We start from the raw sequence: 284,631 nt of genomic DNA, 5'->3' as shown, positions 1-284,631 counted from the left end.
AAGACAGATTAAGATAAACAGCCTGATAAAGTAAAGAATTTAATAATCGTTTTAAACTAAGTCTCCCTGCTGGCACTTTAAAGGTCAAGCCGAGCTCTCATTTTAAACCCATAGCTGCATCCTTGCTGTTGGGGTGCGGTGCGCAGTAGCCTTGCTTGATTTTATTTGCTCAACAATTTACCTGTCCAAATATTCACTGGCGACAGCAAAGCATGAACACGGGCGATTAAAACTTTTCACAATTTGTTTAAAGAAAGTTTCTCTTGATTCATAAACAGGATGTAGAAAATATGATTTACGAAAGAATTATGTCGAAAGCAGAGAAATGACTTGTTTCCCAAAGATCATTGTCACTTTTTGTGTCACTTTTATGTCACAAAAAATCCCTTTTTATATATTTGACATACATATTCGACAAATAATATTAGCAAAAACGGCAAGGCAGTATTGTACAATTATTAATGTAACACATTAATGGAAAAAGCTGCTTTGACCTGTGCTTCTTTGCAAACTGCTTTCACGCAAACATGAAAAACAAAACAAATCCATCCATGTTGAACTTTCGACTGCTGTCAGAAAGTCTCTTTGCTAGCAGATATGTTTCCCTTTTAGTCATCCTCAGGTGCTGTTTTGAGAAAGTGATCCATGCCTTAATTTCATCCAGGCTTTTTATTTTTGACAGCTTTTATTTGACCATTAGGCTGTCTCGGATAGCTGCAAAATGTTGAAGCTGGTATCTTGAACCACACATGCAAGCAGGACCACATTTTACCCCTCCTGGTTTATTTGTACTGGCTTGAAGTTGTTACCTTTCCGTTTAACTTTTTGCTTTCAAAAAATCATTGAGGTCAGCTGACCAGATGCTTGTGGTTGTATACAGAAGCAGATTAAAACAAAAAGAACTTTGCTGTAGCTACAAGTAAACTCTGGAACAGCTTGCTCTACGCATCTGACCCCAACACTGCATGGTGGAAGTGTGGTAACACCATTGCTTCACAGTAGAAGGTCCTGGGATTAGGGTTATCTAGTTATCAAATTTAGTCTGGTGCCTTTCTGTGTGGAGTTTGTGTCGGCCCCCAACCCACCCACCCATGACTTGCTTGGGTTCTCTTCAGGTGCAGCTTCCCTCAGTCCAAAAATGTGCCAGTTAGGTTAACTTGTGAAATTACCATTTCTCTCCACTCATGAAAGCTGGAAGAGATATATATAGTACTATCAAGAGAAAGGCACACAAATGAAAAGGCACACATTGGAGAACAAAGGGGTTGGAAGTAGTGCACTTGGTTTGATTATATCATTTAATAATTACATTGGCTGTGTCTGGATTTTTACTGGGATAAAATAGATGTTTGTGACCACAAAAAAACATACATGGCACTCACATTATCAATCTGCCTAGTCTATTGTAAGCTTACAAAACATTCAGTTTTAGGTACTTAAATTGAGTCACTGGGGTTTTCTGCACTCTGTTTCCTCAAGCTAAAAATAACATGAATTCATTCCAACATAGAGAACTGACTGGTCCTTCCACAGGCATGTAACCGCTTTGGTATTGTTACATGGGCGTGTGTGTGTGTGACAAATAAGACAAATGAATAAGAATTCATCCATCCATTCGCTTCCGTTTGTCCTTTTCAGGGTCGCGGGGGGCGCTGGAGCCTATCCCAGCTGTCATAGGGCGAGAGGCGGGGTACACCCTGGACAGGTCGCCAGTCTAACACACAGGGAGAGACAATCATTCGCACTCACATTCACACCTAGTGACAATTTGGATTATCCAATTAACCTATCCCCACAAGCTGCATGTCTTTGGACGGTGGGAGGAAGCCGGAGTACCCGGAGAGAACCCACGCAAACACGGGGAGAACATGCAAACTCCACACAGAAAGACCCCAGCCTGATGTTGGAATTGAACTCAGGACCTTCTTGCTGTGCGGCAACAGTGCTAACCACCGTGCCACCGTGCTGCTGAATAAGAATTATGTTTGCTTAATGTGTGAAAGTTTGTTCTTATTTAGACTCAAGTGTGGTAGCAAGCTGGAATATACAGTGCTCAGCAGCATAAATGAGTACACCCCTTTACATTTGTCAGAAAACCTTTAGTTTTCTTTCAGAATCAACATTTTCTATGAGATGCTATAATACAAAATACTGCCATAAATGTGGGCCACTGATTGCAAAAAAAAGATTTGTTAATTTGCACACACACAAAAAATGATTTTCCTAAAAACTCATTCAAGCCCATGTTGTAAAAATGAGTACACCCCAATTATAGTCGTAGGAGAAAATCCACACAAGACTGCAAAATTTGAATTAACAGGCATTCAACCACAGGTGAGTCTAATGATTTTTTTAAGAGGTGTCCAGCAGACAGGTGATGATAAAAGGGCATTACTTAACAAAGAAAAGCTCTTCCCATTTCATGCTGCCAGCAATAGCTCCACATGGAAGAGAAATATCACAAAATCTGAGAAAGGAAATAATTTCTTTACACAAAAAAGGTGAGTGCTACAAGAAGATCAGCAAAACATTACATATCAGTCAAAGTGATCCAAAAATTTAGGAAAGATGGAAGTGCAACCATATTACAGAGACGTCCAGGCCATCCACAGAAGTTAACATCTCAACAGGAGCGTCTCCTAATGAAAAGGGTTGAAGAAAATCACCATGGAAGTTCACTGCAGTTAGCTAAAGCAGTAGAAAGCCAAACTGGAGTGACCGTTTCCCGTGACACCATCCGGCGCACATTGCAGAGGAATGGCATGCATGGGTATCGTCCATGAAGGAAGCCTCTCCTAAAGTCCATACACAAAAAAGCACACCTAGAATTTGCTAGGGCCCATGCTGAAAAAGATGAAGACTACTGGGACTCTATACTCTGGAGTGATGAGACAAAGATCACTGTTTTTGGAACAAATGGTTTCAAAACGGTATGGTGTCATAAAGGTGAGGATTTCAAGGGGAAATGTATGGTGTCTACAGTGAAACATGGTGGTGGTAGTGTCCTTATGTGGGGATGCATGAGTGCTGCTGGTGTTGGGGAGCTGCATTTCATTGATGGTATGAACTCAACAATGTACTGCTCTATTCTGAAGGATAAGATAAGATAAGATAAGATAAGATAAGATAAGATAAGATAAGATAAGATAAGATAAGACTTTATTGATCCCACAAAGGGGAAATTTTTGCGTCACCTCAGCTCAGGTACAGATATCAGAAGGAAATGCAAAAATACAAATAAGTACAATCAATGAAAAAAGTAAGATAATACACTATATACAATGGTAGCATACACAGTATGTGATTATGAATATGGTTGGAAATATGGAAGACATAAAATATATAGCTTGATATAGCTATTGTACCACTGCTATTCCTTTTTATAGACATGTACACACACACATGTACACACTAAATATACATATGTATACATTAGGGGTGCAACGATACTCGTATCGATATTGAAACGTTCGATACAGTGCTTTCGGTTCGGTACGCATATGTATCGAACAATACAAAATTTTTGATTTATTTTATCAACTTTCCTTCTGACGATGCTGTCTGTGTTGAGCTCTCAGTGGATCTGCGTTCGACAGTGCAGCCTAGGAGGAGTAGTCGAACGCAGATTCACTGAGCGCAGAGCAAGCTAGCGAGACAGAAGTTAAGCTCTCCTTGCAACATGGCAAATTGAACCTCCCCCACCCTCATTCAGATCTGGCGTTTGGAACAATTTTGGTTTTCATGTGACGTATGACCCTGAAGGTAAGCGCGTCATGGACTAAAGTAAAACAGTATGTTGGATATGCCACGCAATGCTCAATTACATGGGTGGGAGCTAGTGTGTTAGCGCAGTTAGCTCGTTAACAGAGATTTGCCGTGTTGTGGCGTTAACGTCATTTCAACGAGATTTACGCTGACAGCATTAGTGGGAACACAACGAATATGACTGCACATTTACGCCGACATCATCCTAGTGCAAAGACAAGTGGAAGCAGACAAAAACAATAAGCACGCATGCTACAAACTTTACCCAAGTCATTTAGACAGCCGTTAGCACATGATTCTCCTTATATGTTTAATATGCTGCTGAGAATATAGCCCAGAAGAAGCATATAGTATAGCTTTTATTTTGGAAAGAGCCATTTCTCTGTAATAAACTCTCTTTTCCAAAGATGAGTGATTCCTCAATCAGATACAGGGCTTGCAAAATTGCTAGCCCGACGTCCCGGGGCTAGCGATTTTTCCAGTCGGGCTACCAAAATATATCTCTGCCCTGCCCGTCGGCCTATCGTAGGAAGGAAAAATATATGTCAATGCTTTTGCATTCTTTCGGAAATGTAGCTGGGTAATTATGTTATTGGCATCGGTGAGCCACTGTCAATATGTGACATCGCGTTTGAATTTGCGCTTGTTTTTTGCTTTCACTTTGCAATCGCGTGAACTGTGTATAGAGAGCGACAGCACTGATTGGTGAGTGATGATAATTTGCGCACCAATTCCTCTGACATCATCTTATCAATCGTTAGCTTACTATGCAAACATGACAAGTGAAATCTCCCGCAGCAAGCTTAAACATGTGAGAGGTTGATCGCGCAGAGAATCGCTGAGCGTTATGTGAGTGCGTGTGCAAAAGCAGCAGGATATATATTTTAGTTCTGCTGAGCCAAATAAGACAGGTCAGGGTGAAGAAGTGACAGCCAAAGAAAAGCTTACCACAAAACGGAAAAGTTATGACAAATCAGACTATAAGGCAAAAAGAAAGTGCAGCTTTATGGTTTCATGGACAAAAGAATTTCTGTGGCTGCAATATGACAAGCTAAATAACCAGGGCTGCAAATAAGTGGTCCGCAGGTGCGCATTCGCTGTCAAAATAAAAAATGCGCACAAGATAAGAAGTTGCAACGTGTGTTTGCGTACATAAGATTTTCAGGAGGAGGACAGAGATTTGTTTAGAACTCTTAAAGATGTCGAAGAAGCTCCTTTAAGAAATTACTGTGATGTTCCTCCACCTCCAAAGAAATGTCAGAAGTCCGAACCACAAAAGAAGCGCGTATTCTCGGAAAAGTGGTTGCAGGAGGTGAACTGGCTTCAAACAAATGAAAAACACACAAAGATGTGGTCCGGAATGTGCCGTGAAAATTTAATAAATGACAAATTAAAAAGGCATGAACATTTTTTTTTGTATCGAAAAAATATCGAACCGTGACACCAAAGTATCGAACTGAACCGTGAATTTTGTGTATCATTGCACCATATATACCTGCACATTTCCATACACATGGAAGGTCCATTATGCATGAAGTGGTGACCGTGGATGTTCACAGTGTCCAGTGACTTATGACATCATGATTGAGGAGTTATAGAGTCTAACTGCTGTTGGGATGAATGATCTGCGAAAGCGCTCCTTCCTGCAGTGAGGGTGTTTCAGTCTCTGATTAAAGGAGCTGCTCAGCCCACTCACATACTCGTGCAGTGGGTGATGTGGGTTGTTCCTAATGGATGTCAGCTTTACTAACATCCTCCTCTCGCCAACCTGCTGAAGTCTCACACACAACCTGTTGAAAGGGGAGGGGGCAGGTTGCTTCCAGATACTGCACATTTCATTCATAATGTCAATCCAAACCCATTACTTAGACTTAGATCCTCCCATGCCTTATGGGGCATATCGGGCAGCAAACGAACACCACCAGGTTCGATCTTGTGCCCGGGCTTCAGCTTCTTCCAACGATATGTTCGATGTCTTTAGGTCTTGATGGAATGACCTTCGCCAGGTGTTGTGTGGACATCCTCATGGTCTTTTAACACCCAAGAGTTGCCAGCGCATCGCTGTTCTTAGGATCAGTGTGTCATCCATATGACCGGCCAGTCGGAGTCTTTGGCATGCGACGATGTTGTGAAGTTTGACGGCGCCACTCTGAATTGTGGTGGGTGCTATGGAAGGCAAATCGACGAAATTGATGGTGAGTTGTTGCTGGTGCTCAACGCACTGTTCGATAATGTTTCTTAAGCCGAAAATCTTTTCTGTGCACAATCGTCCGCTTCGGAACCCAGCTTGCTCCTCTCGTAGACATTGGTCGAGGGCACTTTTGGGCGGACTCCACAGTGGCATCGCTTAGGCCAGTACAGAGGTCTTCAACATTTTTCATTTCTCCAAGGAGGGTGAAATGATTTTGCAGCTCTAAAGTGAAGGCATTGACGACGGTCAGGTCCTTGAGCTTCTCTATTGTGAATTGTGATTTGGCTGTCTTTGGTTCCAAAATTTGAGTTTGACTTCTGCTCCGAGTAGGTGGTGGTCAGATCCAACATCCGCTTTTCAATTCGACCTCCATTTTTGGCTGATGCAGATAAGATCAATTTCATTGAATATACGCCCATCCGGTGATCGCCATGTCTTCTTGTGGATCTCTCGGTGCTGGAAATATGTATTTCCAATGCTCAGCCCATTGTGCTCGCAGAAGGATACTAATCGTTCGCCGTTATCGCTGAGACCCATTGAAGATGCATGCGGTCCAACCACTGTCTCCAATCGGTCGCTGCCCATCTGGGCATTGAAATCTCAGATGAAGATCTTAAGTTCGCTATTCAGGATGTCACGTCTTGTCGCACTGACCTAGTAGGTGTGGCTGTTACTCTTCTCTTCCTCCTCTTGCCCACTACCTGCTCTGTGCTGCTGCTTGCGCGTGGCCGCTGATTAGACCTTGTGCCATCTACAACTAAGCGCGGCCTGGTGCGCGCCGCTCCACCAGGTGAGCTGAATTAAAGCAATCAAGGACTGGCATGCCTAGTAGACCTTAAAATGCATGCAGCAGTCATTTGACCCGGGTGCGACATACTGAGAGGACAGCAAACAAAGGACGATCCACTTTCCACTGTGAGGAAGACTTTGAGCTAGACGGGCTATCGGTAAGCTCTTGGACTCATATTTGCTGCTTATATGCTTGGGAACTATGGAAGCTCAATTGTGGAAATGTATTTATGCTTTGGGAAATAGTTACTGCATTTAAGCTTAAAAAATTATATTGATATTTAAATGAATGTTTAAGTTTGAATATGAATATGTAGATAGTGTTACCCACATATTTATGTTAATTAATACTAAAAATAGTTACCCCAAATCCTTGGTTAAAGTCTCTATTAAAATATTTGCAAAACTTTAAAATCTATACTTTAAAAATTTAATTGTTTATAAAAAGTATAAAAGGCAAGGCAGACACATTTTGTGTATTTAAGAACCACAGTTTATTTCATCTTCGTTTGTTTGACATTACCCAGCTCTGTGATTAAAAAACCAATGAATGTAAAACTAACTTAAACTGGGTTAAATGATAGTTTAGCTAAAACTAAATACTTTTGTCTATGTTAAATGGCTTTACTGTATAATGCATTTAATTTATCTGAATGATTAACGAAATGTTCTTTATTTTTTTTGTGTTTAAAGGTTTTTCACCTATCTACCTATCAGCTATCTAACTAGCTAACTACCTGATTGACTGAATGAACTTGAAACTGGTCAAAATAAATTGAGTGAAATTCAAAGTCTGGTCTTTTTCAAGTGTGGGCACCTCACAGACAGAGAACACTTGACACGTCTTGCAGCTGATCTTAGAAATAGTCCTTGAAAGCATCTTCCGTATTGTCCGTCGGCGCATAGACTTGCACAATAGTCGTCTTGGCGTGTACAAATCCGAAACGAGCTGTGATGATGTGGTTGTTAACAGGTTTCCAACCGTGAGTGCTCTCGCGGCTTCTTTGCTCAAAACGAGCCACACTGCATGTTCATGTCGATCTTCATGACACGAGAACAAGATTGTCTTGCCATCGCTGGTAATTTGGCCGCTCTCTGTCCACCTCATTTCACTGATTCCAAACTCCTTCAAAACTCCTTCAAAAGTTGAGCCAGCCATCCACTCTGATATAACGTGCGAACGTTCCACGTCCCAATTCTTGTGATGGTTTAATGTTTCCATCGGGCGCTGGATGCCGTTTTCAGTTTCTTCCAGCACCATCATCCCGTTTGAAGTAGAATTCCCGCCAGGTTTTCCAAAACTTCTGCTTTCGTTTGTCGTTTCTGTAGCGGTAGGGTTTTTTACAGGGGCGGGTTGCTAGCCTGATGCCCAACCCTTCTCCTTTCTCATCCAGGCTTGGGACTGGCCATGGCGGAGTTCCAAGCCCGTTATGTATTTATTCATTATTTTTCATGGGTTGTGTGAAATCCCAGAAAAAAAATATACAAGGTGTAGGTCTATTAGTCTATGTCGTGGAGTTGTTGATACTGGAGTGCAAAATTACTAATGGAAGATGGACAAGAACAGTTCAAAGCCATCAGGTCCTCAGTTTAGAAAAAAAGAGAAAAGAAGCAGAGAAACAAGCAAAAGATACAGGTAAGCAGATGTGTCATTGAATAATGGTAGGTATTATGTATCCTGAAACAAGATAATATTCATTAGTAGGGCCAGGACTCCGCAGTCTATTTACACCTACAGGCCAGTGGACACTCTTTCAAGGATGAGGATATACACATCCTGGACAGGGAGGAATGCTGGTTTGAGCGGGGAGTCAAGGAGGCCATTTACGTGAAAAGGGAAAGACCATCTCTGAATCTAGCAGGGGGCCTAAGGGCACATCTTTCACCATCTTACAATGCTGTAATTGCAGCCATTCACCAGCTCTCTGTGAATGGTACTCATGATCATTGATCAGTGGTTGTTGTCAATGTTCATGAGAATTTGTTAATGAGCAAGGAACTGACCTCCCAGCCCATTTTTCCTTCTGCGGTGCTATTTTCTGACCTCAGTATTTTTTATTTCATATATATGTATATTAGAGGTGCAACGATATTCGTATCAATATTGAACCGTTCGATACAGTGCTTTCGGTTCGGTACGCATATGTATCGAACAATACAACATTTGTAATTTATTTTATCAATTTTCCTTCTGACGATGCTGTCTGTGTTGAGCGCTCAGTGAATCTGTGTTCGACTACTCCGCCTAGGCTGCACTGTCCAGCGCAGATCCACTGAGCGCTCAACACAGACAGCATAGTCAGAAGGAAGAGCGCAGGGCAAGCTAGCAAGACAGAAGTTAAGCTCTCCTTGCAACAGGCAAATTGAACCTCATTCAGATCTGGCGTTTGGAATTATTTTGGTTTTCATGTGACGTATGACCCTGAAGGTAAGCGAGTCATGGACTAAAGTAAAACAGTATGTTGGATGTGCCATGCAATGTTCAATTACATTGGTGTGAACTAGTGTGTTAGCGCAGTTAGCTCGTTAACGTGTTGGCCGTCTAGCCCCATGCACGGAGCGATCGGCGGTAGCTTGTTAACAGAGATTTGCCGTGTTGTGGCATATAGTATAGCTTTTATTTTGGAAAGAGACATTTCTCTGTAATAAACTCTCTTTTCCAAAGATGAGTGATTCCTCAATCAGATACAGGGCTTGCAATATCGCTAGCCCGACGTCCCGAAGCTAGCGATTTTTTTTTTTTCAGTCGGGCTACCAAAATCTATCTCTTCCCTGCCCGTCGGGCTATTGTAGGAAAAATATATGTCAATGCTTTTGCATTCTTTCAGAAATGTAGCTGGGTAATTATGTCATTGGCATCGGTGAGCCACTGTCAATATGTGACATATTGAAGTCGCGTTTGAATTTGCGCTTGTTTTTTTGCTTTCACTTTGCAATCGCGCGAACTGTGTATAGAGAGTGACAGTACTGATCTGTGAGTGATGATAATTTGTGCACCAATTCCTCTGACATCGTCTTATTAATCGTTAGCTTACTATGCAAACATGACAAGTGAAATCTCCCGCAGCAAGCTTAAACATGTGAGAGGTTGATCGCGCAGAGAATCACTGAGCTTATGTGAGTGCGTGTGTAAAAGCATTTCAGTTCTGCTGAGCCAAATAAGACAGGTCAGGGTGAAGAAGTGACACCCAAAGAAAAGCTTACCACAAAACAGAGAAGTTATGACAAATCAGACTATAAGGCAAAAAGAAAGTGCAGCTTTATGGTTTCATGGACAAAAGAATTTCTGTGGCTGCAATATGATGAGCTAAATAACCAGGGCTGCACATACAGTGGGGCAAAAAAGTATTTAGTCAGCCACCAATTGTGCAAGTTCCCCCACTTAAAATGATGACAGAGGTCAGTAATTTGCACCAGAGGTACACTTCAACTGTGAGAGACAGAATGTGAAAAAAAAATCCATGAATCCACATGGTAGGATATGTAAAGAATTTATTCGTAAATCAGGGTGGAAAATAAGTATTTGGTCACCTCAAACAAGGAAAATCTCTGGCTCTCACAGACCTGTAACGTCTTCTGTAAGAAGCTTTTCTGTCCCCCACTCGTTACCTGTATGAATGGCACCTGTTTGAACTCATCATCTGTATAAAAGACACCTGTCCACAGCCTCAAACAGTCAGACTCCAAACTCCGCCATGGCCAAGACCAAAGAGCTTTCGAAGGACACCAGGAAAAGTATTGTAGACCTGCACCAGACTGGGAAGAGTGAATCTACAATAGGCAAGCAGCTTGGTGTTAAAAAATCAACTGTGGGAGCAATCATCAGAAAATGGAAGACATACAAGACCACTGATAATCTCCCTCGATCTGGGGCTCCACGCAAGATCTCATCCCGTGGGGTCAAAATGATCATGAGAACGGTGAGCAAAGATCCCAGAACCACACGGGGGGACCTGGTGAATGACCTGCAGAGAGCTGGGACCAAAGTAACAAAGGTCACCATCAGTAACACACTACAACGGCAGGGAATCAAATCCCACAGTGCCAGACGTGTTCCGCTGCTGAAGCCAGTGCATGTCCAGGCCCGTCTGAAGTTTGCCAGAGAGCACATGGATGATACAGCAGAGGATTGGGAGAATGTCATGTGGTCAGATGAAACCAAAGTAGAACTTTTTGGTATAAACTCAACTCGTCGTGTTTGGAGGAAGAAGAATACTGAGTTGCATCCCAAGAACACCATACCTACTGTGAAGCATGGGGGTGGAAACATCATGCTATGGGGCTGTTTTTCTGCCAAGGGGACAGGACGACTGATCCGTGTTAAGGACAGAATGAATGGGGCCATGTATCGTGAGATTTTGAGCCAAAACCTCCTTCCATCAGTGAGAACTTTGAAGATGAAACGAGGCTGGGTCTTCCAACATGACAATGATCCAAAACACACCGCCCGGGCAACAAAGGAGTGGCTCCGTAAGAAGCATTTGAAAGTCCTGGAGTGGCCTAGTCAGTCTCCAGACCTCAACCCCATAGAAAATCTGTGGCGGGAGTTGAAAGTCCGTGTTGCTCGGCGACAGCCCCAAAACATCACTGCTCTCGAGAAGATCTGCATGGAGGAATTGGCCAAAATACCAGCTACTGTGTGTGCAAACCTGGTAAAGACCTATAGTAAACGTTTGACCTCTGTTATTGCCAACAAAGGTTATGTTACAAAGTATTGAGTTGTATTTTTGTTATTGACCAAATACTTATTTTCCACCCTGATTTACGAATAAATTCTTTACAAATCCTACCATGTGGATTCATGGATTTTTTTTTTCACATTCTGTCTCTCACAGTTGAAGTGTACCTCTGGTGCAAATTACTGACCTCTGTCATCATTTTAGGTGGGGGAACTTGCACAATCGGTGGCTGACTAAATACTTTTTTGCCCCACTGTAAGTGGTCCGCAGGTGCGCATTCGCTGTCAAAATAAAAAACACGCACAAGGGTTAGGGTTAAATTTAAAAACTGTACTTTTGAGTTAAAATATATATTTATAATTTTAATAAATGACAAATTAAAAATGCATGAACATTTTTTTGTATCGAAAAAATATCGAACCGTGACACCAAAGTATCGAACCGAACCGTGAATTTTGTGTATCGTTGCACCCCTAATGTGTGTGTGTGTATGTATATATGTATATATATATATATATATATATATATATATATATATATATATATATATATATGCACACACATGTAAACGTGTATATATTTATAAATGTGCATATATTCATACATTTGGACATATATTTATTCTTATGATTCTCACATTCCTGTTCTTACATTTGGCTTCTTTCTTATGTTTCTTGTATTTTGCACACCGCTGTTGCTTTTGAAGCTTGCACACAAGAATTTCACTCACATGCACTGCACCAGTAATGTGATGTGACAATAAAAGTGATTTGGTTTGATTTTTATTTGATTTAATATTGGAGTTTAATCTTGGACCAACCAAATTTTGTTACTAACTTGAGACACTAGCATCGCATCTTCTTAATCTGAAATTACTGCCAGGTTGGCCTGACTTTATGTATGGGCATGTGGTGTTTTTTATATGCTGCTTCAATAAAAGCGAAGCATAATTAATTTTCTTCTTCCTCTTTGACATCATTGTGTTGTGTTAGGTTAGGTTATTTTGTTAGGGTGGAAAATGCAGTTTGGCCACAGGCTGACTGGAAGAAATATTTTCTCACAGTTGCAGTTACCAGTTCTTATGTGTCTTACTGGTGCTTGTCAGTGCCAGTCAGACATGAACTGCAAATAGATTATCATTACATTCTGCTTTGGTGATAACCACTCTACAGGCTTCCTTTCAATACATTAATTTTGATCAGTAATGTTCTTAAAATGACCTCAGTGTTGTGTAATTCATCTGGTGTACAGTAATAGACAGTGTTGGGAAGGTAACTATTAAAATGTAATCCACTACAGATTACAGAATACATGCCCCAAAATGTATTTTGTAACGTATTCTGTTACATTACTCAGTGAGAGTAACGTATTCTGAATATTTTGGATTACTTAATATATTATCATGGTTTTTACAACTACATGACTGTACTATTGCTGTGTGTTTTATTACCATTACTGAAGGTTACTCGCCATACCAATAGCAACTAGATTTTTAAATCTTCATATAAAATGAGTAACAGTAGGGTGGACATTAGGTAAGGCTGCACTTTTAGCAGCAATCTCGTATTAAAACTATTCTGCGCGTATATAAAACGGGTTCACAGCACCGAACCTTAGTAAAGGGACCTCTGGCTAATACGTCGGGATCCATGTCGGGCTCTTAGCTGAAAACTAGCTTTACTTTGTTGTCTGGGTCAACATTGCTAGCTAGATACAGAGAGAGGCGTTGAAAAGGCTGCTCCAATGGAACATATTGTTTCAGAGGAAAACACGAACACAGTGTACAGTTGAGTCTTAATAGCGTACTTACAACTGGGCTCGTCAGGCACTCTTTTTGGCTGCAGTGGTTATTATTATATTTACATGCTTCCAGCTCCCGTTTCTGCTCGGTGACAACTCGTACTTTTCAACTCATCTTTTTCTCCCTCCTTCGCTCACAGACACATAACGGGTATGGTAGTCCATTCTCCCTGCAGCACGGACTACACTGCCCATGAGGCTACGTTCTTTAGGGCTATGCCTCTCACACTCTGCCTTCATATTAAATCATTTTTTGAACAGTAATTTTTAAAAATATTTCTTCACGTCATTATGAGACGTGACATACAGGCATTTGAGTCTCTTAATGCGTGTTTTGTTTGTTTCCACCGGTGTGGAATTACCAAAAATAGAGAGGGCATAACCTAACATATGAAACAGGAAAAGACCGCCATGTAATCCATTTATTTCAACAAAGTAACTGTATTTTGAATACCACCTTTTTAAACAGTAACTGAAACTTATTTTATCTACTGTGCAGTACACAAGTGGAACCATTTTCACTTTCTAATAATCTTTTTCCTCTCTTAAAGATTTTTTTTTTACTTTTTTGTTTGGTCGTTTGCACTTTTTTTTGTTTCTGGCTCCTTGTGTTTAGTTTGTTTCTGGTTGTGCTTCCTTTGTCTCGTTTGGCCTGATTTGCCCCAGCTGTGTTTCCCTCCTGTTACCCATTCCCTGATTGCTCCCTCTGTGTATTTAAGCCCTGTGTTTTTCTGTGTCCATGTCGCGATCTACCCTCATCTTGCTGTGTGTTCTGTCCGTTTGCCAGTTCAGGTTATTATTGTTTTCAGTTTAGTATTTGTATTCCCAGTTTTGCTAGTTCTGTTTGCCATCTAGCAATAAATCTGAGTTTGAGTTTACTTTCTGCCTCCGAATGTCTGCACATTGGGTCCTCCTTACCACCACTCCTGCCTGCACACAGCCAGAAGACAGAAGATCGCGACCATACTATGGACCCAGCAGACATTGAACTTCTGGAGCGACGCTGAGCAGCCTTTGCCCAGTTGGAGGAGGAACTCCGCTGGAAGCCATGGCTCACCCCTGACGTCGGGCGCATTTTTCATGGAACTCGGCTGGCTCTCGGCGGTCCCCGGAGCTGCCAAGAGTCTCCACCTGTTGCTCCGCTGGCACTCAAGGCCGCTTCAGTTGGGAGTACTCCATGTGGCTTTAGGCGCTCACACTCCAGCCTCAGTGTCACCGTTCTACACATGAGCTTTCTGATATATTGATAACACTGGCCTTGATTCTCGGTGGACATCCCAGAAGTTCTCAAAATGTTTCGTCTTATTCAAGTTTAAAACCACAAATGTTCCTGGAAGAGCATGACTTTTTAATTTTTGGGAAAAAAATATTTCTCCCTATTTTGGGGGAGCTTTAGGGTCCCTAATAATATATCAATCATAAAATTTGACACCCTGCCCCCCCCCCCCCCCCAAACAGATATTGGTTTGTTGCTTCAAGGCAACGCTGTGCAACAAGGGTAGTAAAATGCCAAGTTATTCTATAATAAGTTGTATTAGTACAACAAGGATGAACAAATAAATAAACAACAAATAGACAATGTAAACATTTCAGAAAACAATAAAACACCAAAGTACATCCAACATTTGACCCTAACTCCATGCACGCGCGCACACACACGCACACACACACACGTTGTGTTTCCATCACTTTTGGGGACATTACATTAACTTACATTCATTTCCTGGAGACTTATCCTGACTCTACCCATCACAAGTCCCTGCCTGAACCTTACCCTAACCCTGACTCAAGCCTTCACCCTAAAATTTAATGATTTACCTTGCAATTTGTCCCCATAAAGTAAGCGAGACCTCACAATGTGAGTGTGTAAACAAATTTGTGTCTCCACAACAATAATTAATACATGACCACACACACTGAGACCCTCACAGCAATATTGGTATGGCAGGGATCAGGCCCACACAGTGTGCTTACATATGACCCACATACCGCAAAGAATGACGGCCCTTTGGTGGCCCAGACCTTGTTTGCCAGAGGTGGCCCACACGTGGGGCAGCACAAGGCCAGTTTCAGACACCCTGGTCGTCCTGTGCTGGCCCATGTGTGGATTACCTCTGGCAAACATGATCTGGCCCACCAAAGGGCCCTTATTCATTGCGGTATGTGAGCCATCTGTAGGTGGTGTGCAGCCATGGGCCAGTTGTAGACACACTGCTGGCCCTGTGCAGGCCCAGAACAGTTTCAGCTCTGGCCCCAGATGTCAGCATAATGTGTACCTTAATCAAGCCATGCAATAACATGTGCCGGAACATGCAAAACAGTGCAAAAGTAACATGCCGAAACTCTGTTCAGACAGTGAATGGACTGATTTTTATATAGCGCTTTTCTACTCTCCCAGATTACTCAAAGTACCGGCTTGATACCAGATCCTGGCCAGACCTGCTTGCTATGTGGGCACTAACACACACAAAGACACAGTTACTTCACCAACTGACCCATGAGCTCCTAAGTGTCCCTCAAACCTCATTCAGGGATCCACTCCTCTACTTCACTGTCACTCCCTGAAAACTCACTGTCCTCATATTCTGAGGACAGAAAGTGCACATTCCCTTGGTTTCCTTGCATAAAACGTTTTTACATCCATGTCCTGTAATTATGAGTAGACTGTAAAGTAAAAAACATTGACTATGATCATATAAATGCACAAAAACACATCTCTACACACATATGCAAATGCTTTATATTGCCTGAAAAAAATTGGTCTAACTGCACAGTGTTGCCTTGAGGCAACGAATATAAATTAACAGTTTTACTGTATAAATAAATTTAAAAAAGTAGAACAAACAATCAAATATGCTTCTCAACATATTCATGCACATACAAGTATTTTTAAAATGAAATGAAAGTCACACCACCTTCAAGTCATCATTTTATTGGAAAGAGATGTGCCTGGTAGCATTATTTGAAAAAAAAAACTGTTTTTTTTTTTGAAGGGCCAATGTAAGGCATGAAAATGTGGTTTGTTGCCTCAGGGCAACGCCATGCAGTAGACGGTTAAAAAATTACAGACATGTTAACGAACAATGAGGAAAAATATCTGTATTACTGCCAAGCATGTGCAGGATTGCGGTAACAGAAGTATCAAATAACAAAACGAAACCGGGTTTTAGGGGATTGTGTTTTATTTCAACTATTTAATCTGTTGTTTCTATTTTGGCAGCAATCAGGAAGTAGCTGTGGCGAAAATAATGGGAATCAGGCTCGTCTTCTGGTAAATGTTTTTAAGGAATGTAGTGATGCATGCGTTAATAAAAGATGCTGAACTTGAAACGTGACCAATGTTTGTCTAATCACATTGAGTCGAATGAGGGAGGAGTTCACATGTGTGTGTTTGTGTGTACACTGCGCATGGAATCGGAGCTTATAAGAGCTTGTAGTTTTCAGTGTTTTCTCATTTTTTTTATCATATTTCAATTCATCTGCAGACTTTTTCCAGTAAAATGAATGGTGCAGGTCTTATTTATGTATCGGTAAAATCCATTAATATTCCTGAAATATTAACAGACAGTTGTCATAAGAAGGTTCAAGAGCTTTCCTCTTCTTGGAATCATAAGAAACTCCTCAGCACTACGGCAAGCAGTGGAGTTGACTTATTGAAAGTATTAAATCAAGAATTAGAAATTAAGTTTCTCTTCTTCCTCTTCCTCTACCTTTTCTTGCTGTTAGTTCCTGTTCTGCGGTTCCTGGGCTTTGACAGCATACGTTGTTTTCATTATTATTTACATTATTTATTGTAACTGTTCATTATTTCCAACTCTGTTTTCCATTCAACCCAACCTGACAAGGCACATTATCTATTTCTACAAAGCCTTTGCTTCCCTGCTAGCTTCTTTCTGGCTAACGAGACTTTGTAACGACAAGGAAATGTTTTGTTTGTTTTGGAGAGGATTATTTATGAAAACGTATTTTTAAGAATATTAAAAACTTTAGGATGCAAACTCTGATTTAATCAATTATCCACCCAGATTAGTTGGTTTTATAAAGGAAGAAACATCTGACAACTCCTGCGTGTTTTGTGGAAAGCAAGAAATGTATTAAATTAGAGATTAAATGAAGCTTGTTAAATTTTTACATTCTAGACAGACAGCGCTATTATGTCTATTCCTATTTTCATATATTTTTTTTTCTAATATATCTCAAATTCCCTTTTTATTCCTGACCCTTGTGCGTTTGTAACAATGAACAGTGAATTTCACAGTGGGATTAAGAATCTATGTCTGTGTTTTACGACAGATATATCTGGGTTTCCTTTCCGGTATATGTATTATGTTAAATTCACGTTCTAATAGCTCAAAATCACTGTTTTTGTTTAAATTAAGGCCCAGTGAGCTCTTCCTGGACAATCACCAATTGCTTTACAAAACATTATGAATAAAAATGGAGTTTAGGCTGGTTGGGTAGAGCAAAAACTCTTCATAGTTGCTGATATTTTTAAATTGGTGGCTCCATTGTCATAATCTGTTTTCTAGAGAATCAACTGATAAAAATCGGAGTGTATGCCGGTATTGACTGTATCGATGGACACATTTTAGGAAATACCTTTCTTCGTGTCTGGATTATCCTGACTTTTTATTAAACTGTCACAAAACAGGACACATATTTTTTTCATTTGTGAGTACATGAGATATGTGACCACGTGAAATGTGATCGGAGCTGTTTCAAAAGCAAAGAGTATGCAATATTTAAAAACACTGAAAGACATATGACACTGAGGCATTTCAAAACTAAGTACACAAGTCTGAAACCACAAATCTTCCAGGAAGATGACATGTTGAACAATAGCGGGTGAAAAAAATCAGGATTGCTGCCAAGCAGTCTACGTGCCGGGTTGGCAGATGAAGGTGATCACAAAAGCAAAAGTAAAAAACACTCCATTTTCCCAAGAAACTGAACATTGTTCTGTGAGATATTGTTTTGTTTCGGGTTTTGTGGAGGGACAAGAAAAAAATGCTGCTGCTTCTTGACTGTTTGACTTGAATCTTGGAACCATTAAAATACAAGTGCATATGTTAAAGGTTGTTTTTCCACCAATAAAAAGATTTCAAGTACATGTCGCTGGGTTAAAATCGAAAAATTGTTTCAGTACCCGTCGAAACCTGAGTAGAACATTTGATTTGATGGATTGTTCCGAGGGCTGTGTCGATGTCACGTGACTATTATCGCACCTTATCGTATTGCGTCCCATTATGTCACCAACTGCTTTACAGTCTCCCGTGTGTTTTTGCCCCTGTTTCAGAATTCGAATTCTACTACAATTTCACGATGCATGAAAAGACTTTCTTTATATCTAAATAATTATGGCATATCCACAGGAAGTAAACTTTTTCTCTGCAATTACAAACTCTGTGTAAATCTTCTTGGTAGCTTAGTATTACAATAGAGCTGACACTTGTGAGACTTTACCAGAGATGTAAGCATCACGGAAGATGCTTTTGTGTCACAGTAACTGAGGACAGAACAGAAAAATAGGAAAGATTTCTTTCTTGACCTGCTCATTTATTGCATATAACCCCAAATATGCTGCAGTATATCAAAAACTGAAGCAAAAAACATGATTAAACACATGGACATTACCTGTACAAATACTGATCCTGCTGAAATAAAACAGAGCAAAGTTAGAGATTAGAGACATAGCTATGCCTTTTGTAATTTTGGACAGTTTGGCAAGGAACCTTTCTTTTGTTTGGAACAACATAAATTGGACTCTCTCTTCTCCAAAAAGTTGATTCTGTTCATCTGGACGTGGCGTTTTGTGGGAGAAACATTTCGTCACTCACCCTCAGTCTCAGCAGACTGCAGGTTTCCCCAACCTTATAAACAGCACATTTGCATAATGACTGAAACCAGCCCACTGAAGGAACAATGGGCTCTCTCTTGTCAAAGGTCATAAACAACTACAGAGAGCAACCCTGTACACAAAGGTAAAATTGTGCTCAATAAGCAAGTGAACAATTACAATGTAATTTGCGCTTTGTGTTGGTATGCAGAGTACTCCCAAGACACTCCAGTGGATGCCTCCTACACCATGACAGAAAGTTGACAAGCAAGCCATACTTGTTCAGTTTTTATTTTTTCTAAATGTACTGTCATAAACTTTAAACTTTATCACACTAACTGAGGCCTGTAGAATCTGAGAGATCGCTCTTGGGGGTTTTGCCTTTTTTATCACCAATAATCCATATTATCTGGAATCACAATATCTTCTTAAAAACAAATGTCCATTATTTTTTTAAATATTTAATCATTTTACTTGACGTAAATCACACCTTATCTCTGTCATGAAAAGCAAGGAGGTCGTTCTTGGATTATTATTATTACTGCAGACAAAAAAGAAAGCATGTTTTGTTCTTATCTTTTGTGTTTTCTCTGACAAGTATTGCGAAACTTAATTCTGCATGTAAGACACTGCAGCCGTGCTGCTTGTAGGGTAAATCATGAAAAGGATAGAATTACAACTGAAAACCCAGACAGCTCAACCACTCAGTCAGCGCTGTGTTTTTTTTAAATCCACAAACAATTCTTGTAACTTCTTAATAATGCCTTAGTTATAACAGAGATGTGTTCAGAGATGTGTTGACATTATGTGCATCTAAGAATGAGGAAAGTTGGTGGAGGACAATTTTCTCGAGAACATTAGACAAAAATGTCAGCTTAGAGACTGGTCTAAAATTGCCAAGAACTGACGGGTCCAAACCAGTTTGTTTTTTTTTTTAGAAGCGGCTGGACAACAGCTTGTTTAAACAAATGAGGAACAGTTCCATTTGAGATACTGCCATTTACAATAGCAAGGATGTTAGGGCGGACTGTCTTCAGCACATCTCTGAGAAATGGAGTAGGTAACACATCCAAGGGGCACGTAGTTGGTCTCATATGCATTATTATATCAGTAAGATGGGATAATGAAACTGGTTTAAATTCAGAGAAAAAGAATGAACATGTAGGGGGTTCAGAAGGGTCTTGGGATGAGAGCGGGATATGTGCTCTGATATTATCAATTTTTTCAGTAAAGAACTTTAGAAAATCCTCACAGGTGTGCGAGGCAGTCTCAGATATGGCTGAAGTGGTGGGATGCAGAAAAGAGTTGATTGTGTTGAACAGAACTTTGGTATTACCAGAATTCTTAGTAATGATCTTGGAGAAATAACAATCTCTAAACACTTGGTAAGAAACGAGGAGCTTATCTTTCTTCCATTTTCGTTCTGCTTTCCTGCATTCCTGTCTGACGGCATGAGTGACCTTATTTAGCCAAGGCTGAGTTTTAAATTTTTGCCAGTAGCTCATCAGGATTATTGTAATGAGGAGAGATTTCATCAAAGGTGGCTAAAGGAGATGCAGCGAAGGCAGCTGAGAATTGGGGAGCAGTTTTAGGTGTTATAGGGCGTGTAAGAGAGGGCGCCTGGGTTTTTTTTAGAGGATGAGTGAGAAATGGGAACATTAAACAAAATGAAATTATGATCAGCTGGACACACATCAATCACCTCAACACCGATCAGTGAGAGCCCAGATGACAAGATGAGGTCTAGAATGTGGCCCTGCTTGTGTGTAGGGCCGTTGACAGACTGGGTCAGGTTAAATGACTCCAAGAGTTGTGAAAATTCCCTAACCAAAGGTTTGGAGGGGCAACACATATGGATATTAAAGTCACCAAGGATTAGAAACCTATCAGTGGTTGGCAGTGTCACAGACAGAAAATTCCTGAATGAAATCTTTGTTAAGGTGAGGAGGCCTAGGACAGATCCAGCATAAACAGCTGCAGTTCAAAACTAGTGTAGTCACTTCTGAGTAGCAGAAATTCTGCATTTAAAGTGTAATGGACCGCTGATCTATACCATAAGTCATCCTTGCGGGGGTTGTCGGAACTGTATGCGCAGTCGCACTAAGGACAGATGTGCTCAGAGGCATGCCCCGTAACGTGTATGGAGCAGTCTGTCGCGGCAGGAATAAGTTGTACAAAGTCCATGTAAGTTACGATAATACTTTGATAAGTATGATAAGTGTGTTTCTAATGTAAAGTATGTTGCTGCGTTTTTATTGTGAGCTATCTGAAAACCTTTTTATTCTGTACTCACGTTACTTACATCTAGAGCTGGGCGATAGAACGATAACGATATGTATCGCGATATAACTTTTACTCGATAGAGAAATTAAGCTATCGCGATAGACCTCGCCGCTCTTGTCCTCAAAAAAAAAAAAAAAAAAAAAAGGTCAGCCAATCCAAATTAAGTAGCGCAGAGCCGAACCAATCACAGCCGCAGCGTCACGTCGCGTGACTTGTTACGTACAGCACAAGTGCCAAGCCGCACGTGTGTTTGTTTGGGAAGCAGCCAGCGGGTAATGGAGCCGTAATGGAGGAAATGAGTGTGCCGACTAGAAAAATCAACCGAGCGTGACCGAAGAGAAAACAGATGATGGTTCCAACGCCGGAGAGATTGTCAAACGGAAGAGCCATAGAAGCTCCGTAGTGTGAAGGTATTTCGGCTATTTCAAGTCTGACAAAAAACAGAGTAGCGTGCACTGTAAATTGTGCCGAAAGCAAGTCTGGAAATACAATAAACCGGTGCATGCGTCACACTGTGCGCCACGTTATTGTTTCGGTGAAATGAATTTCTACAATACTGTTACTGTTAATTCTACTCTCTGCAGTGTTTAAATGCTTACATATACACACAGTTACTGTCCCTCCACACATACGACTCGGTTCTGCTTCTATGCCCCAGCTTTTACTTTTTCCCACCGAGGCTTCTAGACTTCTGATTGGCCAACATTTCTGCACGGTTAGGAATCTAGCGCCACCTGCTGCTTTGGCATGTTCATAGCAGCGTTTTCCTTCATTTCTGCCTTTATGTGTGGACGGGATTATTTTTTAAAACGAAAACAGAAAATCTCCGTTTTCAAAAATACCCGTGTACGTGTGGACGTAGCCTCAGTCTCTGACTGGAAGCGCTAATTCGTCATTCGGCTTTTGTCAGACTAAAGTAACTGTTAAAACTGTTTGAAAAGCTCAGCTATACAACAAGGAGAGATTGAGAATTTCCTTTTAGTTCTCAGTTTATTTGATATTGACAAAAGTTAGTTTTGTCTGTTCTTCTGTAAAACAAACTAAGATTTATTTTTAGAATTCATATTTTGTTTCTAAGTGGAATTGACAATTTAGTCTGTTTCGTTTGTTCTATTTTGAAACTTAAACGCTTTAGCGGCTGCCTTTTGTGTAGTTTGCAATATTTGCCTTTATCTATCTGAAAAAGTCTCATGTTCCTTAAGTACATCTACCCTGTTGAACTTATTATGGGAAATAAATATTTAAATAAAAACAAGCTGCTGATTATTTCACATTTTACTTGTGAGCAACGGCACACTTAAATCTTACAAATATAATTATTTGGCTTATATCGTGATAGATATCGTTATCGCCTGAAATGAAAAAAACATATCGTGATATGAAAAAATCTCATATCGCCCAGCTCTACTTACATCCATGTGCTATTTTTTAGCTAGACATGTGTGTCATGCAAGCTAGCAGCACCCCATGTGAAACGGGCCGAAGTGTTTAAGTGTTCACCGGAGTTTGCACCCTTGGCAAGCGGACTGAGGTATGTGATGAGAGGTGATCTGTTGTTATATTGTATTTAACCGAACTGTGTAATCCCTTGATGCTGTTTGAAGTAACCCCTTTTGTTTTATTTAATCTGTGACTGTATATCTCAGAATTACTTGTTTGAACTTACCTGAATTAACTTAAGCTCATTGTTATAGTTCAAAAGGTACTGTACGGGTATAAATTTTTTCTTATTTTATAGTTTTCACGGTGCTCAACGTCCAGAGAATGAGCCGTGTGTGGTGAGGAAATAAATGGCTGCACCCGTTAGAGCAGGGGTGCCCAATCCCGGTCCTCGAGAGCTACTATCCTGCAGCTTTTAGATGCATCCCTACTCCAACACAGCTGAATCAAATGGTTTGATCTCTTCAGCATGCCATCATGTTTGGCAAAGGCCTGATAACAAGCCATTCATGTGATTCAGCTGTGTGGGAACAAGGTCAAGGTCAAGGTCAGATTTATTTATATAGCACATTTCCAACAGCCGATGCTGCACAAAGTGCTTAACAATAAAAATTAAAAACTACAGTGTAATACAATAATAACAATAGAAACAATAAAATAGAAGAATTGAAACAATACTAACTAATTCAGATAAATCCAAAATGCTTGGGTCATAATGTGTTAAAAGCCAGAGCGTAAAAGTGTGTCTTTAGTAAAGATTTAAATTGCTCAAGAGTTTGAGCAGATCTAATATTAAAGGGGAGACTATTCCAAAGTCTGGGACCTGCCACAGAAAAGGATCTATCACCACGAGATTTGAGGTTAGTCCGTGGAATGGACAACAATAGTTTTGAACTAGATCTCGTGGGTTTTCCTGGAGCATAGGCAGAGAGGAGCTCTGACAAGTAGGGGGGGGCTCGGGCGTTGAGTGACTTAAAAACAAAAAGTAAGAGTTTAAATTGGATCCTGTAGGGGACAGGGAGCCAGTGTAAAGAGGCTAAAATTGGGGTTATATGCTCTCTCCGTTTGGTACCGGTTAGCAGGCGAGCAGCAGCATTTTGAACCATCTGAAGGCGATGGATGGTGGCATGATCTAGGCCATAATACAATGAATTGCAGTAGTCCAATCTGCAAGTAAGAAAAAGGTGGATGATACGCTCGAAGACGTCAGCCGGAAGGTATGGCTTTATCCTGGCTAGCTGTCTTAGCTGAAAAAAACAGGACTGAACTACTGCACTCACCTGCTTATTCAATTTAAAAGAACCATCAATGTAAACTCCGAGGTTTTTTACATGTGTTTTACAATACGAGGAGAGGGTACCCAACGTGCTGTCGATATGATTGAAATTGCCAAAAATGACAACCTCAGTTTTGTTTTCATTTAGCTGTAAAAAATTTAATGATAACCACTGTTTAACGTCGTCAAGGCAGCGTAATAAGAGCTGCGGTTGATCTGATCCTGATTTTAAAGGTAGATAAATCTGTAGATCATCCGCAAAGCAATGAAATGAAATGCTGTACCGCGAGAAGATGGAGCCCAATGGCAGCAAATAGAGTGCGAAGAGGGCGGGACCCAAAATAGAGCCTTGAGGAACGCCGTATTTAAGAGGAGCTAATTTGGAGTTGTGGGGGCCCATATTGACATAAAAGAACCTTTCTGTCAAGTAGGAGCGAAACCACTGAAGGGCAGATCCTTTTAGGCCAGCATGCGATTCTAGCCGTGATAACAGGATGTCGTGGTCAACCGTGTCAAAAGCTGCTGACAAGTCCAACAGTAAAAGGGCAGCAGGGCTGCCAGAATCCATAGTTAAGAGAATATCGTTAAAAATCCTTAAAAGTGCTGTCTCAGTGCTATGTAATGATTTAAAACCAGATTGAAATTTTTCTGAGATCATATTAAAATCGAGGTGTGCCTGCAACTGTAGATAGACCACTTTCTCCAAAACTTTAGATAGAAAAGGAAGCTTTGAGATGGGCCTGTAATTAGACAGAACAGTTGGGTCCAGGTTTTGTTTTTTAAGAAGAGGCTGAACTATAGCTTGTTTGAAGCATAGTGGGACGCAGCCTGTAGTAAGGGACGTATTAATCAATTTCAGAATAAAAGGGCCAACAGTATTAAAAGTGTTTTTGAGCAGACTCGGGGGAAGAGAATCAGAGGGGCAGTGTGATGATCTTAGGCCACTAACTATCGTGGTCAGGTCCTTAAGGGAGACGGGATCAAACTGCTCTAAGACAGCTGAACACACAGGTGGAGGGCTTTGAACTGAGACAACAGACAACCTCATCTAAAAGCTGCAGGATGGTAGCTCTCGAGGACCGGGATTGGGCACCCCTGCGTTAGAGACTCTTCTGTCGTTCTTGATGCCAAGGGCTGCTACATAAAGTGATCTCTGAAAACTGTTGCCAAGCGGCCACAATGGCGGCAGGTCCAAGGTGTGTTAAGGAAGTTACAGTTTTCAGGAGTCAATTCCACAAAAGCAGCTAGATCATCAGTGGGTAGCCAAGTTTCAGTGATAAAAAGAAAGTCCAAGCCATGAGAGACAAACAGGTCACGGTATATGAAAGTCTTGTTCACCACGGACCTTGTATTGATTAATGCCAATTTCAGTCGTGAAGAATCCGAGACTGAATGTGTGACAGCACCAGATGGTACAAATTCCAGATGCTGAAAATTGGTGGTGTTGGCACCTCTGTTTTTCCTGTTCAGTCTAGTTGGGAGACGACGAGAAGCTCTCCAGATCATAGCTGGACTGGCAGATGGGTTTTTTTTGTTTGTTTGTTTTTGTAATGGTATAAACAATGAAAGGTGGTGGTTTGGCCAGATGCTGACCGATGTGTAAAAATAACTCAGTTGTTTGGTGCTGGCAATGGCGGAACTTCCACAGAGGCCAGCAGATGGATGAGGGAAAGGTGAGGCAGGAGGAGGAGAGACCCGAGGCGGCTGCCTGTCCGAGCGTCAGGTGAACTGAACTTCAGGTAAGAAGTTATGACCTGCAGTCTATCTGGGTCAGATATAAACCAAGTTTAGGTGGAGTTTATTTTCGTTGTGCTGACTTGTTACAGTCAGTTACAATAACTCGTACTGCGTGCTAGCTAGCATGACGGAGTTTCTATACAGCTGGGTGGGTGCTATGACGTTACTGATAGTGAACTTTATTTTATTCATAAGGTTAGTTAGTAGAGTTGCCACCCGTCCCGTAAAAAAATGGAATCGTCCCGTATTCAGAGAAAATATTACGTGTTTTGTATTGAGCTGAAAAGTTTCCCCCGTACTTCAGCTAGAATGAAAAAAAGACAAAAAGCTGGATCTATTCTGTGTTTTTTATGATGCACAGCTGCCTCTTCTTCTCTCATTCTCTCCCCCTCCCTCTCCTGTTGCTACTTCAAGCATGAAACTGATCAATGATCAGCTGATCATCACAGAATATTGATAAAATGTCTGGCACAACAGGGATTTAAAAAGAAACACATTAGAAACACACAAGCTAATTCAAGTAAAGCACAAGCATCTGTCTCTTTAGCAATCCTGGCTCAAGAGTTGGCTGTTCGTCTTGTAATCGGAAGGTTGCCGGTTCGAGCCCCAGCTCGGACAGTCTCGGTTGTTGTGTCCTTGGGCAAGACACTTCAGCCATTGCCTACTGGTTGGTGTTAGAGGGCCCGGTGGCACCAGTGGCACCTCTGTCAGTGCGCCTCAGGGCGGCTGTGGCTACAATGTAGCTTGCCATCACCAGTGTGTGAATGTGTAGATGACTTAATGTTTAAAGCGCTTTGGGATCCTTAGGGACTAGTAAAGCGATATACAAATGCTGGCCATTTACCATATTTTGCTATCTGGGGTCATAAAAAAGCTCCATCTTCACTTTTTTCTTAAATCCAGCTTCACAGGAAGTCTTACACCCTCATCGGTTTTTGAGAGTGGGGCTGTAATGTGATGTAAATAAGCTTTTATATTTGTAGTGTTTCACAGATGGTGGGTATTTTATATTGGTGTGGACAGATTTGTCCCGAGGGAGGACAAAGTTTGAAATCACAAAGTTTTTGGTATGAAATTAAGCTTTTGATAAGATAAGATAAGATAAGATAACCTTTATTAGTCCCACACGTGGGAAATTTGTTTTGTCACAGCAGGAAGTGGACAGTGCAAAAGTTATGACGCAAAAATTAGAATACAATAAGAATAAATACAGTACACAACTGTACAGAATAGAATAAAATAAAATACTATATACAGTAGAATAAAATAGAATAAAAATATACAATAAGATAAAAATAGAATACGAATGCTATATACAACTGATACAATTGATGTTTCCTCTCGCGGTAGTGTTTGGTTTTTTCGGATTTTGACCTTATCACTATTGTGTAATTTCATCAACAGAACAACTGAGCTTCTAAAGTTATCTCACTTTAAGAGGGAACAGCCGTCTGCCACGGGCCACATGTGACTCAGGCTCAGGTACATTTACTGTGCTCTGCTGCCATCTAATGGACATTTTAGATTTTTTCTTTTTTTTCATGAACCAAGGGGACGCATGTGATCGGCGTTGTTTCTCAGCGAAATGACGCACAAAGGGCCGATTATACATCTCGTAGCGATGGAGCATGGGTAAAGGAACACCAGCTATGGATCAGTCCATAAAATGGACGTTATTAGCTGAAATCCGTCCAATCGTTATGGGCCAGTATGGGCCATCTCCAACAGATAGTTTGTTCAGAAGGTTGTTATCATCCATTCAGATGGAGGATCACTTACAAGAGCATGGGAAGACTCCAGATTCGCTCTAGTTGGAATCCGATGAATACAGCAGTCTTTACAGGTAAGACCATATAAATGGACAGCATTTATATAGTAACTATTAACAAGTCAGCGAGTGATGATAATAATGATAATGTGGTTATGTTAGTAATACATTAATTCTCCACACGATGTTCATTTACAGAAATGTTTCACAGAAACTGATTTCTCTATCAAAGACTGAACTAGTGTGTTTCCGTAGATTACCTCTGTATGAATGTACACCTAAAGGAAGGCGTGTTTGTCTGGGGGAAGACAAGAAGCAGAAGTACTTGGGAGAGGCAGCTGCAGTGAGGACATAGCCACCTTACACTGAGGTCAGAGCTCAGAATCTGAAACAGCTCAGGTTTATATTCTAGGGGTTATAAAAAATCTAAGTCGATTTATAAAGAAACTTTCAAATAATAATTAGAATCACAATTATGATTATTATTATAAAAAACAAACATTTAAGTGGATTTTCTGTCACATGTATTGTGTTAGCCCTGCAATAAACTGGGAGCCTGTCCTGCCTTTGCCTTGTTGCAGCAGCATCCTCCTGTGACCCTGAATTGGATACATTGAGGACAGCTACCTGTAGTCTGAAAAACAGTTTTGTCAAGTTTGCAGGTCTATCAGCACGAGACATTCTTACATAGAAAACACTGTCTCTAAGTCAGTTAAGCATAATTGGTCCAGTCTATGATGGCATTCAGAAGAAGTCAGGGAAGAAATTTAGGCCGTGTACTGAAAAGGTATTTTTTCTTATTATCAAAGGACATTTGGAGTGACGGCTTCTACAACTCAGTTCTTGGTCGCGTTTAAGTAAAGCCTACAGGCAAAGAAGTCACAGTGTTGATATTCAACACAAAGAGAAAAGCTTGTTTGAATGTATTTACAATCACAGTTTTCAAAACCTCTGACTGTAAACAGCTTTACAGGTTTGATATAATTTGACACTTGATATCAGGTGATGGGATTTAATTAAAAGGTATCCCACATAATAGTTTTTTATCTTGTCATGGGAGACCCACCCCTTCCTCCCAAGTTAACTGCAGCCCGAAAAATCTATTGGGGGTATTTACACACTCACAACCATTGGGGCAAAAAGAGCAACCAAAAAACGGGCAACCTGCACAGCCACAGATGCGCGAGAAGGTTGAAGAGCTATAAGCTCTACTCATGAAGGAACTCTTGGAGAATCTTGCTAATGGTAACAGGGGACAAGTACTCCTGCCCAAGCTGACATGATATATCCGCACATACAGCCCAGCCACAAAGTGAACCAAGTCGTTTAGTTAAAGACAGCATGACCTGAAATTTCTTACTCCTAAGTTAAATGGATGGATGAATGGATGAAAGTTAGATGATTACAAGCATAAAATCATAAAAGCCACTAGTTCCCACACTGGAGTTCCCTAACACTGAGTATTAATTGTACTGAGCTTGTATCAACAGTTATAATGGACTAAGCTACCTGAGACATTGCATTGAATTATTGTTTCTATCGTAATTATTTCACCTGAGAGGTTTTAGCTCAGATATTCAGCTTTTTCCTTTCAGTAGATCAAACCACTTAGTCCTGTTTCTGCTTTCATTTTGATTGCAAGAAGAAGAAGAAGAAAGCTTAAAAGAAGTGGTGTTCAGGGTCTCAGTGAACAGTGTGCTGATCATGGTCACGCACTGCATGTGGTTTTAAACTTTGAAATATATATTGTTATTGGGGGATGTGTCATATTAGTGCATGGTACAGTTTATTATTGAAAACTGTTGAGTTCTGTTTTCTGTTTTGATGACCACTTAGACCAAAGATTTTAAAAAGTGTTGTTTTTAAGATCCTTTTTTAAAAATCTGTAAAGTGCTTGTTCATTTTTTATTCAAAAAAGTTTTACATAAATGTTAGTGTTTCATTTATGATATTTTATAGCTTACACTACTCTGTACAGGTCTACATTAGAGACATTTCTGTTACATATGTATGAGAATGAAACAGATTTATCAAATGTTATTTGATTAGATACACAATGTGAAGTTCATCATTTTCATAAAAATAAAACTATAATGACAAACATGAACAGCTTTGCTTATTTCTGAGACATTAATGCTTGAAAACAACTATTTTTGAAATGTTTTAATATTTAGACAGTTTATATTTGTAGGCTGAAACTATAATGGTGAACCTGAGGTGATGGCCAACAGAAAGTAAATATATATATAAATATAAAACAATATTCAAGTAATGTTTTTACCCTGTGCAGTGTGTGGACGCTCTGCACTCAATCACCTCATACACTGTAGTAAACATGCACCGCTAGCTGGATGAACACCACCATCTCTCCACATTTTCACCATCTGTGAGCACAAATTGCTGCTCTGCCAGAAAATCACATATAACATACACAGAGGTGAAGAATATTACTACTATTAAACATTAGAGAGACAACAGATTGTGAATGAATAAAGTATGGTATCATTTTCAATTCAGGTGTCACAATAATTTATCCAAACTATATATCGGTCGCAGGGTTAACACATAGACACAAACAACCATTTGCACTCACACCTAGGGGCAACCTATCCCCACTAACTGCATGTCTTTGGACTGCAGGAGGAAGCCAGAGTACCCAGGAAGAACCCACACAAAGACGGGGAGAACATGCAAAATCTACACAGAAAGACCCCAGCCTGATGCTGTGAGGCAACAGTGCTGACCTCTGTGCTACTGCTGTGTGTATGCGTTCAGATTTTTCAGTTGCAGAAAATGCAACTGAATGAATCAAATATTGAACAAAAATATATTCTAACATTCTGCATTCTCAAATTTCACAGAGTAAATTTTTGATGAACAGAAAAAGTATTAATTATAAAAAATAATAATATTATATATTATTAAAATTTTCTGCAACCATGACCAAAGTCACAATCATCATTACAGTATTGTGGACTTACTGCTTGGCTAATAGTGACAAACTTCAGGAGAGATCATGATGACAGAAAACTGCAAACAACACTGTGAATGCAAGCTTTTTTTCTCTTGTTTCTGTGACCTCAGTGTGCTGGCAGACTTGTTCAAGAGTTTAAAAAGTGATAATTAACTACTCTGTTTGTCTATATTCTATGTATCATATGGGAATAAAAAGATTATTTGAGAAAATCTGTTTTGAATCTAGTTTTTATATGTTTAATTTTATAGTAAGTAGAAATTTTAACCCAAACGTTAATGGTAACATAACCCTTGTGATGGGTTCTGAGTTTCGACCCAATTTTTGGCAACCCCAACTTTAAACATTGGTCAATTTAACCCAATTTTTGGATAATTATCCTAACCCAGTGTGCTGGATCAAAACAGTAACCCAACCTTGTTAAGTTGAAACAACCAAGCGTTGGTTTGGTCCATATTTGACCCAGCGTTGGGTTACAAATTGGCTCATTTTTAACCCAGCGTTTTTTAGAGTGCATGGAGAACTGTTCTGGCAAACTGAAAAGAGAATTAAAATGAAAAAAAAAGCCAAACAGACCATCTTGGAATCAACAATCAAAAAATGATCGCAAATTTATGAAAAATAATCACTGGTTCATATTTCAATTAAATATGAATATGTTCCTTAACTGTAAACAGTTAAGATGTGATTTAGTTTACATCCTTCACCCAGCATATTTGTCCGGGCCTTCAGGTAAAAATAGGAATAATTTCAGTCAACATGGCTTATAGTAGAGATTCTGTAGGAAAGATTGCTAGCTCTAATATTAATATCACCAAATCCAAGGACACACCAACTGCTCAGATTTCTAGAAAAAAAAGCATTTTTAAAAAATTTCAGTCTATCCATTCATTTTCTTCTGCCTAATCAATTCAGGTTCACAGTGGTAGGGTGGGGGGCTACAGCCTGTCCCAGTGGTCATAGTTAGTGTACGATACCTTTGGACAGGGATCAGTCTGGTACATCTCCTCACCAACTTCACTGGAGTGTGCACTCTTAAGTATTTTTCCCACATCTGAATAAAAAATACTGATATTTACAAATAACAGAATCAGCTGATGCCGCCTGAGTGAAATCCTGATTATAAATGTTAGGAACAGAGACAGGGAGGTACTGTTTGAAGTTTATTGTTAACATGAGTCAATGATCATTTACAGCAGTGGTTCCCAGACATTTTTTTTACTAGGCCCCCTTTGTTTTACAAGAAAACTGGGGGTCTCCGCAGTTTTCTTGGAGGGTGACATGGCTGCCCTCCAGTGATCCTCCATGGGCTCTTATGCTCTGGAGGGCCTCTAGATGTCTGGGGCCTGGATCTCCTCCATGCCTGCTTCATGTCCTGTTGGCAGGGCTATGGCTCCCAACACCTACTATTAGATACTTACATGGAGAAACCTTTTGAATACAAGCATGCTCACGCACACAGGTGTGCACACGGGTGAAATCCTGCAGTGCCCACAAGGTCCCTCTGTTCAAGAAAGCACATGTACAGGCCCATTTGAAGTTTGCCACTGAACAACTCAGTGATTCAGAGGAGGACTGGGTGAAAGTGTTGTGGTCAGATGAGCCAAGCTATTTGGCATCAACTCAATTCGCCATGTTTAGAGGAGGATTGCTGCCTATGACTCCAAGGACATCGTTCCCACCATTGTACATTGAGGTGGAAACATGGTTTGGGGTGTTTTTCTGCCAGGGGGACAGGACAACTGCACCGCATCAAAGGGAGGATGGATGGGGTCATCATCAAATCTTGGGTGAGAACCTCCATCCCTCAGCCAGGGCATTGAAAATTGGTCATAGGTGGGTATTCCAGCATGACAGTGATCCAAAACACACGGCCAAGGCAGCAAAGGACTGGCTCAAGAAGAAGCATATTAAGGTCTTGGAGTGGCATGGTCAGTCTACAGACCTTAATCCCATAGAAAATCTGTGGAGGGAACTGAAGGTTTGTGCTGCCAAATTTCAACCATGAAACATTAATGACTTGGAGAAGATCTTCTGCAAAGAGGAGTGGGACAAAATCCGCCTGATATGTGTGCAAAAATCAAATCACCTGGGGCTCAAATGATTTTATTTCTCTGGCTGTATCTGGGTTTTTCCACTATTGACTGTGTCTAGCAATCCGGACTTTTTCTCAGATTGCTTTATGTAGCCACCGGTGCTATCTGTAGAAAAATATTACACCACTGGACTTTCATGACAGTACTGAATAGTGCACGTCTTTGACTGGATTTGAAAATAATGGTTCATTCTGTTTATTGATAATACAAATTATACTAATTAATATTATATGGAGAGTCATCACTCATTCAGTAAATGCTATTTGGATAGTCTGCAAAAACTTAACATTCAGTGTTTTCTCAATTTCTATAAGTCACAAGAGTAAGCCTGCTGATGTTTTGTTTCTTTTTACTCTACACTAATACACGGTCATAGGAGAATGCGTGTCTGCGCGAAATGTAATCGGAGCCATCTTGAAAGGAGAAAACAAAAAAATATTTAATAACACTGAAAGAAAGATGATACTCAAGACACCTTAAACAACCTACACAAGTTTAAAGCCACAAATGTTCCAGGAAGAAGTTCAGAAATTCTTTGAGAGCCAGACATGTTAAAACAATAGCAGGGTGTGGGGGGAAATCTGTATTAGTGCCAAGAACATGCAGGAATGCGGTAACTATTTCACTCAAAACCCCACAGAACTATGTTCACAAACCACACTGAACATAGTTCTGTGGGGTTTTGTTTCGTTTTGTTTCGTGACTGTGTGACTTGGAGCCATTGATATATCAGTGCATATGTTGAAGCTTGGTAGTCTTTTGATTTTCCACCAGTAAAATAATTCCATGTCTAGATCAGTTAGCTTGTAGGACCGTTTTCAACAGTACAACAATAGGATATTAGCCCTTTATTGTCATTGTACATGTGCAACTAAATTGTGCTGAATTTTTTATCATTCATTAGTAACGTGAAGAATTTTATCAGTCTTTCACATCATTGTGAAGAACTTTTTTCTCACTCTTCTTTAGGTCAAGTGAAGTGGCTTTGTTGTCATTTCAACCATGTGCAGTGGTACAGTACATAGTACAGTGAGACAGCATTCCTCCAAGACCAGGGTGCTACATATAGCAGACAATCAACACAGAACTACATAAAGTGTAAATGTGCAGAAATTGCAAAAAAACCAAAAACAAACAAAAACAGTGCAACACCAGAACAGAATGATACAGACACAACAGTGTGCAATAGAAAAGTGCAACAATGGCAATGGGTTGTGCAAAAAGTAACTTGATGTATGAAGGTGTGTGCGTGCGTGTGTGCGTGCGTGCACGTGAGTGTGTATGTGTGTGTGTGTGTAACATTTATGGTCTCAGCCATTGCAACACCTTGAGTTGTGGCTGTGGGACAGATGACTACATATTTGAAACTTTAACATTTTGATTTACAGGGAAGTCCATGGCCAACTCCGTGATTGTAAGGTGCTCGGATCCCATGGCTTCATACATCATCCCTCCATCACCATGACTGAAAATTGACAAGCAAGTCATACTTGTTCAGTTATTTTCTTTTCTAAATGTACTGTCATGAACTTTAACATTTACCACACTAAATGAGACCTGTGGATCTGAGATGTAGCTCTTAATTTGTTATTTTATTTTTGCCATTTTCTCTGGGCATTGGTCTGACCTGAATCTGTTAGGATGCCTGAATGCTCCAGACCAGCAAGGTGCCAAACCTTCTGATTTTATAAAGGTGTTCACACCTGCTGATGACCAGTAAATCAAGTGCATTTGATTGAATCCAATTTTCCTAGGACAGTGAAAACTTCCTTAATTCTGTTGAATAAAGTTAAATTACTACACCTGATGACCAAGATAAAATTTCAAGCAGCAGAAACTTCAGATGTTCAGATAATGTTAATAAATAAAGTTTAAATTATCAGAAATGAGGGAGGCCAATCAAATTACGTTTTTTGCTTGTTTGTTGGGTGGGGGGGTTTGGGCAGGTAGTATTGTCACCAACATTCAACATTTTTTCTAAGCACAGGCTTTGAAATGGGCACACAACCAGGAACAATAGCTCTTGGCTATCTGTGCTTTAATTAGCTGTTCACATACCTAGCCAAGTTTCATTACTTGTTGACTTGTCACCTGCAAGATAAGGACACAGATTTGGCTTCAGTCACAGTCTCTTTTTTTAGTTTCTTTTACCTGGAAATACAAATCTAATTCTAAAACTCAGTTTTCAAAACTTTAGCACACAGGTTCTCCTGTGCTCCACAAACTTAGAATTGACAAGCACCAACGTAGTGTTTGCCCTGATAAAAGTGGTCTATACTCATAAATTTGCCATGAATGAAAACATTCAGTGTTTAAACAAGTAGATGTACTTCTTTACAACTTCATGCACATGCACATATTTTTTATTAATATGGTTATTTCTATTTAAACATGTATAAAGATAAGATTAGCCTCAGAGGTTGCAGCCCTCACAGCTTTGTGTCGTAAAAGGATTCCCGCACCTCCAACCCTCTTCTGCTCCTCATTTTAATGAACAGTCTAGTGTTATTAAATAAATAAAAATTAAGAGATGGAAATTTGTTGCCTGAGGACAGCAACTAATCTAGAGGGTTAAAAATGAAAAGGCATCTGTGCAAAAGTACAATGGCAGAGACAGCAGGGTGCTGTTTGTATACTGAAACATGCTGAAATTAACAGCAACATTTTTCCACATTTAGCTCCAAACCTTACAAAAACATGTTTTTCAAGTCATTTTTGTTGTGGGGACATTCTTGAAATATTTAAAGACTTGAATAAACAAACCATGTTCAATTGGCCGGTAAATTTAAAAAAGAACATTTTCATGTATGTCTTCCTCAATTTTTATGAAAACAAACCTTTTTAAGCTCATGTCACAACATCTCAATCAGTTTAGGACAATCGGGCCAGGACTTTACGTAGGCCACTCCAAAGTCTTCATTTCATTTTTCTTACATCATTAGAGGTGGACTTGCTGGTGTGTTTTAGCTCATTGTCCTGCTGTTCTCCTTCAGGATGTTTTGGTAGACAGCAGAATTCACTAGGGCAAAACAGCCCCAGACCATCACACTACCACCACCATATTTTACTGTTGGTATAATGTTCCTTTTCTGAAATGAAAGGACAGTGAAAACTTTCTTAATTCTGTTGAATAAAGTTAAATTACTACACCTGATGACCAAAATAAAATTTCAAGCAGCAGAAACTTCAGATGTTCAGATAATGTTAATAAATAAAGTTTAAATTATCAGAAATGAGAGAGGCCAATCAAATTACGTTTTTCGTTTGTTTGTTGGGTGGGGGGGTTTGGGCAGGTAGTATTGTCACCAACATTCAACATTTTTTCTAAGCACAACATAATGTTCTTAAAAATCGAACAAATGACAAATGTACAGTAATAAAAGTTCATACATTATAGATAAAATATATTCATTTCACTTAATCTAATGACACCTTTACTCTCTCATGCAAAGTACGGAAGTTATTCCTGGAAAATTATTGTTACTGCAGTCAAAGACAAAGACATCTTTTGTTCTTGTCTTTTGGTATTTGTACGCTCCATGTGAGATATTGCAGCCCTACTGCATCTAGGGTAAATGAAACCCAGACGACGCCACTGAGTCACTGCTGTGTTTATTTAAAACTATGATACACTTACTTCTATGTAACTTCTTGATAATCCCTTAGTTATGACAGAGATGCATTGAAATGGGCACACAACCAGGAACAATAGCTCTTGGCTATCTGTGCTTTAATTAGCTGTTCACATACCTAGCCAAGTTTCATTACTTGTTGACTTGTCACCTGCAAGATAAGGACACAGATTTGGCTTCAGTCACAGTCTCTTTTTTAGTTTCTTTTACCTGGAAATACAAATCTATTTCCAAAACTCAGTTTTCAAAACTTTAGCACACAGGTTCTCCTGTGCTCCACAAACTTAGAATTGACAAGCACCAACGTAGTGTTTGCCCTGATAAAAGTGGTCTATACTCATAAATTTGCCATGAATGAAAACATTCAGTGTTTAAACAAGTAGATGTACTTCTTTACAACTTCATGCACATATTTTTTATTAATATGGTTATTTCTATTTAAACACGTATAAAGATAAGATTAGCCTCAGAGGTTGCAGCCCTCACAGCTTTGTGTCGTAAAAGGATTCCCGCACCTCCAACCCTCTTCTGCTCCTCATTTTAATGAACAGTCTAGTGTTATTAAATAAATAAAAATTAAGAGATGGAAATTTGTTGCCTGAGGACAGCAACTAATCTAGAGGGTTAAAAATGAAAAGGCATCTGTGCAAAAGTACAATGGCAGAGACAGCAGGGTGCTGTTTGTATACTGAAACATGCTGAAATTAACAGCAACATTTTTCCACATTTAGCTCCAAACCTTACAAAAACATGTTTTTCAAGTCATTTTTGTTGTGGGGACATTCTTGAAATATTTAAAGACTTGAATAAACAAACCATGTTCAATTGGCCGGTAAATTTAAAAAAGAACATTTTCATGTACAGTGGGGCAAAAAAGTATTTAGTCAGCCACCGATTGTGCAAGTTCCCCCACTTAAAATGATGACAGAGGTCAGTAATTTGCACCAGAGGTACACTTCAACTGTGAGAGACAGAATGTGAAAAAAAAATCCATGAATCCACATGGTAGGATTTGTAAAGAATTTATTCGTAAATCAGGGTGGAAAATAAGTATTTGGTCAATAACAAAAATACAACTCAATACTTTGTAACATAACCTTTGTTGGCAATAACAGAGGTCAAACGTTTACTATAGGTCTTTACCAGGTTTGCACACACAGTAGCTGGTATTTTGGCCCATTCCTCCATGCAGATCTTCTCGAGAGCAGTGATGTTTTGGGGCTGTCGCCGAGCAACACGGACTTTCAACTCCCGCCACAGATTTTCTATGGGGTTGAGGTCTGGAGACTGGCTAGGCCACTCCAGGACTTTCAAATGCTTCTTACGGAGCCACTCCTTTGTTGCCCGGGCGGTGTGTTTTGGATCATTGTCATGTTGGAAGACCCAGCCTCGTTTCATCTTCAAAGTTCTCACTGATGGAAGGAGGTTTTGGCTCAAAATCTCACGATACATGGCCCCATTCATTCTGTCCTTAACACGGATCAGTCGTCCTGTCCCCTTGGCAGAAAAACAGCCCCATAGCATGATGTTTCCACCCCCATGCTTCACAGTAGGTATGGTGTTCTTGGGATGCAACTCAGTATTCTTCTTCCTCCAAACACGACGAGTTGAGTTTATACCAAAAAGTTCTACTTTGGTTTCATCTGACCACATGACATTCTCCCAATCCTCTGCTGTATCATCCATGTGCTCTCTGGCAAACTTCAGACGGGCCTGGACATGCACTGGCTTCAGCAGCGGAACACGTCTGGCACTGCGGGATTTGATTCCCTGCCGTTGTAGTGTGTTACTGATGGTGACCTTTGTTACTTTGGTCCCAGCTCTCTGCAGGTCATTCACCAGGTCCCCCCGTGTGGTTCTGGGATCTTTGCTCACCGTTCTCATGATCATTTTGACCCCACGGGATGAGATCTTGCGTGGAGCCCCAGATCGAGGGAGATTATCAGTGGTCTTGTATGTCTTCCATTTTCTGATGATTGCTCCCACAGTTGATTTTTTCACACCAAGCTGCTTGCCTATTGTAGATTCACTCTTCCCAGTCTGGTGCAGGTCTACAATACTTTTCCTGGTGTCCTTCGAAAGCTCTTTGGTCTTGGTCATGGCGGAGTTTGGAGTCTGACTGTTTGAGGCTGTGGACAGGTGTCTTTTATACAGATGATGAGTTCAAACAGGTGCCATTCATACAGGTAACGAGTGGGGGACAGAAAAGCTTCTTACAGAAGACGTTACAGGTCTGTGAGAGCCAGAGATTTTCCTTGTTTGAGGTGACCAAATACTTATTTTCCACCATAATTTACGAATAAATTCTTTACAAATCCTACCATGTGGATTCATGGATTTTTTTTTTCACATTCTGTCTCTCACAGTTGAAGTGTACCTCTGGTGCAAATTACTGACCTCTGTCATCATTTTAGGTGGGGGAACTATATACTTTTTTGCCCCACTGTATGTCTTCCTCAATTTTTATGAAAATTGGAATCCCACAGCTTTAGAAATGGCTTTGTAACCCTTTGCAGACTGATAGATGTCACTGAATTTATTTCTCAGGTGATTCTTTAGATCCTGGCATCAGGTCTTGCTTATTAAAATCTTTCAACCTGCTTCACTTTGTCAGACTAATTCTATTTAAATGACTTCCTGTTTCAATAAGTCTCCCAGAAAACATAATTAAGTTTAGTTTAGTAAGTTATGCTTTACTATATTTTGAACCCTGCAATCATGAAGGGCTCCATCTTCATTGCAAAGTTGCTGAAAACACAATGGGTGAATAAGCAAACAGTGGAGTGGTCAGCATTGCACGGGCAGACTTCTAAAAGGGTCCAGAACCAAACAACTAATTGACTGTTTTATTTTTCATTTGCAGGTTTCATAATGTAATATTCACAATTATGATAAGGAATTGCTCTTATTTGCAGGGTAACTAGAAGAGGCTAATTATTTTGTATAGATCCCTTTTTAAGTGTGGCGTGTATTTTATATGTGTGTGTCTTAGTTTTATGCCCATTAGTTTTTAAATTGTTATCATTTTTTAAATTGTATTGTTTTTTCTGTATTGCTTGTATTTATTTATTTTTATCTTTTTTTTATCTTCAATAACTGTTCAGCACTTTGTTTGAAAGTGCTTTATACATAAAGCCTTAATAAATAAAGTTATCATTATTATTATTAGTAGTAGTAGTAGTAGTATATTGGTGTGGACAGATTTGTAGTCCTAGGTCACCTCCACTCAGCCTTTGCTTGAAATCCCTAAACTAAATAAAACGATAGTTGTGAAATAAAAAATAAAGCTTTTATATATTTTATAAATCTTAAATCTTACGTCTTGTGGCAGTATTTTCGGGTCTATGACATATCGTAATTATTACGATTATTACAATAATTTATTCAACAGAATAAGTTCTTAAAGTGCTCTGTCGCCCTCCGGCTTCAGCTCAGATACGTTTACTCAGCTCTGCTGCCATCTGGTGGTCATTTTAGATTTCTTCATGAGCCAAGGTAGAGGCACGTGATACGTGTTGTTTGACACTAACTGAATCTGATGAGGCATGGCGCATGGGCACAGGAAGAACCGAGTGAATTATAGTGGAGGTTCCAGACAACCTGAAATAAAACTTCAAAAAGTGGCCACGTTCTTGGCGAAGGAGCCTTGACTCTCAATTCCCTTCTGCTTTTCATGTTATGTCAAGAGCGTCAAGTTTTTATACCAGACACCCCTAAAAGACATGCGCCTCCAAGGCTCGGAAAATGTTCGTTTATCCACTCTTAGCCTGTATTTATCACTGCAATAGATAACTAAGGAAGTTTAGAGATTTAATTTGAAGCGTATGGCCTTTAATAGTCCATAGGCGCCTGCGCATTGCGTATGACGTTCTGATAGGGTAAAGACGATCGATCTGTACTTCCGCTGCAACCCAAACAGCTGCACCGATGTTTTTCTAGTCAAAATTATCCGATCTGTGTTGTCCTCTGCTGCTTAAACCATGTCTGCATCTGGATTTGTTCTCGTGATCCTCGCGGTGTCCCTGTGGCCCGGTAAGATGGACGTTTACTCACAATCATATTAATGTCTGCATCACTGCGCCCCCCCCACCAGACGACATTTATTCATTATTCAGTTATACTGTATACAATATATAATGTAAACTTACACCAGGCTGTTGTTGCTGTTTATTGAAAACGTATAACCCCCTTGTAGTGTTGTAACTATATGCTAACCGATGCTGAAGCCATTACCTGCAATCTTCTGTCTTGTTTTCTGTTTCTTTTCTCTTTTGACTGAAGGAGACTCCAGGTTTATTACTGACCCTTTGTCATTCATAAAGCAGAAATCTCTGGTAAGCCTCGAAAAGAGCACATGTATTGAAAAAAATAAAATAAACAAAACTGTATCTGTTTGCATAACATGAAAGCGCGAAAACTGAGCAATTTTGTCACTGTGGCTTCAGCAGACGTTGGATATCTGTCCAGAATGCAGCCAGATCATCCAGCTATCGGCCAACATGATTTTCAGCAGCGATACCAAGGTAAAGAACGGTTTCACTTTACTTTCACTTCACTGTTTTACTCGCGACACGAACTGGGCTTGAAGAAATGCTTATTAAATAAAGTGGCCGCCACACCCTTGTAATATTTCTCTCCATGCGTTTGCAGGGAGTCGTATATGAAAGCTTGCACGCTTTGTGCCGCCGCCTCCCTGAAGAGCAGGTGCCAGAGTGTGATTTACAGGTGAAGACTTACCTGCCCAAAATCCTGCATCAAACCCCTGATCACGTGGTGAGTTTAACCTCAAGTGAGGCTTCTTTTTATGAAAGAAGACCATAAACACTGAAGCCTTCTGAGAGTCCTTTTACTTGATGTAAAATATTTGATATATTGTGTTTTGGGGTTGTTGTTTTTTTTGTTTTTGCTTTTTTGTAGAAACCAGGAGAGCTTTGTGCAGCTTTTGGACTTTGTGCTCCTCACGAGAAAGAGAAAGTGCAGAAACTCTCCCACCATGCAGCTGGCACAGATACACTGGCCACAGGAACAAAGACAGATGTCAGTATGAGAAAGCAGAAGTCGAATATAAATTGAAAAGTGAAGTGAAACCTTTGTGAATTTTATGAAATGGGCCTCTTATCGGCTAATTCTCTCTCCAGGACGAGCTCAACCCAGTTTGCACCCTGTGTTTGTTTATCATCAAGAAGCTGGAGAGTCTGCTGCCCAAAAACATGACTGAGGTCATCTTTTCTTTACTTTGGTTCATTTAAAGAACCGTACCATCCATCACATCGTGTAAACCCTGCCTTGTCCTTCTTGCCCTGCAGGATGCTATAAAGAAGGTCATGGGGGAGGTCTGCGATCTTATACCCAAGCACTATAAGGACCAGTGTGATGATTTCATCAATAAATATGGCGTCGAGATTGTCGAATTCCTTTTGTCTTCTGCTGCACCTCACACGATATGCAGTCTTCTGCACCTCTGTCTGTTCAATGAGCAGCCGGTTCCAGGTTTGTCGTTATTGATGTATAGACTGGACCTGGCTCACTTCCTCATTCACCTAATTAATGCTCTACTGTTGCTGATTCTCCAGAGGTGTTCCTCCCATCAGACTGTGAGTCATGCCGCATACTGGCTGCGCTGAGCCGACTACACCAGGGCCTCAACGCCACTGAAGCTCAAACTTATGCTTTCCTGGAGTCTGTGTGTGACATCCACCCTACCGCCATCCCTAAGGTCTGACTCTCAGCTAACAGTGGTACTCTTAGAACAACACTCTTTACAAATTATATGGAACTTTAAAACACTTGAAGCCAGTGAGCCTTTTGGTAAATTTCTCCAACCTTTTTATGCGATCATTCAGCTTCTTGTCTGGACTTTCGCTCGAGTCTTTAAAGTGTCACAGCACGATAATACTGTTGATTCTCTTTTCAGTGTGAAGCCTTCACCAGTATCTACGGCTCACGGCTGCAGAAGGTCTTGGGAAACCAGATGGGATATCCTCATGCATGTGAAGTAAGAATAAACTAAAGGTTATTGTCAATGGGTTTACATCTGAATAGCAACATAGAGCCTGTATCAGCACTAATTCAAATTTTTACCACAGCCTGCAGCAACACAGAAATTCAGCAACTAAAACCTTCACAAACGTGCACTGATCTGCAAATTTACGATGTGAATCATTCCAGTCAGGGCAATATCAATCACAGACACACAAGTAACCACTTGATGGCACCACTCATGAGCAGCTGTCATTCTTTAGGTGTTGTTCATGTTCTCATGATGTTTCTTTCCATCTGTCCTGCAGAGAGCTGATCTGTGTGTGGCCTCGAAGCAGCTGGAACCGCTGGGAAAGAATCGTTGTACCTGGGGACCAAGCTACTGGTGCAAAGATGCTGAAACTGCTCAGGAGTGTGGTGTACGTGAAATTCTTTATTATTAGTAGTGTGAAATGATAAAAGACATGAACATCCATGTGAAAACTAAATATACAGCAATTAAATCGATTTTGCCACTGGCTGCCTAAAGTTATGCATCCCATCTTAAAGAAAAACACTTCAGATCGCCAGCTGGACCCAGCTCTTACTCTTCTGTGTATTTGATAAATCCTTGCTATCTGTTAAAGAGTCTTCCAATCTCTCTTTTCTAATAATTTAGCCTATTGATGAGTTTTTTATGTTTATTGATTGCATCAGTAATACTCCTTATATAAATATCAGGATCTGTATGGAAAGACAGCTCAGTCTGCCCTGAGTTTTAGTTGTGGCAAACATGTAACATAATGTCCTCTCTGATCAGAATACAAGCAATTTCCATCCACTGAGACTGGTCAGGTTGGGGTCTACCCCAGGTTAAATGTTAAAATCACCAGTTAATTGAATGTGTCTTTTAATTATGTCTTCTCCTGTCCTCTGACATACACAAAGAAGACTGCTACTCTGTGAGACGCTACGTTTGTTTCAGATCTTTGTGTTTTCAATCTGCAGAATCAAGCCTACTGTGAGAAATACATGTGGAAGAAGAATGAGTGAAGCCTGCCAGACTGACTGCAGCCTTGTGCACACAGTGACCTACTTTTTATTAAACTGATCAACTGTTAAATGTTTTCTACCTGTGATGCACTGATTGTTTGTTTTTTACATTTTTGTTATTGTTGCTGTTTTATGGGTAAATTTTCCATATTCCAGTCAATAAGCCTTATGAATGTTACACATGAAGTTTCCAGTTTGCATGAAGTGTCCCACTGAGGCTGGGGTTCATTCTGAAACATTAGTTTAAGGCTGAACAGTAAGTCTTATTCTGTGTATTACAATAGCTGTTATTATCAATGTGAAAATCTGCAAGCCACACGCTGAGCTCTAAGAATATAATGGAAACTACTGACTGATCGACACAGCTGCTGCTTCTGTAACATTATTTGATCTTGCCTTGACTGCTGTTGCAAATGACCACATATGAATAAAAATGGTATTAAATTATATCAAAGGTGTGGTGTAAAAAAAAATGTAACCTGCAGACAGACATGTGTACTGGACCTGGTTTATTTAGAAACTTCCAAGTAGTAAAAAGATAAAACTGTGGGGAAAAAAGAAAAAAAAAAACAAGCAGACATTTGCTTCATGTGGTTGTAAAGGATGCCCTGATGCTCTCTTGCCACTCTCATTCAACATTCTGTTGTTTTAAAACACATAAATACCCAGTTCATGTCCAGGACAATCACAAAGCCTCTGGTTATTCACACACTGAGGAATACTTTAAATCCCCATGTGGTTGTTTCTTCCATCATTGCTTTCTTGCCTCTTCCAGATCTGAGAGGGGGGGAGAAAGCACACTGTCAACTACAAGGACTCCTTGTTAAACAATTAACGCATGTCGTCAATATCACAGTCCGAAGATGCAATGGTCTGCTTCAAACTGTGGATGTTGCACATAAAACTGAGTGGTCGACTTGCCTGGATGTAAGCCTCTGAAAGTGTGATCATCTGAGGGAGGATGTCAGTCACCTGCAGGTCCTGCATCTCGTACCACTTTCCAGTTCCCTGATTAAACACAAAGACAAACGGATGCCGTTTAAGACAAGCCACAGTTTACAAAATCAATTTGGCTAAAAGCATTAACTTGCTCGGTTAATTCTATTAGCAGTACCAAAAAGTTCTAGATGCTTACATGATGCAGAACATGTATTCTGTACGCTCCCTCAGTGGGTTTCCCATCATGCACTACATTTGCAATGAGGTCATACGTCGTGTTCTTCTCGGTGGCTTGAGCTTCTTCTGTCAAGTATTCACGAAGGTCTACATTTCTGTTGAATTACACAAAGGGACGACATACCGTCATTTAAACCGAAGACACAATGAACACACAAGAGATACAACACGCAGTAAGTATAATGTCTTTGATCAAGGCTACATTTTGAATACACGAATGGCACTTACGTTATAGGGAAGTTGACAATTGTGGGGTTCTTTTCCACAAAGAAGTTGTTCTTGGTGAATCTTTTGATGCAAAAGATGAGGTACGGAGGCAGTTTGGTCAACTGGAACCTTTTGAGAAAATTCTCTTTGTAGGTTTTGTATTCCTATAATTACGGGAAAATACACAGATTTGTTCTCAGTGTTCAATTATTAATAGAACTCACATCTAAGTAACACTAAGCTTTAAATGCTCTAATTTCAATTAAAATAGACACCCTTTCAAAATTAATGTTATCAACAGATTTTTCTTTCTTTTTTTGGAGGAAGAGATTGTTTTGAATCAAATTAAGTGGACTTTTATGCAACACCAATTTGTACCACATGACTGAATGGCCATTAGCTGTAGCATCGAGGACTGCCCTGAGGAGAAATGTCGATGTAGAGGCAGACGTGGAAGGAAAGGGATTCTAGAGAACAGCCTGAAAGGTGAAACTTCTCATGATGCTAGACAGAAATCACGCTTGGTTGCAAAGAACCAAAGCAATAATAACCAGGAGCAAAACAAGACAAACATGTCTAAGCTTTGCACCACATATCCAGTTCGTGGATATTAACGGAAAAGCTAATAATGCTTATAGACTGTAAAAACCTAAGTTTCAATGCAAACTTTTGTATCACTGCAGGTTTTCTGCAATAAAAGTTGTTAAACCCAGTGGCTACGTCATGGATGTTAGAGGGCATAATGCTGCGCTTGATATACGCAGCGCACTTCCTTCATTCTGACACTAAGTGTGTGGCACAAACTCAAGAGGTGCGCAGCTGTTCTCCACATCGGTGCAAGCACAGTGGAGGAGAGAGGAAGATATAGGCTGTAGTTGTGTCAGCTACATTAACCGTTTCTGATAAAACACTGTCACCTAGTGTTGACACCTTTAGTTCAATTTTGCACTTTCTACTTTATATTACTGCACAGCCATCAGTAGTACAGATCACTCCACTGCGATATTGACATGGCAGTATTTGCAAGCTCTTTTACTTTGTGAGAGTGATTATCAAAGCCAGTAGGATTAAAATGAATCGGTACCTTCTCTGTGCTGCCATTGAACTTGGCCAGGATGTTAAAGAGAGGGACCTGAGGGATTATAAGCTGCTCTTTTTCATCCTTGTACAGTGGAGCAGTTGGGAGGTCAAGGGTCAGAAACAGAAAGGAAGACTCAGACATCTGCTCCTGATACTCATCTGTTGTAAGCAGAGCCTCTTTTTCCTCTGGCGGCTGTAAGATTTTAAAAATCAAAGTCATCAAAACATAAACAACTCAATTCACAGGAAATGAGTTATATACTTTCACAGAATACATAGTAAAATGCTATTGGACTCTTAGAAGAACTGAATCTTAAATAGTGCAGAACTTAAAAAGAATTTGAATAAGTAACAAATAAAGTCAAGTTTTTCTATTACTAAACTTATTCAGGTCCATATGTTAAACAATTATCTTATAACACAAGCAAGAAACTCACCAAATCTGGGTGTGGGAGTTTTTTGGAGAAGATCCGCATGTAGCCTTGAAATGCTTTTGTAATGATTGCTATGAGGGGAGAAGGGCAAGAAAAGGGAGGTTTAGTGGCTTCATAATGAGGTGAACCGTCGAAGTGATCTCTTCCACCTGCTCTACATTCTCACTACAAGTCACAATGTCATCTGCAAACGTCATAGTCCACGGAGCTTGTCCATCACACTGCACAGTCACAATATGATTTTGTGCAGAGACTGCAGATTCTGTATGAAACCCAAGGTTTGAGAATCAAAAAAATACAAATTAAATTAACCCTTAAAGTCCTTAAGATGCTTTTAATATCACAACAGAAGGCTAAAGATGCACTACTGCATTAGAACCAAACTTAAGAGTCAAATCCAATTTTTTTCCCACTTACATGGCTTCTTCTTTGTGCCTCCGAGAGCACCATGCAGGGCATTTAAGAACCACGTCATGAAGTCCACAGCATCACCTGCAGAACAGAAAACAATCAATTAGCACCAAAACCTGTATTGAAAGCCTACCTAAGCCCAGAAAGTACAACTTAGTGAATGTAAAGCAATACCTTGCTTTGTAATCTGGAAGTTCTTCTTGCTGCACAACACTACAGCCTGCAACATCTCGTGGGGCGACACATGGGCCTTAAAGTTTCTTGGATTCCAAAGTTTGCGCATCAGCTCACCAAACCTCTGCACCAAGAGAAACATGATGTCTCCCGGGGGCCTGCGGATTCCTCTGTAGTTTTCCTCCTCCAGGAAGTAATTTCGCAAAGGTGGAACATTAGAAAAAGCCTTGAAAAGAGAGACACAAATGAGAAGGGAGGATATTATTCAAAAAAAGTACAACAATTAATAAAAATCTAGAGTGGTAGATATCCATACCTGTAACACCACATTGGCATAGTCATTGGCTTTGATGTTGTTGAGCCCTACAATGCCCGGTAAGTAGGTGGTACCGTCATAGGCTCTGTACAGTTTACCCTGCTTGTCCAGCCCCGCAATGTGCTGCTTGGTGAAAGTTGGCTTCAGCACGTACTGTAGAGAGAAGAAATAAGATAAGATAAGATAAGATAAGATAAGATAACCTTTATTAGTCCCACACGTGGGAAATTTGTTTTGTCACAGCAGGAAGTGGACAGTGCAAAAGTTATGAGGCAAAAATTAGAATACAATAAGAATAAATACAGTACACAACTGTACAGAATAGAATAAAATAAAATACTATATACAGTAGAATAAAATAAAATAAATATACAATAAGATAAAAATAGAATACAAATACAAATACTATATACAACTGAGTAAAAATACAACGATGACAGAAAGGATTATTGCACTTAGTATTATTGCATATGTATGGATGTGTTTGCTTGATCAGTTAAAGTCTTTATTATGGAGTCTGACAGCAGTGGGGAGGAAAGACCTGCGAAATCTCTCCGTCCCACACCGTGGGTGCCGCAGTCTCCCACTGAAGGAGCTGCTCAGTGCTGTCACAGTCTGCTGCATGTAAGCAAATCAGCTGTTTGTGGTAACTCTTCCAAAGCCAGAGCTCAGAAATAATGACAAAATCAAACAGAACATGGTTAGTATCATATCAGACTGAAAACACTGGTGCTTCTTCAGTCAATCCAGTCACAATTCAGACTGGAAGATATTTATTCACTCAATTCAGCTTAAAAAAAAGTCACTAAAGTCAAAATATTTTGAATGTAATTTAACCTTTAGCATAGATATATATTTACACTGTAGATTCTTTTTCTTCTTTCGGCTGCTCCTATTAGGTGGCATCACAGCAGATCATCTGCCTCAATTTCACCTCTTCTCATTACAGCCCAGTATATGCCTTATCCCTCCTCTGCACATGTCCAAACCTCCCTCAGACTTGTCTCTAACTTCACCTCTAAACTGCTCAACCTGAGCTGTCCCTCTGGTGTAGCTAATGCTGTCTATCCTGATCACAGAGATAGGTGAATACGGTCCAGTGAGTTTAAATGCTCAAATTGCCTCCAGTCACCAGATTTCAAAGCAATGGGATGTGATGAAACAGGAGCCACACATCATGAATGTGCAGCTGACAAATCTGCAGCAACTGTCTGACACTATCATGTCAAAATGGACCAATTTCTCTGAGGAATTTTCAATCACCTTGTTGAATTTCTGCCATGAAGAATTAATAAGCAAGCTCTGAAGGTAAAAGGGGTCCAAACCTGTAGTAATAAGGTGTACCCTATAAAGTGGCCAGTGAGATTACATGAATTTTAGTTTTAGTATGAAAAACATTACTTTACTTACTGTGATATCTTCTAGTGATGAATCAATGATCTCATAGTTATCTGGCAGACAGTAAAACTTGAGTGTATGCAGATTGAGGAACACATGATGGGTAAACTGTACGCTGTGAGTGTACGCGTGAGACTTCAGACCTCTTCCTACAAAAAACAAAACAAAACCCACACAAATCAGTACAAATACAACAGGGTCTCTGATCCCCAGTTAAAATGTCAATTTGCCTACCTTGAAAGTATTTCCCACATATAAGGCAGGCGTAGACATTGATGTGGGAGAGAGAGATGGAGCAGAGTTTCTCAAAGTCGAAGTCCAGCACACTCCTGCAGGATTGACAGACGTGAATTCACCTGCAGAGGTGGAATACAGCTTTAATAGCAATACACAGTCTACTCCGGCCTACCTGTTTATGGTGTCAAGGTAAGGACAGTGGCGGCTTCTTCGGTCTTCTACTGCATGTCCTCGTCCCACTTTGGCTGCCACTGCAACGTGAAGTGGCCCAAGAACAAATGTCAAGCCAAACCATGTACCAACATTTCAAAGCAATGAGCTAAACATGCTAACTAGCTTAGCTTTAATGTTGTGAGGTATGCTTGTTTTCAAACACTGGGTGCTTTAAGATGATGGGTATCGTTGTTTTTAGCACACAGTGGAGACACTTATTGATCCGTCTATACGTTACTGGACAGGCCAGTAAAAAAAAACGAACACACCACTGGCTAACAACAACGCTAACTGCTAACCAAACGCAGGGCATACGTTTGAGGAACATACTTACCTCCGTCTTCATTGTCATCATCATCTAAATCCACCTCTCTTTCACGCTTCAAAGAAACCATAGCAGCAGAGAGACGGCGTCAAAACAATGGAGAAGCTAAAACTTTACGTTATTTGGAGGGAGTGATGAATGGGTCAGACACGGTGCGCCTCGAAACTCGCGGCGATTGTGCGTTGTAGCCGTGGAGCAGCAAACTAAAACCTAACCCGGAGTTTAAAAACCTACTAACGCTATACACGCTGGTTAATCACTTACCAAAAACTAATATAATAACTTGCCTAACTTCTAAACTCTAACTGGACCTTTGTTTGTCTTTTATATATATATATATATAATATATATATATATAAAGGTTTGTCATGTATGGGTATTTGTTTATGGTGTGCAATTTAGTTATAACATTTTTATTAACTCAGGGAGCATTATAATTGGACAACATGTTATCGTTAGTTAGCCGTAGCTATATAGCTTTTTGACCGTTCACAGTGCTCTGATTGGGACTTGTTGCAATCAGTAGTGCTTAAATACTGACTTTGTTTGGAAGCGGTTTGCTGAAATGGATGTTTTAAGAGAAGAGGGGGTCCACGAGCTGAAATACAAACCAGGTGGCCGCTTGGATATGAGCCACGGCTTCCTGCACCATATCCGGAGGAACCAGATTGCTAGGCGAGTTCCTCAGCTGCTATTAGCGTATGCTAGTGCAATAGGTCATTCAGCTAAAAACATAATCGTTGTTATTAGTAGTGAAAAGTAATTTTATGATTAAGTGAATGTTATCTTGTTATTAACATACACGCTTTTACATTCGGAGCTAAAATATATGGGGAGGTCGCAGAGGCCTGGTGACCAGTTCGTTTTGATTTAAGATGCTGAGAAGCAAAATGATGAACAACTGCATACTGAAAAAAACTGAGTTCAATCAGTGCGTGCATCTGTGAAAAGGGGGGTCATTTTTAACTTGTTTTTGACAGAAAACACGACAGACCCCAAAAAATACTAGGAAAGCAATTAAACACATCACTTCACTTCTATAATGTTTTTGTTTGTAGGTTTCTTTGAAATGCATTTCAGTATAGCAAGTAAACTTGGCACAAAAGGTAAGGAAAATCTGTATTTGGCTTTTGAAAATAAGTGATATTTCACTGTAAAGTCTGTTTATGTCCTCTTAAATTGTGCCACTTGTGGGATGTGCCCATGAAAAAACCTGGCAAATCTTCTCTGTGAATCCTAAACAGTTTCTTTCTGCTACTGACTCTTGTTTTGAGATTCTAGTACCCCGGATACAGACAGTCAGGTGTCTGGTTGTTGCCGGATTAGCACCACCTGTTATCGTGGACCTTACAGGGTACGTGCCAATAGGGCAACTTCAAGTACCTTATCCAAATTAAGGGCCAAGTTCTATTTGACGCAGGATGTCAGACAGGCGACGAAATGGGAATCCCAAGAAGACGACACAATAAGAAGACTGTTTCTTCACCCTGTCAGCACTTTGGAACAGAAGTCAGACTTCTGTAGATTTTCAGTCAAGGTTTGCAGAACAGTATGACTGACTGCGCTCTACCCAGAAAATCCAGACCAGACTCCCAAGGCCAATCTCCAGGGTCATAGGGCTGCCAGGAGGCTTGCCATGACTGCTGTTCACCATCAGGCAAATTTGCGCTGCTGTTGGCAACATGTGCACTGGGACACTGTGATGATTGCTGCACTGATAGGGTAGCAGCTTTTGGTGGAGGTAGTGTTATAACGTGGGGCAGCATCTCCTTTGGTGGAAAAACGAGGCTTGCCAAAATTTGAGCCAATCTCAAGGCAAGAGATATTGAGATGAGATTCTGCAAATGGTGGTCACCACAACAGAGCGGACCACCTCAGCTCCGGTCTTTGGGAGTGAAGAGGATGGAATGTCCTACCTGAAGTCCTGACCCTGTTGAACAGTTATGTGATCAGCTTGGATGTGGACCAAACCGGTGACCAGCGTAGAAGATGCCAAGCTGTTGAGGCTGCGTATGGTTACTGCTGCATGCATAGCCCCATATTTCTTGGATTAAAAAATTGCTAAAAAAAAATTTAAGACCTAAATCATCTAGTTCAGTAGACAACACCAAACAAGAGTCAATAGCAGAATAGGCTGTTTGGTATTGAGAAGATTTAGCAGGTTTTTCATGGCAAAACCCCCATACTCACCTCTGCTGATCATTCAATGCATATGTTAGGAAAAATGCATTTTCCTTAGAAATGTGGGACTACTGAAGGGCAAATAAAAAGGCTTCCAACGGTATGAGATTTATTTGCAAGGTGGATTGTTACAAGAAAGAAATAATGGACCTTACTTTTTGTGCCAAATTTACATAGGAACGACCTACTTTCATAATGCATTTTCTGAACTATACAACAAACTGTTAGAAATTTACATACATGCATATGTAGGCATGGATATCATCTCCATGAATCATTTCACACACAAAAAGACTGTTCAAAGAAAATCCCCAAATTACATTGCAAGCCTGTATTTAAGCTTCTCAATACTGGCTGAAGACTGGCTGACTGGTAAAAAGGGGAATTTTGCTGTCAGTGTCTTTCAATTTTATTTAAAAGGTGACCTCTGTATACAGTGGTTAGTCAAGTCAAAAATCACAATTTAAAAAAACAGTGTTACTCCATTAATGCTTGGGTTTGAATAAATGGAGAATTCTGCAATCTGTGACTTTGATAGTAGTCCACATGACAGGTTATTACTAAATGCGGTTGTTTCATTCTGCTGTTTTAGCATTAATTTCATGTAATTAAAAAAAAAAGCCAGGTAAAATTAACAGTAAGATGAAAATGAGAGCATCACAGGGAAGAGTTAAAAATATTTCTGAGGCTTAATCTTTTCTTTTCTTTCTTTTTGAATGAACAAATTGTTTATTACATGTTCTTGATTTAGGTTTTATTTTTATTATTTATTTATTCATATGCCATGGAACAACCAAGTTGTCATATTTTCTGCATTAACAAAATTTTGATTCCCTTTCTCCAGAGATGACTATGATAAAGAAGTGAAGCAAGCCAAAGAGCTTCAGCGGCGGAGACACACCACAACCCCTCGAAGACCCCGTCGACCTGACATGCAAGTGTACCATCCTCGAAGAAGACGTAAGACTGATGTGCTTTCTCTTGACTTTTGTGCTGATTGTGTACCCATTAGCGGGAAGATAATGTGTGTGTGTGTGTGTGTGTGTGTGTGTGTGTGTGTGTGTGTGTGTGTGTGTGTGTGCGCTCATTGTTCAGATGGTTCAGAGCCAGGGGCCGGTGCTGATGCTGAAGAAAACGAGAGTGGATCAAGCACAGAGACTGACGCCAGTGGGACTGAACTCTTTTGGCTTGAATATGAAGCAGATTCTGGTACCATTACATCCATCCTTGTGCACAAGGTTAATGCCGATTTCTTTTTATGGTGTTTTCAGCTCTTTGGTCATTTCCTGTGTGTAATTCCTTTAAATGCCCTCTGTTTCTGAAGGAAGACAAGCCTGAGAAGGTGGTAGAACGTGTTGCAGAGAAGAACATCCTGGATGCAGCCATGCGGGCAGCTCTGAAGGTTCGAATTCGAAAGGAAATTGATAAAAGGCGAGACAAACGCTGAGCAATCAACAGATTACGACCATAAAGGAGCTCCACACACAGAGGAGTAATGCTTCGTTTGCAGTTCTGCACTCCTCCAGAGCACTCTTGTGCATTAAGGGTATAAGAAGGATCATTTAGAGTGACTGTCAGCAGAGATCTAACATGGAGACTTGTATTCAGGCCTTTTTTTTTTCGCAAGAAGGAAGAGCACAGTTTATGGCTGGGAGTTGTTTTCAGGTTTAATTGCAATTCTTGACCTTGGACAGTTGTGTTATTCTCTGATTCACATATTGAGGACACATTTAAGTTGACTAGACATTTTGAAAATTGTTACTTTTTCATAATAGTTACATTTAGAAAGAGCAGGTACTCTTCAGCACAGAGTCCTAAAAGTGTTGTCCTCCATGTCCTGTGATTCTTGTGTTTACAAAGATTCTGTTTTGTTAAATTAAGATTTGAACTCTTTGTGCGAAGTGTTTTAAGCTGATCATCGGTCTGTCAGCAATCCTGTGTTTAAGAAATGAGGGAAATTAGTTTTGAAGTCTGAGTTTAGTAGATGTTGGGTTGGTAACTGTTCTGTAGGTTTCAGTGCTCTGATTTATTTTGGATTGTTGAGAGGCTTATTTTTGATACTGTAATATCTTTTTGAGAATGACACTTTACATATAAAATGTATAAAAGCCATGCATTGCTGTCCAGTTTTATGGTGCTGAGCACCACTTTTTTTTTTCCTTATCATCTTATATGACAGAGATTCTGATTTTAAACATGAATATAATACTGGAACATAGAAAAATACGGCATCACTTTGATTTGACAAATGTTTCACGTCACATTTTCAGCAGGTGGCAGCATCAGTCATATAACCACACAGACCTCTGCTGTAGTTTTCCTTCTGTTTAAATCAGGTTTTACTCTGTACTTCTGTATAAAGAATGCATTTTTCTACAGAGACCTACTAAACAGTTTAGTTTCCATAAAAAGGGCACTTTGAATTGTTCTAATATTTCCCCCTCTGAGGGGCTATGAAGAATTAGGTGGCAAGTTGCTGTACATGGAGTAGCACCTTAGGTTTGTATCCATTTCAGGATCTTTGTGCACCTCAGTCAGAGCTTCTGTCCTCTGCTTTGTCAGAAATCTCATCTCATTGGGGCTGCTTGTCCAACAATATATAGCCTCCTATACACAGGAAAAACTCTTAATTTGTAGAGTTCAGATTTCAAGTGGCAGTTTTATATTTTGCTATGCAGAGCTCTAAAATATGAACTTGAGTTTTCTGTGACAAAGCAGATGTTCATCTTGTGACCAAAAGGAGTGATTAGTTTGTGTGAAGTTGTACCTGTTCTCATATTATTTAAGCAATTGTGATTTTTGTATAACTTTTTTCCCACTATTATGTTATTTCTTTCCCCACCTTTTTACCTGGAGCAGTAGTTTATGATTTGTTTTTCTACTTTGACTTAACCAAGCAAGCTGGAACTCGCTAGTGATGTATTGTGAGAATGCCTCAAGTCAAATTCCTATGATTCGTAAGACCCTACCTGACAGCTACGACAGGATTCATCTTAAAACGGATGTCTATCAGTTATTCAAGAAAAAACGAGGAAAAAAAGGTCCGTCCCCCTAAAAGGCCGATAGCATGCACATGTTAAAATGTCTGTCTCCTATCAAACTCGAAAATGAAAATGGGAAGCTCCACTTCCCTGGCTATGGAAAAATACAAAACTGACTTGACATTTAGACAGATAAACTGTTGAGCCACGCCATAGTGGGAGATTACTACATTGTTTTTATTGACGTATGAAGATATGCAAACTTCATCCTCTGATCACAGGGCGGGCCAAATATTACACAAAGCCTTGTCAAGGAGGAGTGGGCTGTGCAAATTGATTGGCTGAACCGAAACACTCCCCTTCATGCCGTCAACGCCCTCCTCCAGCTTGCTTTCATTTCTTAAGCAGCATGTGACTGAAGGAGGGAGACACATTCCCAGGGTAGCTACTCTGCTGCTCAGCAGATTATCTAAAGTTACACAGATTTCCAGTTGGCTGAAATGGCCCAATCACAGCTCACAATTCAATACCCGACCCTTAGTGTAGCTTATCATTAGAAATTATGTAACTCAAAACCTTTTCTTCCGTACGTTAATTCTGCCTGTGAAAAGCTTTTAAGGGGTGAAATTATGCAGTTTAGCAAAGCACCAATTGGTTAGCCATTGTGGTAAAAAACACTGGTTAGACTCTTTTCCCATCCACTGCTGTATTATTAAAAAAAAAAAAAAGACAAATTAAGAAAAATCCAGAAACCATAAACATACAGTTTCTATTTGCAAGAATGTGCAAGTTTGTATTGTCTTTATTTTTTACATACAGTAGATGTTCATACACTCCACTAACAAACATACTGACCCAATGTCAAAATCAGTCAGCCATTCAGCTTCTCTACTATCAGGGCCTACATCACATTGTTTGTCTTGATTTATTTACTGAAGTACTAAACACTTGAACTGAAATATTGTCAACAAGAGCACTATTGTCAAACCTAGCATCCAATATCTGACCCCTCAATGTTTGGGGAGTTTAGAGTTCTGTTTACTTTGCCGGCTAAATCATTACAGCGAGACCCTCGAGCCACATCACCTGACCATGCGTCTGAATTTCTCTTCTTTTTTTTCTTGCTTTTGATGTTCTTGTAACTAAATAGAAATCCAACTTTATACCATCATATACTATAATAAAACGCATCTTGAAATTTGTAATGAGATCAGCATTTGAGGTTTAGCATTTGGCTTGGGAACTTTTCTCAACCAAATGGAGCAGTCTCGGAGACGGATGTTATACAACAGATCAGAGAATTGAGGCTGGGTTACTTAATCTCAACGTCATAACACTTCGAAAGAACTTCCAACCACCCCCAAAAACACAATTGCACAACTTTGGAACTGACAATGACTCAGTTTGATTCACAGTTACCTTGTTATCTGCTGTACCTTTGTAACTGCACTTTGTCGGTATAAGATACTGTGAAGATAACCTGTCTTTCTAAACAGCCAAATCATGAAATACATACTGTGACAAAAAAAACGAACTGCTAGCTGACGATGCATTTTCGTTTTAAAAACAAATGTGTTACAAAAGCCTCATCTATAAATGTGTAACTAAAAAACAAAGCACTCTTGAGTTCCCTTGTGGTTTGCAAGTTCACATTTTATTTCGCCCTTTGTTAACAGTTTAAAGCTAAATTAAGGCGAACATCTTGTGCAGAAAAGTTGGAGGAGGAAGTCCAGTTTTCTGCAAAAGTACAGTAGAGCAACAGCAAACACATACAGATATTGTATCAGCTGTCATCTAATCCTGACAGTGAATGCCAGTGACCTCAACTAAACAGCTGACCTGCCTCTGCCCTTCTCACTATGACTGTATTCCACTTGCAGCATGCTTAAGTCAACCACCAATAAAAGGCTAAAGCTTTATCAGCACGTTGCTACATAAGAAAAAAGATCTGCTTAGTGTGTGTGTGTGTGGTGCATTGTTCTTGAAAAACAAGCTTCCAAGCCTTTTTCCTTTAATTAGTTCTCAGTGCTTTTCAGTTGCAACAGCCTCTGTTGGTACCATGGTGCTGTTACCGTGGTGAGTCTTCTTGCCCATTCAAGGCTGTTCAAGTATGAGCTCCCCTCTACTAACATTCGGCTAAATATAGATGCTTAGCTGTCGAGCGCTGTAGTGGAAATGCACAGCTGCTGCAGTACGACCAGTAACCACAATTTGGGTCCAAGAAGTCTAGTGATGTTACTCGAGTAGCAGAACTTGACTGTAACTGTATGTGCAAGGCTAAATTTCAGAGTCAAGAAGTACATCCAGTCCTCCGTAAAAGGGAAAGGGAGAGGTTCCTAGAAGTTATTTCCAGTAAGGCTTCTCTTGCTCAGCGTATAGTAATTCTCAGTTGAAGTTTGACCTTTGCAGTAGAAAAATTAATATGCTCACACCCAACTTCATTAGGTATACCTGTTCAACTCCTCGATGAGTCTCGATTTCTGCTGCAACATTCAAAAAGCATGGTCAGAATTCAATGTAACAACGTGACAGCATGGATCCATCCTGCCTGTATAAGTGGTTCAGGCTGGTGGTGGTGGTGGTGTAATGGTGTGGGTGTATTTCCTTAGTACCAACTGAGGCCTACCTGAGTATTGTTGAGACCATATCTATCCTTTTATGACCATAGCGTCCCCATCTTCTGATCGCTGCTTTCACCAGGATAACGTGCCATCTCACAAAACTCAGATCATCTCAGGAGATTAACCAGGTCATCTACTAACCAAAAAGTGCACATGTCGAGGAGCGTGTCAGGCTACATTTCACTGTGTGTTATACTTGTATAACTATGCATGTGACAAATAAAGAACCTTGAACCTTGAAAAGTTGGTGCTTCAATCCCTGGCTGACAGTCATGCCAAAGTATCCTTGAAAAAGATGCTCAACTCCAAGTTGCGGTCCATCATGGGAGTGTGAATGTGTGCGAATGAACTAGAAAGCAAATAAAAACTGATTGTTTGAATGAGGGATGTCGTAGTATATAGTGCGTAGTAGAGTAGAAAAGCTCCATACAAGAACCAGTCCATTAAACCCTTATCATTTTAAACTGTTTTTTTGTTTTGGTTTTTTTTGTAACACGACACTTCCCTATACTGAAATGGCATCACACTCACTAGATCTCAGTCTGCACAGACTTTTATGCCAATAAAACATCTACATGATTTGGAGTGAAGCATTCAGTACAGGAAAAACTGTTCTCAGCATAATATTCCATTCAATGTGACGTTCCCTCAGCAGGTCATCGACAGGTTAAACTGCAGGTGATTTTTTTTATGTTAACTTTTCAAAATAAAAATGAAACTTAACCTTTAACCTCCTAAGACTCGAACTCTTCCATGGCATGCATTTTTATTTATTTTTTTATATTTGTGCATATTGAGACCCAATGTATGTAAAAACAAAGAATCAGCAGATTTTTTTTTCTTTAACCTGATGAGAGCCACATATGAGGACATTTGTTTTAAATTTTGATAAAATAGGCAGTATAATGTCCTCATAAGTGGATATCAGGCCCTTGTCGAGCAAAATTTTGTATTTCGGTCTAGACAACCAAAAATGTGATTTCCACATATGTGGACGCCAGGTCCTAGGAGGTTAAACAAACAAAGGGACATTTTTATTGTTTATTTGGTTGCATTTACCCTTTCTCACTTTAAACTTTAAACATTTTAAGCGGCTCAGTCTAAATTCTTTGCATACACCTGTCTCCGGAGGCAAATATTTTTCTTAACAGTTGTTTGCCATTTCCTTTTGGCAGCGAGCTGTGTGAACTGCCCGAACTTGTCCGACATTCTGGTGTGATTAGGAATGACAACAGAATCTTCTCAGACCATATTTGGCCTTTTTATTGCTTTCATTACAAAACTGTAATTAACATATTACCTTGTGTTGCATGCTAACAATGACATGTTTCACAACAGAATGCCAACAGTACAAATGACTAAAATATCACATCATAAAGTTTCATGGGTGTTTGATAATAAAAGAAATATCTGTGCAAACCTTTCAAACTGCTAAATTGGGATCTTATGTCATTTTATCGATTTATTAATCATTACTATGATCTCATCAATTTGTTGTAAGCTTTGCTCTGGTTAACAACTTCAAATGTAGCTGAAACGGGTGCTCAACCTTTTCAAAGTGACCGATGAGTTCTGAGATGTAACTGGAAATATTATCTTCGGTTAAGAAAGGGTGGGACATGTTCCCCTTTGAAGCTCAAATCGCAGTGTTTGGAATTTGCTTCAGGGTCATTGCTCATTACGGTACTTACACAACCATGGATTTGTTTTTACATTTCAGACACATTACGATCACTTATTTGGAAGGTATCGAGCAAACCATTAGTCAGTCCATTAAGACACCGCAATGTTTTAACAGTTTTGAAGTTCAAACAAATTCACCCAAAGCATATGCAAAGAAACGGTGAAAAAATAAATAATAAATAAAAATCACACAATTGGGTAAATGCATGCTACCATCAAGTTGCATTTTGTCTGAATGGCAGGTTATAGTGTAAGGTGGATTATTTAGAACATTCAGTGCCAAACACAGATATGAGCTGTGCTCAGACTTATACTTGGTGTACAACTGGACACAAATTAGGCAAATGACAAAGGTTTACACTGTATATTCCCTTTGATATACTTATTTACTTAAAGACATGTTTGATGGTGGCAGCATTTTTTAGCCTTTTTAAAGAAGCCTTTTGTATGGACGCGTTAGTACTAATTATCATGTTAATACTGATTATCTGTTTAATCGGTACCCTTTACAGTCTCTATATAAGCACCCTAAACTTTATAAACAGATTTTTATTTATGAACTCAGCTTTTTGCCTCCAAAACAGCATGGAAATGAGACCATCTGAGGTGTCCTGTGGTGTGTGGTGCTGGTTTGTTGGTCTCTATGGATCTTGTGTTGATCCTGCAGATCCTCAAAAACAGAATATGGAGGTTTGGAGGCTCCATCAATGCCTTTGGTCCTTTCTAATGCTCTTCAAGCAATTCTTTAGCAGATTATGTGCATTTGCAGAAATCATTGGCTGGTAGGTCGTAGGGTAGGTCATAGCTCTGGAGGGATATGCTTTGTTTTGGGGACTTTGATCATTTAAAAGTAGCATAAATATGACTTGCAAGGTTTAATCATGTTTCCAGGATGAGGAAGTATAAGTGTAATATTATTATTATGTATAATGTATTTAGAGGTTGCAAATTTGTTGAGTTGAGTGCTTAATGACATTTCTTTTACTGTACTGTATTTCATGAATGGATTTTACAGTTCACCACTAATCTTAAGTGGTGAAGATGAGCAAAACAAGTTGTCTGTGTGAAAAAGCTGCAGCTCATAAAACACAACAACCAACATAACTTAATAACTTAAAAGTGAAGCTCTTCATGAGTTAATATGCCTATATATAAAAGCTTCTGGCTAGTTAGATATTTGACAATATTGCTATGCTCCTGATAATATCGCCTTTGTATAGACACAGAATGTCGATGGTTCTGTAAATGCTTTCAATCTTAAATTCTTAGTTCCTATATCTGCAGGTCTTTCCCTACTAATCTTCACCTTGTGCGTTTCCTACACTTACAGCTACCTTTATACTATTTGGGTGTTGATTTACAATAGTTTCCCAAGTTTAGGCTTGAGTTACAGTGATTACGTGTCAGAGTACTAAGTATACTGACTGAAGGGCAAGGAAATGGTCGACATGTCACAGAGCAAGCTGTTCTGCTATCAATTCAAGGTTCACTGTGACATGTGAACATCACTCTTAACCTAAATAAAGTGTGCTGAAGAATGTAGTTATGACCTGACCCTGTTTTTAAAAGAGCAAAAATGGTCTCAATGTTAGAATTTCTCTAGTTAAATCATTAACTGAACAGGCATTTTGAAAGAGCAGAAAAGTAAATGAATAAAGATTTTTAAAAGTATAATCACTACACAAATCCAACCAGCTGTGTCGCAGATTTCACAATCACTGACTACTCGTCAATAAACCCAACCTTTAACTGTGGGATCTCCTGATCTTCTTGGATGTTGACTCAGTAGGTAAGAGGTCAATTACATTACACGTTCATTTTTTTCAGTGTGTACAGTTTAGGTATTAAACTTTCCCTTTGGAAGAGGAAGCGATATGAAAACCAAAAAAAACGCAACATTGCAAACCTCTTTTATTAACTTAAGAGTTATTTCTTTATGTGTACAGGATCACTTACATTAAATAACATGCTGGAATGAATAGTCCAGCACCAAGCAATGAAACCCAAACATGGTTTTGTAATCAGTTAGTTTTGGAACTTGTTACACAAACAAGTGAAGACCGCTCCTCCCTTTTTGCCAGCCAGGTGTTGCACACACCTGGCTGGCAGGTTAGAATACATTACGTGTGTCTTATGTAACTGCCGAACATGAGCTGAACTTAACTGAAGACTTACACCACAAATTATCTTGCGCAATTTTCTTTGTTAAAGGCTAAGGCAGCAGGAGGTATGCAGTTTTTTTTTCCTCCCTTTGTCTCCAAACCACTCAACCTGAGCTGTCCATCTGGTGTATTTATTTCCAATCGTGTCCACACAGATTTCCAGCCATCTTGTAAACCTTCACTGCCATCTTTCAGCCACACATTACCGCAGACCCTGCCTGCACAGTCTTCTTCACTGTTTATTGCTTTGGATGGTTGACCTCAGCTATTTAACCTCATTCATCATTATTGCCGTAACCAGATCATGACACATTATTGTCCATCTTTATTATTATACAGGTATGCATACCCAAAGTTTTTCAGTCTGTTTTGAAACAGTACAAGTGGCTTCGCTTTTATGTGACTCAGTGTGTATAAAGTCTTCGATTTTCTGTCAGAAATATGTAGAATTTAAGGAGCTATTAGCATAACGTGATGAGTGTACATGAGGTCAGTTTTGCTTGGTACAGCCCTGACTGTTAAAACTATCTTTAAATGTTTGTATTTTTCCCCCTCAAAACCATTTTGGGTGTGCCTAGTATTATCTGCCCTGCCACAACTGGTACCACATTGTTGCTTGGTAGCGTGCATGAAGGGTGGGAGGGTACACAGATCAAATTACTCTTTGGAGCTTCCTCCATTCCCACTACCTACCATATAACCAAATTATCAGCTACAATTTGAGCTTAAAAAGCTCAGCCAGGGTGTTGGTTGTGCTCCAAGTCACATGAAAATAACCTGACTTTTATCTTGTTCTGACAGCTGCTAGTAACAAATCAAAAGACCGCAGTGAACATTGCTCAGGGCTGAAACTGGTCCAGTGGCTCTGAAACCCCTTTAGTTCCCCCGGTTAAGTGATGCTAGCCTTACCAGTGACCCTGACGATGAATGCCAAACAGTTAAACAAAGTGATTAAGAGGTAATGTGTACTGGAGACCTACATGTATCCATTAGGATTGCAGTTTATTTATAAACCCATTCTAATTTTGTATGCTTTTCAAACCAATGTTAATGATCAGCATTAATCTTGGAGGGTTTCTCCCCACCCACAACCACATTGTACTGCAATCTGAATTTTCAAGACTCCAGCACCACCTTTGGACCCCGAGCCTGAGTCAACCTGCATCACAAGTCTTAAAATGTTACAGTTGCATTTTTTTTTTACATCCCCAAATAAAGTAATAAAAATAAAAATAAAAAAAGCACAAAGACACTTGAGAGGTGTAGTTGTTTATTACAGAGAAGGAAACTACCCAGTCCAGACATGAAGTTTAATACAGAATGAGCTACGTGTTCCTTTGGAAGTTGAACGCATGTTGGTGGTGGGGAGAAAAGCAAATGGGGAGCAGAGGAAATAGAAAAGGCACTCTTACACTTACTATAGCCAACGGGATGACCTCCAAGTAGTAAAAAAAAGGGACCAAAACCAAAACTTCTATCCCACACATGAGATGGACATGTAAACAAGGCTGGTTTCTCTGTACTACACCAACCAAATGTTGCCATCACAGTAACGGGGATAGGCTTGAGCCAAAAAAAATTAAATAAAATAATTGCACCAGATATTTTAAAAAATGGGATTTTCGATAACTAACCTGCCTAAAAAAATAAGTTCTGCAGTCCAAAAATAAAAAAAAAAAAAGGGTTGTAAAATAGTCATTTACAATTAGCCAGTGACACTTTCTTGCCGAGGCAGTCCAAAGCTTTTCTGTACAACACTCTGGAGCCTCAAGCCAAACACCAAAATGACCACGTCACAAGAAAGTCAAGACCTAATACCCAAGTTTGTTTAAAGCTGCCTTCTGAAATTTCGGCTTCTCTGTATCCACGCCGAGCTTCAGAGAACAAATAAATAGTGTTGAGGTTTAATTCCTAGCCAATAAGACTGTGGCAAAGAACACACCCCTCTAAGGACAAAGATGAAACAGGTTTCTCTGTAGCTACACCTGCCATCTATATACACTTGAGGGAAATGGAGTCTTTAGGTCACTTCAAAGCATACAAAAAAAAAAATTAAATAAAATAATCAAGTGTAACTAGTTTTTTTTTTAATGACTAGTTTAAAATTGAATTTCAATGCATAAGCAATTCAATTTTTCCCATAACCTTCAAGTATAACCAAAACCTCTGCAGACCAGAGCAGTGACAGCAGCTTCTGACTTTTCTGTATTACGTCAGAAAACAGCAAAGGTCTGCAGGGGTGTCTGAGGCCTAATGCTCATTTAAGAGCTTGAATAATTAGGATTTGGCTTGCCCCTTAGCCTGCAATGCATAGCTTTTTTTCTTTTCTTTTTTTTATTAAATAGTGAAAACAGCAACAACCCTTGAATTTTAAATTGTGCCATTCTAGCATCCTCCACAAGGATGAGGGGGAAAAAAAACAAGCTAACAAAAAGGATAAATGAACACTGGGGGTCAAGGAACAACCGTACCAGGCTGACAACAGGAGGAATGGAGAAGCTAACAATTTTAGGGGGACACAGCCAGATCACACGACTCCAAATATGCACTTGAGAGGACTTTGAAATTATTTTTCTCTTTTAGATGTCATGCAGACTCATTAGTAGCACCAGTAAATTAAGAGGAATATCACATAAAGCCTATTATACTACCGCCATGACAGTGATAGTGACGATAGTGATGAGTGTGGAATGCCAAAAATGAGGGCTGAACGCCGCTACTCAGCGCATCACAATACGAAGCGGGGGGAACCTCAAGACGTGGGAGAACAGTAAGTACTACGGTGCATGAGTTCATGGAACTCATCTAGTTCTTTAAAACATCAAGTTTCTGAGGCATGCCTCCTGGGACCCAGCACGATACTGCAATCAGCAGAAAAACAGTAACAAGACAAAAGAAGGGAGGTGGAGTGAGGAAAGCGGTTAATGTGTTAAATGGTACCAATATGAGAGAAAAGGGCATTTCACCCCCGGAACCTTGGAGGCTTCTCTGTAGTATACACCAACAAGCCTGGGGGTAAAAGCTTAACAGGTTTAGTATTTGAGTTTTTTGGGGACCTCCCAAGGGAAGGAATCTCGGCCAAAGTGGCCGTAGGCTGCGGTCCTCTGATACAAGGGTTTCTTCAGATCCAGATCCCTGGAATACATAATCAGACTCTTTAGCAGCAGTCACATCCAGTGACCTCAAATGCACACACACAGGCATAATACTCGAATTAGCCAGTGGGGAGTGGCGACAGCGAAAAAAAATCAATTAGATGGCTGGCTGGTAAAGAGAGGAACGTGAAGACGCAACACTTACCCTGCTAACCACAGGACATTGCAGCTTGCAGAAACCAAACTCCTCCCATTTATAAAACCACTAACTGAGCTAAATAATCCAAATACAAGACCCCCCACTAAATAAGCTGTTTGCCCCCACTGAAGCTTAGGTGTTTAACCTAATGCAATTTGTTTATTACCTCACCCCCTAATTAATAATCTATATATAGTTTATTTGGATATAATAAACTACAGATTGGAGAAACTAACACAGCAATCCTCCAGGAACTGTGCTATCAGTGAGGAGGTGGCTTCAAAGGTTATACATTACCTGACGATGACTCCAGGCCGGAGATCAAAGTTCTTCTTCACGATGTCAAGTAGCTCCCTCTCACTCTTGTGGGATGTCCCATAGTGGAAGATAGAAATCGAGAGGGGGTGGGCAACTCCAATGGCATACGACACCTAATACAGCACACAGATGTGTTATATCAAGCAGGAAAACAGAAAACTTCAGGCAGGAGTCTGCTGCAGCCTTGCTCCCTGAAATAAAGACTGGGGGGGGGGGGGGGGGGGGGGGTTGGCTGTGTTTCCACCACAGGAAATGAACCTTTCGAAGATGGGGCTAGGGGTTTAAATTAGTCTTCAGCTGATTTAAAAAAAAAAGAAAAAAAAGAAAAAAAAAAAGAACTAATCTACACCCAGCTTTTAGAGCACAGTGAAACCACAGCTACCCACAAATCTGATGAACCCCAATAGGACAAAATATATTAAAAAAAAGAAAATGTTTCTGAACATGCCGTGTGGAAACGCAGCTTCTACCACTACCACTCACCTGGACCAGCACCCTCCTGCAAAGCTCAGCTTTCACCAGGGACTTGGCCACCCAGCGTGCCGCATAAGCAGCAGAGCGATCCACCTTTGTGTAATCCTTCCCAGAGAAGGCTCCGCCACCATGGGCTCCCCAGCCTCCGTAAGTGTCTACAATGATCTTACGTCCGGTGAGGCCAGCATCTCCCTGCAATGAAGGAATCAAGGTAAACTCAAAGCTCAATAGCTCCCGATAAACAAAACACGCCATGAAAAGGTATTTACCTGTGGACCTCCAATGACAAAACGACCACTGGGCTGCAGGTGGTAGATGGTGTCATCATCCAAGTAAATGCAGGGAACAACCGCCTTGATGACCTTCTCCTTCAGAGCATCTCTCATCTCCTCCAAGCAAATATCTTCATCGTGCTGGACAGAGATGACAATAGTGTGCACACGCACTGGCAGCATGGCACCGCGGTCCTGGCGGTATTGTACAGTAACCTGTGAAAAGAAACAAAATGAGCAACTTTTTAGAACAACCCATTTTGCTAGTGAAAATTAGAAAATAAAATGATGAATACCTGTGTCTTTGAGTCTGGTCGGAGCCATGGAAGGGTGCCATTGCGGCGCAGTTCAGCCATCTTGGCATTCAGCTTGTGGGCAAGAACGATTGTGAGAGGCATGCACTCCTCAGTCTCATCAGTGGCGTATCCAAACATCAAACCCTGCAGAGTGAGACAATTATAGTTTTAAAAAGCTGTTAAAGGACAACATGTTGTATTTGTGGTTTCAGAACACTCAGGCCAATACTAACCTGATCCCCAGCTCCGATGTCCTCCTCATTGCGATCAATGTGAACACCCTGAGCAATGTCAGGAGACTGCTGCTCCAGCGCCACAAGAACATTGCACGTCTTGTAGTCAAAACCTAGGCAGAACACACAGGAGTTTAAGAACAGTCCTTACAGAAAAAAAGAAGAAAAAAAAAGGGAAATAAAATCAGTAAAGCAATGCACACCTTTGGAGGAGTCGTCATATCCAATTTGGCGGATGGTGTCACGAACAATTTTCTGGTAATCCACCGTGGCCCGTGAGGTAATCTCACCTGCCAGTAGGATCATCCCAGTCTTGGCAATGGTCTCTGCATGAGGCAATTCACATGTAGTTCAATACCCTGGTGTCAACACAGGAGTGAAGCCAAAGCAAACAAAATAGGAAATATTTACTTACCACATGCAACTTTGGCATCTGGATCCTGCTTCAGATGGGCGTCCAAAACTGCATCGCTTATCTGGTCACAGATTTTGTCTGAAAAACAAAAACAATAACGTGAGTAAACGGCAACATCGATCACATCACAGGGTCTAAACGTAAAATGCCGCACGTCGGCGCAAACTGTCCCCCTTCATACTCAAGAGGAATAGACCGGAGTCTCGGCGGTCGCCATGTCAGCATGCGCACGTGTGGCGTCAAAGAGAGCCCGCGCAACTCCACGGAGACCGGAAGGCAAGCACGGTACACTTATAAATGTTTGAACCAACTACATATCGACAGACTGATAAAATGCACAGTCTATTTTCATCTTCAGGGATGAAGACGACTGTGTTAGGAGTCACCTACACAAACAGCCGCGTGCTTCATGAATAGGGACGGATGGCAGGATGAGAAAAATAAATAAACCAGTTAAAACGAATAACGATACTGTAAATAAGAAACAATTCACATGACAATGTCATCATGTCCACTATGACTATTGTGCTACATTTGCTGCCGGTGGCGGAGACACGCGACAGAATGACCTATTCACTTAAGATTAGCTAGCTTACATCAGCTAGTAGCGCGTGGTCTCGAAGCCGGCCAAGGTACAAGAAGAGGGAAAAAAGGGCCGCGATGTTGTCATTTCACTCCCTATTTGTTCATTTTAATACAGTAATAGGCTAGTTTGTGGGACAAACTATTAAAAAAAAAAAAAGCAAGAGATGTAGCTTATTTCATCAGCCAGAACGATAGAAGGCCGACATCTCGCGTCTTACCGGGATGTCCTTCCCCGACGGACTCCGAGGTGAACAAGAAGCAGTCCTCGTCAATGAGGGAGTTATGAAAACCATTCATCTGTCCGTTCATCATCGTTAACGGCTGCCACTGGTACGAAAACGTTAAATTACGGGGTTGGTAACGTCTTTAGTCGGTATTACGTATTACTGGCACTGCCTCGGCGGTTTTCCCAGCTCTTCAAAGGACAACCCCTAACGTCTCGGTGTTCTGAGCCTCATTGCGCAGAGCAGCTGTATTTATCCTGCGAAGTCAGACGCCATGACGTAACGAGTAGGCGGACCGTACCACTGAGCCTATGAAGGGGGCGCACCAACCGAGAATGCGGTGCTGAATTTGATAGCGAACACGTGCCGAGTAGATGCTACAGTGACATGGCCGATATGCAGGTTTTTCCCTAGAAATAATAGTATAATACCTAAAGTATATGGACGTGTGAAGGTGTGGCAAGAATGATGATCTTGTAAATCCGTCCAGGTTGTCCCATCGTATGTGGTAGTTTGGTCAGGTCAGAAGCCCACCTTTAACAGCTAAAACTATTAAAGAATAATTTTTGCTCTGATCTGACTATAAAACAACTCCTTTTGAGATCATAAACTTATTTTGTTTACTCCTGAAACTGTGCGTGGAATTCCTTTTTAGGCATGGATCTATTATAGACTACCAAAGGGGAAATATGGAGTGAAGCTAAGCTGAATACGCACAAACTGTGTAAACAAAGTAGATTTTGGTGCTTTGAGCTGCCAGTGACTGAGTGAAAATTGTAAGGTGAGGAGAGGGGGAGCATTTATTTGGGTTCTAAAGTGGCACAGAGTTTGAAAATCGGTGCCTTCCACCCAAACACATCCTTCTTGAATTTATTAATGCCTTGGACTAAAAAAGAATACAGCATTGTTGTCTTCCAATACAAATATCAAAACTCAAATTGAATTCTCAAGTTACAGGCCACAAATTGAGCACCAAGGATTAACCGGCTGGGGCTGAGCTCGCATGTATGCTGGACTAATAAAAATTCCGGTTAGACAACAAATAGAAAGCATTGTAAATAGTCGGATTTAAGGTATTGTTTGTTTTGTATAATTCCATGCAGCTCCCATTGAGTGCCATATTTTAGTTTTTAAGTATTTGATCATAGGCTTAAGTGTACTGGATGAGAAGTGGGTTTCCTGGAAACAATTATTAAAGTTTGGTATAAACCAGCAGTGGCGTAATTAATCTGATAAGTTGCATTAGTTTTGCTATCGTGGGTACATCAGAACATTCGCTTCCCTGGTGACACAGCCAGAATAACCTGGAAATGCATTTCCACCAATGAAAATTGGACTGTTGGGGGGGGGGGGGAACAGATGCTGTGGATATTATATCTAAACACAACTTGATTATATTAGAATAAAAATGCTCCTCTCTCTCTCTCATGCTCCAGGGCCTGTTATTTAATATAATCAACATCTATGTTTTGTGAGAATGTACCTTTGTTAGTCCCAGATGGATTTAGTTATTATCTCTAAAACTTAGTACTTAAACAAAAGCAAAGAAGTCACAACATAAAACAAAACAGAGAATAAGATTTACAAGATTTCATTCCACTTTAGGAGACCAGAGTCTATCTATCTTTAGTTTGGGAACATTGTATTTCTTCACAGGAACACATAGATCTTTGTTTTTTACCCACAAAAGATAAGTTTATCACAAATCTGATATGCATGTAGAAGCTGACAAAACACTTACATAATATCTTAGTGAACCACTTGTTTGCTGAGACATCTTGCATAAATCTATTCTGCATGTCATTGTGAATATTGACATTCTGCATCCATTTCTATTTTTTTCATTAGATATTACAGTGACATAACAGTCACAGTGACATAGCGTTTACAGAGGTTTAGACCACACCCACCCCCCCCCACAGTGCCTTTTGAATCAGAGGATTTTCATTGTGAATTTATTAGCTTGGTCAGTATTGCCTTGTATAGTGACACTAAACCAAGCAAATCAGTCCCTGACAGTGTTGCATCAGTGCACTCATCATGAATGTGCAGGGTGGACAGTTTCCTTTCACAGGGCAAAAGTATGATGCAAGATGTACCTGCTGTTGCTTTCTGCACAATGTGTTTGTTGCCGACCATTTTAGACTTCAGAAAATCTAAAATAGCAAACAATAGCAAATCAATAAGTTTTGATTTCTTTTCATTAGATTAATAATGGACTAAAGGTCCCCTTCACTGCTTGTTATCTTTGAAATAAATGTAGCTCGGTAGTGCCGCTACTCTATTTACCTTTATAATGACACCCCAAAGGAGATATGAATATGCAGTAATTTGTGCAAAGGATTTCACAATGTAGACTCTGTTTCTTGTCATTTCTTTGCAAAAGCCCAGAGCCATGCATGGTTTTTGTGAGATTATAATATTATTTTATGCCATGTTATACCCCTAATTAAAGATTGTGAATTATTATGTAGTTTTAGTTTGCATTATTCTCCTGAATTAGAAGAAGGTGATAACTAGTGCATTTGTTAAACTGATTTGCATTACATTAGACTGCTGATTTATTGTGAATGAATGATATTGTTATATGATGCATTATACTGCTGAGTTATAAGAAATACTGTTCGCAGAAAGTCATCGCCTTATTTGTCTGATTAGAAGAGAACAGAACATACTGGAGTTTTCTGCCCCATCTCAGCAGGAGCAGATAAACAGGGAGCCAAGGTCGTAGCCTAGGCGCTGTGTGAGAGAAAGCATGTGAATGTTCAGGCTTTTATGATTAGGTGGGGGCCACTAGAGGCTATAAGAGGTTGATCAATGCTCCACCATTTTGAGATCTGATGCTGTCTGCGTACGGTGTCCATCTCCCACGCGTGTGATCATTAAAATCATCGTTTGACTCAACCCGGCCGGACCAGTGTTGTTCTTTTGGTTTTTCCTCTTGTATCCATCCCCAATATTTGAATCCGTAACATTTTCTTTATGTTTTGCTAGTAAAATGGGAAAGAAATATAGTTTTCAGTGTATGGTTAAGCTTGTTAAACATGTGCAAGCATACATAACAACATAAGGCAAAAACAGAGTTTGTACAATTCCAGTGGGCTTAAAAGTCAATATTTGGTATGAGCACATTTATTTTCCAGCACAGCATGAAATCTCTTAGGAAATTCTCTTGTAATTTCTTTAAGTAGCCTTCAAGAATAGTTCTCCAGGTTTCTTGAAGGACATTCAATGCACTTCTTTGTTGGGTGCCTTTTGTTCTATTCTCTGGGGAGGTCCAATCCATGACTGATTGTGTGCCATTGTGTCGTGTTCTATCCAAGTATGCTTTTGCTACACTGGCAGTGTGTTTGGGATAATTGTCACACTGAATAATTAAGCCATTGCAAATCAGTTGCTTTCCAGATGGTACTGCATGGTGGATACGATACTTATCTTTATAATTCAATCAATTTGAATACGATCCAAATGCCACTGTCTGAAATGTAGCTCCAAACCATGCAGCCTCCACTATGTTTTACATGTGGGTGTAGACACTCACTCCTGACCTCCATTACGTTAGCCTTTATGTCTTGTTTCCCTTCCTTAAGAACGACATTGAGAAACAGTCACCAGAGACCATTTCTAAGGAGGCTGCAGCAAACATGGTTCCATTGAAGGGTCATTTGCATCTCTCGGATCTTGTGTCTTCCTGTTTCTTAACAGCATGACTTTCATTTCACGCAAATAGTTTTTTGGACCTGCGTCTTCTGCCTTTCTCCTCCATCTATCCAGTTTCCTCATATTTTTTTCAGGACACACTGCACACCATGCTACAGAAAAATACTATTTTATGCCTGTTAAACTGTGGTCTTTGGGATTTTTTGGGAAGAAAAATATATGTTTTTGGAAAAGGTTCCTAACAGAGTCTCTAAAGATGCAATTTTAAATTGTTTCTCATCTGTTACGTGTGGACACAACACTGGTTAATTCCTTGAGTAAGGTCCCTTTAAAAAAATAAAAATAAAAAAAAGACTCATAAGGCAGTATTAAGTGGCTCAAACGAAAATACATTCTTCTGAAAATGGTCAAGATAAAGTCTGGACTGAAAAGGAGTGAAAAAGCAACCATTGTCGTAGGAGGAAAAAAAAGCAGGTACTTTATGCTTGGTGCTGTACTTTGGTACATTACTGTGTTACTGCATTTTATAATGTATTTTGCAAGTTAACTCACTGTTTTTTGTCTGTATCATTCTCTGTGTTCTCTCCCATAGACACAGTTTTCAGAAAAAACAAAAACAAACACCTTTCATTCAAACTAATTAACCTGAACGATAAAACATGATAAGATAGTTACACATTTTTTAATACAATGATATTAAATATGAAACAATTAAAGAAACAGACAGACAACTTGAAAGGGAGAATATTATTTCTTTGGACAGTATTGCACTAGTTTCCTGGTTGGAGGATAAAGCAAGCAACCCTTTAACAAACTTCCTGCTTCTGTGATTAGACGATCAGAGATAAACCATCATCCTAGGCCAACACAGGATCACACAGGCTTGCTGTATTGTTGTAGTTTCGTTCACAATTATACGAACACCTGTACACTTAACAATCTACACGTCTGACAGTGAAAGCAGAATTTGATATGAAATTACTAATATGTGAAGTGGAGAAATCATCATTTGTCAAAAAAAGAAAAATAATTATTATCAATATTCTGTAATATTGTTTCAGTAGAAATAACGCTCCCTTGCTGGCCAGCAGAATTTAGGCTCATTTTACAGTTAAATAAGAAAATAAATACAGAATTTCAGTAAAATAATCTTTGCGGCATAGATTGTCTCCTATTTGATCATTTCTACCATACTTCATATTTATCCTTCACATATATTTTCTTCTATTGTTGCCACATAAATTACAAAATAATAACATTCTGTAGACAGTTTTCATTAATATTTCACAATACATAGTCACTGGCATTGACTGCAATACAGAACATGATCATCTACTATCTAAAATGTGAGACTTGTCTTTACACGTTATTTCCAATAAAGGTCCAATAGATTTCTTTCCCATTTTAAAACCAAAGAATTACATTTAAATACAATGAAGTGTTTCAAACAGCTCCAGATTTCAGCAAGTATAACTACTCAGCAGTTTATCACCTAACACATACACTTAAGTAATTTTTTTTACTGCCCTTACCAAGTTTTTCTAACAATTTTCACGGCCACTATTATGACAAGGGAAGTCAAAAACAGCACTTTACGGCACAAAAACCACAGTACTGGAATGTACAGTATGTCCACAGCAGCAAACCATGCAGACAGACCCCATTCACTGCCTCAGCCACACACACACACACACACACACACACACACACACACACACACACACACACACACACACACACACACACACACACACACAGAGTTACAGCTACAGTAGTATACACTGTCCTATGCTAAGTGCTTAACAGTATAAAGTGTCTAATAGGTCACACAGTAGCAATCTAACACAACTATTTTGACTACTGTCACTGTCAGCTAATCACCTGGATCATTAAGGGTGGATCTGAGCAAGAGAGAAAACAAGCATCAAATTAAAGTGAAAGTAAAGTATCTGATAGGACCACTCCACTTCTTTAATAAAGAAAATAAATGAACATGATATTTCACAAAAGTGAAGCAAGTCATTTTTTGTATTATACTACCTACAGCAGCGGTCCCCAACCCCCGGGCCTCGGACCGGTACCAGTCCGTGAGTCGTTTGGTACCGGGCCGCGAGAGTTGAGGCTCAGGTGTGAAATGTATAGTTTTCAGGGTTTTTATCGGTTTTCAGCGTTATTTCGTTATCGTTTTTATCGTTTACTCGGTTTTCCTGGGTCTTTTCACGTGTGTTATGAATAAATTTTCTTTTTTTCGGTACCGGTACTAGTTTTATTTTGTTGTATTTATCCGCAACACCTTAAAGGCCGGTCCACGAAAATATTGTCGGGCGTAAACCGGTCCGTGGCGCAAATAAGGTTGGGGACCGCTGACCTACAGTACAATACAAGTCCCTATGGTGGCTCTACACAGTAGAGTTCCTGCTCACATTTTTATGAGATATCCAGATGAGAAATGTATTGATTTTGGGTTTAAACACCATGCAAAAAATAAATTAAATAAAAGATCCATGTTGTTATTCATGTTGTTAATTTGCTTAAAAATTAACAGCTGTTTGCTGTGAGCAAAAGCAGTGCGGCTCATTAACTCACACCAAGCATTGTGTGTAAAAAGCAATTCATGGTGAGTCAGGTATTGCTGTAGGCGTTGCCACAGTTGGTCCAGCAGTAAGTGGCCAGCAATCAATCAGCTAGTTTTTGTAAGACAGCTATGCTGTGTCAGCTGACAGCTAGTCTCCCACACCCATCACATACGCACTGCGTGGACATGGCGGCCTATTTAAACGTCCTTACACTCGCGTTCACTCTACACTGGTGTGTGTTGTTCTGACGCCGTGGCTAGTGTCCGAGTCCCCTGAATTACAGCCTCCGCGTACTTTGGCTCTGCTCAGCTTTTATGCACCCTCGAGGGAATTTATTCCCACTGGTGGATCATTTGAAATGCTCCCTGGATATTTTGTAGTATAATGTGTGCTAGGTTAGAACCACATCACCAAGTCAAACTGTATGCTGCACATCTGTCTCCGATTGCAGAAACTAATAATGTGACTGTTTCCAGAGCTGGTGATGACTTTATGGATTGTTTTTGAATTAAATCTTATCTGTATGATAGGATTTGTTCTATAATGGATCCATTACTACAGCAAACATTGAGTGAATTATGTGGAATATCTGTGTCGAGTATAAGTTATAATCCAAATATCGTATATGTAGTGAGCTGACATGACTGCTAGGAACATCAAAGCACTGTCGAAAAACAGTAAAGATGGTTCCTATGAAGTATTAAGTGAGCAAAAATCCTTGAGTAGTTTCTCATGAAAGGTGTCAGCTCCCTGTGCTGACCACACCTGAGAACGGACGAAGAGAGAAGAAACACAGCAGAGAGTGAAGGGTTTACAAATAAAAGACATGCATGTGCACAGCTTACTGAAACAACCCAAGGCAAAGTAAACCTCCTGGACAAACCAGATGGCTATTCCTGAAAAGGATGGCATCGGAAACTGTAAATTTTCTCTACAGAAACTTTACAGTGAGGTGGATGCATGACTTTAAAGACACAACAGGTTTTTAATGTGAGCTGTAAACACAACCGGGCTCACACTCCTGGATCCTGTGAGTTTTTCTCTTGCTCCTCAGGACCAAACAGCTGGCTGCTACTGCCCTCTGTTGGGCCTCTAATGGACTTGCACTCTGTCTCTGCAGTGGTGCTTGATGGAGGAGCCTTGGTGACATCAACCTCTTTCATTTTGACCTGGTGAGGACTGCCAGAGCGGCTGCGGCTTCGGCTGCCGCTGCGATGGCCGCGGTGCTTGCTCTTACGTGGGCTAGGACTGCGGGACCTCATCTTCATGACAACAGTGCTGTCATCTTCTGAAGTGACATCAGAGCTGTCTGAAGAGCTCGTGTCATCGCCTGAGGTGGGAAGCAGGATCTGAAGACAGATGGAAAAGAGTGTAAGTAAAAGTGGAAAACGTGAAATAAAAAGAGTACAGATGCAGATGAGAACACCAAAGTATTAGTATTTAGTATTTATTTATTTATTGTCATTGTCAAGAACAATGAAATTGCGTTTGGGGCTTCCATACAACCCAAAAAAAAGAGAAAGAAGAAAATAATAAATACCCCTTAAAACCCAAGTGTACATATTTAACCCAGTGTGACTCCAATGCAATAAGACAATCCTTAGCAATAATGTTCGTAGAAATTCAGACAAAGACCTGAGAAACATGACAAAATACAACAATGCAACCCATTCAATATTATTGTACTGTGAGATATGATATCAGATATGATAGTTATGATATGGATAAGGAAAGAGCATTTGGCTGTTTTCACGTCAAACAAGCAGTGGGTTGCAATTACCTGAAATGGCTCTGTTACACCCACAATGCTGCTCATGTTGTTGCTATAGTAACCCAAGATAAAGTCTCCTGAGCCTTTAGGCAATTCCTCCTCAGTAAAGGTTACCTGGAAATCAGTCGATAAGACGTTCATTAAATGTGAAAGAAAATTATCCTTGTATTGAAGCCTACGTGCATCCAGATTACCTGATGTTCCTGTCGAAGAAAATCTGATTCCTCCTGCTTGGCCCACACATATCCCACATAGTCTTTGTAGTGTTTGAAACCCACCTATGGGAGAAGTCAGTAAAATCAGTAATACACAGGATTACTTGTCATGCTCAACCTACTTGTTGTAGTATTAATTTCACGTATTGGTTTGTTACCTTGAAAAGTCCAATCCAGTCCCAAGAACTGCGAGAGTAGTTGGGTGCCAGTTTGAATATCACTGTGGCATCAGCAACACTGTTCCACTCATCCTCCACTATGATTGTGACCAGGGGAAGATCCACCTTGTATGGGAACTACAAAGACACTTATCATAGTTATTTAATACCAAAGTGCTGTGAGGTTTCCACGATGTCCTAAAGGATAACGAGAGCAGAGGATAGACCTCATCTAAAATGTCAGTCATGTGCCTGTCAGCGGAGGCTAAAAACACTGCTCTGATATCCTGGACCTCCACAGCATTGCAACATAAGCCTGTTATATTTCTGTTTCTTAAGACAGATTAAACAAACAGCAGATTTAGGCACTTGTGAGATGAAATTCTCCCTGTAAAAGCTCCACTTTAGCACATTTATGTATTGTGAGGAGAAATCTGTACCACCGGGATGAAAGTCTACAGAAGTACAGACAGTTCTATTTATATCACTCGGAAAAGGTCAATAATGGTGTAATCGAGTAGGTGAAGGACAGCAAAATCAATATGAAAGCAAAGGTAAGACCTAATGTTAGTTATTTACAATCACTTGTTTAAGGGTTACTGTAGTCAGGCAAGTAGGGCACAGCTGACGAGACAGTCATCTTTTGAGTCTAATCAAAACCTGTGTGTAACATCAGTTTAAAATAACCACCAACGGGAATCTGATTTGTTGTGAAGTAGGATGAATTGGTTTGATTTGGTCAATGCGATTTTATAGTAAGGTTTAAAGAACTATGTTCAATGTGACAGTCTATACTTTGCTAGTAGCTATGAACACAGAGCGGTTAGCTGCTGTTAGTTTAACAGCTATCTGGCATTTGTCTACACAAACCTGTTGAAAATAACTGTCAGAGCAGAGGAAAGCCCTGTTTAGCCCTCCAGGTGAGACAGATATATGAATTTTATTTATCAAAAATAGTATGGTATCAAAAGCCCGCTCCAAATTCATTTAGCATGTGTATATATTCTTTAAATATTTTCTTTATTTCATTGTCTGACTTTATCATAAATATGCTACATTTCTAGCCAAACTACTCTGATTAGCAATAGAATATGTATTTATTGTATTATCAACTACAGACTAATTTCAAAGATGCAAAGGCCTAATACTGCTCACAATCATCCTCATAACGTACCCTCGGATCCTAAAACAACCATGACCTGGATGACTGAGAGCCTGCACAGACATACCCTAGTGTTTCTCACCTGAAGAGTAAAGATGGAAGAAACTGGTTTGTGGTCACTGACGGTGAATTCCATGTGACTTCGATAGTTGTGCTGCGTCACTTTGGCGCCACTCGTTAGCCCTGAAATGGAGCCACGCTTCCCTGCACCAGCAGGTGCCGTGGCTCTCAGACGCCACAGGATCCGGTCAGTCCAAGCTGGTTTACGTTTCTTCCCACTGGGAAGTTTCCAGAAACAAAAAGATGGGGCATGGCAAAAATAAAGAAATAAATGACGCCATGTTTGAAACCACTAGATCGAGGATAAAATACGAACTGTAAGGATTCATTTAAGCCAGCAAGAGCCTTTCAGAGGATGTGTGTTAAAGGTATCTGGTTAGTGGCCTAGAATTCATAAAAGCACCCCCGGCATCACCAACCTTGTGTCGTATGTATTTGTTCCAACATCAAACTTGTAGGTAGGAGGGAATTTCAGCGGTCCCTCCTGGAATCCCTCTAACACTGTCTCGCTGTCTTTGGCCATGTTTAGCTGTAAATCATAGTACCAATCAGAAGACGTCACATAACTTCAACAATTACTGACGCTGCTCATGGGAATAGTGTGTTTCTGTATCACCCTCTAGTGGCATTCCCTACACACTGCACCACTTCCTGACTAACATCATTTCAGCTTTCGTCTCATAAAATAAAGAACTTCTCTATACAGTTTTACATTCATTTCAGGCTGAATGCACTGAAATAATAATAAGAAAAATAAATATGGATAGAATTTCAATATACACACTCCTCAGTTGCTATGAGATGAGAACTTTTAGTGCTTCTGAGGAAGGCCACATGCAGATGAGCTGAGGTACAATAATTGCATACATATAAACGTTTGGTTTTACCTGATCCTTTTCCCATAATATTGAAAACTTGTTGTTATCAATGGCTGATTTGACCACCTGCATCTCCAGGTCATCGATGCGGAAATTAAGATCCCCGAACCAAAACACCACACTGAAAAAAAAAAAAGGAGTCATTTTGTGAATTCAAACAAATGTGACGCTTTAAGTTACCTCAATGACTGTGTAATTATTTCCCTCAGAAACCACGAGCATGGAAAAACAACACTAGGTTGATCTTACAGATACATACAGCATATAGAGGGGGAAAAAATGAGGATGGAGATGAAGGTTATATTCAGAGAAAACAGTTTCCTGGGCAAGACCTAAAAATTTATGAGAGAAAAAAAAAAGAGTAGATTTTTTTTTAGGTTATAAAATCATAAATTTACAAGAAAAGATTCAGAAAGATAGTTCCTAAGGTACTAGATTGCTTTACTTTGCGCAAAGTAAAGCAATATTACCACTCATCATATCACAGATGCCACAGCTTCGCACCGACAGTGGGAAACCTCATCAAATTATAGCCCACTTTGCAATCAAATTTTACAGCATAACATACTGTTACGTTGAAAAGATGGAGTTCTGGCAGTTTGCAGGTCTGGATCATTCGAGTGTATGCTAACACAATGCCACAATCTTCCCAGGAGTGGATGTCCCAGCAAACTGACCCCAACATCAGACTGTGCAACGCTCAGAGAAAATGCAGAAAACCCAAAAGCTACACCTGAGACTCTCCCAGGCCTCAGTCAACATGTTAAATGATAAATTTCTTGACAATTTCTGTAATAATTTCCTTTGGACAGACAAGACCAAAGTGCAGATGTTTGGCATTAAAGCACAGCACAGTTTTGCAACCCAGGCATCTTCTAGTCACTTAGGTAAGGTATTCTAAAGTCAAATGTGAGGCCATCTGTCTGACAGCTAAAGATTGGCCCCAATTGGGTCATGAAACAGGACAATGAATTGAAGTGCAGCAATAAAATCTACTTTAATGGCCCAGTCAAAGTCCAGACTTCAACCAGATTGAAATGCTGTGAGAGGACCTTAAGAGATCTGTGCATAAATGAATGCCTGCAAACCTCAATGAACTGATGCAACGATGTTAAGAAAACCAAACCAAAGTTCTTCCACAATGACGAGAGAGACGGATAAAGTCATACAAACAAATATGGTTTCATCTTATTCTTGCTGAAGGTGATTCTACAAGCTAGTGAATGATGTGGTGTGCTTAGTCACAGGACTGCAGAGAGTCCTGTGAAAACTTTACATACGATTGTAACCTACAATCACCACATAATCATAAGCATTTAGACTTCCAGGAGAAAATGCTGAGAACGTGTCTGCTGAGAAGAAAACATGCTGGTTTGGAGGAGGTAAGGTGCAAAAGGAGCTACAATGCAACTGACAGACGCAGAGATATTTCTCATTAGCTCATCCATAATGTTGAATCCTGCCTTTTGAAAGTCAAACTCTGGGGTTCTGCAACTGTTTCCGCCTTAATGGACCGACGTGAGAGAGCGAATAAGTAGCGTCTGACTTTTGGTCATAGCTTATACATTAACCTAAAGTTTCTGTGTTTCTGTGAACTGACATACTCATGGTCAAGAACCCCAGTGGCAGCCTGGCCCTCAAACTGCTGCTGCTGCAGGATGCTCTCAAAGTCCTCCATCCGCTGATCTGAGTTTTCCATGTGAGCCGGGAGGTGGCAGTTGAGAAAGCAGATGGTGTGACCGTACACTGACATGCGGGCACTCACTCCACCTTTATTCCCCTGTAGCAAGGAGCAAGCAGAAGAGAAGTTAAGTGGAAACAAATGAATTCAATGTATGTTATTAGTGATTAAAAAGCCAATAAAAACAGTAATTAGCATGCTACGATTTTCCACTGTATTATATGTGTCTCAGCCACAAACAGGAAGTTCACTCATTAAGGAATACCGAGGGACAATATCAATATTTAATGATAACAGCAGAGAGCACAAAGGTGGGGTCAAGATGAGTCGGCACACAACTTCCCACTGTTCTGACCCACAACAACACCAAAGATGGTGCGTTATAAAACCCACAGTACACGTCGATGTCATTTGAGTTTATAAAATGAGAATTTTACTTTTGAAAAAAGTGTGCGTAGAAATGCTGCAATTAACCTCCTTTCTAAATAAAACTGTGCTTGTTGACAAAACTGCTGTAAAGCAGTTGCTTTTTGGTAAAAATATATTTTACTTTTCAAGCTTAAAACACATTAAAAAATTATTAGATTGGAATATCACTCCAGCCAGCAGTTTGCCTTTGGTTCATTTTTTTTATGCTTGACTTTTCCAAATGTTAATAACAGCTTGCTGCAAGATACCAGCATCTATCTCTATATTTACATAAAACTGGATGAAGCCATGTTTGACTAACAAAGTGCAAGAGCTGATGTGCAGATATTTGGTGTGTCCCATTTCTATATGAGGGTACGTGGGAAAGAGATACCAGCCTAAAAATAAAACCGAGATATAGTCCACTTCTCTGTAGTGCTTTGTTTTTACGTGGGAAGTTTCCATAATGCAGTGCTGGTCACAACAAAATGTCAGTAGCCAGCTCACCCAGTAACCCCCCAGGCCTGTGCGAGTGGTCTCAGTCTGGACTCCACGCAGGAACGGCAAATGGAAATATTTGGCAAAAACCAGCAGTAACACTCCCTGCATCCGCTGGGATGTAACCTAGAGAAGAGAAAGCCATGAAGAATTAGACGGGATAATGTAAATAGACAGCAGAGTTATGAGGACATGCTTTGCATAATTCGCTAAGGAGAGCAGCTGTAAAGTTCACTTGCACATCAGGCTTACAACATGAATATAAAATCTCCTGGCATCCCTCGCACTCGTCCTCTTTTTACCAACTTGCATTTCCATTTTGGCCTGCAGGAGCATGTGGTCTAGTTCAACAGCTACTTCACATGAAGCCCCGGGCAGCTTTTGCCACAGCATCTACACTTACTGAGGTTAAAAAAACCACTAAAACCTTTGATATTTGCCCCTTACCTTTCTCAAAGCCCTTCAACATCCCACCAAGCGTTTCATGATAATATGCAGGATTTGACATTAGTGCACCTCTGGTGCTATTTTTGTTCAGTACAAGACAGTGAGGAATGTTACATGCCATTTACACGAGATGTCAACCCTTCCCATGTCCATGCCTCCTCCCCGCTGCCTTCTCCAGTTGTCCACACATCCCAACCCCCATCCACAGTCTGAAGAAGCACAATCACACCCAGTCTAAATGCCCGCGGGTGGAAATGGAGGCATACATCTCCGCGTGACAGGAGATCCTCTTGCTTGCACACTAACTGGCTGTTGCATAATGGATTCTAGTGAACCGTAAAGTGGACCAACTTCTTTTTTTTGTCATTTGTGTGAGGACACATAACGATTGGGTCTGCGTGCACTTGGGTAAAGTCTGAGGAGAGGGTACCTTGGCCTGCATACACTGTGGATGAACATAAATTCCCATCATCATAATTAAACAAAGAAAAACAAAACAAAACAGAAATCTGCTGAAGGCTGCCAAGCCACATTTTGACCAAGCACAGAAAAGACATTAAAGCCCAAAGACAAATGTGTGAGAGACAGAGACAGAGCGGGGCCATGAGTCCAGCAGCGTATGTTTGACCTTGTACAGCACAAACATGACTAAAGAAATGAGCTGTGAGTGTGATGCTATTTGGAAAAAGTTTAGTGCATTCTTTATCATCTCTAACAGAGATGGACACAGAAACACAGAAAAAGAGAAGTCTTGCATTTAGTGGATTAAACCACGTTGCAATCAGAAAGGCCAGACTGCCTTTGCTATTCAGAGCACTTAAATTGTAGCTTACTTGTACAGGAACTATGGTGAACATCAGCAGAAACCGTGCAGTGAATGGCCCGAAAAAATGTGTTGGAAGCTGCACTGCACAAGAAAAGGCTTCCTTGAACAGTCAGTTTGAACCCAACAATGAGTCACAGCGAGCAGAGTATCTCAAGGCAGAAAGTATAGATGGTGTGTCTCGTTACTACGTTTCTTTTGTCATGACTAAACATCTTCCTACTGCCACAACCATGCATCTCACTTTACTTGTTAGCCTGACAACCCCCACGACCTGTTCACGGCATTGATTTCTACTAGAAACTTAAAAAAGGTCACATCGCGATGATCATTAACAAGGTTTAAACTAACGTAGCAGGACTGCGAGACAGCCAGAGGACAGCATCAGTCACACTGTCAGAGGCCCATCAACACTGACAACAACGAGATCCAAAAATAAAACAGCACCCTGGGAGACGTTTGTCTAGCTCTTTCAACTCGACAGCTGATTCACGCGGCCTGGCTCACCATGCCAACTGAGCCAAGCATTGTTGCAGACGCAGCCAGACAAACACCGACCACAGCGTTTAAACACAAACAATACAAATGAAATCAAAAGGTCTGATTTTTTTATCTGACAATAATGTTTTTATTCCTTTAATGTCGTATTTGATTTTGAAACAATATTCAATATATACTAGAAATATGTGCATAACACTTATTCCACATAAGAATCCCCTTTCTTGACTTTTGTTTTCCTATCAAAACAGTAGTTAACTATGCTTAATCTTTACAGCATCATTATATCTCATCTATGAGCTATAATAGTAGTACCTTTTATTTTGTGGTGAATACCAGGAACAGGAGTTAAAAAAAATAAAGGTGGAAATACTGCAAAAGGGGCTTCAGGAGACTGAGGACAAGCCGCTAAATAAAGCGACCAGTGGAAATAAAAGTGGGCTGAACTTACTGAAGATCAGAGGGGATGACGAGCCTCTCTCTCTTTTTTTCCTGCTGCTGGGTAATTTCTTCTCATCATCAAAGACACTATCTTTTTCATCATAAACTGTGGATTTGCATTACTCTTATCTCTGGACTTTATGGACTTATGGACTACATGGAATTTTTTCTACTTGTACTCAGACTGACTTATCTATGTGAGCTACGCTGTCTATAAGGAGAGACTGAAGAGTGTGCGCTGGTGTGTGGGACTGTGTGTATGAGCGTACTGGAATGAAATATGATGGAAAATTAATTTAATAAAACGAATCGGTATTTTCGTAACTCCTAGTAACACATGAAACCTACTGGAGATCTTAAGATAGTATTTATCCCCATCTTCTATATTAGTACACCTACAATCGGTATATGTAGCTATAGACAGAGAAAGAGGGGCACAGGTCTGAAGGTTCAAAAAGGGAGACCGACAGTCAGTAAGAGCTCGACATTAGCAGCCTGGCAGACAGGATAAGATAACAGATTCGCTGACATTACACGCTTCTAGCAAATTATCACCCCATCCGTTGCTCAGGGAACAAAATGAGCTGAGAGAGTAAGAAGCGGCAAGCTCGTCAGGAATCCCACGATACATCTAAGCTGTTGAGCACTTCACCATAAGAGTGTGCATATGTGTTTACAACAGAAGCCATTACTGACCAGCACATAACCAAAGGGGCTGAGTCTCTCCATGCAGACTTCGCTCCACTGGTCTGTGAAGAGGGCGTCTTTCAGTCTTTTGTTAATCATTGAGTTTACTTCCTGCAGCCTTGAAGAAAAACAAAAAAAGACACAGAGCAGGGTAAAAGGGTCAAGAGCAGACAGACAAGGAAAAGGAGCTAATGAGAGCGTGCTTTGATAATGTAATCAAAGCACTTTTGTTTTTTCCATAAGGAGAGAGAGACATTCAAATCTGGGCCTGACTGCTCATTAGATGCATTGTATTGCAGCGCTGACGTGCATATAAACAGGCCAATCGGCTTTAATGCTGAACAAATGAGATAGTCGAGGCAAAACACTCACCCGATGATGTACATGTCTGTGTTTCCGTCACCCACATTCAGCCCGAGCAGAGAAGTGATGTCATCGGGTGGTGTGGCTGAACCCACATTCCAAGTGACGATGTGCAGCCTGTTGGAAAAGGGCGCTATATAAAAAACTCTTGCAAACACTCATCTCCTGCTCACCTGTATCGCAACCTGCAGACAAACCTACAGTGAATGCAACAGCAGATCACATCGACAATAATGCTTTCAGTCGATGTTTCACTACAATGCAAAGCCTTGACCGTCTTTCAACATTACGTGACATCGTCTACAAATCACTTAAACAGAACAGGCTTATTTTAGCTTCACAAAGTCACTCATTTTGATTCATACTCAGGAAAACTTTACTAAATTACTTAAAAAATATCAAATTAAAATAAATGGCACTGAAAGCCAGCCGCAACAGACAAACTGATAATATTGTTTCCCAGCACCTGGGCCACTCAAAGACATGCATACAAAGTAAATAAAACCTAAATCACTCATATAAATGTAAATGTGAGGACATGTTTGTCTTTGTAGCTCTAATTGGCTCTTTAAAAGACTAGAGACCTCCAGGGTAAACCCTGTCTCTCAGCCAGAGTGTACACTGGGCCAGGATCCAGTTACATGCAATACTGAGAAAATGGATTTTAATGGAGTATAACATGCCTAGATCCTAAAGTTTCTACTTTATATGCCAAACAAATCCAAGGGTGTAAGATGTGGTGAGGATACCGTCACCTCTCTTCATCCTAAATAAAGGACACGTCTCATAATCTGATACTATACTTTAAACATCAAAACTTTTAAGCATACCAATAAGTATGAAACCTCTTCCTAATGCAGGGGGGCTAATTGCTTTTTACAGTGCTCAGCATCTAATAGTGTTATCATTAAATTAATCTTCATTGAACTTCTTATCATTAGCTTAATTTTTGTGCTTCTATAAAAAACGATCCCCTGAGGATCCACTAATCAGTGTTACTACAACCTTGATATTTGGTGTTACGGCTCTGCTGCTATCCCTCTGAAGCCACAGCAGCAGTACAACCAGCAAGTAAGAACAGCCCAGGCATCAACAACAACAATTATTGAGCCTGACACAGCAAGGAAGGTGCAGTGGGGTGGAGGTGGGTTGCCAAGGGGCTTGTAGATGCGCAGCAACTGTGACTAGGCCAAAGCAACTTCAATAACATGGTTTCACTTCGTAAATGGGTTATTATGTAATTTATAAAAACATTAAATGTCTATAATGAAACTTTTCAATATTCAGGCCATTATTCCCAAATTTTTACACACAGAAACAATGATAATAAAAATACAGTGACATCATTCTGCAAAAACTTGCCACACTTTGGCCTCATGTTTACTATAATCGCAACCTTCCAGTGTCACTATCAATGAATATAAATAAATGTGATGTGTGCCACAGTTAATCTGTCTCAGCTGTCTGGGCAGGACAGGGCCTGCCGAGGCATGCTCAGACACACACACACACACACACACACAGGAAACTTGCCTGAAGTCTTCCACAGTCTGCGCCTGAGTGTCAGCTGTACCTGCCACAGAGAGAGCTCTCTGTGCATGAGGGTTCAGGTGATGAGGCACATGCCTGCTGGCAGATGGGTGGGGCACGGAGGCAGCTCTTACTGGGTGGTGGCCTGGACCTTTAGGACCAGCCTTAATGCCGGGCCCAGTATACTCTTCTGAGAGCTTGACTGCTGAAGGGTGAGAGGGTTTGGAATGACTGGCCACATTGCCATCAGGGTCACACTCCTCCTGGTTAGGCAGTGCAGTGGATTCTGCTTTGGGCTCGGCTTTGAGTTCAGAGATATCTACAGAGCCCTCAACTCTGGCAGTCCTCTGCGGCCGCCGAGGCCTGGCAGGCACTGCGTGTTGGCCAGTGCTAGAGTCGGTGGCAAGAGCTGACGTATCTGAAGGCGTAGCTGAAGTTGCTGTTACAGCTGCTGCTTCGCTGTTTGGGTTGCCTTCTGAGGTCTGGAGCTGGGTTGGATTATCTTGGTCCATTTCTTAAGATTTCTGTGACGACAAAAACAGACTGTATCAACTCAGATGGCACACATTACGTTTGTATTTTAGAGCATATATTAGAAAATATAACGCTGTGTAATAAATGGAGCTAACAAAGCACACAGTGAACTTGTAACACTGCACATCACAACCTGTAGCCTTTTTAACAAATGACACACCAATTCAGCTGATGACTAAAAGGCCGTCATAAGACTGACCCAGCAGAACAACTGAGTGAGTCATTCTGGCTCCCCGCATCATGAATGTACAATTACCTGGTTTCTTATGGCCTTGGAAACAGCTGAATGTACCGAATACAATGACGAAACAAAACTCACATAACAGAATAAAGAGCATAATGCATAACGAGACACAAAGAGGCATGTTGTCTTACTGTGGCTACAGGATTGGACATTTTGTGAATAAAAGCCTGGACGCAGTTCATCATCCTCTCTGCTTCTACCTAAGCCCCCTGCCCGTCCTCCAGTAACCAGGGAGATACTCAGTCAGTTCATATCAGCTCAAAGCACCTGTCACACACTAACACGAGGAACCACTGCACGGTCCAGAAGAGCAAAAAGCAACAGCCCAGAATAAACCACAACAGCAACAGCGCAGAGAGAGGAAGCTGCAGAGAGATAAATAACAAATTCAAATAGGCCATTTATTCACGCAACGACGTATTCAATCATTGTCCTTATCTCATTTGCGTTTCTCGACTGTGGATTGATAAAATACAAAAGCAGCACAAGCTACTGAAGTCCCATTTAAATGACAATTTTTAATCTAAGTGCAAAAAATGTGCACCATGTAAAAATCTTAGGGACAGGTCGGGGACAAGCTGGAAAAAAAGCTGATTTGGGCACAAAACGGTGACGGATCTGCGAGTCAGTGGCGTTTCAAGTGTAACGTGTGGGGGTGGTGGTGGTAGTGAGGGTGAGGACAAACCTAACCTTCTGGGTGAAAATCACAGGAATCATTGGGGACACAGAGGCAACACAGCTCCCTCGTATTTATTCACATGACCTTGAGCAGCAGGAGGTTGTGGCTTTAACGCAGGGAGGAGGGTCACCTCTGTATTCCACATGTGCTCATTAACATGCTGGTCTTTCAGTTCACCAATAACCTGGTGCCTGACTGGGTATAAAGTATTCTTATGATCCATGTATGACATTTAGTCGGGTGGGGGAGCATGAAGGAGGAGGGTGAGTGGGCACACGTGGGAGTGGGTGGGTGCAAAACGAGCTGAGGGCAGCGGGAGGAAGAGCCAAGCGAGACAGCCCTTCATTCAGCGACAGCACCGAGTCTTTTTGCAGAATGTCTCCAAATTGATCCTCTCACACTTCCCACTGGCACTGTGTATTTTTCCAGGCTTTAATCCCCCCTGCTCTCTTATCGTTCCACTTCTCTAATCCTTTCCCTCCCCATCTTCCAAATTCTGTTGTTCCGGCTTCCAACCTTTAGTGTATGGACACCGAACTGCTTCGTTTTTGGATGTAGACTACTCCCGAGCTAAAAACGTTCCATTTCTTTCCTCTCTTAACCCATCTGAACTAAAAGGTGACCCTTGAGGCTCTGTGTCGTCTTCTCTCAGCCAGCCACCTCACAGCCACTATCAACGCAAGACATCATATGCTACCGTCACAACAACCATACAGAGATTGTAATCAATGGTAAAGTATGTTCAAGTGCTCAGAGATGTGGAAAAATGAAAAATGAGAGAGAAGACTGAAAATCTAGATCGAGTTCAGTTCATCTTTCTAACATTCTCATTTCCTTCTTGCATGACGAAGGAAGAGCCAAATATTTGCCTTTCTGGGAACAATTACGACAGGCTGCCAATTTTTATTCCACTCACGTTCAGAGAGGAGAGAGTGGAATGATTTGATAATAACAAATGTGTCATAGTGTTTACATGCAGCCTCTTGAGGGGGTGAGAGCTGAGAGAGCCAGGAAGGATGTGGTGTAACCCAAACAGCAGGCTCCAACCAGCCTCCTTGGCTTCTTTGGTGGGATTCACTGACTATACAGTTTTGGATGACAGTCACACACTATTTTTTCTTCTATTTCCACACACGGACTTTGATCTTTTGTAGTGGCTCTGTGATAGACTGGCAACCTGTCCAAGGTGTAACTGCCTTATGACAGCTGGTATAGACTCAAGGTCAACCATGACCCAAAACTGGATGGATGGGTGGAGGGATTTAAACCACTGGCTCTGAATTACAGTACTGACACCAGTTTTGGGATCCACCAATTAACTAACAATACACTATCATTCATACACTTCACTATCATTATCATTTTTCAGGTTTTAAAATATTGAAGTTGAGCTATTTTTTAAAATTACAGCTGAAAGAAATAGACTTAACAGCAAATGTACTAAGGTCACCTTGCTGGTACTTGATTGGACTCCTTTTGCCTTTAGAACTGCATTAATTATTTGTTGCACAGATTTAACAAGGTCCTGCAAAAATTCCAGGATCTGAGTTCAATTCCACCATCAGGTGGAGTTTCTGTGTGGAGTTTGCGTGTTCCCAGAGTCCAAAGACATGCAGTTAGTGGAGATAGGTTAACTGGAAACACACAACCGTGGAGGTGAGCATGAATGGTTGTCTCTGTCCTGCGACCTGTCCAGGGTGTACCCTGCCTCTCGCCCTAAGACAGCTAGGATAGGCTCCATTGCGACCCTGTAAAGGGTAAGTAGAAATGAATGGATGGATTTTGATCCATTTTGACAAGACAGCATCACATTGTTCCTGCACATTCGTCAGCTGCACGTCCATGATGTTCCACCACACCCTAAAGGTGCTCTGTTGGATCTGGTGACTATGGAGACTATTTGAGTGCAATGAACTAATCATCCATCCATCCATCCATCCATTCGCTTCCGCTTATCCTTTTCAGGGTCGCGGGGGGCGCTGGAGCCTATCCCAGCTGTCATAGGGCGAGAGGCAGGGTACACCCTGGACAGGTCGCCAGTCTGTCGCAGGGCCAACACAGAGGGACAGACAACCATTCGCACTCACATTCATTCACACATTCACACCTAGTGACAATTTGGATTATCCAATTAACCTATCCCCACAAGTGGGCATAGGTGAACTAATCATGTTCAAAAAATAGTTTGCGCTTCGTGACATGGTGCGCTATCCTGCTGGAAGCAGCCATTAGAAGATGGGTACACTTTGGTGATAAAGGGATGAGCAGGGTCAGCAACAATACTCAGGCAGGCTGTGGCGTTTAAAGAATACTCTGTTGATACTAAAGGGCACAAAGTGTGCCAAAAAAATGTCCCCCCACACTACGCCACTACCGGTAGCCTGAACCATTGACAACAGGCAGGATGGATCCATGCTTTCATGTAGTTTACACCAAATTCTGGCCCTACCATCTGAATGTTGAAGCACAAATCAAGACTCAACAGACCAGGCAATGTCTTTCCAATCTTCTGTTGTCCAATTTTGTGACTTGTAGCCTCAGTTTCCTGTTCTCAGCAGGAGTGGCACCAGGAGTGGTTTTCTGCTGCTGAAGCCCATCAGCTTCAAGGTTTGATGTATATTCAGAGATGTTTTTCTGCATACCTTGGTTATGAGGAGTGGACACTTGAGTTATTGGTACCTTGCCATCACCTCAAAGTAATCAAGTCGTTCTCTCCTCTGACATCTAATATCTACAAGGTACTTTTACCCAGAGAACCTCTAATCACTGAATATTTTCCCTTTTTTTAGACCAGTCTCTGTAAACCTGAGTGATAGTTGAGTGTGAAAACCCCAGCAGACCAGCAGTTTTTGAAATACCGAGACCAGCCCAGCAGCAACCGCGACACATTCAAAGTTACTTAAATCATCTTCCTTCCCCATTCTGATTCTTGGTTTGGACTTCAGCAGGTCGTCTTGACATAACCAAATGCCCTGAGTTCCTGTCATGTGATTTGCTGATTAGATGTTTGCTTTTATATGAATAGGTGTATCTAATATAATGACCAGTGAATGTGGAAAACCTCGGGCTCTATGGACAAGACTGATTTGGGAGAATTTTGAAAGTTTCCTAATTGCTTCTCTTCTAAATTTAATCTGAGGTAACCACACAGCCCCACTGACATTACTGTGTGCTCGATCTGATATCCACTTGTTGGCGTTGTTCCCACATCATCATAATTATTGTTGATCCAGGTTCAACATTGTAAGTGACCAGTCACTTTGGTGTGATGTCATAGTTGTGCAACTACAAATAAATGCCTTAAAAAAAACTACTTCACTTGCAAGATCTCTACTAGATCCAGCATTTTGAATTCTTTGCCCTTAAGAAGCATTTTGAGGATATTAGATTGTCTTTAGTGTAGCCTCTTCATTTACTGTGCCCAGCTTGCATGCAGTCTAATAAAAATGGTTCTGGTGTGTTTACATTACAGACACATTCCCCCATACAAGCACCTCCAGGCTTAAAGACTTTAATTGGCTTTCTGAATTGTTTTGCCTTGCTGACCATCAAAGCCCCCCGACTACACCACAAGTTCATTAACGTCTGTTCAGCTGACCCTCATTCATTTGACAAAAGCCACTGCGACGAGTCATGGAATACTGACACAGGTAAGTCCAACTACCAAGGGAATCATTTAGAGCATGGCTTAATTAAAAATTATATCTATATTTTGGATCAAATGGAGAAGGAATTAAATACATTGAAATGCCAATGTTTTATCCTATTCCTTGTTCACACACAGATTCCAGCTGACATGCCAGTCACATTTTGCCCTCTTTAGTGTTGAATGCTGGAGTTACAGCCAAGCAGTACATTGGTGTTGAGAGCCTCCAGAGCCATATGCCCCTGTGACAGGGATACTAATGATGACCCGTACTGAAACGACACCGGCAGCTGCTGCCACAGCTGTAAATGGCTCCTCCAGGTCCTAATGCCACTGAGTATCGCTCCTCTGTATCCAAGGAGCTGCATCTTTCTGATCAGGTCATAGCCAGGGCTGCAGGATGTCACTATGATTTCTCCTACAGTCTAACACTTAAGACACGTGCTGACAACACACAGTGCGCTGTCTGCACTGCAAAACTATGTTGTGAGTTGCAATTTCCAGTTCTGTCCATTACCAATTATAGAAATCAGTCGAATGGAAAGATTCACTTCCTAAAGCTTTCTGCTTCGAAGACTCTCCATAGGGAACATTGGTCACCATGTTGCAAAAGCAGCATCTTATATAGCGAGTTATCTTCATGCATATGTTTGTTGCACACTGTCAACTAATTGAGATGAATGTAGCTAAAGGAATGTGAAACAGCTTCTGACCGTGTGGACTAATGTCTGCATTTGCAAGATAGCAAAAGGATCTCTCACAGAGACGTTGGTTCATTACTCACAGTTTTCCTTCCTGAGCAGTATTTAAATACAAGCCAAAGAAACTGATTTAGATCACAAAATTCTGCAACTGCATCTTTGCATCATCGCTGTAATCATTCTTGTATACACTGACACAAGCGTTGAGTAATAATCAGTCCTTTGAGCTGACATTACACACACTGTTTTGAAATACGGAGTGGAGACATTCTATCATGACCCCCACCCCCAATAACTCCTATTACATGTAAGGGATTAAGTAACTGAATGGTTTACCTCATAATGCTACATTTATAACAAGAGTCAGTTAAATGACACACACACATTGTGTAATATGCAAACATCCCTAACAAGCCAACAGTGCTTTTCATTCATCTGATATCTTGTATGTAAACATTAGAATCTTGCATGTAAGCCTGCTGTAAATATTCACATTTCCTGTGCCACAGATGGCTGTGACACCTCGGCTGGAACAAGAACAGCAGCCGAGTACTTGGCCTAATTACACTCTTCCTTCAAGGACAGGAAAAGAGAATGAAGGTCAGTTTTAACAGTGCTGTGTTGTGCATCACATCTGAGTTGAGATACTAAGTCTGCATGTGTTTGTGAGCCCTTATGTATGAGATGAGGGTGGAAAAGATGACAAGCAGCCTGTGGGCATGCGTGTGTAAAGCGATGCAAAAGGTGGAAAGACAGTTTTTAATTTTAATTTTTTTTTTTGTTAATGCCTTGTCATACTTTCATATTATAAACAAATGATGTAGCGCGCACGTGTACGCACACATCCACGGCAACGAAGTCAGGTTTCTGGAATTTTTCTGCAGCTGCTCTTAAGGCGTAACAGCAATTAACACTTCATGTCTCGGTAACGCAAGCGTCTCTATATGTATTCTGTTTTAAGAAAAGCTGAAAGTTGTGTAACAGAAGCTCCTAATAGGTTTCAATCGAGAACATAACGCATGCGTGTCTCATTAATTATCACCTTTACCTGTTTGCGATCGTCTGCGCCGAAAAATTTTAAGAGCTGGGGTTCTGCAGAGTCTGTCTGTCTGTCTGTCCGGAGCGCCGATGGAAGATGGGGATTTACAGGAAATTATAGAAAGAAAAAATTGGGGGAAAAGAAACGCGCTCAACTTTTATTTCCAGTCGCCTCTCTGATGAAACCATCGGCATCTCAAGCGCTTTTCTCGCCTTCCTTCCTTCCTTCCTCAGCGGGAGGTAGGAGAGAGGAGGAGCTGGTGGGTTTAGCCAGGCAGGCTACATGCCTCAGAAACACATTCCCCCTTCTTGTGTTTAAAGACACAGGCTTCAAATTACAGAAGACGTCCCGGACGGTATGAGAGAGCGCGAGCGACCAAGAGCGCTTCCGTAAACGAGCAGCCGCTGTCTGCCAATGTTGGCGGACGATTACTGTGCAGAGTGAGTCAGAGTCTGCCAGAACTGCGACTACCAGAAAGGACACTGGGCAATTAGGCTGCAACTACAAACATGGCTTCCGCGCGGATGTACACTGTTTGCCACGAGAACACACTAAATGATGCACAATGTCAGGGTGCAAGTTTTTTTTAAAAAAAAAAGAAAGAAAGAAAAGACAAGAAAAGAAAGATGGAAAACGTACATTAGGAACGTCAGATCTATGTATTCTCACTCTATGATGGCGCACTCCTGCTGTCTGGTGGTTACTGTGTTGAAGAGCGTGGGAGAAAATTAGCGAGGCTTGTATGCCTTTAACTTTCAATCAAATAGCAGTGACTGAGTCATTTTAATGCTCTTTATAGTAACAGCTGAACAAACCCCCAGATGTGCTTCTTTCTGTTTGTGGATTTAGGATTTGGCACAGCCCCCAAGCGCAACAGCGCCATTGCCGGTCAACAGTGGTAGCGCCTGTGCTTTGGTGACACTAAGAAAAAGGCAGGGCCGACAGGATTAGAAATGAGTACATCAGAGGGACAGCTCAGGCTGAGGTTTGGAGACACAGTTCAAGAGGCGAGGCTGAGATGACGTGGACATGTGCAGAGGAGGTATAGTGGATATACTGGGCACAATTATGCTGAATATGAAGCTGTCAGGCAGGAGGAAAAGAAAGACCTCGGAGAGAGCTCATGGATGTAGTGAAGGAGGACATGCCACAAAGGACACAGGTGTGACAAAGGAGGATGCTAGGGATAGGGTGAGATGGTGGTGACCCCTAAACTCTGTTGCGGGGCATATTATTTAAACCAATTTTTGACAGTCCTCAGATCTCATCTCACTGCTTAGAGACACTAGCTGGAGTTCCATAAATTGCTGCACTGTTCTTCCTCCTCTTAGATGTCTTTTTACACTGTCCATTAACAACAAAAGGCAATAAATGGCCTTCCACGGCTCCTCAGTGGTGAACATGGTCTCCTACAGCCTGGGTGTTGGGTACGCAGGGGCCACAACTGAGAACAGGAAGGCTGTGCAGAGGGAAACTAACACCAACCAAAAAAATCCTTGGCCGCTCTCTGCCACCCCTGGAGGCGATCGCCAGATCTTCCTATCTCAGAAAAACCAGGTCCCACACCTTCACACTCATAAACAGCTTCTTCCCCTGGGCCACTCAGACTGTCAATAAACACTATGCCCCCCACACCCCACCTCTGCTCACCTTCCTCACCAACCTGAGCCATGGTCTGAGAAACCCTCATCACTCAGGCCACTCACACATGGACTCTACTCAGACCAAGTCTTATCTCTGCACTGCTTCCAAGCAACTATTGTTCTCTAATGTGTGCCTTTGTCTTATTGTTGTGTATATTCCTCTTGGTTGTATATATTTCTCCTGTTTGCTGTTTATTCCTGCCATCTACCATTTATATTTTATTCCGGTACAGCATGTACAATGACACAAAAGGACTATACTATTCTAAATAATTTAATCAGGGCAGGTTTCTTAAGTTTCCTTTCTTACTTTTGATTGATGGGTGGGGGCTTTATTATAATAGAACAGGGGAGAAAAGAATGAAGAGCAGGGAGAAAGACAATCAGTAAATAGCCTCAGGCCAGATTCTAACCCAGCATTTAGCCTCCCGTCAGACCACAATAGTTTTATTCCATTTCATTCCAATTAGTTTTAAGTCATATGGGTCACCTGCTTTGCCTGATGAACTAAACCATCACCCAGTGTTGCACATTTGTACCTTATGTCACTTATTAAACATGTAATATACTCACTTCCTAGTTATGGGTCAATGATACAGTGATAATGCTGTATCTTTGTGTAATGTTTTTTCATTACTTCTAATTATCGTTATTGTATTTACTGCATATAAATGTCAAAATAAAGACTTGGAACTAGTGCACTCACTGTCATAAATACCGGTTTATTCAAAGAGGGGAAAAAAACTAATTAATTCTACGTTAGCCTGTGGAAACACCTGAGGGTACCTCATGAGTCTCACTGGTACTTAAAAATGCATGAGTCAAAAACGGAGTGTGTGTTTATGTCTGTGCTATTTAGGGCCAAGACTTGGGAAAAGCCGTGCACTGTGGTTAGCTTGAAGCTGCTAACAGTACCTACACTAGACCTTCATAACACTACCTGTAACAAACAGTTAATTATTTATCATAACTTAATGCATGAACATTGATGCATTTTCACATTACTACAGAAAAAAATATATAACAGCATGCACAATCCTTAGTCTAGGACACTCCTTATTCTCAAGAATTCTGCTCAATGTTTACAAGCTGCTACACTGGTCACTTTAAATCACTTAAAGGTCACTTTAAATAATTCAAACTATAAATTTTAAATTGTTATTGATACTTTTATCTCCTAATCTTAAAGTGTATATTTATTTTCTTACCCTTCTTATATTTATTGTTTGTTTTTCTTTTGCACTGATGTAACCATTCCTCCATCCTTTGAATTTTATACAACCAACGTCCCTTCCTTTCCTCCTCCCACTGCTTTTGCCATCTTGCTCCGGAAAAGTGACTGCTGAATTTCCGCCAAAGCATCTGCTCTACTGTGTGAGTGACTATGCTGTAGACTGACCAATGATGAACTTGAATCTGAACAAATGACAGCATGTAAAGGTCTCACGTCTTCTTTAACCTTTCATCAAACCACAATCCAAGAAACTTAACTTTACTCACCCTTTCTAATTCTTGATCATACAACTTAAGCTTGATGTTTTTACCAACTCTCTTCCTTGTAAAAAAAACATCACCTTGGTTTTATCAACCGAAAATTTAAAACCCCACTTATAAGACCACTCTTCGACTCTTCTAATTGTTCCCTGCAGTTTCTTCACAATATACTCTATATTTTCCCCTCTCTTCCATATTGCTCCATCATCAGCAAAAAGTGAACATCCCACCCCTGCCTCTATATCATTAAACACATCATCTATCATCAAAGAAAATAACATAGGGCTCACTATGCTCCCTTGAGGTGTACCATTTTCTACCAAAAACCTTTCAGAAAAAACCTTCCCAATCCTCACTTGAATATGTCGCCCCTTTAAAAAAATCCATTATCCACCCGTACATCCTCCCCCTAATACCCAATTTACAGAGTTTAATTAGTAGGCCATCTCTCCACATCATATCATAGGCCGTTTCTATATCAAAACTACACTCTCACTGTTTGTTTGTGCTTTTCGAACTTCATGTTCCAAACATAAAACTGGATCCATAGTATTCCTCCTTCTTCTAAACCCACTTTGATATTTAGAGATAAATCCACAAAAGATCTTTAGCGGACTCACTGAGTTGTTTTAACATGGTATAGCATACCTGATCTTTTCCCGGTGCTGATAATTTAGATATTTGAGCATTCAGTACCTTTGAGGTTTTTCTGAAGAGTATTTTGGACTTTTCATTGTTTTGAATTGTTGCAATAAAAACATATTTGCATAAAGCAAGTATATTTGTTCACTCCCATACTGTTAAGGGTATTAGAAACATGAAGAGTATGCTGTTGAAGTTTCTTTAGAACAGATTTAAAAAACAAATCTGATTAATTTGCTATTAATCTTGAGTTAACTATTGATAAGTATGCGATTAATCGCGACTAAATATTTTAATCGACTGACAGCCCTAATAAAAACATAACATTTGTCCCAGTGTTGTGACTGACTTATTTGTCACCGGTGGCACCAGTGAAGTCTATTTATAAACGAGTTTCACACAAATGAGCTTCACTTGACGCGTAAGAAGTCTCAGCACAGCAGTCCTGAAAGGGACATCCTGAAAACAAAGAAGCTGATCAACAGCACAGTGAGTTCAGGGAGGTGAGCTGTGAAGTTGTAGTTTACCTCATTGATGTTGGCGCAACTTATTTCCACGGTTTTTTCAAGTGAGATTGTAAACCTGACACCCTTCTTAACTCAAGGGGAGGTCCTCCTCCTTCCTGTTGTTTCAACTAATGGTTTACATACCGTCACCTGCTTTAACCCCGGAAACAGAGCAGTGCAAACACAGCAAACAGCTCCAGTTTTTCTTCTTCCCAGAAATGTTTATATAGGAAGATCTATCCTTTATATTTAAACAGGAGAACAGCGAAAGAAGGTAAAATACAAGTAAGTTGGATTTATTTCATATTCGGATCTAATATTTCTTGAGCTCAGCGCTCACCGGTCACTGTGAGAACTTTTGTAGTGCGGGGATCAGACACCTGAAAAGTCTGCTCCCACACAGGGTTGTGACTCATTAAATAGTCCTTGACTTGGTAAATATCACATTTCCTTCACGGGACTCTGAGTTTTTCAACCACAATCCTTTACAACAATCGATCTTCTTTAATCCTCCTAAATCCAAGATTACACAGACTAAATAACTTTGCATAGTTCACCTTCAGGATCAGTCTACCATATAATCCAGTGCATTTAGGAATTTAAAATTATGCTGTTATTAATGTAACATGTGTCACTTTGCACAAAAGGACATCAAAAAAAAAGAAGAGCACGCAGACAATAACAGAGCTCTTTCCGTTGTCCATCTCTACAATTACACCGCCTGTGACAGCCTATAGAGCGCGCATGAAATCCATAAGGAAGCCTGGAATAACCAATGAGCGCGCTAACCACGCCTGCTCCTCTCTCCGCCACAAAAATATTTGACGTGGCAAAAGTTCCGGACGTGACATAGCTGCTCATCATCTCTCCTCCCTCCTCTTCCATAGCTCTGTTACCTTCAATCATCTGCAGGTACTGGTCCCGGTGAAGAGCGAGTCCGGCTCCTCGATCTGAAGCAGGAGAAATGTGGCTGATCGTGTTGGCCAGTTTACTTCACTGCGCCTCGGCTTATGATGTGGATCTGAAGAAGCTGGAGGGGCTGGCAAGAGCGAGGGTGGAGGTAACATAAGGCTTTATTTTTTCATAATCCTCCGCATAAAGAAGAACACGGAAATAATCGTGTCAGGGCCAATTATCGTTTAAACGTGTGAATGGGTGCCCTGCTTTTAAACATTTTTGGATTGGGCGCATGCGTGACCAGGACAGATGTGTACTAAGGTGAATGGATGCCTCCGTGCTTGAATGGCCTGCGATCTAATGAAGAACACGGTCTCTAATTCACATTGTTACTATTTTAGTAACCCTAAAATCGTCATCACAAAGTGACTTGGTGGAAGCTTAAAAGGGGGGCACAGGGTGTGTAACAGGCGGTCCTGCACAAAGACTGAAACTCTACACCTTTTTCTTTTGAGATCTGTGCAGTTTCCCCCAGGGTGTCACCTACCCAGTCACCTACTTGCCAGCATCACTGAAGCAAATCATGATCTGTTGTTATTGTAGTGTTAGTCACGCCTTATACCTGAGGCTCAGATATCAGCAAAAATAGGTCGGGTGGCCTTCCCTGGGGCCGTACTAAGCGTTCTTCAAAGTAAAAGCTCGCAGTGATACCAGCACATAAATGATTTTTTTTCTGTATAAAGATGCATTACAGTTGCAGATGACGTGTGTTCAGTAATCATGTTTCCAGTTCTTGTAAAGCCCCATTTCTGAAACACGAGCTCTGCATGTAACTTTTTCTTGTTTCTTGTGTTGTCTTTCCTCAGACGTGTGGTGGATGACAGCTGAACAGGCTCAGAGAGGCAAGTTGCCCTGTTATGTGAACAAAAGTGACAAAACACTGAGAGCCAGGGGTCAGAGGCAGGCTAAAGCCTTACTCCTGCCTAGAAGTTTTTTCTCTCTGAGGAACATTTTAGTTTAGAGTTTCACATAATCCCTGACACATTTGCCACTGAAACCCAAACTGAGTGGAAAACACTAATCCAAACCTCTGTCTGCAGGTCAAAGCCTTTGTGATCCAGGATATTCCTCTTTAGTATCCTTTCACTGAAGTGCACTGTTACTCTTTAGAAATATCTGCTCATAAACTGCACGCTGTTTAATCCCTGAGCACCACCTCAGCCATAACCTGGTGATGAAGCACATTCCTGGCGCAGACCCTGAGCTTGTCCTCCTGAACCATTATTATGAAGAGCTGGACGTAAGTGTGTGTTGTGCCTTTCTTTTATTTTACTTTTTTAAATTGTATTTGTTGTTTACTTGCAGCAAATATGACACTCGTTTGTGCTGAATGTCAGATTCAGTTTAACAACTGAAGTAAAGCATCTCACCACCAACACTTGACATCATTACTCGAAGAGATTACAGCTGAAATGATGACAAACAGGTGTCCTGTGACCGCTGAGCAGGCTCTGAGCTTTTCCCGTCTTTTGGATTAAAATAACTTCAGAAGGAAACAAGAAATCTGCAGAGCACAGGTCATTCTACAGATATATCCCACTTTGATATGACAAGAATTTACTTCTAACATTTAAACTTGAACTAAATTATTACTTAACTGACTATTTATTTACAAAAAATGACAGCTTTTTTCCCACCAAATTTCAAAGCCTGGTTGTGCTGTGATTCTTTTTTTTTTCCCTCAACGGTGTTTCCTTACTCCTTCTGCAAGTCTTCAGGCGTTTTAATGAATATTATTTCCTCAGGCTCTTCAGCCACGTAGTCGGTTATAATAATCGTGCAACAAATCAGCAGATTGTCTTATTAATTTCATACAGTTAAAAGTAAGTAATCCTTCATATGTTAAGCCTTAAGTGTAACAAAATTCAATGGCTGTGAAATTATCTGGTCAAATATGACATGTTTTATTTTATGTGACAAAAAAACAGTGACGCAGTGAACCATCTGCTGAGATATTAGACACCCAAATTAGACGTACTTGATAAAAAGATTGATAATGATACAGAACAGTTAGAATTTACATAAAATACTAAAGTTTTACTCCAGAAACAGCTTGTAATGTTTTTGTGTAATTGGGAGTCACAGCATGTCAGTCACCTGACATGCTGTCAGTCACCTCATATTCATTAAGTTCTGTCATTTAATCAATTTATGTATTTTGCACTTCCCTAAAAGTAAAGTGAGTAACACCAGTGACTTTAACTAAAAGCTTCAAATTATTAAATAAGAGAGGAATTCAGATAAACCACTTACCACTAGCAATTCAAAACAATAGACTTTTCTTATGCAGTTACACAAGTTCAGCTTTGTTGTGTCATGTTTAAAATATATGTGGTAGTCCTATTATGGCGTTTTAAATGGTAAAAAGCATATTTTTGTGGTCAAAATACAGCATTGAATCACTATACTTGACTGTGGGGATGAGCATTTTTGTGATGGTCAAACTTATTTATCACTTAACAAACAAAAAAAAATTGTTGAACTGAATATTCGAGAAGATGTAATAGTTCGGATAACGTTTTATTTGAATGTGGAAATAAATTGTAACCCTAAAGTGTTTTTCAAGTGTAATATTTTTGTAAATGCCGGGAGCATTTCCGTGGAATGACTCGCAAATCACTTTGTTTGATCTGAGGCTTCTTTGAAATTTTAAAGTACTGTTATGATTTAATCAGATTTTTCTCCTTTTTACTTTTCCTGTTCTCAGGTGTTATTTTGTTTTTAACTTCAGCCATATCTTTTATATAGCCTTATTTTTTCTTAACTCCTGCATTTGTTGCCGTGGTTGTGGTTAACAGCCTTTATCGCTTTTTTTTTTTTTTTTTTTTGCACCTGTTGTTCCTTCCTGTGACGTCTTGTATGTTTGCATTGTTAATCAGCCTCCACTGGAAAGCTCTTTGGGCCAGTTCCCATGCTTTTGAATGGGTTGTATAAATACAACTGTCTGTTATGACATTAAAAAGAGCAGCACATTGGCCAGAAAACTGTAACAAGGATCCAAAAGAAATGTAAAATGTTTCAGAGCTTTGTAGTTTCATCACGAGTGATCTTTTCACACGACACATAATTCATTTGTGCAGGTTTAATGTTTTTTCAGGTTTCTTTAAACCCATCAATGTTCAGCTCAGCTTTACTGCACTATTAATATATCGCAGATCAGTGTCTTTTGTTTAGAGCACAGTTTAATGGTCCTTTTATAACAAGTGTGTTTCCTCCGCAGCGCGTCGCCCTGTCTGACATGACCCGCTCTGAGATAAATGAGCTGCTGGGGAAACTGGGTTTCTACAAGAAGGCTCAGGCCGAAGCCGAGGTGCCGGAGGAGTTCCGCTTCTCTCCTGCCAAAGACAGCCCGTTCAAAAATGAGCCTGCCTACCAGCCTTCTGCTTCATCTATAGCCACCGAGAGTGGCTCCTCAGAGCCCAGCACAGAAGTCAAACACACTGACCTGTAAGAGTAGACATCAGCAGTAACAGTACCCCTCTAGCTCCCTTAGCTGCTCCACAACCAGCTGATTATCACAGGTGACAGAAATGTTTGTAATTTCAGAGCCTAGCAGATTACAGATGAGCCCGTCAGCAGGCCTTTGTAGACGCTCCACAGTCTGAATTTGCACCATTTTTTTTACGCCACTGTCCATTGTGTTGTCATCTGTTGTAATGAGCTTGAGCTCTTTTGTGTGTCTGTGATTGCCTCTGACCTACTGTGAAACTAAATGAAGCCTCAGGCTGAAAATCGTCTGACTAGCCTGGGGTTGATGCTGCGTGTTCTGGTGGGTTGGGCTGATGCGCACAAAAAGACTCAAGTGCATGGAAAGTAAACCATTTTTAAAAAGAAGTGTGCTCTGGCTCTTTTTGTGCTGAGTGTTTGTGTGCAGATATCCCACGCTGCCGGGACCATGGATAGCCTTCCAAGCAATAATCCCACACAAACACACGTTTGTTTCTCAAATTGGTTTATTTCACATTTAACTGTGGTGCACAGAAAAATGAAATAATGTGTTTTAGCTCTCATATATATACACACACACACATACACACATACAATACTCCACTGCTTCATGAAAGCTTTTTTTCTGTCGGCAGCAGATAGTTCTCAAATAATCTCTCAAATCTAAGAAATAAGCTTCTTTTAAATCAACTCTGAAACCAAATTTTCTTCTCGTAGAAACCCAAATTTTATACAAGTGAAATAAAATATTCATTTAAAATTATTTTTGTCCCGTTTCCTCTTAGCTACATTTAGTTAAATATACAGTTGGCTGGTTATCAGTCATGAATCCTCATGTTTGTACTGAAAGCCGGCTTTCACACAGGAAAAAATAACATTGTGGCATCTTAAGCTTATCGACAAAACCTTTTAAAAGCACGATGTGCACACCAGCGTTAACCGTATTAAAAACTACTCAAGCATAAATAAGGAGCCCTCTAACAGCTGTGTGAGAATGTGTGTGGCAGGGCAATGCAGCGGTGGTGGGAGGTGTGTGTGTGCTGTCCACCAAACAGCCAGTAATGACACAAATCAGCTGAATGACTTCTTTGTACCGAAATACAAAAAAAATCCAAACCTCAGTTTAACAGCTAGCATCTTTCATCCATACTTATATGATGGTGATGATGATGATGGTGGTGGTGGTGTGGTCATACAGGATGGATCAAATGTCCAGTAAATGTCCTCAGTAGCTGTTTGGACTTCAGAAAAGTGAGATTACAGCAACGATGTTGAATCCATTTGAATAACAAATGCAGAAAATCCCTGTGCTCACGTAATAAGAATCCTTATACTCATCAATTACATCAAAATGAAAATAACTTAATTAAAACACTTCAAGCAACATGAGTTTGGTTTAAAAAAAAAAGTAAAAGTACCAAAATTGAATAGAAATAATAAGTTTTTTCTTTTTCAGTGAGATTACTGAGAGAAGTGCAAACACATTACAGTACTTACAAAAGTGTAGCAGAGAAAAACGCACGTACAAATACTGCAAAAAACTGCAAATACTAGAAAACTATTTTTCTTTTTTCTCTCTTGAGCCGTTTCTCAGTACAACAGCAATGTGATCAAACTACTGCCTGTTGAATATTACTTGGAGTTTTTTTTTTTTTTAAACAAAGGGGTCTTTTTAAGAATCATGCTGCTGCTGATCTCTTACTGGACTTTTGTGTCGACAGTGTGTGTGTGTCCAGAATAAGCAACACACATTATCACTGCCGGAAAACATTTTAAGCTGATTTTAACTGATACATACACACATGCTTACAATCCCCAAGCCGACCATCAGAGATGTGCAACTGTTTGACCCAGCCTGCTGTCAGAGCGGAGGCCATCATCAGGTGAAGGTTAGGGGGGGGGAGGAGCCCGAAAACAGGTCAGAGGTCACAGGGCCGACCCATGGACATCTCATACCTGCGCAGGTGGTTGACCAGAGACTGCACGTAGGTGAAGACGCATTTGGAGTCTGGTTTGTTACCCATGATCATCATGTCTTCCACCTCCAGCAAAGGCATGCAGTTGGCGTGGGTCCTGAGGAACAGGCGTACAGGACAGCGTGTATGAGAAAGCAGAACAGACAGAAGACCAGCTGGGAAGGAGAAATCATCATGTTCACTACAAGTTTCTTTTTCTTTTTCAAATAGATGATTCTTTATCTATGAATATAGTATAAATGGCCATGGAGGAGGTCTTTAACAGTAGAAACTTTGCTGCTCTTCACATTTTCCAAAGCTGTTTAGTGTGCTAGAGTCTTTGGCACATTTGCTCTAAACCATTATGGACCCTTTAAAAGCTCTGTATAAATAAACTTGGGTAATGTTGGGCATTTCAATAAACAGTTTTAAGAACTGAGACCTCCAGTGTGAGCTATGCAGAGTGTAACCACAAGGTGGCAACATCTCCTCACACTCTAACCCCTGAGAAATCCCACAAAGAGAAAAAGCACCTAAAAACAGCAGATGGGCCGATGAGATAACAAACGTCAACAACGTAACATTTTTTCAGTAATTTCAGGAACTGTGGACATAAATCAGTCTGCACTTTATTTCTATTAGAGTATCTTTACAAGGCTTGACAAGCCAAGTGCATAAACACCTGTAACCTTACACTTGATAAAAACTTGGTGCACAAAGCAGGCTTCATCCTTCTCTGTTTTTTTTCCTTAACTCTGTTTGAAACGTTGTGATCCGGCAGTTCCTTTTAAAGCACTGATCTGCAGATGGTCCTGGCCCTCTGCCTGAGCCATAGTCTCAGAATACAGATACACACATGCTATCACACACACACCATGTTTGGTACTTTGGAGCTTCAGATTAACATGAAGCATCAAATATCCAAAAGAAGCCAATAAAGGAGTTTTTCTGTGTTTTACATTTTAAGTCTGTCGGGAACCACACCTCTCTCACCATAGGCTCAGTTTTAGCTGGGGTGCAACTTTAGGAGGAATTTTTGGTTTTAACCAGGCCCTTCGTCACCAGACCCCTGTAGAACTCCTGCAGGTACGTGTACACACACTTCCAATCTGGCTCACGCATCTTCACCATGTCGTCCACATCCAGCAGCTGGGGACAGTCCACTAGTTTCCTGCACCCACGGCCAGCGGGGGAAGGGGGTAGAGGAAGGGAATAGGGAGAGGAAGGAAAGGACCCAAAAAGACAGAAACAACGTGGATAGAACAGGAAACACAAAAGGCAAAGGACAGATAAAAAGACACAGAAGGAACGGGACGGAGAGAGTAGACAAAGAGATGGAGAGTGTGGGAAAATGAGGAAGTGGGAGTGGGAAAAAAAACAGAAAGCAGTGAGCAGCCAGTGAAAAACAAAAACAGAAGGAGTGAGAAAGAACACAAAGAAAAAACAATCACATTACATTCTGTGTTCACAAATATATCCATGAGCTGACATGCTTCATGAACATCTCAGTACATACATACAGTGCGTGACAAAAACACGTACGCACACACACAAAGGCAAAACAAAATGTCAAATGAGCGCCAGGCGATGCTCATTTAGCCTTTTTGTTTGCTGTTGTTTTTTTCTGTGCACTGAGACGAGGATGTTTTTGTTGTTGTTGTTGTTGTTTTTTTTGTTAACCATAATCAATGTGAAATACGAGACACGATGAAAAAAACAACGTGGATTCTGCAAAAAACACACAAAAAAACCCCCCAAAGTTACAACGACAGAGTGACTAACAAAAACAACCACACTGGTGCACAGTATAGTGTGTGTTTGAGTGCGTATCAAGAATCCAGATAGTAAACATAAACTATTGGCGGGGATTTGGAGTGCCCGGGGAGGTGAGTGATAGTGCAACACAAAGGTGAGAAGATCTGGGGGAGTGGGTGGGGCTGTGGCTGAGTGACAGCACAGTGCTGAGTACGATTCGCTACTTGAGATATCTCAGCGTTACATTATCCTGGTGAGCACGTGAAGATGCACACACAGCTGGGTGGGGGTACCAAAAGTGAAGACTGGTGGCATAAAAGAGGAATTTGAAAAAGAAAAGAACAAGGAGAGGAAAGAGTTTTAGACTAAAATAGAGGGACATGACTCAAGGCACAGAGGCGAGCTTAGAAGTTTTTTTTTTTTTAACCTGTTTGCTGTTTGGAGTGGGATTGCCTGTGGGGATCTGGTTTGGAGGAGATTGGGATGTCAGAGCGGTTACTCATAGGAGAGGGAAGAGTGGAGGTTTAGAGGCAGCGGTATTAGAGTAGTAATGGGCTCAGTCGTGAGTGGGGTTTTGATAAACCTGGGAGAAAGGGGGAAAGCAGGACATCGGTCGAGAAGTTTTCCCATACCACTGGTCTGCAAATGCCGGCATACAGCGACACAGAATAAAGGGGAGCGGGGCAGCGAATCAAACTGGCTCATCACTTCTACACCTATAGGCCTAACACAGTAGTTCTTCCATTGGTTTCCTACAGTCACTGCAAATGTTAGGAAGAACCTGTCTTCAGCATGTACTCACTCTGCAGCGCTAAAGGCCACCTCAAAGTTTTGCCTGCGGTTGCTCGGGCTCAGGGAGTTGTAGTCAAAGGCTTCGGGGAAGAAATTGTGCACCAGGGCACAGAACGCCATGCCGTTACTCCAGCTGGATGAAAAATTCTGAATATCCACATGCTGACGAAGAAAAAGAAACAAAAGAGATACGCAGACGGGGATGGATAAGCAGTGGAAACTTTCCCAAAGTATCATCTCAGCTCAGGTTCAAGATTAAAAATGAGCACTTAGCGTGGAGGATCGCTGGCTCACCTCATACGAGCGGGTCTTGGCACGACACCAGTCGAGGAGCATCTGCTTGATGGAGTTTGCATTGGGTACGCCAAAGCTGGTGGAGCGCTGGACTTTGTTTACCTTGGCCACCGCCTGATTTCCAGGGCTAAAAGAAAAGTCAGTTTTGTGTTAATATTTACATGCCTCCATCTGCTCCTTTTCTTTCTTTGGTAGCACTACCTTTCTGTTTATTCTTACCCGCCTCCCTCCTTCTCCAGCTTCTCTATCATGGCTTTGCGGGCCTGCATGGCCGATGTCTTCGGCAGCGTCTGAGCCCTCATCAGCTCCTTGCGCCTCTCCGCCTGCCTTCGCTCGATGGCGGCCAACCCGCCGCTGCCGCTTCGCGACGACGCGTCGTCCTCGCGGTCGAACACACTGAGCCCAGGAGGTTAATTTGAGAGAGTGCACAGATGTTTAAATCTGCTGTAGTTAACAGTACAAATGCCTCGTGACCAACCTTCCTATTTTTTTGCTCGTGTTAGTGGAGGTGGAAGAGGTGAAGCTGAATGATTTTGACTGGACTGTCCCTCCTAGAACAACAATCACACGGACACATTAATGAGAAGATTAAGAAAAAAAATGCAATGCACTCGAGTGAATGTGTTTTTGTAAATCCAGCAAGCAAAACTCACTGTCTGTTTTCTGCACATAACTGGACTCGACAATAGTACTGCGTGTTGATTTGCTCCCATCATCTGAAAACACACAAAAACTTTTTAAAATTGACCATTCTTTATAAAATTCTTCCCATCTCTGTCTTTATAATCAATTTTTTTTGATGCAACACAATTTTACTCTTTTTACTTTCAAGCTAATGTCTTTGTTTTGAATGTTTATAGATTGGTTTTATTGTTTTGGTTTTACTTCAGTTAAATGCTGGTTCAAGAAAGATTAGAGACTACCAGACTGAGCAAAGCGGTTCGTTTTGGTGATTTGGCCAACGGCTGACCCATCTGCCGACTTCTCCACCTTGCTCGTGACCACCTCTCCCGCTCCGACCCCGGCACGACCTTTCTGCACCCGGTCTTCTCTCTGCTGCCGGAGCTCCTGCAGGCGGGTTTCGCGTTCCTTTTCTCTCTGGTCTGGAGGAGAGGAGACGGGAATGGTAGAGAGATGATGTCAGTGGAAAAAGAGGAGGAGGAGAAGGAGGACAAGAGGTCCTAAATAAGCTGACAGGACCTCATCTGACTGCCACAAAGTTGGATTAAGTGAGGCCTTCCAGATTTGAGGCAATATGTTTGAGAATTCTTTCCACGGGACTGTGAGGGTTTCTGAGCACACAAACACCCACAGGTGGGAGTCTTAACAGGCAAGCCAAAGCTGTCAAATAAGATGTTCTGCGCAAACACCACAGACCACAGAGAGCAAATACACACTGCGATGTTGAAAACGCTGGTACCTGCACTGATGGCTGTAGTTTTTCTCAGAAAACACGCATGCATTTACACATACTGCACAGTATTAATGATTTACTAACTTAAATTGTGTCTAATATCTAGATCACCGAGGCCCTCTTGGACCCTTTGCATGCTCATTTCCACCGAATCCACTGACGCATCCACTCTAAATCTGAGCTCACCATTAGCAGGTGCCTAATGAAACCACGTGGTGAGTGCCCGCAGAAAAACAGATCTTAACTGTTGTAGGGTGAGTGTTTAACACATTAAAAAACCCAAAAACAAAACACAGGATGCATGCAAGATACCAAAAAATTTCATAATATCCTCCATCACAAACCACATCTAAGATTGTTGTGGTCTCACAATGACAGGGTGTGTGCACACAAAAAGGCAAACACAGGCAAGTATAAATTGTTATTGCACACTGCACACCACCTGTCCTACCCATTTCTTCTTGAGTACATCCCAGCATGGCCTCTGAGGGCAGAATTAAAGGCAATTACGTGTCAAGATAAGGTATAAACAATAACAAAAAAGTAGATGAAAATTAGAAATCATCAGGCCTGACTGCTTTTAAATATCTAAAAAGAAAGCCTTCATGCAGTTTGGAGTAACAGTAAGATGCATGATGTTACCTCTCTTTCTTTTACGGAGGTCTCTCATGGCTGCTCGGATCATCTTCCTCTCCTCAAAGTCTTTTGACTCATCGAGCTGTGAAAGAGGGGATGGAAACATGAGGGGTCGTTCTATGCAAATTTGCCCAATTGGTACTTTCTATGCTACAAATCTGCACACACACAATGCAGAGCTGTGACAAGGTTTAGTGTCAATGCACAAACTTTCCACACGCCTGAATCAAAACACACTTTTATCGAAATAATAACTTAAATCATTGAGAATTATGGCTCCGGCGTGACGTACCATTTTGTCGAGGAGCTCTTCATCCTCGATCGCAGCCAGCTTTTCAGCTGTTAGTTTCCCGGAGAATTCAGCAGGTTTGGTCTGAGCGCCAGAGCCATTGGGAATGAGTGGGACGTGACGCTGGACAGACGAGACAGCTGAAAACACTGGCTCAGAAGCAACGACGGGCCCCGTCTCCATCTGCGCGCAAAACGAACACAGTAACACAACACAGAGCGTGAACAGGAGCACATTTATTATCATAGACTGCAAAGAAAACCGTGACCTTAGTTGGAAATCAGTGAGCTACTGGGAGGACACTTCTTAAACCAGAGCCAGAACCAAAATGAAGGAGGGTAAAAAAGAAAACTTATTTGAAAGTGGCTGACATTTAAGATGTAATCAGAACAAGCCGAGGGCTGCTCTAACACATCGCAGGGACAGTACGTCTGACACTTCCTGTCCAGTAATAACTTCCTTGTCTCTAGGCCAGCTCCAGCGGGATGATCTGCGAGGGAGTGACAATAAGCACACGAGGCTAAAAGAAACCCTGCCAAGTTACTGTTCACTAGTTTATGGAGTGCTGCTGACACATGGATTTTTCTTAATCATACAACACTGCTGCCAACCCGAGTTTATGTGACAGATGCAATGCTTTACTCTCACTGTAAAATAGGGACAACGCATTACTATATAAAAAAGTCCAGAGGAAAAATATCTCCTAAGGGCTGAGGAGCAGAGCTGAGGAACGTGGGAATGTGTTGCATTATTGAGAGTTACCATGAATCCTATAGCAAATTCCTTTTACATGTTCATATGGTGCCGAATGCCTGTGGCAGACTATATGTTCTAGCTGTGGCCTCAATGCTTTTGCTGTAAACGACTCTGGGTCCAGATATAGCTCAGGCAGCTGGTCCCATCTGTATCCACAGCCGCCGAGTCCTGCCCACTGAAGTCCCCCAGCCAAACCAGGTCTCAGCAGGGAGGGACAATGCCCAGCTCAGCCACAGAACTGGGTGATCAAAGGTGGTCCCTGGTTTTCAACTCTTTTCTGGACACAGAGTTCTGACCCATGGGACAGGCTGGACTGAGAGGCCCGCGACCGATGAAGAATGTTCTGGGAGGCAATGCAGCCAGACAAGGTCTCTGAGTCAGGCCACAGGGGGAATGCACACGGGGTGAGAAGCTCCCCGATAACCTTTGTGGTCGAGTCATGTATAACTAAGCCTAAGTGTACCTATAAACATCCAAGTCATTGTGGAATTTTAAAAAAGCCTGTTTTGATAGGTTTTTTTTTCTGTGATGGGAGACTGCTTTGACCAGTTCCAGGTGAAAAAGTATAAATAGAAAAAATGGCAAAATAAGCTGAAACTGGGCAAAGACATACAGAAACACGATCAGATAAGATCACCCCTCATTATCACATCGGTCTGCTGAAAGGATTACCACTTAATGGAAACCAGTCACCTTGACTTAAAGTAGTTGACTGGCGGTCCCAGCTGCCTCCACAAGATTAGACTCTTCATGGTTCAATAACTGAATCTCATGCTGCAAATTTACAATATCCCTGGAAAGGTTACAAGTGCACACACAGAGGGTATGTTACACAGTTGCAAAAGCAAACAAGCCTCAAGATGAGGACCACATCTAATCAGAGCCTTTCAGTCTTTTCTAACCTGACGTCTTGCTACTAGGCTCCTTTCTGAAAAACACTGTGCCACACGAGTTAAAAACGCCTTCAGTGGCTTTGCGGGACCTGCTTTCCTTCCTTGCATTTTCTTTCTAACTCGTGATTCCAACTTTATAAATGAAAAGGAACAATAAGCAGAAGAAAGACTTCAAACGTTCAATTCTATCTTCACGTGCCTGCCAAAGTGAGCACGGCACACAATCTGCAGATGGCAAACTAAAAGGCTGCTGCTAAATGTAATCATCCTTCCCTCCGCCGGGAAGTGCATCCACTCAACAGAACACTTGCAGGCATCCATGAATGCGAGCCGGGACACAATTAGAGACGCATGGTGTTACAGCACAGGAATACCTCTGTGACAGACTGCGGTGGAGTCCTTCACATAAACACAATCTGTCAGAATCTGTGGCAGCTGAGACGGTCAGCTGAGACGGTCAAGCTTACTGAGAGATTTGAAAGAGGTGACCAGAGTATGTGGTTTGAACACGGGATCGCTGGTGAGGCACATAAAATTAATGGTCTGCGGATCCGCAGGTATTGGCAACACTGGCACAAAAAGACAGTCCCATTCTTCAAGTGGCTTATCTGAATTAAAGGGATCATGATCAGAATCATTAACAGAGCAGTACCATGCTGTTGCAGAGAGAAATGTTTGCCATCAGAGAGGGAGCAGAGAGGGAGCGGCACGTAGCAAAGGTTGGTGGGTGAGGGGCCGGTGAAGGTGCATTTGTCCTGGGAGACAGAGAGACTGAGTGCTGGATGGGCGTTAGAGGCTCCTGGGGTACACTTAACTGACTATGCAGGAGACGGTGTGCTTGGGTTTCCTGAGGTGCACTGGAAAGAGAGTGTTGGGGAGTGCAGCTGGAAGCATCCTGGAGTTTTTCAGACCCAGTCTCTTGCATGCAGGATGGAGCACCACCGGATGAAGTTTTGCTTTTATTAGAAATTAAACTGGAGCAGTCTTTGCTGTAAAGTTCATGCAGTGATGGATCAGGTAGCCCCATCACCTGACACAGGGCCTCAACTTGCCTCATCAGCCTTTCCTGCTGAATCCTCAGTCTCAGGTTCTCCTCCTGCAACCTGGACATTGTCTCAGCCAGAGGAGCCACCTCAGCCGCAGCCTCATCCAGCCGGGCATCCACTCGCTTCCCAAAGGCTTGCAGGTCACTGTGGATCTCCCCCACGGCACAGCGCAATGTTGCCTCAAATTTCTTCACACCAAATTGCTCCTCTTCATCCTCAGCTTCATCCTGAGCAAGCAGGTCCCCAATTACTTCTTCGAGGCCAGACTCAGCACAAGCACTGTCTGGGCTTCCCAAAGCCTTAGGAGACTGAGAGGCTGGGAGGAAGTCCAGGTTCACTCCAGGCATGGCCAGACAAACTTTAACTCACACTGGCCAATGTCCTCTTTGCTGAAATACCCACAAGTTTTCAAAAAGTTTATCCTGAGGTGTCAGATCAGGGCTGTGTCCTATGCCTCAGTGAGAATAGAAGTGTCCTCTCAGAAAACAATGCATGACCTTTATACCCCCAGCAAATCCCCCTGCAACCAATGAGTATGCAGGGAATCCTGTTTCCCAGGCAGCCCACACCTACTCATTTCTAGGTGCCCTGGGCGTGTATATTTATCTCCTGCCCCGCTGTTATTCCACTGAGCTGGTTAGATCTGGGGCACTGGGGGAGGTGGAATTGTAGTGACCACAAGTCAGGAAACTCACACCTCCCAGTTCAACTTTCCTTTTATCTAAAGCACGTCCTTCACACCTCCACTGGCAGGCAGCAGGCATTTAGATGTGGCTCTAGGCCTGGGCTGAGGTGAAAAAGTTGCACACTGGTTGTACACCTCCTTTACTAAAGGCTTTCTAACAAAATACAACCTGATTCATCAGCTCAGCCATTTTGCATGATTACCATTCAAGATATAGCTCCAGATTTGGGAAGAGGGCAAAGAATTTAGGTCCATGAGAAAACCAGACATGCTGTGGATATGAAGTAAAGCCCTGTTTTCAGAGCTCTGGGCAAGGATGTTAGGAAGGACAGCAATTCAAAAATTTCGTTCAAGGGTAAAGTCAAATCAGCCAGTGCTGATGTCAAGTACTTCTGTGTTAAATTAAAACTTCTTAAGATGAAGTTACTCAAAGGCGTTTTGCTGCACCACAGTACAGAAATCAAATAGTACTGTGCATACTGCATCTATGAACACAGTGTGAACAGAAGCATTTCATGATAAATATGTGATCATTGATGACAAACATAAAGACGTAAAGTAAAGTGCATCAATCTAGGATTAAAATGAGGACTGGAACTGGGGAGAAATTTGACAAAGTGCAACAGTCGCTGGAATTTAAAGATAAGCAAATGAGAATGACGTGGGCTCGAAGAGTGAATACAAATGCTTAGCGGCAGCAGGAACAATAGCCCAACCCATGGAGGACATCGCTCTACTCTATTAATTAAGTACATCCCCAGCCTTTACCCTCCGGTCTGTGAACCAAGCTTAAATCTGTGACACACATGAACCGGTTGTGTACCCAGCATGCGTCATGGATCGACAGCATGCTAACAATAGAGTTTTCATCCCTCTGTGTGACAGCGAGACAATCTGCCACTGACTTTGAGCCTAGACGTCCACGTTCATGCGGCAGCACCACCAGCGTGACCGAGAGCTTTGAAATAATCTCTGCGACTTTTGGAAAGGCCAACTGTCCTGTCATCGCCATGGTTATAAAGCTAAGGCATCATTTGTACTTGTGTTCAAGGCCAGCGATCAGCATGGACAGACAGCGGACAAAACAGGCAGGAGCAGCTGCAATCACTTAGAGCAGAAGCCAACATTAATTAGCCACCACCTAAAATGAACTCTCATTGTAATGAAACACTGCGAGCACTTAGCCGAAATAAAAAACTACAAGTCACTCAGTATTTGGACTTTTTCATTGTTATTTGATCTTAACCGGTCTCTCAAATGGCTCCTGATTTAAAAGTGATCGTCTAGAAAAGAAAAGCCGATGCTATCAGCATCTTTTATTGGGATAGAAATAAATTGCAAGTGCTCAGGTTAGACCACCAAAGTGAAGGCCAGACCACCCAAACAGATCACAGTTTCATCTCAAAACCACTCTGGTCAATTAACATCACTAAACAGGAAGAGTTTATTCAAACGCATGCCATCCTGTGCACTCTCTTATAGTCACTAATGTGAAAAGGGTATGTGGGTAAGCTTCTTTAAGGTCAATCCTCCTGACATGTCACCTTCTCTCTCTCTTACACACACACACACACACACACACACACACACACACACACACACACACACACACACACACACACACACACACACACACACACACACACACACACAAGCTAAACCAGAGAAAGTCAGGCAACAGGTGGTCTCTGCATCTGCCTGAACCAACCCACCAACCTCTGAGCTCAGCTTAACCAACGGTGTCTGTTGTTTTTCTCAGTCTCATTAGCGTGGTGACTAAGGCTTAGTCTTCGATGGTGAGCAGAAGCTGTTGAAATATCAGCAGCAGCCTTTAATGCAGCTCTGCACTTTCTCACTGAAGGTGTTTACGTTAAACTTATACAACTACGACGCAGCTGTCTGGATGTTGTAAACCACTGCCTGCTGCTGCCAGCATGCAGTCATACCTGTGCTGTGTCGCTGGAGCCCATTGCTGATCCACCAACCTCAACAGTTACAGATAGCACAGTTGTTGTCTGGTAACTGTTTAGAAGTAATCCTATGCACAGCTGCACTTAAAGACATTACCTGCATGCTAGGATAAACCTCACATCTTGCAGAAGATTTATCTTCTTCATGCAAAAATCTGTCTTTTATAAGAAAGCTGTTATGCTAAAGGAGGGTCCACAGGCACAGCCTTGTGGACCCTCTTCCCAGCCCTAATTAACCTACTCTCAAATCTCATAATCAGATTACCACTGCGCTCAACACACGGGGGGAGGGGGGACACAAAGCCATTAAAGAGTAAACAGAACAGTGTTTGTTGTGCCTTTCCTCTCTCAATCACCCACTCTCCATTAACTAGGATGCTTCCTTTCATGGTAGAGTGAAGGATTTAAGAAATGGGGCAAATGGGAGTTTATCTGTTCTCCCAGACCTCAGAGGTTATAGTTTGGTCATTTCTGACTGCTGTAACTTTCCAATCCTATGGAAAGACCAATCCACCCAATCAGTGCAGTGTGTGCACATGCAGCACTGTGCAAATGATCCACACCTCATTTCTTTATGTTTTGCTAGGAAAATGGGTGCAGTGCAGCTTTGGCACACACTAGATTGATCAGCTGACGGGGCAGACGTATCTCTCAGGTCCCGTGTCAGGTTTTTCCTGGATTCTTTCCAATTTTGTAAGGGAATGACTTTCAGATAGTGCTGTAGTGGGGGTTTAGGTCCAAGACTTCCAGTTTTCTCCTCCACTTGTTCAGTTTTCTCAGTTTTTTTAAGAGATAAGATAAGAGAGACACTGTACACCAGGATGAGATAGTCCAAGTTTTCAGCTAATAGCACTTTTGGAGTCATGCTGATAAAAAAAATATATAATTTGATATCCGTCAAACTGTGTTATCTTTGGCATTTTTCATAAAGAAATGTTCTAATGCTAAATGCTAAGTTGTCTAGATACAACACAGGTTGATCCCTTGAGTTATATGTTGTTTCATGCTTGAACGACTCATAGGTCACCGTTAACTGGCTTAAAAAGCAAAAAAAATGTTCATTTGAATGTTTACAAGGCCTTATAATTAGTGAAAAAGTAGCCAATGTCCAGGGAAAACTTTAAAAAATCTCTAGAAAGCCTGAAGAAATAGGTTTTCTAAAAATTACAAAAAGGAAATGAGGGATAGTTCAAGACTTTTGCACAGCACTGAAGGTGTATTTAGGAAACATTTCCTGGATAATTTTCAGCGTGCATGACCTACAGAGAAAAACGGGAATACCCAGAACACCTCCCTCCCTCCCTCTTTCTCTCTCTCTCTCCTTCTCTCTTTCATATACCCTACAAGGGCAGATGTGACTGGCTCTGTGTTTGATAAACACTGTTCTTCCCTCCTCTCCCTCCTTTTCTTACACATGGTGTCCTTCACTCCCCTGGCTCTCTAGCTTTTCAGACCTTATAGGTGATTGTTGTGACAGAAACGCAGCAGAAACCGTGCAATTTAACTGGGTCCGCTGGAAATAAAACAGAAGATGAAAAAAAGCTCAAACTATAAATTAATAGCAGATCTTATCAAGCCTGTTACACGAGCTTGATAAGATCTGTCAGGTTTATGTGTAGCCACAATTTTGTGACCATTTGTCAAAACCATTTTGTAAGGCAGTTTGTACCTTGATGGAGGGTCCAGAGGAGAAGCTGGAGGAAGAGATCTTAAATGGTGTGGCTCTTAGGCCGAGGGTCAACTCTGAAACAGAGAAACAAAGATTTGAGAAATGTAAGACCTTAAGCTGGTGTGAAAACAAACACACACCACTACAGTGTCATACACAGCACACAAGTCTAATGACTGAAGATAGCACCACCTTTAACATAAGCACTTTCTTCACTGGCCTGGTGTGCACATTTCTATGTGACCCGCTTCCACCCACATCCAGACACGCACACATGAAAGCTATATCATAAAATACAGGACTGATGCAAACCAGCAAAGCTCGGTCTACATTTAAGAGAGTTTGCAGTGCTTTTGCAGGAAACTGGAGACACATTAACAGGCTGCTGTTACTCAGAGCAGGACAGGCAGGATTCCAAAAAAGGAGCCTAAAAACATTAAAGCGAACATGACATGAAAAAGAGCCGTGCGAGGCTCGTGACAGAGCGCAGCGCGGCTCTCGGAGTACGAGGGAGCTGTAAGTGGTGAGCGGGCTGGAATCGCACGTGTTCAGACTGAGTTTAAAATAAACTGTTTGGGTTTTAGATGCCGGTCGCTGAGAAGAGCTGAAGCTTTAGACATCTTTGTTTGGACAGACTGTAACAGCAGCCGTAGCGCTCGCGCTTCTGTAAAGCGCTGAGTTGATGCCAGACATGTTTTTCTATCATGCAGATAATTCGTCTCTGTTACATCACGACATACTGTCCTGAGTGTACTATCAAGATGTTGAGCCACATTCAAAGTGAATGTGTTCCCTCTCTGATGGCATTTTTCTCTCATTTTAAAATTCACACTCAAACCACTGACTGTAAAAAGTAAGTGTGTTGCAGACAATAACTACAGAATATGACACACAAAGGCCTGTACTGTGTGGGCGGGCAGGCTAATTCATTTGCACTGTAACAATATTCCCATTGAGTTTCGTCTGAGACAACCAGTTGCTGTTTCTCTTGTCCAAGTTTGTTCTCTTCTGTTGACCCCACAGCTCCGTACTCCCGACATGCCCACGCTCTAACAAATACCATTCAGTGCGACCGTGCCGTTTATACACTCAGCTCTAACATCTATCCCCACTCATCCATGTGCTTCTTCAGATGCACAAAACCCCCCTTGACATTATCCCACTTGTGACATTATTCCTTCAATCTGATTACTCCTTGTAGCGGCTGATATTAATGCTGACATTTGGAAGAAAAGACATATAGTCCATTAGAAATAACGTGGGCTGCAGCTTGGCAACCTTAATGAGTCCAAACAAAAACACTAGTGTGTGGTAGCTCAGAGTAAAATCTCTACACTACACTATGTCAACCATCGCTGCTCCTGGTGACCATTTAAGGACGTAGTGAGCTCCGGGTTGATGCTCCTACCTTGCCTTTGCCCCACCAGGGCATTGGGAGTGATGCGTGGGGTCATGTGGGTGATGGGTATAATGTTGCCTCTACTGGTGGTTGATGAGGAGGAAGTGGTGGTGCGTCCATCCTTGATCTCAATGGTGAGGAAGGTCTTCATGTCTGGGTCTGCCTCTCCCTGGGTGACCTTTTCTCCAGCTGCTATCCCTGGGGTCCCGTCTTCCTTTGACTTATCGGAGGCGTGCGCATCTTTTTGAGCTGGATGTCCCATCCCACCCATGGAGCTCTGCGATTGGTCAGCTGAAGACAGAGACTTGTTAGCCACGCCTCTTGGCTGAGGCACGACCTGACTCACGGATGCAGATGCAGAGCCCACACGTGACCGTGCTGGCCTGTCTTCAGATGTGCTGAGGGATGCTGCTGAGTGTGTAAACAGCTCGGTAGCTCTGGAGACATTTGCATGGCCAGTGCTGCTGGAGAAGGAACCATTCCTCAAAGGAGTTTTCTTTAAAGATGAGACATTTGAACTCTGTTCAAGTTCTGCAAACTTGCGCATTCGATCACGAACAGAGGTGGTGCGACTTAACTGCTCTGATATAACAGCTTTCTTCTCGGGTGCTGTGAAGACAGAATGAAAGAGGGGAGTTTAAATCAAAGAAAGAGACAGCTCAGTACAGGAGAGATAAGTAACTCCACTGCCCAGGCTGAATTTAGCACCGTTACAACTTATTGCTCTTGTAATCCCCCTCCTTCACCTCAAAAGCTTTCTACAAATCCTATTCCTCTTTTCTTTCCTCATTTTTAGCCTTTGTTCCAGCCCCATGTTTTACTTGACTTAACTTGTGCTTCACCCTCTCATTGTTCCTATATTTTTGGACTTTTCAGGGAATGTTTCTCTCACTTAGAGGTGATATGTACAACGCTCATGGTTTGGGATATCTAAGGATTAGAGTAGATGATATTTACTGGGGTCATACTTACAAAGATGAAACAAGATGTGACACTTAAGAGGAAAAGAAAATTATAGCACAGCTTGCAGGACATGACATGACATGAGATCTAGGAGAGAGCGCTGAAGATATGGTGCATTAACAAAATGCTCCCTTCCCAGCCGTCCATTCCTTTATGGTCAACCTAACAGCCCCTACATAATTCTCAGAACTGATCTAGCAATAAATTCAATGAGAATTTCTCCAGAGATATTCAAGAAAATGTAAAGATGAATGTTTAAAGGTTTTCCTTGATAAGTATCTTAAAAAGATGATCTAGCTTGATATTGACAGGCTTTCTACTTATACATCAGAGCAGGGCTCTTACCAGAATCCCTCGTTTTGCCATAAGAGCGGGACAGGTCACTGCCCACAGTTATCTAAACACGGGAAAAAACAAAAACACGACAGAACAATTAGTACAGGAAGAAGAGGAGAGCAGAGGTCAACGGGCAGAGCGAAAAATACACATTCATGAGGACTACATGGGCGGCTCCGGGGACTCCTGACCTACACAGTCCTAAATACAGAATCGACTGGTGGTGTTTTCATTATGTAACATTGTACTCGGCATGAAGATGTGAGCATCTGTTCTTTTTTTGGCACTGTGGCCACGACGGATCCCAGAGTGTTTACATTACTGCGAGGAGCCTGAGGATCAGCTTGTATAGCACGGGGAACAATAAAAAAAAGTTTGGGGCCAGTCTTGAGTAAACACATTAAGCGAAGCGACACGATGGCGTCATGGTCACCGTAGCCCCCCTCCCGCTCCATGTGAAGATCTTGCTTTTAACAGTTTAACAGAGTCAGTGCAGAAAAACAGAGAGAGAGGGAATGTTTGGCCTTTAACGCTGTGTACTCCTCTCTGACACCAGGTGAGGCCGAAGCGCCGCTGAGGTGAAACAGAGACAAGTCAGGTGCACAGTTTGTTTGTGTAACCAAGTAACAAAAGTCAAACAACATCCAGCGGGAGTTCGAAGTGGAGTGTTTATGGATGCCGATGTGACCTGGGTGTCACTGAACAATGAAGTGTCGGCTTTCGTGTCAAGAATAATGACGTGGAAGGAAAGAAAAAAGGAGCGCTCGGACGGTTTGTGCGCTTCAGTTTGGCTACGCAGCTCAGCACCCCACTCTAGTGGCGCAGTCACGATATACGGTGTGTGTCGCTCAGTGTTCAGCGGGCTCAAAGAGACAGACAGCTGACAAATGCACCACAAAGCATTCATGTAAGACTCCAGGACAGCCTGAGTACAAGACAGAGTAGCTTAAAAAGGTGCAAAAACATGGATTACTTAATTTAAGTTGTTAATTCATGAATATGACTGAATCCTGAAGCACACACACACACACACACTCCACCTTTTGCCTCTGGATGTCAGTTTTCCCGCTGAGCAGGCCATTTACGGGATCTCTCCGAGATAAAACCGCCCCATCAGGCTCCTCCTGGTTAGACTCAGCTTGGGTGCCGGCTGAACCTCGGCTTCTGCTGTCAGTTTCTGAATCTGTGCTGCAAGTCGATTCACTCCCGGCTACCTCCGCCTCCTCCGATGGCGCCCGCTCCTCTGAGGACATGCTCGCACTCTGATCAGATGTGCCAGAGACCGTCCGCTTCCTTGACAACAGGCCGATGCTGTCTGAAGTCTCGGAGCCCAGACGGGGTCTGACGCATGAATCCGAGACATCTGAGCCCACTCTCTGTCTGGCACAGGACTGGGAGTTGATGCTTCTGTCTGATGCCCCGGAGTTCAGCCGACCACGCTGGGAGGAACTCTGGCTCTTGTCTGAGGCTCCAGAGTCCAGCCGGGCTCTGTAAGCTGAGCCCAGACCTTTCTCTGAGGCCACAGAATCCAGATTGGGCTTGGAAAGCATCGAGGCTGCGCTAAGATCGGAGGAGTCTGACCTCTGACAGTGAGACATAACCAGGTCGGCCTCCTTGGTCACAGCTTCTCGCTGAGGCTGGATCAACAGAGGTCCATCATCCTTTACCAGGTGATCCAGAACCAACACCATCCCTGAGTTGGAACCTGCTATAAAAAACACAAATGAAATATATGAAGTAACTTTCTGTACCATTCAAGTTTTCTCTTCTGTAAAAACACATTTTCATGTTACCTAGATTCTTCTTGTATTACTAGTACACTAGAGGGCAATGGAAGAAGTAGATGGGTATGTTGGAGACTTAAATGAAATCTTTCCACAACACTGGGGCCCCAGAAAGGCCAGGCTAGAAAATACACTCAGGATCACAGGGCAGGCATGTGGAGACATGAAGGGATGTAGACATTTCCTCCAGACTGGCCTCAAGTTCCTGAGTGAGATTTGCAACTGGGCCGGTGAATGTGCGTCAAGTAGGAAGAAGGCTTTCCACGAGTGTGGAAAGCGATCATGTGGCACAGTTATATCTGGGACACGATTAAAAAAAAGGAGTCAGGGAGAGAGTGGGTTAAAAAGAGAGACGAACAGGAAACCACACTCCAAACATCACAGCCCTGCCCGCATCCTCCCCCCTGCGACAAGTATCTACCTCCAACACCCCACCATGCTGCTATATGAATATCTGAGGTTATGCACACACACCGCAGATAAGAAAAACAGAGAAAACCAAGATGTGTATCCACTTCCTACAGCACATGTACAAAGAAAGACCTAAAAACACTTCTGACTGACCTTAGTTTGCACCAGCTTGGCAACCAAATGGAGTTCACCAAGTATGCATGTCTGTCATTTACTAACCAAATCAAAGAGGGACTCCAGTCTGACCGGAGGCAGCCGACAGTCTCTTTCAACTTTCGAGCAGATGTAATCACGGCTGAGCATTCACAGCTTCACCAAGCATAGCTGACCTTTATCGGCTCATTACTGCTTTGTAGATTCTGCACAATAAGTTTATTAATAATAGTTTATCGCTTTTAAAGCAATTTCCCAAAATAATCCTGTGAATTGTTTCAGATATGAGAGAAGCTAAAAATGGCAGCAAGCTGTTGATTAAACAGACCGAATGCTTATGTAATACAGCCTGAATAGAAAACGTGATCGGGACACACAATTAGGACAATAATGGTCCGCTACACAGTAGTGTCTATAGCTCGCAATGCACTCAACCAAAGCTCAATTACTGGTCTTTAATAAGTGTAATAACCGAGGTGAGAGCCAGCACACGTGCGCGCGCACACACACACAGCTGCTCTCCAGCAAACTCACGTTATTGTTCACGTCGTTGCCGTTGGGAAGCTGTCGTATCTATTGTGTGGCCATTTCTGGGAAAATCCCCACTGCTACTGCATAATGAGAGGCTTGCATTTTTTTTATATATATTTCAAAATAGCAACAAAACGCTACAGCCTTCTGCCAGTATATATACGGAGCACAAACAAAGGACAACCAAGAGCTTTCTTTATACTGCTTTGACAGTGAAGCAATGACCCCAGAGGAAGCCTGCCCAGTATTTGTGCTGGCTGTGAAGGGGTCAACACGAGTTCGTTTCAGCTGCTCATGAGCAGTTCCATGGTTTAATCAAACCTTAAATTTGTTGTAACAGGCTGGGCACAGGCTTCTGTAGCAAGGTGATGAAGGCAACAGTTAGCCCTGTTAGCCACAAAGTATTTTAAAAGAAGTTGTTATATTAGATGTAAACACAATATTAACCCCATTGTAGATTTGGAGCCATGCCAGCAGCTCTGGACTTTCATTATTAGTATTTTTTATTCAATTTGACAACTCATACAATACACAGTAATACAATATGATTTGATATTTTACTCAAATCTACAAGTTTAACCTCACCGTGGTGAAAAAAAAAGGAAAAAGAAAAGAAACAGTCTGGATTACTAGAGTCTGAATGATTCATCCTCAGGAACAATGAATGTCTGTCCGTGCATGTAGTTGCTGTTGAAACTTTTCAGTGGCAACCAAATGGAAGAGCAACACTGACAGAGAGGTTAAAAAAAAACAAAAACGTACGTAATCTTTCAATGATCCGACCTGTGGTGGGATTAAGCAACTTGTTTTTAGAGCTAGTACACGCTTGTGCTACGGTACTGCGGGGTCTGTGTTATTAGGTGGTTGCTAGGAACCGTGATTAGGTCATATCACGCATCATTAAAGCTTTGTGGATATAAATTAGATGTTATTGTTGCAAAATGAGATGATGCTTTCATAATTTGTTACTTTTTTTTTTCTTTTCTTTTTTTCTTTTTTGTTGCGTTGGCAGGTGGTTGCCAGGCAACATAATAAGATCTAATATAGGGGGCCTAAGATATACCTGTGTGCCAATTTTGGTTGCTCAGCTTGTGATTGTGTAAAGAGATTTCATGTGTTATAGCAATATTTGCACTGGTGCTGTGACACTATGGTTAATCAGCGATTTGTTGGTTTAGACCAAAGACTATAGCGAATGACAGGGGACTTGTACTTATACTAATAGCTAGACAAATCACCTGGCCACTTGTGCCTTTAAGCATGTCCATTCTTTCTAATGATCAGCAGCGAGGAATTCACTTGTTTGCAAACAAAATCCGTGAAACTGTGTGTGTACTGTATACAGACCACAAAATCCTGAGGAGTTAGTGGTCTCAGCTGTTAGCTTCACGTACTATTGAATAGCAAATGACGCTCTTTTTGCAAATTATGACCCAAATAGAGTCAAAAGGATAATATTTTTGTGCAAAACCTTTAGATTAATAAGTTACTGTATGGGGATCACTTTCTCAGTCTGAACTACCCCTATCCCACATCACCTCCAAAACGATCAGCTCAAAGCTTTAAAATTGCATAAGATACGTTCAAAGGAACTCGCTCTCCCCTGAGAACTTAAAGCATTGAGAAACTCTTGAAATCATAACCTTACCGGTATAGTGACACATGGTCACTGACGTAAGCATGTAAATATAAGCTTCTTCTTTGTATGTGAAACGCGGAATTATGCGTTTATGCTCAGGGCTTAAGACGACCACACCTTCAGGAACCACATGCCCACCCTGCCTACACTGTATTACACCAACCACAAATGTCCCATGTCTTTGTTGATCCATTTTAAAAAAGCTCCCTTTCCTCTTTACATTTCTATGGTGGTCTTTTTTTTTTTATTGACCCTAGCTTCACCCTGGCTTAAATTGTAAGGCACAGCTAAATGCAGAACAGTGGGGAGTTTCACGGCCACGTAAAGGAGGCTTCAGTTCTGTTCTGGTATCAGCTTTATTTAGCAGAGGTGTGGTTGCTGGGTTTCCCTCTGTTGCTTCCCAGAACCCCATCACCAACCCCTCATCCATGTGAAGGACACCAAGAGCCAAGCCCATGGCTGACCAGGCCACACAGAATGACATTATGACTATGAGCCTTGGGCCAACCTCCAGTTAGCCAAATGTGTGCTGAAATCAGCTAAGCATGGCCAAAGTTAAATTTGGTTAAACATCCACTTTATACAAAGTGGATGTTATACGTGGTCATTGGGATAAAAAAAAAAAAAAAAGTAAAAATGACAAAAAACACAAACAGGCTTGCAACAAGACTTCAATCACTTTTACACGTTTTACAAGCTGCTCGTGTTAGCTCTGCAAGTGTTGCTGCAAATGTAGCACACTTGTTTCCTCTTAAAGGCATGAACTGACATTACTTTATTGATGGCTGGACTGACAGAGTGGCTAATGAAATTACTTTACACTTAAAAAAAGAAAAAGTAAAGGACGTGTAGCCAAAGAGATTTAGTCGTGGCTGTGAGTTACCCCAAACACTTAATAAAGTTAGATGAAGGAGCATAAAAAGGCTGAACTAACATGACCTCCCGACGACCACCTCATGAGGAGAATGGCTCCTTTGGCCAACTATTTTAACAGGCGCTCCAGAGGAAAAGGCATCAAGAGAGGCGTATGCATTTACACATACGTGTAACAGAGGTGACCAGTGTTGGTTTTGTGTTGATATTGCCTGACTAAACTTGACCTTTAGGGCATGTTTACAGTATATACAAACTTCTATATGGCAGTGATCCCTAAGTGTGACAGAAGTAATATCCTGCAAGCGTGAGGTTGTGCAGCTTCTCTTTTTTTCTTATGAAAAACAAACCATAAAACGGTGAAAATTTCCCTCTCTTTTGAAGAGTACTCGCATTCATTCTCACCTATTCTCTGTTGCTCTCTGTTTTGTTGTGTCTGCTGGCTGCTTAACTCCCAGATCTGAGATCGGATACGCTCACTGCGGCTCTCCTTCTCAGTCTCCTGTGAAAAAAAGAAGAAGAAAAGAATAACATGTGCTTAGTGATCTTCAATTCAGCTGCAAAAAGCAAAGCTGCACTCAACTGAGCTGAAATTCTCAAAAGGCTCAATGCGTTCAGCCATTGCTCCGAGCAGCAGGCAGCCACTCCTCCGATCAAAACCAGAATGAAAGATCAGTTACTGTCGTAGGTCTGAGGTTAGCTGGTGATCACAACTGTCTTTTGTTTGAGGTCGAGGTCAAATGCTCGAGGCGTTGAGCATGGATGAGCAACACGGCTTGGCCAGCTGGAAAAGTAAGGATGTTTACTTTAGATTGTGTATGGCTGAGAAAGAGAGAGAGGCGCCCTGAGTGGCTAAAAAGCAAACATGTGCATTCACCACCTGGTTTACTGCTATATTAGGCCCATGATTTGACCATCTTTAGATTACCTCAGCACTTTAACCAATGCAGGAGGTCACGGGGAGGAGGCGGCAGCATTTTGGATTGAAGAAAAGAAACAGGAGAGAGAGAACAGAGAGGGAAAGATGTGGATGCCGACACTACTGTTGGGCCTCTGGTGCTTGACCTTGAGCTACTCCACGGGAAAATCAGCTGCACAAATAGGGCTTCTCTGAGCACACACACACACACACACACACACACACACACACACACACACACACACACACACACACACACACACACACACACACACAGTCTTCAAATCACCAACAAACATACTCTTAACTCAAACTTCTGGAGACTTAAACTTTTCTACTAAAGGGCAAAATTGTCTTGTGTGGAGCTTCAGGTGTTGCTCGTCACTCAGCAGCTCATTTGAAATGATGAATGACATCACGGCGCAAAAATCACTTTAAAAGAGGCATCTGGGTTAAGAATAGCACAACAAATGCTGGGGTGGATCCTGAAAAAACATACAATACATGAAAATATAATACTTAAACCAGATTTACAGCCTACTATTACTGCCAAATGCTCCTTAAACACATTCACTATCTCTCAGGCATGGAAAGAAAGTGCACACACCCAACCGCACAATCAGTTCCCCATGTGTAAATTATGTTATTCAAGACAAAAGGCTGGCCTGGTTGTTAACAGCAGAAGCAGAGTGAAAATCCTACAAATCACACCTTTGGTGTTTTAAATGGAATTTAATCAGTGCAATGTGTGATCCGTGCAGACAGAGGACCAACCACAAAGCCTGCTCCAAGTCAAACACAAGCAAGAGGCAAGAAAGAAACCCGACAGCTTTATGCTCTCTTGACTGTGACCTTCCCCTCCTTGAGCAGATCACAGGAGATAGTGGCTTGAAAGCAGAGGAGAAAATGTGATGAGACGCAGGCAAAAGGTGAATGTGGAAAATGCACAGCTCGGGTTGGGACACATGATTACATTTTGTTGCTAAAATAAGCCAAAAGGGGAGTTGAACTCCTAAATGTGATATTATAACAGTATAAATCTACGTAGCAGGTGCCCTGATGTCACTTTTTCCAGGTTTCCATATGGAGCTAAAAGCAGAGCACAGACTCAGGGGCTCGAGAAAAAGGTTTTCTGAGCTTTTCTAGACAACAATAAATGTCACCTATACACTGCGGCAAGCCACAGAAACATAGCAGAATGCTCCTATAATGAGTCATTAAAGCGTCTGATGGTTTTGCAGGGCACAAACAGTCTCCTGTAATGAAGGCACTATGGTGCACTGAGGCGAGAGGATGCTCGCATCCTGAGCGCAGTCACCCAATCAAAGAGTCGCAGGGGGAGATAATTGTGTTCGAGCAACAAACACAATTAAAGAGAACAAGCCTTCCCTCACGTGCTCACCCCCCTCACCCTCTGCTGCTCCTACCGGGCCTCAGACAGACAGCCGTCATTTAAAACTCCCACTAAACCACAGGGAACATATTTCTCACAGACAGCGAGGCTGAGTGAAAAAAAAGGGGAAGATAAAGTGGAAATAGAGATCGAGACCAGAGTACAGGACCTGCTGCCAGCCGCCATGCTATCATTAGCGGCTTCGCTCTGGCCCTGATGGCTGGGACCTGACAGAGGGGAACCAACACCGACACCCTGTCGCTCCAGCCAATTGTCCCATACGGCCTCAAGCGCCTGTTTGTGTCAGACTATAATTGCAAAATCTCAACCTCGTAAACAGAAAAACAACTGTCCTCTCCCGTGACCGCAGCGAGGCGTGGGCCATCTGGACTCCTCTGAACCCTCAACTCCACAAAAAACAACAATGAGAGCTCAGAATGAGACACAAGCACCTCTTTTACCAACCAGCTCACACAAGTGAGCTCAACTGTGGATTAACACGCCGGGTTTTAATCCATAGTTGGATTAAATGACGGGGTTTAACTTCCAGTTTTCCGTGGAAGTTAAATCCATCACTCCACTGGTGAGGTCAGACTCATTTGAGGGTCTTCCATGCCGCTACGTGGAAGAAGAAGAAGAAAAGAAGAAGGAACCTGGCGGCTCACTTTCCATTACGGCAGCCTGAGGAACCACACGCTCGGCTAACCTCCAACAAATGAAATACAATATCTGGAATGAAGCAGGAATCATCTCTGCATCACATATACACTCAGTCTGGAGTGAGGAAACCCGCAGAAGTCGTCAGACCAGAGTCTCATTCCCATTTTTACTTACTGCAGATCAGCACATGCCAGTCTAAGCTTTCCTTCTGGTCTTTTTTAGACTTTTCCTCCTACAGGACGCTTTCACAATTTACCTCTAAGAAGTCTGCTAAACCCTCTCTATTGCACATACTGGGGCTTGTTTTTGACAACTAAGGTTCCTTATTGTAGCAATTTTATGATTAAACAACAAACCAACAAGCAGCCTGTCTGAACTGAACACGCCTAGATAGTAAGCGAACCTGCAAACTTTCAAAGTTTAGTTTAATAAATCCATTTTAAAATCCAGCATTAAATATTACAGTTTCTGTTAAACTTGTTAAACAACACTTTGACTATTTGAATGGATCTTCATGCAAAACGTGAAAACTTTCAGCTGTAGTTAGTCTACCTGTTGGCTAAAATGCGCACCGAGCGATCTAAGTGAGCAATAAACCATTAAGTACACATACCTGAAATGTAAACACAGAGGCAGGCACATCCCATTCTCCGCTCAGAAAGAAATGAGCACAGACTGACGAGGAAAGATATTTACATGCCTTTTCAGGACAAGGAAAAAAAACAAAAAAAAACAAAGGTTAAGAAAATGAGAGGCGTGTTTAGCCTGCGATAAAATCAGAGTGACATTTACCTTCTCTTCACGCGACTGACTGCCTCTCTCTCTCCCTCTCTATCAGCAGCAACCCTCTTGGAGTCAGGACGTCCGCTATTCTGACGCTCTGCTCCCGCAGCCACATCATACACACCCACGCACAAACATTTACACCACCACAAACACCACACACATACACATATAATACCAAGAAGCCACTCCCTTGACTTCCCCTCCCTCCCATTCTGTCTCCAGAGGGATCTGACCCCCACCACACTCAGACTCACGGACACTTTTACAGGTTAATGGGTTGCCTGGTTGACACATTAACTTCTGACACACTCTGCTCTCGTTTTGACTTCTTTTTTGGGGAGTTGTGCTCTTCAAAAAAACAAAAAACACAATTTAAATATTTTGTGCCTTTATGTGTTGCAATAATCAAAAGGACCCTTTCTGTGTGCTGACATTTTTTTCTGCTACATACATATAATTAAAGTTTCCACGTGGTTACTAGAAAATGGGCAAAAGGAAACTTTAAGTGTACCTCAGCTACCCGCGCATGTGAGCATTAGAAACATTAAATTCTAAATGCGATCGGAATCTAGCATAAATACAGACAAACAGCCGTATTAACCTACTAATTAAACACCTTCGTTCATCATTTTGTATACAGGCAACTTCTTGAGTCCAGGCTCACATACACATACTGCATGCCGCTTGTGCCTGCGTGCTGCTTTTCAGGCCTATCTAAGACCATCTTCAACGGAACAATTGTAAGAGGCTCAAAGAGATCCGACGCTGTGATGTGACTGGAAGGAGCCCTGCTGCTGCTGCTGCTGTTGCTGGCTGCTGTTTTTTTTGGCCCACATTCCCATTTCAGTACAGACTTTTAAGACTGCCGGGGCACAGCTGGTGGGCCGTCTGTCTGTCCATCCTTCCGAATTCAACCCCCGACCTCCGCATTTTCCCACTCCCCCTCCTCGTCCATCCTCACAATTTCACCAACGTACTGTTCAGCTGTCTTGAAGGAAGTGAGGTAAAATAGGCTTGAGTGATAGGGCATCCTGTTACGCCAACATGCCATCATCACTTCCTAGCTGAGGAGAACACACACACACACAGGAATGCAAGCAAAGCACAGGCTCCAGCAGACAATGGGACTGATACTAAAAGCCTTTCATTTCTCCCCCTTTGCATCTCTGTGGTGGGAAAAACAAGTGCTTTTAAATGAAACACCAGAACTCTGATAAGGTGAGTGACTGTATTTTTCCCCTCTTTAAAAGCACAGATATGGGAGGTGGTCTCATCACTCAGGGACTTAGTCTTAAGAGCAGTGGCTGCATACAAAATGAATTTTCCCTATAGAAATCCTATCCACTGGAAAGAGAGCTTTTATCAAGAAACTGATCACTGACAGCGGATAACCTAACGTCTCCTCCTGTAAGGCTCCGCTGCTCAGCCACAAGAGGGCACACCAGCTGTGAGGGACCTCTGAGACAAGGCCGAATACTCCAGCTAAAAGTAGTTGTCCGACAGATGTAACAGAAATCTTAAGAAATCCATACTTTAAAACTTTTTTTTTCTTCAAAAATGAGACAGGCTTTTCAGTTACATGTGTGTGAAATGACAGCACCTGGGAGACTCTCCCTGTCAAAAACAATTTTCCGCCCTCACACCAAAGTCAAAGCACATTTTATCATTTTCCTCGGTTTGGTCGAACCTGAATAGGAATATGTGACAAACACATTCCTCCCTCTGTGGCGCCTCAGGCATGTGTTTTTTTGTTTTGTGTGCAGCTATATTCCCGCTCCGGTAAGTGACTCAAGTCTCATTGTTTGTTGTTTTGTGCATTCTTCACTGCGGCAGCAGAGAAACCTCGGTGGTCACTGCTGCCATGCAACAGAACGTGACACCCGTAAACGGCCCCATGCATAGATGATTTTTGTAAATGGAAGTTGACACCAGACGGTTTACCCGTCAGATATAAGTGAGATGTCAGGACTGCACCAGCACAGCGCTGTGACATTTAATCGTTCTTCTTCCCACTCCAGTAACTCTGCAGTACTCACCCCAGTTCCCATGCTGCTCTGGGACTGCACACCCTCAGGCTCCAAGCCAGAAGTCTTCCCCCTCTCCACGACCACTAACAAACAGGGGCACACAATAGAAATACAGTACAGGAATATTTAGAGCAAAGTAGATACCTTCTCATAATCTCATCTCATGTTAACATTCTGGTCATGTGTGATTTTAAAAGAAGAGGAAACACAGGGGGACACAAGTTAAATTGAAAATGGGTTGCTTTTTTGTGTGCGTGTATCACCCTGTACATACAGCCTCCTACGTGCAGTTCAATGTTCACACGGGCCAGACAGCACTTAGGCATGACAGGAATCCCCTATCTGACCCAGCATCGTAGATCTGCCCTAGTAACTATGGCACTGAGCGCTCACACGTGAACATACTTTATGGCCAAGACAATGATAAGGCCAACTTACTTTTACTTTCACGTTCCACAATGAATAGCTAAGTTCATTTCTTTACCTTTAATTCTAGCACCCTCTTCTGGATGTGCACATGGTGCCTGGATGGCTCTTGAAGTATTGATGTCCAAGTGCTACAATGATGGATGCTGTAGCACATGGAATCAGTGAATGTGCAAGATAACTCTAAGCCAAAAGCGCATGCACGAGACTATGCAAACGGCTTGATTTTTAGGCAGTTTTTCAGCCTAGTTAGTGCCGTTGCCTCACAGCAAGAAGGTCCTGGGTTCAAATCCACCATCTGGCCGAGGCCTTTTTATGTGCATGTGTTTGCATGTTCTCCCTGTCTATTGTTGCACCAAGGCCCAGTATGAGAGAACCAGGGATTATTTCATAACAATGTAATAATTTTCATCTGTAAATGAGCAATAATTAGTCCATCTCTGGAATTTCTTCCTCTCTGCATCCTCATCAAACCAATTTACATCTTTTGCAACAAACCGCAAACATCTGAAGACTTGAAATTCTGACATATTTCCCTCTGGTGCATTTCTCTCTAATTACACTGGTGCAAATTATAGCTTGGTTAAACTGTTTGAGATGCCACCGTGGCATGAAGACTGCAACACCCTAATTTGATTTGTCATTATAAGACAAGATGTTTCTGATTCCGCTCCGTCAGACAAGTGTTACTGGATCCCACTCACCCTGCTGCTGCTCCTCTTGAACTTGCCGAATGGCCGCTCGGATCATTCTCCTCTCCTTGAACTCGCTGGCTGCGTTGAGCTATGAGCAAACACACGCAAAAGCTCAGTGAAACTACAAAGTGATGTGAGACGTTAGCATTACTGATATTACGATACGATATTCACCATTTGCTGAAGCTCGTCGATGTCCCGGATTGATTGCAGTTTCTGTTTCAGCCCATCCAAGTTCTCGTTGGATTCTGACCTGAGAAAGAAACGCAAAGACATTTTAATGGATCTTCAACTAGTCCCCACTCACCATGAAACAAACTAGAAAGCCTAATAGTTTAAAATATCAGACTGTAAAACTTTGGCTCCTCTGACTCTAATCTGAAGCTTCTGCCCATATATTACAGGCAGCTGAAGGTAATTTGAAAGATAAAGGACGGTTTTCTTGGCAGAGAGAAAACCCAGAGGGAACACTCCCAAATCGAGCATGGAAGAAGTGATATTACGACATGACAGATTTGACAGCCAATGACATTCCCCCCCACCCCTAAAAAAAAAGCTGCATTTATTTTCCCTTTTTCAGCCTCATATTCTCCATTTCACTCCTTGCTTTTATGGTGGTTTCTATTACTCACATACTCATTATCCTCGCTTCTCTCCGCTCTTTGGCATTAAAAAGATGCGCAGCAATGCCGGAGTGGAATACTTCACATTCCACCACTGTGAGGCACGGGACAATGGCCTTTCCTCCTACCCCATTTCTATCCCACTTTCAGATGGGTTTCTGTGTCCTGGCATATGAATACGTGCATGCATGTGCAAAAGCATGCTTTCTTTAGCAGCTTCACTGAGGCACCTCCTGTGTTATTGTAACGCAAGTCATTCGAGAGCAGCACTGAATGGAAACAATCAGGGCCCCGTCACCACTCTTATATTAGGATTCGGCGATGGAGGAGGAGAGTGGCGGCTGATTCTGTGCGTCTGCTTCTTATCCAATAATGTCACTTCTTCCCTTTACTCCAGAACAGATGATGGGATTGTGGTGCAGTCTTGAACTTTAATGAAAACCTATAAAATATGTCGCAGATCACGTGGAACTTGGGATTTTTCTCAAATCATCCACACTTTGAGTTCCTGCTTGATTCTTGTTCCTTATTGTCTTTATTTAGCAAATGATTCGACCTTTTTCCCCCCTTTTGTCATCTGAAAGAAACTTGTTTCAATTTTGCTGTAAATTTGTTTGCTTTTCATTTTTAATTCTCTAGTCGGTCATTACTGGAGAGATTTCAAGAGATAATATTTTAATTTTACTCGGGTTTACCAGAATCTGTGCTATGTTTATGGCAACATAAAGTGATTCAAATAAGTAACCCATTAGTCCACGCTGCTTAGCTGGACGACAGGTGCTGGAAAGTCTCTGAAAGGTAAATAATCAAACAGACTGCGATAGCTGATCTACGTTAATGTGACACATGACGGTGTGGGATATTTGAAAGTGAAAGTATTTATTGTAAAACAGCCACACTAGGTGGAAATTTTAGGGATGGGAAACTTTACTGTTGCAGTTTTCTCTCTCCTGTGATTTGCTAACTTGACTTTTCCAGAGCTTTCCCAGTGGAGTTGAAGATTGTTTTTTCAGCATTTCCAGTTCACCTGGCCTAGTAAACTGTCATCAGCACAGACATCTGTGTGTCTGTGTGTGCAGCTTCACCTGTGCTGGTTCTCCTTGTCCTCCTGCTGATTGAGGCGTGTGGGTCGAAATCTCTTGCTAGCCAGAGCTGCCTCCATGTCCTCAATCTCCCTCCTCCTCAGCTCCCGGATGGCTGAACGGATGCAGCGCCTCTCGTCCAGATCCACAGTTCCATCCAGCTGCAGACACCATAATAAAAGACAAACAGAATAAAGTGCATGAAGGATGGAGGCTGCACAGAGCGGCAAACATTTGGCTTGCAAAGTTTAGTCTTACGTTTGCATATCTGCACATATTCACAAGTAAATACAGCGCAGAGGCTTGCTCACATTTCAGGAAATGGCCACATAGTTACATGAGAGTCTGCAGGTAAAGAGTCACAGACCTGCTGACAGTGTAAGTACAAGGTGGCGAGCAGCACTGAGCGTAACACGTAACAAAAGTAACACATTACTGCGATCACATTTTATTTCACCAGTAATGCAGTAATGTGACGTTATAGTACTAAATTTGGTAATTACATTATAGTTACAATATGTTGTTACTTTTGGTCTCAGTAATTAATCCCAGCTCTCTCTCACACACACACACACACACACACACACACACACACACACACACACACGAGAGACAGCGTATCCAATAAAGTTTGGGACTCAACTCAGCGATTTTTAATTATGCGAGCCTAATTGCGATTAGGTGTGACTGCGATTAGGATAATAAATGGTGTAAATGGTGTTGAGGAATGTGTTGGAAGAGCTAGAGAATTAATTGGAGAGATTTGGGATTTTTTCCATGCATTGCAGATAACTTTGGATGACACCGTTATCATTTGCTCATGCAGGCATGGTTGGCATGTAGGATAAGCTTTTCACGCAACCTTCAGCTGTTTGAAAAAATACAAATCTGGAATCATTGAACTCCAGCTCCAAGTATGTGCGCGTACTCAGTAGTATAATTAGCTTTCCCACCGATCTCATGGCTTGGTCAGACTATAGTTTGTGGTGACAAAGGTCATGGATGTATCCCTGGTAGGGCTGAGAGAGTACTGTGTACTGTGGCTCAGGAAGTGGAGTGGGTTATCTACTAATCAGAAGGTCGTTTGTTCGATCCCTGGCTCCTCTAGTTATTCTAGTTATCCTTTGGCAAAATACTGAACCCTGACTTCAGTGTGTTCCCTTTCAGTCGATTCACTCGGTACAACACATAAGTATGGGATATCACGCCCTCGCGTGTCCTGGCTGAAGAAACCTTTATTCACGCCTTTACGGCAGATGACGTGTGATGACACGCGCAAGGCCCCGCCCGCACATATAGCCGCTGCCATCACCGTCATCCCTCAGTTCTTACGCTCTTCACCTCGCTGAGAACACCTCTGCTGAGTTGGGCTAGCTAGCTACTGCTAGTTAGCTCCGTTGTCTGCCAACTTGAACCTAGCTTAACTGCCCCTGTTGGTGTTAGCCTCCACCGCCCAGCTGGTGCGTAGGCTGCCCGCGGAGCGCTATTTTCAAGTTTTTCTTGTGCAGCGTTTCGCTTTGCGTTTTGGGAATGGACTCCAAACCGAAGCGAGCAAAGCAGAAATCTTCTGTTCGCCCCTGTCCTCAGGGATGTGGTTTCTCTTTGCACGACAGCGACCAGCACGATGCCTGCCCTGTCTGCCTGGGGATCGTCCACGCTAGGAGAGCGTTGACGGAGCCCGAAGCTTGTGCGTTTTGTCGCCAGCTCCGACGCTCGACCCTGGAAAGACGGGTGACGTTTGTGGAAAGAGTGCTGGGACGCTCGGCTGTCGCACGGCATGACCCTCTTCTTTCCGAGTCTGGAGCCCCGGCTTCGTCCGAGTCCGAAGACGAAAATTTTCAGGTCGATGTCCCCGCGATTAGCTGGGCTGACCACATGGAATACGTTGACGGGTTAGCCGATGACGGACCGGAACCATGCAGGAGCGCTGACGGGCTTCAGCCTGGGTTGAAGCCCGCCAGCGCTCCCCAGGAAGTCGATGACGTGCTGGACATCGGCCTGGACATCCATGGTTTGTCGGAGGATGAGCAGGAGAGCTCATTGTCGACCCAATATGCCGCCGCTGCTGCGCCGGTCGGCCACGATGACACCTCTCTTTTCTCCCTGTTTCGCCGTGCCGCTGAGAAGCTGCAGGTGGACTGGCCCTCTCCTCCACCAGCTCGGAAGCCGTCGCGGTTTGCGGGTTTTTTCCTTCCACCGGAGCCCGCAACGGCCAAAAACTGCCTCCCCATGTTCCCAGACTTTCTCTGCGAGCTAACAGCGTCATGGGACAAACCTCTGTCTACCCGCGTCACTGTGCCCGGCTATGGACAGTACATGGAATTGGACGGCGCCGAGGGAGCTGGTTTAGCTAACCCACCCCCTATGGAGCCGTCTCTGGCTGCTTATCTGGCCCCGTCCCATAACCATGGTGTCGGTGGCCCCGCAACTCTGCCGTCCAAGCACTGCAGATTCTCGGCCTCGCAGCTGGAGAAGATTTATCGGGCTCAGGCCGGCACCGCTCGAGCCATGAGCTCCGTCACCATGCTCCAGACGTACCAAGCAATGTGCCTGGCGGAGCTTGGATCGCTGGTTCCGGAGGACAGCCCGCTGTCACCTCTTCTTAACGAGGTTAGAGTCACCACGGATTACATCCTCCGTGCGTCTCGCTGTGCAGCGCTCTCCCTGGGCAGAGGGATGGCTTCGACAGTGGTGGCGCAGAGGCACCTGTGGCTGACCCTCTCCGACGTCCCTGATAGAGACAGAGCTGTGTATCTGGACGCACCAGTGTCTGCGGCTGGGTTATTCGGACATTCACTTGAAGCCATTCAGGCTAGATTCGATCTGAGGAAGAAGCAGACGGAAGCTCTGCGCGACATCATCCCCAGACGCCAGCCCCAGCCCAAGCCCACTGCTAGCTCTCACAGGCCCGCCGCTCCTCTGACAGCTGGCAAGAGACCGGCGCCCACTGCTGGAGTGGGAGGGCCGCCGGCGAGAGCACGTACTCCGGCCCGAGCTCCACGCCAGTTGGCCTGGGGCAAAGGCCCTCCCCCGGGCCCCCGACGGGACCCGACGCCCAGGAGGAAGAAGCCTCAGCCCTCCTAGCTGTGATTGCGAGTGGGGAAGGGATCCGGCAGCAGGGAGACGCTGCTCTTACCCCTCTGTTGCCGCACAAGAGGTGCCGCTTAAGTTCTGTTCAGGTTGTCAGCCCCAGAAGGCGCTGCACTTCCCTATCGCGGTCTCCCAAGCACATAACCCCTGCACACGGTTCAGATGTGTTGAATGTTCAAGCGACCACATCGAGTGTTCCCGCTGTTTTTCATTGTTATGCCCCGGAAAAGGTGCACCCAACAAAATGTATAAATGTACATGTTCCCATGTTGCAATCAATAAAGAGTGTGGTTTACTCTCAAACAATCTCAAATGCTCAACCTGCAGGCGAAATGAGCCAGGTCAGGCAGGGGATGCAGTCCCCTGCAGACACACTGGGGGGCGACGGCGCCCCGCCGTCAGTGCTGCAGGCCAGCCGGCTGGCTGCTCACTTCCCTCAGTGGCGCGCTTGCGCCCCCTCTCCGTGGGTGCTGCAAACCGTTGCCATGGGTTACCGGTTGCAGTTCCGGGTCAAGCCGCCTCGTTTCCAAAGAGTCGTGAACACGATTGTCAACCCCGAGGCAGCCTTGGTACTCAGAGAGGAAATACAGGCGCTATTACAGAAGAGAGCAATACGGGTGGTCCCCGCTTCGGAGACGGACAAAGGTTGGTACAGCCGTTATTTTGTCATTCCGAAGAAAGGGGGAGGGCTTCGTCCCATCCTCGACCTGCGAGTCTTGAACACGTACCTGCGAACGTACAGGTTCAAGATGCTAACACTCAGACAGCTCCTGAGTGCAGTCGGCCCGGGAGATTGGTTTGCGACAATCGATCTAACAGATGCTTATTTTCATGTCGCTATACACCCGAAACACAGGCAGTTTCTGAGGTTTGCATTCGAGGGCGTAGCCTACGAATACCTAGTGCTGCCGTTCGGGCTGTCGCTCGCTCCCCGCACCTTTACGAAATGTGCCGAGGCAGCGCTAGCGCCCCTCAGGAAGAGGGGCATCCGCATCTTGGCCTACCTGGACGACTGGGCTCTCGTGGCTTGCTCCAGAGAACAGGCGGAGACGCAGCTGTCGCGGGTTCTGTCACACATTCAGACACTGGGGTTCTCTGTGAACTTTCAGAAGAGCTCGCTAATCCCAGGTCAACAGATCGCTTTTCTCGGTCTGGAAATATGCTCTCTTTCCAGCCGCGCACGGTTGTCAGAGCACAGAGTGGCCGCGTTTCATCGCTGCCTCGCTCAATTTCAGCTGGGACGCAGACTGCGTTTCCAGACGATATTGCGCTTGTTGGGCATGATGGCATCTATGATCGCCGTAGTGCCGCTTGGGCTGTTGAAAATGAGAGCGTTTCAACGCTGGACTCTCTCTCACCGTTTGTGTGCTTCGCGTCACCTCCGGAGGAGGCTGCCGGTAACTGCGTCTTGCATGCTAGCTCTCCGTCCTTGGAGGGAGCCCGGGCTACTGCACCAGGGCTCTCGGATTGGGAGGGTGTTGTTTCGCAAGGTGGTGTCCACAGATGCTTCCCTAAGTGGGTGGGGAGCGCTGTGCGAGGGTGCGTCAGTGAGAGGGATCTGGTCCGCGGCTCAGCGCCAGCTGCACATCAACCACTTAGAGCTGTTAGCAGTGTTCTTAGCTCTAAAGCGTTTCCGTCCAGTCCTGCAGGGCCAGCATGTCTTAGTCAGGACGGACAATTCAACAGTGGTGTCTTATATAAACAGGCAGGGAGGAACACGCTCTCTTCCCCTGTTGCAGCTGTCTCGCTCTCTGCTGTTATGGTGCAGTGTTCATTTTCTGACTCTAAGAGCCACCCATGTCCCGGGCCACCTGAACCTGGGGCCGGACCTTCTCTCCAGGGGGGGTCCTCTGGTGAGAGAATGGAGGTTACACCCTTCAATAGTGGCTCAGATTTGGGATCTATTTGGCGAGGCGCAAATAGATCTTTTTGCTTCCAGGGTGAATGCTCACTGCCCCCTGTACTTCTCCATAATCGACCACGATGCACCCTTGGGCTTGGACGCGCTAGCGCACCAATGGCCAGACGTGCTCCTGTATGCATTTCCCCCAGTGGAAATGATATCTCCAATTCTGGAGAGGGTGCGTCGGCATTCCCTCTCTCTGATCCTGGTGGCCCCTTGGTGGCCCGCGAAGTCGTGGTATGCAGAAATAATCAGCCTGCTTGCAGCAAGTCCTTGGCAGCTTCCTCTCCGCAGGGATCTCCTCTCTCAGGCGGGGGGGGGGAAGTGTTTCATCCGCGCCCGGATCTGTGGCACCTTCATGCTTACCTGCTGAGAGGTTAAACTTGGTTGCTAAGGGTCTGCCACCTAGTGTGGTAGCGACGATTCAGAGCGCCAGGGCCTCGTCTACTAGAGGCTTGTACGCTTACAAATGGCGAGCCTTCGAGCGATGGTGCCAGGGCCGCCACACTCTCCCGTTTCAGTGCTCTATTGTGGATGTTTTGACATTCCTGCAGGAGCTGTTGGATAAAGGCCTTTCGTTTTCGACGATCAAGGTTTATTTAGCGGCTATATCTGCTTGTCATATCGGTTTTGACGGGGTGACACCAGGTGCGCATCCCCTCGCCGTGCGTTTTCTGAAAGGGGTTCGCCGGCTGAGGCCCGTGCTTAAGTCCAGTGTCCCTGCTTGGGACTTGTCTTTGGTGCTGGAGGCCCTTTGTGGCCCTCCGTTTGAACCCGTTGAGTCGGTAGATATGAAACTTCTTTCGTATAAGACCGCATTACTTCTCGCTTTGGCCTCGGCGAAGCGAGTGGGGGACCTTCATGCGCTGTCTGTGCATCCTGCCTGCACACAGTTTTCTCCTGATGGCCGCAAGGTCGTATTGCGTCCGAATGCCGCCTATCTTCCCAAGGTCATGCCTGCATCTTATAGTTCGATGGAGTTTGAGTTGCTGAGCTTTTGCTCCCCTCCTTTTGAATCTGAGGAGCAGAGGAGGGTGCATTCTCTTTGTCCGGTGCGTGCGCTACGCACCTACATTGAGCGCACTCGGGATGTGCGTTTGTGTGACCAGTTGTTTGTCTGCTTCGCTAATCCGAATAGAGGTAGAGCTCTGTCCAGACAGAGGCTGTCCCACTGGATTGTAGAAGCTATCTCGCTGGCATACAGCGCCGGAGGTTTTGCGTTGCCCCACGGGGTGGGAGCTCATTCCACCAGGGGGATGGCGACCTCATGGGCTCTTTTTAGAGGGGTGCCTGTGGCTGATATTTGTGCAGCGGCTAATTGGGCGTCGCCGCACACTTTTGTGCGGTTTTATCGGTTGGACGTTACAGCCCCTTCGGTGGCTCATGCTGTCCTTTCTGCTGGGTCTACCACTCACTGAGGATGTGGTGGTCCCGTTCCGGTTCGGTGGCTGCTCTGCGGGGCGTGTATATAGGTCCCATACTTATGTGTTGTACCGAGTGAATCGACTGAAAGGGAACGAATAGTTATGTCTATAACTTCTGTTCCCTGAAGGAGAGGAACGAGGTACAACACAGGGTGGCCCCACTGAGCAGTTGGCTCGGTGAAGAGCGGCTATCGAACTGAGGGATGACGGTGATGGCAGCGGCTATATGTGCGGGCGGGGCCTTGCGCGTGTCATCACACGTCATCTGCCGTAAAGGCGTGAATAAAGGTTTCTTCAGCCAGGACACGCGAGGGCGTGATATCCCATACTTATGTGTTGTACCTCGTTCCTCTCCTTCAGGGAACAGAAGTTATAGACATAACTATTCGTTTTTTTTTCCAACAAGAAAAAAAATGCTTAGATGCTTCAGATGCTCCATTTAGACATTTTGAGAGTTCAAATAGAGTAGAAGTTCCCATCCATGCACTGCTGGCTTACTTTCGAACATGTAGTAAAGAGTTATAGGGTCAGTAGGGTGATGGGCGCTTTAGAGATTTGCGATGACAAGTGATCAGAGTTCACTAATGTGACGAGACAGAGCGCAGGATTAGAAATTGGCCTGGCAACAGCTGGTGCTCAGCACTAAGGATGAGAAGTGTGTTTGTCTCCCCGGGTCAACACACTACTGTGGTGTCTTACCCTGTCTCGCTGAATGGCAGCCAGACTGCAGCGGGACCCAGAAAAGTTGAATGGCCCACTTAAAACACTGAGTGAGCCATTTCATCGCTCTGAGTGGCTGTTACTTAAAAGGCACATCTTTTCCTCGAGCCAAAGAGGACTAATTAAGGTGTTCAAGTGTATATAAAAGCACACCTGCAGACAGAAACACCACTTCAACAAGACAGGCGCCTTCGTGTCAGCAACAGCCGTGAGCGCAGGGTAGAGAGAGCCCTCTCCTGTCAAACGGGAGATAAATCGCTCTTTTTAAAACAAAAAAACAAAAAAAACACAACAGCAGGAACCTGTCAACACACGCAGAGAGGAACAGCTCCTCTGGCAGGCTTTTCTTATGAATCTCATGCTCACACACTTTAAGGTTTCCCGCTGCACCGGTTAAAACCTGCAGTGTTGTGACTCAAACCTGTGTGTGCCAACTGCCTTCTTCTGAAGGGAGCTGGATGTGGTTGTTAAGCTAAGCCCCACATGCTGATGGCTTGAAAAAGGGGGTTGATGTAGCCCCACTGCTAGGCCCATGGGAGGAAGAGGAGGAGGAGGCACTTCTCACAAGAGATGAAGAGGTCCAGTGGTTTTTGAGGTTTCACAAAATATGCAGCCCAAGCTACTCCGGCTCACAGGGGCTCTTTCTTTATGCTGCAATTTGTGGAAATTCAATGTGCTGAGCTGACTGAAAAGAAAGGGTAAGAAGAGAAAGTGCTCATAAACAGCTGGAAAGAAAGGATATGAGAAAGCAGGAGATGGATAATAGGTTATAGTAAAGAAATGGAGCGTTAGGATGACAAAGAAAAACGAAGGAGAAACTAGACCTGTGCATGACTAAAAATGGGCAGATGAGAGCTGGGTGGGAAACAGTCAGTCCTCGCAAAGGTCATTCCTCACATTCCTACTGACTCACAAGAGAAAAAGAAGGCAGCGAAATACAGCAATCAGGCACTGGGTTTGTTTCTAGCCCAGCACAGAGAAACTATGACCTGGTGAGACAATGGCTGGTTTCTGATTGTGAAGCAGGAAAATGAGATCACATTCGCTCATCACTGGCCAGTGTGTCCTTCACACGCCCGTGTTACACTAACTCAAACACTCTCCCTCGAGTCATCCCTTACCACGCTGCCGGGCTCTGCGCTGAGCGAGTGTCAGGATGTGATGGTACAGCCAGTACTCTTTTCACCAAGTATCAGGGCTAACTAATTTATTTATTCATGATTTAGAGCAGCACAGCTTCAACCCTCAATTCAAAGACAGTAATGTGTGCCTAGCATTCTCTAGCAGGCTCCAATTCAGCTTAAACTTAAAACAAAAATCATGAGAAATGATTAAACAGTGTGGAGAGAATCAGAGCATGTGACTTAAATGGAGGAATTAAAGTCATTAAGAGCAGACTCGAGCACTTCGACTTGACCTGCTCTAAAAACAACTTCAAATAGTAACGTCTAACATGTACAGGGGGTTTAAACGGACCAATCAGCAGACAGATGGCTGCTGGATTGGTTGCAACATTTATTTGTTGAATTCAACTGGCCAGTGCCGCCAAAGACTGTAACCCACTTTCTCCCTTTACATATCTGCACTTCCTCACACAGGAAAGAAATGAGCGGGCTTAACCCAGACTAATAAAACACACCTTACACCTGGATGCCTGCCAAACAAAACAGAATAACGGTCAAAGAAGCAGAGACGGAAACATGCGCTTGGGTAGTAACAGAGTCCAGTTGGCGCCTCGTGACAGCGGCCTTGACAAAGAGTGAGCTGTGTCATGAGAGCGGAGAAGGGGAAAAATATCCCTCTGGTTACACGCTGACAGCATCTCACACCAGTGACCGTCCCTGCAGGCATTTTTCAAACCAGACCACAAACCTCTGGCTCACCAACTGTCACTGTGGCTCCAAACAGCGACACAGTGACCCAGAAAGAGGCCGTTACACCCAGACAGAAAACGTTGCTCGTGCCTCTAACAAGACGCATGACTCAGAAATCGCACATGACGACGTCGTCACACACGCAGAGTACGTTTTTACAGAAAATGATGCAGTCACTGAGACATCAGCGCCAGATATCAGCACCTTTAATGACTGCAGACAGTCATGCTGCAGTCTGGTCTGCTGTGCTGAAAGACCTTCAAGGAAAATGCCGCCACACCTGTCAGCCTCACCTGACTCAGCCGGTGAGATCCAGGAGGAAGGAGGTGGATATGAGAGGGTGATGAGAGAACAATCCTTGCTGGGAGACAGGTATTAGAGACATTACGCCATGATATTTGTGAGGAAACAAGGAGAGAGGAGGCGAATGACAAAAGAAAGTTGCTTCACAAGGGAGTTGGTAAAAACTTGCACTTGAAGGGTGCTTTGAGTCACTTCCTGCCAAGCAGCAGCTTTCTATGGAGTCAAAACCTCAAACCTCCAAAAGACATCCGACTGAAGCAGCTCAATCAATCACAGCCAATTAGAGAGCTCCTACGGTTTACCAGTAATCCCAACCAGCTGACGACATGCTCCTGAGGACAGGAGCACCCTCTGAAGTCATCTGGTACACATGAGAGACACAGGTTTCAATAGGACTATGTTTCGGGAGGCCAATTTAATTTTAATTTGCCCGATATAGAAACTGCACCAGATGTGGTTAAAAAGGTGGGGATTTAAGGTAGTCACAATATTGGCATCAACTACATCATAAAAACTGCCCTCTGTGGGTCTTGTGCTGTCAAAACAGCTTAGGCTAGGGGAGGTGCTGTCCCACACACTCAGATTTGGTTGGCTCAAGTGGAGGCAACTTTTCTAAAACCTGAAGATGTTACCAGACAGAGTAGCTTGTGACATCTTGTCTAGTGACATCAGTTTTAATATGTAAAACTTTTTTAAAAATTAGCCCAAAAAAAACAAACAAACCTTTATCTTCTGTTTTTGCTTATACTTATACTTATATATACTTACTTATACTGTTTATTAACTGAGAGTGTTACATTCAAATGCCAAACATATTAGATAGGTTTGTTAGATATGTCAAAATGAACTCCTAGCATAGTCCCACACAAAGACAGGTTACTCTTTGTCCTACATTTAATGTGCTGGAGTCTTTTCACCGTAGCTGTAGCCTGTCAATCATGGGCCCACAAGACCTCCAAGGCGACTTGGCAAAAATCTGTCCACAGACAAATCAAAGCCTGCCAAAGTACTCAAAACTGCCTTTGTAGTAGTTCCCATGACCGCTGGTATTTTCAGGACTACATTTTGACATTGTGAAACATGTGAAAACATGCAGTGCTTAGACAGGATTAATATACAAATGATGTGTCAACCTCTATTCTTTTCCCAGCGTTAGATCATTGTTTGGTAATAACGCAGAGCAGTACACAGCCTCTGAATGTCTGAGCATCTTTAACAAATAGACCACTTATTATATGAAAGCTCTGGCTTTCAGACGTTTTTGTGCACTGGGTTGAATGGTAACACACAGGAGCCTTGATGGGAACATGAAACGTTGCGTGCTGAAAATTTCTTTTTTTTTTTTAAATTTTAAATTTTTTAATTTGCCTGTATTAGTCAAAAAATATGATTTCTTCTGCAGCTGTATATATTTAAATATATAAGAGGTTTGCATGTACTTTACAACACTAAACTCAGGTATTACAAGTATAAAAGTTAGCTGTAAAAACTGCATTACTGTTGAACAACGCTGTGAGAAGAGGTTCACAAAAGTTGGGTCAAACGTTGCAGCTTGTTTTGTGAACCACATCATACACACACACACACACACACACACACACACACACACACACACACACACACACACACACACACACACACACACACACACACACACACACTGCTTGTGTAAATAAGAATATATGAAGCTGAAGGAGAATCTAAAATAATAATAAATAATATATACGGAAAAGCTTGACATGGCATGCAAACGAAAAACCAAATACAGTAAATAAACAAACCAAAGGTTTTATAATTAAAAATTCTCCAAAACCAACATTTTCTTTGATTGACTCATAACAAATTAATAGGGGTCAAATTTAGTGTGAACAATATCACAAAAATGCATTTTTGTGATATTGAGCCCATTTTCTGAAGAAACTGCAATGTGAATGCTGATAGCTGAATGTCTTGAGCTCATATGACATATCTGCTGAATTTTAAGTTAAAAAATGTTGAATGAGCTGAAAAATACAGAATTTTTCACCTGAAAACAAAAGTGCAGAACTGTTGAAAGCTGACATTCACACAGAAGAAGTTGAAAAGTAGCTCACAATGTTTTAAAGTGTAAATTAGAAAAAGCTGAGTAATGAGAAAAGAAAATTCAGAGTCAGAAAACATCTGAATGAATATTAAAAGTTCATATTCATTCTGAATGACTGAAATGTGATCCCTCTACTTGGATCCACACAGTTCAAAAAGTTTACAACTCTGAGCTTTGGAAGACACACTGTTGGAAAGAGAATAACGATGGCTACGTTTTGAGGGTAAAATGATGGCTGTAGAGCAAACACTGTGGACACAGCAGCAGTTTTAAGATGAATCTTGGCAGAGTGACAAACAGAGCTCATTAAGCAGGCAGGTGTGAGCCTGGTTGCTATAGCAACTCCAGCCAGTGGCACCAGACACACACAGACAGACATGCGCCCGTCTGCTGCTGGTTTAAATAAACAGAAAAGTGAGCCCAAAACAAATGCTTCCCAAGAGAAAACTACAAGTCGTATTGACAAAATCCTTTTGCTGTGAGCGCCAGCAATGTCCAGTCTACAGAATTCTCAGTTTTCATGCCTGTGGAGTTTATTATATGGACGTGGCTATTAAAATAAACAAGAGCAAACCTGAAATTTTGCAACAGACAAAATTGATCAAAACCTGTGGGACTACATAAAGGATCAGAATTACCAGGGTCTCCCCATAAGAGAATTGAGGCCAATTTTACAAATTATCGAATGAAATGAAATCAAATATCAAATGCTCTGTACCACCTCAGTTCTTTGGGAATAGTGCATGCTGACCTCAAACCTGGAAACATAATAGTTGTGAACCGCCATGAGTCTCCCGTCAAAGTCAAAGTTATTGACTTTGGCCTAGCACGTCCTGTGTCTGTAGTGATTCCTGGTACCTGTGTGCAGACAATTTGGTATGAAGTTATGCCTCATATTCCATATAATGAAGCAATTGACATGTGGTCTCTGGGGCTGGTAGCTGTGGAACTTGCTATGGGGGTGCCCCTACCCTGGGAAAATGGATTACGATGCTTTAAAATTCAGACTGTGGCATGGACAAAACGACCACAGCAAACAGCGCTGGACATTTAAGGCAGAAGAACAATTTCAGTATGAGACAGGATACCAATCCAACGACACTCGAAATATAACACTGCAGCATCTTGATGACCTCAAACAAGTAATCACAGTTAGAACAGGACCTGAAAGTGATACAGATTTATTGGTCAGCCTGATTAAACGGATGTTGGCCTTGGATGCAAACCAGCGCATCAAACCCTTGGAGGTTCTCAAGCATCCCTTTTTTGACCCTGGCCTGAGAGTTCCCCCTGCATTAAAATGAGAAGCAGAGGGAGACAAAAGTCTCCAGCATTGCTTCTTTGACCCCAGACAAAAGTGACAAAACCACAAGCAGGGGTTGGAAAAAGCAATCAGAAGAAGAAATCAGCAGAAATCCACTGCAAACACTTATCTACAATTCAAACCCAATACTCCTTTAAAACTGATAACAACAGCTTAAGATTTTAACAAAAAAGTAATTAAGTTGCTCCAATATTTATCACTTTGGCTTTTTAAAAAAAAAATAAATTATTTTCACTCCCCCCACCCCAACCAGTCGCGGCTCACAGGGAATCCTCTGATTGTTGGAGTGGCCAAATACTGTAAGGTAGGGGTCTCAAACTCCAGTCCTCAAGAGCTACTGTGTGTTATAGTAGCTCTCGAGGACTGGAGTTATAGAGACTCCTGCTCTAGGGGAACTAGCAATTCTTGTGAAAATTTAAAAAACATCCTTAAAAACAACAACAATAACAACAACCAGCAAATATGGTCTTGAACGTGGGCACAATTTTGGTGAAAATCCACTAAGTACTCACTGTTTCAAGTTCATACCAATATTCAAAGTGGAGCAGCGGACACCTTACCATGACATCAATCCTTCAATGAGACCCCAAACACCATGTTTACACTGGTAAATTGGATACAAATTAATTAAATAAACCAGCTTTAAGCATCAACTAAGTCTTGTCTGTAATTCTTTAAAAATACAGAGCTACCCTTCAGCTTCCTAGTAGACAAACTGTCATGGTACTGGGTCTGGTGACCCAGGGTTCTTATGTTTTTGAGTTGTGTTAATATTGCAGTGTCAGTCATGTTTTTTTTGTTGTTGTTGTTTTTTTTTTGTCTGTATGGGATTTGTGCTTATGTATAGTTTTTAGTCTTTAGGGTTCTGTCTCAGTTTCTTCCCTGTCTTTCCGTATTTCATGTTCCCTCTCTGTCTCTCCAGTCAGTAATGCTTCTCCATATTTTTCATGCTTCCTGTTTTATCTTGATAGTCCTTGTCCTGCATTCGATGTATTCAATTTTGCTTCCCCTTTGTCATGTTATGTCAGATTAGCCCCCAGCTGTGTTCCCACCTGTTCCCACCTCTCATTATCCTGCCTGTCCTCAGTCTCCCTCTGTTTGAACATTTTCTCTGAAATTAAAATACATTTTCCAAGTGGCAATCCTTCTTGCCCGGATGGACTCTTTTATTTTGTGTTATAGGCTACAGCTTCATAGTGTTCATAGTAAGCAAGTCTCCGTTTCAAGTATGAAGAGAAGACTTCAAGCTGCAGGTTTGAGAGGACGAGTTGCAGCAAGAAAGCCATTGCTAAGACATCAGAAGAAGACAAAGAGGCTTGCCTGGGCCATGAAACACTGCTATTGGACTACTGTAGACTGGAAGAAGGTATTATGGACTGATGAATGATAATTTGAAATCTTTGGTTCGTCACACAGGATCTTTGTACGCCTTCGAGTAGGCAAAATGATAGTTCCACAGTGTGTGGCATCAACTGTTAAACAAGGAGGAGGAAATGTGATAGTCTGGATCCAGGGTCGGTGACTGAGAGTGAGAGACACCCTGAACCCAAACGGCTACCACAGCATTCTGCAGCACCCTCTGGTATGCACCTAGTTGGTGAAGGTTTTATCCTACAGCAAGATAATGACCCAAAACATAAGCCCAGTGTCTGAGACCCCTCAGACCAAGTGACCTTTTGACTCTCAGTGGGTGTGTGCAGGTCTCGTCTCATTTTGCTGTTTTTTTACTGAAAGCTAGGACTTGTACAGTTTTACACAAAGGTCTCAAGTATGTGGTTGTGCATCCATGTGCATGAATATAAAGGAGAGGTAGGGGGTACTGTGTTTTTGTGCATGAACAGAGCCCTAGAGTAATAATTTCCAGAGTAGACTGAGGTTTGAGTGCAGCCAGGCAGCTGATTGGATCAGTCCTGTGTCAAGTCCACAAGTGAGTGTGGCCTTATAAGGAAACACGGGACGCTTCTTTAAGCAAAAGCTGAAATAGATTAGCAGCTGCCACCGAGGAAGCTGGGCTGCTACTGACAAACAAACAAACAAACAAACAAACAAAAAAAAAACAGAGAAGTGAGGGTGAGTAAAGCTCAGAGTAATTTTAATTACCATATAATGCCCTTGTTGGTTTTCTTCAGGGCAAAACTCCAAGATTTAATGATTGATCAAGTGGATCAATTACCTCACAATGCCTGCATACAGTAGGTCTCCACACACACAGACAAAGATAGGTGGAAATATAATCAGGATAGCAACAGAAAGCCCTGCAAGGCAGAGGACACCTGGTTCTGGAGAGGAGGCAGTTTCAGTTGCCTTTCAACTGAAAACCAAACTCAAGGTTAGAAGTCATTGTGTTACAGAGCACTCTGAGCCTCCATTGTCTGTGATGAAGAAAAAGAAGGAGCATCTATGAAATATACAGGTAAGTGAGGGAGAGATAACTGTGCATGTGCCAACGTGCTTGCAGCAAGTGCAGTTGCACGTGTAGGAAAGCTTAAAATGATTTCAATAGACAGACCTGGGAAAACACTGTCCCCCTTTACACTAGAGGTAGCAGCCACAAAGAACAGACACATAGAGGAATGCGCGGGGGCCACGAGGGTGGGGTGGGGGGGGTGGTATAGTAATCAACAATGCCCTATAGGGCCGTAATGATGCACTGAAGACAGATCTGGACTCGAATGCGCTGTATTCATTTAGTCTCACATTAGTGCAAACAACTCCACACACTGAAGGATTAATCAGCGCATGCTTCATTGTGCACACATGGTCGGCACTCTGATCTAAACTGCAAAATAATTACTGTTCGGCTGTGTGCAGGACCTCAAAGTTATTTCAGATCTTTGCTGCACTGCTGCGTCTCAGCACACTAAAAATCAGCTCTGCTGTGTAATTCTCTTTGGTCTCGTTCAGCCACTCCTGTGAAAGTGCTTGCCTCCAGACCCGCTGGTCAGGTCGCAGTGAGGTATCCAGGTCGAGCAGGAAAACTGTGACCCACATTTGGGAGCCACTCTCGTAACAGGGTTTATGCCTCACTGTTCCTTAGTACTTTCATTTCTGATACTGAATCTTATCTGTAGGAGCTGGTTCTTGAAGCTGAAATTGTAGTTTAAAAAAAACCCCAAAACACCTTATTTGCTTTTAAAAAAAACATTTGTATATTCCCATCCAGGAGGAACGAGCCTTTCAAAAATCCCACTGCATCCTACACTACAGTTGCACTGTCCTGTGAGAAGACTTTGAAAGTGTATGATGAATCTTCTCTAAATATGCTACATCGCTGGTCAAACCGAAGCCCTGCGTGACCGACTCATTTAGTTTAATGATGGAGGGCCAGAAGGCAGAAGTGGTGTCCCACAGGAAGAAAAAGAGAGGGATAAATGAAGCAATTTGGGATGCTGCAGAGCACAAACTGTTTGTTATAAAAGATCCCAGAGAGGCAGCAATAAAAATCCTGCATATAACAATGATACAGAGACAGACTGAGAGAGGCAAACAAAATTTAACAGATCAGCAGTGTACATCTCAAGAATGCCACGACATTAACAAGGCCGAGCTGGAAAGCAAAACATAAACATCCGCCTGATGAGTTCTAGGGACTCAGGAAATGCCTCTTTCCTCAGGAAGTTAATATAGGAAAAAAAACTAACAAAGAAAAACAGTGTTTTTAAATTTCTTCAATTGCTCATTTAAAAAGCATTATCCAGCGCCATACAATCATCCTTTTTTATTAACTCTCTATGTGACTTAATAAAAAACTTTTTTTCTCCCTCCTGCTGAATGCAGATCCTTATATGTTCCATTTTCCTCTATAAACAGAGCATCAGCTTAGTATTTAAATGGGAGCAAAATCTGTGTCGACTCCCTCCAGCAGTACAGCTGAGAATCAGAGCTTGGGAAGTAGCATTAGATGGCATCTTAATGGCATCTCAATGAGAGTTAATTTTCTCTTCCCCCTGAGAGAACAACAGATTTCTCATCACATCGAAAAAACTGTATGTTTCATCCACATCTGCTGAGTATTTTTTGTCTAAAAACTGGACAAAGAGAAGACTTTGGAACCCAAAAATCTCCAGACACTAAATTCATAAAGCTCAAGGGAAGGTTGCTGTCCATCTCAGAGACGACTCTGACAGCAGACAGGGACAAGGAGGGGAAGAAAGAAAGCACACGTTCAATGTCTTATTCAGACCTTTTCCATTTGGCTGACTGATGATCCAGACAGAGATCAGTCGCACAAACTGCCTCTGCTGGATCACTTACCAAACAGAGGAAAAGACCAGAGCAGCTGTGACAGCAGCAGCAGTCTCATATCTGACAGTTACAAAACTCGGTGCACCGCCTGCTTGACAGCTACACAATATACTGAGTCTAAACTTCACAGGCGGAGTCTCCTCAGCCGTTCTGAATATCTCCTGGCTGACTGCATCAGAAGTACTGGAAGTAGGAATTCTTCTGACAAGCTGCAGACTGCAAGTTTCTAAGAGTGAAGCGCCATTAGTTTGAGTCAAACCAGACACAGCAACACAACCCACATTGTGCTCAATTTATTTTCAACAATAAACAGAAACTAATTTAGGGAAAAAATATTTTTTTAAACATACACAAAAATAAAGCAACACTACACTACATTGATGTTCCCTTCCTGACACAGTCGTGAAGGGTTCTGCATCTTCTCCTGAGAACAAACTGCTGATATTTTGTTTGCTGGGTGAATGTATAAACAGATAAAACAGAGATGTCAAACTCATTTTACATCGCGCACCACATACAGCCCGCTTTGATCCGGTGAAAATACCCTTTATGTCAGTGTAAAGTAGCTCCACTGCACATTTAATCCCGGAGATCTCAATGCAAGAAAAAGAAGAGCAACATCAACACTACATGTTCCAGTTTTTCTACATGATAAAGTCAGTGTGACTCAATGCGAGCGTAAATCGTAAGAAATAAATATATAAAATGACTGAAAATTCTGGTAGCTCAATGCCCAGATTGTCCTGTAATTATACAGTGCAAAGATTTGTTAACTCACAGAAAATGTCCTCTTGTACTTATTTATGTATTTTACTGTGGACACTAAAAAAATAGATATTTCTGTAGTAGATATTGAAAACTGGAATTCTCCTGTCATTTTATTTACCTCTTTATCTATTACTTTATTACTGTAGTTAGAATGGCTGTGGAGAGATATTTATCATTAGGACAAGCTGTAAAATTTATAAAAGCAATTAAAAGTCCAAAAGTGTCCTCCTTCACATTTTCCAAAGATGTTCAGTGAGCTGGACTGGTTTCTCTGCCAGGCCGATTCTGGGCCGCGGACCTTGTGTTTGACACACCTTCACTAAAATATGGAGCCACTGATTTGCTGATTTAGTTTACCTACCCACAAAGGACTGGGAAAAAGTGCACACTTATTTAATCCCACTTCTACTCTATAAGTCACCAAATAGTCTCCATCAAGCTTGTTTGATATAGACCATGTGTGTCAAATATAAGGCCCAGGGGCCGCAATCAGCCCAGGAAAGACTGCAATCTGGTCCACTTGACAGCTTAGGAAAATGTAAAAAATATTACGGGATAAATTTTGGACTTTACAGTGTTTCCTATGGATAAAGACCTCCCCCACGAGCATTATTACTACACCGTAGTAATAAAGTAAACAATCAAATGACAGAAAAGTTCCTGTTTCTACTATATATTATAAACATTTGTTTTTTAACAGTGTTTCCACAGTAAAATAAAACAAAAAAGTATTTTCTGTGACTCAACAAAAACTGTTTTTAAAATAATTACAGGACAGACTGAGCAATGAGCTACCAGAACTTGTTTTGTCATTTTACACATTTATTTCTTACTGAAAGTCATCAGATATCTTTGTTTTATTACAACAACATTTCTTTATCATGTGAAGGAACTGAGATGTACTGTAGAAATGGCACTTCTTGCTCTTATACTAAGACATCTCAATGCAGGATTCAATGTATAGTTAAACTTTGTGAGCTTCACTTAAGATCAAAGTGGGTTGTATGTAGCCCATCAGTTTGACATCCCTGATATAAAGAGTAACGTTTTGTGATAAATGAAATGCACTCAACCCATTTGTTTTGGTGGATAAACACTTTAAAAGTCTACCTGTCATTTTCTTTTAAATAACCCATTTTTTCACTCTGTCTTGCAGAGTACGGGGTTTGATAGTCGTTAAAGTGAAACTCCTGAAATTTAAGCTTGCTGTTGGGCTCCAAAGGCCACGGTGACAATTAGTTTAACTTTGTATCGCAAAATATTTAGTAAAGTTTCCAAACACCGCCTCATGAGAACTATATAACTCACAGACAAGGAGTCTAAGCAGTAACAATTTATGTACAAGCTAATACACAATCTTATAATAATGTAATCACATTACTACACTGTTGAGCGCTGTTTGTTCAGCGTACTGCCACATTATTCTCTAATGGCATTACAAAAAAAGACTGCTAAAAATAAAATACTGCTTCAGATTTTAAAGGCCGTTCGTCCTTCTGGAGAACCCACCTTTTCAAAAATGACATAACAATAGTAAATATACGCTTAAAGAAGAAAAACTGACACACTGAACTCAGTTTCAACTTTGCCTTCTAAACACAAACACTTAAATACATTCTGAGCTGCGCTAAACAGTGTTACGTTCACTCTGAATGATTGTCCCACAATAACAAACTACTGAGGGGTCAAAGACCAGATGATCTCAAAGTTCATGGTTTTTCTTTTCTCATCTGTTCAGAGCTAAAATCGTAGAGCACTATTTATAGCAGAACAAAAGTTTCCAAACATGCAGCTTCTTATCTCAGCTGAGCACGGCCATTTATTTGGATATTTGCTTCAAAGACTGAAGCCAGGAACTAAATGGTTCACTATAATAGGCTGTCACTGCAGCAGTGCAGATAACTCATCCTGCGTCAGAGGGAGCGCTGCCCTGAATATTAAACTGCTCCAGTCTTCATCATCACCTCCCTTTAATCCTTCGGAAAATGGAGCACAAACACACATACACATCTGCATAGGTCAAAGGCAGCCAAGTTCACAAACCCTAAAGCTCGAGATGTAGGAGATACTTCAGGTTAAGTTTTCTTGTCTTTACAGGTGTTTGTGGTGGGATGCAGGTGTGCATTCGGAGGGAGATGTAATGTATGCAACAGGACACTTCACTCAATTTTCCAAAAAAGGTATGAAGGAATGAAAATGGTTTTCAGGATTGTTGAGGCGACAGCAATACCTGATCATTTCAGCTTCAATTTGATTTATAACACTTTAAAAAGGTGCCACTACTGTACTGTTCTGTCACACACCGGCTGTTACAGCCGTGGATGATTTTTGAATAATGTAGGTCAGTGTATTTACAAGTAATCCCGGCCAGTTGAAAGCTCAGACGTGAAACGGTTCTTAATGCTCAGGCATGTTTTACTGCTCTTGGCTCTGTGTGGTGCTAAAGAAAGAGGAGATTGATGATGATGAACACAGCAGCCGCAACCCACCTGCTGTTCAAATCTTCTGTTTGCAAGTGGGCAACCAATCAGAAGACAGCTAAAACAACTTGTTTCAGACTGCGGCCACACTAAGGCCACGTTTTAAATGAAATCTCTTTGCGTGTGTCTGTATGCGATTTAGTCCGCAAGGAGTTGAGCAACAAAACTTGGCACAAAGTTTAGACTCCTGGATGCGCTTATCTATATCAGATATTATAAGGCTGTCACGTTGCCAAGCAACCACTTACCAAATGACCTTTTTTTTTAAGGTTTTACACACTTACAACACCTTAAAAGCATCGCATAGTTTGAATTTTCATCACATTTATACCCACACAGTTGAGTTATTTATCATACCACGACCCCTATTCCATTACTACTTACTCAGATTGACTGGGCACGGTTTTAAGGGTGTTCCATTAGGTCAGGGGTGTCGAACTCCAGGCCTCGAGGGCCGGTGTCCTGCAGGTTTTAGATAACACCCTGGGCCATCACAGCTGATTTACAACTCTAGGCCTTGGAGGCCTAGAGTTCGACACCTGTGCATTAGGTCATAGCACCTGGTACCAGGTGCTATGTGGTACCAGTACCTGCTTGGCCGGGTGACGTCGTCAGACTGCATGCCACCAATTGGCTGGTCAGTAGAGTCACTCGATGAGTCATGAGATCATCTCATTCACGAAAATCAAACCTGCCATTTCTGGAAACGGTTACAAAAAAGCAAAAAACAAAAAAACCCAAAACGCAGTGTTCTCCGTCTCAGCAGACCGAGCAGCAGGTATTCTTGCTTCTACGTCAAGCTTTGTTGTAGAGTTTGTTACGTCGCAGGACGCTCGAACGCGTTGCGGTCCAAGTAGGTAGTAATGGAAAAGAGGCCTAATGTGATTAAATATTTGAGTTTGCCAACAGCACCAAACACTCCAGTTAATACTGTAAGCATGGCCATCTATTGGTATAAGAAAATGAAGGATTATTTTGAACTGTGTATCAGATATTAACTCTAATTCACTTAAAATTTTCCAGCTCTTACATTTTATAGTTGGTACAAGCATAACCAGTCCCCTTGACTGAAATTTCATGGAAACAATTTTTTTTTTCTAATTTTAGCTTGGAGTGTATAAAAACACACAGCCTGCATATCTATGAAACTGTCCCAGACAAGAGTTATGTAATATAGTGCAACTCCTGCAATTTATATCTTCCTAATGACAAGGCTGACATTTTGGACCCCCGTCTCTGGGGGTTAAGCAAAATCTGCACACTATACCAAGATCCTTCAAAACAAGTCCATTCTTCCTCTCAGACTGTAACCGTTGAGCCCCTGTCAACTCACAAAGGGTCCACAGAGCCATAAAATAAAGGCCCAGGGGTCCCATATATCAACGAGGCTGGACCACAGAGCAAAATCGGCTATTTTAAACATGTGTGAATGCCTCTCGCTCACCAGGGAGAAAGGGACAGTCACACAGCTGGCAAGACAGGTTACAAATCATTATGCGAGACATCCAGCCCGTGTGAAACCAGCCCAGCAGGCGCCGCAGGCAGAAAAGTCTCCAAGCGGTCAAATCAATTCATAAATAATAAAACGTCTGAGTTGTACATTAACTGCAATGTGATTTTTATGCAAATACTGATTTCAGGTCTGTTACAGTGCAGCCAGAGAACCAACAGACACTTTCACGACAGAGCAGGATGACGCAAGATTGCCACATCAACAGACACCTGCAGACCCAACCCGTCCTGCAGGTTTAATCCACAAGAAAACTGTTACCGCACAGCACATTGATGGGAATAACAGCAGATAACCATCACCCTCAGAGCTTGAAACCATCAGATAAAGTCTGCTATTAAGTAACAGCGGTTGGAGTGGTTTGGAAGGAAAGGGGTTTTCTCTGAGTGGCCTCAGCAGCTTTTGTGTTTTTGTGGCCACACAAGCACCATTCAGACAGATGACCCGCTGCAAACACTCCCCCTCCCCACCTCAACTCTTCTCCTGAGGAAACCAGGACACCAACCGATTATTCCTGTGGACATTTAAATAATTGTGGTAGCTGAGAGAAGAAGACAACTGCTTTCCCTTGTTGCCATGGAGGGGATTAAATGAGCAGTATAAAAGGCTGGCCGGGCTTTCAATACAAGTGTAGAGACGGGATTAGTGGCGTTAGAGAGGCCGCCGTATGACCTTCTGACTGCTTAGTTCATTAGGTACAACACAGGCCTGGAACTTGTGTTCGTTATCCAACTGTTTAATAGCAGCTCCTCCACCCGGATTTACGATGAGCTTAATTAAAGCCCAGCCATCTCCAAACGCCTGTGTCCTGAATAAAGGCAGATTCACAGAGAGCATAAACCCCACACAATGAGGTGTTATGTTTCATAAAAAACTTAAAACACAAAAAAGGCTCCATTCACAGCTGTCATGCCGCGTTTAAATTACACCGCAACCTCATGTGAACTTCTCCTCCGGGTTTGTTTCGTTTGAATCTGAGTTCACCACGGAAAACCCTGACACTCGAGTCACCACAAACATCATCAGTGAAAATGTGGGATCTCTGTGACCTACAGGCTGCTGGTCACGTCTGAGGGAGGAAAACTGAGCGGAAAGACGCTCAGCCGAAAGAGCCCCATTCGCTCCAGCTCAGTAAAGGCTTGACTAATGGGCGTCAGGATAAGAACACAAGTTTTTTTTAATTCTCCTGCTGATGCTGCTGCTCCTCTCTGGACAGCATTTTCTCACAGGCCACGCAGCAAGAGGCAGACAAGCACCCTTAAAACCAATGAGCTGGGGTCTCATGGGACCATAATTTGGTGAAAAATGTGTCTGAAATTAAATATTCCCAAACGAAATCTCCCAATACAGTCTTTGAAACCTTCCCAGCTAAATTTGTGGCTTTCCTCCCTCGCACTCAGTTCATCTTCCTGCTCCGTCTTCGTATAAATAAACTCATAAAGCCCCTGATCAAAGCAGCCAGTGCCACCGCTTCAAAGTAAATCACTGTGCTGAAGGATAAATATTATTTCCTGCATGTTCTCCTGTGCTCCCACCAGTGTAGCGTCACTCATGGTGAGAGCGATTTATGGGAAAACAGGGACTGTGTCTGTCGGCAAGATGATTCCAGACTCTAATGGATTTGGTTTAAGGAACAGCACGCAGGTCAGCTAAACATCGCATTCATACCCTGACTCGCTTCAAAAGCAAACAGCTCTTTTCTTGTCAGGTTAAACGATCTTTAAAAACAGCAATCAAGGGTTTTTTCTTCCCCTTCTTCTTTTCCATCTTAAAGTGCACATTCTTCTGAAATCAGCCAGTGAGGGTAATGACAGAAAAGCAAAGCCACACAGAGTTGCAGCTGAGAGATGCAAACTTGAAGGCTTTAAGTCATTACAAATTTTAAAAAACTAAGGAATGAATCTGTTGCATGTATGACTGTTGCGTATGTGTCTGTGATTCAGACAAACTCATGCCTAAACAAGGGCAGCTGACTCATACTTCCTTGTAGGCATGTCTGCAGGTGTTACTTTCCCCTCCTCCATAATTAATTACAACCTTTCTGATAAGAACTAATAAATGTTTCTAGACTTCCTGGTGAATGATACATTCCTCCTGTCAGTACTGACTGATGCTCCTGTGACGTAATGCCTCATGAATAACTTTATTAATCATGAACTACTTTGAATATTCTGCATCAGACATTTTTAGATATTAACTTTTTTAAACAGCTACTTTAAACAGCTACTGACAGCTGTTTGCTTTGATTATACACAAAACTACTCATTTATTAAAGATTAAAATACCCTTTAATATCCTGCCACCAGTAGCAAACCCTCATAATTTTTGTACTGCCGTTGTGTTTGGGATATACTGGAGATGAATTACTCCCACTGTAGTGGTAAGCACTGGGAGTAGATGGCCCTGTATGCGTGCAGACCACCTGTCTGGACACTCTTACCTGTGAGGTATCAAAAGGCGAGACAAATACTGAATATATCAACAGCACTGGGCTCAATCACCGGTGATCAGACAGACATTTACCTGGATTAAAAGCACACATTTCATTTAAAGACATTTTCCCCCAGAACAAAGGAATCACTTAGCCCCCTAACACACTTATATCCCACAGTGCTCAGCATTAGTATTCCCATTCATCTACTCACCAAAGCTCGGAGAGAGGGCTCATCCAACGCTGAATAGCTTTCCATGGACATTTCTGAGTGTCCTGTCGAGCTCAGGTGAGACGAGGTCTGGATAGGGATAGGTGTCCCGATCAACAACAACAACGTCTGTACCCACCTGCACGGCACGTAGGCTGTTGTTATCGTCTTTTTAAAAATTATCCGCACTGTCTATAACTTTCTACTCAGCACAGCAGAAACTTTTTTTTACTTCTGACAACAGAAATAAACCCTCGTCCTGCTACAAGAGCATACCTCGGTCGTCTTCGTCCGTTTCTCGAGTCACAATGAAAGTACACACAGTCCGAAGTACTCACGAGGAGACGTTGGGAGCTTTTTGAACCGAGGATTCCCTCGGAAAGGTGTAACCCCGCCCCTCGCTGGATCTGGCCTCTCCCGGCGCTCATTCAAAGCGCGCCGCTGTGTGGGGAGACGTAAAATAGCCTCCAGGTATATATGGCACTCAAATCTTTAAGACTCTCATTAAAATCCTACCTTTTTATAATATTAATGAAACCTCCCTAAAATAATACTAATAATTATACATGCCTGTTACCAATAATTATAATAATAATTACATCTATTTATAGTCTGTAATTACCTGTTTATACAGTAAATAAGGGAATAGTTTATATGATAGTACTTATCTAATAAATGTAGATTTTTAAGTTTTATTGTTGATAACAGGGCAGTAGAGCAGACCGGAAAGGTGGGACAGAGACCAGGGAGGGAATGACACACAGGAAATAGCCCAGAGTTGAATTAGAGCCAGGCCCCTGCAGTAACCTTTCAGCAGATGGACATCCACTCACCCCACTAAGCTAAACTGACGCCCAAAGTGTGCCTTCACTACTGCCTTCATTCAAGATTTTGTGCAAATGTTCCAGAGAGATTTTGGTTTATGTTGACACTGATAGCATCACACAACTCCACCACATCCCAAAGGTGCTCTGTTGGATTGAGATCTGGTGATTGTGGAGGTCATTTGAGTACAGTGAAGTCATTATGTTCAAGAAATCAGTTTGAGACTATTTGGCCGTTGTGACATCAGCCATCAGAGTAAGGTTACACTGTGGTTATGGACATAGTCAGCAATGACAGTCGGACTGTTTGACACTATGGAGCCCAAAGTGTGCCAAATAAATGTATCCTACACTATTGCACCATCAGCAGCCTGAACCACTGATAGGCATTCATGCTTTCATGTTGTTCACACCAAATTCTGATCCTACCATCTGAATGAAATCAAGACTCAGACCAGGCAGCATTTCTCCAATCATCTATTCATGAGGTTTTGCAAATTGTTTCCTGTTCTTAGCTGACAGAAGTGATAACCAGTGTGGTCTTCTGCTGCTGTAGCCTATCTGCATCATGGTCCCTCATGTTGTCCATTTAGAGATGCTTTTCTGCATACTTTGGTTGTAACGATTGGTTATTTGAGTTACTTTTTTGAAGCAGTCTGGCCTTTTTCCTCTGGCCATTGACATCAACAAAACATTTTCACTCACAGAACTGCCACTCACAGGATATTTTCTGTTTTGGGACGGTTCTCTGTAAACCCCAGAGATGGTAGTGTGGGAAAATCCCAGATCAGCAGTTTGTGAAAAACTCAGAGCAGCCCATCTGGCACCAACAACCAAGCTACGTTCACAGTCACATAGATTACCTTTCTTCCTCATTGTGATGCTCAGTTTGAATTTCAGCAGGTCATCTCAAGCATGCCTACGTGCCTAAATACACTCAGTTTAACACAGAAAGCAAAGCAATTTACTCAAACTTAAAGTAAAATAATTAATAAATAAATAATCAGAGATTCTGGATTTCTGATTTTCATGCACTTTAACCCAAAAATCATCCAAATTAAAACAAAATAAGTCTTGACATACAGGTATTTAACTTTACATTTAATGAATATATAATATATTAAAATTTAACATTTTAAATATTATTAAAATAAAAACATTTATACTGTATTCTTACTGTTAGAGATACTAGTATTTCACTTCCCTAGCCACGCTGTTGGCAGTAGAAAAGAAATGAGCAGTGGATTAAGTGAAGAACATGAGCAGATATTTTAGTCTTTCTGCCACTTTGTTACAACCAGGTTTATTCATGTGATGTATATGGAAAAGAAAATACAAACACCAGTCACAAAACTATCAAAGTGCGCCTTAAAACTTTTAATAACTACACAAGACAAAGAGCATCAAGACAGCTGTTCTTAAACAGCACGTCAGCCTAAAATCCAACAAAAACAACACACAAGGTGATTTCGCTCATGAGCTGCTGTCTACTTGGGCATTTTGATCACAAAGGCAAAATGTGCAGATCTCATTATATGAGCAGGCCCTATGTTACACACAAAATACATCCTATCTATCCTAACTACTTAGAGGAGAAACATACAAAACTTTTAACACTACTTCATAAAATATTAGAAAACATCTTATAACACCACAAATATAATTCTATAAGCTTTCTATATGAATTCTATATGATCCGAGATATGATGGTATTTAAATACAAATGAAAACATTACTGAGTAGTTACAAACAAATTATTAAAGACAAAAGTTTAACAGTATAAAAAGACAAGTGTTCAATCGAACCGAAAAATCTTCTCTTGGTCAAAGATGTAGAAATTAAAATTGTTCCTCAAGCCCTTTAAACTAAATGTAAAATCTATCAAAGTGCTTTAGGTTATAGAAAGACGAAGAAACGGCAAATAGTGGTTACAAAAAAAATTTAAAAAAATTAAACGTAATAATAATAGGCTCGAGTAACAAACGAAATATAAAGTCTAACAAATGCACACTGTTGGGGTCGGGTGACTGCCCTTGACACACACACAGTTTTCTTCATAAACCAAGATGTGATTTTTAAGGTCTTAAAAAAAAAGCAAAAAAAAACAACAACCTTATATTCAGTATAAATTAAGTCCATCTTAGCATTTATAGTGAAGGCTTCATGTTAGCCATAAAACATCTGATATAAAGTAGAATATGTATGAATAAACCAAACAGACTTAAGTGCCCCTATTATACTTTGTAGGCTTTCCCTATTCGTTAGTGTGTTATGCATATAATCTGTATGTGAATGATGGACATAACCTCCAGGTATGCCTCAGGCCTGCATCCTTTTAAGCGGTCAGTCTCCTCTGGTTGTAGGCTATGTGAAAAATGGTCCTCGGCTCCTTGGCTCTCGGGATACCTACCCTGAGGAGTATTTATGGGCTCAGTAGCTGGCTTCAGCTCATACTGGATAAAACATGAAGTTCATTTTATAAATTATGCTCCTTGCCGGAGTCATCTGTCAGCATCTTGTCAATCAGAAATTGATAACTAGTGAGTGTGCAGTTTTAAAGATCAGCTCGAGGCTTCCTAACAGGACTTCTCTAATGAACAGGTGACGCTACGCTGGCTACACTATTTAGCTTTTCTGTGCAGGTTTGCAAAGTTATAAAGTCCATAAGGAGTTACAACCCCCAGAAAACACTGCTCCTGAACTCATTCTAGATCGCTATGCACCACACTCCTATAATGCCACAAGACTGGCACTCCCTCAAACAAAGAACGAGCAGCTGCCTCACAGTCTGCCATGATTTTCACAGTAGAGTCATTTCTGCTCATTCCAAAATATCTTAGTTTAGAGCAAAGCATGCCAAATGTTCTGCTGACTGAAAGACGGTATGCAGGAGTCTTCATGCACCCCTGATATCTGAGGAGGCAGAGTTCAGCACTCCTATAATCTTGATGTTAGAACAGCCACATCATGATGGTTCAGATAAGTAAGAGATAATGGTTGTGCTGTGATTTCATTTATATTTACATGTAAACTAATCACAGAAAGTTAGAAGTAATCAAAATTCTCTCTATTCTGGACTATCTTAAGTATATAATCAGAGCTGTCCTTGCTTTCATGCCAGCTGACCAATCAGAGCAGGGTTTTGTGCAACGGGGGTTCTTAAAATGAGAGGAGCTTAAATGGGAGCTTTTGAAGATTTCACAAGTATACAGTTTGAGAAAATTGTAGTTTTGAACATTAAGGCATGTAAGCTTACTGTAGCAGTCTCCCAAAATAAAAATTACAAAGCTACAAAGAAGCATAATAGGGGCACTCTATTTTTTTATACTAAGAGTAAAATTCCTCAAGATATAAACTTTAAAATCCAAACACTCTCACAGGCACTTAGCAGATAGCTATATGTTTCATTAAGTTTCAAAAAGTGCAAAAAGTTACACGAAAAGCAGAAGAGTAGAAGATTTGGTTATTCCATTTCTGCACCAGTCTCAGCTCTCACTCTTCGTCCTGCTCTTCATTTTGCTTCTTGGGTAACTGCAGTTGGAAAAAAAAAAGTGAAAATGCTTTTAAAATCATGCTGTGTGGCCCTCACGTTAATTATACAGTTATTCTGCGATCAAATGTCTTCAAACTTTTCTTCTTCTTTTTTTTAACTCGTTCTGTGTGCAGAGAATTAATGATCTCACTTATTTCATAGTAATAATTACATCCATGTATTTATATTTGCATCATCCTATGATCACCATGAAGAGCGCACATGGTCTGCATCAGTGTGCAGTTACATTTCTATCAAACCTTCTTTTTAGCATAGTGCTGGCCTTACTTTACTGGGTAAGGTCCACCTTTTGTGCACATTGGACAGAACTGCAAACAGCTGTGATGCAGCGTGAGATCCATCTATCAAAGCTAGCAGTATGATTTGGAGCAGTTTGTGCGGTAATGGCTCTTTTGTGATGGCCTAGCTGCACCATAGACATATAAATAGGTTTTTGTCACCCATGACCCCGTTGCTGGGTTCACTGGTTGCTATGACTTGGACCACTTTCAGTAAATGTTACCAAGAGCTCCCATGACCTGCTGTTTTGGACCTGCTCTATCCTCAATGTTTTCCTTGTGAAAGTTTCACAGAGGGGCGTTGAACAAAGTTCTTTCTTTGTGCTAGCTGGTTTAACAAAACCTAAACCCCAGTCAGAGATAACAGGTATCACGAGTGGTTATCAACTTTCTCTGTTAAGCTGTGTGCCCACATAAAAAGGGGCGCTTCACCCCTCATGTGACTTTTGTTCCTGTCCAAAATAATCCCTACGAGTGTCGTCTACTGTCATCAGAGATGCTATCAGATAGTGCTGATAAAATGGTGATTAAAAATCTATAAAGAACCTAAAAACCATAGCAGTGAAATGCAACACTGTCACAAATAAGATAAGAGATGAAATAATCTGGTGATTTAGTGTACAGACCAGTAAAATAAACATTATGTTAATTGGCAGAGGTGGAAAGTAACAAAGTACAAATACTGTACTTAAGTACAATTTTCAGGTATCTGTACTTGAATAGTTTTTGTTTTCTCACTACTCTTTGCTTTTCCTTCCTACAGTTGTTTGTTGAGGTACTTCAGCATCTAGCTAGCCATACTGAAGACGAGTAAGCATTAAGGGAATGTGAGGTCATTACAAATGCAGCGTTTTTAAATCAGCTCAACAAACATCAGCTAAAGGTCCAGCTGCTGTATTTCACTCCCAGATGGAGAAAGATAAGAAAGGGGACAGGAGAGAAAGAAGAGAGGTTAATCTAAAGGTAAGAATTGCTTAGTGGGATTTGATAAACTGTAAATTTAAAGCTTACATGTAAGTCCTCATGTTTTTAAATCAGATATTGGGTCTGTACATGTGACATTATGTTTTTTTCATATTGTCAAACTTGCTGCAAAGCAAACTGAGGTAGACTAACTGCTATTTAAAGGCTGCATGAAAATCCTCTGCAGGTTAGTGGAGGATAAACAGGTTAGATTCCTGTGCTGTGATTGGTTTAAAGTAAAGAACAGTGTGCACAGACTGGTGCACAGAGGCTGTGGTTTTATGGTCAGAGCTATACTATAAACCACCGAATGTATGTCAGTAGAGATTGTGCACAGTGTATGCACTGTTTGGAAGGTAAAGACACTGTCAAGGTACGTCACTCGTTATGCATGAATGTGCTGTGTTTTTATTGTTAATCAAATTAGGATTATTAGCAGAAACATCTTATTTGGTTTAACTTCAATTTTTTCTACTTTTACTTTTTTATGCCACCTGCAAAACAAAAAGTTTCGGCTTTCGCTTTGTTTGTTTTTTTTACATTTTATTTTATTATTAACAGGTTACTTTGAATAGGTTAACTTTATCCTACTGCTCTGTCATTAATTTAAAGTTTAAGTTTTGGCAAAAACAATTGAGGAACAAACAAACAAACAAAAAAACAAGCAGGAAAATTAGCTGGTGTTGCCTGGGTTAACTTTTTGCTTTTTCACCATGTACATGCTCTGATCCTACAAACATGCAAACAAATATCAATGTAGGTGAATGGGATTTTAAAAGTTGTGTACCTTTGATACTTGATTCCTTCTGTTACCTCTTCCTTCTTTGTTTTCTGGATAATGAAGTCTGGTGGAAAAATACATTTAAATGAGAATATTAATAACATATCAGGTCCATTCATCTATTTTCTTTACTACTTGTTAAGAGTCACAGGGAAAATATCACTAAAAGTGCAGCAAAAAGTATATATTTAATAATTTTTTAAAAACTAACAACAGTCATGTAAAGCTAAAAAAATATTTGCACATATAATTATTTTACCCCTTTAGAGATGCATTCTTGTCTGTGTCACAGAAAGAAAAGTGAGTCCCTTCTTCTTCTCCGCCCTGCTGAGGTCTGTTCTTAAGCGAAACATCAAAGTTTGATGCCTTCCTTTGATTCGGTTGGCCGATGCAGCTTTTCTGCCATCCCCTTTGGTTTTGCCCTGATGGTGTTTCCCTGTCAAATGCAAAGTCCTCATCCAAGAAGTCTGCTATATACAAGAGAATTTAAAAAAAAAAAAGAAAGAAAAAAAAGAAAAGGTGTAAATGAAAACAAATGCAGATGTAGATACAACAGAAGAAAAACTGGACATACAGTATCTAGTAACCCAAATAAAATGCAAACAACACAAACCTTTAACAAGTTATACAAACGTGTTTGCTGATACTGCATGAAAGGTATTCTAGCTTTATGTATGTAGTTTCTTTAAACTGAATTGAACAGTTCTTTAATTCTGATTTTATCTAACCACAAGTACAAACGAAAACTCAATTAAACACACATAAACATAAAATATCTAAATCAATTTTATTCTCATGCTGTGATCACATTTAACTCCCTGATGAAGGCTCGTTTGCTGAACAAAGTTGTTTTAGATTTATGTGCTGTTACAGCTCACCTGGCTGAGCTCGTGACCCAAATACTGAAGGCTAATGCAGTGGCCTAGATTTATGTCCACCCAGGCCATTTGCCGTCTGTCACCCACCCCCACCCCCCACACTTACACACACTTTCCCCTGCTTTTGTTAAAGGTTAAAATGCCAAAACGTGACTAAACCATGAGAACAAAGACATTTTAAATGTCATTTAAACACAAGTGCGTCAAATCGCTTAATCACTGTTGAAACACAGACTTACAAAATTATTTCTGCTCATATAAAAAACAATGTCTCCATATATTACTACATCACTGCAAATGGCATATTTAGATTTCTCAGAATTAGTCAGTTATTTATTCCCATATTTCAGGTTTCTGAATAAATGTCAGATTTTACCTTGGTGCCTTATTCTCCTCTGAAACTCTGGGGACGGCAGCCCAAAGGCTTCTCTACCAGGGCTTAGTGGCTTTTTGATCGATGCTTTTGTTACGTTATTCAGAGGGTGAGCACTCTGGGGCCGCATATCACATTTGTCCTGTATTAAAGAACAACAAAACAAACAAACAAAATAAATAAAACTTTTTTAAAAAAACCCAATACATACACATGTAGTTGAACACATTTTAAAAGGTAACACAGAGTTCCTAACAGTCATCATGAAGTGGGAGTTTTGTATTGGCTGGGTAATTAGACGAGTGAAATACCTGATGGTGAAAGACTACAGCCTCTTCAAGAGCAACTCCACAAAATTCACATGGTATGACCACATCGCCCTCTAGTGGACTGGCTGGAGGACTGTAGGACGCTGGGGAGACTGACCGCGGGAAGGTGGGGATATTAGAAGCGAGTGTGTCAGGAAGGCTGTGCATCAGCCCTGAAGTACTGGAGCTGGTCCTGTCATCTTTAGGTGGAGATGAGGGCTGTTTGCTGAAAGACGCAAAGGCCGAAGCAGGACTGCATCCAGTCTGAAACAGAGAAAAGTGGACACTGTTGAAACCTACGTAAGTTAAGTTGTCATGTTATGGATGTATATAGATGGAAATAAGGCATGTGCTCCAACATGCATAGAGTTTAAGTGGACTGTGAACAATCGAAGATAAACCAAAGGTATGCAAATGTTTGCACGCTGTGTGATATCAGTCTGGATCTAAGCATTTTACACTGAGCAGCACACACAATTACTTGTCATTTAACAATACAGAGTGCCAACTGAGAGGGCAGCAGTGTGTGCAGAAGGCTTAGAAAGAGAACCAGAAATACACAGAGGTTATGAACTAAAGCTGAGGCTGGACTCAGACCAAAAGAGGGAAAATATCTGAAAATGTCAGCTGAAGTTACTTGGCAGGCTGAAGCAGGTCTTTTAGACTGAGTAAATGAATGTTTCTCTAAGAGGAAATATCTCATGATTTCCTGTCAGATATGCATAAAGGTTAGTTTCAAGGTGTAGCCTCTGGGTGGACGCCATCAGAAATATCTAAGTTCATTAGTCAAAAAAAGAGAAAGAAAGAAAGAAAAAAAGAAATTAACGAGTTAGTGATTAAACATTTTACATTTATAACAAAAATGGCAATATCTTATTTAAAATAACTTGACTGACAGGGTAAAATCATCAAAGGCACCGTCTCTTTAAATAAAATTCACAACGCCTGTATTCTAACTAACTGTTCAAACTAAAAAACAAAACAAAAGAAATCCAATGCATTTCACCACACAAGCCATCATCAGAAAATAAAACAGGACTTTATAAGGAATACATGATCGTTTGTAATGACGTTCCACTAATGGTAAGCTTCCACCTAGGATGAAAGTGGCATTTTCCACCAGAGAAGCTCCACCAATAGGAGGAATCTTGAAAACCTGGACAGGTGCACCTATGTGTTATGGTGTTTTGGGCTTCTGCGTGAAGACTTCTGCACTGAAATACAATGGAGTTTTTGCTAATAGTTTATAATGGTAATACTTTATAATAGCCCACGACTTAGAGCATAATTCCCCAGAAGTTAAATGGCATTTCAATGTATTTTATTTAAAAAAAAAAAAAAAAAAAAGCGATTATATTTACCTACAAATGCTTAAAAGGTTGGGCACATTAGAATAACGGGGCAGCAAGTCAGCTTTTAACAGGAGGGTGGCTGTGCATCCATAATGCACGTCAACATAATGAATATTAAATATAGATGTAAAAAAATACAATAAAAATAAAATAAAGACGTAAAAAGGCAACATTAATCCACTCCATAATACAGCCCGTGTACCACAAAGTACGAAATCGTTTTACTCATGCAATATGTAAAATTATTTACATGCTACTTTAATTTAATTACAGTATAATTATTTCTTTGTTTCCTGTAAAAGCCTGACTTGTAAGCCCCTTATTCACATGTACCTACCTTTAGGTATTAGTGGGTAAATATAATTAGATTGTAATTTCAAATTAAAATGCATTGAAATTTCATTTAATTACAGGGGAGTTAGTTGCAAGCAGTATTTTAAAGTTATACCGAGTTTTTTAGGTTAAACATCACCACTCTGTGAGAATAAAAGCAGTTTAATGTTACTTGGAAATACAGTTCCTAGGAGTTCTTTGATGATTTATGCTTTGTGTTTTCCTTCCAAAGACAACTTGACATAGATTTGCTATGAATACTGATATGTTTTGTTCTCAAAGAACCAACTTTAAATATTTTTTGTTTCACTGATTATACAGCCAATAAACACCAAAATGCAAGCAAATGAATATAAGCTTTTACTTTGATAAGTCTGGGGAGGATGAACTGCTCCTTTTTATTTTCATTTGCTGAAACTGGCCCCCTCTAAACTTACACCATGCCTTATTACAGGCGGAAGTAAAACAACGTTTAGAAATGTTGGACGTGAAGAAAATCAGCAAAAGATCCTTATTATTATTCAAAGCAACGATTGTCTAAGTGTATAATTGTGACACACGGCAGTCTTTTCAGGCACCATGTGACTGTAGTGCTTTTGTCCATCGTGTATTCTGTGACCCCACTCAGGTTTTAGCTCAGCCGATTTAAAGGAACTTTCCGACATCTAAAACTCTGAGTGGTAACATCGAGTTAGCACTGAGACTCAAAGAAACACCAATCAAAGGCAATCTCAAACCTGATGTAAAATGAGGTCGTCTTCTGGAAACAGCTCCTCACAAAATTCACAAGGCAGCATTGCATCTGGGGAAACAATTTGAAATGATCAATAAATGGATATCCGAATAACCTGATGTTTCCAGCAAACATTAACTCACCTTTTTGATCGTGGTCCTGCACTGCACTTGTACTCGATCCAACAGTGAAGTCTGGATAGTTGTTGTTGGACAGAGAAGTGTTGGATTTTCCAATCTTGTGATCCCAGATACCACTCCACACGTTGCCCTCGACACCTCTGGCCCCTGTGTCTCCTTCAGTCTGCAGGCTGAGAGCCAACATGTAGTCCAGACCAGATGAATCATCATCCAGAGTGTGCTCAGTATGTGCCCATGTGCTGCCGCTTCTGCTGTGCAGAAAATCACTCTGCCCCAGCACTGGAAGTACAAGATATTTAAAAATAATAATAATAATAATAATTAGTTCAGGAAAATAACTCAACAGCATGGCAAATTCATTCTAATCTCTATGCAAAATGTAGAGTAAAAGAAAATATAAATGTCTGTTTAATTATTTTTGGTAAAATGTAAAAGTTAAAAAACAAACATGACAGTAGGAGACCTAAAGTGTGAGCAATATTTCACAAGTTTTTGAAGAAAACTGCCAATAACACTGAGGTTATGCTGATATAGACAAACACACAGTGCTGTGTATGTTCTGTCTGTGTATGTGTGTCCTCCCGCGCAATCAGGAGTTGAGGAACCAAATTTTGCACACAGGTACATCTTAGGCCCCTGAAGCTTCCGATCTAAAACACACGTTATGATGATATCATCATGATACCTAGCAATTATCTAGCAATGGGGTAAAATAACACATTTTTCAGTTTAAGCACCTACAACACCTTATAAAAGTATTTTAATTTTTCAGCTAGTTACATTTCTGGAGCATTCATTTGTGTGCTGCTGTTTCAAAATGTATCAATCAAAACACTCACAGCTGCTGAAAGGATTCTGTGGTGAAATATTTCTCCAGTCTCCTAAGGGCCGAAATCCCCTTGAAGTATTATAAACTGAAGGTCGGGGAAAGACCTGCTGCTCTGCTGCACTGACGTTATTATTTTTCGGGCCTCTCTCTTGGCTTCTCAGGGGGTTTCTAATAGAGTGAGCTTCCAGCCATGCCCCTGACTGAGGGTCCCCTGGACTTCGACCCATCCTACTGTTGTTTCTTTCTTGGGGCGGTGTGAGGCTTCCACATAAGGCCGGATGTGTAGCTTGTTCTCGCAGCATTACATTGCACTTGCAGTAGGGACAAGGCTCAGTGCGCGTTCCACAATAATCCTCGTGGTCTTTGGACTGACTGAAGACAAGCTCCAGTTCGCAGTACTGGCATGGAACCAGCCGCTGAGAGCATTCAGAGCTCTGCAACAGACAATCATCATGAAGACGCAGGATTTAATGAAGATTAACGAAGCTAAGAGTTATAAAATTAAGGAATGGAAAGGCTTTCCAATAATACCTGGTGGGCATCCAAATTATTCTTCTCAATCTTCAAACCACACTTGCAGGTAATCTAAAATGAAAAGCACAGGATTTATTACATTATCACTGTTGTGACACTTTGGAATCCAATAAGGTTTAAATAAAGAAAAAAACAACAACCCCCCACCCCCACCCCAAAAAAAACACACTAACAGAGCTTGCACTTGAGAAGAATTTAACTTTTACATTTTTTAACTTTAACTTTTTACATTTTACACATTAATAAAACTTGTAGAGAGCAGGATGAAACTTTTTTTCCAGGTTCAGAAAAAGTTTGAGAACCACTGCAACAAAAAAAAAAAAAAAAAAAAAATCATCTGTGATGTATCACAATATTTCAGCAACTGAGAAACACAAAATGTACATAAAAATATTTTAAAAAGCAGTGACTATGTATCACCGTGTGTTTTATCATTATTATTCCCTTCTGACAAGATGTCCTGCGCACAATTACATCTCTGTCAGCCATCTTCCTTCTGAGTTTCTATTTCTTCATTTCAAGTTAGCCAACTTTCATTTCCTTAAGCCCTTTCCTTTTGTTAAGTAACACCAAATGAGTCATAAAGTAAGAGAATCCAGTGAAATCAAATGGGTGGTGGAATCAATTTACAGCAAATAAATGTTTTCATAAATTCAGAATTGAATTTACAAAGCTTCTTTCAACATACAAAGTCTTGAATAATTAGGCCCCGTTATATCCCTTATATATTATTATCCTAACAGAGCACTTTAATCTCGCACTGCAAGTTAACTTCAGTCTCCATGAGTTTTCAGACATAGAATGGGAGGCAAAACCTTCAACTTTCAGGCCCCGCAACTATGGAACCATCTCCGAGTTCGGATTTAGGAGACAGACCCTCTCTATTTTTAATATTAGGCTTAAAAGTTTCTTTTTTGATCCACCTTATAGTTAGGGATGAATCAGGTAGGCCTAACATTCCCTTTGTTATGCACCAATAGGCCTAGGCTGCATGAGGTCTTCTCAGACCTGTGTGTTTATACTGCTGTCTTTAGCAGTTATCAAGTTTGTGTCTCACATCCATAATGTGTCTTTTGTCTTAGCTCTCTCTGCGCTCTCATCTTTCCCCTACAGGTTACAGATTATGACTGCCTCTCCTTGAGCCTGGATCGGGTGAAGGTTTCTTCCTGTAACCAGGGAGTTTTTCCTTCCCACTGTTGCCAAGTCCTTGCCAACAGGGATCGTGTGATTACAGCGGTTTCTTTCTAAAATTGTAGGGTCTTTATCTTACAGTACAAAGCACCTTGTGAGGAAAGTTGTTGTGAGCTGTCAGTAAATAAATAAAACTGAACTTCATAACATCTCTCTCTCTCTTTACACACACACAATAAATATATATATATATATATATATATATATATATATATATATATATATATATATATATATATATATATATATATATATATATATTCCCCACCTCTGAGAGCACACATCTATTATCTATTGCAGAGATCATGTGAAAGTCTACATCGCTCCTCTTCAGGCTTACCTGTGTATGTTCCTGCTGCTTGTGATCCTGCAGGTCTGACCTGGGTACTGGCTCCTGGCACACATCACACAGAGAAATATTTCTTCTGCAGTGAATCTCGTGGGTTGTAAAATTGGCCTCAGGGATGTCATGTTTGCTTAAAGGGACAAAGAAAATTAAGAAACCTTTTATAACGTCAATCTATAAAAAATATTCATCGGGCGATGCAAAATATTCCACCTATTATATTATACCTACCAATTGCCACAGAACTGTGTGTTTTCATCTGCCATGATTTTACCAAAGACTGTGGGGGGAAAAGTAATACGTTAGTAACAAATCAGCAAGTTGTTAGGAGGAAGATACATTTAAATCAGCTCTCTGGTGAGTTTGGCGTTCATATGAGCTACAGTTTGAAGCTAAAGAATATGTGTGAATGATTCGTGAAAAAGGTGCCATTTGAACATCGGGCGACAATAATATTTTTTTTATATCGAGCTCTATTAAAATAGGCCCAGACATTATATGGGCCGCCACTGTTGTTAGTCATTGAAACTGCTTGGCAGCAGGACTTTCGGTTTGCTCACCCAGTGTTTCAGGCAGGTAGCTGACGTTAGCTGACAACGATGGCCTGAATTAGCAAGGAAATTCCTCCTCAGTAATAACTAACAAGCATATTTGAAATACCTCGAAACGTTTTACTGTGCTAGCTCCTTATTATTTTGCTAGATATATAACCCCGTATTGAATACACGACTAGGTATCACCGCAAAGTTAACGCTAGCTAACTAACTTTATAAGCGCATACGAAGAGGCTACTAAGCCAAGAAGCTAATGTAACATCGTTTCCCCCCCTTTAGATAGTTTCTGCCGACCGTTAGAAGTAAAGCCAAATCAACCGATTTAACGCTAGCGCTTATCAGTCAATGATATTCACCCAAACTCACAGACGACAGATAACTACTTGACGACAACTAGCCAGAAAAACAGTTCGCTATTTCCTTCTTGAGCTGGTTTAGATTGACACCCAACGCGGAGTTCGTCAGGCAGTTTATGACTCAACCAAACCAAAGCGTCTCGTCACAATTTATAAAATTGCAACCAGAATACACCTACCGAACGGAATGGCAGGCTCTATATTTTGGGGTCTGGACCCACTTACGTTGAAGCAGTTAAGGGTCAAAGTTAACTGTAAGTCTCAACTCAGGGCACAAAAGCTTCACTTATCTCGCCAGACTGATCTCTGATTGGTTGACAGGAGGACCGTGCAATGGCTGAAAACGTCTCGGGTAAATCTACTTATTTTTATTTTTTCTATCCTATTTCTCCGAAATCTTACACATTTAATGGTTTAGTGCACATTTTATTGTATATTTAGCTAGATATTTAAACCTATCATTTCAAAACATGATTGTCGTTAATCAGTTTTCTTTTTTTAAAACCAGAAAAATAATAGTTTCAAATTAAATAACAATAATGATTACCATCTTTAAAACTATTAGAATTTTAAGTCTACAATTTAGTGGCGATCGCAAACAAATTACCAGCTTTAGTCCCATTTAGATTCATAGCCTGGATACTATCATACACTACTCAATCACATAAAGCCAAAGTTCAGTCAAAACGTTATAAAATTAAGTCAGTTAAACTCAATGGATGTCAGTTTGTCCAGATAGAAGCATCAAACACTGAGAATTTACTTCTTGTGCTTTGTTGCAAATGAAAGCTACAACAGGTGCACTGCAGAGCTAACAAGACCACCTGCATAAGGGAATGGCTTTGCAAATGGTTACTAGAATATTGCTCTCTTTATCACTAACTGATTTTTCTCTAGTATCGCTTTTGCTAGTGTTCTTGATGGCACCTGCAGCCCGTCATGCCATCCCAAGAAGTTCTGCTGTGTCTCCCTGCTCAGGAGATAGGCGGTTACTCAAGGAGAGCTGTGCAGGGCAGTAGAAAGCCATGAACCCAGCATCAGCACCAGTATCTGCTCCCGTAAAAGCCCTACAAAATGATTCCCTGGAAACTGCTCAGCTGCATGTTACTAAATGAACTGTCAGAAACACTAATATTGGTATTGATAGTCTTTTAAAAAGACATGTCATGGAAATGCAGTACACACCAAGCAGCAGTGTCTTTTCAGTGTTTATTGAGTTTCTGATCTATCAATGCCATCATATCAGACACTTCCATTATGGTAAGGCACAGGTTTGTTCAGAGAAAACACTGATCTTATGTACAGCAAATGTGTGGACGTGGTACATACAAACAACTCTTTCTTAGCCTGAATGACCAGCCAACAATTGGTCCAATAAAAAAAAAAGACAACAACAAAAAAAAAAACCAAAAACAAAAACAAAACTGGTTTCATTCATTTCAAAGCCCTTTTTGTTAAACAAGATTCAAAAGATAAAGCCAACATTTTGCAATGCAATATGAAATGTAACGTCATACCAAAATCTTAAAAATAAAAATCATGAGGGGAAAAAAAAAAGAAAATAAATTTCAAAAACATGTCATTGAATACAGATTCAAGGTAATGCCTGGAAATGCCTGCAGAGTACTGACTTGACTAGCATCTTGTGAGCCGTGAACTAAAAGTTTACAATTACACCTTTACCTTGGTATGACGACAAGTCTTTCTTACAAAGTGGTAACAAAAAATAAAATGAATCCTGCTGCCCCTAAATCTAATAGTTAGTTCCTGTTGTGCATAATTTAAGATCATAATTGGTCACGTGATTGTCCAATAGAAATTTAGGTCCAACAAGAATTCCCTTGATAAAACCAGACAAAGCATTCAGCAGGAATATAATCTGCTTCAGTTTATAAAAAGATGGTAGTACAAACAGCCCTGCTGTTTGAAGCCGGAGGAACTGCCCATGCCTGAAATACTGCATACATCTCAGGTGTACAGGTGTAATAATAGTAATAATTATCCACTATGGTCCATTTCAGGGGGAATATTTAGTACAAATTTTGAAAATAAAAGGAAAAACAAAGAAACTAAGTACCAGCACTGACTTTAATCGGCACCACAGAAAAGAACTAAAATTTTTTAAAAAGTTCACAGATTATATTTTGCTGTTAACAGGTTGACTTTACACTACATAGTCCCTTCACAGGGTCATTATAAAAGCTATAGGTGGAACCAAATTGTAAATAAAAGCACTATATCTCACATTTTACTATTTTAATCAAATAAGGAAGGAAAAAAAGTGCAAAAAGACAGTAATGTGTGATCAAACTGAAACTACTGGAGTCTAAGATGATGTTCTTTTATGGTGTAAGAGGAAAGGCACCTTACGATTAACTATCACTGAATCTCGTCACATAATCAGACCCCTGTTAGCGTGTGGGATATCAGATACACAACTAGCGCGTGACAGAGCTCTATATACTGTTAATATACTATAATATACTGTTACATTTTTTTGCCTGCCTTCATGTAATGTTACAAAAGCCCTCTGAAAACCTTTGTTAACGTCACTACCCCCAATCCTTCCTGTTACTCTCCCTGTAAACTAATGACAGAGAGTTAAAAAAGAAAAAGAAAAACCTACATTTGGTCAGTTTCTGTAATTACAGAGGATCAGCTGTGTTTCACTTCAACTTCCAAATGTCCTTGGTCCAATTGAGAGAAAAAAAAAAAAAAAAAATCAGTAGGTTGCTCTTAAAGAGTCACTAACCACAGTCCTGTATATAAAAAAAAAGTTTACTCTACAAAATTATTTTATGATCTTGTGAAGCTAAAATAAACAAAAAACAGAGGCTCAAAGACAGCAAACAACCGAAAGGAACAAAAGGGAAAGAATACAGCAAAGATTCAGGAGATACGAGGAGGAAGGCACAGATTTTCAGAGCTGAGGCTAGAAGTCAGAGGTAGAAGAGGTCACAGACAGCGAAAAAAAGGAGAAAAAAATGTTATGAAGGGAAGACGTGTGATGAAATGTCTATCTGTCCTTTGATCCAAGCTTCTCGATCAAGTCGTGCAGGGGAGCGAGCTCTCGCCGGTCAATGAGGTTGAACTCCTGTAAGAAAAAAGTTTTTAAAAATTACACATGTATTCCAGATTAGTTTCTAAGATATATTTTATAAGTTTAATTAAATGGTTCTCAGACCTCATGGATAGACACAATGTGAATGATTAATGTAAACATTATTTATCTATTTAGGAGAAAACTAGACAGGGAACCTTTAAGTTTACAGTGTAAAACTATAAAATAAAAGTGTAGCATTTACTAAAGCTCAAAAATAAAAATTTCGCTCCACAACCAACACAAGGCCTGTACTATGAACCAGGATTTGGGTCATTTCAGGGTTAACTTTGGTTTCTGTACTATGAGGATGGTTCACTTCTTACCAAGGTATCCTGGTCATTTACGCTGAAGAAATAACCTTCTGTCCGAGATTAGGAATGGATTCATGGAAGATACCTCAGGCCTCCATGCTCAGATAGCAGGAGCATCTAAAGTTTTTTTTTTTTTTTTTTAGTAACTTCTAAAGTCTATGTCTGTCCACGCTGAACGTCAGTCATAAAAGATAGATTTTAAGACACGACTGTATTCACTGACCCCCCGGCCTTGACTTTATTAACACAGCAGGTCTTTTCCCATCATACTGACTGCACATTCACACAGGACCTTAATACTGTACTGCTCTACTGTGCTTTTCCTATTACCGACACACATACGGCTGCTTTGTCTGCATTATAGTTTTATCTTCTGTAAATTCAACTGCTTTGGTGACAGTAGACCTAGGCATCTTTGTGATGGCTGCCAACACCACCCCTTTAACATGAGTGCTAGATTCATAAACCCTGGATTAACAACCATATTCGTGTGACCGCTTATCCTGACTGCTAATGGAATCCTGCGTATGTCGACCTTTCTTTGCAGGCGATGGCCTCTTATTATTGTTGTTGAAGCAGTTAGAGCATCAGTACCTGCACTAAAACTGGCATTTAGCATCAAGCACGTGTGACGCAAGACACTTAAGTACATTATGTATAGTCTATGATAAAAAGACATCTTAACAGCACATAGTATTTACTGCCACACCCTATTAAGATGTGGTTTTATCTTGTTCTGCAACTGAGAGTAGCTCAGCTTATTCCTGTGTTTGAGCAATGTCAGCTATTGTGACAAGTGTGGTCTGTGAAGGTGTTTAAATATCAATTTCAATCTTTTTTTTTTTCCTCAAAAGTGACTTTTTTACCCCTGTTTGGCTCTTCACATTACTTTTTTTTTTTTTATGTGGACATTACCACATTTAAGGATCTTGAAGAGAACCGTGTGGACAAAAATAGCCGTGCAGGCACACGCAGCACACTGCTGAACAGAAATAAACCGGGAGGCCAAAGAAGTCGCCAATCACAGTTTCACTTAAAAGTTAATGTGCAATGGACGCCAGAGAATTAGTGTGCACATGATCAAGATGAAAAGGATGAGAAGAGGGAGCTAACTTTCTAATTATGGCTTTCAGCAGAGTAATGACTACTATTTCTACATGGAGGTGTGTGTACATGCAAACATTTCAGGAGGATTTTAACTACATCTGTCTTCTCCACAAGAGTCTTGCAGCAAGATACTCATGTCAGGCGAATGTGCATGAGTCACATGTATTCTAATTTAACTGCTTACAGACTGAGGTAGCATTGCAAAAATATGTGGTATCAGTTATGGAAGTGGCTCAATGTAGATATATATTACAAGAAGTTGTCACTATCTTAAAAATGCTTTTATTCAAACCTGAGCCAAATGGAAACAGTTTCAGAAACATTATTAGTTCCCCCTCACAAAGATTACTCAAGTAAGAGAAAAAATGACTCGGGACTCTTTAGATCAGTATATATATATAAATAACAGTCCAGGTATGAAAGGGGCTGTAGAACCACAAACCACCTACCTGAACAAAGAAAATGAAGTGCTTGAAGGAGGTGTTGAGGTGGGCCTCCTCCTGCAGCTGCATCACAGAGTCAAAATGCTGGTGGTAGATGTGTGCGTAAACCCTGAACAGGCGCTTCAGGATGGTTTTGGCCACAGACATGAAATTCTTGGGAAAGGGAACTCCTGTAGGGGAGAAGGGGTTGGAAAATGCTGATGTCAAGAGAAGAGAATGCGCTGCCTCAATGTCCACTATGAATTTCATCCTAAATCCAGAGGATTGCTGGACTTTTAGCTCATTTGCCTAGCTTAAAAAATGATGTTTTGATATAAAACTACAATGCTGATAGTTAAAGCGATACTTTTCCAGTTTAAAAGTGATAGTATCACATTCACAGACAGACTGGCAGCAAGAACTGTAACCTTCTCATGCGCTGTCTTCCAGTTTTAAAACCTCAGCTGTAGAAAATGAACAAAGAGAAAGCTTGTTTGTCTAAGGGGCTTCTTGGCATCAGTCTGCTCCTCAGCATGCAAGACACAGTTTAGCTGGACTGAAGTCATGTGACTGGCTTGGACCGCCAACACCATTATCCTGCTGCCCTTGGTTATCTTGTCTGTATGTTTAGGATTGCATTGCTTTAAATGCCAAGTGTGCAGCTAAAAAAACTTATTTCTGCTCTTTGGTCTTTTTATCAAAAACACAGAAGACCAATAACACCATAATTATTCTCACAGGCTAAAAGTAAAGTCAAAGGAAACATCCCTCTATCTGTTAAACACAAACAAAAGCTTTAAGTTTTGTTAAAACTCACCGATCTTGGAGGGGAAAAGTGTCTCATCATCCAGCTGATCCTGCACCCAAGTCATCAAATAGTCAATGTACTTGGGTGCAGAGCATTTGATGGGCTTCTTAATATTGGTACCATCAGCCCAGTGATACTCATACCTTCAGAGAAAGAACAAAACCAGTAGTCATCTCTCAGATTACCACCTTGTTTCACTAGTTAAACTGGACTTGCTGAAGAAAAATGAGAGCTCTGCATATAACTGTGTATCTGTCAGGACAGTGGAACGTCATCTGGTAGCTGACAGGCCAAAAAAAGAACAGAAGAGGGAAATGCAGAAGTTTCGTAGTCTTGATGGCGGCTATGTCAACAGGAAGTGAACCCCCCTCGTCTCTTCCTCCTGATTAGAGACTGAGCGCAGAAAGTCTTGGCAGGACAGAGGATAGGGGAAGAGTCTAACTAAACAGCTTCTACAGAGTCCACGAGCAAGATTGAATTCCCGTGTTCCTCATGTGACATTCAGATGACTGATTTGAAGCTGATTTAACTTAACCATCTCACCACTAAAAATGTGATCTGGGAATCTGATTCTGCAGTTAACTCAGGACATCAGGTCTTAACAGCTGGACCAGGTCTCTTATGTAAAAGAAAGCTATTTTTATCTCAGTGACACTTCCTGGTAAAACAACGGCAAATAAATAGATAAAATTTAATTGTGGAGATGATAAAACACAGGAAGTGGACCCGCATGAAATGAGTCAGCTGAATTTTGCTTTATCTGACACACAGTGCAAAACAGATTTAGCTTTTTCCTTTTGTTGGTCTTTTTTTTTGTTTGGGGGGGGGGGGGGGGGGGATTAAATCCTCAACAAAAACATTATGTTTTGGTATCAAACACTAAAAAATGTTTCTCTCATAGCTCAATAATAACCCAAGTCTTAAAAGTCAAAAATCCACTTCTCTGAAATGTAAAAATATATAAATAATCTCAAGTACAGTCAAAGGTCAAAATAAGATGTAAATGAAATTTAAACTAAGGCAAAAAAATTTACCTTTACTCTGCCTCTGAGTTTTGCTGGCCGGTCTAAATTTCTATTGGCTTGTGAAAAAAAGTTTTAACGTTTTGTTTTTAATTGAATTAATTAATACAATCTAATGTTATCAAACTTTTTATTGTGTTTGTATTGCAGGTCTGTTTTTAGTCACAAATGTGGCTCACATTTCCATGGCAACACCTACGTGCTACAGTTAAATGAAGCACTGGAGCAAAGAATTTGTGTCGAGAATTTTTTATAATCAAATTACTTGACTAATCGCTGCAGCCCTAGTCTCGGTGTTGTTGTGTTGAATTGATCAATCTTACAGATGGCTCTTGACATTACCCATATACGCATGACAGTGGGCCATCGTGTACATCATTAACCACACAAATCGATAAAGCAACTAAACACCCGTGGTTTTCCTGCTGTGTCACAAAGTGACTTCAGTTAAATATGCCCTAGTGAAAATACTTGCTCTAAATTAAGAGCACAAACATGAGGAGGACAATGACTGGCGTTACCTTGGTCCTGCAGACATCACGGAGCAGCTCGTCTCGGTGCAGAACTCGGTGATGGTACCGTACAGCATGTTGATCTGGTTGAAGAAATCCACCGCTAATGGAAAGAGTAAATACTTATTTGTTTTATCCAGAATTTATGCATGTTATTATTATGAAGAAAGAACTGGGAGGGGGGGGTTTGCAACAAATTAGATTATAATATGTATTTTAGTATCATCTACACTCACAGTTTAATAGATTTAAAAGCACAAAATGCACATAAGCAATATATTTAAACATACCATATTTTATTAGAGATAATATATAAAACATGTAATTCTACAATCCCTGCTTAATGCAACAACCAATTATTTACCAGTTTGCCAGCTGTGTGCACTCTTCTATGACCCTACTACTCTTTTCACACCACAGGGTGGTGCAAATGTGCAGCACCTGTACAGAACTATTTTATTTATGATTCATACTAACACTGGGCACAGGTACAAACTTTAACTGGTTAGTTGGATACTGTGTGTGTACTAAGTCACTCACTATTCACTGCAATCCATTCATTGAGATCCTCTCCTTCTGGCAGCATGACAGCCTGTCTCAGGTTTCCGCTACCCAGCGTTGCCTCTGCATGTTTCAGCAGCTCATACTGGTGGGAGCCCTCTGGGATGTTCTTCTTCGGCTTGAAGGTCTTAGATGAGCGACTACCACTGGAAAGAAATCAAAGTGGATCTAAGAAATATTGTCTTCACGGTGGTCATGTGGCACAGGCCATATCTGTCTGCCCCCTGCGGGGTTAACGTCTGCCCTTCAAATGTTGACAATGTAATTTTTACATCTTAAATATCTGATATCTGATAAATATACTGTTAACTGGACATGTTGATCTGTCTGTGTCTGATCCCTGCATGGCTGACTTTCATGTGTTTTCCTTCCTCTTTTATTTTTTTCCTTTATAAGGTCTTTTGGGGTAAGACTGTCAAATCAAATGTGTAACAGGACAGGGAGCTGAACACAATAAAAACTGAACTTGTGATAGTGAACTATATAAACAAGAGACTTTTCTCTAAAGTGTTGTTTTTAAAAGGCTAATCTTAGAGCAGATCCTCTTCCTGGGCCTTGATCTAAACACAGGAGGACTCCTATTCATGTGTGCACTCAGCAGATGCAAGCTTGGTGGTGGACATCTATGAACTTCACGCTGAATCCAAACTCGTGATGGATGACCGCTGCAGCGTTTGCTATCAAACCAAAAACTTTGGTTTCCACAGCGTCAGAGCCGTGACTCAACCACATCATAGTGTATACCCACTGACAGGAAATACACCAGTGTCACGGTATTACTGTAAACAACGGAAACTTAATTAGCAGCGTTGCTTTACACTTTATAACAACCCAGCGAGATTAGACCTCCAAAGGTGTGGCTCATAACTAAAAATTGAATGTCTAGCATCGCTTAAGTCAATTAGAGAGTGACTATATGAGCTAAGCTGGCTAACCAAACGCGAGTTAGCGCTGCTCACCAGGCTAGCAAAGTTAGCACGTACTAACTCACTACTTTAAAAAGTTATAGTTCGCGAGTTGTGGCGAACTGTAAATCAACAGTTTCCCGATCATGTTACAATCATCAGTGGTAGCTCTGCGTAAGAAATGGGTGACTTTAACATAACTTAAAACTATACTAAGACTGGGATGGGTAGCTGACCTCTTTATGTAGCGGTGTCTTATTTTATCGCCGCTTACTTCCCTTGACTGAACTTCGCAGAAGCGCAGCTAACATTAACCGCAAGCTCCGGCTGTAACTCAACGAGCGCTTAAAAAAGCAAAACCTTTTTTTTTACTTACAACAGGAAGCTCATCTTGGCGCAGGAATCGTTTAAGACCCTCGATTTGAACTCTTAAAGCTGGTTTAATAAACAAAAACGCGTTTTAGAAGTACACTGTGCGAGGCACTTGTCAGTGGTGCCTGCTAACAGCAATAGTGAAGGCTAACATGAACTGCACCCGCAGACCCTCTTCCTCTGTCTGCAGCAGCGCAACCGGTAGTCTGTCGCCCCCTTCAGGCTGCCTGTGGGTACTACTACGTACATATTCCAAGATCAAAAACTTTCTGTTAGAAAGCTGTTACTTTCTTATGTGTCATCCTGGAGCACTGTGACATACTGTGACACTGTAATACTGTGACATAGAACATTCCCCTTAAGTTCTATATCATTTTTTGATTGTTTAATATGAGGACCGTGAGACAGCAGTGAGTTGTGAGTTTGAAGACAAAGTTAGAGAGGTAGGGCTGAGAGGGTTTGGACATGGTGCAGAGAAGAGATAGTGGATATACTGGACAAAGGAAGGTGAATATGAAGCTGTCAGCCAGGAGAACAAGAGGAAGACCTCAGAGAAGGTTCATGGATGTAGCGAAGGAGGACATGCAGAGGACTGGTGTGACAGAGGTAGATCCTAGGGACAGGGTGAGACAGAGTCAGATTTCAAATCAAACAATGGATATGTGATCTAAGTGCAGACTGTCAGCTTAAATCTTTTCCATTTTCAGTCAAATAACAAGCTATTTCATGGCCAGGTGAGGCCTGTTCCCTCATTATAGCAAAACTAATTAAGCAGATAAAAGATCTGGAGTAAAAGGTATAAAGTCTTGGATTTGCATTTGGAACTCGCAATATGAGTCAAAAAAGACACATCAGTTCAGGTGAAGGCATCATTAGTCTGGAAACACAAACTTATCAGAGAGATATCAAAATATAAAATAAATAAATATATAAATGTATATATATAAAATAAATAAATAAATCTTTGGATATATGAAACAAGATGAACTTGTACCTGAAAGATGGAGAAGAGAAGAGAGAGACAGCATATGATCTGAAGCATACAACATTATCTGTCAGAGAACCTACCTATTCATTTATAGCCCACCCTGCATGTGCTCTCCAGATAAGGAACTACAGTATATCTCGGTACTCTCCAAGCTCTAAAGCTAGGCTGTTCGCTTGTGGTTACACCAAAGAGTGAGAACAAACAGTGGCAAACAGAGAACAGATCAGTGTGTTTCAAAAGGTTCAGTCAGGTATTAATTTTTTTCCACAAAACCTCCAGCAGACACTGGGGTTAACTCCAAAAAATCTACTGCCTTAGAAATGTTTTTCCTTTAAGAGCCCACAGTTTGAAATAAACATGAGTACAGATAAGACCTACATTTAATCAAGTGCTTGACTAAAGTACAATTCTTGTTATGTATACACAAGTGAGTACTTAAATGTATAAAAATCTGCTTTAATACATCCAATAGATAAATGTGCCATGTACGCCATTATATTTGTAGTTGTTTTTTGTTATGGTTTCAGAAAAAAAACGTTTTAAAGGATGTTAATAGGGAATAAAGTAATTACAATGGCTCAACTTGACCAAGAAAGCCATGATAATCATTTAGTAATCTAATAATAACAATCCAGTTTCAGTGTTGGTTTTAGTTTTCTTATTATAATGTGGGCGTTAAGAGTTAGAAGCAAGATTTAGGAAGTTCAGAAAATGTATTACAATACAAACACAACGCTTCATTTGATAGACTCGATATTAATTTATGCCAAAGCCTCATTAAGCTGCAGTATCTCTGAGCATTGCAGGGTGTGACTTTGGCCTGCGGTGAAAACTGCAAAAAGTTCTGTGAAAATACAAAACAATTAAGTTAGTTTTGCAACTATATAATATTCTTAAGTTTTTTTTATGAATTAGCTTTTAAGTCAGTTGATTCAAATGTTTTTACCACACCTAGACTTGGTTTCAATGTTGTTTTAGTTAACTATGATGTTTGAACGTGGAAACTGTACGTGAAAAATACCTTTAAAGCTCTAAAAACGACAACAATTCTGACCTGGTACCGCTCATGAACTTCCACGCCTGTGCCACGCAGGGCTGCTGTAAAGGGGCAGGGCTCTGGTATCCGCAGCGGAGGGCTGGTGGTGACTGATAGCAGTGACGTAGGCAGCTTGCACGAGCGGGGGGAGGTGTTTAAAGCCGCTCTGCTCCTCTTCCTCCTTCCCAGCCTCTTTCCGTCAGACCCAGGCTTTCGTAACCGGCGCTGTAGCTGTGTCTCGTCTTCTGTGAGCCGGTGAGAAATGGCAGCGCTCAGGACTCTCAGGAAACTGTGCCAGCACACACAGCACCAAGTCTGTAAACTGCACACGTCCGCCTCGAGGTGAGTCTCCTCCGCACATCTGCTGCGATCTGAGCGGCTTTAACGGTCATTTTACGACCTCTGAGGCGGCTCTGTTACCTCACTCGGTGGGAGTGTTTGCTTCTTTTTTGTTTGTTTTTTTCGTGTGCCCACTTGTTTGTAGGCTTTTGTGTACGCGGATGAGGTCGCTGGGTTTTATTCTGCCGGCTTTTATTGTTTTATTGCACTAAACGTCCTCAGTGGAACACATTTCGCAGCGCCCCCAGCGTCAAGCCGGTAATATTGCAGGTGTAGATGAGGTGGGGGGGGCTGGCTGATGAAATCTGTGTGAATGCTTGCACCCAGTGGCAGGCTTCAGGTGGAGTTCGAGATTTAGTTGTGCACACCTGGGGAAAAATGAAGACGCAGGGCAGATCTGATCACATGGTCTGTAAAACCTGATAACACGCTGAGAGTAATGCTGCAGCAGCCAGTCAGCAAGTGTCTGCATGTGCAGGTATTTATTGGAAACGTGCTGAGTGCAGTATGACTACATGCAATTAACTAATCTTTCTCACACACACACACACACACACACACACACACACACACACACACACACACACACACACACACACAAAAAACTACTCCTAAATCTCGTGGGTCCTGCACATGATCTGCGTGATTTATAAAGACACAAGGCTGATAATTTAGGGTGTGTGTGATTATCTTACATCACTGCTTGTGAAATTAGATCTGGTGGGATCACGTTACTTCAAGTTAATTTCATTTATATGCCAGGAAAATTTATGCAAACTCAGCTGCGAGAGGTACTAGTGCTGTGTTATCATGTGCAGAGTAAACGATTATGAACATGAGTGATTCAAACATTTGTAAAGAGAGATCTTTCCTCAGCCTGTCGGGGGATTTGAACTTCTATTAGCCCTGTAACCTCGACACATTGCGTCTGGGACCTGATACACTGGTCCCAGTGATTCTCCCCAAAACACTCAATCCTTTTCTCTGAGGATTTAATTACTTTGGACAGGATAAAAGTGACGGTTACATCACTGTTGATGGCTCATTACTCTTCAGTTATTAGCCCCTGCGCTCTGCTTGTCATTATATAACGGAGAACCATCTTTGACACTTGTGTAAAGAGGACAAAACGGTGCGGCGGCCGTCTGTACAGTCCTAAATACTGTACATGAGTTTTAACCATCGAATATCTCTGACCGTGCCTGATGGTTAGACGCTCAAAGAGCCTGACTTTCCTTGCTTGTTTCTACCAGTTTACTATACATATTGAAACATAAGTGGTAGTAAAGCATGTGGCCCAGTCTAATGTCTAATTTTAGAGGCTAGAACTGGTGCTTGGATTAAGGTTGAGATGAGTTTACATGAGTCCTAGTTGAAAGAATTTTGGCTTAGCTTTGGTGCCGCAGTGCTGTTATTTGTGCCATGTTGGCCAACGCTTTTCAATAAAGCTGTGTACAAATCTGTCAGGAATTAAACAATGAATCCCAGCATCTTGATGCCCAATAACTTGTCTTCTGACCACAATTGTCTTGCCAACTCCCAGGCAGGAGGCGGTGGTCATCTCAGGAAAGAAACTCGCACGGCAAATTAGGGATGAGGTCCGGGCCGACTTAGAGGAATGGGTCTCAACCGGCCACCGAAGACCCCATCTGAGTGTTATTCTCGTGGGAGACAACCCAGCCAGCCACTCCTACGTCCTGAACAAGACACGGGCTGCGGCTGATGTCGGTAGGTGTTTGGGGGGGGTTCTTTCTTTTCCCCCCCCCCTTTTTTTTTTTTTTTTTTAAAGGCTGGGGTGCACATTCCTCATACGTGTGATTGGCAAAACTGCAAATGTTCGCCTGTGTGTTCGACCTCCCACAGGAATCTCAAGTGAGACGATTCTCAAGCACACGAACATCAGTGAGGAGGAGTTACTGGACTTGATCGATAAACTCAACACCGACCCCCGTGTGGACGGTCTACTGGTACAGCTGCCTTTGCCAGGTACAGAAAAACTGGGAAATCCTGCATTGGGAGTCGGGTTTGCGTACGTGTGCGTGGTGTCTAGAAATCCAGTATGACGGCTGAATGCAAGCTTTGGTGAACGTGTGTTTGCAGCGCCTACGTTGGAGCAGAAAACTGCCCACCTGCCTTCTGTCTCTTGCTTGGATTTTCTTTCATGCTGGAGGCAGAATTTGCTCTGAGAAACTGAATTTGACCTTATCACCGTGAGCAGAACGAGTTGATGAAGTTGTTTTGACTGTAACTCCCTTTTCTTTGGACAGAACACATCGATGAGCGTGCAGTTTGCAATGCAGTTTCCCCAACCAAGGATGTGGACGGTTTCCACGTGGTCAACGTGGGCCGCATGTGCCTGGATCAGTCCACCATGCTCCCTGCCACTCCCTGGGGTGTTTGGGAAATTATTAAACGCACAGGTAACTATAGTGACCACCTTCTTCCTCTCAGACTCTTCAACAGCATTTTAACCCTATCTAAAAGATTGCAAATTTTCTTTTCTTCCAGGTATTCCTACTTTTGGGAAGAATGTCGTGGTTGCCGGACGCTCCAAGAACGTGGGCATGCCCATCGCCATGTTGCTGCACACAGACGGCCGTCACGAGAGGCCCGGAGGTAGGACAGGATGTGTGCGCGCATTGCTGGGTGATAAAACCAAAGCGTGTGCACCCCTAACGCCTCTGTTCTCTGTGGCAGGTGACGCTACAGTCACAATTTCTCACCGATACACTCCAAAGGATCAACTTCGCCAACACACTAAAATTGCTGACATCATTGTGGCTGCCGCAGGTTTGTTGGTTGGCTTGTTTGTTAATCTTTTTTGTCTTTTTGCTTTACTTCACTAACTGTACTCTTTGTGCGTGTGTGCACGTTACTGACCTTTCAGGGATTCCAAACCTCATCACTGCAGACATGATCAAAGAGGGAGCAGCTGTGATCGACGTCGGAATAAACAGAGTGCAGGACCCCGTCACTGGAAAGAGCCGACTGGTTGGGGATGTGGATTTTGAAGGTAAGGCTTGAGAGGGAGAACATATGTGAACACCTCAGTGCTCCACACAGGCATTTAAAATTGTGTTCCAATAAAACGTACTACAGGCAACCTTTTTCAACTCCCCTGCGCACGCTCTGTAACAGCTGTATCCTATTACAGTACCACACTCAAGTTCAGTGAGCTTTTTAAAGCGACCCACTCTTTCATAAATGTTTGTAAAAGCACACTGCATGGCTTTGTGCTTGATTTTTATACAGCTGTGGCAATGGGACTGAAAACGCCCAAATTCGAAGATTAAGCAGTGTGACCTGCTAGCTTTGTCGTTGTTCTGGAGCTAGATTAGTTTGTAATAGTTTCTAGAAAACACTATAATGATGTTTGTTGTTTTAATTAGATTTCTATATGTGACAATATGACACAAAATGTCAGATTTTTCCCATATTGAACACTTGCAATTCACATCCAAAAGTTAATACAACCAAGCTGGAGCTTCCTTTACATCCATGCAGATACATGCACAACTCTTTGAGTAATCCTGCTAGCAAAACGAACCAATGACGTCGCTTCCTTCATGGAGGAAAGGGAATAAATAAATGTTTGATAAACAAACATTTGGCACAGACTTATACTTTGCTTCTTGGAAGCTGAACGTGATCATGTTTCTGGAGCACATACTTGGCATCATGTTGCCTCATTACCCGTGTTATTTATAAAGTGACCTTTATGTTGTTTAAATTATATTTATACAACATACGACCTGATTTCTGGAAAGTTCCATTTGGTGTATAAGGTCTTAATCGTCATACTTTTCCTGTGCACTTTCAGGTGTGAGACAGAAGGCGGGATTCATCACCCCAGTGCCAGGAGGCGTTGGCCCGATGACTGTGGCGATGCTGATGAAAAACACTGTCAAAGCAGCCAAGAATGTCCTCCTGTGTCCCCCACAGAGGATCCGCATGGCTGTTGCGTCCTAATTGGATCAAGACCACATCCCAGCAACAGTGACACATTCCACCGACGAGCCCACTCTCCACCTTCCCAACACTACCGTTATTATTTATTTATTTTTTTTACTTGGAGCAACCTGCCATGCTCCCCTTGCACATGGACTGGAAAGATGATAGCCTTATGGATCTCTTTCTGCTGATGTCGTTAACCTTTCATGACTCCAGGTCCAGCCATAATTAGACTGTTACATTCACTGATGCAGCAGCATGTTTAATGTAACAGTGTTTTCAGTATTTATCATTTGCATTGTGCAAGGTTTTAAAGAATTTTCTGAGATTGTTATTTATTGGTACATTGACACAGTGTTTGAACATGAGTGAAACCGGGTGGTGAGGATTAGCTTGCCGGGTGACTGAAGCCTTTCTGCTGTATGTCTTTCTATTAGTTTATCCTGATGTGCAAAGGGTGATAAGGGCTAATGTCATCAGGGGCAAGTATGTATATCCGTATACAAGCTTTAAAGATTCACAATTGCCTTTGAGAAATCTTTGAAATAAATATTACAAATGTCTCCTAATGATGTTTTTCTGTTACTTTTTAACCGCCAAGTAAATGATGTCCGTGTTTCCTGCACTTCTTTCTAGTTCTTTTCTTTTCCTGTTTTGCTGTAACTGGATGCACCTCTCGCCTCGAGGAATGATCTTGGAGTTGAAGAGCAGTAAAGTTTGAGTTCACTGAGTTTGGCGCACTGTCTCAGATTTACTGAATATACAAAAACTAATTAAGACTGACTGAAATCAGAAGGGAGATCTGGGGGATTTGCGTATTCACTAAAATTAAATATGTGTTTTTACTTTGTTTCAAAATGTAGCTTAAAACAAAGGACAATGACCTCAGTCTTAATTAAAATTGACAGCATACACTCAGTGGACATTATTAGGTATACTTTCCTAGCAATGGGTTGGCCCCTCTTTTTACCTTCAGAACTGCATTAATTCTTTGTGGTCAGTTACATTTATGTACATTCATTTATATAAAGTGAATAAAAAAAAAATGAATAAATAAAAAAACTAGTAAAAAGAAGTGGATAGTTTGATAGTACTCATTACTTTTAATTTTCTGCTCTTGTGTTGAAGTTTGTGTCCCAGTTGCAGGGAGTTTGTTTATTTGAATAAAATTTTCAAGGAAATACTTCGTCCTGTACTTTCATTAGAGTGAAGATTTATAATTTGGGTGAGCCCCAGGGGATTTTTTTTTGGTTGTTAAGTGGGCTGTAGCAGTCTGGTATTTGGAAATGAACCAAAACAGACTGGAATTATTTAATTAATAAATATCTCAAATTAAATAAGATAATAATAACGGAATGTATTTAATAAAGATGTGTTTAAAGATGACGACACTTTGGTGTATTAGTTTGAGATGTGTAGATGACAGTGAGTCTATTACCTTGCAAAGTGTTTCATAATAAAACACTGCAACTATAATAATTGTTAATTTATTTCGATCATGTAAACAATATACAGGTACATTTAGCATTAATAATAATAATAATAATAATAAAAATGAAGTGGGAACTAGGTTCCTCAATCCGAGAAGGCGACGGAAGGAATTTGACGTGCACACTTCCGTGTTTGTCGTTCAGTAAGGTCTGTAAACAGTTGTTCTGTGAGCCATGGACCGCAGCAGACCATCCGACAGAGCTAGCAGAGAGAAAAAACACGAGAAGAAGAAACGGAGACGATCCTCGTCCTCCTCTTCCTCCTCTCCATCATCTTCGTCTTCCTCCTCCAACAGCAGGAGTCGGAGCAGAAAGAAGACGTTGCACAGGAGCAAAGGTTGGAAAATGAAATGCTAGCATTCACAGGAAAATCAACCTCATCATTGGGTTATATTCTCTGTTTCTCCCCCAGATGAGAAAACACAAAAGAAGCGCAGAAGGCACTCGTCTTCTTCTTCCTCATCTTCCTCATCCACCCCTTCCTCCTCATCGTCGTCATCCTCGTCAAGCGATGAGAAGAAGAAGAGCGAAGCCAAGAAGAAGAAAAAGAAAAAGCAGCAGCTGAAGAAGAAGAAGGCGAAACTGAAGAAGCAGATCAAGAAGGAGAAGAAGAAGTTGAAGAAAAAGGAGAAGAAGATGAAGAAGAAGGCAGAGATAAAGCAGAGCCCAGCAGAGAAACCTCCATCCTACCTGGAGGTGTGGCAAACTGAGGAGGGGGCCGTGGAGCTCGGGCCTGGTAGGATATCACACACAACCCCACACTTCACTTCAGTGGATCAGCTGGTCACGCAAAGTCTGACACAACAAAATAACGGTGTTTTTTATATTTGATAAATCAAGAGTGGGATTTGTTTCGCAGCTTGTGAAACATAAGGACTTATTAGGACACATTACTTCCTAGTCTAAGAAGTAGTGCACTGCAGAGCAGGATAATGCTGGCAGGCCACAAAGCTGCGGGAATGAGTTGTTGAAGCTGGGTTTAGAAGAGAGGTGATGAGCAGCACCATGACCTCATTCAGAGAAAGAGCACTACAGATGTGATGTCTGCTTTGAGAGTGTCAATGGAGACGTTTAAAGGAGGTCAGAAGGAGCTGCACTCTTTCTTTATAGATCTAAATAAAGCATTTGATGGGGAGCATGAATGAGGACACCAGCGGTAGGAGTTGCAGATGGGTTCAAGGTGGAGCGAGATTACATTGGCTCTGAACCCTTCTTGTTTATAGTGGTGATGTTAACAGATGACATTGAGATCCCGTTTTTGAAGATCTTTGATTTGTAGAAAGATTGATTTTTTATTATTTTTTTTAATAATTTGACCATCACAAGTTGATTTCACAAACTGACTTGTTGGTACAGCGGCATTCTGTTACAGCACCACACTCAGGCTCTTTAGAATGACCCTTCGTTCACAAATGCTTGTAAAGAGACTGCATAGGTAGGCGTTTCTGGCACTGAAAGCACCTGGGTTTAAATTAAGAGCTGTGGCCCAATGTGTATTTCCTTTTTAGTTAACTAAAAATGTTTTGTTTTTTTTCACATCTAGTTCATTCTGATGGTCTTGGTAAATCAAATCCCAATCAGTCTACTTGTCACTTGCATTTGTTGCCAGCCTAAATTTTAGACTAAAAGTCACTTTTCAACCATACATTCATTCAGCATTTACTTTGTAAACTTTAAGCACTTTATCTACCTCACACATATGTTAGAATCACCATGCGTGTTTTAGGACTGCGTGAGGAAGCTCAAGTTCCTGGAGGAAAGCGCCTTTACCTTTATTAACTCAAAGTATATGTAGTACCATCAATTCTGATATTCATTCTGATATCGTTATCTGGTTATTTCCCTCCTCTCTTTTTTCCAAAAATGAATCTGGTGAATTTTTGCCTCTCCAGTCATGACAGATGAGCAGAAGGCCCGTCTCTCCACTAAGAGGCCCCTCACCAAAGAGGAGTACGAAGCCAGGCAGAGCGTGATCCGCAGGGTGGTGGACCCTGAAACAGGGAGGACAAGGTAAGCAGGGGAAAGCGTGCCACAAGAGTGGGAGTTTGGAGGAAGAATTCACCCACCCTGGTTAAACTGGTGATCTTTTTCCCCTCTGCTGTCTTACAGACTGGTGAGAGGAGAGGGGGAGATCATAGAGGAGATAGTCAGCCGGGAGAAACAAAAAGACATCAACAAGGTATGACAGAAACCTTTCAGCTGTAATTGCAGTAATGTGCCGTTATAACTGTTAACAGCTAGACTTTATTCATCTCACAGCAAGCTACGAAGGGAGACGGGGATGCCTTCCAGAGAAAACTGGGCATCAACAGGTAGAAGATGATGTCACCTTCAGCTTCATCAGCCTGAGAGCACCTTCACTAAACAGCTCTGCAGAAAGCAACTCGTCAGTGTACTGAAATGCACTTCATATCAAATAATAGTGATAGCAAAATAATACTGTGATGCTCTCCTGAGGTACACACGGTAGAAGTCATAGTGAGCTGCTTGTAATGGCTGTCAGATGTAATCGAGTAGATAGAAAGTAGTGCCTACATAAAACTGCTGACAACAAGGATCTTACTGGGATTCTGTTATAGTAGATTTTTGATTTCAACAAAAGACATTGCTACTGATTTTCTGTAACACTGAGCTTCATAGAAAAGTTTCATTTAATTTAATTAATGTGCAAAATCTTTGCTTTAAGTAATGATTAATCCCAGATAAGCGTCCAGTTCAGCTGTCTGATATCACCTTCTCACACCACCTCATGGTTGTCTTACATTTGTATCTCAATTTTTTTTTTTTTTTATTTCTCTAAATAAATCTCCATTTCTTTGTGAAAGTAAAGTCTGACTTCAGTTCCTGCTCTCATAAAAAACAACAACAAAAAAAAAAACAACATCCTCGTTTCAACTCAGTGGGGAAGAAAAAAAAAGCCCAAATGCCTTAGTTGTTCTTTATATGTTCTTTATACACTGTACATAAAAACACAAGGGAATGGGTAAAATGTAGTTATCCAAAACCTACAAGATACACACCCTGTACAGGTAAAATATTTTCCAAGCATGATATTGTGGTGCAGATATACAGCCTTTGAACGATAACTGTTGGAGGCGGAGCTGGAGACAGCGATGGGATTGCCTAATGTTGGTGAATTATGTCCCACTCTCTTCTTCTTCATAAATTTCCTTTAAAAAAGTCAAACAAACCAAAGTCCTGTTTAGAAAATATGGCCTCCATCTTTTCCCACAAAGTAACACGAACAACGTCCTTCAACGTGAAGTCTGTTCGGGGCGTGATCGGCGTACGTTCTCGCCGCACAATGGTCAATGTAAGGCAGTAAAACGGGAAATGTAAGGCCTCTGGTAATGTGTGTGTTGGTAGCAGAATCAAAGCGATCGTCTGCCCAGAGGTGGCAAAAACTGCACGGATCGCTTCTCTGGATTTTTAATATCCAGGCGTTTCAGATCAGGGAGCATGGTTCAGTAGCTGAAAATGTTAGATGACTGCATGTTTTCCAGGACTGACTGTCCTTTTTTTGTTTTCAAGTTACAATAAATGTACAAAGAGCTATTCTTCAACAAGCAGCTTTTTTCCTGTTCCTTTTCTTTTTTGTTTTGTTTTTTTAAAGAGTTATGGCTTTAAGCCGATTCTTGTCAAGGTCAAAATGCAGAGGGACAGAAGTACAGCATGAGTCACACTCTCCTCAACCAGCTGACAAAAATATAAAATAAAATCATTGCTGATTAAAGAGGTTACAGGTGCCTTTGATCTAGGATGTCTTACGTCGTCTATTGAAAATGTGAAGTGGATGAAATGTTTAGAAACACATCTCAGCACAATACAATTCAACTGCATCACAAAGTGAAGCCTCTAAAAGGACCGCTAATTTTAAAATGACACCTCTGAAGAGGGCCAACGCAAACTGAAGGTTACATCATCTGTAAACGTGCTGTTCATTGCACTTATGTAAACCATTTGTTTTGTTACCAGGCTGACTGTTTTATAAATATTAAGTGTGTCTGTCTAGATGCCCATATATTAAAATGGAAACATCACAACAAAACAGCGTGTCTCTCTGCAGGAGAAAACCCGACAGCCAAAATTAGGGCAGTGCCGTTTTAAGGTGAGTTACCCTCTGCAATTTGACGTCTGTAGACCATGTGCCTGTTCACCTGATTGTCAATGCACTGTGACGTGTTTCCTCAACAGTCTGTAAGATCTGGTGGTGCTACTCGGGAATATTGCACGTTTCCCCCTCGTGTCTGAGCCCATATTGGTCCACTGCTGTCAGCTCTGTCTGTACATGATTACTAGAGGTACAAATAAATGTTATTTAAATGAATAAATCACAACTTTGTTTTTAAACCAGCTTTAGAAAATAAATGGCCAACGGTATTAAAGCAAAATCTTAGCTCTGTGTTCCTACTTTCAACAGCGTATTGTACAGGATTTACAATTTGCACATTTCTTTTCCTAAAGGCGCAGCAACACAGAGAAAGAGACCTTAACCTAAGGAGGATTATCTATGAGAACATTCAACACCTCATTTTACAGCTTGGGGATAAACAAGAGAGAGACAAGCCATATCCTGAACCCCCCCAAAAAAAGTTAATAACAAAAACAAAAAATATTTTGACACAAGTTCTGTTGATACAACTCTGGTGATCTGAGAGATAAAATAACAGAAATACAACACTGTGCCAGGCAAAGACCTCTGAGGTTTGGTTGCTGCAACTGAAGTTTGAAGGAAAGAGGGGGAGAAAAAAACAACACATCATAGATAAAGTAATCTTAAAACACATTTTGTTCACGAAAAAAATCCATACATTTTAAAATTTCTATAGTCTTAAATAACAACAAGTATCATCAATCAATAAAGTATATCCTGAATGAGACGGTGTTTACCCCCAGAGTAAAGAAGACACTTGAAACTGATCTTCAGTGGACCAGATACCAGATCTGCACTGTAATGTAACAATTATGTACAAGCCTTGTTAAGGCATTCAACTACATACTTACACAAACTAACCCATTTATTATGTTTCTGTTTTTACACAGGAGAGCCCTCCTTTCCTCTGCATCCACAGACGGCTTATCCTTCAGCACTGCTTCACTTTGGCACTTTCCCTTACAGTACTGCTTTTCCCTATAGCAGAGCTGCACGCTACTCATTCAGGAGGGTACGGCAGCGATGGCATAAAGTGAAGTGTGAGATGCAATAAAACCCAAGAACAGTTTCAGCTGCAGCCACAGTTAAAGGGTAATTACGCGCTTTGCTTCGTGTTGCGTTACATGATTCTTCGTGTCTAAGGGGCGACCAGAAAACAAGCAGAACGGGAGTGTAAAGATGTTAACCCTCTCAGGCTCAAATTAAGTTTTTGTTGCTAATGCACAAAAGAACACCTGCAGTGGTACTTCTGAGTAAAAAAACCTCATAAAATATGTATGTGGGGTAATCAGGTTGTTAGCTTTTAACTGTTGCAAATCTGCAACGCCTGCCTTGAGAGGGTTAAATCTGTTCGGTGTTCCTTAAAAAAAGAAATCTAACAAAAATTAATTTTGGCTTCTCGATTGTTTCCGTGTGTACACTAAATTGACGAATCAGCTTCACCTGATTCTCAGCTCCGCTCTCTGACTGGAACGTACCTGATCATCGCGTTAAAAAGGACGCAGCTTTAAAACTGCTATAAACAAAGTTCGTCTCTGTAGTCGTTGTTGTGCTTGCATTGGTCACGTTAGTTGGTTACAGCTGCTACTGTAACAACTCTGTGTTGTTTGTATGGGGCGTGCTTGTGTGTGTGTGTGTGTGTGTGTGTGTAAGTAACTGTCTCCATGTGCTGAAGGAGCAAAACTGACCTTGTATTCAAGACTAATAAATATTTACTAAACAGTACAAACAGCCTGGATCCCTACAATATTAGCTTTATTTGGTTGTGTGCACTTTCCCGCCTTGGGGCAACACTTCTTGAAATGTTGGTCTGTGTTATCATGAATGTTGCCTCATGCTCTGCCCATAAATATCTGTGCTGAATGTGACTGGTGTTAGTTTTTATAAAGAGTGATTTATAGCACCTGATTTTTTTTCCTTATGGTATTTTACCTATCTGGTGCAAGAAGCCAACTGCTTTCCACTGTTTGCGTTTATATTCACATCACTTTGCGTCTCTTCCTCAGCACTGCATTTGTAAGTCACTCTCCCGAACCCTGCATCGTGTCTCCAGTCTCATTTTGAGCTGAAAACTCCTGGCTCCAGCTTGGTGCTGCTGCTGCGGCCCCAGCAGCTGGCCGTGATGCTCATGCTGCGCTGGGCCCCTCCCTGGCCGTGGCTGTGAGCGCGCTCCAGCCGCTCCCGCTCCAGCCGCTCGCTGTCTGATTGGCTCTGCGTGCGCTCCGGCCTGTTGTGGATGCTGCCCGTCGGAGAGCTGGGGGCTGGCTGAGAGGAGATGGTGCGTAACAGATGGTTCCTCTTCCTCAAGAAGTCACTGTTTGCTCCCAAGCCAAAGCTGCCTTTGCGTAGCACCATGCGTGCACTGGTGGTCTTGGCTGGCCGAGAGCGATGGTTGTACTCCAGCTGGGACAGATGAGCTGCGTATCCCTCTGTGATGAACTGTTGAAGGATCAGAGAAACAACTGTCAACTAAAAAGCAACACATTTTGCGGTGACTTGAGCTTTTACTTTAGTTTTTTTTTTTTTAATGTGAGAAGAGACTATTAACAGGATCGTTTGCAGAAAGTGATACCTGGCACTGGTGCTGCATCTTCTTAGAAGGTCTGCCAACAATGTATATTTGAGAAGAAGGGAGGCCAATGGAGGTGTAGACTGAGATGTCTTTGGTTGATCCATAGCCAGCAAAAATCTTCATGTGTGCCTGAAATCGGAGAAATGAAGACGAGAAATGTTCAATCCTGGCTTCTTCTAAACAAATGGGTACATTTTTAAAATAATAACGGGTTGTCAGCATTTGTCGCTTCGGTTCTTTATTTAAAACACTCACTGTCCCCTCTCCCATCCCCACTCTGACCTCTGTCAAAGACTTGAGGAAGTTGGCCTTGTGCCTGAGCGGGTCGTGGACCAGGCCATCGCAAAAGGAGACAATGCCATGAGGGAAGTTGTGCTGAGACAACCAGGCCACTACCCGTTGCTTCTGCATGTCTGGCCGTCCGGTCACGTAGATGATCAGATAGCCTAAATCCTGCCAGTGCCTGAAATAAGGAGAAGCAGCAGGACACACCAGATCTTAAAGTTCAATCAGGGAGAAAATATGTGAAGCCAAGAAAACAGGAGAGGTAGAGCAGCCAGCTACCTGACAACATCTACAGCTCCAGCTCGCACTTTGGGATCACTGCCCATGATCGAAACGCTGGCAGCAAATGAACCATCGATGCTGAACACTACGAACTCCGTGCTACGTGGAACAACTGTCAGGTAGCTGTCAGCGAACGTGTGGTCACCCCTGGTGAATAAAAAGAAAAAGAGTAAGGAAATGGAAACCAAAAGATTAAAGAAAAAATGAGCTGCAATAAAGTGAGCTAAAAGTCAAATGGAAACCAGGCTCTGTGAAGATAAACGGACAAAAAGCTTGAATATATAAAATACAATAACAGTTTGGTACCAGGCTAATCTCACCTGACCACCATTTTAACCGGGTACACGCCGATTCCCAGACGCTTGTCCTCTGGGATGACAAAAGACACGCGCCCGCTGCTGTTGGTCACCTCGGTGTTGAAGTACACCCATTCTCCCGATGGTGGCTGGGTCATGATGTGGAGGTCGACCTGCGCAGGAATGAAAAGGAAACAAAAGCGTTTCAATGCAGCTGATCGACAGATATTTGAGTTTTTTTTTCATATTTCCTCAACCCAGAGGTAAAGTTGAATGAAAACAACATTGTCTTCATTTTTATGATTAAATATTTCACATTAAAAAGTTTTCTAAATGTTTCACATTATTAGTGAGTGCTCAAATGTAGGGCTCTACTAGCCAACTGGTGAATACTCTAGTAAGGCCAGTGAATGCGACATACTTGTGCTCAAGCAGTGGCTCAGATTTCAAGATGTCCTGGGTCAACGGACCAATTTTCAATAATATATCTTGAAATTTATGAAGCTAAAATTTCACAGCAATCATTATATATACCTGAACTTTGGATTGTTTGTCAAACATAAGACACATGTCTCAAATGTATGAGACTTAAAATCCACTTAGAAGTGAACTTAAAAAATAAAAAAAAATTAAAAAAAAGCTCAAACCCAGATTTCCCAGGTATCTCTAACAGCAGGTGAGCTACTAAAGACAGAAGCATGTTCACCTTCTCCCCGGCCAAAGTCACCATGTCCAGAGGGCCGTACATGAAGCGGCCTGTCAAGACCTGCTGGCCATCTTCAGTGAAGACGGCATCATTCACTCTGTGGTTGGCGGTCACGTTCTGTCAATGCAGAAGAAACAAAGGGAAAATGCTGATGTGTTGCTTTATCTTTATTTAAACATAAACAGTCTACAAATACCAACAACTTTTTTTTTTTTTGCATATTGGTTGGAATTGGTCATTAATAATCTTTGGCTGTCGTCCAGAGTGTTGTCACGTCTCCTTCCCCTCAACCCTAACGGCAGTTACTTCCTTTTAAAAGGGAGATCTTCCTCCCCACTGTCACCCAGTGCTTGCTCATAGGGGGGGGGGGTCATCTGATTGTTGGACGTTTTCTCTGTATTATTGTAGGGTCTTTGCCTTGAAGCAACAGTTATTGTGATTTGGTGCTTTATTAAAATTTTAAATTGAAATGAATTTAAAAAAAGAAAAACAAAAGGGCTATTTTTTGATTTGTAACTAGATGGCAGGTATCGTAGTGTCCCCGACTAAACTTTAAAGCTCTCTGAAACAGACTTTGTTTCCAGATAAGATGCTCACCCTGATCTTCACGTGAGTCCTCTTGCGGAGCCACTTTTCTCGAGGTTTAGAGGGGGTGAATTCAGACACTTCTTTTCCATCGAGCTCCAGAATGCTTGAGTTTTCGTGCCTCATGACCTGAAAGGGGACAAAGGTTATCTTATCTTAATAAAGGTTATCTTATTCAGTGATTCATACTGAGAATTTTTGAATAAGTCCTAACACTTTCATTATTGCTGTTTACTCACCTGCCTCAGGAGAAAAGACACAACATCAGTAGACTCCCAGTATGATGCGTGGAACAGGTGCGGTAAAGCCACTGTGGGGAAAGCTGTTAGGGCATCGGGGCAGTACAGGGCAAAGTCCAGCCGCTTTGTGCCCCACCAGCGTGCTGCAACTGCAATGGGAATGGAGTGAATAGGGTACAGAGACGTAAGATGAAACTCAAAGAGCCAGCGTGAGGTATGTGATGCCACAGAAAGGTGCAACACCCCTGATGTTATAGCAAAAAAAGAAAGAAGTTGAATTCAAATTTCAGCCACACTCATCACCAATCCCAGCAGTTCTTCAGCTACAGGAGGGAAAGGAAGGAGTTTATAATGGTTATTATCAGCAAATCCAAAGGCTGAGAACAGGAACCGATAGTTAGAGCTGATTACATGAGCAGCTGAAGGTGGTTATTTGTGTTAGTCTGCGTGTGAAAAAGATGAATGATTTTAAAAGCCCCGGCAGCATCTAGATTTATGGATTACCCCTCATCAGTGACAGTGAATGCACCTGAATCGCTGTGAATTACATTTTAGAAAAATGAAGTGAAAGGGAGGCAAAGAGGCTTTTTGGAAGAGCAGCGCTGAGTCTTTTGACTGTGGCACAAAACAGAGCAGCACATGGAAGAGAGCCGTAGCCTCACACTGATTTCAGTAGCTCCCTTCCTTATAAAAATACCTTGGTCCACTTCAGCCTGGGAGTCCAGTGAGACCAGATCAGATATAGCAAAGTCCAGCCCTGCCCGGTAGTTCTCGTACTGGCCGGTGGGACTTAGAGGTTCACTAGAGTCTGCCTCATCGTCCAGCTCTGCCGCTACGTATGCATCAGAAGATCCTGCGGCCTGGCAAGCCTTTGTTTCCTTACGGGACGTGGGAGGAGTTTTCAGGAAGAATTTGTTTTGTGATGATAGGGCGAGTAGGGACAAAAGACTGTATTTTTTGGATTGGTTAACCTGGTTTGATTCAGCTATGGGGGGAAAAACAACAGCAAAAATAACAAAAAGATAAAGAAACCATATATGATGTGATGAATACAAATTCACTTGTGACAGTTTAGGACAGCTTGGAGAGTTTTAAAAAGAGCTGCGACTATGTAAGCCCTAAAGATATATTAGGAACCGCTCAGGTAAATGGGGCAGAGTGATGCTGTTGCAGAAGAGAAACATGTCGTAATCAGTTTAAGCACATTTCCAGGGTTATACTGTGGGTGGCTGAACAGCAGTGTTCAGGCGCAGTAACATGAGGCACAAATAAATGTTCTGGTAACAGAAGTGAACGGGTGAGGGGGAGGAGGAATTCAAAGGACATTCAAACAAAGAGGAAACAGTACCGGTTATCTCAGCAAACACTGCAATAGGGAGTCGACAATGCAGGAATGGCTGAGGGAAACAGGTGTCTACATGCATCGCCACATTAATTAAATGCAGCACTCGTTCATTGCATTTACATTTAGACAGTGAGTAAGAGAAAGACAGACAGTGGAAAGTGGCTCTAAGCTGGTTTCTTCTCCGGGACTCTGATCTTGTCTTAGTTTTAACAGGAGATGGATAAATCACCTTACATGAGTCTCACTTCAATCCCAAATCTGGCAAAGCAGAAAAGAGCAAAAAGGAGCGGGACACTCAACGTGGCTGACTAGACTGTTTCTGCAGGACAGCAGGGTGTGTGTAGAGTCAGAGTGAGAGTAAATGATGTCGGGGTGTTGGAAAGAGAAACTAGGACAGATAAAAGCAGATAAAAGTTGGGCTGAATGTGAGAGAAAGCGGGAGAATTACTAGAAGAGTGTTTGTGTGAGTGGAAGGAAGAGAGAAAGAGAGACTGTTTGGTATTGAGAGCACTTACTGTTGGCTATGTTGGTGGCAGTGTAACTGTCTGCCATTCCTGAGACCTGGCTGGCAATGCTGACCTCACTGGCCCTCCGCTGGCCCCGGGAGAGGGGGCCCGTTACGGGGGATGAGGGGTACGAACTGTCCATGAAGACACCACCATGAGACTGAACAACATCCGCTATTGAGCCCAAACAAGGAGATCCCATTAGACAGAGACACAGGTAAGGGGGAACTCACGGTGACGGTTGGGGGAGGAGGGGGAATGCAGGTGAGAAATGTGACAGCAGGCGGCGAGGCCCCGGTCACATTTCTTCACCGATCAACACGTGACTGGTAAATGAAGACATTAAACACACAGTGAATGTAAAATCACAAATATCCACGTCTTCTACAGTAATATTAGTGTGTGTTATGGAGGTGATTTTTAAATTCAGAGCCTATTCTAATGTCTTGAAAATAAAATAACGTCAGAGATTTAGTAAAATCACAAGACCTCTGACTAGTATCACAAGAAGCAGCACAGGCTTCAGTCTGTTTAGCATGTACACACAGAGCTCCAAGTCCACTGCACAAACACGTCACAAGCAGCACATCAAAACCTTTTTTTGGAAATTCAAAAAAACAGTATTAAAAAAAAAAAAAAAAAAAAAAAAGGAAACAAAAAACCCTATGTCACCACAAATCAGCTAATATTACAGAGATGATGCAAATACAATGAAACCGGCCTTAAAACCGCAGCACACAAACACAGACGCTTGCATCTTCCAAACTCTGTCATGAAAATGTGATGGCACAAAGCAAAACACAGCACCACAAGAGATGCTTAGCAGATTTGTCTCGAGTATTTCCATGACTTGATGTTCCAATTGGCTACATTTCTTTTTAAATTGTAAACCAGAAGACACGATGCCAAAAGGTCAAATATATATGCATTTATCAGTATTTGGAGACACTGAAATGACAGCATGGACATACTCAAAGAGTGTAAGAGGTGGCCTGGAATCTGAGCATCTCGACGTAATGGCGAGAGGGACGAACACAGGGACGACAGAGATACGGCGAATGAGGGTTGGGAACAGATAGAGGTGAATGGGAGAGGCTACACACACTCCATAGTGGCGGGTGTGGCTTTGAGGGAGCCCTCCTGCCAGTTTAGCACAGGTACAGGGATGCAGGTCTCACTGATGGTCTCCTGACAGCGAAGGGACAGGAGAGGCCCGCTGTCAAGCAGCAGCTGAGCGTTGCTCTGGACTGTCTCCACTACAGAGGGGGGTGGGTGGAGGGGCAGAAGTCGGGGGAGGAGGTTTTAGAGGTAGAGAGCAAGGTACACGGATATGGAGACAGGAGGCCAAGAGAGGAGGAAGGAAAGAAGACAAGGAAGACAAAAACATATGAAGCAAGAACTGAACAAGGAACAAGAGTCAAGCCCTTAGTGGAGCTCACTTTTTCCTGGACCACAGCTGCTCCTCAGAGACACAATAAGCTGACATATGACCCTGTTCTAAGATTAGAAAAAGCCTGCAATATGCTATTTATGAAATCATTTGAACTCTCTTGCCTTAACAGTGATCTTGAAATTGTCTTTGAAACTTCATCGCTATAAAAAAAAAATGTTGGAAGGCCTGAAGATGGTCATTGGTAGCTGATCTGATGGAGGCCATGACCACCAGGGAACACAAAAACTCTGGTCTGAAGTAATTAAGAAACATCTTAACCATATTAAACATCTTTATTAACCCCGGTTTCCATCCTTACTAAGCCTCAGTTCCTGATTCAATAATGTTAGATATCTTTTTAAAAAAAAAAGAAATTTCTCCTCATTAAAGATCTTATTAAATTCTGTGTGCGTTTTCTTCGAGAACATCAGACATGTAATTGTATAAACAGGGTAGGCATCCTCCGCTATAAAGATCAGTCCAAACAGAAACCACCAGTGGGACTGTGACAACACCGAGATTAATAAACTGCTTCACAAAACATGCCGAAGCACAAACAGTAGAAAAGCGTGTATTTTTCTTTCAGGCAGTGTCTACTTTGTAAATGAACTCAACGCATGCTACTAAGGCATCTTTAAGCCATCTATGGTGTGCATCCATGGGAAAAAGGACAGTGGGTTAAAATCAGCATCTGAAGCATCAGGTGATGTGATCTTAAGTGGTTGTTGCTGGGGTTTTTTTTTTTTAAAGGGTATTTTGCATTCGTGTGTGTGCATCCAAGACAGACGTACAAAGACTGAAAGCTTCACATTAACGTGGCCTTTCATCTATCATCTGTAAAAAGAGCTCACCCAGCAGGGCGGAGTTTCCATCTCCCAGGGGAAAGCGTTGGTAACGGGGCACGCTGAACGGAGGGAGGAGGTGAAATTTCCGCTCCAGCAGAGGTTCGAGGCGGGAGGCTGAAGGATCAGCGGGGTGGAACAGATTATAAACCTGCTGACAGGCAGGTCGTAGCTGGGCCACTAGGGGGAGAAATGAAACCAGAGACATAAGAAAGAGGAAGGGAAGAATTCAAGCATATTTTGATGACAGCCTGGTCTATAGGTGTCTATAGTAATAAGCAGATTTCCATCTGGGGCAAACCTTTCACTTTACAGATAGTACAAAGCCTGGTAATTGAAGCTCACCATCTAACATAGGGATCACAGTCTTTCTCAGGGCAAGTACCAAGCCAAGTGGAGAGCCAAAGAGGAAAAAGTCGGACACTTCGAAGTCAAATTTCCCCAGGGAGCCTCCATCCAGCATTGTGCTACTGCTCGACCTTCGGGAGGTTGTGTCGTTCCGCAGGACACTGGAATGTAAGCTGGGAGGACAACACAAAGTCACTTCCGTGCCTGGAACTAAAAATAAAACATATTCTGACAGTGCATGACAAAAGGACAAAAGAAGTTCATTCCACATAAAGAGTTTGTCCTCCCACGGACGACACACCTGGACAGGAAAGCCTGGTGCTGCTTTATGGTGTCCAGCTCGTAGGTGGAAGAGTCACTTCTCTTCCGAGGCAGCTGTCTCTTGGTGTCGTCGCCTGCGCTGGTACGTGGGATATCGATGTTGCTGCGACTGAGGTGGCGGCTGCCCTCCAAGGTTGGAGACGCTGATCCGTGTCCGCTGTTGACAATGATGCCAGGAGAGAGAAGATCCTGGTCCTGCAGGGGAAATTTGTGAAAATGTGTCATTAAAACTTGTCATTAAAATGTGTCATTAAACAAATGAGCCAATTAAGAAGAACAAAACAGGTTAAAGGTGCACACAGGAGTGTTCCAGGCACTGTTTAGGATGAGCCGAGACTGTCGCCGTGCATTCATTAATGCTGGAGGATGTCTCGCTTACCTGTACGCTAATGACACTGCCCCTGCGACTGCTGTTCTGGCTCTCATTTACTGTTTGATTGCTGCTGCACAGAGCATCAAAGCCCAAGATTCCTCCCACACAGTCCCCAATGAGGCAAACCTGGAGAGTTAAAGGATGAAAAATATTTATTACATATATGCGTGGGGTTCAGGATCACCTGAAAAGACTTCCGCAGTTACACGCTGGATGTAAGGATAATGTGGCTCCAAAAAGTACAGCTGGTTCAACTCTAATGACTCCAATTCTTTATTAAACAGCATACAAGAACAACAAACCCCATCGGTATCTGACCTGGCCGGAGAAAGAAGCCCCGTCCAGAGATTTTATGAAGTCCGCATACACCTGGTTGGCTCGGAAGATGACGGTGGCCACAGCATCCTGGTACTGTGGAGAAGAGGTGGCGAGGAGAGGCAGGGCTGCCAGCGGGATGTGGTCCTGGCTGCTGGACAGACAACCTTCATCGTAGCTGTAAGGGCTCAAGCTGTGAGAACATTAGTGGATAAAAATCAAATTATGAAATTTAAAACCCAAGGCATGCACACGGGAGAATAAATAAACGCAGGAAGAGAAGACAAGAGTCACGAGCTGCACCTGGACCTCTTCCATCATAAGTAAACAGCTATCGAGCTAAAATACGGTTAGAACCACAATTTGTTTCACAAACACAATTTTTGTTGTTATTTTTAAATTACAAATCAGGATGTGGCTGAAAGGCAGACTTTGAGTTTAATTGGAGGGGTTTAACAAAGTCAGATGCATTTTTTTTTTAGGTAGGTATGGGTACGTATGGCTGCCAGTATAATTGGAGGACTTGTGTTTATTGGTGATGCGACCGCTGACAGAAGCTGCAGGATTAACTGTGAAGTGTATGGAGCTACACTCTGATCAGATTCAGACAAATGCTGCAAAACTGATCGGACAATTCTTCACAGTGCAAATGGACAATGACACAAAGCAAACTGTAAGAGCAACCCAAGAGTTTCTCAGGGTACAGAAATATGATATTTTTCAATAGCGGAGTCAGTCACCTGTTCTCAGCTCAAAGGCACAGCTTTTCAGTTATTAAACAAGCAGCAACTCAAGTGTTTGTAGTAAAGGTTCACCAGAGCACTTCAACAGAAAATGTATATGGGCTCTAGATTTTAGGCAGTCACTGAGCCTTAGGATCCTTACATTTAAAATGATGTAAATTTGCCCAATTACTTTAGAGCTAAAATTAGAGACTGTAAAAAATGTCTGTAATTCCTAAACAGTTAATGAAATTCTTCATCAAACCTCTTAAATAAAAGCTGAAAGTCTACACTTCAATCACATCTTGATTGATTATCTGATTTAAACTCCACTGTGGTTGTGTAAAACCACAAGAATTCTGTCTTCATCCAATAAATTATGAACCTAACTGCACACAAACCTTCAATGATTATCCATGAGGTTTTGAGCCTGCAGAGAAATGTGTGCATGCGCGTGCTCTTACTTGGACACTAGGGAGAAGGCCTCAGCACAGATGGCAGGGCAGGGCACCAAGCGGATGGCGATGCGTCCCAGCGCCGCAGGATAGTGAACACGCATGACTGTGTCGAAAGCCGTACTGATTGTGTTGACGTCGGCCTGCTTGCTGTTCTGGTCGCCTCCTCCGGTGTCCAGGATGTTCCCTCCGTGCAAGACCAAGATGAGCACATGGATCTTGGAGGGCTGCAGACACTGCTGGGAAGAGCTCTCCTGAGAACAGCAAATTTAATAAGCGGCGTTATGGACGGGAATGTTAAGGCACGCTATCGGGAAAATATCCAATAAAATGTTTATTCACTTCATCAGCATGACCAAAGAATACGTACTTACTGTGAGTGATAAAACAAGCAAACAAAAACAGATAAACGAGGCCTTGAAAATGGGCATCAAATCACTTTTTAACCGATTCTAAAGGTACGACTTGCAACGTTTTGCGTCCATCGTTTTGAACATGAATTACATGGCAAACTGCTTTTTATAGCCATTGAGGGGTGAGGAACCATGAAGACACATAACAGAGCCAACCTTCACCTGGACAACCGTTCAACTAACAGCAAACAACAACCATGCTTCCTGATGACAAGTTCACACTAATTAGCACAGCACAATGTGTAGTTTTGTCTTTTACTTCCAATCCAAAACTTCACATTTCCATTAAGTACAGAGGAGGGGGGAGGGGGTCGAACAGAAGGTGGTGAGGTTGAGGAGTACACATGGATTTGGGTTCGGGCTACGGCAAGGATAAGGGCAGGGGCATTTAATAGACTGGAGGTGTCTGAAGAACTGTTGTACCCCACATTGCACTGGGGCCAAAATGTTTACTTACTGACTGGTGCCTTGTTACCGTGATGGTGGGAATGGGAGAGCTATCGGCTTGGCCGCTAAGACAGCCACGCATCTGAACACAAGAGGACAGAGAGGCTCTTATCCTCCAAAGTTTAAAGCCTGATATGTTTTTTTGTTTTTTAGCAGCTAAACTCAAATTAAATCATGTCCTGAAGGAAACTTTCAGCAGATGGCTTGTAAGGGATATTTATTCCAGACATGGACGGGCATCAGAGGAGTGCGAGTTATAGGTGTGTTATTTGCATTGGCAGTCAATATGTGACACACATACCTCATCTAATCTTTCCTCGCTGGTTGCTCTTTCATAATCAACAGTCATTTCCTTGAACAGCTCACCTAGAAACACAAACACACATTTAACATCAAGTGTCATTGGGCTGTGCCTGCCCATGTAGAGGTGTTCATCATACCAGGAGTTTCCTCCGTTTCTGCAGCTTCGATCTTGTCCATGAGGTCATTGGAGTTCCACTTGGCAATCTCTTTCGGGAAGACCTCCTCTCCATCAGAGAGATCCTCTGTGAGGGGGGGGGGGGGGGGGGGGGGATCAACAGATTGGTTAAAACTGTATTCACTATTCAGGGGTTTTGAATGGATTATTACACCAAGAGTTCAGATTCAGAGTGCCAGATTGCTTTATTAATCCCAAGAAAGGCCAATTTGTTTGCAGCTTACCCCGACAACCTATTCACCCAATCAAACTCACACAATGCCGTCCTTAAACACGAACCACAAACCCTGCTGCGTGTCAACAAATAATGGGATATAAAAATAAATATGCAAACAAATAAAATAGAATAACAAAGACAAACCGCTAAAAATGAACAATAAAAAAAAAAAAATTAATCTAAATGAACCCTGTCAGTGTCAAAGTGATCTAATAAAGAAGGGAATGAAGGAAAAGGAACCTTAGGGTTTCCTACAAGTTAACAACCTACACAAATGCACATGAAGCTTGGTGTTTCCATGTGTGATCATCCACACACAGTGAGTATACGTTGTTTTGCATTTATTGTATCACTATAATTTATTTTCTATAAACTAAAAACAGTTAACTTCCTCCATGATTACCTGCTACAAAAATTTCACTATGCGCCTTAAATTCATGCACACATATGGATGAATCGTCTCACTGATCTACTGACATTAACCTGTGATTATAAAAGGACCTCAAACAGATCCTTTTTAATTCCTCTCGGGGCGATTTTTGCCAACAGCGTTCACTTTAGCTGGGTAATCAAGATTTGACCTAAAATCAAATCATGTCCTATTTATTTCTACAGCAGCTACACTACAAATAAACAGCATCAACGCAGGAAATCAAATGACAAATCTTTATTTCATAACGATTTGGCTGGAATACTCACAGGGGCTTGCGGCAAGTTTTTGTAGCATCGTTCCTAACACACAAAATTTTCTGACTCGAAATCAACAGAGTCCTTTATTTCATTTGTTTCCTCAGTTGCTTCAACATCCTTCTAATTTATTCATTAATATAAACAACCATCCAGTGTTAAACTGGATAAAAATGTCATATTTTCTTTATTCCACTGCAACATTTTTTATTTTATTTATAAACCTTCAATGATTTAAATAAAACATGTTAATTAAATACGACAGGTTACACGTGTACCATCATTGGCAAATTCACCTCCTTAGCTTTTTTTTTTTCTTCCTTTATTCATTTGCATTAAAAAAAAAAATGGAGTGTAAAAATAAACTTGCATATGCTTTTCTAATCCTTGAGTGATTGTTACTGCAAGAAGATCACAAGAACTTTAAAGACAGAATCCTAAAATTGGAAGCAATCTGAGCCAACTCAGTCATTTTCCAGATTTAATTTGTGTACTTGCATCATGTGATTTACAAACACTTACATGTATAAGCTCATTCTGATGCCCTCATTTATTTACCCATAATTAAATAAGTGTTCATAAATCATGACGTTTTAAGCAGGCCATCTGGCTTTTGCTTCTCTCACACACACACACACACACACACACACACACACACACACACACAAACAATGAATCCATATAAACACGAATACTGTGACACATGTTAATATGAAAAAAAATAATTAGACGTCAACACAATTCATTTTAGTTATTGTTTTCCAGTGACTCATAGTGTCACGAGCAACCTATTAAACTCGGGGTAGGTGGAAACTAATGAATGCAGCAAAATTAGTATCAGTGTAATCAATGACTGCATCGTGCAGAATTTTATTCTCATTCATCATATTGACTAAACGGTGAATTTCAACCACACACACACACACACACACACACACACACACACACACACACACACACACACACACACACACACACACACACACACACACACACGTAAATTATTCAAAGGGGTTCTTTTATTTCTTTGATGCACCGTGAACTGTGTGAATGTAGTTGGGCAGAGACGATTGTGATTTTTGAACGTGATACTGGGATGAGACACCTCGCTCGTGTCTTCTCGGCCGAACTTATCCAGCAGGAAGAACGGGTGCCGCAGCACACCCACCTAGTTCAACTGTAGCCCCAAAGCATGCTGGGTATCTGGGAAGCTTAAGAACTGATCTGCGATTAAAGAGACGCATTCAAAGGAAATGAAGAAAGGGGAGCCAAACAGGTTAGAAACATTTCACCCAGATTCCACATTTACTTTACAAATCAGAGCAGCAAGTTACCGTGAGCATCGAAGAACTCCTCGTCCGAGCTGTCGTCCGAGTCTCGTGCAATGCTCTGCATCCTCCACTCGGAGATGCTGTGACGTGACGGGCTCACTGGGTGGGGGGTGAACAAGAAAAAAAAAAAAAAAAAAAAGAAAAGAAAAAGGAAGAAACACACAAGCAAGAAATTCACCATTATTTTGGGATGTGCATTTTAGCCTCTGTGTTTCACACACATACACACACACTCAACCACAAAGATGTATTGCACAACCCACCCCCCACCCCTATGAATGACACACACACACACACACACACACACACACACACACACACACACACACACAGTGTTACATAAACATATATCAGTCTCTGTGGTGCATTACTTCATCACAGATGGACTGATTGGTGGTGTGTTAAAGCGGCGGTGTGTTAAAAACAGAGGCCCAGTGCAACAAGAACGAGCTCCAAACACACCAAAATCTTTTCCAGCTGAGGAAAAACAGGCCTCGTCTATCACCTGTCTTCAATCTATGGATTATATATCATTAGGTGGTCACTGTGAGAGGCAGTAAGAGAGGGGCACAGATGTAGCTGTCAGTGCAGAGAGACACAGCAGCGCTGGAAGGGAGGGTCACTCTGAGGAGCATCAGCCTCCTCTGTCCTGTGATGTCAGCACTGTTGCTAAAAATAGCCCTGGAGGGAATAATGGAGGGAGGGAGGGCAGTTACAGGGGTGAAATGAGGCTCGATGAGAGTCGGGGTCCATCTGGCAGCTAAAGTGAGCGCCACCTTGAAGAAGGGGTGACACTTGAGATGGGTGAATTCAGATATCAATGTTGCTGACAAAAATAACCCAGAGGAGATTCACACAGGGGTGTGAGTAAATATGGTTGAGGAGCAGTTAAAGGAAATTCAGGTGCCTCATAGGAAAGTAAAGGCACAAATAGAGTCTGCACACTTTAAAAGCTGGTTCTGATGCGTTTGCTTTATTAACACCAATTCAAAGGTCTGAGCTCACAGTTTTTCCAATAGAGTCTGGTTACTTCACCTTTGGGTTAACTCTTAGTGTGTATGTTTGTGCAGAGCTGAACCCCCCCAAGAAAAAAAAAGAAAAAAAAAAAGAAGCGCTATTACTGCACTTCCTGTGCAGCTGTAACCCAAATTCATTCAACCGCAGGTGTGCAAAATGAAAAATGAGACTTCACAGAATCACACAATCCTACTTTAGCTTTGCACCAGCTTGAAGCTTGACCTTACTGACTGAATTCTTCACATACTAGCTTTCTAGTGTGGACGAGTCTGCAGTATCACAGTTTGCTGTGTTCACTTACAGGATATTTGGACTTTGATGTTAGCATGCATAAATATATAAAAGGCAGAAATGAGTCACATGCAAGACTTAACAAATAAGACTTTAACGCACGATGAGATGTAAATACAGTTGTCACAAGAAAGAGTTCAGTACCGTGCAAAAGCCTTGAGCACCCTCGTTTCTTTATATTTTGCTAGGAAAATGGATGCAAGGATTTCCATGCATGTGCAAACACACATGGAAATGTCATATGTAAGGCAAAAACAGAGTTTTTACAATTCTAATGAGCTCGAAAGAAAGAACTCTCTTAGGCAGCTTTTTCATTTCTATAAGTAGTCTTCAGGAATTCTTGCAGGACATTCAAAGCTCTTCTTTGGATGTTGGCTGATTTTTGTTCCATTCTCTGTCAAGATGATCCCACACTGCTTCAATAATGTTGAAATCTGGGCTCTGGGAAGGACTGATAGTGACTGGTTTGTGCTGGATTTTTTTCAATGTTTTTAAAAAAAAAACCACGACTTTCAGATATTGTTCAACTCCTGAAGATAGTTTTATTTTTTCGGTGTAGTGTCACTTCTTTTTTCCTCAACTTGTCCAGCTTTCGCAGATTGTTTAAGGACATTACTTACCATGTTGAGATATGTCAAGTTTTCAGCTAATAGCTATTCAGGAAACACCTTGTGGGTGTAAAATTTTATGCCTGTCAAACTGTGTTATCTTTGCAATTTTTCGACTAAATGAAGAGGAAGAAACTGCTTTTGTGACAGGTTGCCAGTAACGAAGTGCCTGAAAATAGAATCCAAAACTCGTTCTTATCTGTAGACACAACATTGGTTCATCCCTTGAGTTGTTTGCCTTTACCCTTGAATGGCTCATAAATCAGTGTTAAGTGGTTCAACAAACAAAAATACATACTTCTGAAAATAGTTGAGATAAGAACTGGACTGAAAATGAGAGAAAGAGCAGCCAATGACTAAAGAAAACCTCTCCAGGAGGCCTGGAAAAAAAATTGCTTCTTTGGAAGCAAAAATAATGAAATGAGGGGTGGATCAAGACGTTTACACATCACATCAATGTGCCAGCTTCACAAAGTCATACACAGCAGTGATAAGGGTAAATGCATGAAGATGGCATGTTCCTCACCTCCTCTCTTGGATGATCGGGAGGATCGGGAGGAGGTGGACCACTGCTTGGTAAGTATACCTCGTGGCTGCAGAGTTTCTCCTCCTGAGCTGGGAACGACTGCTTCAGCTTCGATACAGCTGATTGCCTCTTTAACCTCCTGGTCTTTGTCTGGAGACGGTGTGCCTCCGTTGGCCTCGGTGGCCTCCTCCGCCTGGCTAAACTGAGCCATTTTCCTGGCCAGGGCCAGCTGGGTTTCCAGCTCCAGCTGCCTGATGTCTTCTATGGTCAGACCATACCACTCATCCTGCCAGCACCAGGCCTGCCGGTGGGCACGCACCATCACCTTTCTTAAACCTAGTGAAAAACAGTTGCAGAACAATAAACCCTCGCTAACACTGTAACTAAATAGGGTATCAGTAAAATGACATTTTTTTTTAAAAAAAATGCAGGAACATCTGGGACCTTCAACTCACCAACATCATGAATAAAGCGTTCAATCTTTGACTGCATGCCCCAGTAGCGGAACTCCACCTTACAGAGCTTGTAGGCACACATGATGGGGGTCTTGCCTGGGTTATTGTTGTACTCTTCTATCCAGTCGTCCCACAGAGGACCCCTCTGGGTCTTGGCTGACTTGTAAAGCCTCGGGTCTTCCTCTGATTTGTACTCATGAGCGGGGATGGGATCTGTCACTATGTCAATTGGGTCTGCAAAAGGCGATTCGTTTTCAGAGGGTAAGCTTTTATGGACTCAGGTGTTTGGAAGTTGTTGAGGCTTTACTATTACATTACGGTGTGTGCACAAGTGGGTGGAGCAGTAGTTCCGACTTGTATGAGCTTGTGTTTAACAGCTTCAAATTCTTTTTATAACTGGAATTCCAGCCAACACTATAAGATACACAGACACAAGTGATTTAAATAATTACAATAGTGGAACTGAGTCACTGCGTACCCTAAGAGCCATTCCTTTCAGGGCGTTGTTTTCACTGGGAAAGCACACTCATAACCATAGAAAAATAACAGATGCTGTACCATTAAGCTACCACAAGTGGGCCTCATCCACTGCATATCTTAGTAGCAAGAGGACAGACAGCAAAACGCCTTCAGCTTCTGAATGAGGAGATCATTACTTGCTGTATTGATTCTCTAATGCGGCCATATGCCAACACGCAGCCTGAGCTTGCTTTGTATGTGTGCAATTTGAAAGTGAAATTAGCCACATTATTTTATTATCCGAGTTTTATGTTGACACAGACGTTCGGGGCAGACGTCAAATGGTCTCACCAATAGTCCTCTGTCTTTTCTCTGCTGCTGACATGTTGAAGACATCTGCCTGGTTGCCAGTGTCGGGCTTGTAGTATGTCTCAATGTCAATAGAGAACTTCTCCACAAAGGGACAAGTGTATCTAAGGGAGAAGAAATTTTAAAAAAAAAAAAGAAATGAAACAACTGTCCCAACAAAGCACCAGTGAGTTTTGTGTCTCCCTTCATTTGAACTCATTTTATATTAATAACTCAAGAGCAGAACTATTTTACTACGAGTGACAACCCCATCTTACTTTTGATTATAAAAGACACTTAAGCCATACCCATCTGCTGCATCTGCAGCAAAACTGTCACTAGTTGAATAGATGTGTCAACAGCACTTGGAGTCTATCAATATCCCGAGTGTGCAGTCAAGGGCACATCTCTTTTCAGCACCTTCACATCTTTGTTTGTCAGACCTCACACAGACAAATGGACTGACGCTCTGAAAGTGAGGGGCTGTCAACGTCTGGCTGTCTGGGAGCACTGCTGGCCATGCGCCGATCTGATGGGCTGCCTCGTAATATTCTGACAACTTGTTCATGGACTTGGAATCATCAAATTAATCACTGAATACAATTATGGCAGAAAATATTATCCTCTGCAGAACCTGGGCTAGATTTTTGTCTGTAAATGAATGTAGATCTACCGGCAGCAGCTATGTCACATGCACAAAGCATTTATACTATTAAAACAGTCTGTGTATTTCTACTACCCTGCTTTAAAGAGGTGTCAATGTTAAAGCTAATGTTACTTTATTGTATCCAAAAGGAGAAAATCCTCCTGTTTCGACACAATGCTGCATTAAAAGTGTCGAGGTGGCCTCCTTACATCACCCAATCTCACCTGGTGCGGGTGTAAGGGTAGGCGTTCCAGGACTCCTCTTCAACCCTCAGTGCCGCTTTGGGCAAGATAGAGCGGAACCAGCTGGGAATGTGCATGCCAATATGGTAGACCTTGTGGGTGTACTGGCCGATCCCGCCCGGTCCATCTGTATACGGCTTGTTTTCTAGGATCTCCACCCCACTGCCTTCACCACAGCTCTCTTCTCTGCTCTTCTTCTGTAAGAGGAATAATGAAAGAAGAAATGCATATTTGCATATTAGTAGAAAAGCACAAAGTGTGGCGATGTTAGATGAAACAACATAGGATCATTTTTATTCTAATAATTTTTAGTAATAATAATTTCACACTAAATCTGGAACTGATGTTTGAGAACAAACAACTAAATGAATGGGATTTTTGCAGAGACAGTGAGGCATCAGTCTGGGTATGGCAACGACACACACAAAATTAATAGCTTCCTGGAAGCACCTCCAGCTCTGAACGGCATATCAGGAAGATCCGAAAAAAAGAATCAGCGTGTGGAGCCACACCTTTTCTGTATTTACATTGCAGATGCACATAAGAGGAGAAGCCGGGTGGAGCCTGCAGCTGCGGCTGTGTGAAGTCAATGGCGCAAATGTCGGGAATTGCTAGAGGACAATTTGTAATTGTGAAACTTGTGAATGAGAAAACATTAAACAGCAGAACATAGTCCAAATGCTGACGACAGACATGAGGACCATAAAAAGTCAGATTTTTGATGTATCATGTTTTTTTTCCTCTTATCAGCAGTTGTTCAGTGTTAGTATATGCAGCTTAACCTTTGTTTAACTGCGTGTTTAGTGCAGCGATGGCATAATAGGGAGACCGATTCCTCCAGTCAGCTGTGCAGAGCGAGGTGATGGAAGCAAACCAGTGAATCAGTGGAGCAGGGAAGAGGAAGCCATGAGGCATCCAGCACACTGGACCTCATTACCTTTGACAGGTCATTCATTAGCAACCCGCCCAGCTCTCAACAACCCAGACACAGCTCCAAAGACACAGCACAGACACCACCACAGCAACGTCAGACCGGCCGTACACTCAACCAGTAGGCGATGCAGAAACTCAGTCACAGCAAGTGAACAGATAATCTCCAGATTACAGTGCATTATAAAAAGCTCACTACGAAAATACAGAACAAAAATACATATCCACTGATGATGAATTTTAAGCATTTTTTAAAAGGAAAAGTCCAACCTACAAACACTACATCCCCGTGTTTGCCTGTCAAAGGCAGAGTCCCTCCTTCCTCCCTTTGTAGCGCTGGGTAATTTTCTCCAGTTCACCAGAAAAAGATCATAAAACACTGGCCAGGGCGTAGCCACTCTCATAACGGGAAGAGCGGGAACAGATAACAAGTTTAAAAATAAAGAAACTCTCAATGTAACGTTATATATTACAAAATACAGGACACTTTATTTATTCACATACAGAGGTAAAGTGTACCTCTGGAGTAAAATAAGTGTAGAAGGAGGTACCTTGATGCCCTCTACAGGGAGTCTCTCATGTAAACAGTTTTGCTTTCTTTAAACAGCCATCAAACTTTTGCGAAGTACTCACACCATGATGGCCTGCTATACATGTTTAGACCCAACTACTATGACAGGATAGGAGTCACATCCTGGCATTTTCCTCTCGCGAGGCGCGTTTCCTGCTAGAGATGCTCCTTTTTGAACGATAACTCCACAGTTGCTTATTCAAAACACGTAGGGCCTATGTGGATGAATGAGGCTCAATGAGAACTGCTCATATTTAAAATCTCACACTTTCTGTATTTTCTTATTACTGTAAATCTCCCGATTGTGAGAAGAATGTGACAATTACCGATCATATAAGAAAGTGTCATAAGGGGCAATGGAAAGAACGTGAAAGGAGAGATAGGGTGGGGCGCAGCCTGGTGAGGTGGAGATATGACTAGGCTGTCCTAAGGCCCCGGCTTCGTTTATGAGGCTTTCACAGAGGATGGATTGCAGGCGGGCGGACAGGGCTACATGCTGCGGTTGCCCTGGTAACATAAAGCAATGAAGTGAGGGTAGCCATGCTCCCTTTCCTTCCACCCCCTCTCTCAAATTTCTTCCCATCCCTTCTTCACTGCCTCTCTTTTTATCCTCCATTTCCTCATTCACTCCTTCTCGTGAACAAAACCTGACCACTGGCATGCTGCTGATGTCATGGTTGCCATAGTGACAGAAGCCTCAGCGCACCGAGTCTGTTTAGAGGCGGTTAGGTCAGGGGGAAAGGTAACTATGGGTCAATACAATGTTGGAACTCTTCGTCCTGGGATTTTGTTTACATACTTAAGAGTTCACGCGCAAAGAATTTCTTTAGTAGACTTTCTCACGTGTTCTGCCTTTGTCCTGAAAATATGAAAGGCAAGCAGTTAAAGACTAAAAAAAATATATATATATTTATATATATTTTTTTTTTCTTAAAGATTAATTAACTCTTCACAAATACAATGAAGGTGAATTATGAGGTGAGGAAGAAGTGTGCCGCAGAGCCCGACATGTGCCGTCTTGAAACGTCTGCTTGCTTTGGGGCATGTCCTCCGAGTCATGTTCCCACACATCTACAACTCAAGCAGACAACCTGTCTGCTGGATACAGCATCGGGAGGACGTTTAGAAAAGCAAGCAAACATCTTTATCATCTGAAAAAAATTAACAAATAAATCTGAAATTCTTTAGAAGACGTACACACTCTTTCTACACTCATTTCAGCTTATGCAGAGAAAACCGGTAACTGGTGAGACCGTTGCAACAACCAAATTCTCTCTCTTATCCTCTCTCAAATACTCGCTCTCTCTATTTGCAATGATGTAATGCAGCTAGTGACACAGGCTGTTTTTAAAGTACACGGCAAAAACAAGGAGAGGCTTTCAGAGTCAATACAGTTGAATTAATCTCTATGTAGCCTTGTTATACCTGTGGGTGGATATTAATTTTAAACAACCCCGTCAACATCCTTATTTGGCTGTAAGATTAACAGCTGGTCTACATCATGAAAGCATCCTGGGCTTTCCTTACCCAAGTCATAAATGCTGAACCTATCCAACAAAGCTGAACCCTGAGAGATGAAGGTCACAAATAAAGCTCCCACGTTTGACTCTTAAGATGCCGATTTCTCTTGATACTTTGCTTTGAATTTACTCTGCACTCTTTGTGAATCTTATTTTCTGATAACAAAAAGCAACCAGACTCACATTACCATCGCAATGCAAGATCAGCAAAGAGGCAAAATGCATCGAAACTCAAAAAACCTCAACTTAATCAAACAGGTCTGTAACTTCAGCTTGCTCTGCAATGATCGTAAAACACACATTACGTAACCGTGCAGCTCAAATCCAAACAAATGCACCTAATGCCTAATATGCACATCTCTGAACTATAAATAACACTGTATTTTTACCACAGCCTGAGTCTTGGCATCAATACCTCCTCTGTGTACTGCTGGATTAAGTAAATCTACCTTCATGTACACATGCCATATGAAGAGGATATAATGCTGCACAGCAGAACTAAAGCTATTTAAATGGGCCCTTTCTGCAGGCGCTGTAAACCCTAATGCTCTAACACAGACCCTCCATCTCCAGCTAAGGGCCTGCTTTGACAAATGAAAGCAGTATGTCCATCTCCGTTGCAGCAGTGTGTGTACATGGCGTTTCATCGAGTGCAGAAACATGCGGTCTATGACAGCTTTAAACAGCCAGCTTCAGAGAGTTTAAACTGGATAATCTATCAGCACACAGGCTCTCTTTGTTTAGTTGCTCCACCAACGTCACGCATCATACGACCAATCGTTTTCATCATTGAGTATGCTGTGATTGCACACTTCAAGAACTCCCCGTGTTACTTTATCTCCTCTTTGACTGCTCTTTTTCGTCCCCTCGTTTCTGCGGTTGTTCATTTTTAGTTAGGTGCGTGTGTGTGGGTGAGGATTTGCTGGAAACCATGGTTGTGTTGCCTCACCTGTATCATATAAAGCTGGGCAATGCGGTACTCCTCCACACTCATGGGCATGGGGATGCGGTACTCCTTGATGAGCATGGTGAAGCTTGGAGAAGGGGGATAGGGGGATCAGGGAGGAGATTGACAAGGGAACGGGGGAGGGAGGGATAGAGGGAAAGGGAGGGGGAGAGAGGGAAGAAGAGACTCGGGATGCTCCTATACGAGACTTGTCAAATCACCAGCTGAAGTCCACATTGATGGCTCCTGTGGAGGTGAAAGAAAACGTAAAAAAAACAAAAAAAACTGGGTTATGGGTGCTGCATATTAATGCAAAACATCCCATTTGTAGAGTGTGTTAGTCAAAACATATGGATAAAGTTAACATCTTAAAATTCCTAATGATTATTCCAGATCCCAACATTCAAAAATCAGAAAGCAGCAGTAAAAAATATAATTAATGGGCAAAACCTGTCAGCACACAGACTAAATTCTGAATCTGTCTAACTCTGCTACACACATCGGAGGACAAAGATCCCCTCTCGTGGCTCACAGGCAGATGAAGAAAAGAGCCAAAGTGTCATTCAGAACATATGCTCCGTGTAGTAGACATCTACTCCAAGCCTTGGCAATGAAGACAAGCACCGGTGTTGTGCCTCCATCCAGCATCGCAAATCCAAGTAAAGCACTTCCTAGGATAAATACTCCTTCTTATACACAGGCTACTGCGTGTGTGTTTTTGTGTGTAGGTGTGTGGCCAGAGTCTACGAAGAGCACCCATGCCTTGCCGACAGTCCCGACAGCCACCCTTTTTCTTCCAGCGGTCCAGCACCGTCACATGGGGTGCTAAGTTAGCATAAGAGGGATTACAGTAGAGTGGGAGGTATTATATAACAGTGTAAGAGCCCCCCTGTTCATGATCGAGGTTTCACAAATAAGGAATACACAAAGCATTGTTTTCAAACCACTGGGTAGAATAGGGGTAGGTGTGGGCTATACATACACAACGTGTGGGTGGCGTGAGTTGCAGAAGTCTGCTTTGACCGTTAAGGCAAGAAAACAGCTCTCTGAAGCTAAAAAAGTACAAAACAAGATCACGCCTATGCAGCACCATACTGCACTGTAGTGGAAGTTTAGCTAAATAACTGTCACAGGCATTATCTCCTTTCCAGGTTATGTTTTCAAATTCTCAAACTTGGATATTTTAACAGCAAAGATTTAAAGGTGTACTTTGATAAAGCACTTATTTGAGTCAGTTGACCCTGAATCCTCTCTTAGTTACTCTGCAATAGGCATAGGCTGCTCAGGGTTTCTCACGAGTGTATCTTCTTCTCCCTTCATACACCAGTCTGCATTTAATCATTAGTTACTATTAATCTCTGGCTCTCTTCCACAGTGCATCTTTTATCCTGTCTTTCACCCCTTGCCCCCAACCAGTTTGATTCTGCCAGAGAATTCTTCCTGTTAAAAGTTAGTTCTTCCTTCCCACTGTCCCCAAGTGTTTGCTCATTGGGGGTCACTGGATAGTTGGGGTCTTTACCGTGCCATATAAAGCACCTTAAGCGAGTGTAATGATATAAATAAAACTGAGTTTAACTGAAATTTAAGATAAAGTTCAGCCTGTTTTCAGATAGGTCAGGTGAAAGCACATTAGGCAGGATCTTAGTTATGCTGCCGAGGAGACTATAGTGCACAACACCATCCTGACGCTGCTGATTTAGCTATTTAGCCAAATGTGACCACACAGTCTTGCATAACCTTAATATTTACCAATTTCTGAACTATGGAAGCTATTGGACCTTGCTCAGGAATGCGTCCATTCTGTGTAATCACTCTAATCACATCAATATCCCCCCTGCGTCACTTATCCAACAAACAAAGGCCAGGTTTGGTCGAACCAACAGACCCATTCCCTCCAATGATTGAATGTTTGAATGCCGCTAAAGAAAAGCTTTTATCTATTGACTTTACTGAGGCTGGAAAGAAGACGCAGCCTGACCGACTTCACATCTGGAACAGCAGCTGTTTACTAAAATATTAGGAAGTGTTCTGCTTCTATACATTTTTTTGTGATTTCTTTACAGTGAAGAACAAAGCATTGACAAAATCAGAGCAGAACACCACATTTTGCTGAAAATAACTGCACTCTTGGGGGGATGCTAGAATAAAACTAGGCTACATGGAGAGGCCCAGAGGAAAGCCTGCAGCTCTGGAGCCCAAGGAGTCTTTAGAAGTTAATCAATAAGGATAAGCACTTTGCACTAACAGCCTCAAAGTAACATTTACTCCAAGCATGATTTAAAAATCTGGCAACACTGTTAATGCAGATGCATTTATTGATGCAAGAAATGAGTCTGAGTATTTTCTCTTGACCACAGATTATGGATGTATTAACTGTACTGATTTGGAGGTCATTCAGTCTGACAATGATAAGACTACTTCTTTTACTGTCTGCTGTCTACTATTGCTTTATGAATCAAAGTTCAGCCCCCAACGGCCAGCCTACACACACACGGAAGTGACAGCAGGTATGCAAATACCACAACAAGGACACAGCAAACAAACAGAAAGCAAGAAAAACCAGTAGGCAGCTCAACAGAGGGACCCTGTCCACCCAAAGCAGAGCTCTGTCCGACAGCATGTGTTCAGAAGCTGTTGTGATGATGCTCTGCAGGGATTAGCAGCAATACTGATGCAGGTTAGTTATGTCACTATTCTGCAGGATTACAGCAGTATTGCTACTGGTGAGCATTGCACAAAGCAACCATTCCCCACCATCTTGATTACTCAATTAAATTCAGTCTTTAAAAAAAAAAAAAAAAAAAAAAAAGTAACATACAAGCTAAATTCTGTTTTGTGCACATAATGAAAGTAAGTACTCGTATTTGGCTTAAGTCTGATTTTATATACCAGCAAATGCGAGTCATATTTATGCCTTGTTGGGCAGAAACTAGGAAGTTATTTCCACCCTCTATAATCTGCGGCTCCAGCTTAAAATATGTTTTTCCTTCTTCTTCAGTAAAACGTTTGGTTTCAGTGGAAAGCTTATGCACCACTTTCCAGCACCTGTCTCCTCTTGTCCGGCTGCAGTTGTGTAAACTCAGTGAAGCAACAATCTCACATGGACACACCCAAACTTTATACACATTTGACAGCATACATCTTGTATTGTATATTTATGTATTGTGTCTGCGGTTGTATTGACTACACATTATAAGGCCTCCTGAATTAGCTAATTTAAGACCGGGTGACTGTTCCACAAATACAGGCATTACGTTTCACTGCAGATAGAAAGCTTTTTTTTTTTTTAAATAAAAAAATAAAAAAATAAAAAGGAAAGTCTTTCCTCCTGCTGGTTTAAACCTGTGATTCTCCAACTTTCATTTTTGACTGATGCAGATGCAGTGCACAGCACAGGACCGGTAATGTACGATTCACCAGCAGACTCGAGAGAGTACTGGCACCATGCTTGACCCAGAAAAAAAAGCACTCTCACACACAGAGCTTAAAAATAGCCTGGTCACAATAATCCAAGCATACGCAAGCAGAGTGCTTGACGTTGTTTGTGCAGAGAATATGCTCATTCCCTTCTAAAAATACTGTCTCTGCCCCCCTCTAGGCAGTGACGCAACAGCAGCACAAGCCCATGCACAGCGCTCATCACAAAGCAGCCCCCAATGTTCCTGCTCCTGTTTCGACAAAGCTGAAGACAGCGATAGCTACAAGACACTTTGAGTGGGATTGCCTTTTGTACCTCTTCCTGCTACCGTTTCGTGATCCTGTGCGGCCGGCATACACCCTGACGTGCACAATGCTACATCAAAGTGTGATGAGCCATCGAAGGTATAAAAAAATTTTTTTTTAAAAATGCAATCCTCCAGGCAGGAGTGTTATTGTACCAAGTGATTCATTTTTTCCTTTTTCAAAAGGTGAATTAGACACTAAAAATCAGCGTCAATACAGAAACGTTCCAGGTAACATGATGAATAATACAAGAGGAGCCATAAGGGTGACGCCTTTAATCATGGCTACATCTGTCTGGCTACAAAAGCCTTTCTCAACAAACAAGTGTGGAGAGCGCTGCACATCTGGTTACGTCTAACCACTGATAAGTGACATAAACAGACGAAACCTGCTTACTCCACAGAACACAGACCAGCATATCCTTCGGGTCGATTGCTTTGACATAAACATGAAATGTGCCTTTCACTCTTGGCTTTCCTTGCCACTCCACACTGTCCTTCACTCTCATAATGGAAAGTGGCATGACTTAATCTGTCCAAAGACATGATATATGCACAGTAAACAGACAGATCCCCAGGACAGAGAGCAGCAGCTGGGCCTTGCTGTCAAACACGGAGCAATACCGAGAGGGCAGTGGTGACTCACTGGAGGCTTTTCCCAAAGGCTGCAATGGTGGCGCTCCTTTAAATTTAGCAGTGTTTTATAGAGCACAGTGCTGAGGCTGCGCACCAGAGAAGGCGGTAAATTCCAGGGATCGGTGGCTCACGTGACCGTTAAAATACAAGTGGAACATATTAGCCTCCCGGCTTGCCTGAAATACAGCAGATCGGTTTCACACTGTTGCTCTCGTATCACAGAGGCAACCTCGGTTATGGCAACTGCCTCAGCTTGTGATAAGAATCCTTGATTGAGTTGATGGGCTTACCGACCAATCCAGTTAAAATGTCAAGAGGCTTAAGACAAATGTATTCGTGCTGGGCCGTGAACGCACACAAATGAGGGAGTTTACCATCCATCTACGAGCCTAAAGAAGCCTTTGGGCTTATTTCGAACTCTAACTTCAGTCTCAAACATACTGAGATTATAAGGTGAAGGGTCTAATGAGGGCAAAGAATGAAGAGTATTTATCAGATAAACAGTATTTTTGTGACAATACACCCAATTTACACCCAACAAAACCCACCCCCTTTAGGCACCAATAAAGAAATTTAATAAAACACACACACACACACACACACACACACACACACACACACACACACGCCGTGTTTTACCTTGCTTGATTTCAATACAGCACTGGAGGAGTGAGCAAACATTGAGCCTCTCTCTTTAATGAAAAAGCCTTTTTTTTTTTTTTTTAAATATGTGACACCACACAATGCACAGCTCAAACAAAAGCAAAGCAAGAGCATTATGATGGTTCTTTAGTTAGCCTCAGTTTAAAACAAGTCTGATGCTGACTTAAGATGAGAGAATCAGTTTCATATGGAAAAACAAAACAAAGTGTGAGTAATCACCTTTGGAAGCCGTGTTATAAGCTGAAAAAAAAAAAACCAGTATAATCTTGTAAAAATAAAGGGGCCAAATAATGGTGAGTCATCTTGTTCTTATACAGTAAATACAATGAGCGCCGTATGCATTCTGAAACATATCCATCACCCTTTCCCGTCCCTCAGGTCCACAATCTTCCACAAACTATGAAGGTGGGAAGCACAACCTGCCCTTGTTCTTTACTCATCATCACAGCACAAGGGGAAAGCTAAAAATACTTGACACCCTGTGAGCATCTCCTGCATTGTGTTCCTCCTCCTCCTTCTCGTCCTCTACCTCCTACAGTAGCCCTGCAAGTATGATCTGCTTCTAAAAATGAGCCTGCACAGGGAGGGAATGAACGAGAGCAAAAAGAAATCGAGCTCAGGCACAGCTGAACATGGTGTCGTGAAACTGCAGTTTGATTACCACAGAGAAAGGGATTTGTTAACACGAACAAACAAATGAATAATCTTCTATTAACTGTGAGTTTTAGTTTTAGTGTGTATACCCACTTGGAAGATATCTAAAAACAAACAAACAAAAAAAACCAATATACATTTAAAGAGTGTCATAACTGCTCATTTGATGTGAAAAGCTCTCCTTGTGCAACATACAGAAGAATTAGATATTAGAAGAAAGCCACACCTGTTGCAAAGATATCTGCCATTTTTGCAAGATCTCGAGGTGAACATGATTTTAATCTAAAGCAGATCATCTAATTTAACAGAGTGCAGGAACCACTGGAATATAGGTTTTACATTTGACACCCGCATCATGTAATTAAAATTCAAAAATAAATAAATCGGGTGCTTAGTGATCGCTGAGAACTTTAAGCCCCTTTAATAATTGGAGCCATTGTTTTCTTATGCCTCAGTGGTGCTCGTCAACGCCACAGTGGTCCAAAATGGGCTCGTTGCATACCAACACCATCTCTAACCAACCCCACGCTTCACTCAGAAATCCAAAATTAGATGACCTTATATGAAAATTGCACTTGGATTAATCAGTTACGTGCCAAGGTTAAACGAGGATCTTCCCTTGCTGTCATTCTCTGAAAGTGCTCAGCGAGCCTAAATGAGCTGCGTAGAGAGAGCGTGTTATATAACTCAGCAGATACAGAAAAGGAAAGCGTCGCTACGCTCGCATTTTGCCCATTCCATTAACTAATTCATGTAGCCCAGCAGACCAAAAGGAAAGGAAATGCTTTGGTGCATTTAGACAATCTCTCCAAAACATTCTCATCAGTCACTCTTCGAGTGTTTGGCAGCAACAAGACGCTGATTCAAATTAAGGCCTTCTTGCTAATGTGGAGACTATTGCAGAGTGCATGCTTACCAGTGCCACAAAGGCTTGGACGGATAACAACAAATGAATTTCCATTATCACTGCCACTCTCTGTCTCTCACAACAGTGAGAAGCAGCTTTGGTTATGTGGCATACGACAGCGCTGTGGCTGAGATTCATTACTGCGCTAACACCTACACTATAACTCTATAAAAGAATGTGGGCACATGCGTGTGTATCGCAACCTGCAGAGAGGAAAGTGAGCGCTTGATATGAAGCGTTTAAAAAGACGCTGAAACATCTGCAAACTGCAGAAGCAGCAGGGCTACGAGTAAAATATTTATCAGTTGTGATAGACAACAAAGGTCGTGGTCACTGCAAAAGTATAGAAGCATATAAAGCTTAAAGGCAAGTGTAAACAGAAATCATTGTGCCTTGCCTGGGGTCTATTTTTAGTCTCTCACATTTAAAAAGAAAAAAAAATGCAACATTCTGTTTTTTGAATGACAATGTCACAGAAGAGAAAGAAAATGCATTACACTCAACAAAACTTGAGAAGAAAAATGTTTTGCCTTAGGCCAAAATGTATTTTCTTTCCTGCCCCTTTATCCTCTCCATCATTGCTTGAACAGGGGGTTACCATGGAGACACAGAGGGGCCTTTCCTTATTGGTTGCCAAGATGAAGTCAGAGTGACGGGGGAAAGTAGAGACCAGACACTGCCGGGGCTGATACTGGTTTCTCCCGTTTCCCCTGTCTCCACTTTCACTTTTGTCGGTCTCTTTTCCCTCCTGCCGCAGCTCATTTCCACGGCAATCTGCTATAGAAGCCTCATCGATTCATACAGCAACCCGAAATATCTGCAACTGTGTCAGCATGCAGGATTTAAATGTGGCCCAAAAAAACAAAAACAAAAACAGAAAAACAAAACATCAAATAGCCAAGAAAATTCACGATAAGACTTGAAAATCCTTACATGCTGGTTCAAGACTAGTTTCCTTCTGCGTCTACTGTACTATGCTTAAAATTAATAAAAAAATTAAATAGACACGCATGTTACTTCCTGCAGCACATCAAGGGTTGAAAGGTGGCCTATACCCTGTCAGTTTAATGCTAGTTCTCTTTGTGAAGTTTAAAATTAACCAAGTAAACCACTGACAGATCCTCTTTCAAAAACAGCAGTCAGTTACAAGAAAGTGGAAAGAAAAACAAACTCTCTGTGCCAGCTTCACACACTAGCTTAGAGGAAAGTGGATCCGAAAACCTCTCTGTGAATCGAGGACACAGAAACTAAAAGTGTGCAAAGTTGAAATGGTGTACCTACTAAAACAGACTGGTTTTGAATGTTATGACAGTTTAATCCCTCACAAGCCCCTCATATCAAACTAAAGTCTTATTTGGCCAAGTGCATAAAGTCCAAGCAATTCACAAAAAAGGGAGGACAAATCTGATCTCAACTCAATTATCGACACCAGTCTCAGTCGGTGCTTTGGTCTGTATGCCAACCTTGTACTTTCTGGGTTACAACTCAAATCACTGAATCATCACCTTCAGTGTGCGTCACTGCTCATTTCAAGGTTACTGTGCATAAAGCACATTTAAAAGGTCAATGATAAGAAAGCTGCTCATAAAAAAAGCCCAAGGTTACAGGCTGCCCTTTGGTGAAATACCTTAAACCCCTTTATGTAGCACAAATAACGCAGCCTTCCAAAAAGTGCTCTACCCACTCACCAAAGAGTGAAGCAGCTTCTTCTACTGACCATAAAAGGCCATTTTCAAAGATGCTCTTGGTAAGTGTCTGTGGCTAACACTGCAGCGGGTTGTGAGGTCAGCTTTCCAGCCTTGTGGAAAGCCTGGTTATGGGATTTTCTTATCAGAGCAAGGGCTATAAAAAAATAAAAATAAAAAAAACCCACAAATTCTCTAACTTCTCCCTTTCTCTCTCACACAGGCACACAACTCTGAAAGAAGGAAGACGTGGCACTTTGTCTGCCACGTAAGAACGGGCAATACAGAGAGACCGCCCGAAAAGAAAAAAGCCTGTACAGTGAGAGCAAAAAAGTAAGCGTGAGACGCTGAGTTAGGGTCCAAAGGGGTCTATTTTTAGGTTCAGAAAAATCAGGTGTCTCTGACCAGTGGAAAAGAAAGAGGAACATGGGTAAAGTGACATGAACCAGCGCTGCTGCTTTCATTTTACGAAGTCCATGTGACTCAGAGCGCTGCGAGGGCTCAGGGCAGAACCAAAAAAAGGAAACAGATATAAAATGGCACTTGTGCATCATACTGATGTAAAAGCTGCAGAGATAAATACTTACATTTCTAAAATATGTGAAATAAACATGGCTGACTCATAACTAATGTGGAGATAGAATAAGGAGGCGTGAAAAAGTCCACTGACGAGCACTTTCTTAATGGTGAAAGCAGCATTTCTAATTCACAGCTGACTGTGATCCTTCGTCGCTTGATTTACTTTCCCTCCCAGAAGCAGATCGTTCTGCCTAAGAGCTAAAAGGTTTCCCGGCACAGAGAGCATGTGCCAGACTGCCTTGATATCCCTTCATCTACAAGGTTGATGATTATGGCCAGGAAAAAAAATAAAACATGCCAGCCCTCTTAGAGGATGTGCATAAACTCGATTTATCTTCCAGGAAAAATAAAGCTCGAGAAAGGACACAGGAAGGTGGACGATTTCTATAAAAAGACTTCGGCTCTTCTTTGGAGTCTGCCCACACTGCGAGAAAAACTTGTGTCCAAATGAAGGAGGACATGGAGCAGACGCGTGCAAAGCGTACGCCTTTGTCTCATTTCCCAGACAACGCCACTGTAGGAGCATTAGCAATGATATGCCATTCATCAGCCGGCTCATCAGGGATGCGTGGGGACAGGTTGTACCCCTGTTGTCCCTGTCAACAGCTCAACACCAGCATTAGCATCACCTGTTTTGTTTAAGAGAGCTGAGGGTGGGAGAGCGAGATGGGGGAAAAAAAAAAAAAAAAAAAAAAGGACAGAGTCTGCGGAGCTCGAAGTGCAGGGAAAACACAGTGTTCCCTTCAGTGCTTGGCCAGCACCCAGGTACATGATGGAAGCTCATCTGAAGTACTGTCATGATGCGTGATTGTCCGCTCAAGATGAATTAAAAGAAAAATTAGACCTTGAAATAACCAGCCAGCTGGCAATGTGTCCCTATGCTCCCATCAGAAATTGTAAGAGATGTTTGTTTTTTGTTTTTTTAGGAGTGCATCAAATCCCTGCAGGTTCCTGAATGATTGAAAAGGCACAGATGACAGCATTTAGTTTCTGGTTAGTGAAATTGACTGAATATCCTTTGGGATGCACTGCAAAATCTTTTGCACGACTTTAAAAAGGGACACACAAGCTATTATGAACATACGATTGGAAAATGATTGTATTTATCTCAAACGGTCGGTGAGGAAAATGGATGATGACAAACCCTCCAGTTTTACAGAAAAAAGTATAATAGGAGTATATGTGTAAGTAGTATATAAATAATTGCTGGATTCCTTTCTGTGATTAGTGACCTCATTTGTTGCCTGAATAAAAAATAAATAAAAAAGATTCTTCATTTAAAGCCTCTGGGGCACTTACCCACTGAAACCATGAGAGCTCTGCGTTAAGTCTGCATTGCTGCAGACGTGGCCTTAGGTAATTAAATATCCCTCATAGTGCTGTGAGATTAAACATGGTTTTACAAATAAAAGCAGGGGGAAAAAAACAAAAGCGAAGATAAGTACAAAAGGGTAACCCAATACGACTGATACAGGAAATAATTTTACATGAAACCAGAAGAATGCAGAATGTGGTATTTTACACATCTTGTTTATTTATTCGTGAACAATTTCTTTTAAGTTTTGCTTATTTATTTTTTTTTTTGGGGGGGGGGGGGGGGGGCACAGATCCTACTCACACAACAAAGAGTAAAGTCGCTGGAATCACATTCCTCCTCATAACTTTACGCGCCCATGGGGCCTCTTGCACTCATTCACCCCCCAGGCAACATCATTTAAGTGTGTGAGAGTTTAGTGCTTACACCATAAGAGTGGAGACTGCGGGGGGGATAAAAATTGTTACAGCATAGTACTGGGATATTATATAAATAAAAGGTTAACCAAAATATTGATATTTTATTTTAAAAAAATTTTTTTTAAAAACTCAAGAATACTACAAATAAGAAGGCTCATCTCATGCACCACCATCCTCAGATAACGTTAGCCTAACATTGAACACGCTTAGCTTGACAAAGATACATCCTAAGTGAGAGCTAGCTAATGGCTCAGTCACAGAAGTAAGTAGGACAGGAATTTCCTTGCACCTACCAAAAATAAATGCATAAATAAAAACTTTTGGTGAGTAAATATTTGCCCAGAGTTTGAGGGTGTTGCACACTCTCAACCACTTTTAATCGCAAGCCGACAGGAGGCAGAAAGCCTGCCTCCTATCAGACCAGTTGCAGTGTCACTTAGACTGACTACAGTCACTCTTGCAGAGCTCGTCAAAGGCTGACAAATAGTTGCAATTTAACTTGTAAAGACTGATTGCTATCAGCCTGAATGCGTCAATAAGCACAACTTGAGGGGACTCGACTGGCTGCCAGCTGGTCGTTTTCTGGTTGTATTCGTGCAGAACAGGAAGGCTGCCGAGCACATATTTAACAGTTAAATGTGAATATCTGTCTAAGTAGACAGCAACAGATGAGTACATTTCAACAATTTGTCAGATATTTGCTGTATTATCAGAACCAGATTGCAATTAATTGCCAATTTAAGACTGACATTAGACTGATGGCAGACTGTCTTATGGTAACATTTATGGCAGGTTTTAGCGACAGTGTGCTTAACAATCTCATTTTGTAGCAAAACAAAAACAAAAATTATTGGGTAAAACAGATTGACCAAGTTTAACTTTGTTTAACTTTGAGTATGTAATTTGCAGATGAAAAAAGCTGATAAATTGCAATATGTGTTACTGCATACTGCAAAATTTTATATTGCAATATTATTGTACTGTGAGCGCAGTATTGTGTAGTATCTGGCGATTCCCACTTCTACCAAACAGTGTGCATTAAAGTATGTTTTTTTTTTTCCACTTCTTTTGCTAGGTGTGTCAAAAACATCACCCAATCACCTGCCATGTATATATAAACCCCACCATGCAAACAGTAGACCAGCTGCCATAGGCGCAATGCTTGAGTAACATAACGGCATTCAGTGCACAACTAATTTAAGTCAGAGAGAAAAATGTAGGCAAGGAGTACCGATAACAGGTCACAACATATCGCACAACGCCAGAGCATGTCAACAAAGGGGTGCCGAAACTCCTTGAAAAGTTACTGTGGTGATTGCACTGTATTTAAGGTCAGTTTTGCAGTACTATACACGCAAATTTTTCTGACATTTTATTTGGCTATTTCCAAAAATACTCTTCAAACCGCGCGTTAATCAGTGCAGCAAATACACAGGAGTCAGTGGACTCCATCTACATCCGATCATGAATTTGTTTCAGTTAAGCGTCACCCAGACATCATATCAGTACAAAAACAATCACTGACATCATCATCATCCTTCATGAGTACTAAAATCACCACCCTTTCTTAAAACAAAAAACAAACAAAAAACCCTCATCTTTAAAAGTCAAGTCCCCATTTAGTAAAATATATTTATTTGACAAACCCACCTAGAATAACAGCTGAGGGCTAGTTAGCTGCTAACCAAACAGTCATGTCCTCTCAGACAATAAACAAAGACCACAGGATATTTTAAAGAGCTTCCTTGTTAAAGATCAGACACTTAACAGGACTTGTACTCAACTAATAAAATCCCCTCCTGTGCCGAATGTACAAATATAAAACGGTCTCTAACAATGGCCAAAGAAATTAAACTAAAGAGGCACGACTCTGTTCATGACAAACATCATGACAACCACCATAAGGGAAAAGACTTTAGAATATAGAGTCTGAGATTTAAAAAACAAAACAAAACAAAAAAAAACACCAGTTTGTTGGGTGAACCGTGTTTAATGCTTTTATTATCTTTCTTTAATCTTATTTGACCAGATGAAATCCCACGTAACATGCCAAGCTGCAAAATAAATTGACTTTTCTAATGCTAACAGAAAGCTGGCCACTGCAACTACAATTCAGCAGTGAGCTCCAGAGAGAGTATATGCACTGAGTTTGACCATTTTAAATAGTGAATAAAATAAATGAGGAAGTCGGGGAAACCGCAAATCTACAGCTGCATCCTTTTAACCATTATATGAGATTATACTGCTAACTTGGCTTTGGTAAGAGTGGCAGTAATTGCGTTATGAGGTGGGTGGCAGGTCTACATAAAAAGCAGAGACTTTACCTCTTCCTCTGCTTAAAAAAAGAAAAGAAAAAAAACAAACAAATTGGAGAACTGAAGAAACAGTCCGATATTACACAACAGCTCGGTTTTTGGGGATTTTTCTCTCTTTGAAAAACAAGTGGCAATGCAGCAAGTGGGTTAAGAAAACATCAGATTACACAAACCTGTAAAGTCAGTGCACGCATCTCCAGAGCAACATCTAAAGACGCACCGTTTGAATATTTAACCTTATTAGCCGCCGCTCGCATCGCTCCTTTTGCTGTACGAACCTGTCGTTTCTTTCCTCTTCCTGTGCCAGTGATCTCATCCGATAATCAGCTCAAACGGTACACACGTGGAACCAAAAGATGTGGTGAGCAGCAGCATACGTCATTCAAACTTACACTGGCAGGAAATGCATCTTTTCTTCCTCGCTCCACTAAATTCAGTTACTTAATGACTGTATGCTTGTTTGTCATCTTATTAACGGCGGGATTATTGACTTATGCTGCAGGACAAACTCCAGCAAACCGAGGGTTAATGTGAGAGCACGGGCGATTTGCCACATGCAAGAACACACGCACAAAAAAACCAAATAGATACCACACCACTATGAATACTCAAACAAGGCTGGGGACACATGCTCGAAAGCTACAGGCTCCTCTATCAGGAATTTTCCACTCCACCGTCACTCAGATATACAGCATACATTTGCAGTGTTTCCTCCTGAGCGTCAGGAGGTTGTCAAGCTGTATAATGTTAGTGGAGCAGTGCGTAATTTGAGCCTTGGAAAAGAGGCGGGAGCAAATATTGGCACGGATATGAATTTTTATCATTCTTCAATTAGCTCATGGCAGTACCCCCCCCTAGAGCAGGGCGATATGGCCAAAAATATTTATCACGATATATACTTGAAAATTTGCGATAACGATATAACTGACGATATAATTGATGCGAGACAAAATACAACTCCACAACATTACTAGCGCAAAAAGACAACCTTCCATTTATTTTCACGTAAACAAGAAGCTGGTTTTTATGTACATTAAAGCTTTATAAAAATGTAACAGTGCAAATGCAAATTCCTTGCTGAAAGTTTAACCCAAAGGCATTTCCAGTAGAAATGGGCTGACATATCCTGAGCATAACCATGTATAATATCCACTGAAGTTAAAAAGAGGTGCTTTGCAACATTAAACTGCAGTGTGCAGTACGCATTTTTCGGACCATAAGGTGCACGGGATTATAAGGCACATTAAGCGAAACAAAGCAGTCAGATAAATCAAACTTTATTCAACTCATTCTTCTTGCTTCCTCCACTTCTGTACCATTGATTCATTAATGTTGAATTCTCTGGCAGCTGAGCTATTCCCATGTTGTTGCAGTATATTAATGACTAACCTCGTATTGTGGATGGATTATCTCAGTTGTTCTCCTGACTGAAGTTTGGTCCGTTTACAGCATCCTGCCATGCGATTGCATTTGTCCCTAACTATCAGGCACGTTAACTTTTATAAGTGGAAAAGTGTTAGTGTTCGTCCTCCAGCTTCACTGTTTATGTTATGCTAACATAGCTGTGTCGCTAGCGATCACGTAGCACATCATTATATACCAGCTAGCCCAACTTCAGTAATCCTACAAACGCCACTGCTGTTTAGTTTCCTGTCTTCATTTATGTTGGAAGTGATAGCAGAGCTGTACGTTTGATTTTTTTCAGAAATCTCTCAGTCAGAACATGCTATATCATGCTTAGGTAACTAGCGAAACTAGCGAGCTAACTTCCGCTAGCTTCCTGCTAACTTCTAACTCCGTTAAATGTAATAACTTTTGTTTTCATGGATGCCTGGAAGTTAAACTTTATAGTTACACCTGGTAAAGCAGCAATGCTGATCGTTTTATTAAAGATCAAAGAATTTAGACAGTTTTCAACTCTCAGTGATGCTGCAGTGTTGTTTGACCTGAAGTCAAATATACGGAGTTTGGGACCCAGATTACTCCCAGATTTAAGAGCATCTTAGTCCGACAAATACGACAATAACAACGGCCGCTTGCATGTTCTGCAAAAAAATGTGCTTTGTTGTGTATCTGACGGACAAACACCAAACCAGTTCCACATCACGGAAGTTGCACCATTTTTACAAACCAACAATCGGCCATGTGCGTATGAAAACAAAGGCACTGCGCATGCGCGTTTTACTCCCATTCTATCGCGATATTTCATTTTCCTATCGTTGCCTAACATTATACCGGTATTACCGTGAACGGTATAATATGGCCCAGCCCTACCCCCCCCCCCTTTTCCACCCCCCTCCTTTAAAAGCAGCACCAGAACTGCTTTAATTCAACAACAAGTTGTGAACAAGCCACACAAGAAATCACAACTGTACAGACAACGGGCTGATTCACAATCACCTCCACTCTTTCTCCTTCGGTGCCTCTGTTTGTGTGATGTGTTATATTTAAGAGAGGCACCTGAGAGTAAAAGAGCTATCAGGTTTCAGAAGCCTGTCAACCGCTCTCTCATAGTCTCTCTGTCTCTGTGAACGCTCAGAAACACATCAGTAATTGTGCTTCTCGTCTAAAAAAGAAATGGATTAAAACCTGAAAATAATATCTGCAGGTCTGTGTACAAAACAAGCTTCACAAAACAAACAACCCCCCCCCAATAATTATATAACAGTAATAACTTTTACATATTCACTGGGCTACAGCTGCATATGAATTTGTCATCCAGGAGCTGCAACTCTGGGTTTTCAGCAAATAACTCATACAATATTTATACTTAATTAATATTTAAAGTCCGTTAAATGACTTTGTTACTTCAAATGTTTGTGAAATGAGATTCTGGAGGTGCTTTTCTGCGGGAAGGGAAACGTCAATTCTCAGTGTTAAATGTGCTCATAACAACTGAAGCAAATTTAAATATTAAAAAAAAAAAAAAACAAAAAAAAAAAAAAACCATGCGCTAGAGTCCACTAGCGATCACATCACAATGGAACAACAGAAGCCAACGCCCATCTATGAACATGGATTTCATTTTTGACGTCAGCTACACACACACACGTACGGTTTTGTGACTACTGCTTACACATTTCTGAAGCTACAGTGGTGACGCAAATGTGTAAACACCACCCAGAGTCCACTGTTTGAGCTACGTTACACATCTGTATGTAAACATTTGTGACTGTGTTTTTTTCATACATCCACACAGACTTAGAGAGCCAGTTTCCCAAAGATGGATTAAGCCTAGGCTGACATTATAAGCACATTTCAAAGTGAATATATCTAGAAAAAGCAGCTTAATCCTTTTCAAGTAAACCTGCCCAGGTACTCTAAATTACCTTTTTTTGGTACATTTTCCAAAATAGATGTCTCAGAAGCCCATTTTGCAGGAGTTAACCAGTTTGCCTTTTTCAAAAGAGGTAAACATGGCACCAAACTACCAGTACAGTCATTAACATGTTACTTGGTCTCAGTGTCAACACTCACAGATGTACATATATACTCCCAGCACACATCTATGTAGACAGGTTAGGACTAATGAGAATTTGTGAGCTCCTGTGAGCTGTCTCAAAGACATTTTTAGTCTTGTCTCTACCTTTCAGCATGTCTGCAATGCTGCAGAACCTGCTTGAGGGAACTACCCACAATTCACAGTGTACTAGTTACAGGAATGTGGAAGAAGACAGGAATCAGTCAAGACAAAAGATGCATCCAGCATGAAGTCTGTGCAGGTCTTTGCTCTTATAAAAGGCAGAGATGGTTTTTTGCCAGGATAAAATGGGATTTTTTTTTTCTTTAAAAAACAAAAAAACAAAATAACCCAAAAAACAAAAACACAGTATTGTGCACTTCTTCCGCTGAGCACGAGTCCCCATGCAGTCTTGTACTCGTACTCTTGTACTTGTATTTTTAATGAGCAAACAGGTTATGCAAACAAACAGAGAGCTCGGTTAAATCAAGCTGGCCACTGGAATATGAAAACCATCAGTAATTCAGCGAGCTGCAGAATCAAACACTGTTGATACACAGACTCATTGTAGCAGAATATCACAGTTATCTTTGGTGACTACAAGGTGAATATATAAAAAGACAAAATATTGTCTAAACCTCATGTCACCATACAATTACACTTCCGAATCATCAGCACGCCCTTGACCACATACCACATGTGCATGTTTGTGAGCAAATGTCTGTCGGGGAAGAGGGAAGGAAGTCAATAATTTCTTTTTTATAAAAAATAAAAAATAAATGGTTTCTTAAGATGCTGTTACCTTCACAGCATCTTAAAAGGTCATAATCATATCTTAAAGTTCACATTTAACTTGTGAAGAGAGTGACGTGCAGTTGCATGAGCGAGATTTGATTTCTCGGCCGTAAATGATGCTTGTGTTGTAATCGAGGGACTGTGCGTCAGACACGTCGCTTTTAATCATTAGAAAAGTACTTCAGTGACTGACAAGCGGGCCTCATGACACTAATGAATGGCAGCTGTAACAATCCGCATCAAAAGATGCAACGCTAGTTTCAGATTAACAAACAGATGTTGGTCTAAAAAGTTTCAACCACAAGGGACCTAGATGAGAATTATGTGCCAAAACCCACAGAATGCCTGTAATCTTTGTCAGCTACACCTGCAGTGGACGTACCGCTCAGATTTCTGCTGCTTTCATTGTACTTGAATGAGACACCCAAAAATGAGACAGCCAAAAAAAGGTTTAAGATTACAGAGCAGCTTGTGCCGAGCATGTTACACAAATTTTGGGGCTTGAAGGAGCGGGATGCAGGTTTTAACATGTCAAGGAAAAAACAAAAACAAAAAAGCTTCCACCCTGTTTCAGAGCACACTGGTTGAGAAACAAGCCATCATAGTGGGTGTCTCCTGAATGTCTTGCTTTGCTGAAACACCCCAAGTGCAGGCCTGACCTTGCCCCTGCCATTAGCAGAGATGCATTGGAAATAAAATCCTCAAACCTTAAAGACATGGTGCAATGTTGGGAGTAAAACAGGGGTTCACAGTGAAAGTGGCTCCTGCCCCTCACACCACAGCCATCATCTGGACAACAGATGCCACAGCCTCCAAAGTCAGCTCTGCCTCCATGACTCACCCAGGCCCAGCTGAGTCAAGTGACTCTTGATGCTGAGACTCATAAAGTCATACTGAAACAAAAATATGCCTGGGTATGCACTAAAAAAAAAAAAAAAAAAAAAAAAAAAAAAAAAAAAAGAAAACCACACACAACCTCCTTGTAGCATGTAGGCTTTTAGATAAGCAAATAAGTCTGGCATTCTCCTTCATTTTGCTGTTAATTTGCTTAGTGGGAGGTAATAATAATCATCATCATCATCATCATCATCATCATCATCATCATCATCATCATCATCAAACATGCTCTAATGTGCAGCAGGATGTTACATAAATCCTTCCACCTGGCTGGCTGTCACTGAAAATTGTCTCAGAAAAATAAGTGTGCATCTTAAGAGGCAAATTAATGTATGCATGTTACCAAAATACACGCAGTGTGTGTGACAGGAACTTCACAGCCGACAGTCGGTACAGACAGGGGCACATTTCATCAGCTTTAACTGTGTGCAGCAGAAAAACATGGTGCTCCTCTCCAGAGCCCCGAACAGGGATGCAAACTTAATCTAAACATGCTGGGTGTAGGAGCACCTTGTAAAATAAGACGTGCTTAACGTGACGTTGCATCTCCGGGAGAAGATTATCAAATCTGAACTGGAGTAAACCCACCGTTAGTTAGTTACCTAGCAACATGGCAGCACGGTAATGACAAATTGATGGCTCTCAGCGGCTCATCACATACCTGAACCTGATGCACAGCAGCGATGCACCTTTGGCAGGTCCTCCCCCCCTCTCCCCAACACCTTCCAGCAATGCAAAGTTTATCAGCCTTTTCCCAGGAGAGGGGGGGATGAGGAAGGGTTTGGCGGGTAGCTACTTTCTCCAGCAACGCGGGGTTTCCTTCAGCACTTGACGAGATCTGGAAACGATGCCATAACCGACAGAGACGTATCGAAAGTCGGACACTAATTTCCTTTACGTCGCTGTCTTGTGTGGCCCTTCAGCAGAGGAGGAAGGGGGCGCGGGTACGACACGTAAAGATGACACGCAGAGAAGCATCATCAGCCCCCCGAGCGTGTTACAGGAGATCAGTCAGTGTTTACTAAATCTGTCCACATCGCTGCGCCGGAGAAGCACACGCTGGATTTCCTCAATCGACTAAAAAAAACATACATAAAAAAATAAAAAACGGCTAAGGTAGCTATGATAACGTTAAAATGTCCTTGAATATCCGAGCTGCCCTCCCAGGAGTTGGCGGCTGGGCTCGTCCGGTGCTGAGGAGGATAAATCGCCTGCGAGGTGAGGTGAGCTCAGCGGGTGCTGCCTCCGTCCAGAGAACCGGGAAGAAGAAGAGCTCTCGCCATCGTAAGTTATCATTCCTCAAGTCTGAGCCGCGGCGAGACTTCAGTCCCTTCAAGCACGACATAAACTGCTGCCAAGTACAACACAAAGCTCGGCGAGCTTCCCCGCACCACTTTCGAAATAAAAGCCGGCCTGGCTGCGTATTCGGTTTCTTGAAAATTGCGACAGCAGAGCTAAGTTATGTAAAGCCTTTCGTTTGCTAAGCGACAATTTCATGACATATATCCAAATACTCACCGGGTTTCAGCTGTCCCCACACCCCCGTGGCTCAGCCTCGCACCAATTCAGGTCTTAACCGGCGTGTTATTCGGAGGAAACCAATAATGAACGGGACCACTAACGCCATTGTGTCAGCTTTTTGAAGGTTTCGTCTCGGGACTTCCGGTGTTTGTCTTTCCATCCTTTAGCTTGACTACAGGCGGAGCGGGGTTTGTGAGGTAACGCGCCATCTGCTGGCCGCAGCGCACACGCTCGAAACTGGTCAAACCGGTGGTTACGTATTTCCGCAGACATAAGCGGTAAAGGATGTGAAGTTACAAAGGTTAATGCCCTCACGGTGAAACATACTGATACCCACTGACTCACACATTTCTGATACACTTACTCTGCTCTGTTTGTATTCTACAAAAACTGGAATCATGAATTAACGAGTTGAAATGACATATTTAAAATAATCTCTTTTTATTTTTAAAAAGCTCTGTTATAAAACTGGTGGCATTCCAAGCAGGTGACTGATTAGATTTAACAGTTTTTTAGATTTTGTTCCCTTGAACCACCCTTATATATTTTTTAGAAGGAAAAATGAGGAATAGATGCAGTGATTTACTGATACACACAAATATACATGGAATTGCAGTACATAAGGGATAAAGAGAGATTTCACTCCATAAGACCTGTTGCCACTCATTTTCAGTCCAGTTCTTGCGTAATAAGTCATTACACAAAGACTATTTCGTGTGAAGCTTCAGTGAAAGGTAAATGGATCAACTGAAGGGTCAGATAGATCTCTCGGCTCTCAGGTCTTTGCTCCTGCTTTTTAAGGACATGACTTTCTGCGCCACTGTAGATATTTCTGCAGTATAATTGTCCTCCAATTGTTCAGTTTCCTCAAATTTTTTAAGGGCACACTGCACACCATGCTGAGATGTGGCAGTTGTTTTAGATTATAGATCCAAGTTTATACAGATGAGATATTTTTGCAACAGGTTGCTTGTAACAAAGGGCTTAAAGATACAATTTAAAACAGATTCTTTTCGAGGTTGTTTGTTATGTGTAAACACAACGCTGGTTTATTCCTTAAATTAGATGCAGCAAATGTCCAAAGAAAAACGATAGAGTAATAGATGTTCGAAATTCAATGTCCCCACACTTAGTTTATAAAAGAAATGCCATCACAGGTCATTGGAGACATTGTCTTTTCCCTGTGACCCACATAAGTTTCCTGCTTTACTAATTATAGTCATTGTTAAGGGACAAACAGGAAGCATTACATCACAGTCCATTTAACAATCCATTTGGAAAATTGGTTGAAACTGTTTTGCAGTCTTTTTTTTTACTATTTATTGACATTTATTATGTCTTTGTGTTATTACTACAGAAATGACAACCTAATGAATCTCTTTCACAAGTTTTGCCTGGACACTGAGAAGTGAAAGACATAACAACGTGGAAATTTTTAAATGAAGTATATATGTATTGTGTAAAACCAGGAAATCATATCAAAAAGTTACTTTGCATGGTTGTGAACCTATTGACAATCACATCACAATAAAAGCTTTTATTATAGTTCCTGCTGGAACTACAGCAGTATAACATTTTTGACATAACAAACATATACGTGAGCTGTGTAAGCATTTACAGTTGGCACAGCTGCTAAAAAAGCAAAATTATGCAGTCTGTTGTGGAAAAACTAAACACGCCTACTGATTCAGCAGTTTGGAGAACCACCTTTAGCAGCAATAACTTGAAGTACTCATTTTCTGTGTCACTTTATTAGCCTCTCACAATGTTGTGGAGGAATTTCAGGCCACACTTTTTTTACAATGTTGCTTTACCTGCTCCTTAATCTCACTACAGAGCACAGTGTCGTTCATTGAGGAAGGTGACACTCATTTATATACATAGCTCTCTTAAAGTCCCAACACAGCATTTAAATCAGATTCTGGGCTGGTCTTTAACTTTTGTTCTTTAACTATTCTTTGGTAGATTTCCTCTGCTTTGGGTCATTGTCCTGTTACATGACCCAATTTTGGTCAAACTTTGGCTGTCACCTTATGCAATAGTCTTTATATATGCTTGTATTTTCTTTTATTTCACTGCTTTTCTGTTTCGTAGCACTTTTTGGGTTCCAGCTTGGATGTATGCATATTACCCTACCTTGTCCCCCCCCCCCCCCTTTCTTTTCTTTGTGTTTTTCCCCCCATCATATTCAATCAAATCAGCAAAGTTTGTGACTTTTTGGTGAGGGGTAAGGCATGATAAATCTAACCTTCTTTGGACTATAGAAAACAAAATAAAACAAAAGCCCTAACCTTTTTATACATTGAAGTAAAAGTCAGATTTTAGAAAAGTGTATGCCCTGCAGAACCAATCAGAATGTGGGACAGGAGGACAAAGGATAAAAATGCTGTCCAGTCCTGCGTAAAGTGGGACATCCAATCACCCTTGTCCTGCACCACCCTCACACTTGTCTCTCACTCATGACAGTACCAGTTTCTCTCCTGGCGCCCTTTCATGTCCCTTCTCTATATCCACAGAGACACAGTCCAACTCCTTCTGACCTTCTCTGAACTTCTCCATCAACACTATCACAGCTTAAAGTTGAAAAGTAATAATGATAATAATTAGAAAAATAGAGTAATCGCTTATTCAAGTACACCAGTGTGGCTAAGTGATACGTGGTGGCGCTGTAGAGTCAGCATACCCACTATTCAATCCGCGAAGAAAAACACAACGACGGACGTAAAGAAGACAAACCGGAACATAAACAAAGGCTCAGCGTGACTCTGAAAGAGTGAGCCTGTGACACCTGTTGTTTTTTTCTGGATTAGAGAAATGAAAACTGTCTCTCTGTTAGGGTCTGGTGTGTTGTGATGTGATGTCCGTGTTTGTACCGATCACCAGCTTTGTGCGCATGCGGCTCACATGGATAGGCTCTCTGCTGCTTAGACCCCCTCCCACTGGACTCAGGTGTGTGTTGGCAGCCGGTAAAAAGGACCTGATAGACCTTCCTGTCCTGGTCGAGGATGAGCTCGAAGAGCAGTTTGTGAGAGGATCTGGACCTGGAGGACAGGCGACCAACAAAACCAGCAACTGCGTGGTGCTAAAGCACATCCCCACTGGGATCGTGGTGAAGGTGCTTTTTGTTCACCAATAGTTAATCGTGTAATGGTATCCAGTACATCTGGAATACCTTTGATATTGTTTGTTGTCTTTTAATCTCCTCTCTAGTGCCACCAGACCAGATCTGTGGACATAAATCGAAAACGTGCCCGAGAGATTATGAGGGAGAAACTCGACGTTGCGTACAAAGGAGAGCTCAGTGAAGTTGTGATGAAGAAGAAGGAGTCTGTGCTCAGGAAGCAAGAAAAGAGGAGGAAGGCCAACGAGAACCTGGAGAGAAAGAGACTGTTGAAAGAAGCGCTGGCTGCAGACTCCAAGCCCGGAAATGACACTGTATGAGTGGTGTGTGTGTGTGTGTGTGTGTGTGTGTGTGTGTGTGTGTGTGTGTGTGTGTGTGTGTGTGTGTGTGTGTGTGTGTGTGTGTGTGGTCGGTGAGGTCAGAGATACTTGAATGATCCTGCACGTTGTGTCTGTAAAGCCTCAGTCTGAAGAAGTGCTGTCAGCTCTAATAACAAGATTTTATTTGTTTAGCTTCAGACAGGCACAGTATCAGTGTGTCACATAAGGATTAAAATAAAGTTATGTGTGATTGGTTGTTTATTCGTGTGAGTCTAAACTTGAGTTAAATAGGGGGGTCTGCTTCGTTTACCTTTAGATTGAAGTAGGATGGCAAAAATTTTGGAAGCCATGGAGCATTCAGCATATTTGAATTTCACAAGAAAAAGCTTAAAAAGAGACGAGTTGATCTGTGGATGTCTTCATGTTGAAACCTAAAGGTGTCACCAGAACACAGTAATATATAAGTGGACCTATTGCAAATGAACATAAAAAACGTTTGCTTCTATTTATACTGATTATAGGATGCTGAAAAATTGCATTGAAATGAATTACAGTTGCTGGACACTTTAAGTACCTTGCTGCTACCCAGTTAGATCCCTTTTTCCCTCCAGAGCTACCTAAATTCTTTTCACATAGATTCAAGATGGTGTCAGAAACATTCCTCTTTGGTCCATACCGGCATAATAGCATTGCACAGATTTGTAGGCTGAATATCCATGATATAAATGTCCTGTTCAATCGCATCCCAAAGGGGCTCTATTGAATTGAGATCTGGTGACTGTGGAGGCAATTTGAGTACTCAAGCAGTTTAAGATGCTTTTGGCTTTATGACATGGTGTGTTATCCATCAGAAAATGGGTGCTCTGTGGTCATAAAGGGATGATCAGCAGCAATACTCAGTTGGTACCAAGGGGCATAAAGTATGCCAAGGAAATACCATAACAAGTGGTTATTGGAGTTACTGTTACCTTCCTATCAGCTCAAAGCAGTCTGGGCTCCTCTGACTTCTATAATCAAGAAGGCATTTTAACCCAGAGAACTGCTGCTCACTGGATATCTTTACTCATTCAGACCACTATCTGAAAACACTAAAGATGGTTGTGTGGGAAAATCCCAGCGGATCAGCAGTTTTTTTTTTTTTTTTTTACAATACTCAGACCAGTACGTCTGCATAATTTTTAACAGTACCTCTTACATCCTTTTGCCACTAGATGTCAGTAAAAATCTCTTTCTCTACATTAATAGGATGTTTTATTTAGAAAGTTTTATTTAAAAAGCAAATGTGGGTCTGTGCTCAATTCTAGCCATATCTAAGTAAAAATCATGATCTCTAGCTGTAAGTTATTGTCTTTTATTCTTATCTTTGCGATGTTATATTCCGTTAATATTACTTTTATAAGCTCTTTACAGGTAAACAGGCAAAACAGATTGTTTTGTGTTGCTATTAAAATAATTATCATTAACTGTTATTTAATGCCACTGAGAAAAACTTTTGCAAAGAGACCGGTAACACGCAGAGCCGTCAGCTGGGGCCAATCAGAGAGCTGTTTTCAAACCCAAGCCCCTCCCGTCTGTACTTAAGAGCCAATGAGAAGCGGAGTAGTATTTTTAAATCCTCCACGCTCTCTCCGGAGTGATGCGGTCTGATATTTGTCGTTGCAGTGAACTGAGTACAGTAAGGGACCAGAAGACACAGGACTGCATTTAACAGCTCCCACGTCCTCTGTGGATTTTTATTTGTGTACTGACATGGCAAAAGGTAACTGAGACGTGTTGCTGTTTGTGTAGTAGCTGACTGCTAAATGCTAGTTAGCGCAAAAAAAGGGACTAGGTTTGTTAAAATACACGTGGCTGTTTACAAATAAAACTCAGCGGTAGTGTTTTTTTTTGTCGTATATGTCAATGAATTGTTAGATAGAAGAGCTCAAATTTATTCATGTCTATGTTTATGCAGGGAAGAAAAATGTGCTGAGAGTCGACAAAAAGCCAGAGAACCCTGCTGAAGATACAGTAACCTCACTGACGGAGACAAAGGAAAACAAGCCAGCAAATAACAAGGTAACAAGGCTCTCCTCAGCTTATGCATCTCCAAAGCAGGAAGCTCACATTTTCTGGTAAACCAATTAGTGTTACTCTTGCAAGGGGTAAATCCTCCGCTTCATGCTGTGAACTAGGGGTTTCAAAAATAAGGGCCCGGAGACCAGAAGCTGCCCGGCAGATATTCCAGTACGGCCCAACTGGACAGGTTGAAAGAAGACCTACATTTTGGACTTTTAACTTTAATGTTATAGGTTTTACAGCTTTAGCTTTACTGATAAACACCTCCCTTCTGAGTATTCATGCTACACCAAAGTAACTAGGTTGATAGTTACAAAATATCTAATCAAAGTGGGCTTAATCTAGCTAGTGGATGTAAAATAAGTATGAGATTCCCTCTAGGTCCTTCATGTCCTTACTCAGAGTCCAGCCACAGTGGACACCTGGTTTCAGTACAGCTATTTGTATGTTATAACTTACTCCTTCTCTGTGTCTGAGTGAATGACCAACAGTAGTACAAGGATTCACTGACCATGTTAATGAATTCTTGTGAGAGAAACTCCGCTTGACACACAAGTAGAGAGGGAGAAAAACTTGAACATTTAATTTGAGCAATTTGAAATTTAGGCCTGTGGCTTGCAAATGGCAGAAAAATATTAATGCCTCATCTTTTTTACAGTTTGCGCACTGTATGGGTCAGGAATGTATGCTCCTAATTTACTTTAGATTGCTGCATCCACATTCCTGTACTTGATTTAAACTGGATATTTGAATCGGTTAAATTGTGAGCAGATTTTCCTGCAAGTCCTGTCAGAAAATCTCAGTTTAGTGTTCCCTTTTATATATGTTATAAAGTATTGAATGAGTGAGAAACAGCTGATTATGGACAGAGTCTTTGTTAGAGTTGCCAGACCAAGCCGTGCAGTTTTTGCAATTTGTTCATGGTTTGTTTTTTTTTGGACTCGGCTGGATTAAAGCGATGGATAAAATCTGTTTTCTGTTCTCAAAGGTGCTGGAAAGCACAGTGCTAAGTGTGCAACATGTCTCTAGATTTAGACAAGTTCTTGAACAGTGATGAAATGCTACACTTTGTTTATTGCATCAGATCACTCTCATACAGCTTTCTCTTTATGACCCATGTTTATAATGATTTTTGTAGGGTTGTAAAGGTAACGTGCAGACAGTTCTCCCAAGTCTACGGACTCCAAGCAAGCCCAGGTCCCCTCTGAGTGACAGTTCAAGCACGCTCATTCAGGAAGGAAATGATTCGGATTCAACTAAACCAGATATGCCAAAACTGAAAAAAGGTAAATTCTTAAATTAAGCACTTACTCTGTTATTTCACTGTTGTCCTTTTAGTTGCTGTTTCATCAGCATTCATGTGAGCTACACAACTTTCCAGGCTACTAGTAGTAGTAGCGCTCACTGACCTGTTCTTCTTAAATATTTGTGGTGTTTTTGTTTCTTCTGTGTTTAAGGCTCATCCAATAAAATGAAAGCTGAGGTATCCAAAGTCCAGAAGGCTGAAATGGCTTGTCATAGTGATGAAACAAGAGAAAAGGCCTCTGAGCAACCTGAGCAACCAAGCTCCACCTCGCATACTGACGTCAGGTCTGCAACAGATGGCAGTGTCCCAAAATCCAAGTCTCGGGGCAGAAATGGACACAAGCTGGGAGCAAAAAAGTGGGTACATGTCACCAACGTGCCAGTCTCATTAAAAACACAGAGGGGGTGGGCACGGACTCTTTCACACTCACTTGCACAAGCATAATGACTTATTACTCTGATGTCTCTTGTTTTCAGGATGGAGAGTAAAGCTCTTCAAAACAGAAAGGTCACTGACTACTTTCCCATCAGGCGCAGTAACAGAAAAACAAATGCAGAGTTAAAGGTCTGTATTGACTAATACTTTTCCAGATTTCTGAAAGGACTTCAAAATTTTTTGGTTGGGTTTTTCTTTTTTTTTTTTTTTTTTTTCTTTTTGAAAGCCACTAAATGCTGATCTATGACTCATTAAAGCATAGAGGCACCTAACTCGAGGGATGAACCATGAGTTGTGTCTACACAGTTGGCAAAGAAACAGTTAAATAACACATAATTTATTAGTTTCTTTTAGTTTATTAGTTTCTTTCACTGAAGCCTCATTGGAAATGGTCTCTGTGGAGTGGCTGTCGAGCCATTCTTAAGGGAGGGGGCGAAACTATTAAAACAAAAATGTATATAAAGTTGTCTTGATGTTCTCTTTAATAAAAAAAAAAAACTAAACTAAATGATCTAATCACTGTTAACAGAGTGAACAACACAAGCACCTCGATGACCTGATAAAGAATGACATTGAAGAAGGAATGGAGGTAATGTTTACATTTGTGCCACTACAAAACTCTGCATGCAGACATGATCCCTGAATGCTGGTTAAGCAACATTTGCTAATCCAGTGTACATTTTCACTGTGAACAGGTCAAAAACATAGACGGCAAGGGGAGAGGGGTATTTGCTGTGAGTGGTTTCAAAAGGGGAGATTTTGTCGTGGAGTATCACGGAGACCTGCTGGACCTGGCTGAAGCTAAAATCAGAGAGGCCCAGTACGCTGAGGATCCTCAAACAGGCTGTTACATGTACTACTTCCAGTATCAATCCAAAACTTACTGGTAAGTCCAAATGGCATTGCTCTGCAAGAGGTCTCACACCCGTGCACACAAACCTTCAAGGTATGTGAGATTAATCTTTAATCATCAGTTTATTCAGTGTTGGCGTCTCACCATAGACCTGTATATATTCACCCTATGACTTTTTTTTTTTTTTTCCCTCCAAATACTTTCTGTGTCATTTTTGTCTCCCTGGAAATCGAAATTCTAGTTGTACATAGGTTTTGTTTTGTTTTTTTTAGAATCATAAAAGCATGTGTTCTTTAGGATGAGTAATTATTTCTTTAATACAAAAAGCACTGTTATAAAACTTTATTCTAGCTGACATTTTATTATGCGAAAGACATCTCCTAGAATTAAAAACAAAAGTTTAATAGCTGTGATTTTAGTATGGACACCTGTCTTGTGTTGTGACAGTCATGTCTGTGTATCACAGTGTTGATGCCACAAAGGAAACGAGTCGGCTTGGTAGGCTGATCAACCACTGTAAAACTGGAAACTGCCAGACGAGGCTTCACCCCATCGATGGAACGCCTCACCTGATCTTGGTCGCCTCCAGAGACATCAATGCAGGCGAGGAGCTGCTTTACGATTATGGCGATCGGAGTAAAGCCTCAATCCTTGCTCACCCATGGCTCAAACACTGAGACCTTGACTTTTTTTTTTTTTTTTTTCCGTTAATATATGAATTTGTCCCGTCTGCTGTCCAGTTTCTTTATGGAAAAAGATGTGATACTTGAAATGTTTTATTTTGTATAGATGCTCAAACTTCAGCTGGTGAAGTATATTTTTTATCAGGATTTTATATCTTTATGAAATGTAGCAGTCATTTTCTTTGAGAAGCAGGTTTGCACTGTGAACGGGGTTTCCTTTAGTAATTGTCATTCTAGCTTTTGTAAATTATTACATGTGCTGTAAATTGAGGAATAAAGCGGTCTTCATTCCTGCCGTGACATGATTGGTGGTGCATTCGATAACTAAATAAGGGACACATCTACTATCCTCCAGGTGGGACAAGACTATATCGTGCATCGGGGGTTTCAAACATAAGGCCAGGAGCCTGAATTGGCCTGGCGAAGACTCCAATGTGACCCATGGGATGGCTTTTTCAAACATTGTGAATTGTTTTTTCTTTTTAAACTATATTTTCACAGGTTTTACAGCCTGGGCCATTCACAGCACACCAAAGTAATTAAATTATAGATTTTTATTTTTATTTATTTTTATAAACACATTTACTTCTTTCAATTTAAGCCCAAAGAGTCATGTTGGCAGATTTCTTTCACTTACTACAGCAGTGTTTCTTCTCCATGAGACCTTCTGTTGAAATTGCAAAGTGACGGTACATTATGAATTGTTCTGTTATAGCCCAGCCACTACTGTGATTACAGTGATGATATTTAACATTTAGAGCCACTTAATTATGGGCTGGTTCCCATATGCAACACATGTCATTCTTGCTTCATTCATACAATGAACACATTGGAGAACAACTCCGCTGAGTCCAGTCTCTAGCCATGCAGTCTAAAGTGCCATTGGTGACCTGTTCCACCTCCTGCGCTACTGTCACCTCAAAATTAAACTCACAACATGATGCAGTGTGGTGCATTTTTATATAAAATCTTAAATGGTAAAAGGCTAAAAGTGTAATTACTCTGTCATCTTTTATAACTTAAAACAACATGAATACAAATAACTCTATTTCACCTAATACCTGTATAATAAACACTACATCTGTGCCTCTTCCCTCCTTTTTAATCGCCTAATTCCTACATTTATTTTAGCAATTGAAACATCCGTCAACATAGCGTACTGAAATTGATGTCCAGGTCAGAGGCAGGAGGACGTAGGAGAGGAGGGCACAAAGAAATAAAAGCCCATGTAGAGGGGCTTGTATCCAGAAATGGTCTCCAGCAGATACTGAACTCTAAATACTATGTTGCATGGTCCCTCCATGTTATATGTCCACAAATTCTTTAGTGCAGTTAGGAGATAAAAGCAAAATTTGCTACAAAATTTCTTTAAAACGTACCTGACGAGGCTTTAAGAGTGAAAGTAGGAATATTTCCACACATGCAGCTAGCACTTGAGATTGGGTTAAACAAGTGTGTAGTGTTAAAGCCATTTATCAGTGAGGCTAATTGGGGGGGAAAAAAGGGTTCATTTGTTAGAGAGCAAAAAAATGGGACCCTGCAGCAATGAAAAAGGTCATGTGGTTCGAAGGGTGCAGATTTACTCCGTTCCAGAGTGATGGGCATCTTAGGATAAGAAGAGAGGGGATGATGTGATGTAGCAGTCAAGCCTACAGTACGAGCCTGTGGGAGCAGTGTTACGATGTGGTGGTTGGTGACTAATCTAAATATAGTGACCAGGTTTTTCCATCGTTGCATGAACTGAACTGTCAACAAAGCTAAAGACAGTTCAGTGAAATATGAGAGTGGGTTACCTTTTTGTCCCGCCTACCCTTCTTCACACAAAACAGAAGTCAACGAGAGGACTTCAGCAAGAACAAAGCCTTGTAATCTGCTGATTAAAGCCTGTAAATCTATGCTGTAATTTGTGTATTAGCAATATTTTTGGCATCTGGCTAAAATATGATAAAACAAAAGCTTTTTAAATATTCAACTTGAGACAAAACACAAGTACAATCAAATTTATTATTAGATTTTGATTGGGTATTTCACCTTCATTAACAAGATAGAGATGAGTGATGGGAATGTGCCTACATAAAGACCTTATCGTGGCTCATTAAAAAACAAGAAAAAAAAAAAAAGCTGATGTTCAAGTTTATAAATAATTATAAACTTGAACATCTAACATGATCATCACTTGTTAAATAATACTTTCCAGTTTCCTTTCCATATCTTATTTTTACAGAATTAAAAGATGTCTACTCTAAAAACATCTTAGGTTAAAAATTAGTACAAAATATAATGCTTATTAAAACTGACAAATACTTCTTAAAAAGTACAAAAGGAGTTTAATTGTGCCGACAAATCCTGTTTGTCTCCTACATGGTCAGTTCTCCGTGAAAGCTTTTCTTCTCATTTTCGCCTGAATGAAAACCTACAAACAGAAAGGTCAGAGTTAGCTGAAGGAGCGCTGGTGAACATGGAGCACGCAAACAACGCTGCATCACGGGAGGCTGTGATTACTGACGGAAGCATTTTGGCAGAGGCGTACTCTCTCTCTGCGTCTCATTCACTGCTCAGACAAACATCCTGAGCGTCAGCATGAATTCACCCAGTCACAAGTATATCATTAGGAGACAGGAGACGGGCTGTGAGAACAATCTCCCTGCTAGCTTATTACAGCATCATGTGGTTGCTGCTCAGAATTCTTCTGAATCCTTTCCATTTGAGGTGCACGGCTTAAAACAAGGCCTACTTTTACTTCCTTTTTTCCGCTTTCTTTATATTATTTTTAGTCATCTGTAAATACTTTTGTTGGTAAACCGAGCCAGCTTGTTACTCACAGTTTGCCTATGGTCGTCTTCTCTTCTTTCGTGTCGTTTATCATGGCTGGTCTGTGCTCTGTAGCTGCAGGTGTCTCCACCTGCCATGGTGGAGATGGAGACACCTCCACCATGGCTGGTTCAGCTTGTGGCAGGATCCCACTGCAGGAGAACGGGGATATTTATGATCACTAAGAGTATTTTATAAGACAGGCTAATATTTCATTTTATGAGACATGATCGATCTTGCTGCTTTAAAATGACAACAAATTAAAAAAAACATGATGTGATTGACAATGAAATGTGAGGCTTCTATAATATGCATATATCCTTTTGCATTCATTGGCTAGTTGTGGTTCTTATATTTGTGCACTCAGTGTTATAATTACATAGTCACATTCACTCATTGGCACTTTATTAGGTACACCTGTTCAACTGCTTTTTAACAAAAATATCTAATCAGCCAATCACATGGCAGCAGCACAATAGATTCATGCACGTAGACCTGGTCAAGAGGAGGTGCTGAACTTTAAACCAAACATCAGAATAGAAATGAAAGGTGGTTTAAGTGACTTTGAAAGTAACATGGGGGTCAAACTAGACATGCTAGTCTGAGTATGTCATAAACTGCTGATCTGCTGGGATTTTCCCACGTGACCATCTCTATGGTTTACAGAGGCTAGCCTTATAAAGACCAGCTCAGATCAGAAACTGAGGCTCAAATTCACACGGTCTCACCAAAATTAGACAATAGAAGATTAAAAACAATGGTGCCTGGTCTGAGGAATCTCGAGTTCTACTGCAATGGCAGGGTCAGAATTTGCCATAAAACAAGATGAAAACACAGCTCAATTCGCCTTGTTTGAATGGTTCAGGCATGTGGTGGTGGTCATGGTATACTGATGCAGAGGATATTTTCTTGACACACTTTGGGCTTCTTTGTACCAACTGAGCATCGTAGAAACCATCTACCTGATCTTTATAACTACTGTGTACTCATCCTCAGATGGCCGCTTCCATAACAGGCCGTGTCACAAAGCTCAGAGCATGACAGTGAGTTCAGCTCAAATGGCAACCACAGTCACCAAATCTAACAGCCTCTAACAGCCCACAAGTCTGCAGCAATGGTGTGATGCTGTCATGTCAACATCAAAATCTGAGGAATGTTTCCAGCTCCTTGCTGAATCTGTGCCACAATGAATTAAAGGTTTGAAGGCAAAAGGTGGTCCAACCTACTAGCAAGTTGTACCTAATAGAGTGGCTGATCATTTTATGCATTTCCCCATGGACTCAGTGTAATTCTAGTTGAAACTGATATGAGATTCAAGCCAGTCTGACATAGCATTATACAGCAGCCCATCAATAAATCCTCTTACAAGCGCACAGTCTTCAGGTGTATTGACACTGAGCAGGTGCATTAGCTACATGTTTCTGATATAAATAAAGATTTATCATTATTTTATGTACTCTTAGAAGCCAGAGTGAACTTTACATTTCACACCGGTTACCTCTTGTACAGCTGAAGCTCCTCCTGGGCCACCATGAGCTGAGCCTTCAGCTGGTTCCTCTCTTGCAGCACCTCCTTCAGCTCCTGCATAGTGAATCGGGGTCTGTTAGGGTCTGTCAGGTCCACCACCAGCTGGTTCGGTCCCGAAGTCTGCTGTGATTAAAAAAACAAAAAGCCATATTTAAAGGTCTACTTCTATCTGACAAGAGCCTGAACTATAGAGTGTCAAACTCACCGCGCCAGGCCTGGAGGAGCCCTCCTTGATGATCCTATCCAGTTCGCTCTTGAGGTTGTCCCGCTCCATTTTCAGCTCCTCCAGAGACAAGTTGTACTTGTTGACCAAAGTCTCAAACATTTCCAACACACGGACTATCCTAAACTGTAGGTCTGACACTTCTTCGCCAGTGCTGCTGATTTTTAACAGATCTCTTCCGATTACGTACGAGATATCATACACATCTTCCACAGTGAGCTCGAAAGCGTCCTTCTCGAAAGCCCGAGCTGGTGACGATTCCTCACCAAACTCCATGACTCAGCGGGACGGCCGAAATAAACTCGACTTTTTTTCCCCCGGATGCCACTCATAAGTCCTTAAACCCCACTCTTTCTCACTCTTTCTCGACTTCGGCTCGTACAGAGCGAAGGTGGCTAACTTTGGAGAAGCAGCACTTCCCCCATCACTCACGCACCAATGGCGTGACTCGTCGGACAGCAGAGGAGGGCAAAGTATCCTAGCGACAGGTGAGTACAAAGATCGTGTACAAATCAAGAGCGCTCACTCGGCTCTGGCTATCCGCCAGATCACAGATCGTCGGTTTGTAAGGAAAATAAAGCAGTTTGTGAGTGAGACATCACTCTTCATATAGTCTCTCTGAACTTCTCTCAATCAAATCAGTTGAGAAAACACGTGATTTCATGTATTTTGTTTTAGTGGCTCTGGTTAGCTGACTAACTACAGTAAAACAAAAGGTTTGGGAGAAAAATATCCTAAATCTTTAAGATTGAAATTTGATGACTTTTCCGAAAATGACACAAAATAAACAAAAAATATTTTCTTACATTTTATACTGTTGTTCAGTACAAGTTTTTGTACATTAAGGCTGTTCCGGATAAAATTTAACCCACATCTGTGCTCCAGTGGGTCATATCTGGGAAAATAGTTGTTTCAGGAATTCAGAAACTGTACATCTCCGATCTTTGTGTACTTTTTGTGGGGTAGCTTAATCTAGCATATAAGCTGAATAAAAATATCATGGTATTGTGTAATTCAACTGTATGTCTTTCAGAAATCTTTAGCAATTTGAAGTTTTATTTATGTGTGCTCAATTATGGGACTTTGCAGGATTACTGACCTTTTTTTAATTTAAATTTTAACTACCAAGTAAACTGAAAAATTTTGATTATCTGATATATGAAGCTAAAATATCTCAGCTGTCATTACAAATGTTCAAATTTTGGACCATGAAATTTTTATGCAAATTAAAGATGGCTGAGCAGAAGGCTTGGTTGATTTGAGAGCAATGGCCCTTTTAGTATTTTTATGATACAGAAGTAAGGACAGTGCTTAACAGTTGTAATAGTTATACATAGTTAATGGTTTGTAATGCCCATAAAATGCACTTCCACTGCTCTGTGAATCATTAATTCAGCATTAATGTGTCTGGATATGTTTTTAATGGTCAAATGGTATTCTATGCATAACAACAGGAGCTCTTTTCCCTAGTTATTCCTTTTTCAGTTTTGCTTTCTTTCTGCTTGCTAATTTTGCAAAATTAATGAAGATATATTTTTAAAAAGAGCAAAATATCGACTGTGTTTCATTGTAACACCAAAAAAATTCAAAAGTTTAAAAATAAAACTTTATTACCGGTACTTTATTTCAAACAAACATTATTTTCCCTGTGCATCCTGGCACATACCAGTAGTTATGATAGTATTTATAGAGTATTCATTAGTGATGGAATATACTTCTCCTGGAGATTAAGACTTGCCAGTGTACACCACGATGTTTGGTGCCAGGCTGTAGTGATTAGCACAAGCGCACTCTCTTCATGATGAGCTCATAGAATAAAGGCACTTCAACTTTCATGATCATGTGCTTACTTTGCTATCAGATGCATCTCAACATGAACCAAACAAGACATTCAGTTTATAGGCTCAACAAATACTCTGTATATGTGTATATGTATTTGGAGCCATGCAATAAGAAGCTTAAATGCTAATATAAAGCGTCTGACATGTGCAGCATCAAAAGTCTCCCTCAGTATATCTGCATAAAGCAAAGCACTTACAGGTGGTGACTTTCCAAAGACATAAAATATGACTGTGACAGGTCATAAAAACACCTGAGAAGGTCCAGATATGGCCATTTGCCTCACATTTTAACTGCTGAAGTTTATGTAAAGCTCAAAGTAGCAAAAATAAAAACAAGAAGTATCATCAAAATAAACATTAATTCCTTAAATCGCCACATTTTTAAATGTAAAAACACAAGATGGGTTTGGTTTTTAATAATTAAGGATCGGAGCCATTAAACCCAGGCGTGTCGGTCAGAAAAGTCGTGCTGAGATGATGTGGTTTAAAAAAAAAAAAAAAAAAAGTCATACGAAGGAAAGTCTTCTGATTGGCAACAATGTTGGATCGTCTGTGATCAAACCGGCAGCCACCATTGGCATAATAGCTGTGAAGATCCTGTCAAGACAGGAAAAGAGAGAAAACACATCATATGTAAAGACTATGTGAAATCAGTATTATTGAGTCATGTATTATTAGGCCATGTTATCCTACACAGGAGCAGAGTACTGATATTTCAAATAACAGGAGTAAGAAAACCATAACAAACAAACTCATCGCTCACAAGCGTCTTATTCCTGATTCACGTTGATCAGCCACAGGTAAGCTCGGAGGAGGAGACGGAGAGGAGACAATGGAGCCGGTGTTCTCCTCAGTGTTCAGCTCATCACTGAAGGATAAGGAGGAGGTCAATGTCAGCTTTTGCATCCGCGCCGAGTCAAATTTTATGCCTGTGAAGGAAGTCGTACCTTTTATAGTATGCCAGCTCCTCCTGCAGCAGGAACACCTGAGCTTTGAGTTCATTCTTCTCCTGCAGGACGTCCCGCAGCTCCTGCAGGGTGAAGCGAGGCTTGTCCGAGTCCTCCTCTGGCTCTTCATCCGTCGATCCATTCTGCATTCAAAACAAATATTCATTCTTTCTACTGCACAGCTTAAAAACAAATACTATAAAATGAAAGAGGTTGGTTATGAAGTCAAACTGGTTTTCTCCAGCAATGTACAACAGAAAAAGGAGCAAACAAAGTTTCAACCATGAGTCGCCGTTCTTGTGCATTTAACAAAAAAAGGTCATGTCTGACAGATGTTCATCGCCTTAAGGAAACACTACATGACAAAGTTTGTCTGAATCTGCCTACGCTGACCTGTCTAATGTCTCTGGCATTGTGATATGAGCATTAACAATAACATCAGTCCAGTGAGTGTCATGGTGTTATGGCAGATTAGCTAAACGGTGAAACAATCTTCTCCCAGCTGTGCATCACTTCAGGCATATTTAAACATCCAGTGCTTGATCATTTTCAGCACCAATGAGGCGTAGCTAGTAATAAAGTGTGGACAAACTATTTTTACCTTGCTCCGCCCTTAAAACTGTGGCAATACCAGTATCCTGGCATGGCTACGCACACCTCATTATACCACTGTAGCATCAACAAACTACAGATCCATCAATTTCTGCTGCTTATCTGGGGTCGGGTTGTGAAGACATCTGCCTATGCAGGGAAGTCCAGACCTTCCTCTTCCCAGTCATCTCCTCCAGCTCATCCAGCTCATACCAAGGTATTTCCAAACCAGTTGAGGGAAGTAATCTCTCCAGCCTGTCCTGGGTCTACCTCGAGGCCTCCTCCCATTAGGACATGCCTGGAACACCTCGCCCACAATTGATCCCAGTTGGATCCTGAACCACCTCAGCTGGCTTCCTTTGAGAAAGGCCAGCCACCCTTCTGAGGAAACTCATTTCCACTGCTTATATCCACCATCTGATTCTTTTGATCACTACCCAAAGCTGTGTGACCACAGGTGAGGGTGGGGACGTAGATCAAATCGACAGCTTTGAGATCTTTTCACCCAAACACACTCGAAGCACCAATCTGTCTGACGATCTCCCCTCTCCCCTCACTCATGAACAAAACCCCGAGATACTTTAACTCCACCACTAGCGGCAGCATCTCATCCCTGACCCACTGCTCTCACTCTCGCTGCCTCACACTCAGCTTCGAACCACTTCAGTGTGAGCTGGAGGCCAGCACGTATAGAGGGAACAGATCATGGTTTCATGGTTCACTGGAGTCCCAAAAATCTGGTCTCCTAGTTTCACCCTATGACTTAACCCTGGTCCTTCATGTCCCACCTGCAGTGGCTCTGTGTCCCAGCAATGGGCCCACCCCACAGTTTGAGAACCACTGACCTGAAGTTAAATTAGATTAAACCAGATACATCTGTGAGTAGTGAGATTAAAGATGGTACCAGCTGACTGCTGTGCCTCACTATGACAAGGTGATAACAACTATTTAGTGTAAACAGCCTTATGGCAGCTCTGCTATAACAACACAGCAGCACTGGCTAAATAGTAAAGTGTACGTGGACATTACCAGCAACAATGTTGTTGAGTTCTCCTCTTCATCTCCGTCTTCCTTGTTATCCTCTCTGTTTGCTGACTTTCGAAGAAAGGAAAGACTCTTGTCGCACTCGAAACAGTTTTCCAGAAAGTCTGGATCTGCCCCACACTCCACCCACACTGAATTTGGTTTGAAGGAGCTAGAAAGGTGAGCTGCTGCTGCTGCAGACTAGATTTGTGACACATAAAAGCCACTTAGGCAAAAAACAAAACAAAAAACCCACCCACAAATAGTTTAAACATCTGCTAAATATCAGGTATTTTTTCTTACAGTCATCAGTGGGGATGCAGGTGAAGAAATCTCAGAATTTGACAGAGGCAACTCTTCTGTCTGAGCGACTTCTATCTCTCGCTCCAGCTCCCGCAGCTCCTTTTTCAGCCTGGTGACCTCCAGCCGCAGAGCCCCCGCTTCCTGGTGTTGTGCCTGGGCTGCAGCTTCCAGCTCAGCCCTCTGCTGAATCAGGGTCTTGCCCTGGGCCTCCATCAGTCCTATCCTGTGAAGAAGCTCCTGGTTCATCCTTATCAGCCGATGCTGCTGCAGCTGGAGCTGAAGTTCAGAGAATTTGCTCCATGAATTCTAGTAAAACAAAGTTGTTGTTTTTTGTTTTATAGTACATATATTCTTAGATGCAGGTATTGTGAATCCTCACCGCCTCGATATCCTCATTTTTTAGCGTCAGCTCATGATCTTTAGCCCGGATGTCGTCTCTCTGTTTATCCACCAAGTCTTGAAGTTTCTTCATCACTTGTTTTTCTTTCTCTGACATTCCTGCTGTAATCCAAATTAATAAATTAATGCTCACAGAAGGGTTACATAAGCATTCAAATAAGCACAGTAAAATAGGTTTTTAAAAAATCAAAACAGAGTGAAATTCTGCACTCGGGCAGATTTTGCACTAAAAACTTTTACCAGCATGAAACCGAACAGAACTACAATCACATTTAAAGAGTTACGAATCCACAGGAATATTTTTCAGTACGGATGCACTGTGTACTGTAAATCCTCCAGTTAAACACCAGGGTCACAGTCATTTGTTTTAAACAGCAAACGCCTAAAACTATTAAATGACACAATTTCCATGGTGTACACCTTCTTAATTTGGTGTATTAATACACAAAATAAAAGAGTGCAAAAGATTTATAAAAATATTTAACTTTTCAATTTAAAGTAAAATATGATAGGTTATTTTCCCAAAACATAGAAACTTTCACAAATGGCTTTGAGATTCAAGAAAATAAAGTACCATAGATGTATATGTTTGAGACAGATAAGGTGTCAGTGGCCAGAGGAGTCACGTCATGTAATATCCTGTTGTTTGTGTGCTTATAACCAGTGCATGTGCTGCAGCCCTGACAGTAAGTATAAAAGCACTTCCACACAGAGCAATATTTTAGTCGGATTCAAAAATAGACTTCTTCACAAGCTCCCGGCTTTCTCTCTGCACAGCCTAATGCCCAGGGTGGCAGTGTGTAACATACAGCAGACTGTTATGAGTATGAAACACATTTCAGATTTTCAGCCAAGACTGATCTTTAAGAGTCAGAGCAGAATTATTACAGTCTTGCATTTTTTTTTGTAATAACATTTGAGTTTTTATTTTCAGTTCGGTTTAGTTTCAACCAGTTTGCACAGTGGATTTTCTCGTGTTGGATGTTAGTTTTTTGTACATTTCTTCCACTTATCCAAAACAGGGTCACAAGGGGGGTTTCGGGGCTGGAGCCTATCCTAGCTACCATAGGGCGAAAGGCGGGATACACCCTGGACACGTTGCCAGCCTGTCGCAGGACTAAGACATAGAGACAGACAACCATTCGCACTCACATTCACACCTATGGACAATGTGGAATCATTATTTAACATAAGCCCACTAACTGCATGTCTATGGATTGTGGGAGGAAACCAGAGTACCCAGAAAGAACCAACAAAGACACAGGGAGGAAAAGGTCAGATGCTGGATTCGAACCCAGGATCTTCTTTTTGTAAGGAACAATGCTAACCACTCACAGATTTTTGTTGTAATAGACCTCACTTAACTGAATCATACTTGTTATTAATCTCGGTCTCTCTTCCGCAGCATGTCTTTTATCCTGTCTTCCTTGTCTCACCCCGACTGGTTGCGGCAGATGGCCGCCCCTCCCTGGAGCTGGTTCTGCCGGAGGTTTCTTCCTGTTAAAAGGGAGGTTTCCATTCCCACTGTCGCCAAAGTGTTTGCTGACAGGGGTCATATGATTGTTGGGCTTTTCTGTGTATGCATTATTGTAGGGTTTACCTTACAATATCAAGCGCCTTGAATCAACTGTTGTTGTGATTTGGCGCTGTATTAATAAAATTGAATTGAATTGATCATATTGACATGACAGCATCACACAGTTGCTGCAAATTTGTCAGCTGCACATCAATGATGTGACTCTCCAATTCCACCACATCCAAAGGTGCTCTGTTTGACTGAGATGGGGTGACTGTAGAGGTCCTTTGAGTACAGTGATCTCACTGTCACCTTCAAGAAACCTGGTTGAGATGATCTGAGTTTTAAGATCTGTCCATAAAGAGATGGATACGGTCAGCAAGAGCACTCGGGTAGACTGTGGGGTTTAAGGAAGCAGGAAACGTTTTTCTAATCTTCTGTTGTCCAGTTTTGAGGAGCCTGTGAAGCAGTTTTCTAATCTTAGCTGACAGGAGTGGCACCCAGTGTGGTCTTCTGCTTCAGGTTCCTCATGTTGTGCATTCAGAGATGGTCTTCTGCACACCTTTGTTGTAACTCGTGGTTATTTGAGTTACTGCTGCCTTTCTCACAGCCTGAAGCAGTGTGTTTTTTGCTTCCGACCCCTGTTATCAACAAAACATTTTCACCCCCCGCTCACTGTATATTTTCTCTGTTTGAACAATTCTCTGTAAACCTTAGAAATGGTTGCCTGAAGAAAAAAAATCACAGCAGATCAGCAGTTTGTGAAATACTGACACAATCCATCTAGCAGCGACAACCATGCCATGTTCAGAGTCACTTAAATCACTTTTCTTCTCTATTTTGATGCTTGATTTGAACTATAGCAGGCCATCTTGACCATGACTACGAGCATACATCCCTTGAGTTGTCCACTAAGATGTAACACACCAACTGTTTTCTTATTCAAGGTTTGTGTATTAAACCCTGGCCGAGAGCTTTTTGGTAATCAACTCACCTTCATGTTTCTGCAGATCTTCCTCTGTGACCGGTGTCTCTTTAAGTGAGAGGCTCACCAGCAGCCTCTTGTTCTCCGCCTGAAGCTGAGTGATTTGAGAAAGCAGGTCCTGGACTTCTCCTCTCCACACATCCTCCAGCAACTCCAACTCCTGAGCACAAAAATGAGGACACTTCAAATGGAGTACTGGACCCATTAATACTTTAAATGGAAAAAAGGAAGCTAGGGGCATGTTAGATTTTTTTCTTTTATCAAAAGAGATCATCCCTTACTTTATGAGGATGGATCAAACCTATCACACTCTGTGCTCCACACAAGCAGTGAATCAAAATAAAGTCTAATTTGCATCTAAATGTAGAAATAAGAAAAAGCTTTTTAGTCCTGATTCACCGTAAATATCCTGAGACTGAATAGAAATGACCAAGAACTGATAACTAATCACAAGAAAACTCAGCTTTTGTGCATCCAGTGCTTGAAGCTGAGAAGAAATAGTGTGAAAATTAGAGTGTGTGCTTGTGCTAGCTCTGAGAGGCACTGGCCACCTGTCCATGCTGTTTCACGCCACTTGTTCAAAGAGGGGATAGACTCTAGCGGTCACATGACCATAAAACAAGGTTACAGGGTCAGATGTGTGTGTACTATTTTTCCATGTTTTAGATCGAGCAGTTTTAACATTACATGAAGATAACATCTTCATCGTGATTTTCTGGTAGAGAGCAGAATTCATGGATCCATTAATTAAGGCAAGTCGTCCTGAAGCATCAAAGCAGCCCCAGACCGTCACACTACCACCACCATTTCTGATTAAAATGCTGTGTAAGTTTAACATAGGATGCAATGGGATGCAAACCTTTCAAAAGGTTCAGCTTTTGTCTCGTCAATCCACAGAATTTTATATATATATTTATTTATTTTTTGGAAATGTGAGTCAAGACTTTGTTTTCTTTATGCACAGGAGTGGTTTTCGCCTTAGAGCTCTCCCATGGATGCCATTTTTGCCCAGTCTCTTTCTTACTGGAATCATGAACTCTGATCTTAACTGAGGTAAGTGAGACCTGGAGTTCTGTAGATGTTGTTCTGAGTTCTTTTGTGATCTCCTGGATGAGTCGTTGACGCACTTTTGGAGTCATTTTGGCAGGCTGGTCACTTCTGCAAAGGTTCAGCACTGTTCCAAGTCTTCTCTATTTTCTGTATAATGTCTCTCATTGTGTTTTACTGGAGTCCAAAGCCTTAGAAATGGATTTGTAGCCCTTTACAGAATGATAGACGTCAGTAACTTTCTTTCTCAGCTGTTTCGTTGAATCGTGGCATGACGTGTTGCTTCTTCACTTTGTCAGACAGACTGTGATTTCCTGATTCAACAGGTCTAACAGTAATCAGTCCTGGGTGTGGCTGGAAACAGAACTCAGCTTTAACTATCAGTAACCACAAAAAATGTGGTTAATGATAGTTAATTACGGGGTTGTGGAGAGAGAGTTTTTACTTTAACACACAGGGCCAGGTAAGTTTGGAATACTTTTTTCCCCTTAAAAAAATGAATTCATCATTTTAAAAACTCAGGTTTTACACACACACACACACACACACACACACACACACACACACACACACACACACACACACACACACACACACACTCTGATGGTTGCATCGTGGGACTCCATTTCAGCAGTGCTTCCAGATTTGCTTTTTGATCATTGGAGAGTTGCTTAAAAAAATGATTATGTATTTCAGTACTGGTTACACCTGCATCAGGAAATGATAGAAGTGCGAGAACAAAAACAAAACCTCTTTGGCCTGCAGCAACACTGAAGGCAACAAAATTAATTTTCTTGTCACTGAAAATGTAAGTAATTTTCTCAACCCTATAAAAAAAAATTGCGTCTCTGCCACCGCTTCTTTCATGAAAACAAATTATTATCTCAGATGGGCTGATTTCTTGTAAATCTGAGAGTTATTTGTGTAAACTGTGCAGCTAATGGCTCTAATCCACAGCTAAAATAAATGAAATATTGTGCTGGATAAGGCCAGCTGCACATCTGGTTTATTGCTCCCAAAATCTGTACTTAAAATACTCAAGCATACACATGTGTCTTAAAGGTCCGGTCTTGTTATTATACATGATAGGAGGTTGTTTGATTCATTAGACAGTGTGCTATAAAGCAGTTATGTAATGGATGTGAAATGGTCATCCTACTGCAGCAATCTAATACAAACAGTGCTCAAAGCAACTCATTAAATGCCACTACCTGAATATAGTTGTTATAGTTTTATTTTTTCATTAGTTTCCAGAGATGATTTTCTTGTATCAGTTTAGTTAGTATTGTTTGAAAATATTTAGCTTTAGTTTAGTTTTTATTAGTTTCAGTATTTGTTTTGGTCTTTTTAAATTTTATTGTGTGCAGAGCATGTGCCAGAGACTATATTTAGGAAAAATCAGAACATGTAAGTGTTTAAAAGCAGCTGACTCACAGTCCAGACACTTAAATCAAAGCCTCATCCGGCAAGCTGTAATAATATTTAATCTCTATGCTTATTTTAGTTTCGTTTTCCAAGTTCACAAAATCGTTCCAGTTAGTTTTCCCCTTTTTTGTATTTCTAGTTTTTATTTTAGAAGTTACAATATTTTTCCACATCTAGTTTTAGTTAACTACAATAACCTATGACTGAAGGAAAATACACAAATGATAGCTTCAATAGGCATCCACAAACATTTTTAGCTGTATTTTCTCCACTTTATTCTGTTTTTCCACACTAAAAGCTGAATTATAAAATGTGCTGATATCCTTTTTGCTCACCCGACACAAGGCCTCATAAACAGGTACACACACAGGTGGAAGTAGAAACAGGTGTCTGCAGGTAGGTTGACACTGACCTTCTGGTGCTTCCTCTCCTGCTCGTGTCTGTCGCTCCGCTCCTGCCGCAGTCTGTCAAGCTCCCTCCGCAGGTCCTCGGCCTCCTGCCCAGTGGCTCCGCGGCTCACCAGCGCCTCCAGTAGCTCCAGGACCCGAACCACTCGGGGCACCAATGCGACGAGAGCGTCGCAGCCAAACTTGTCTATCATCCGCTCAAACTCCTGCCCTAGCACCGCCGCTATCTCATACACATCCACAACCGTGAGCACCGCCGCGGGTTTGTCCAGCACCGACACAGCCCGGTTCTCCATGCCTGAGCTCAGTTTTATCTACACCGCAGGACTTTTACATATTTTCATGTCCTCTCAGTCTCCGAGAGGACTAATTTGCAGATAGACGAGTTTACCTAAGCAAACAGGAACCTGAGCGAGAACGCAGTTTGTTGACAGTTAAAACTTTCTGCTGCCCCTCGGATGCCGCGTTCACATACCCGCAAAAAGTCGTAAATGTCCTCATCCGCGGTAAAACGTGACATTTTTGCATGTTATCAGATGTAAAACAGAGACATGACGAAATACGAGGGAAAACGTGTAAATACCCCCTTTCATTTTTTTAAAGGACCGGTGATTATTGGAAGTAAAATAATTTTGGCGATACTTGGAGTCGTGTATGATGAAACAGCAGTTCGTTGGGTGTTTAAACAAATATCAGTGCTTTTTTTTTTTTTTTAGCTCACGCTAAGTAAGAAAACTGAGAGAAACGCATACTCCTCTGTTCCAGCAGTTCAACGTGTGATTTCAAGACGCTGGTCATATTAAAAATTGTCTGTGAAGGCAGCAATCCTCGTTGTCTCCAGGCCGAACTGCGCATGTCAAAATATCAGTAATTCGTTACCTTTTATGCTCCTAATGTAGGCTCTAAAATATCCCGGCCGTACGTGGCGCCTTAGCGACAAGCAGGAAATAATAAGCAGTACAGCAAAATACATAAAACAAAAAAAAGTTAATTGAAAATATTAAAATATCGCCAGTGTCACTGATATATGTTGTGGTAACAATGCATGGTTCATATGTTCAGTGTTATTTTTTAATTGTCTGAATTAGTCATTAATAATTTGAAAGCGTTTATTAATATTATTATTATTATTGTAAATTTCCAGGTAAGTTTTGCAAAATTCATATATATAAAATGCACAAAAGGCTGCAATTAAAACGGTTCTAGTTAGAAATGTTCTTTTGAACCTCTTCTTTGTGGTTTCAAGCTCATGCGTATTGACATCGTTACAAATGTCCATTATTCAGCATTAAGCCGGGCATGCTGAATGTACTGTTTGTTTGTTTTATGTATCTTTATTCAATGGAAAGTAAGATGTTTGAATTACACAGATACATTAACCATTACATAGCCACTGACAGGGCAGTAATTCATTTTTACTCATGTAGACCTTCTGAGGTTTAAATTGACCATCAGAATGAGGAAGGAAGGTGGTTTAAGTGATTTTAAACGTGGCATGGTTGTTGGTGGCAGAGAGGCTGGTCTGAGTATTTCAGAACCTGCTGGGATTTTCCCCACACAACGTTATGGCATGGGCATGTGTGACTGCCAGTGGAAGTGGGTCACTAGTGGTTGCTATCGATGTGACTGCTGATAGAAGCAGCAGGATGCATTCTTAAGGGTACAGAGGTGTACACTCCGCTCTGATTCAGCCAAATATTGAAAACTGATCAGACAGCACTGGAAAATGCAAGTAGATATGACATGGCCCAATCCATACTGATAAAGGAACCAAATTTTTTGTGAAGGGAAAGAAATCACCTGACAGACCAGCTTTTCAGTTATTACAAACAAAACTGAGGGCAAAGAGAGACCCACAAGCAGTAACTGAAGGCGTCTGCAGTTATGGCCTAGCAGAGCATAGGGAACACAAGATTTGATGACGTTGACGTGTATGGGTTCCACACTTCGGTCACCAACTGCGAATGATTTTAATCCAAGTATTAAAAATGATCCATATTTGTTAGAGCCTCTAAAAATCAGTAAACCTTGTATTAAAGCTGAAAGTCTGGAGTTCAGTCATTCTTATAGTGTATTTAAATCAATCAAATTATGGACCTAACTGTATTTGTAATATGCCATCTGCCGCTCTAGATTTGCCTCAGCTCACAATTTATAACCATAAACTAATGCCTGCTGCATGTGTGGTCTGTGTTCATCTGTACGACTGCAGTAAAGAAAGACTGAAAGCTCCTGGTCCCCAATATTTACTAGCATGTCAAATCTTTGTTATTGGTTTTAAACTTCAGCTGTTGTTAATATTACCAGCGTGACAAAAATAGTTATAATCAACAATCAGATATGAAAAGGTTACTGATGAAATCTCCTTAAAATCATCCGTAATCTGAGAAGAGGAATGAACACAATGCCACATTAAAATTTAAACATTTATTGTTCATTCATGTTACAAGGAAAAAAAACCCCACCAGTATCTTTACTAAAATATATTAATAGATCTGAGCTTATAAAGACATTTCATACAGAGGAAAGAACAGAACCTGTAAGACCCTATAAGAAAAGGCTCCCAGAGGCAGCAAGGACTTCAACACCTTGATATCATACAACTACTAAAACCTAAATCTGCATATTCAGCCTGAAAGAAGCATTTGATAATTAAGGACACCTACAGCCAGTATGTGTGTGCAAGCACTACAGCATCTATTTGACATAATATCCAGGTTCTCTGCTAGTAAAGGGGTATTTAAAGAGATGAGTGTAGCTATAAATACTTTGCACACTCCTATACAGACTGTATGTCTCTACAGGTATCATTCAGTGCACTGGTACATCACTATTCAAGGCCTCTGAGACAAATCTTGTATTCTTGAGAAAGAAAGCAGTTTTACACAGGACATGAATGGCATCCATCGTCAAGGTGAAGCTTGGAGGTATGTTAAATTTGTGAAACGTGGATGCAAGCGATTCCCCCAGTTTTCGTTAAAACCCACCACACCACAAATATCATACAGTGTACGCTGAGAAAACTGATGTGCTCTGTGACAAACATCCAAAACAGCGAAAAAAAAAAATAACCCCAAAACAGAAAAGAAGATGATCAAATCTAACAATCCTACAAGTTCAAGATATGCTGTCGATTTGGGGTCAGTGATGAGGTTTGCATTTTAAAAAGCAGGAGTAGTGTTTAATGGTTTAAAATTATATAGAGAAGAAAAAAAATACTTCAAATACAACCAAAACTTTATTATTTACCTTTTGTTCTCGATGCCTAACAATAACATGAAAATAAAATAATAATAAAAAAACCAACAGACATAAGCATCAAACATCAGGCTTCTGGTCCATTTTGGCAAAAAAAGGAAAGACAAATAAAAGCAGGACACAGAGACAATAGAAGCAGGATTAGAGGATTGTCAGCATGCAACTTAAAGGAAGTGCAGGTTCACAAAAAGGCTGTCTTCCTCCTCTTCAGTCCAACCATCCTGTTAGTGCTTCTCATTCTTCTGCTCAGGCATTTATTTAAACTGCACCAAAGAGGGAAAAAAAAAAAAAGTTGATATTCAGAAAAAAGCCACATTTTCATTTTCTAAATCCAGCAACACCAAGTGGATCACATTTGATGAGTGAGATTTTGAGCCCACTACATTCAATTAGATTTTTTTCCTGAAAAAGCTGATGTACATCAGATAATATACCGATCAGACACATTCCTACTGAGAGCAATGATCTGCAAAAAAAAGAAAAAAGAAATTAAAACTCACACTGTATGCAAATTGATTTTTGGGTGGGATGTTGGGTTTCTGGGCCAGCGGAGGTTTCTTCATGAGACTGGGCTTTAAGGGTTTTGGTGACATGGTGACAGGATTGACCAGCGAGGAGGTTTCACCGTTCCCCTCGGCAAGCTGGTCCAGAGGAACTCCGGCTATCTCGTAGTGCTTCTTCCTGAGCTCGCCCAAGCGCAGACGCTCATTGTCTAGCATGCTCTCCAATTCTAACACTTTCACCTGAGGAGAGGGGGGGGGGAAAAATTAAGTGAGGTATTTGTTCCTGCATCCACCACATTAGACCAGCAGAATTACATAAGCTGTACAGCAAAATACAGATTGAATCTCACTAAACTCGATATGAACAATTCACAGAAATGTGTTGAATGTGAGATTTCCACAGCCTCACAGTAAATATCAGGCAGGCATGCTTCAGTATGCCCCATGACTAACCTGTGACTCCATTTCTTCTTTTTTCAGCTTAATTAGCGACAACCCAGAGAAGTCCATTGTATCTGCAAATAAAAGGTGGGTGAAAGAGCCATATTAGATGCTCATCAGAGTTCATGACGGTCGGTTGCACACATCAGACTCCACTCACCTTTGTCCTCCAGGTGCTCCTGGCCCGTCTTTGTCGAGGCCACCACGTTAGCTGCCATTTCGTTCACGTGGCGAGAAGCGTGCTGGAGTTTTGTCAGCTTCTTGCTGTGGCGATCTGCCTTAACCTGAGAGCACCGGAGAGTGTGGTATGAGACAAGATTACACTATTCAAACTCTAAAGCCACAAAAGTCAGTATTTTTAATCCATCCATTTTCTAACACTTATCAGGGTGCAGGTTGTGCCATCTACACCTGCCACCTCCAACAGCTTCTCGAGAGGGACACCACGGTGTTCCCAAACCAGCTGAGATGCGCAATCTTTCCATTACTAAAAATAAATAAAATTAACTTCCCGCCCAGGACAGGTTTACTTTTACCATTTCCCCATGCTGGAGTCAGGCCTGGGGTAGGGCACTATGGTCCACCCTTAGCCCACAGGGCCCACCTTTCCAACACCTGTAGGAGGTGCTGCTACATCTCCTGAGAGGAACTTTTTGATTTTAGAAAGAAGAACCCAGGCCTGCAATAAAATAATCTGCCAGATTCATTATGTTTAATGTAAATTAGCCCCAGTTGTAGCAACTGTTCAATGTGTGGTCCTTCATTTAAAGTCAATAAGGCCCTCTAAAGCCACCGAAGGAATAAACAGGAAGTAAAGTCTAGTCTAAATTCAGTTTTATGCAGTAATATTATTAATGTAACATTTTTTAATAATTTTGGGGGCTTTTTTGGCTTCATTTCATAAGGTCAGTAGAGACTGTCAGAAAAGCAGAGGGAGAGAGCGAGAGGGGAAGACATGCGGCAAAGGGCCGCGGGTCAGATTCGAGCCTGGGCTGGCCACTCTTAGTAGGATGAACAGGCGATCATATGCCACATGGCTTAGCTAAACCGGGGCCCTAATAGAAAATCTTTAACCTTTGTGTGTACATCTTACCTTTGAAGCCGCCACCAGCTGCGCCGTGCTTGCAGCAATCTCATGAGAGCAGACGATCAACTCCTCATATTTTCCCGTGTGCAGAACCACCTTATCAGCAGACTCTCTGTGAGAAATCGGGCAAACACACGACATTAATGCTTCAGCCTATGACAGGCTACACTTCCTGTTAAAAGGTCGTAAATGGATACTCAGAACAGCTGTGGATGCAGTTCCTGTTGCTCAAATGGTGCAGACCACTAGCTTCAAATAAGAATCATCATTCATTTCAGATGCAAAGAAATTCAATGAGAACTTACACCATCTCCGTGGCTCCCCATCCCACCGCCTTGGCAGCAGAAATGAGTCCCTCTGTCCAGCGAGAGTTTTTGGCATAGAACTCCCTAATGGTGGCTGCGCCCTTTACAAGAAAAACACCAGCACAGTTAGCCGATATTTCTGAATGGAACAGAGCGGCCCACTCTGATTTCAGAAACACAAAACAAGCTGCCACTTTTGGATTCAAAGCGAGAACAGTGTGACTCACCCGCCCACCCTCGACAATCTCCTTCTGCAAGTCGGTGGATGCTATGACCAGCATGCGGATGGCCTGGGGGAGATGGAGGAGGATAAAAGCACAGAATAAGACTAAAGAAAGCTAAAGGTTTAGTTGACTGGATTATTCAAAAAAACAGAAGTGTAGTACATATGCTAATGAAAGAAATTAAAGTACAGTACCTTCATCAGGTCTGTGCAGCTGAAGAGGATCCTGTAAGTGCGGGGTGGGAGGTACAGAGAGTTAAATTGCTTTGGTCTTTAATAAACATGGTGATACTAATAAGAATAAAAATATGATCTGAAGAAATCTTCTTATAAGATTGTGTTTAATGAAGAAAAAAACAAAAAAACAAGAACAGGATAAACAAACCTTTCATTGACTTCCAGTTTAACTCCTGTGGTGTCTTTTCGTGCCTGACTCATCATTTCCTAAATGTACAGGGGAAAAAAAGGTAATCTCTTAAAATTAATACACTGCAGAGTACAAGTCTGTTCTTCACAGATAACATTAACATCTTCAAGTTAGAGTACTTACGTCGATCCTGCGGACTGCCTCCTCAATAGCTGCAGATGTTGCAGCCATCTCCTTGTCGACCAGGTCTCCCAGCTCCTCCTGACGAACGTCCAAGCCCTTTGGCCGCAGCTCCTGGATGGTACAAGCGGAAGTGTTTGGGAAAAAGTCAATAAGACCAGAAATAATATTTTGTTTAAACCTACACTGGTAAAAACTGGAGCCTGAAGTAGAGCTCAGTGGTAACGTGTATGGTTGGTTACATTGCTAATAAGGAGTATAATTCAATAACTGACTCTTTAAGGCTCCTGTTTCCAAAGAAGCCAGGTGAAAACTGAAAGGATTACCACGTCTAAATAAACCCCCCAAAGTATTATGTATTATATGATTATACTGCAGACTGGACTTAAATAATCAAAAAAATGTTTAAAATCTTTCAGATTGAGGAGCAGGCTGGTTGACATTCTTGTGGAAGTCTGTTTTTTAGATTGTTAAATAGTTCATGTGTCAGTAATCCACCTGAGTTTTCTACATTCACGCTGCCTTTAAACTCTGATTGCTGACCTACATCCTTACCACTTCCTGTTTTTAACCTCAAACATGAAGATGGATCATTTAACATTTAACAGTGTAAACATTGTAAAGTGGCCTCATCCTCTGGCTTATAGGAATGATGCGGTATGATAGCAGACTGACATGATGTACAATATTAGGAGTAATATTTTTCTAAATGTAATAAGATAATTACATTTAGAGTTTTTGGCATAGAATATAATTACATTTATATTTATTATAAAATGCAGTAATATTTTTCTAAATGTCCGCAGTTTTGCCCACAAGCAGCTTCCCCAGTATGGCAGCTTCACATGCTGTTCATATCTCAGATGGTGAACCAAAAGGCTCTTCAGGCTCAGTTAAATAGTTCCTGAATGCTTTGGAGTACATGCTTCCCATTAAATATATGTTTTCCCTCACCTGACCCAGGTGTAGGATCTTCTGTATGATTATGCGAATGGTGGCTGGGTCTGCCTTCTGTAGCGTGGCCTTGGACTTCATCTCCCCCAAGAACAGCAGACTCTGAGTGCCACAGCTTCGGCAGTTCTCCGTCAGTTCTGCGGGGCGTCGAAGATTAATCATCAGTCATACTTCTGCATCATTTATGCACCGAGTAACTAAATTCTAACATGTACTTAAAGACTAAAGGCTTGCATATCAGCATATGGTGTGGACAATAAACACATTTTTTTTTAAAGTACAAAGTTAAGAAAATAGCCAAGAAAATATTCCTTACTGTCGGCATGGTCAGTGGGTGCCATGTGTGCAGTAGCGCTGCCGTTAACAATTGTGTCCGCGGTCAAGTGAGAGAACTGGGTCAGAGATCTCAGCAGCGTGCCAGCATCTGGTTACAAGATCAGACAGTGAGAGGGCAGCAGGCCATATCAACGAGGATTACCGAGCAGCCACGAGGTCAGCGGGACCGAGCCGAAGCGGAGAGAACTCACCGCTCATGTTTCTCAGATAATCTGCATGGCCCTTTTTCACTTTGTCGATGGAGCCAAGTGCAGCCTCCGCCCGACTTATGAGGTAATCTGTTTGGAGGACAGCAAAAGATTAGAGGCCGCTCAATCTCTGCAACAGACATCAATATTTATGCATGTGGTCAGCAAGCTAGGGACACGCTCTGCCATTTAAATTTTTGAGCACAGGAATCGAACCTGGAGAGCTGGTGCAGCGTATATGGAGGGGATCATCCAGCTTGGCAATAGCATCTTGGATGATGGTCTCAGCTTCTGTTATAGTTCCCTGCAGCAGGGCAAACTGCTCCTCCAGAAGCTTCTGCTTCATCTTCTCCTCCTGACTTGTCTACATTTATACACACACAGGTTTACATACAGGTTTATGGCACTATTAAAATATACAAATATATACAAAGCATGCTGTTGGAGAGCTAGATGTAAATGTCTGTGTACAGCCACAGTGTTTTAGTTACTTTCAAAAATAGTTCAAAAAGGCAGCAGATGTCATCTTTATTACATCAGGATTTCTTTATATTCACATTTAGTTTAGCATCTTTTTCATTGCTTTAACTTTGTGTTGACTTTATCGCACATTTACTTTACTCACGATGTCTGGTCCAATTATTGTCTCTCTGCTGTAATTTATCTTCTGAGCATCAGCCTATAGCTCGCCTGTCAACATACTTTTGCTTAGATTTTAGAGACTTTGAAGTAAGAACGTTTTTGTGATATTCATACTCTTGTTACATCTAAGGACTAGAGACCAGGTGGCAATCTCTGCTCACAATGGAAAAATAAATGTTCCCAAACTGTCTGAGGAGTGGTTGTTGGAGGTTTCTGGCTATTGCTAGGTGAATTTAGTCTGTCGCATTGCTGCTTTAATGTGGTTGCCACTGTTGCAGCAGTAATAGGGAAAAAGCAAAAACCTTTACTGCGGTAGAATGAGATAATTAGATGGTCAAACTTTTATCCAACAGCTTATAAGGCATGATGTGTTAAAAATTTGTAACTGTATAGAAAACAAAGGGTATTTGGAAACCTCAGATCTCCAGGTGTGCAGGTGTAAATGTAACCATATAGTACAAATACAATGGACTGACTGCTGCATTTCTGGGACATTTATTTATGATCCGGGTTGCTTTGGCAAACAGGTTTAAAATAGCACTCTGCAGAGACCGCTGAGCTTGGCTCTTGTGTCCTGACTGACCTTCTCCTTCAGTTTTCCCTGCAGCTCTCCCAGCTCCCTGCTGGTCTTATCTCGCTCCTGCTGAAGCGACGACTGCTGCAGCTGCGCAGTCTGCCGCAGTGATGACAGCTCAGCCTCCTTCTCGCTCACAGACCGCATCAGACGCTCCTTCTCCGTCTGCAGAGCTGTCATCGAGCTGTTAATTTGCTCCGACGTCTGGCAAAAGAGAGAGCAGTGAGCGGAGCCTGGACAGGCAGATGGCTGCAAATGTCGGAGGAAAAGTCCAGGCGGTAACGTGCAGCACGCCTAAACTGACGACTAAATCGAGATGAGTTAGCTAGACGCCATGAAGGTTACCCCATGCTCACCTCCTCGCTGCTCTGCAGGGTCGCCTTGATACGGGTCACTTCTGCCATCTTCTCCTCCAGCTCTCTTTTCACCCTCTCCACCTCAAACCTCTGCTCTTCCATCTACAGTGATGGAAAACAGCATTAATCTTCTATACACGTAACTTGGACCAACCTTTGTGTCTCTTTTCTGCACTGGGGGAGATTTCATTTTAGGCCTGCTTCCAGAACAGAATGACCGTGCATTAGAAGTTAGTGAAGGTTATTTCTGCCTGTACGACTTACTGGGGCTCGCCCCCAAAAAAACAGAACCGATTCTAAGGGTCATCTAACCACATCTTTATTGATATATATACTGAGGTGTTAAAACTCCTCAACATGGGAGGTCATCTTTATGGGGAAAAGAGCAAAAACTCCATCAACCTTCATGTCAGATTCCTGCTTTATTCGATCCATCTCGAAGGTCAGCTGCTGTTTGGTTCTCTCTACTTCCTCCTGGGTCTGCTGGGTTACTGACAACATCTTCACAGTGTCTGCACTCTGTCAGCACATTAACACACTTGATGTTACAACCCACAGCCAGATGCTGACATCTAATTTAAAGCCAACACCTCTGGACTGGTCTGCGGTCTGTGTATACCTTCCGAAGCAGCTCAGCATGGCTGCTCACCAGCTCTGTGTGCTTCTCCTTCAGCTTATTGTACCGCTGTTCAGTGGCTTGTGCCCTTTCTGCACAGACAAGACCAAGGAGAAAGATTTTTTATTTATTTATTTTTTACATTTTCGTTGATGATAACAGTCTGTAAGTCTGTAAGAGTATTAACTGTGACTCTTACTTTCAGCCTCGATGAAGGTGGTCTGTAAGCTCTCGTGTTCAGTGTTGCGGCGGCGGGTCGCTTCGAGCTCCATGCGCAGCTGTTCATTTTCCACAAGGGCTCGTTGTTTCTGCGCACGCTGTTCTTCCAGCTCTGCCTCCAAACTGTTGATCTGGGATTTGAGCTGCGTGATGTAACGCTGAGCCTACAGGAGGAAAAAGAGACATGAGCATGTTTATATAAAAAGTTTGGGCCAGCTAATCTCCTCTTCCAGACATTTTGCATGAAAGCTGAAGTTGTGTCTGCAATGTCAGTCATCTCATTCAGAAGCTACTTGCCACATTCTACATGTCAGAAGTATTCACATCCTCCCAACACATGACCCAGATTCTTTTGCACGGAGCTAACCAAGCCCTGCACTGTCAAATGCAGACACACACACACACACACACACACACACACACACACACACACACACACACACACACACAAAACTGTCTAAGTCCATGCAACAGGCCATTCACTCTCAACAGCTCTTACCTCGGCTTTCACCCTCTCCAGCTCTGCTCTCAACAGCTCGAGTTCCCGCTTAAGGGTCTCAATCTGGAGGTCCCTGCCGGAGAGAAAAGAGTCCCATTCAAAGAAACTCCCGACACCATTGAAACAATGAAGGCTCGCAGTTAAAAACAGGCTAGCTCACCTGTCGTCAAAGCCTCCATTTGGAGGTCCGAAGGTTTGATCAAATATGTCCACTTGCTGAAAGCGGGAATCAGTAAATGTAACAGACAGCTCATACAGCAGTATGGTAACACCTGAGTACTTGAGTGGGTGTAGCATGCCGTACCTGCGGCTGAGCCTGTACGCTGGAGGTCGTGACGCTGGAGGTCGTGACGTTGTCGACCTCGATGAGCGGCTCCGGCTCGTCATCGTCGTCATCCTGCATCTCCGGTTCATCCTCATTGGGGATGACCACCACTGGCTTCACGTGTTTCGCCAGTGAGGCTGCATGCAGGAAGTTAGGCGGGGACTAAGAAGAGAAGACATTAAATTTTATGTACAGATTTCTGCAAATTTCAGACCGCAGATGTCAGTAGGGGGTCTGTGATAAAGATGTTGACGCCCCAAAATGGAGGCGGTCACTATCATCATCCTGCCTCCCTTCTTCCCCCTGTGTTCTTACTTCAGGCAGCTTGGGGATCTGGATGAGTCTCTTGAAGTAGATCATCTCTTTGGCTCTATTGAAGAAGTTCTTAAGCCTGGAGGACAAAAGAAAAACAAGCTTAACTTTAATATTCACCTCATATTTATGCACAATAATGTAGCACAAAGACAAACTTAGATATGTGCTACACATACTCTGCAGGCTCCATTCTCTTCTTACATTCGATCACTTTGTGCTTTATAAATAGATTTGATTTTGTGACTTTGTTACTCGACTGTGACAATGAGTGACGAATAAACCCCGGAGCTCCCTCTGAACCTTATGGCTACTGAACATAACATAAATGCATTTGTGTCACCACCTGACACAACAAAGGGCGGGGGGGGGATGCATTTGCATTAGTTCCAAGAGCTGCGGGGACTGGGAGCGGCAAGATTAAGTTGCAAAGCTTCCACAGGTATTAAAAACTTTTAATGCAGTCACCCTTCTTTACTCATAGCCACCTACTTGTGGAACTGGTCGTGGAAACGATCACGATGTCCTTGCAAAGTATCAGCAGGGAGACCTAAAATTGATGAAATGGTCCAAGCATTTAAATCATTAAAGTCACAGAACATTAAATGACATTTGATTAATGAATAATAATCATCTTTACAGGCGTGCAGCTTGAACAGCAACTTGACGGCAAAGTGGTAGAGGTGACTGCAGTCCTGGATGACCTGGATCAGCGGAGCCAGGCGACACTGGCTTGATGTGAGAGTCGTCATGGCGAGGGACGAGTTAAGCTGTCGGAGCACTGAAAGGAAAAAAAAAAGAAAAAAAAAAAGAGAGAGAGCATTTGCTACTTAATTAGTTGGCTGCATTTTATTTTGAAAATTTCTGAGTTGAATATTTTTCTTGATATGACAACCACATTGCAAAATTCTGTTTACAGTCTGATACGTGTTGCTGGACCTCCGCCCTGCAGGGACTGGGAGGATCATAGCATTACTGCTAAACTGGAGGAAGTTGCTTAATGTCTTCTAATTGCAAGCATTTCCTCACAAGTAAAAAACAAAACAAAAAAAACAAAAAAAACAATGACGAGTCAAAACTGAGCCAAGAGTAACTGAAGCCACTTCATGAAGAAAACAAACTGCAGTCTGTGAAAACAGATAGACTGAGAGCTGCTGACAGTCCTGTTTTGAAAGGCTCTTAGCTTTTGTGCATTAATAGATAATGTCAGCAGGCAGCAGCTCTCAACCTCGACTCAGGTTACGCCTCCTTGGAAGGACAGAGGGGAGGAAAGGTGGGATGAGTTTTTGTTTTCACCTGTCTCGGCCAGCCGCAGCTCTGCGTCCATGTAATCAAACACTTCCACAGAGAGCTGGAAGCTGCAGGAGAGAAGTTGATACCTTTGTTAGACTGAGAAGGACACGCACTCAAACTATGACCCTGCGAAATGACACAGCAACTGGGCCTGTCTGTTTATTTTATTAACAAATGCAGCTGACAGCAGTATAAGACTGAGGAAGACAGGGATTTAAGGCTACACAGGCACTTAAAGCTCCATTAAATATTATGAAACTCACACATTATTAATGTCTGTTCCTGCAGCGCGCTCCAGCTCTTCATCTGTGATCTCCAGGTTTGCTGGGATATCGCCATGCTACAATGAGGTGCAGCTTCATGAGATTTGTAATGCAAATGTGGTTGAGTTATCCATTCACATAAAGTGCATGTAAAACATGAGTGACGGTGCATTTACCTTCGTATGAAACTTCAGTTTTGTGCAGAGCAGCTTCGAGTAGAGAGTCACCAGCTGTCCGTATCTGTCATGGAGGTTGCCCTGAAAACCCCAAGGAGTGAGAAGAGCATGGGTTAAATGGGCAAGAGGCATTTTCGAGTTAATTCATCATTAAAAGAGCCAAATGTTGACTGAACAATGTAGCAGCTAAAAAAATATTCATTTCTGGATTTGACTGGGAAACAAAGGCTCAACCAACAACAGAGAGAGGCCAGTGCTTTTGTTTCACTTTATTAATCCCTAAATTATGTAAGAAGGAACTAAGGAAATTAGCCACCTGTAGCGATGACCAGCTGGCTAAAATGGTGGACGCTGGTACAGAAGAAAGCGAAAGTGAAACAAGCGATGGCTGTTTAATGATGAAAGAGCTTCAGGGTGTCAAACTGTTCAAAAGCAGATTTCAGGTGGCATCATTTCTACCAGACAGAGCAATTTTTAGATGCTCTCAGCACAAGGGCTTGCCACAGCGGGTCACTCTGCCTGCATTAATTTGGCATTTCTTACTTATGCCCCATAAGTAAAAATCACGATTTGTTTCTCCTCCCTGGACTGAATCAGTTTTTTTTTTACCTTGTTAGGTGAATGTGTAAACCACTACACTATTTAACAACACTAGAAGAGCAAGTTTAAAAGGAAAAACAAAACCCCCCCAAAAAAACAACAACAACAACAACAAAACTCTATAAAATTGCCTTTATAAAATTATGATTAGTTTCTGAACTATAATAAGATCCAAGGACTCACCCATATTTCCCCAATTTCAACCATGGAGCTGTAATGTCTCGTGCAGTCTTGTAGAACCTGTGAAGACAACAGGCTGAATGAGTAAAAACTCAAACTTTGAATAATTTGTACGACAAAATATTCAAACAGTCACAGGTTTTAAAATTTTGCCTTAATTGCACTCCAGCGTCTGGCGCTTTAGGTAGTAATAGAAATGCAGGAGGGTACTTGGTGCCTTACATTGCGGTGCCCGTCTCGCAGGATTTTGTGCAGCACATGGCAGAACTTCCAGCAAAGGATGGAGCTGCTGGGAAAAGTGAAGCCCAGAGCGTAGGACCAGAAGGTGAAGGCTCCCTTCTCCCTGTGAGTGCCCAATATGATTCCTGTTGTCCTTCATTAAGGAAGCAAAAACCATCACAGCACTGTGCATTTTATAATCCATTTCTTTCTTTCTGGTAAGCACTAAAGACACAACGATGAGCAAATTCAACTTGAGTCAGATCACATCATGCATCTCTCCCCTCATGTTCCTGCAGCATATTTAAAATCTGTTTCTGTGGCCTTGTTTTGCTTCCAATAACATGGTTTCCAGCTTTATGATAGATCTGAATCAGCTCTATCTGGGATCATTACTCACTAATGGATAGCCACAAAAAGTCTGTCTGTGCCGGTTATGCTCAACACGAGCTCAGCTCTCGACATGATGACTAAAACATGTAATGAAAAACAAAGCTGGAACAATCATAGAAATATCGCAGCCTTTTCCTGACCTTCCTGCTGTTCAGGGGTTCCAGCCTGCTACTTGACCAGAAGTGTGACCAGATCATAAAAGTGACATGCTCTCTCATATTCTTTGGAGTGTTTGCTTAATCAGGTGGCGTTTAACGCTTCCGTTTTCCATCAATGTCCCTTTTTATTTTAAGTGAGGACTATTTTTTAAAAAAAAAAAAATTTGTTTAGAGGTGGCAACTACCATGTCAAGCCTGTGTGCAAGTCATTTTGCTGAGATTTATTATTGAGGATACGTCGAGCATGTTTCTCTTTCACAGGTATCTCAGTGGAATTGATGGCTTTGCTGATGCTGCTGAGCTGAAAGAGAAGCAGAGAGAGGTTGTTAGAGCCTGAACGTCTTGATTCTCCACCCACACAAACATCACTTCCATTTGCAGGACTTACAATAGACATAACAAACATAATGCATTGCACCTTAACTGGGAAGCAAAACAAATGATAACCAGTTGTACGACATTGACTGGAGTCAAAGGAACAGTGACTGCACTGTGTACACAGTAATGTACTGATGGATTTCTGGCTGTCCTCTTTTGATTAGACTAATTTCAACCCATCCCGCTGATTACAGTGAACTAAATTTAGCTCACAATTGGACAAAGGTCATCATAAAAGTGCATCAGTGTGACTGCACCTCATGAACTTTCCCTTCGCTTTTAGTGTGATCTCATCTCTAGTAAGATAATCCACGTTTAATGTTTCTGTGCCACCCAAGTGAGACAACAAAACCACTTAACTTTATTACTGCTTTTCTGTGGGAACTGCGATCAGAAGAGACCAACCCCACATGGAAAGATAATGTCTGCCATTACCCCGCTGATGAGGCGCGTCAGAGTCGGAGTGTCATCAGATTTACGGGACACAAAGCGAGCTGATCTACAACCTGCTCGGCAGGTAAAGCGAGCGCCGCTGACAAAGGAGCAGGAAGGGAAACACGGAAACACACACGGGGATCAATCTCCTCCTGGGGATTTACGCATTTTAAATCAATCACAGGGAGAACACACAACCACTCAGTGCCATCATCATCACCTCTATGTCTCGACAGTGGTTTCTGGATCATTTTCATAGTTTTTGTGATAAAAATATTTCTCAATAGTCTTCATTTAAACATATTCTTATGCATTTTATTTTATTTTTCAGAATCCCATCTGGAAATAAATTTGCTCTCTCAAAGTGACATTTATTATGATCAAAGCCCTATTAAACAATTTCTTTAACATGAGAGCCCAATCAAGAAAAAGACAGAGCTGCGTGCATAAGTTTACTTTTTCCCCTCCCCCCCCACAGTGTGAGACAACGTGTGTCCAGCTGCTGTTTCATGGCACATTGCCACTCACATAAAAGCATTTTTCCCCACGCTATCCAGTTACTGAAATCAGCACAGAAAGCAGTGGTCAAGGCTTTGCAAAAGAACAAGTTATGTAAACAAAACAGGTACAAGCCCAGCCTGGATGAAACTCAATGTTGTGAACTATATGATTTCCAGAAAAACTTTTGTAAAAACAAACAAACAAAAACTGCAATCTGAATAGACGTTACAAATGTGTCTGTAGGTAGAGCACGAAAATGCTGTACAGCAGAGCCATGTAGAAGTAACATCTCTGATAAAAATCACTGCTGACCATCGCGTTTCCTTTCGGGAACATGAAAGATTGAAATCACTCATAATGGCTGCATCGTGATCAAAGCAGAGTCTAGACAGCACAATTACGCTGGACCACTGTGATCCCAGTCATCGCTAAATTTAGGCTGAGAGGTGGGATATGCATGTGAGAATCACAGTAGGAATGGGGGGGGAGGGGGGAGGACAGGACACAAACATTAATTTCCAGACTAGTGTCCCACTGACATTTCGCAATCAACCAGACTTTCTTGTTTCTGTCAGAACATGCAAGCTCGCAGCAGGTTAGTGAAGTGGAGCAAACTGGAAAAACACACAATAGCTGTGAGGAATTTAAGATCCGGGAGGTAATTTGGACAAACATAAAAGAGCACAAATATAATGCAAAGGGACATCATCTTGTTTACTTGATTGGCCTGTTCAGTACCGTCGATTCCTCCTGTGCATTTCTGTCTCTTTTTTTTTTTTTTTTAAACTTTTTAAATGCAGGTTTTTAATTTAATCACTGAGAGAATAATTTACGCACTCACAGATGTCAGCAACTTCCTGGATGGTGACAGCAGAAACTTAATATGGACATGAGGTAATGTAACAAGTGGATAAACTTGCCTATGAAAAAACAAAAGCCTGACCACAACATAGAGTGTAAACCCAGGACAGTGGTGCGAAGGTCCTGGGTTCAAGGTCCAGTTTGAGGCCTTTCTGTGTTGAGTTTGTTTCCCCCACAGCCTAGAAACATGCTCGGTGTTAGGTTTACTGGTGATTCTAACCATCCATAGATCTGGACGGTTGTATGTGTAAGTTCTGAAACAGATTTGCAACCCGTCCAGGGTGTACCCTACATCGTGCTCTGCATCGACTCCAGCCCCACTGCAACCCTTGAATGGATAACCAGAGGAAAATAGATGCATGGATGAAGTGAAAATGAGCGTTAAAGCAACAATGTCCACTGCAGCTGCTATCTGTACTTTTCTTACTGCATTTTTCCTGGTGAACTGTGCATGCCCCTCTATTCTCTGCTCTGGCCCACTTGTCAACCAATCAGCATTCGACCAACACGCAGCATCATCCACATCAAGCAAGTTGCAGTTGGGTTTTTGGATAACTGCCTGTTTGCAATGGTTGAAAACTGCTCTTAATAGTCAAATACTGCAACACTGCAAACTGACTACTTCATTACCGTAAACTAAGCTTTGGGAAGCAGCTGTAATCTTTGCCAGATCAAGCATGTTCATCCATCTGCTGTTCTAACCCAGGAGGAAATAAGGAAGCAGCCGAAGGTAACGTTACCCTTCAGCTTTACTGATATCATTACGGAACCAGCTAGCAGCTACAACTAATAAAAGATCATGTTAGTGTTACGAGTCCTGTCTGTAATGTACGTCAGTACGTCAGGCTGAAGGACATCACGTCTGACACTGTGGTCAGCAGCACAGGAGCACCACAGGGAACTGTGCTGTCCCCTCTTCTCTTCACCCTGTACACCTCTGACTTCTGCTACAACTCTGAATTATGCCATATTCAGAAGTTTGCAGATGACACAGCCATCATGGGGTGTATCTGGGATGATCAGGAAGAGGAGTACAGAAGTCTGGTGAGGAACTTTGTCGCATGGAGTCACACAAACCACCTGCAACTCAACACCTCAAAGACTAAGGAACTGGTTGTGGACTTCGGGAGGTCTAGAGCAGGTCCACTGCCGGTTCAGATAGAGGGGGAGGAGGTGGAGGTGGTCAACAAGTACAAGTACCTCGGGCTGTGGGTGGACAATAAACTGGACTGGTCATGCAACACAGAGCACCTGTATAAAAAAGCCCAAAGCCGACTGTACTTCCTCAGGAGGCTGAGGTCTTTTAACATCTGCAGGAAGCTCCTGAGGATGTTTTACCAGTCAGTGGTTGCTGGAGTACTTTTCTATGCTGTGGTGTGCTGGGGGAGCAGCACAGCAAAGAAGGACTCATCCAGGCTGGAAAAACTGATCAGGAAGGCTAGCTCTGTGGTCGGCATGAAGCTGGACACTCTGGTGACAGTGGCAGAGAAAAGGACATTAAAGAAACTGATGGACATTATGGACAATGCCAGGCATCCTCTGCACACGGCCATTAACAACCAGAAGAGTCTGTTCAGTGACAGGTTGCTTCTCCCAAAGACAAGAACTAACAGACTTAAAAACTCCTTTGTCCCACACGCCATCAGACTGTTTAACTCCTCCCTGGAGGGGAGAGGGAGGGGAAACAGGAGGACAAAGGAGGGGGGAACAACTAAGCTGTAGTGCCTCTTCACCTCACTGTACAATACCTTGTGCAATACTTTTTGTAAATAGTCAACGGTGCAATGGACTCAATACTTGAAATGTGCAATTCACTTGTATTTTTATTCCTATTTATCCCCTTTGTATATTTCATTTATATTTGTCTCTGTCTGTGTGTCTGTGTGTGTGTGTGTGTGTGTGTGTATATATATATATATAACAATTCTGTAACTGTAACTTCGGTCGTTGCTGTGCTTTTTTTTGGAAATTGAATTTCCCAGAGGAACCCACCCGAGGGATTAATAGAGTTCTATCTTATCTTATCTTAATGGTATAATAGAAGGTGTTAATTTAACAAAAATTATTTCTCTATATAAACTTTCTAAAACTGCATCAACCAGCAGTCTAAATTACCAACGTGAAGTCTGTTGGATCAGGAATGAAAATATTAAGCCCAGTCACCGAACACAGGACAACCTGCTTTGTTTTTTTGAATACCACACACTCTCTGTCAATCAACTTTAAAAACCTACTTAAGTAGGTTTTTAGTCTTCATGAAAATAGTACCAAGTATTTTCCTGAGTATTTGTATGAAGCTTGAAATTCTAGCATTGTCACTGGTCCCCATCACATCACAGCTGTTGAATCCAACCACATTTGTATGATTTAGGAGGTCTGCTTTAGAACGAGTGCACTGTACAAGAGAAAAATCGGACACGCAGCTCAATCACACCCTCCCTTTTATCACAAATTACCTCTCCTGATAGAAAAGCTTTTTAAAAACACAAACATGTGACCAGAATATACAGTGGAAGCTTAAAATAAAAGCCTTGATAAGACCCCGGTGGTCTAAAACACTGACCGGGGAAGTCCACACCACAGAAAGGTTTATGTTTTAAACCATAATCACGTATCAGTGGCAGCTCTGCTTTATCCAACAAAACATTATGAAAGCTCCTTTAATCTGAAGGTTGCCACCACACTGATCCATGCACACAAGCTCCAGAAGAAGCATGGTCACACACAGGAGAGCACAGAGGGGCTACTGTGGGTGAAGACTGAGGTTCAGAGTTAGAGAAGGGGTGTAGCGCTTAACAGGAGACCCTCCCTTCCCACAAGCTTCTGACGCAAATTAACCGTGAGTCCCTCGTTTTCACAGTGCGAGTGTGGCTGTCTGTGTGACAATGAGGGGCTTGTTGGAGGAGGAAGGCCGTCAGCTGGGGTAGAAGATTGGGTTGGATGGGGGCCGCGCTCTGGCACACAGAGCCTGGCACAGAGGCCTCAACAGATGGCTGCTGAGCAGCGAGGCTGCAGGGAGACTCTCATAGTACATTCAGAAAGGCTGACTGTCAGAAAACAGCGAGACAGCCAACAGGACAAGCTCATGCTTTATACAGTTTAAAAAAAAAATGATAAAAGTACATTATATGTGTTACAAGCAAAAAGATTAATTGCACTAAAATGGAACAAAAACAAACAAGGGAACAGAGTATCACACAGTGGATAAAACAAATGATGGTGGCTTTGCCATTGGAGCGGATAACATGTATACTGAAAAGGAAATTGGATGTTTTTGAGAAGGTGTGGAGACCATTTGTGAATTTTGTAGAAGGATTTGTATTATCTGAGGAGGACGAGGACTGAGGGCAATGACATTTGATTTGGGATAATGACAAATTTAGGCCTTTAATGGAGTGATAAATCTGACGACTTTTGTTTTCTTTTTGCTGTCTGAGAGGAGTGTATGTTCATGTAGTATTTAGAATGTTGGACTGTTTGCAAGTCATTAAAATGTAAAAAATAATAAAGATATTGTTGGGGGGGGAAAAAAAAAGTACATTATATGATTTACAGCCACAATCTTTACTGCAGCACTTTCTAAGCTGTAACGGGTTAGCACCAGTATACACACACTCTTAAATGCCTTAGGCAAGGAACAGGTGCTGGTTTGGCCCACAGGGGTCAAACTAGCAACCATTCACAAACAAATAACAGTTACGTTAATTTATTTTTCAATATTTGCCTGCTTACTTGTTGGGTCTGCACAAATCCAAAAAATTAATGAGATCAAATATCACAATGCAAACTTAAAAATTAAAAAAAAATCAGATAACCCTTTAATAAAAACAGCATCGGGTAATTTCTGCTAACCTATTAATCAGCTGCAGCTCTTGTTAGTCAGCCTCTACCCACAGCACTAGGTCTCACTATCTAGCCTCACATCAGCCTACACCAAACGCTCCTACACAGCGATACCATTTGCCTATGGCACGGTAAAGTCAGATGAAATCCAAACTTTCTACTAACACAGCCATTCAGTCCGAGAGCTTCAAACATGCCGGCACCGTTTCCTGGAGGCTGGTTCAGATGTGGTTAAACCCTCTGACCAGCACAGAGGAGAAGTGAGAGAAAGAAAAAGCCTGGACTAATCCCTGAGGCCTGCCATACGGTCTGCTGCCAGCTAGCATTACTACACAGTGCACACCCCAAGCACGTAGCTTTAATGCCTTCAACCTCCTTACGTCTGAGCTTACCTGGTCGTCTCTGGCTTTCAGCAGCATGTCCATGTGCTTGGACATTGTGGTTTAGATGAGAGTGCGTGAAGTTAACAAAGTCAAATGACACCAGAACTGTTTCACACTGGACTCAACGCCCCAAGGCACGAGCACTTATTGCTGGTTCTTATCAGCTTAATTCAACAGAGTGCTGCTGAGGCTCTGGCTGACAAGGTCAAGCGCAGACATGAACACAGCTCACGTCTCTTAGCTGAGGTTACCTGCAGGTAGAGTTAATGGTAACAAATCACATGACTGGCATACCAAAAAGTGAAACCAGGGTCAAAAATCAACCATAGAAATGGAGAATCAAAGATTTCAGTGATTTTAAATATCCTCTCAGATCAAATGGCCTTTTTCATTTGGTGTTTTATTAACATCTTTTGTTGTTATCTTGTTTTATGACTGACTCATTCTGCTTCTCCCACATCAACACAGGCAATAAACCTAACAGTACTCCACATCATGTGTCTTATTTTGTCCTAACAGAAACGATGTACAGGGAGCAAAAGAAACACCATATCTAAAACAACCTCCCAACCCAAAAGCAAAAAAGTTCATTTGACTTTCATCCAAATTATAATCCCTCAGATCTGGTTTATAATCCACTATTAATGCATGAAAGTGGGAAATAAATGGTGGTGTTATTACTAAATATAACTGTACCATCGGTCATGGAATCGCCCACCCAAACAGCAGCATCAGTACGTGGTCTCCAAGGGTGCCAAAGCCACTCTTTGAGCTACCTCCTGCAAGCAACCCCACCCACCTACTCTTCAAATCCTCAGTTTCAGAGGTGCAGCCAATCAGAAGACAAGCCTTAAAGGAAGTAGGGAGAGAGCTTAGGAGGATGAGGTAAGGAGCAGCACTCCATTCGATGTGGAGGAAATGAGTCTGAAATCCTCACACTCTTTAGAGGAAGCTCATTTCCACCATTTCTATCTGCACTCTCCTTAGTCACTACGCAGAGCTCGTGGCCATAATTGAAGCTTGAAACGATAAAGCAACAGTGTTGCTCGTCTTTCTCTTCACTACAGACCCAGCGCAGCACCAGTCACCCTCATCCTTCTTTCCTTCCTCACGACGACAACTCCAAGATACTTAAACTCCTCTGCCTAGAGAAGAAACTCATTTCCAACCTGGAGTGGGCAAGGCACCCATTTAAAGCTAGGAACCACGACCTCAGAAATCCAGGTGCCAACTTTAACCCCAGCATTTCACACTGGATGCAAGCAGTAGGTCATCGGTCAATGAAGTCAACAGAACCGCATAATCTGCAAACAGCACAGAGGACATACTGAGACCACCGAACCCGCCTGAAGCCCCACAGCTGCGCCTACAAATTCTGTCTATAAGAATTATGAAGCAAATTGGTGACAAAGCGGCAGGCCTGGATAACACCTACCATAGGAATGAGTCAGAGTTGTACACCTCCACGGGGAGGCTGAGGAATGTGAGCCCCAAACAGAATGAAGGTCGACTTTAATGAATCTATCACCACAATGTCCTTCAATAAGTTTACAAGCTGGAGCAAACATGAATAGTAACAGCTACAAGGAAAACAAAAAGCCAACAAGGCTCATATTTAGTTACCTTTAACAGGACTGGATGAAGTACATGCATTAAAAAGGTATGATGACAGTGTAGATGAATGAACTTGGAGTGAACACAAGGGAAGAGTAGCTGCAGATATGGAGATCACTGGGTCATGACTCAGTTTTATATCTAACTGAATTATCTTTATTGCATTAAAATAGCAACAAAACATATGCTGTTCGCTGAGCTGTTAGCTCGTGACTCACATGCCGTTTATTAATATTAGTAGCTGTGGAACATAAATATAATGAAACCATGGCTCAAACATCTCAGCACCAAACCATGACAGCAGGATTACCACTGGCCTGTTATGAGTGAAAATATAAGGATGTCACAGGCAAACACGGCTTGTTATGTAAATATAAAGAATGTGCACATTCTGTATCAAAGTCACTTCTTGTAATAGATTTTGCGCACAGACCAACAAGGCTGGAACTACTAAGAACCTAAAAAACCCAAACTCTAATAACATGCAGTGACCTGTGGAGTAAAGTGGCTAAACAGTTAACCAGAAACCTTTTCATTCTCTCTACTCCCACTGAGTAGCTGAATTTGCCCTTTCCTACTCCCATCCCCCCCTTACCTCTGCCTCTCGTGGGTGCTTACTCAGGCAACAGAGTGCAAACAGTACAGTGCGCACAAAAACACACAAGCTGCTGTGCGAGACGGTTCACCTTGGTACCGAGGTCGACGTGAAAAGGCAAAACAGGAGGAAAGAGAGAGAGAGTGGAAGTAAAAAAAATAATAAAAAGCAGCACCAGAGTAGCTTCAGTCTCTCAGCTCTCCCTACTACATGCAACAGCCTCTTTAATATAACAGGATTAAATTAAGAGAACACATTTTAGCAACACTATGCAACATTTAAAGCAACAGTCTGTATAAATTGTATGCAATTAGCACACTATTTGAGACAGGAGTCCAGATTCCTCATTCTGCCAGGACTTCATTTGCATTTTGACCGGGTACGGTTGTCAATGCAGCTCGACTGCTGCTTGAATTTTATTTATTTGTTTAACCTTTGTTTCACTAGGAAAATATAACTCTGGAGATTTAAAAGTAAAAATCTCTCACAAGAGTGGCCAAGCCAAGACAAACAGCAGTACAATCAGCAGAGCACACACTGAGGAAGAAGTACACAAAACTACACTAAAACACAGCTGGTGAAAAAAAACAATAAAATAAAGAATTTATAAACATCAGCGGCAATAAAGTCAGTCATCAATAAAAGTCATTGGCTTATACCTCATTTCTGATATGAGACAAGCTTTAAAGTTGTAATAAATCTTCGTGCACCAGCATGTGTAAGCATTGTGAAGATGTGCATGTAAATATCACCATCACTATAATCCAGCAAAGACAAAGGTTAAGGCAATAAAAAGAACAGAATGGACTTAATGGTGAAGTAAAAGGTTTCTCACTAGTTACTGAATGTGAGGCGTAAAAGAGAGAGTGTCAATTATAATCTTAAGTACTTTTATTGAGATACTAACTCATTCTAAGAGCCCTGAACTGCATGATCCCACCAAAGACTGTTTATACATTAAATAAATAACAGTGGCCCTAGACACGATCCCTGTGGCACTCCTCTATTCATATTAAGTACCCTGGAAATGACTCCTCCTACCTCCACACTCTGAATCCATCCAGCAGCTTTTCTTTCTGAGGACCCCCCACTGAAGTATTTGCTTTAGGAGTTTATGATCCACTGTGCCAAATCCCTTGACTAGACCTGATTATGCTGAGAATTTGAGCAGCTCCCTGAAACCCATATTTTACGTGCAATGTATCGTTTGACACAAAGGAACATAAACTACAAGTCTGACAACAATGCCTAGTTTTGAAAGCAAAGCCACACCTGCTTCTTGTCATTTGCTGAGCGACAGTAGTCTGAGAACCTGAGCTCCACCTCGCTACACGTGCGTCAAAAGCAAATAAAACACCGAGTAAAACACACGCCCAGCGGAGGAAACGCTCCACTCAGTTCAGATAAATTAGGGCTGTAAGCCTGACCGGCCGGACAGCTGTTTGTTTAGTTACTCAACTAGCTTCGGCTCTGGTGTATCTGTGTTCTCCACCTGAAAATGTAGCCATAGCGTCTCCGGGGCTTTAGCCAATAACACGAATGCACAACATGAATCCACCAGTGCCCGGGTTAGCTCTTCGCCATGTATGGAACAGTGCAGTGGAGTAAGGAGCAGAAACCACAAAGCACCTGTTGTGTGAGGAATGAGGGCAGCCTTCATTTCTTCACTGCACACATTCAAAAGAAACTGAGGTGATGTTTTAGGATAGTTTGTCAAAGTTAAGGGTCTATTTTTCATGTTTTCAAAAAACAAAACACAACAACCAACAAAGAAACGAAACGTGAAGGTGGTTTAGGAAAAAAAACGGGGAGAGAGATGCCTATACTAGGGGAAAAGGTGGCCAAACCGGAAGGACTAGATGAGCATGATACCGGGATACCAATGGACTGACTTCAGTGCGCAATGGCAAAGCACTTTCAGCATTGTGTTTAAACAGTCCAAATTTACAACGCTATGCCAAAGAGTTTGTACTTATGGTCGGCTTAATGTTCCAGTATAGGCCATACAGTCAGTCAGTCAGACACACACACACACACACACACACACACACACACACACACACACACACACACACACACACACACACACACACACACACACACACAGAGGGGGCATCCCGCGTGGGATCTTTCAGTGGCCACTGGTAAAGCTGCGACGCCTTCTGGGCAGTTAATTCACTCATTAAACATTTAATTTGGGGACAGGGATTGTGGCCTATCCAGTAGATATTCACTCATCCTCTGAAGCCACCGAAGGCCTGAATAAAACCCAGGTTTACCGTCCGTCCCACAGCGGGCATTAACCCGTCGTTTCCTGCATATTTACCTGCTGCTTGTCAAAATGATCCCTCTCCGCGCCGAGCCTGACCTCAGTCCGCTTGGATTTCACCCGTGTGGGTACATGACCTAAGCTGCTCATCCTCTAGATTTCACTTCTTTAATTTTTTACGATGATGGCTTTATTAACAAACAGTCACTCCCCCTCTTTACGCAAAAAAAAAAAAAAAAAATCACCAAAAACGTCCGAATGAAAGCGAGGTTCAGCAGCGGTCTCTTCTTCTATGTAGACTGCTGGCTGTGAGCGGGGGTGCCACGGTCATTTCCAGGCTGCCGCTTCATTACTCCGATGCATCACGGCTGAAGGAGGAAACGCTAATGCGAGAAAATGCGGTGAGTTTGCCTCGCGTTACGTGGACGGATCCTCCCCCTAAGGTGGAGGAAATCATCTGCGCGTCCTCCTCCGCTAAAGTCATCCTCCTACATGAAGGTCGTTTTCTTTTCCTTTTTTCCAGCTGTAATGATTACGGCGCAGATTTCACGTCGACTCTTCCCTTAAGAATGCCAAGTATGTGTTTTTGGCTCTTGCTGTTTTTAACAGTCTGCCTCTCGCTGTTAGCCTCCAATGGCGTCCCCTGGGGGGCACAGGCCACCCCAACCAGACTGGGCAGCCCAGGTGCTACCCCGAAGCTAAAATAATAAAATTTAATCAAATATCAAATGTACGATTATGTTCTCACAGTGAAGCCCAGATATCCGAGTGTAAGTGAATGCAGCATCGGCTTCTGCACTATGAGCATCATGTTAGCAAAGAAAGAGGCACCGCAGAAAACAATTTTTCGGTGAAAGAAAATGAGGAGAGAATAAATGTCCCGGTAAGCAATATTAAGTTTGTTGAGTTTAGTAAACTTCGTTGAAATTAGAATACCAA

At 41.6% G+C, this 284,631-nt stretch overlaps 17 protein-coding genes across 48 annotated transcripts; 7 read left to right on the top strand and 10 right to left on the bottom strand.

The window, feature by feature from the left end:
* Positions 1-40,110: 40,110 nt before the first annotated feature.
* Positions 40,111-43,726, top strand: sftpbb (surfactant protein Bb). Of its 2 annotated transcripts, none has more exons than XM_026187224.1 (11): positions 40,111-40,298; positions 40,548-40,600; positions 40,715-40,789; positions 40,917-41,039; positions 41,184-41,303; positions 41,405-41,485; positions 41,573-41,756; positions 41,840-41,982; positions 42,181-42,261; positions 42,554-42,664; positions 43,233-43,726. In XM_026187224.1, the coding sequence occupies exons 1-11, from the start codon at positions 40,247-40,249 to the stop codon at positions 43,275-43,277; spliced, it is 1,068 nt and encodes a 355-aa protein (XP_026043009.1). In that variant the 5' UTR covers positions 40,111-40,246; the 3' UTR covers positions 43,278-43,726. The 2 variants fall into 2 exon arrangements, with proteins under 2 accessions (XP_026043009.1, XP_026043008.1); XM_026187223.1 differs by having other exon boundaries at positions 40,712-40,789.
* A 43-nt stretch (positions 43,727-43,769) lies between these two features.
* On the bottom strand, positions 43,770-49,465 carry usp39 (ubiquitin specific peptidase 39). Its single transcript, XM_026187222.1, has 13 exons — positions 49,258-49,465; positions 48,883-48,961; positions 48,708-48,802; positions 48,486-48,622; positions 47,076-47,228; positions 46,760-46,985; positions 46,592-46,666; positions 46,178-46,245; positions 45,745-45,933; positions 44,682-44,824; positions 44,413-44,548; positions 44,199-44,285; positions 43,770-44,054 (listed from the first exon to the last, which is right to left on the bottom strand). Exons 1-13 carry the CDS (start codon positions 49,316-49,318, stop codon positions 44,001-44,003), a joined length of 1,503 nt encoding a protein of 500 aa, XP_026043007.1. The 5' UTR covers positions 49,319-49,465; the 3' UTR covers positions 43,770-44,000.
* Positions 49,466-49,647: 182 nt separating this feature from the next.
* c12h2orf68 (chromosome 12 C2orf68 homolog) lies at positions 49,648-53,541 on the top strand. Its single transcript, XM_026187225.1, has 4 exons — positions 49,648-49,923; positions 52,274-52,389; positions 52,525-52,667; positions 52,754-53,541. Exons 1-4 carry the CDS (start codon positions 49,814-49,816, stop codon positions 52,874-52,876), a joined length of 492 nt encoding a protein of 163 aa, XP_026043010.1. The 5' UTR covers positions 49,648-49,813; the 3' UTR covers positions 52,877-53,541.
* An 8,588-nt stretch (positions 53,542-62,129) lies between these two features.
* mat2ab (methionine adenosyltransferase 2Ab) lies at positions 62,130-67,235 on the bottom strand. Its single transcript, XM_026187738.1, has 9 exons — positions 66,982-67,235; positions 66,179-66,256; positions 65,967-66,089; positions 65,764-65,876; positions 65,531-65,674; positions 65,232-65,450; positions 64,972-65,154; positions 64,468-64,601; positions 62,130-64,011 (listed from the first exon to the last, which is right to left on the bottom strand). The coding sequence occupies exons 1-9, from the start codon at positions 67,073-67,075 to the stop codon at positions 63,909-63,911; spliced, it is 1,191 nt and encodes a 396-aa protein (XP_026043523.1). The 5' UTR covers positions 67,076-67,235; the 3' UTR covers positions 62,130-63,908.
* A 5,730-nt stretch (positions 67,236-72,965) lies between these two features.
* On the bottom strand, positions 72,966-92,231 carry inpp5jb (inositol polyphosphate-5-phosphatase Jb). The gene is made up of 13 exons (XM_026188169.1): positions 91,696-92,231; positions 84,847-85,367; positions 83,323-83,430; positions 82,960-83,068; positions 80,064-80,180; positions 79,072-79,247; positions 77,477-77,588; positions 77,009-77,118; positions 76,612-76,807; positions 75,368-75,505; positions 75,189-75,272; positions 75,004-75,108; positions 72,966-74,572 (listed from the first exon to the last, which is right to left on the bottom strand). Exons 2-13 carry the CDS (start codon positions 85,353-85,355, stop codon positions 74,237-74,239), a joined length of 2,100 nt encoding a protein of 699 aa, XP_026043954.1. The 5' UTR covers positions 85,356-85,367; positions 91,696-92,231; the 3' UTR covers positions 72,966-74,236.
* Positions 92,232-96,120: 3,889 nt separating this feature from the next.
* selenom (selenoprotein M) lies at positions 96,121-100,762 on the top strand. Of its 3 annotated transcripts, none has more exons than XM_026188776.1 (6): positions 96,121-96,245; positions 96,859-97,031; positions 97,735-97,770; positions 97,969-98,003; positions 98,090-98,168; positions 100,149-100,762. In XM_026188776.1, the coding sequence occupies exons 2-6, from the start codon at positions 96,936-96,938 to the stop codon at positions 100,377-100,379; spliced, it is 477 nt and encodes a 158-aa protein (XP_026044561.1). In that variant the 5' UTR covers positions 96,121-96,245; positions 96,859-96,935; the 3' UTR covers positions 100,380-100,762. The 3 variants fall into 3 exon arrangements, with proteins under 3 accessions (XP_026044561.1, XP_026044562.1, XP_026044560.1); XM_026188777.1 differs by having other exon boundaries at positions 96,121-96,256; positions 96,884-97,031; XM_026188775.1 differs by having other exon boundaries at positions 96,121-96,256.
* A 1,248-nt stretch (positions 100,763-102,010) lies between these two features.
* On the bottom strand, positions 102,011-156,023 carry smtnb (smoothelin b). 12 transcript variants are annotated; one of them, XM_026186814.1, is made up of 21 exons: positions 155,872-156,023; positions 155,599-155,734; positions 131,233-131,390; positions 129,699-129,777; positions 129,534-129,612; positions 128,413-128,486; positions 123,024-123,120; positions 118,268-118,932; positions 117,237-117,288; positions 115,938-116,537; positions 114,530-114,603; positions 107,514-107,693; positions 107,228-107,303; positions 107,037-107,069; positions 106,095-106,274; positions 105,825-105,887; positions 105,650-105,722; positions 105,391-105,567; positions 105,172-105,298; positions 104,888-105,039; positions 102,011-102,448 (listed from the first exon to the last, which is right to left on the bottom strand). In XM_026186814.1, the coding sequence occupies exons 1-21, from the start codon at positions 156,021-156,023 to the stop codon at positions 102,295-102,297; spliced, it is 3,381 nt and encodes a 1,126-aa protein (XP_026042599.1). In that variant the 3' UTR covers positions 102,011-102,294. The 12 variants fall into 12 exon arrangements, with proteins under 12 accessions (XP_026042599.1, XP_026042600.1, XP_026042605.1 ...); XM_026186817.1 differs by adding an exon at positions 103,324-103,501 and having other exon boundaries at positions 102,386-102,448; positions 107,028-107,069; positions 118,268-118,935; positions 155,599-155,939; XM_026186821.1 differs by adding an exon at positions 103,324-103,501 and having other exon boundaries at positions 102,386-102,448; positions 155,599-155,939.
* A 1,680-nt stretch (positions 156,024-157,703) lies between these two features.
* Positions 157,704-170,257, bottom strand: trafd1 (TRAF-type zinc finger domain containing 1). 6 transcript variants are annotated; one of them, XM_026187991.1, is made up of 12 exons: positions 170,101-170,257; positions 169,243-169,291; positions 169,006-169,141; positions 167,472-167,525; positions 166,951-167,374; positions 166,115-166,390; positions 165,976-166,040; positions 163,557-163,817; positions 163,249-163,387; positions 162,254-162,464; positions 162,001-162,058; positions 157,704-159,950 (listed from the first exon to the last, which is right to left on the bottom strand). In XM_026187991.1, exons 2-12 carry the CDS (start codon positions 169,275-169,277, stop codon positions 159,912-159,914), a joined length of 1,698 nt encoding a protein of 565 aa, XP_026043776.1. In that variant the 5' UTR covers positions 169,278-169,291; positions 170,101-170,257; the 3' UTR covers positions 157,704-159,911. The 6 variants fall into 6 exon arrangements, with proteins under 6 accessions (XP_026043776.1, XP_026043779.1, XP_026043780.1 ...); XM_026187994.1 differs by having other exon boundaries at positions 170,147-170,257; XM_026187995.1 differs by lacking the exon at positions 170,101-170,257 and adding an exon at positions 169,572-170,094 and having other exon boundaries at positions 162,254-162,461.
* Positions 170,258-171,116: 859 nt separating this feature from the next.
* On the bottom strand, positions 171,117-181,243 carry mob1a (MOB kinase activator 1A). 2 transcript variants are annotated; one of them, XM_026186973.1, is made up of 6 exons: positions 181,087-181,243; positions 177,747-177,913; positions 177,216-177,309; positions 175,682-175,815; positions 174,892-175,055; positions 171,117-173,015 (listed from the first exon to the last, which is right to left on the bottom strand). In XM_026186973.1, exons 1-6 carry the CDS (start codon positions 181,098-181,100, stop codon positions 172,938-172,940), a joined length of 651 nt encoding a protein of 216 aa, XP_026042758.1. In that variant the 5' UTR covers positions 181,101-181,243; the 3' UTR covers positions 171,117-172,937. The 2 variants fall into 2 exon arrangements, with proteins under 2 accessions (XP_026042758.1, XP_026042757.1); XM_026186972.1 differs by lacking the exon at positions 181,087-181,243 and adding an exon at positions 179,049-179,576.
* An 8-nt stretch (positions 181,244-181,251) lies between these two features.
* Positions 181,252-185,927, top strand: mthfd2 (methylenetetrahydrofolate dehydrogenase (NADP+ dependent) 2, methenyltetrahydrofolate cyclohydrolase). The gene is made up of 8 exons (XM_026186971.1): positions 181,252-181,410; positions 182,951-183,135; positions 183,271-183,393; positions 183,675-183,827; positions 183,916-184,023; positions 184,105-184,197; positions 184,295-184,420; positions 185,228-185,927. The coding sequence occupies exons 1-8, from the start codon at positions 181,331-181,333 to the stop codon at positions 185,374-185,376; spliced, it is 1,017 nt and encodes a 338-aa protein (XP_026042756.1). The 5' UTR covers positions 181,252-181,330; the 3' UTR covers positions 185,377-185,927.
* A 1,011-nt stretch (positions 185,928-186,938) lies between these two features.
* Positions 186,939-189,664, top strand: arl6ip4 (ADP-ribosylation factor-like 6 interacting protein 4). The gene is made up of 5 exons (XM_026188277.1): positions 186,939-187,185; positions 187,261-187,584; positions 188,741-188,858; positions 188,958-189,027; positions 189,108-189,664. The coding sequence occupies exons 1-5, from the start codon at positions 187,023-187,025 to the stop codon at positions 189,162-189,164; spliced, it is 732 nt and encodes a 243-aa protein (XP_026044062.1). The 5' UTR covers positions 186,939-187,022; the 3' UTR covers positions 189,165-189,664.
* A 2,667-nt stretch (positions 189,665-192,331) lies between these two features.
* On the bottom strand, positions 192,332-234,533 carry LOC113033054 (membrane-associated phosphatidylinositol transfer protein 2-like). 9 transcript variants are annotated; one of them, XM_026186319.1, is made up of 27 exons: positions 234,323-234,533; positions 214,761-215,003; positions 210,773-210,987; positions 209,906-210,027; positions 209,096-209,329; positions 208,641-208,976; positions 206,202-206,297; positions 203,926-204,030; positions 203,787-203,851; positions 203,496-203,567; positions 202,635-202,879; positions 201,452-201,641; positions 201,140-201,259; positions 200,741-200,955; positions 200,437-200,612; positions 200,101-200,271; positions 198,921-199,073; positions 197,827-197,991; positions 196,664-196,951; positions 195,967-196,115; positions 195,740-195,856; positions 195,143-195,259; positions 194,461-194,609; positions 194,138-194,287; positions 193,856-194,036; positions 193,574-193,702; positions 192,332-193,440 (listed from the first exon to the last, which is right to left on the bottom strand). In XM_026186319.1, the coding sequence occupies exons 2-27, from the start codon at positions 214,836-214,838 to the stop codon at positions 193,057-193,059; spliced, it is 4,422 nt and encodes a 1,473-aa protein (XP_026042104.1). In that variant the 5' UTR covers positions 214,839-215,003; positions 234,323-234,533; the 3' UTR covers positions 192,332-193,056. The 9 variants fall into 9 exon arrangements, with proteins under 9 accessions (XP_026042104.1, XP_026042103.1, XP_026042106.1 ...); XM_026186318.1 differs by lacking the exon at positions 234,323-234,533 and adding an exon at positions 233,466-234,271; XM_026186321.1 differs by lacking the exon at positions 234,323-234,533 and adding an exon at positions 233,466-234,271 and having other exon boundaries at positions 208,701-208,976.
* Positions 234,534-236,520: 1,987 nt separating this feature from the next.
* Positions 236,521-238,027, top strand: mtrfr (mitochondrial translation release factor in rescue). Its single transcript, XM_026187561.1, has 3 exons — positions 236,521-237,440; positions 237,536-237,769; positions 237,841-238,027. The coding sequence occupies exons 1-2, from the start codon at positions 237,183-237,185 to the stop codon at positions 237,764-237,766; spliced, it is 489 nt and encodes a 162-aa protein (XP_026043346.1). The 5' UTR covers positions 236,521-237,182; the 3' UTR covers positions 237,767-237,769; positions 237,841-238,027.
* Positions 238,028-239,352: 1,325 nt separating this feature from the next.
* Positions 239,353-243,401, top strand: kmt5ab (lysine methyltransferase 5Ab). Its single transcript, XM_026188748.1, has 8 exons — positions 239,353-239,525; positions 239,721-239,824; positions 240,963-241,110; positions 241,282-241,486; positions 241,607-241,694; positions 242,095-242,154; positions 242,261-242,451; positions 242,885-243,401. The coding sequence occupies exons 1-8, from the start codon at positions 239,516-239,518 to the stop codon at positions 243,093-243,095; spliced, it is 1,017 nt and encodes a 338-aa protein (XP_026044533.1). The 5' UTR covers positions 239,353-239,515; the 3' UTR covers positions 243,096-243,401.
* A 2,007-nt stretch (positions 243,402-245,408) lies between these two features.
* On the bottom strand, positions 245,409-248,136 carry rilpl2 (Rab interacting lysosomal protein-like 2). Of its 2 annotated transcripts, none has more exons than XM_026187698.1 (4): positions 247,645-248,136; positions 247,411-247,562; positions 245,924-246,064; positions 245,409-245,514 (listed from the first exon to the last, which is right to left on the bottom strand). In XM_026187698.1, exons 1-4 carry the CDS (start codon positions 247,936-247,938, stop codon positions 245,493-245,495), a joined length of 609 nt encoding a protein of 202 aa, XP_026043483.1. In that variant the 5' UTR covers positions 247,939-248,136; the 3' UTR covers positions 245,409-245,492. The 2 variants fall into 2 exon arrangements, with proteins under 2 accessions (XP_026043483.1, XP_026043484.1); XM_026187699.1 differs by having other exon boundaries at positions 247,411-247,559.
* A 1,118-nt stretch (positions 248,137-249,254) lies between these two features.
* On the bottom strand, positions 249,255-258,973 carry LOC113034166 (RILP-like protein 1). 2 transcript variants are annotated; one of them, XM_026188538.1, is made up of 8 exons: positions 258,152-258,973; positions 255,277-255,427; positions 252,747-252,868; positions 252,368-252,673; positions 252,071-252,265; positions 250,451-250,593; positions 250,267-250,371; positions 249,255-250,100 (listed from the first exon to the last, which is right to left on the bottom strand). In XM_026188538.1, exons 1-8 carry the CDS (start codon positions 258,440-258,442, stop codon positions 250,010-250,012), a joined length of 1,404 nt encoding a protein of 467 aa, XP_026044323.1. In that variant the 5' UTR covers positions 258,443-258,973; the 3' UTR covers positions 249,255-250,009. The 2 variants fall into 2 exon arrangements, with proteins under 2 accessions (XP_026044323.1, XP_026044324.1); XM_026188539.1 differs by having other exon boundaries at positions 252,368-252,643; positions 258,152-258,971.
* Positions 258,974-261,305: 2,332 nt separating this feature from the next.
* Positions 261,306-284,310, bottom strand: hip1rb (huntingtin interacting protein 1 related b). 2 transcript variants are annotated; one of them, XM_026187110.1, is made up of 32 exons: positions 283,750-284,310; positions 273,051-273,114; positions 272,266-272,408; positions 272,047-272,103; positions 271,264-271,344; positions 271,088-271,164; positions 270,828-270,889; positions 270,172-270,312; positions 270,024-270,081; positions 269,535-269,610; positions 269,199-269,381; positions 269,055-269,110; positions 268,895-268,967; positions 268,376-268,559; positions 268,180-268,268; positions 267,963-268,079; positions 267,561-267,662; positions 267,214-267,408; positions 266,205-266,352; positions 265,992-266,078; positions 265,781-265,888; positions 265,465-265,601; positions 264,514-264,624; positions 264,349-264,407; positions 264,159-264,189; positions 263,968-264,030; positions 263,741-263,841; positions 263,442-263,547; positions 262,509-262,632; positions 262,361-262,422; positions 261,905-262,147; positions 261,306-261,667 (listed from the first exon to the last, which is right to left on the bottom strand). In XM_026187110.1, the coding sequence occupies exons 1-32, from the start codon at positions 283,840-283,842 to the stop codon at positions 261,659-261,661; spliced, it is 3,240 nt and encodes a 1,079-aa protein (XP_026042895.1). In that variant the 5' UTR covers positions 283,843-284,310; the 3' UTR covers positions 261,306-261,658. The 2 variants fall into 2 exon arrangements, with proteins under 2 accessions (XP_026042895.1, XP_026042896.1); XM_026187111.1 differs by lacking the exon at positions 283,750-284,310 and adding an exon at positions 279,224-279,357.
* Positions 284,311-284,631: the final 321 nt, after the last annotated feature.

The sequence above is a fragment of the Astatotilapia calliptera genome, chromosome 12, assembly GCF_900246225.1.
Source record: "Astatotilapia calliptera chromosome 12, fAstCal1.2, whole genome shotgun sequence".
NCBI classification, from domain to species: Eukaryota; Metazoa; Chordata; class Actinopteri; order Cichliformes; family Cichlidae; genus Astatotilapia; species Astatotilapia calliptera.
The sequence above is the reverse complement of the archived record's forward strand: the minus strand, read 5'-3'. Positions and strand labels throughout refer to the sequence as shown.

Bases quoted from the DNA above. Each gene is read 5' to 3' on its own strand.
- usp39 (XM_026187222.1), bottom strand. From the start codon at position 49,318: ATGGTTTCTTTGAAGCGTGAAAGAGAGGTGGATTTAGATGATGATGAC. The intron at 47,229-48,485 runs GTAAGTAAAGTA...TTCTCTCTACAG, and splicing joins CATCACTAGAAGATATCACA to TACGTGCTGAAGCCAACTTT. The intron at 44,825-45,744 runs GTACCGATTCAT...CCGTAATTATAG, and splicing joins TCAATGGCAGCACAGAGAAG to GAATACAAAACCTACAAAGA.
- inpp5jb (XM_026188169.1), bottom strand. From the start codon at position 85,355: ATGGACCAAGATAATCCAACCCAGCTCCAGACCTCAGAAGGCAACCCA. The intron at 76,808-77,008 runs GTTGGTGATGCC...GAAACTTCCCAG, and splicing joins ACAAATACATACGACACAAG to TGGGAAGAAACGTAAACCAG. The intron at 75,109-75,188 runs GTAATCTGGATG...ACTGATTTCCAG, and splicing joins TTCTTCGACAGGAACATCAG to GTAACCTTTACTGAGGAGGA.
- sftpbb (XM_026187223.1), top strand. From the start codon at position 40,247: ATGTCTGCATCTGGATTTGTTCTCGTGATCCTCGCGGTGTCCCTGTGG. The intron at 40,790-40,916 runs GTAAAGAACGGT...ATGCGTTTGCAG, and splicing joins TTTTCAGCAGCGATACCAAG to GGAGTCGTATATGAAAGCTT. The intron at 41,757-41,839 runs GTTTGTCGTTAT...CTGATTCTCCAG, and splicing joins CAATGAGCAGCCGGTTCCAG to AGGTGTTCCTCCCATCAGAC.
- mob1a (XM_026186973.1), bottom strand. The intron at 177,310-177,746 runs GTGAGTGACTTA...TCTTTCCATTAG, and splicing joins TGAATGGATTGCAGTGAATA to CGGTGGATTTCTTCAACCAG. The intron at 175,056-175,681 runs GTGAGTTTTAAC...TCTCCCCTACAG, and splicing joins ACTTTTCCCCTCCAAGATCG to GAGTTCCCTTTCCCAAGAAT.
- mat2ab (XM_026187738.1), bottom strand. From the start codon at position 67,075: ATGATGAACGGACAGATGAATGGTTTTCATAACTCCCTCATTGACGAG. The intron at 66,257-66,981 runs GTAAGACGCGAG...TTTGTTTTTCAG, and splicing joins CGTCGGGGAAGGACATCCCG to ACAAAATCTGTGACCAGATA. The intron at 66,090-66,178 runs GTAAGTAAATAT...TGCCTCATGCAG, and splicing joins AGATGCCAAAGTTGCATGTG to AGACCATTGCCAAGACTGGG.
- rilpl2 (XM_026187698.1), bottom strand. From the start codon at position 247,938: ATGGAGTTTGGTGAGGAATCGTCACCAGCTCGGGCTTTCGAGAAGGAC. The intron at 247,563-247,644 runs GTGAGTTTGACA...TTTTAATCACAG, and splicing joins GCTCCTCCAGGCCTGGCGCG to CAGACTTCGGGACCGAACCA. The intron at 245,515-245,923 runs GTGAGTAACAAG...TTCTGTTTGTAG, and splicing joins AAGACGACCATAGGCAAACT to GTTTTCATTCAGGCGAAAAT.
- LOC113034166 (XM_026188538.1), bottom strand. From the start codon at position 258,442: ATGGAGAACCGGGCTGTGTCGGTGCTGGACAAACCCGCGGCGGTGCTC. The intron at 255,428-258,151 runs GTCAGTGTCAAC...TTTTGTGCTCAG, and splicing joins AGGAGAGGAAGCACCAGAAG to GAGTTGGAGTTGCTGGAGGA. The intron at 250,594-252,070 runs GTAATGTCCACG...TTTTGAATGCAG, and splicing joins ACTCAACAACATTGTTGCTG to AATGGATCGACGGATGAAGA.
- smtnb (XM_026186814.1), bottom strand. From the start codon at position 156,023: ATGAGCGCCGGGAGAGGCCAGATCCAGCGAGGGGCGGGGTTACACCTT. The intron at 131,391-155,598 runs GTGAGTAGATGA...TGGTGTCTGCAG, and splicing joins AGCCCTCTCTCCGAGCTTTG to CTGGATGGAACTGTGGATCT. The intron at 105,888-106,094 runs GTAGTCTCTAAT...GTGTGTTTTCAG, and splicing joins GAACCGCTTTGCTCAGTCTG to ATGATGGGAGCAAATCAACA.
- mthfd2 (XM_026186971.1), top strand. From the start codon at position 181,331: ATGGCAGCGCTCAGGACTCTCAGGAAACTGTGCCAGCACACACAGCAC. The intron at 181,411-182,950 runs GTGAGTCTCCTC...GCCAACTCCCAG, and splicing joins CTGCACACGTCCGCCTCGAG to GCAGGAGGCGGTGGTCATCT. The intron at 183,828-183,915 runs GTAACTATAGTG...CTTTTCTTCCAG, and splicing joins GGAAATTATTAAACGCACAG to GTATTCCTACTTTTGGGAAG.
- c12h2orf68 (XM_026187225.1), top strand. From the start codon at position 49,814: ATGGATGTTTTAAGAGAAGAGGGGGTCCACGAGCTGAAATACAAACCA. The intron at 49,924-52,273 runs GCGAGTTCCTCA...CCCTTTCTCCAG, and splicing joins CGGAGGAACCAGATTGCTAG to AGATGACTATGATAAAGAAG. The intron at 52,390-52,524 runs GTAAGACTGATG...CTCATTGTTCAG, and splicing joins GTACCATCCTCGAAGAAGAC to ATGGTTCAGAGCCAGGGGCC.
- kmt5ab (XM_026188748.1), top strand. The intron at 239,825-240,962 runs GTAACAAGGCTC...TGATTTTTGTAG, and splicing joins ACAAGCCAGCAAATAACAAG to GGTTGTAAAGGTAACGTGCA. The intron at 241,111-241,281 runs GTAAATTCTTAA...TCTGTGTTTAAG, and splicing joins TATGCCAAAACTGAAAAAAG to GCTCATCCAATAAAATGAAA.
- arl6ip4 (XM_026188277.1), top strand. From the start codon at position 187,023: ATGGACCGCAGCAGACCATCCGACAGAGCTAGCAGAGAGAAAAAACAC. The intron at 187,186-187,260 runs GTTGGAAAATGA...TTTCTCCCCCAG, and splicing joins GACGTTGCACAGGAGCAAAG to ATGAGAAAACACAAAAGAAG. The intron at 189,028-189,107 runs GTATGACAGAAA...TTCATCTCACAG, and splicing joins AACAAAAAGACATCAACAAG to CAAGCTACGAAGGGAGACGG.
- hip1rb (XM_026187110.1), bottom strand. From the start codon at position 283,842: ATGAGCAGCTTAGGTCATGTACCCACACGGGTGAAATCCAAGCGGACT. The intron at 267,409-267,560 runs GTGAGCATGGGG...CTCTTTTGCCAG, and splicing joins CCCTGCAGAGCAGCGAGGAG to ACGTCGGAGCAAATTAACAG. The intron at 262,148-262,360 runs GTTAGTCATGGG...CCCTCTCCTCAG, and splicing joins AAGAAGAAATGGAGTCACAG to GTGAAAGTGTTAGAATTGGA.
- trafd1 (XM_026187991.1), bottom strand. From the start codon at position 169,277: ATGGCAGATGAAAACACACAGTTCTGTGGCAATTG. The intron at 166,391-166,950 runs GTGAGTGTTTTG...TTGTACTTCCAG, and splicing joins ACAGAATCCTTTCAGCAGCT to TGCTGGGGCAGAGTGATTTT. The intron at 163,818-165,975 runs GTTTGAGATTGC...TCTCTGTTTCAG, and splicing joins ACGACCTCATTTTACATCAG to ACTGGATGCAGTCCTGCTTC.
- mtrfr (XM_026187561.1), top strand. From the start codon at position 237,183: ATGTCCGTGTTTGTACCGATCACCAGCTTTGTGCGCATGCGGCTCACA. The intron at 237,441-237,535 runs GTGCTTTTTGTT...TCTCCTCTCTAG, and splicing joins CCACTGGGATCGTGGTGAAG to TGCCACCAGACCAGATCTGT.
- LOC113033054 (XM_026186319.1), bottom strand. From the start codon at position 214,838: ATGCTCATCAAGGAGTACCGCATCCCCATGCCCATGAGTGTGGAGGAG. The intron at 208,977-209,095 runs GTGAGTTGAAGG...GTTTTTCACTAG, and splicing joins ACGCTTTATTCATGATGTTG to GTTTAAGAAAGGTGATGGTG. The intron at 202,880-203,495 runs GTAAGTAAACAT...TGCTGTTCTCAG, and splicing joins CGGTAACAAGGCACCAGTCA to GAGAGCTCTTCCCAGCAGTG.